This window comes from Lonchura striata, chromosome 3 (assembly GCF_046129695.1).
Source record: "Lonchura striata isolate bLonStr1 chromosome 3, bLonStr1.mat, whole genome shotgun sequence".
Lineage (NCBI taxonomy): Eukaryota > Metazoa > Chordata > Aves > Passeriformes > Estrildidae > Lonchura > Lonchura striata.
The window spans coordinates 53,487,470-53,693,228 of record NC_134605.1 but is presented as its reverse complement, the minus strand read 5'-3'; the positions used below and the strand labels follow the sequence as shown (position 1 = coordinate 53,693,228).

Genomic DNA, 205,759 nt, shown 5'->3' with positions numbered 1-205,759 from the left:
GGAATTTCTTTATATCTACTCATGAGCTTGTTTAATCTGGGCCTTTTTATTTTCTCCCCTATCCAGCTGGTTTCAGGGAAGGGAGTAGGAGGGAGCAAGCAATTGGGTGGGAGTTTTACTGCTCATCCAGGGTCAACCTACCATACATTTTTAGTCTGAGATTATAATAATTGCATGATTATTGTCAATCCTAATTATTCTTGAGAGATAAGACTGTATCTCACAAGAGACATGAATTTCAAAGGAAGAGTTAAAGGCATCTAAAAATCAAAACAAAGGAGTTCTGCCTAAAATAGGCATAGTAAAACTGTTGGATGAGTCATTACATGTATTTTCTCAGACATTGTGAAACTTTTTAGAAAAATACATCTTTGTAGTTTGAACAGTGTTTAAAATTTTCTTTTAAATATGCCTGCAGCAATATGCTGGGTGAGAACTGAAAAGTAAACACGGTGATCTGTTTAATGGACTAAGATAACTAAAATACAAGTCACTGCAGTTAAAAATATGCAGTTGGTCTAAAGTCTTCACTAGTTGTTATCTAGATATCACAAGTTGTTGAGTTTTTATTTCCCTTAGTCATATTCCTTTTAATACCTGTGGGATATATAAGTTAATAAATGCTACTGGTAATTATTATTCCAAGTGCAGTTGACATTTGAAATCAAATAATCACAGTGAAACACCATATAAAATGTTAATTTATATATAGGACAGGCAATCTATTTATGCTCCCATTTCAGTCTTCCCATTGCTCTTAACGTGACAGTCAAGAGAAAAGCAACCCAGCCATACTAAGAGGGACACAGAGCTTGAACAGATGTGATCAGCATTCCTCTTTGTCTTCCTTGAAATCACCTCACAAGAGATTCTTCTTCAATTTTGATCAGAAGAGATTTTAAATCTTATTTTATTTTCTTTTCCTCACATCTCTTCAAAGCAGGATAGATGGAGGGAAGATTTATCTCCAAAGAGACAGGGAGAGAGTGATGATTCTTTCTTGCTGCTGCTGTGAGGGTCAGGACTGCCAGCTGCAGCCAACTGTGTAGAGCTTTATTCCTCCCAGCGATGACAAGAGCAGCTGTGACTCCAAAGCCACTGGCAGCTCAGAGATGATTTGTTATGGGTGATCTGTCATGGGCTGTCCCAGCAGTGCTTCTATGCCACCTATTCACATAAACGAGAAGCTTTGCATCACAGTGAACACCACCCTCCTGCTGAGCAACGTCACCTTTCTGTCCCCAGCATGCTGCTGCGATCCTCTTCATGCACAGCAAGGCTCCGCGACAACAGTTGAGTCACATCATCGTCACATTGCTGGCTAGCTGTGACAAAGTGGTTTCTGGCAGGAGAAGGCAGCCAAGCCATGATGGCCTGAGGCAAGGCAAGGGTTATGCTCTTCCAGAGTTAAGGCAGCTGTGAGTAACAGGGCAGGTGGACCAAAGTCACAATTTTTCTGTGGGGCTCTGTATGGTTTCTACTCTGATGTTTGGGGATACTCAGTGAAAACTCCCACATGTGGTGAGACTCAAGGGCATAAATGAAGCTGTGTAACAGCAGCAGAGGTTCTCTTACCTTGGGAGTCAGTACAGATGCGTGCTTGTTTCTCTGTCATCTGGTGTACCCATCCATAATTCCACTTAGAAGGAAAAAGGCAGTTGCTCCTTTCAGCCAGCAGCTGCCACTACTGCCTTTCTCTGTCTCAAAACAATTTTGAGGGAGAAAGTGTTAAACAGGAGGACTTCTGTTTGTTTGAGGGGTTTATTTCTTTGCTGAAATAAAACAAGGGGGAAAGAAGGGTACTTGAGTTGGCAGCATTTATTCCCTTAACTTCTCAGCACCAGCTATTGCTTCTGAAATAGTCCAGAGTAATAACCCTGGTGCTTTTCTATGGATTGCTAAGCTTTGTATTTAACCACTACCGCAATGTAATACATGTGGCTGATGTCGCAAAAGGCTCACTATGCACAGGGGGAGAACCAGGAAGAATAATGAAAAGAGGGACTACTGATAAGCTCCAGCCTCAAAAATAAACTCTTTCCAGGTTATGTGAAATGATGCAGTGCAGATGCTGAGTTTGATCACACCTTAGTCTTAGACTCTTAGGGCTTTTCTCTCCCTCATGAAGTCCAGAAGCACTCAGGGGATGAACTGAGTTCCAGATGCTTAAATTCTGAGATTTGTAAGACTTTCAGTAATACTTTAGATTGGTTTGTTCTTAGATGTGGTTTGATGCTGCCTCTCTTTTATCATGTGCTGTGAAAATCACCAAAATCAGGCTAACACAGAAGGTTCTGTGCTTGGATAGATCAGCTGGTGTACCCTGAAATTAGTCAGGTAAGTCATGCCCCAGTCCATGTTATTTGCTGGTTACTATTGCACCTTATTTTCAAAACTGTCTATGAAACCTTGGCCTCCCTTTGCTTTGACTTATGTTGTGCTTCCTGCAGAACCCAACACATTTCAAACACAGCCCAGTCTGTGCTGTGACTGCATTGGACAGGAAAGACAGACAGCCAATCATGGGAGAAGCATGATCTATTAGGTTTGCAGGGCTGGGGTAAGCGCAGCAAGCTGAAATGTTCCATTCATCAGATATCAGATCTTCACAAAAGAAAATAGATTGGCAATTTTTGTGAGAACCCCAGCCTTGCTTTGGGGCCTCATGTGGTGGTGAAATTCCTCCTCCAACCCGTGCTTCCAAAGAAAAACTCCGCAGGCTTAGCTGTTCGGTCTCAAGGCAGTTTATTGCTAGTTATCTAACAGATTATGTTCTTGGACTGCAGCTATTTGATCAGTGGCCTGGGTAGAGGCACACACACACCCTGACATCCTCTCTGTCTGCTGTCTTCTTCGTCTCCCTCTCCGTCCAGGGCTGCTGCTATCTTTTATAAGATATATTACGTATAACATGTTTACAATTATTCCCCAATACCTACTACCTACGTTGCAAAGTGTTTTTCTACTCTAAACCAATCTGTGAGTGCCAACATCACCAAGAACATGGAGGTAAGGAAGAAGAAGGAGGAAGAACAGGATCAGCCCACTTTCCTCCATCTTAGAACTTCTGACCCCCATGTACAAAGTGAAAACCCCCCTGTACATGTGTTAAAACCCCCCTGTACAATACTAAAAAAATTTCCCCTCTACTTTGTAACTACTTTTACTATACTATCTAACCTTTTGTGACTGCTTGTTCCACCTCCAAAGTTGGTAATTCATTCCATGGCTCAAACTCAAAATCACAGCTGTTTTTCAGTTGTCTGCCAGGGTCTAGAATGCTTCTGACCAAGGCCTGGAACCTCTAAAAATGTCTGAGAGACATTTTGAGTTCCCACAAATTTTACTAGACACTTAAAAATATTAAAAATATGCTTTTCTCATTTACTAAAATAAGGAAACCTGAAATTTCTTTGATGAAAAGGTTTGGATGCAAGTTAATTTTTTTGTTTTTACCTTAAAAATGTTACTTAGGAATTGCATACAACCCTGAATACTGCTTGTTTAATCAATGTATTGAAGTGTTTTGGAGACTCAAAATGCATTCTTGACCTCCTTAGAGTCTTTTGAGTGTTTAATGTGGACCACAATGGGAATATACAGTTGCTTGTGTCTTCCCACAACTTTTGCTATTCACAAGCCTAAATTCTGTAATATCTGGTATTTGTTGTCTGACACACTGTCTGTTTTTTTGATAGCAGAAGTTGGTGGGTTAATATATGGTCAATGCTAAAATGCTAACACCTTCCTTGTGAGTAACCTGTCAGCCTTCCACAGAAGGTGCAGAACCCTCCCATGGCATTTGAGGTGTAGGGAAACAAACACCATTGGAAGCCAGCCTGGATAATGTTCAGCACAACAAAGAACATTGTGTGTCTGGAATGATGCTGCTCTGGGCCCTCAAAAAACAAAGAAACCAACCAGTTAACCAACCCAAAACCCCCTTTGTCTCCAGCTTAAATGTGCACATGGCTTTTATCCTGATGCTATGTTTTCAGAGATGAACCTTCCTCCTCCCTTTCTCCCCCACCTGCTGGAGAAGACGAGTTGTCTGTCCCTCTCCCACTGCACCACCAGGAGTAACTTGGCAGTAGGTCTTGCTAGCACACATTTGTGAGAGATCAACTTAAGTAAAAATCCATGTTCCAGTCTTATTATGTGATAAAATACAGACTAAGGGCAAGGCTGGCAAAATGACCCAGCCCAGCTTCCTGAATGTCAACAGGGAAGATATTTACATGAGAGGAGCAGTACAGAAGACTTCTATATTTATACCTGCTAGACATAATGATTGGAGTTTTTGCTTTTAATATGGATATCATCACTGTCATTAGTTAGTGGAAATTAAGGCTTCAATTGATTGAATAATTTAAACAAGTTTAAATGTGAATTTATTTCTGAAGGAAGGTTTAATATGAATGAAGCTAACATGGTGTTCTATGAACTGACTAGAGTTCAGTTCCAAGTTTCTAGATTAAGACAATGTAAACAGCATCATTCTTAGTTTTGGACCATTTACAGTGTCATGATCATGAAAAGTGGATTTAGCATAGGGTTCCTTTTTCATACCTGATGCGTTGGGGTAAAGAAGCAATAAAAATCAGTGCATTTTTTTTACCTAGAGCTGGTATGCTTTTGAGAACAAAGCAGTTTTATTAAAAAAACTATCAGTAATAAAAAATATGTTTTTAGCAGGGGTAATGCGAGCTCGTTGCTTACTTCCCGGCACCGGCCGCCCCTCTCCGTGGTGCTGAAGGGCTCCCTCCGCCCTCGAGGGCGCGGGCCGTGGGCGGAGGACCCGCCCTGCATCCCTCGGCCTGCATCCCCCGCCCCTGCATCCCTGCTGATGCTGCATCCCCTCTTCCTGCATCCTTCGTCCCTGAATCTCCCGCTCCTGCATCGGTGGCCACTGCATCCGGCCCCTTTCATCCCCCTTCCCTGCATCCCCCGCTCCTGCATCCGCTCCCCCCCGCATCCGCCGCCGCCGCTGCGGCTCCTGCGCCGCCCCCGCCCCGCGGCCGCTCAGCGCCGGCGGGCTCCGGCGGGGCTCCATGGCGGAGCGCGGGGCCTGAGGCGGCGGCGTGGGCGGCATGGAGGCGGATTTCGCCGCCTTCGGGAGCCCGCTGTGCGGCGAGGTCAAGCGCTTCTGCCGGCGGGTGCGGGAGACGTACCGGGAGATCCAGGAGGACCTCACGCCTTACAAGGATGATCGTTACTACCGGTACTGCGGGCGCGGCTCCGGCCGGGATCGGGGCCGTCTCGGGGGGCGAGCGGGGGCTTGGCTCCGGGCATCACACGAGGAGCCCCCGGCTGAGCGCTGGGAGCGGCCGCCCAGCCCCGGGGGATGTGCTCTGGCAGCGCCCCCCGATCAGACAAGGCTGCCCCACGCCTCTCTTCCTGCCCTCACCTGTTAACACCCATACACAGGCAATTTCCATCTGCGTCCCTCTGTGCTACGACTTTTCCACTGACGTAGCAAGCGAGGTGGATGAGTTCTAGAGGCAGCCGCGAAACAATCCTGGAATAAATAGGATAGGAATAGATTAGGAAAATGAGAGTGGTTGGCAAAGGTTGAGGTCAGACAGGACAGATCCACTGGGTGGGCTACACCCACATTTCTTCAGAGCCTTGCCCTGTCTGCTGTTTCTGTGACTGACCAGTGATGGCTGGAGAGTATGGATGGTTTGAGATTACAAAAGGCTAGGAAGGGCTCCAAGGGTGCTGGATGCCTTGGTTATAAATGAATTGAAGGAAGGTTGAATTGAACTGAATTGGAGGAAGGTTCTGAGAAAGTACAATGAACATCAGGAGAAACAGGTGCCAGGAACTATGGAGAGAATGGATGCTGTTCAGCCACACAAATACAAGTTGGGGAGTAGTTATATGACACTTTTTGTCTTAAAAAGGTATATACATTTTAATCTTTTATAAAATTATCTCTTTCAACAATGACATTTTCTTATACACATGAAAAAGGTAAATGTACAGCAGAAGCATAAGATGTGAGAGTTACACCACCTACTTTAGTCAACATTCCAGACCTTAGTGCAAGCTATGTCCACACTTCAAGGGCCTGCCAGTGGAAGAGAGGATAAGACAGGGATCTGGATAATCAAAAGTCTTGAAAGCATAGCTTTGAGGAAAATTTGAGATTACTCCCCCAAAATAACAAACATTGAAGTTGGAAGAATAGGAATTTCTGTAAAGAGAAACTTCATGTTCATCTTTGACAAAATGTTACAGAGTAATACTAACTGAAGCAATAAAAGTTCTTGTTAGATATCAAGAAAAAAAATCTGAATGGGAAGGATGGCAAAACACTACAAGAAAGGATTATCCAGAGAGACTCCGGAATCTCCATCATTGCAAGGTTTAAAAAACTTTTGACAAACACATGCCAGAAAAGTCTTAGATCTGGTAGATGCTGTCCTAGGACAGAAGGAAAGATGAGGTACCTTGTAAGGTCTCTTTCAGCCCTATTTTACTGTACATCTGGGCAGTCTGCTTCTGCAGAATACCCCAGCTGTTCTGCTTAAATAATTTGACTTCAGAATGTGGTTTTTCTCAGTGAAGGGGCAGGTGATCCATTAGATTGCATTTGCTCATTATTCACAACATCAAAGACTACAGAGTCACAGAGCTTGGAAACACTGCCTGACAGCTTGGCAGAATCTAATAAAACCACAGTCTTTCCTGGCAAAACAGTGGCTCCTTACACTTGAGTGTGGTGGGAGAAGCCATGGGAGCTGATAAGGAGTGATAGAAATGTACCTGTGTGCATCTGGCAGTGCAATAAGGAATACTGGCACTGGAATGGAGAAAGAGGGGAGACATTAACTTGTTGAATTAACAAATAAGAGGTCCTGGGAGAGGCCTTTGTTCAGCTTTATTTCTAGAAAAATCTTGAGCTCCCCAAGATAAGCTATTATTAATTCATTTTTATGACCTCAAGAGTGTATGGAGGGACTTTCTGCATTGAAAAGATGCTACCTCAGTGAATCAAATGTGCCTGCAGAGTTAGTGCTAGATTGCCTTTTATTCAGTGACAATGAGGTATCAGCTGCTGGTCATCTAGAATGGAATGGAGTAATACTAGACTCTTAGCATGGAAATAATACTTCCTGACTTACAAGTCATGCTAGTAATTCTCTGCAATCCCAAGATCTTAACCTAGAGTGACCTGGTGTAAAGTGAGTTTCTGTTACTGCCACTGCATATCTGCTGTTCTGGTGAGTGCACTGTAGATGGATGTAGCAATGGCACCTTGCTTTTTAGATTCCTGGTGTGGAGGAGGGTTCCTTGATGCTACCATGCATTCTTGTTACAGGCAACTCCCACTTAGAGGAAGGAGACTTAGATTTTTGATCCTCTTGTCCCTCTTCATTTTAGTCAGGATGTTTGGTCAGGTTATAAATGAGCATACTCTGGGATGTAATGTAGAGACTTACTGCTCTGACAGCAGATGACAATTCCCCTGCCTCTCTAAGCCATTTTGAGTAGACTATTGGTATGAAAACAGCTTACTACCAATTTTACTAAAACACATTTTTATCTCTTTGACATGCTAGCAATGAGATACCAAAGCTTATCAGAAGACACCAAGCTTCCCAATCAGCTGACAGATATTTTTCAGTGAGAATTTCATAACTCTATCACCTAGCTGGTGTTGAAGAGTTCAGCTTGCTGGGAACATTTTGATAGACAAGTGTCTATCTGATAGACAGGAGAGAGCAGGAGGGTACTCTCTGACATCAGAGTTGCATAACTGCAACATGGCATTCCTGAAAAATCAATTTCTAGGTTAATGAACATGTTCCACTGGCCAATCAGCTTATACAGGGAAGCACAGTGTTGATGCTGAATTTAGTAGTAATACACAGAGACTGTGATAAATGTCCTTCAGTCTGCCCTGCTTTACACAAGGGATAAACTTTAAACTCCTATCATATAATAATATGACATTTTGTACATCAAAAAGAAAAGACTATATATAGGACATCACAAAAAGTATTTTTTAACTTGCAGCTTTAATTAATGCTTGATGTTACATAGACAATCTTCAAACCATAGGGGAAAATTTCATTGACTGTGGTTCTGCTCCTTTGGCAAAAAGACCAGAGAATACCACATCACTTGACTCAGGAATAAAGAGAAGCTGTTCATTTTTCCTTAGAGAACTGGTACCTATGTGCTTCTGAGGAGAAACTTGAAGTTGCTAGAGAAGGCTGTTGTGATAAAATATACATTTATTCACAGCAATATACATCTTCTACCCAGGGCTTAAAGTGCAAGTCTGTGAGAAGCTGTGGGGTCAACAAGACCTTGTTGGACATCTGCAGTCAAATTCCTGGAAGGTTCATGCTGCCTTCAGCCTTGACCCAGGCAGGATCATCAGTGGCTGCTTTGAGCCACAGCTGGCACCCTTCTCTTGTTCTTGCAGGGTCCTGGCAATTGGAAGAACCTGAATGACCCCAGTGTGAAGTATATAGCTAGGGCCAGAAGGCTTGAAAGAGAAAAGAGGATAAGGCTAACACCATAGCTTCATGATTGCTTTAAGTTGCCATAAGCTGGCTCTGTGGCTGGAAAAAGCCATCCTAGCTCTCATTTCCCTGGTCACACATTTCTGCTCTTTCCTCATCTGCCCACAGTTAATCCTTTATGTGTACACTGACTGAGCAACTGATTCCTAAGTGACCTTTAACTCAGATGATTTTCATTATTTGATTCACCAGTCTCCTGCACTAACATGAGTGATGGCAAAATTGAAAGAGCTCCAGCCAGAGAGAGGCTGGATTTCACCTATTGTCACTGAAGCTGTAGGTGTGAGCCATGAAAGTGTAAACTGGCCATGAAAGTACAGCTTTAGTGCTAAGGTGCTCCATTTAAGTAGAATGCCAGCTGAGTGAGTATTCAGCCTCCTATTGATAGCTCAGTCTGCCTTCTCTTGCAAGCCTCATTCATCACACACTGTCCAGCTCCTACAACTGATGAGGCAGACAGCAGCTTCTTGCACTAATTCATCCTAGAGCACGTCAGACAAAGCACTGAGTGGCACCTTCTTGGAAGAAGCAGAGAGAGACTGACTGACTCTGTGAAGAGAGAGCAGTTTCAGTGTCTTCCCTCCAAGTGTTCAGTTTGTAAACTCAGTGCCAAAATTTTCACAAAGAATAGCATGAAATGTACAGGTTTGCAGTGTATTCACAACCCTTTGTAAGCTGGTAGATGACAAAGAGAAATGTGGTCCTATGGCTAACTGAAGTGAGCTGGATTTCAAGCTCTGCCACCCACACTGTTCTCCAAGTGACTTTTGGCAAGGCTCAGTCTCTGTGCTTCAGGTTTCCTACCTACTCAATGAGGTTTGAGGATAATAAATTCATGTTAGCAAGACACCTGAGTGCCAGAGGGATTGGAGCAGTCCTTGGAACAGCTCAGTTGTGTGCACATAAACAGAAGTGTAACTCCAGAGAGTCATAACTCCATAACCATGCTTCCCAGAACACTGGGAATGGTCACAGATGCTGTAAGCACCATTCCATCATTTTCTGGCCAGGGAGAGCTTGTTGGAGAAGCCTGAAGTGTGCTGAAAGCAACACAATGCATGTCATAGTCATCCATGACCTAATGACCAACTGTGGCTTGGCAGTGATGATAACTTGTTCTGAGCAGATACAGTTTGTTAAGTTGTCCTGATTACTCAAAGCTTTATTTTCTTCCCCCCCAGTTAATTGTCTACAGTTTAAACTCTCATTGATTAAAAATACATGGTCTCCTTTTCTTCATCAATTGGTACTATGTATTTCTCAAGGCAGCTATTTTTATGAGATTATTAAGTGATCATCAGTGCTGTAAATTACTGATGGCATAAATACCAGTATCAATGACTAAACTAATTTCCAGCATGTTTTTAGGTTTAGTGATGTTACACAAGAGCCATACTGGGTCCCACAGGTCACAGTAGTGACATAACTGCCCCCAGAGTAATGGAATAAAATGAATAATATTATTAACCCTAAGTACATTTAAAAAGGAAATGTAATAAGACTAAGTATCATCTAAGTAGGCTTTTAATGAAATTATTTAACTGTTGAAGAGATAATTTTAAAATTATTTGTTGACTGATCTATCTCAGTATTTCTTGGGGGGTCATCTCAAAGACGCTCTGCCTTCTGTATATGACAAACAACAAAGCCAGGCAGTTACTCTGAATTTCATTCAAGACTAATACCTGTACATCAGGTATTCCCACGTGTTTTAGTAACTGCAGTGCTGACTTTCTATGAGCAGATGTTAGAGCTATCAAAAGTGACTACAAAACATAATTTGTCTAAAACCTTACACCTTTCTACTGTTTACCATCCCTACCCAGGTTGTCAATCTTTGTTGCCCAGTCTTAGGACATTTAACATAAACTCAGAACAAAAATCCAATTTTATCTTAACATTGTGCGAGGACAGAACACTGTTAGGTATGAACTAGAGATTCTTATTACATAGTGTGTGTAAAGTAGTCGCTTACTCCTAGGATTTAACTTCTGTTGCCTGTGAGCTGACTGAATTCTCTGCAAACACAATACACCAATCACATCCCTTGAATACCATAAAGCTTTGTGCAGATGACTGCAGTGCCAGCATTTTAATTCCACTGAAAGAGCTGGTAAACAAAATATTTTATGACCCAGGTGGCACTAAACATGTTTATGTTCAGCATGGATACATCACATTGGGCCTTTTGACTAAAATGGATGGGTTTAGTCTGGATTCAGAACCATTTCTGCGTCCTAAGTATTTTCTATTTATATGGTTTAATTTCCCTCTGCTACCTCTGGTTGCTACTACTACAGCACAAGCTCATAAAGCACACTAGAAATGTGGAAAATACTGCTGTTATCCCAACACAATAACACATTTGGCCTCATAACCAAATAGAGGCTGGTTCAACTAGACAAGCGCTGAGGTTCTATGAAGTTCAACTAGATCAAGTGCTGGGTCCTACACTTTGGTCACAGCTCCATGCAGTGCTATAGGTGGGAGAAGAGTAGCTGGGAAGCAGCCCAGTGGGAGAGGACCTGTGGATGCTGGTCAGCATCTGAGTACAAGCCAGCCACGTGGCCAATGTGACCCAGGTGGCCATGTGTGACCCGGGTGGCCAAGAAGGCCAATGGCATCCTGGCCTGGACCAGCAATGGTGTGGCCAGCAGGACCAGGGCAGGGATTGTCCCCCTGTTCTCAGCACTGGTGAGGCTGTGCCTCGAATCCTGGGATCAGTTCTGGGCCCCTCACTACAGGGAGGACATTGAGGGGCTGGAGCGTGTCCAGAGAAGGGCAACAGAGCTGGGGAAGGTCTGGAGCACAGCTGAGGAGCTGGGGGTGTTTGGTCCGGAGAAAAGGAGGCTCAGGGGTGCCCTCATTGCCCTCTACAGCTGCCTTGAAGGAGGGTGCAGGAGGTGAGGGCTGGTCTCTCCTCCCAGGGACCCAGACCCAGAGGAAATGGCTTCTAACTGCACCAGAGCAGGTTCAGGTTGGACATTAGGAGGAATTTTTTCACAGAAAGGGTGATTAGACATTGGAACGGGCTGTCCGGGTGGACTGTCAAGTCACTATCTTTAAAGGCGTTTAAGGCAAGACTGACGTGGCACTCAGCCCCATGGTGTACCTGACGCGGTGCTGGTTGGACTCGATGATCTTGGGGATCTTTTCCAACCTAGCTGGCTCCCTGATGCTGCGTTACGGTGATTTTGAGCCCGCGGCGCTGCAAGCCGGCTCACCAGAGCCAAGCTGCGGCCGTACCGCACCGCCTCCCGCCGCCCGTGTCCCCTCGGGCTCGCCGTAGCTCCCCCACCCTCAGCTCCCCCGCGGCCGGGGCGCGGCGGGGCCCGTGACGTGTGCGGGGCCGCGTGGCGGCCGCGCGGTGACGCACGCGGAAGGCGTCGCGCGGCGCCGGCTGTGCCACGGCGGCGGCGGCGGCGCGCGGCGGAGGCGCGGGCAGCGCGCGCGCGGCGCGCGATGGAGCCGTGAGTCGGGGCGGGGAGGGCGGCGCGCGCGGGGGCCGCGAGCCCGAGGGGCGCCCCGAGCCCGAGGGGGGCCCGAGCCCGAGGGGGGCCCGAGCCCGAGGGGGGCCCCGAGCCCGAGGGGGGCCCCGAGCCCGAGGGGCGCCCCGAGCCCGAGGGGGGCCGCGAGCCCGAGGGGGGCCCCGAGCCCGAGCGGCGCCCCGAGCCCGAGGGGGGCCCGAGCCCGAGGGGGGCCCGAGCCCGAGGGGGGCCGCGAGCCCGAGGGGCGCCCCGAGCCCGAGGGGGACCCCGAGCCCGAGCGGCGCCCCGAGCCCGAGGGGCGCCCCGAGCCCGAGGGGGGCCCGTCCGGGAGAGCGAACTCGCCCACGGAATCGCCGAACGGGCCAGCTCGGGAGGGACCGCCGTCACTGGCCGTCTGCTCAGCCTGCCTGCTCAGGCACGGTCACTCCTAGGGCACCTGGCACAGGGCTGTGTCCTGACGGGTCTTGAGTGTCTCCGGGGAGGGAGGCCCCTCAATGTCTTTGGGCAGTCCGAGTCTAATTCAGTTTATACTCGTTATGCTCCTTAAGGAAATCAGCTCGCCGAGGGTTAAATGAATGTTTCTGAGGTTGTGGTTCGCCACTCAGGACCCCGAGGGTGGCTGTCCATTTCTTTAGAGTTTGCCTCTTACATGGCGAATAAAACCTCCCCTCACTCCCGTTATCTAAGATCTCAGGTTGTTTTTTAAAGGAGAAATAAAACCTTGTTTTCCCGGATATTTCTTCGCATGAACAGAGTCATAGCTGTGATTAATTATACAGACTTAAATGAATACGATGAACAACAACTAAAAAACCAAAAAGCCAAACCCACCCAGTGCTCACATACAAAGGCAAAGCATAGCCATGTTTATCTGTCAGTTGTCATGTAGAAATTCTGTATAGTACTGGCAATGTTAATTTTATGCTTCTTTTTGTATAGTCATGTGCTGCCTCATTAGCTATTAACCCTTGTGGAATACATTTGCAAGAAGAAATTCAAGGTCTTCTGAGGGGCACCAAAGCAGGCAATGTATTTAAATCGTGAACAAGTGCGGGGTGTATGGATAGCCCCAGTACTGTCAATGTGGGTAGCATATATAATTATTCAAATCAAAGTGGGTTTGATGGTTCTTTTTGGGTTTGAGCCTAAAATAGAGATGAGCAGTTGGAGGCAGAGATGTTGAGGCTAGGATTTCAGAAAAGCTGCTGTGCATAAAAGCAAGTTATTTCTGATTTTAATATTGACTCTGCCTACCTACTGCTTAATCTCAGTTTCACCACAGCTTTCCCTTCTTTAAAGTCAGTCTTTAGTGAAAGACTGACTGTTTATTATATAACAGGCTCTGTTTTTCATTATGTTCTTCATTAAGGACTTTGTTGTGCAGTCATGAGTAGTGATTTGAAGATGAGGAATATTCTGAGAAACGTTTTGCTGGCCCTTTTGAGACAAAACTTTACTCCAAAAGCAAGATGTAACCTGTCTTTACATCTCACATATGAATGGCTGCTGAAAGATTGCAGTAGTTATGAGTGTATGTTTCCAAAGTTAACTCTGTCACAGGCTGCAGCACTTTAGTTTTATTGACTGCTATTTGAGACATGCAAGTATGCTACTTCTCTGTTTGTATCTCAGTGTTTTCTCCTCCTTTGCAAGTCAGTTTCAGACATAAGTTAATTATAAACCACTCTGAATTAGGGTAAAGCTGAGTGTAGGTGGTAAAAGCTGCCTGAAAGACCTGCGGACAGTTGGATGTCTAGTCTTGAGCTTTGGACTGCTGTGGTTGGGCTGATTAAATATCTTCCACTTTGCTTGGTAAAGCAAAGCACAGTTCTTTATTTGTTTGAACAGGTGCATCCAGAGTGAGGAATCTTTTTTGATTTTCCCATAAATGTGTTTCCAACATTTCATTCTTTCTTGGGCATTTCAGATGTAAGATGGGGCTGCCAATGGGGCATAACCAACTTGCACTTATGTATATTCACAAACTTTATATAATATAATCTCTTTCCAAAAGGCAGCTGTTAAACAATGAACTCATGGGGAGGTGGTTTTACCTGCTTTGTATGTCAGGTGGTGACAGGTGCAACGAGACACTTAAATCTACATAAGGAAGTTCTGCAGTAAGGGGCAATGGAGCGTGCATCACCTGATAGGAATGCTGTAAATTGTGGTTTGCCATCATGAGAAATGCAGTTAAGATTTGGCTGAGTTCTTACATTTGCTGTTAATACAAGTGTCTATGTTGCCTTACTGACCTCTAAAGTACCACATGCAGTCAGTGGCTTAAATGGCACTTGAGGAGTACAGGGATGAATGAAAGGAAAACATGAGGTGTGTCCCTCCTCTGTGTCTCCACTCGTGACCGGGTACAGCATCCCTGTTGGTAGGTAGGTGTACACCTACCCATTGCAACTACCAGGTGTTGCACCATCTGGAGAGCAGCTGGAATAAAGAATGAGCCAATGTCTGGAACGTGTTTCTTCAAAAGCTCACAAGCACATCTGCTCTGGCTTATGAGTAAACCAAGGTGCTAATTGCCAGTAACACTCTTGGCTGGGTGAGGAGCTGGTGGCTTTTCTATAGGGAATGTGGAGAGGGAGCTGCTTATCGTGTCCACATCATGCATTTTGAAATGTCTGCAAAAACTTTGAAATTAGGAAAACTATCAAAAGAACCAAGAACATGCACAGCAAGTCAGAAGTATCCTGCATCAGTCTGTAGCTGTCAAGTGGATGCCCAGATGTGAGCTGTTCAGAGAGCACAAGTATATATTATGCTTTACTGCAAACATGATACCCTTACAGTTGTCAGCTATACTCAACCCATGGACTTCCCTGTGTTACTCTCAGTGTATGTGCTCTGCCATGAAGCATTTGGTATCTACTTGAACTCTTGCACTTAATTTAGGCATGTCCACATTTTATGCACTGTTTTAATATGTCAAAGATTTTCTTGTTATGATAAATACTTTGGTATCTCAAGATTATATCCCATGCTTGGTGTACTCAGGTATACAGGGAATATCAGGTCATCTCGAACTGAAGGAGCCCCTGGAGCTGATGGAAAAATGCACCTTAGTTAGTTGTTTCAGTAGTAGTACAGATTTAATAGCTTTAACATAGTTTAAATGCATTGATATAAGTTTGAGACATTGATATAAGAAAAATACTGCAGTTAAATCCCTGAAAAGTTGTGCAGACAAGTTCTGGTTTGAAATACCTCTATTAAAAGTCAACTTAAAACACTATTTGTCTGTGAGGCTTCTATGTGATGATCCGATATTTCTTATATGGTAATTGCTTGGTCATTTCATGTATGGTTTGCCTTTTTTTGGCTGTACAATCAGCTGTTCTTACCTCTAGACTGATGCAGAGTTTCTGCTGTGTGTAAAGGTGTATTGGCAAGTGTTCTGCAGGTGCTGTGCCTGGAGTCCTGCACATCCAGTTTGTGCAGGCTCGTAACATTTGCAGCTACTTGCTTGCAGTTCTCATTACTTTTTTGGGGTTTTCATCCCTTCCCCACCTCCTTTGTTAATAAATTAAGATTTGGATCTCTCAAACTTTACAGTAAAAAAATAATGCAAACTGGTTTTGGTAGTGCTTCATTTGGCAAAAATGCAATGATTCTCAAAGAAAATAGAGGTTGTTATTAATAAATCCTTGTACTGGTTTAAAGTGAATTGTTTGCCTTGCTTTTAATGGCTGCCATCCATGCAGCTCATGGTACCTGGTCCCAGAGTTCAGGCTGGTCTTATGGGAAGGATTTCACCACCTCTTCTGGAATTCTTTGTTAATGTGGTGAACCAGTAAGAGCGTCATTCAGCTGGTGAAAAGAAAGAAGTTTTACTCCAAGCTAAAAGGGAGTGCTGTCATTAAAGTCTTAAGATTTCATTTCTCTCCATAATAGTGCGCATACAAATTTATTGAAAAACACCACCACCATCCCATCAGCCCCCCAGTCCTACAGGTTTCCCATATAAACTACAAATTCCTCTGATCATATCTCCTGAAGCAGCAGTAGAAATTCAGGTATGTGGTGGCTCAGGAGATGGTTGCTGTGTTTTGAAACATGGTGGATTTGTCCACCTTCTGTAAGATTAGTTATTTGATCATATTTCCCTTAAGCTAACGGAACTGGAAGTTACCTGTTTTCCAGGGAGTGCAGTTGGTATTTTCAATGCACACCCACAGCCCTTCCCCTCTCTTTTGTCTTTAAGTTAACGATAACCACCAACACATGGTGCAGGAGATGTCATTGCTTATGTGTATTTGTATTTAGGTGTCCAATAGCAAACTTGAGTTCAGGTTTTTATTTCCCAAGCTTTGGTGGAGCTCAGACAAGAGTTCAGAGCCTGAACATGTACATATAGCAGATCTGGAGCTCTGCCCTACTCCTTGTTAGGGATGATCCTGCTAGGTTGAAGTATATTTATAGGGTATAGACAACTCATCAAGGTCCTGTGCAGGTAAATGAGTTGTTAGTGATGTCTGTCCTTTTAGATTAAGCTCTCATTGCAGGATACATGGAGTCTTGGATGTTTAAGTTATTAATGTATGAAATAACACAAACAACCTTTTCTCCCTTTAAGGAATATTTTCTATTGCGCAAGTTTTAGGACTATAGAAAACCCCAGGATAAAAAAGATGGCAAAATTAATACATTTTGGAGCACAGATGTGTGCATACATATGTGTACTTAATAATTCCTGTTGTCTTTGCTCTGTGAAGCAGCATTAATTTATTTTTTCTTAGTATTACATGTTACCTCAGTGTTTGGTTTAATTTTCTTTGTTGAAGAATGAATGGGGTTTATTTTCTGACCCTTTAGAAATATGAGCAACACTAATTCTGTGGTTTCTTTTGCTTCCTGTAGGCTGGCCCCGATGCGATTGTATACACTGTCCAAAAGGCATTTTGTTCTGGTCTTTGTAGTATTCTTTATTTGTTTTGGTCTGACAGTCTTCATAGGAATAGCAGGTAAGGATGTCTTTTTAGAAGATTACAGTTCTCATATACTTTGTCTAAACTTGTTGGTATTTACAGATGTATTTAAATGCTAATAAGCTTACTGCTCCTGAGATGTCTAAAGAAGCATTCCTCTTGACAGGGACAAGGAAGTGTTTCTTCCATCTCACTTTTCGTAGGAGTACTACCTACAAAGACTTGGTATTTGAAACTTCTTTGCAGGGGAGAGATGATAAAATGAAACAAAAGCAGCTTCATTGCAACATAATTTTTCAGCAGACTGCTACATGGTTTTTCTTTGTATTTCTATATGTAAAATGGTAGTGCTAATACTTGATTTCCTGTGACAAAACTGATAACTGTAAAACCTTCTAAATGTTTTAGAGTAAAAATATGTACTTCACTTGTCAAACATATATGAGCTTAAGTCTCTGGTTTCAGAGATCTTTGTGAAAGTCCTGACATGACCTGGGAGACTAAGCACATGGTGCCTGGGTACTCATCCTGGAGATCAGAGAGACTTGTGGTAGTCTGGTCAACAAAGATGCAGTGTCACTAGGGAGTTGAAAAGCACTGGACCTTTCTTTATTTTATGTCAGAGAGCTTTTCCACGGCTAAAACATACTTGCTGTGAGAAGAGCTTTATCAATACAGAAGTCAAGTGACAGGGAGAAGGAAAAGGAGGGACTGGTACTCCTTAAGCAGCCCACCCTCTGTATAAGAATTACTTTAAGTTGTTACCATCTTCCTCTACTTTACGGCTGACTTCCACATCACTCAGCATGTCCAGTGTGATCTTCTGTGCCCCTCTCTGACACATTTTGATCTGTCTGCTGGGTTATCTCTACCTCTGCCCTGTCCTTCACTTCCTTTAGAGTGAGAAGGGCTCCCAGGCCTTGGAGCTATCCAGTCCTGCCTGCCTTGGAAAGAAAGGCGGGTTAATTGGAGGCAGCTGTTTGGGCTTTTTATGCCCATCTGTGCCTTGTAGGCAATAAATTTTTCATAATAGCCTTCAATAATAAAATTTGTCTGTGAAATAAAACCTTCTTTCTGGCTTTTTGATTTATTATAGCAGCTGAAGGTCTAAACAGGCTTCAGTTCATAAAGGTTAACCACTGATATTCCTGTGACTTGCTGAAGGATGCTAAAGGGCATTATTTGGCCACTAAAATAAAATATTGCATCAACACATTTGCAAAAGTGCATTTTATGATAAAGGGGAAAAAATTGAACTATTTAATTTAGTGTAATTGGGCTATTTGGCCTTAAAATTGAACAATATTTTTAGTTGTGTACTTATACTGCCAGGTTGCAAGAAATGAAAGAAAGTTATTTTATGTAAGACCTAGGCAAAAAGCAAAGCTGCTGGAAGAGAAAACTGTAGTGTTTTGTTCTTAATTAGTAGCAGAATCTGAGAGGGACCTGTGCTGGTGTATTGTGTCTGCATGCAGAGTAATCTGGTGGTGACTGAAACCTTTGGTTCAGGGGACTTGGCTGCTGTAAGCAGCACTTGGTCATCTGTACCATGCTGTGGTCCCAGGCCTTGCCTGTGATCCCCTTCAGGAACTGTTATGGCTGTGGGATTCTTGTCCTTGTAAGATTGGTTTGCTGGATAGTTTGGCTGACAGTGTTCATTATTATAACTTAAATGTTTTTAAAAGAATGCTGTTTGCCTTGGGAGGAGACCCACTGAACAATTACTGTGATACTCCTCACAGCTTTTGTTGACAGCTGCTTGCTTCCTGTGAATAGAAGGAGGGGCCCTAACAAGAGAATGCTCCCTCATTAAAGGGTACAGTCTGAGAAAAGATCACCAAACCCACTAAGTAAAGGAAAGTGTGGGAGATACGTCTGTATTTTCTGTGCTACTTAAATATGCCATTGCCCACACACAACATCTATACCTGCAGTTTGGGAAGCCTGGCAGAACTCTTGATTTTCATCTGAGAAATCAAGACAGTTTGATCAGATATGGATGCTGCTCTTACAGTTCCTGTAACCCAAAACAGACACAGACTTGTTTGGTCTTTCTTTCTCTTTTCACAATGGGTCTGTGTTATATTTGGGATGAGACAAGTTCAAAGAAAATCCAAGGTGCAGAACTCATTTTCTGTAGCTGTGCAGTTCATCAACTCAGGGTAGTTCTTCGCCTTTATCTGTTATTATGTTAAGTGAGCAAGACTAAAAGAAAAACAGTAACTATTTAAATTAGTCTCCACTTGTTAGTAATGCAGCCACAGCATCATTCTGTTTCAAAAGCTTTTATATATCACTTGCTAGAGAAGAAGCAGTTATAGCACTAGAGCTTCATTATTTGTGTGGTTGCTGTTCTTAAGAACTTTGACTGTGATTTCTCTGTCCCAATATTCGTTCATATCTTCCAATTAAAAACATAAAAACCCTTAAAAAAGGCTAATTCTATTTGTTTTGTCAAGACTTAATTACTGATATATATGATGACTTACCAACTGTGAATGCCTACTGAAACTCAGTTTTGCTTTTAAAAACAAAAAATGCATTCAAAAATCTGGTTTATATGTACTTGAGAGCTGAAAAGTTCAATGATGTAGAGCTGAGTTTATAGTGGGTGGCTGTTAGTGATGTTGCACTGCAATTCTGATATGAAATTCTGGCTATGATGGCTGAAATTCTTAATTTTTCCTTTTAAGTCTTTAAGATGGTTAATATTGTTACTAGAGTGGTTGTAGGAGCCCAAGCAGTGCTGTATGTTTAGAGCTGTCATGACAGCTAAGCTATCTTGGACAGAGTGATCCCATGCTGCTCATTTATAAATTTCCTTCTTTTCCATTCTTTCTTTGTAGTAACTTTGAAATGTTTGGTCTGTGTGAGTAACTGCTTTTCTTCCATAATTTTTATAATACTGAGTTTGTGATTGAAAGAGCATATTTTGAGGGTTAAAAAATTCCAGATCAATTAAATTGCCAGACCAAATATATACAGGGAGAGACCATTTGGACAGAGGAATCTTCCTGCCCCAAATACAGGTGTTTATGTCTTGCTTATGTCCCTACCTGCTATATATCTTCTCTGTGTGTGTTCATAACCTGCTGTATAGACACAGATCTTTTCCTACTCTTCTCTGTCACTTTTCTGGTTTAGTTCTTTCGTGTTTTATGTACATAAAAACACAAACACATGTGCATTCCTCTTGTCCTCCTTACCCCGTGCTCCTGCATGCCTAAAGGGAAACTGTCCAGCTGTCTGGGACCACCTTATCAGGGATTAGGCAGAAGATGGGGCTTTTCTCAGAGGTGCAACACAAGCTGGAGCACAAGAAATTCCCATTAGATATTAGGAATTTTTTCTTAGCATAATGGTGATTAAATACTGGAACAGGTTTCCCAGACAGGTTGTGGGAGTCTCTGTCCTTAAAGATGTTAAAAACTTAACTGGACATGGCCCTCAGCAGCCTCATCTAATTAAACAAGGGGATTCTGTAGCTGAGTGCTTTCATGATGACTGCATTCCCATAAAATCCTAGGAGATATATATATATATATATATATATATATATATATACACACAAACACACATATATAGATAAATAGAGATATATATCAATAAAAAACTACTACTAAAATTGTAGTAGATTAGAGTACATTCAGGGCTTTTGATGTGGAGTTCTCCATTTATAACTTACTTTATTTAATAATGTGTAGAAATACCGTGGCAGAGACGCTTAAAGGGTCAAATTTGCAGGTCAGATTTGCAAATTATATTGAAATATCTGAGTGCTTTACCATTTATCTGAAAAGTGGAATACTGTTTACCTGCTTTGCAGGGGGTATTTTGTACAGTCTTTTGAAAACCTGTATTGACATCATCACTTGTATATATACTTCAATATTATTTTCTTTCTTCCTTTGTATATATTGTGTAGGTCCTAATGTAATTGAAACTTCTGTAGCAAGAACTGACTTAAATAATAGCCTAAAGGTAAGAGTTAATAAATATTGTTGGGTTATATTAATGACTTTATTTGATGTTAGTAATGTTACATTTCCCTCTTACATTTCCCTCTTTCCCCCCAGTTATTTTAAATATTTAAACGTTTACTGCAGAATATCAAAGTGGTGCTTTCCAATTTGAGTCTGAACATTCAATATTGTACTACCACTGTGTTACTTCATGAATAGCCCAGCAGCAATTTCTGGTCTCTTACTGTTGTGAGCAGGTCAGGCAGAGGTTTCTAGTATGTTTCTGCACAGAAGTTTCTGATAAAGAAGCACGTGAGTTTTTCCCTGGTGAATTAATGTTGGAGATTCTTGTCGGAGGTTCAGAAATAGAAATTGAGAACATGCATTGAAAAACAATACACTCAGTGGCAACTAATGCTGTCTCTCTTGTGATTTCCCTTTCTATCATCTATAAAGAAATATTTCATGTTAATTGTTCACTATCATGTGACCAAGACATGGGATCTGGCTTCCTAAGAGGAACATTCACATATTCTCAAGTGCTTTCATATTTTGGTTCTCAGTTCTTGCATTTTTGTTTGTCTAGCTCTTCATTGTCAACCTAATATCTAAAGTATTCTTTGTGAAACGGCTAAAAAGGTTTTGTTGTGGGTTTTTTCTTAAAGTGCATTTCCTTTAAATACACTAGGACACTTTATTTTTTTTTACCTACCACTCAACTATATGTTTGGACTGATACAGTACTGTTCTTTTTCAAGGACATCTTGATTTCAAATTAGAGAAGTCTTTCTTCTGTGTAGGTTTTATCTGTTAATGATACCTTTCATTCTTTTGAACTGAATGTGGAATTTTTAGAAAACCAAGTGGAAAACAGGGCTTTTTTGTAATTCTAGTTTAACAAGTTTAAAACTGTGTAGCAGATGAAGGCCCACAAGTCTGACTTTTGGTGTAAAGTGCTAAAAATTATTTCTTATATTTAGGCTAGGTCTCAGGATTTTTCTTCACATTTGAACTTTTCTATTTTATTGCTGCTGCTTTTATAAGGTTTAGGTAGCAACCTTTCCTTGCTTCAGTGCTTTGCAAAATACATGTGCTGTTTAAGCTACTTCTTTGGAACACTTCTGTGTGAGCTGCTTATCACGCTGTCCCACAGAGTAGCACACATAAATCTCTTCTCAAAAACATTGTCACAAATATAATTAACATGCCTTTCATAGTTGTGACTACAGATATGTCATGTAACAGTGTAAAGGCTGGTGCTAACCTTTTGGGGTTTTTTACAGCTGAAGCCATTTAATTTAAGTTCACCACCACTGTCAACTTACAACCAGCAGCTGTGGCTGACCTGTGTGGTTGAGTTGGATCAGCACGATGGTGAGAATCTGACCTAGTTCTCAGGAAATTGCTATAGCAATCTGTCTATTGTATGTTTAATTCCAGCTGTCACACACATGATCCTGTTGCTTTCTGGCTGTGGTTGGTGGGTTTTTCCTCTGATATGCTTTTCTTCCACCTCACCTCCCTCCCTTGGTAAAAACATGGACAGCACTGACTGAATTGTAAGCAACAGCAGTAGGGGACAAGTTGTTTGTTATTTTTGTGAAAACAATAGTATCCAGATAATCCAGATAATCTGTGTATTTCCTTCATTTTGGAGGGAATTACATGTGTAGATTGTAATGATACAGTTTTCCTGTATATATGTGAGAAATAATATGTTTGTAATTGTTAATCTGTCAAGATTCAGTACAGCGCTTGTGACTTACTGTCTATGTATAAAAATACTCCAGTAATGTATAACTGGGTAGTTCTTAGTAGCATTTGGATAGCATATGTATTTTAAATTATTTTGGACCTCTATTTGAGATTTAATTTCTGCATGTAGCAATAGATGAATGGCTTCTGTTTTAATTCCAGTATCCCTCAAGAAGAATGTGACCATGACAGTCAAAGTCCTGGGAGTGGTGAAGGATGGAAGCACACCATACGTTAACAATCAAGTTCACAATCGGACGAGGTTACTCAGTTGTGCACAAGTATGCACTTGCTTAAACAAAGCTCCAATGTAGTGCATTTTCTTTAAATCTGTGTGCATGCTACTTTACATTGCAAATAAGAATGTACCTGTTAGACACGTCTCGGGAAAGACTCTAGAGGACAGTTTTATTTATAATGGCAATGTAAGCAGTAATGCTGACAAGACACATACCTGTCCATCATTTTTCTGTTTACTTCTGTAACTTTTGTCTATAGCCTGTTAAAGACCCCTCTTTCTTGTTAGAGTTGCTCTTTGTCAGTGAAGCAGTGGGTCCTGTTCAAGGTTTAGCAGTACTGAAGAAAGGGATGTTGTAGCACAAGATTTGATATGGGGTTCCGGAGGAGAGAAAAATTCTTCTCCAACACCTTGCAGAATCTGCTTGCAATCAGCTGGCAACTGTGTTTCGAAAAAGCCACATTTTTTGCCAGTGTGAAGAAACATTTGGAGATTCTAATGTAATTTTCACTGAAATTTTTAAGCTTAAAGACATTCAAAACAGCTTCTTCAGATGCAAATCCTTTAGGAAGGACATAGCTGAAGTTTTTTATGATAAGCATATATAGTAAAACAAGTGTTTTCTTTTTATATAGATAAATGCACATATCTATGAAATTTGCAGAAATTAATACAGCTCCATTAGATTTAATTACACAGCCAAGAGAGCAACATACTTGGCTTTTCTCTTTCCTCCTGTTAACTTTTAAAAATTAGTTATTACATTAGTTAGTTAGCCCCCTCCACTAGCTCAAGCTGAGTTAGTGACAGAGTTATTTGCTTCCATCCTGCTGCTGCAAGCAGTTGCTGTCACTGGCTCACATGAAAAGCTGGCACTGTTTATTGTTCAGCCACTGATCCACCTGACTGACTTTATCAGTTTCTTCTGCTCTCTCTGGTATGTTTCAAGAAAGTTTTGATTAGACTGAATGAGATTGGTGAGATATATAATAAATATCATCAATATTGGACCATTTAGGAACAAATTCTCCAACCTATACTAACAGTGCATATTCTGGAGTAGTTGAAGACTTCTATGTACTATTCTCTGTGTGTGTTCACAGAAATGCAGTGAAATCATTGTTGTTCACCTGGGCTACCTGAACTACACTCAGTACAACATATTTGTTAGCTTTGAAGATCTAAACAAGTTAACCTACACCATCCAGAATATTACTTTCACAGTAAGTATAAAGGTTTCGTCTCGTAAAAGAAGTCCCTTTATTGCTGTCTCTTTAATGCTGTAGAAGTGTGCTTTAACGGTAACAAAAAATATCAGATTTTTGAAGATAAATTAAAAAATGCATCATAATTATTTTTTTTGTCACTACTAATGTCAGAGCTGTTATAGCATTTACTGTTGATAAGGGTCTAGACCAATTTTTTAACTCTAAAAGGAAAAAAAATTCTCTCAGAATTACTGCTGCTGTATTCTGTAATAGATACATTTAGTCTGAATGCTCAGAGATACTTTTTACAATAGGCAAGCTGGATTAGAACATCCAGTTTTCTACATTTGCATATAGAGATGCTGCCTGTATGCAGGATGGTATTTTTTCCGCCTCTCCAGGAGGCTGAAAAGCATGAAATAGAAACTAGGAGACCTGGATCCTGTTTTATATCAAAATTTTCCAGACTTCAAAAAAGGAAGGGCTGGAAAGGTTTAACTCAAAGGAAAATGAAGAGATTTTTTTGGGGTGCACTGTGCTTATGAGGAAGAGTTTTTTGTTTTTTTTTTTTTTAACCAACACAAGCAGGTTACTAAAATAATTCACTCAATTGTCCACTCAAATGATCTCCAGTCCAATATTCTCCAGGAATAACTATCTCAGTTAATAGTGCTAAAGATTACTTACAAAACACTTATATCATGTGTATTGACTCCAGAAAGAAATTTAGAAACATTTGCATTAGGAGAAAAAGGAACTAAACCGAGTTTATAATACAGGTTACTCTGGTTATTTACCTGTATATATCATTCAGTGTGTCAGAGAAGGTAGCAACCAAAAATCTAACAGTAAATGAAAAATATTTTTAATATAACAAATTAACTTTCTAAATACTAATATTTTTAGTACTCCAGTGCATAAAGCATACAATTAAAAATAAGTTCTAAGGGGAAAATAACCTTAGGGTCACAAATCCTTTATTTAGTTCCAGTATTCAAACAGAGCAAAGTATTTATAATTGTGCCATTTTTTTTCTTACTTTACAGGCTGCCTTTAAAAAGGCAGACCTGTCTGCAATCCCAAAAAAACTCCAACCCAAATTTTCCTGCAGCAACTAAAATTGTCACATTTATTTCATAATTACAATTGTTTACAGTGATCTCAGTTGAAATCAATGGATTGCCTTTTGTGTAATAGGTTTCTCTACATATAATTTTCATTCTACATTTACAGTCTAAAAAGACGAGACAGAGGTTGACAGATTTAATACATTGAAAGGTAAAGCTTGTTCAGATGAGCAGAGCATGCATATGTTGTGCCAGGGAGCTTACATTTCAAAAATGGCTTCAAGAGGATGCCAGGTATGAGATAAATTGTCAACAGAGCAGAGTTTATGTAAAGTGACATGTTATAATTAATATTTATGCCTTCTAATAATTAGAGTAGAAGAAGAAGGCTTTCTCCCTTAACCTATGTAAAGATTCTTGTGTTTCTGGTAAGCTACTTATCCTTCCTTTACATGGATTTCTCTTTTCTAACTTCTGAGACGAGTAAGCTTCAACAAAATAGACTCTTACGGGAAGTACTTCTGTACCTCTCTGACTTCTTTATAATCAATTTATGCATCTGACCTTGGTAGTGCAGAACAACACACTGGATTTACTCATTTATTGGCATTCAAACTTTTATTGAAAGTGCAGTTGAGATCAATGAAGGCTATCCTATTTGTCCTGAGAGTACTTTAGCATATGACAGTAGTATGTTAGAAGTGGCAGGATAAAAGAGAAGCAAGGCTACTAGGCTGCTTTTCCTATCTTTTTATCATATAGTCCTGTAATTGTAGATTTGTCTTTATTTTTCCATGGTGACACAGTGGAATTTGGTTAAACCTTTGAATTTTGAAAACCCACAGAACTTTTCAGTATCTGCAGTAGAGTGCTAATTATTTATGTCATAGATAGTTTGTCAAAATACTACTCATTGGGCTCTTCTGTTTTTTGTAGTGGAAGACCTATAATCCAACCTTTTCACAAGTGGAAATATGGTTCCGATTTGTCTTTGTAGTTCTTACTTTTATGGTCACGGTAAGATTTTTTTGCAGCTTTTCTGGAGTTTTATTATGTAGGCAGCTGATAACATGCTCTGTAATGCTGCGTTTAGGAATTTAACCCCAGGCAGCAAAGTTGACATGTCACTGAATGGGTGTAAAAATGTTTCTGAAATACTTACCTAGTTGCTGCTTTTATGTTTTAACAAGTGGTATTGAAGGGACATTAAGAAAATAAGATAAATGGGAAAACTTGTTTTTCTAAACTCTGGGTTTGGATTAAACAGAAAAAAAAATTGCTTAGACAAAGAAAATTGTGATGAGATGCTAAAGAAAAGTATTGTTTTGCAGTGGAGGTAGGCTCAGGAATAGGATGGCCAGAGTGTGGGTTGTTTGACCTTGATCTAACATTAAAGTTATTGCTGCCTTGCATGTGAGGATGGGCCGGATGACCTCCAGAGGTCCCTTACAACCTAAATTATGCTATGATTTAGATGATGTCTCCTTTCTAATCTGTCTTGGCTCCTGGAAGTGTTAGTAAAAAAAAAACAAACCTAAAATTCTGAATTTTCAGAGTAGAGATACCAAAGTACTGCATGATTCTGTGGCATTTTTCTTGCAGATGATGTTGCTCAGATAATTGTAAATATAAAATTCAATCTGCTTTTTAAAAAATTGAATTCAAGTGGATGTTGTTGATAGTGTGTGACCAATAATGAGGCAACATCTTTTTTTTTCACATGTTGTTGATTTTTCAGGTACAGGCTGGTTTACTTCTCATTTTGCTTGAGAAAATAGGTAATTTGCATTGGGGCCAGTGAGCAAACTTGAAATAGAAAAAGGAGACCTGGCTCCCATTTACAGTGTTCTCAGTGGCAAAGGCCTTTGCAGTGTGCTTTGCTCTTTCTTAGCTCTGGTTAAGCCATTGAAGGCTGTATTCCTTCCTTACAAATTGTTGCTGTTGTTTTGTAGTGTCTGTTTGCACATTCCCTGCGGAAATTCTCCATGAGAGACTGGGGTATTGAGCAGAAATGGATGTCCATCCTACTTCCTCTCTTGCTACTTTACAATGGTACTTATATCCTTGAATTTTTAGAAATAGAATTTTTTCCTGCTTCTATTTTTTAAAATAGAAGCAGGAAAAAAAAAAAAAAAGACCAAGAAGACAAAATGGAATTTTTTCTTGAACTTATGAGCAGTTCTTTATAAATCTTCAGAAAACTAAATATTAAAAAAAACCAACCCATCCCAAGTGTAGCAAATTCAAGGGCATAATGAGTGGGTGGATTTTGTTCTTCTCAGTCACATGGATGTCAGCTATTTGTTTAAAGCTCTGATTGGAATAGGTGCCTGCCATACTTAACCTTTCCATTTCTGTTTGTCTGCTGTCGTCTTCATTTTTCAGATATTCACACTTTAGTTAAAAATGGAAGCTAATTTTAGTCCAGTAAAACACAGCAAATTCTAGCACTTCCTAGCAGTACCAAAATAGTATTTGCATCTTAGACATTATATGATAATTTTTTAGGTTGTCACCATTAACAGTGGTTTAGTAGAAAGTCTAATAAAACCTGAAATCTTCTAGAAATTATGTCAACCATTCAAGATTATTTCTACAGCAGAGTGGATTGCTGCTGGAGGCACCATTTTCTTTGTTAATTTCTTTAAAATAAAACAAGCTTCAGTTTAATTTACTGGTGTAATTTGAAAAAAAATCTAGTATTTTTTTTGTTCTGCTGAAGATAGATTCTGCTTTACTTTTCATACTGAAAGGGTTTTTTCTCTCTTTGTTACAGATCCATTTTTCCCCCTTTCTTTTCTGGTGAACAGCTGGTTTCCTGGAATGCTGGATGATCTATTCCAGTCACTGTTTCTCTGTGCACTGTTGTTGTTCTGGCTTTGTGTCTACCATGGTATAAGAGTACAGGTAAAAGAGGCAACAGTATCTTCTACTTACTGAGGAGACAGAACTTGTTTTGTTTAGTTCTCTCAAAAGGTGACAAAAATGAAATCAAATTCTTACAAAATAGACTGTTATTTTATTGATAAAGTACAATGTAATATATGAAGCCTTGGAGTTAGAAGGATTTATAGTGAAGTAGATTGAGTCAACCAAGCCTAAGTTAAGTAGATGGAACAGTCATCAGAATTATGATGCCATTATGCTTCATTCTTCCTTGAAGGTTTTTGATATTGTATGTGGTAGTTGATTGGTTTTTTAAACTACTTTCAAATACTACATAAGAGAAGTAGGAATTCTGGAGCCTATACCTGTATTTGCATTATCAGTGAAATATGTTGGACTTTATAAACAGGATGCTCCAACTCTACTTTATCTCATTAACACAAATAATTATACAATATAATGTCTTCTCTAGTCAGTTGTGCAGGATAAAAATGTGAAAGATAAGTCTCTTAATCCAGTTCATGTTGAGTGAAACAAAGATGATATTTATTTTATTCTGTCAAGAATTAATAAAATCTCAAGAATGGGTTCACTCTTTCACCACACTATTGTTTTCTTAACAGGGAGAAAGGAAGTGCTTAACTTTCTATCTGCCCAAATTCTTTATTGTTGGACTGTTGTGGCTGGCCTCTGTTACACTGGGAATATGGCAAACGTAAGTAATTTAAAATGTATTGCACATGTATGAGCTGAGTGTTCCAGAATGAGAAGACTGGGTGTACTTGTAGCACTGATAAGAAGCAATAAACACCTGAGTCTCAGTGCAAACTATCATCTCAAGTGCCTTCAATCCTGACCCCAACAGAGGTAGAAAAAGCAAGGAGAGAACCCACACCTAGTGGTACCTATTTCTTAATGCTCAGATTGTGATACAGGAATGGAGTTCAAATTCTTACATCTTTCTGTTCTGCAAATTGTGACTGATTTGAAAATGGTTCTCCATGGAGAACCTAGTAGTAAATACTTTCATAAATCTGAGTGCGATCTAGAAATGACCACTTTGTCAGTTATGTCTATGTTATGGCTCCCTGCAAGAATCACTCTAGTGCTATGGCTCAATTAGCATTTAGTAGCTGAAGCAACAGTTTCTCTGTAGCTAATTATGGACATAGTTTGACCAGACTTTCTTGACTATTAAACCTGCACAACTAGTACTGACATGGCTTAGTCAAGCTATGCTGTCTTTACTCAGAATTTTTCTTCTGCTTGGTTTAGTGGTTCTCCATTCTTTCCAATTTGTTGTGTTAACATAAAGGTGTCACTCTTCCCCACCCAGAAAACTTCATCCATTTTAGTACACTTGTAGTTTCCATACTGTTTTAGTCTCAATTATTTGCCTCTTGTTTTATGTCAGAAGGAAGATACCTTCTCCTTGCCCTTTTACATTATTGAAAGCAGTGCAGTTGCAGGAAGTACTCGTGCTATTAATAAAATTGCTATGAGGGAAGGCCCCATGCCACAATTTTCTAAGGATAAAATGTAGATTCTGAAACATGAAGACTTGTAGGAATCCTGAAGGCTTGTAGGAATTTACATAATACACATTTTCTAAAAAATAATTGGGATCATAAAAATTATTATCCTAATTTACATCCTCCATATTTCTTCAAATTTAGTTTGTTATATATAGTAAATTGTCATGACTTCATTGGAATTAATAGCATTGCGCTAACTTGCACAGCGAAATCCTTTTGTTATAAACTCTACATAGTAACCTTACACCTTTTCTTTGTGAGTGGTTTCTTGGTCAGCTTGTCTTTTTAACTTTGTCTGGAAATGTGCATTTTTAATACCACTTTTTCATTTTGAATCTGTTCTAGTGTGAATGAAGTACACGACCCTACATATCAATACAGGGTTGATACAGGTAATTTCCAGGTAAGTCAGAAATTACCTCTTGCTGTCCAATTGTCAGGTACAGTTAGGCAATGTAAGGAAATACAGGGCCTGTTCTTTTATAAAAATGTTAAAACAAAGTTCAGAAAACAGAAAATGCTGGTCAGGCAGTCTTATTCTGACTGGAGTACTTTTGGTTTTGCTTTAGATCATGCATAGACCATATTGATATCTGTCCCCTTGAGAAAAGTAAATTGTCTTGCAAATATGGAGACTAGCTACCACAAGTTTGTTGGGATTGAAAGAAAAAACCTTTAGTCTGTTATTCAGTTTTGTACATCTTAACTCCTGCCAAGGTCCCCTACCCTAGTAAATTTCAGACTTTCTTGTTGTAAAGCAAGAATTGATGTGCATGGGTCCTTGTATTGTTCTTGGGAGCTGTGTTTTTAGAAAATTACTGATATTCAGCCAACTCTGAAAACAGTTAACAAAATCCTGGTTTCTATTAAGCATCCTTTCTTTACATTTCTCAAAAACCTCCCTGAATGTATCACCATCCTTGTTTCATGAGCCTACTTTCCCTGCATAACTGGACCTTTCTATGTTGTACTTCTGGAAACTAATTATTTCTGTTGACAGAAGAAGCAATAGATGAAGTCTTATTAAATAATAAAACCTAACTTCCCATTCCTTATAGGGAATGAAAATCTTCTTCCTTGTGGTGGCAACCACATATATTCTCTACCTTTTGTTCCTGATAGTGAGGGCATGCTCAGAACTTCGAAACATGCCTTATGTTGGTAAGCAGTACTTCTTTTGATTCTTCCCAAACAAGCTTGCTTCTCCTAGATGTAGGTGTAAATTCACTGATAAAAACTTCTCTCATTCTTTTTCAGATCTCAGGTTAAAATTCTTGACTGCATTAACCTTTGTAGTGCTTGTCATTAGGTAAGGCTTTTCAAAGTACATTTGTCAGTACTCTAGCTTTTCTAACCTTTCTTTCAGGGCTTTGAATACATTTTGTTGTAATAAATTAGTAAATGAAACTGAAGAATACCTTTTAATATTATTGTGATGGCAAGCATTTCTTAATATTTTAACTCTTCTTGAGTCTTTTTGAGCTAACTTTGTATTATTCTGATTACCATGCTAGTGCTGGATGTAGAAGTTAATTTGGCAGAATTCTTCAGGAGCTTTGTAGGCTTCACTTAGTCAAAGCAGAAGTTTAATGTTGATTTCTTACATTACTGTTAATATCTGTTTTCCCTACACCAAGCTGTTATTTCAAAAAGCTGTTGACTATTGGATTGTCTGTAGTGGATGAAATCTGAGGATTTCTGCTTTTCTCAGCTGACTGCTAACTTTTAATCACAAAAGAATCATTCTTAATTTAGAACTAGCAAAGAAAATGTATCTTAAAATAAACGGTCAGCATGTTAGCATAATTATTCTCTCATATACTCTTCTATCAACCTACTATTTCAATTTTGCAGTCTAAGGACACAGTACACTTATATACTTTATTTTTTTCCCCACAGCATTGTTATACTCTACCTACGCTTTGGAGCACAAGTTCTACAGGACAACTTTGTTGCTGAGCTCTCAACTCATTATCAGAATTATATCCTTGTACTGTGATACTGCTCAAGTAGGAATGTTAATCTGTTTTCAGGCAGAATGTGCTTTAAAATGATGTACCTAAGACTGAGACCTTTGACTTCTAGGTGGACTCTTGAAGTTGAGTCTGTTTTGTTTGCTATTTCCTATCAGCATTTTGCAATGGTTCTTCATAAAATTATGATCTAGACAGTCTCAGTCTACTGTGTCCACATCACATGCATCACAACTGCTTGTGATACTCTCCAAGAGGAATGAAGTCTCAGATATGCATGCTTTATGCATATTTAACTAATTTTAATGAGATGTTATGGCAAATTTGGCTGTATGTGCTGCCTCAGTTGTTTGCTTTCTACTTACCAGTTATCATGGGGCATACTAAAATATGAGAAATTAATAATTTTGATGTTAGTGAAAATGCATTTGTGTATTGGTCCAAGTCTACATGTGATACAGGTCACAGTAGAGAATTTGAGTGGCTTGGGAGAGACTATTTCTGATGTTTGTTGCCAGCAGCATTCTGACTTGAATTCCTGTCCTGAGCCATGAGATCCTTGCTCTGTGTGACTGCAGCTGCTCTGGTTGCTGATTAGCTTAGGTATGAGTTGGGAGGTAGGAGAAAACAATATATAAAACCTTTAGTATTCACCTAAAACAATGGCAAGAAACCATCTTCAGAGTTCTATCCACATGTAGTTCTTTGTCCTTCTTTCTTCCTCACTGTGCCGAGGAACTTTTTTAAAAATAAACCAAGCCAAACCCACCTGAACACCCGACTTATTCTGCTTTTTTTCAGCATTCAAGGCAGCGGAACTATTTGACTGACCATACACTCCACTGCTCAAGAGCAGAGGATTACCTCAGCAAATGTTACTTGTGTTAAAGCTTTGTTTTCAGTGGGAGTTTTACCTTGAAATAGGTTGAGCACATTAGTTGTCATTGAATTTAAAACATGTAGTTTTGTTTAGCCATTCACGCTCACAAACTTGAGTAAGGTAAACATTCTTTCCATTGAAACAACCTGTGTATGGGTTGGAAGTTAATAGGTATGGAACTATATTGAGCAATGTCCTTAACACTTACTACCAGCAGAATTCTTATCATTTTATGGGTTATTGAACTTTTATCTCTACACATTAGCCTTCGTGTATTCCCCCTCGAAGAATGCACTGTATGGTAAGTGTGAGCCATTGTCTGGAAAACGTGGATGACAAGAACTGTCATATTAGCAGATGCTGTGCAATGTCTTTGTATTCTGGTTGTCTCATTACTGTTCCAGGTCACTTTGAGTTAACATGAGCAGAAGCTGCACTCGCTGCTCCTGTGAAAATTAGTATTGGAAATTTGAAGGAACACATTAAATGTAATCAGCTGACTAGCTGGGCTTGAATTCTTGTGCACTTAGATCAAGTTTACAGTCAGCATGATATTTGCATGTAATGCACCAACTTTTGAAATTACTCAGACAGCCCTTAAGGATCAACTTCACTTCATTTGTACTTCGTTCTAACAAAAGTTAATACATCAGCATGCTGGCAAACTGGACTCTGAAATCCAAATGCTGTTGGAAAAGTACGAGTGAAATTGGTCTCTAATATGGGAGAAATTTTGGAGAACTTGCTATGGGGAGGGCTGCACTGGGCCCATGTAAGGGGAGACAAAGGATTGAGTCAGTGGCAATTCTGGTTTTGCACTGTGATGTAAAGGATACAGTCTGACTTACATGATGATTATAAAGCATTTCCCTCACTAAAAGATACAGATCATTAAAATAAATATTTTTACTGATTATATTCTCTGCTTTAAGCATTCTGTTCAAGGTACAGAACCATAGAAGAGCCCAGGTTGGAAGAGACCTGGCAAGATGATGTGGCCCAACCTTTCATGGGAAAGGAGGCCTAGATGAGATGATCTAGCAACCTGTCCAATTGTATCTTGTATGCTGAAAGCGTGCAGGGGAAAGGCACTAAATAGTGGAGCTTGTCCTTCCTCTAATTTAGAGCTGAGATGGACAAAACTATTCCAGAAAGTTGCTATTTTTCCATCCAGAATGGAAAAAGAACTGGCGGGATGCAGATAAAGTTGGAAGCCTTCTGCTGGGTTGCAGAAATATTTGTTTGTAGACAACAGAAGGTAAAATGCTCCCAGAAAAAAGTTGCTATGGCAAATTGGCAGATTGAATTTTACTTGCATATAACTACGAACTGCAGCTAAGCAGCACAGATTATGCAAGAAAATAAGCCCTTAAAACAAGCTAGAGGGAATTGTTATAAATATCAATTGGAAAGTATGTGTTTCTTTTCATCTCACCATAAAGGTACAAGTCCTTCCTTCATCTCTTTCAATAATAGAGAATAACTGGATAATCACTGACTTGCAGTCAAGGGACTCCAACTTTGGTCTACTATATTTTTAGCTTAGAAATAATCAAGAAGTCTGTGCTTTTTAAATACATATGAAATTTTTATTAAGAGTAATCAATTTATGTGCAGGTTGAAATACGACATGGGAAATTGCACAGGGGAGGAAATGAACTTAGACAACAGAGAATATTTACCTAAAAATAAGATAATTAATGTTGTCTCCTTAACTCTTAAGAACATTATAATTATGTGGCTGAAGGGTAGTGAATTTAAAGGAGAGAATTCCTGTTTGGATATAGTTTTGTTGAACTGTGGTTGTGACTGCCTTGGAAGTTGTTGTGTCTGTTGCTACCGTGTTGTAGCAGTACAGTCACATTTATTTAGCACACTAAATTAACTCTTATTTGTGTTTTCCAGAATCACAGTTGAAAGACAATCCTGCTTTTTCTATGCTGAATGATTCAGATGACGATGTGATTTATGGGTAAGAAAGATTGAAAAATACTATGGAGAGTTACTTCTGGTGTGTTATTTTTGTAATGTTCTTTTACATGTTAATTAAGTGAAGGGTTTGTTAGTGAAAGTTTTCTGCCTAAATAATCAAAGTTTAGCCTTTTCTGAAACAGAAATACAATGAGAGTGCATTTTTTTTTCTTTTTTTTTGTTTTCTAAAAGGGAATGCCATGGCACTGATACAAATAGGTAAGAAAGTATTATGATGTTGGTAGCACATGGAGTGAAGCTGTGGAGTAAGAGCTGTGAAGGGAAAGGGCTTCTTTTTAAACTGGAAGGACTGAAGGAGTCAGATGGATTAGCAAAGAGTCAGCTCATATGTAAATGCTTCAGGGAAGGAGAGTGGTGCTTTTTAAGTCTCCAGCACTTACTGAATGAAGAATAATCAAGTCGAGCAAAACTTCCTTGACTTGGATGATTTTATGTGATATGAGCATTACAGTAGCACTTGAGACCCATCCCAATCAGGTGTCTCTGTGCGGGACACTGAAATACACCCGTGATGTTTTCACCTCTTACCAATGATGCTGAAGTGGCTGGAACAGTGAGGATGGGACCAACATTGCAGTAACCTGAACAAGTTCATGCTGGGATAGCTTGCCTTTGGTTAGTTAGATGAGCAGTGGTAGTGCCAGCTTGCTTCTTGCAAACCCATGTGAAAAATGGCTTTCACTGGAATAACTTTTATTATGCATCATCCTCTGGAGAAAAATCATGTGTTGTTGATAGCTCCCACAAGGAAGAGAAACAGATATCAGCTTCTTACCCAAGTAACAGTTTGATGCCTCAATGTAGTTTAGAACTTTGCTCTTTATTTTCAACTTCCTATCTGAACACCGTGTTCAGAAGTTACAACACATGTCTGTTTCACAGGAGTGACTATGAAGAGATGCCTCTTCAGAATGGCCAAGCTATTAGAGCAAAGTATAAAGAAGAGTCAGACAGTGATTGATTGACTGGTTTCAGTGCAGACAGACTTGTGCATCTGGAGTTCAGCAAGTTCTGAAGTTTTCCTAGATGGACAACTTCTTTGGTTCCTACAGTCTGCTGTCATCTGAACACCAGCTCCCAGGAAGGACATCCTGCTTCTGTTTCTGTTTACAAGGATAAAACTCAGAAAACAAATGATGGAAGTGGTTGTAGTGAAAACTGAAGAAACCAAAATTTTTACATGTCTTATAAAATGCCTAATAACTGGATGTCAGTGGACTAAAATCTTTGTCTATTTCAGTTTAAAATACTCACAGATTGTGTACTGAGTTTCAAATTGCTTCCTTGCTGCTCAGTTTTAGTTTTTTCCTTTTTTTTTTTTCTTTAGGATGAGGTATAGCATACTGCCATTTATCTGTTGCATTTTACATTAGCTGTTTTGTATACTGTCCACAGTGGTATGAAGTGCCTCATTTCCCTTTGAATTTTCTACCTTAGCCTTTTAAGCTGGAGGCAGACAATGAAGTGTTTTGGTTTTCGTTTGGTTTTTTGTTGTTTGTTTTGTTTTTTTTTAATCGGTGAAAGAAGACACAAGCTTTCTATTCTTCCTTCAAATAAGTGATACAGACTTCAGGCCATTTAAAAAATACATTTCAGTAAATTTACTGGATTCATAAATGCAAGACATGGTCAAATAGGCAAGTTTTAATGAGCCAGAATAATCTCAGTGGTGCAAAATTATTTGTATAATATGTGTTTCATGACATGCTTTACTGCCACAGCAGAAGTGTCTTTGTTGGTTTTTTTAAACAGCCCTTTTAAATGGAAATGTTTCAACAACAAATCTCAGAAGGAAGCCAGTACTGGCTTTTTATTGGCCTTGTATGCTGGAGGAGATTGTTACTTGCAGAGACTAAAGTATGAAAGTTTTCTAAGGAATTACAGTTTCAAATTTCCAAACATTTCATTTTTAGAGGTTTTTTTCACTGCATCAGTTTTCCCTTAAGTTGTATTAATGCATAGTTACTCTACATGCTAGGAACAGTTGTGGTTGCTCATGTATTGAACATGCCTGAGTCAGCTTGTGAGAATGTTCTGTGTACAGTTCAGCTTCTTTGTCATATCAGTCACCATCTGTATGATGGGAACTCTTACTAGCACATTTTGTGGTTATCTGTATTCCAGTCTGTGCTGGAACAAAGTTTTATGGGAATTAAGTATTCCTTGTACGATGCTGCTGTTTCTCTAGAAGTTGATTTTCTCCTACACCATTGTTAGGTTCTTTATTTAAGATGTTGGTGTGTAACTACTTTTGTTTTCAGATACTTGACCTTTCCAAAAGTATCTCCTTTTTTCATGTACTTATAACAGAGATTTACTCTTGTAAAATTTCTCTGCCCTGCTGCTTTAGAAGATTCCCAAAAGCACAGTTAATCTACTACGATATGGTGCTGGGTTGCAGCCAGGAATTGTGCTCATCATTGAAGTAGTTTAAGCAGAATAGTGCAATGAAGTCCTGCTAGACTTGCTGAATCATAGTGGGGAAAAAGGAGATTTGTTGTGCTGTAATGCAACAACGTCTCTAGACTGTGCCCATTGCAATGCCCTGCTGGTGGATGTTCAAAATCACAAAGTGGAGGCTGCACAAGGCAGCAGCTCACTCAGAGAGGACCAAAGGAACTGATTTGTGTGATTGTGCCCTTGCTGTTATGGAATAGTTCAGATTAAATCAGTGCTCTGCTAAAGATGTGTCGTGAGACATTGTGTGTGAGAGAGAGAGAAAGGGAAAATGTTCTAAAATTATGTAGCGCTGTGAAATTTTTTGGGGACTATCTGAAATTAAAAGCTTTTTGTGCCAGGGATCATTTCATTGTTAGAAGCCAAAGCACTGTTGTATGGCTAAAGCAAGGAAATTGCTGGGGAGGAAAAGTAGGTTTTTCCCTTTAACTTCTTAATCGGTATTACTTTAGAAGAACATATAAGAAAACACTAAAGAAATAATTCAAGTTAGTGGTAGTTTTCTTTTCAGAAAACTAGTAAAATGTACCTTCATCAGCACTTCTTTTTAGACTATTTTGAAAGGGTATGGGAGATTCTCTGTATCCTGAAATTGTCAAGTCCATTCTCATTTTTACTATTTCTGAGATAACTCTCCCCATTTGAACGTGCAGAATCAGACTTGGCAACCAATCTGACATTGTTTACATAAGCCAAATACTTTCAAGTTCCATTGGAGTAACAGTGGGAACAGCAAATAGGTTTTCAAAAACTGATATTTACACAATTCTTACATACTCAAATATTTTTCCTATGATATTGTTTAATTCTCTCCTAAATTGTTATAAAAGGTAAAATTTGACCATTGTGCAAAGTACATCAATATTTCTTATCACAGTCTGAACTGGTTGTTACAGTTAACTCTCAAATAGTGTCTTGGGATTTCATTAACTAAAAAACACATTTTTAATCTAATTTGGAGATTATTTTTTCTAAGCTGTTTTCAACCCATTTCTCTTGCTGGTTTGTTTGAGTAAACTTCACTACATCACTACATTCAAAGTGGAAATAGAAAAGCTAAGAATGGGGAATGTGTACTTTAAAGTATCTCACTATGAACATAGTGAGAAAATAATTTCTGTGGTTATTTTTAGAGATTATATTTAAGCATATATTTTGCATGTTTGCCATGCAAAATAGCATATACAGTAAGATGGCAAAAGCAATGAAGCAGATGAGGAACTAGTTTTGCTAGCAAGACTCCTCTTATTTCCATGATTGGAGAGCAGAGACAGTATTTGAAGAATATTCCAATGTGGGCTGTAAACAGTTTGGGAGTAGGTGGCATAAGTTAATCTCTGAGTAAAGTATTGAAATCTAAGGGTCAAACAGAAGAAATCTTTTTAAGAAGCTAGCCTGGCTTTCCTTTTATTACTGCTAAAGTAATTATTTCCATAACCAGTGCAACTGTACAAAACAAGTAATGTACACAGGAAGGCCCCACAGCACACAGTGATCCTGGCTCTAGAGCAAACATCCATCAATGCGAGACTTCCACGTACACGGTGATTGCAAGGGACTTCTAAGAAATCAATAATTGAGTGCAAGCCAGTCATAGCAACTACTTTCTGTAGCATTTGGTTTACAAATACAGTTGGTGTAGAAATTGGTGGAAACTTTCCTGGGACTGGCAAAGAGGCAGCTTAACACCAGTGAGAAACAGCTTGTGCACTGGATCTGTGGTACCAATACTGGGGAGAAAGTTCCATCTAGGACTTAGATCTGTAGTCTTTCTCTGAGCCAAATGACAACATTTCATCCATAGTCACCTAATTCCCCCAACCATTTCCTTTTGCTTATGCCAGTAATAACTTTTGCATTACTGTAAAACTATTTTTAGGAGTTTGTAAATATGTAAAATGAAAATATGGAAAAATTGTGTACCAAAATGGTATAAAAATGTGTAAGATAAATGCAAATGCTCTGTTTAATGAGAAGCTGTAATTAAATGCTGCTTTGAGAAAGTGTGCATGAGGACATGTTAAATATTCTGTGTATCTATAAGTTGTGCTAATAATAGCAAATTATCTGTTTATGTTGTAAAACTTCATGCTAATGTGAAATATGAAGGAAATCTGAGTATTTTACTTTGAGGAAGTTTCTTGGAAGACTTTATGTGCAAAATCATTGTTAAATATGTTCATAATAAAGTTTTATATATTTATATTGTATCCTAGGTTTGTTTTCCTTCTACTGAATTTTAGTTTCCTTCTCATAAACTATTTTCATGACTTACATATATTTGCAGTTTGCATGCATTTTTAATGCGTATTTAAGCTTGGTTAATTGCATAAGGATGGGTTCCAAGAAGCTGTGTCATTGCAGATGCTTTGTGTTATTGCGGGGGGGTATTACCTTGTCCAGACTTAAGGGGGAAGGATAGGTTGCTAAGTTTTTAAAATATTCCAGCCAGGTTACGTAAGGGACCTGGCATTTTCAAATGGCTTCACGGTGTGACTTTGCAAAGTCTGCTATGGCCATGCCGGCAGTGACAATTCTCCTGGTGAATATTAATGCCAGTAATAAAAAACAGGTTTAAAGATAGTGAAGGTGCTGATGTCATTCATCAGCTTCTTGCAACTCTTATCTTCTAAAAGTCTGCTCATAGCTGGTAGACTGCAGAAGTGATCAGCACACCACTTGCTAATTGGGGTGATGCCATTTCTTATATCAACTCGAGAGGAGACCAAAATCTTCCTGTGCTGAATAAAATGGCCACAAACTTTCCTGCACAAATGGATATGGAGCTTACTCGTGGCTGTAGTATCAGATAGGGTGGTGCTCTATTAGCAGCAGCAGTTAATCCTGGAGCCATTTTCTTAGGTTTTAGTTAACACAGATCAGACTCATCTGTGGCAGGGACAGTAAATGGCTTCCCTCTTCCTCCTCCTCCTCCTCTTCTGCATACTGGTGCTGCCGTGCCCCCCTTCTGTAGCTGTAATTGTATGAAGAGCCATGGCAATAAGCAAGAGATAGCAGAGACTGACTGTATAATTACCTTGAATGCTCCATCCATAGTTTGGTTTTATTTTTTTTAAGGCCAGTTAATTACCTAGAGCCAGGACTCTGACAGCTCATCACCCAAATGCTTTACTTTGGCTGGAAAAAATGCTTAAAACTAAGGTGTTTGAAGGTAATGAAAACTTAAAATTATCAATTATTGTAGAACACCTAAACAGTAATTGCTATGCAATTTTAAAGAAAAGCACTGTTTGAATCATGGGAGTGGGAAACCCAACACCTAAAAATCCACAGCCTCTAAACCCTGTTCTGTAGCCCTAGAACTTACACTGTAAGTACCGATTATTGCGCACATTTAAAACCACCTATACAACTGTATCTACCTTTCTGTAGCACAGCTCTGGTTTTAATGCAACAGGGGTTTCTCCGCCCATGCAGCCTTTACACCGACAAGCATCTCAAAACATTTGTTGGGTTTTTTTTGCAGCTCAGCATATGCACGAACCCACAAACACCAAAAGACCAAGGGATTTGCTATTATTAACATGAACAAAGGACAAGGAATGTCTGAATGGCTTGACCAAAGAAGCAAATATTGACTCAAAGTGCACAAAACTGTTTCTTTTAAGTGTAAATAAATAGTTCAGTAGGTAACTACACTGCCAGCATCATTCTGGCATGATGGAAAGGAGAAAAAGTATCTAAGCATCCAGATGATAAAACTTCCTTAGCAACTCAAGAGAGCAAAGATTCATTCTTTTCATGTCAAGTTTCTCTCTAACCCTTATGACTGTTTTGGACATGTTACTCAATCTGATTTAAATATTTTCTTCTTACAGGTGTTGTATCATTTCTGACTGAAGACTGAACCCATACTAAAGCTCTCTTAACAGAATGTGAAAAATTTCTTACCTTTGTTCAGTGAAGGTAGATATTGTTCCATTCTCTAAATACCATACAAAAAGATAAACAGTTCCCAAAAATGCAGCCAAGTTACTTTTTGATAAATATAATCTAGTTTTCTTGCAACTTTGTAGTGACTTTGGCAAAATTATGTAAATGCTTTACATTGTGGTGTGTACCTCAACTATCTTGAAGATAATTGAAAAAATTATTGAAAAACTTTTCCCCCCAGTAATGAAAGATTTTAAGATTAAATGAATCACACCAATGGCTATGAATTTCAATAATTTAATGCTAACGAAAAGTACGAAGTGTGAAAGTCAGTGTCTCATTTACAGTGGTCTAAGAAAAGAAATCTATAGAAAGTGTTTACACTGCAGCAGATTTCAGTATTAGCACCTTGAAGAGAAGTCTTTAAGTGATAAAAAAGTATAGAAAATACTGGTATGGTACTAGGTACAAACATAGAACAGGTAACAGCATGTTTTCAAATATCTACCTTTGAAGAAAAGTTACTAAAAAATGCATTAAAAACAAGTTGTTCAGGTATTCACAGTTTGAGTGGAGATGGAATAGAAAAGAGAACGAACAAGGCAATTATAATGCAAGTCCAAAGGCACTGACAATACAGTACATGGTCTTATTCTCCCATCTCACAGTGCAGGTTCCTGCAAATACAAAAATAAGGGTATCAGAAATAGAAGGAAGTTAAAGAGATTACATGCATGCCCCATATGCATTTTTATACGTTTCCTTTAAGAATCTTCGAAATGAAGCTTTCACAACAGCCAAGCATTTAATATACAGCCCAGTTAGCATCACAGCCAAATGGAAAAAATACCTAACAGTATTCTATTACTCCAAAATTACAAACTTGGGAAGAGGGAAAAATATGCTGCCTACTCTTAAAGAGACTGGCATTAAGCTGCTAGTTGGAAAATCCAAGAGTTGTTTTTCTTACCATCACTGGAATTGTCCCAGAAGCAAGAGCTTGCTGTATGTAGCCCAGCACCATTCTTTTGCATAATCACACAGGTCACTGTTATTCAGTAGAGAAGCTCTGATTAATTTCTCAGTAACATTAATTAGCATTTAGCTTCATTTTTGCTCAGCTTAGCACACACATACACAAGCAAACATGCATGCTTGTGAGCAGTTTCCAGACAAGGCTCTTCCTAATATCTTCCCCCATCCCCTGCCTACTGGTGCACCTGACTGTCCCAGCTTTTAGAGAAAAAACAAAAGCTGAACTCACCGATGTACTTGAAGGGCTTCCCCAGCTTTGTGAGCTGGCTCAGGGTTTGTTCCACCACGCTTGTTGTCCACTGGTTCACTTTGCTGTGCTGGTAGGCATTGCCACCGATAGCACCCTCTATGGCCTGCAGGGGACAAACGGGTCAAGGAGCTGCACTGCTGTCAACTGCAAGGCACCCATTAACCCCTTCCAACATGGACCCCATAACCACAGAAAAATCCTAAATACTGCTGGTCCACACTTGCTGTTGGAAGTGTTTTCAATTATTAAAAACATGCAGGTCAGAGTCCAAGCCAGGCATAGGAAAAATCATCAAAGATCCCATGCTCTATTCATTTTGTGATATTTAAGATTATTTGTAAAGTCCTACATTCATAGTTATGAAAAGGGCACTGCATTTAAACAGTCCTGAAGAGAATTTAGAAAGGCACAGTACAATAGCTCATTCACTCATATTTTTCTATGGAAATAAATTCCAGTTTTTTGAGCAGAATAATTTTTGGGAGACAAACCCCTGGACTAAAACAGAAGACCCATGTAGTTGCTAGTTACTAACAGAGCATAAGCCTCCAGCCAAATAATCAGTTTTACTTATGAGGATAGTTTCCCTTTAAGATATAAATAAAAGTACATTAAACCTACATGTTTTTCATTGGCACATTTTTCATCATAGAAATTATTTTAAAAATAACCACAAAATTTAATTCAGAAGAGACAGGACCATGTATTAAAGCAGTATATGCAACTTACAGAGTTATACAGTTATTTTGCAACGACAAAAAGACTGCACTAGTCTACAAGAGGAATTCCAAATCCTGCTAGAAATTTTCCAGCCCAAAAATTCATGTTTCTTTGCAACAAGAATAGTTCAATCATTGCAAACAAACAAGAATTCACTTGGGAGTAAAGCATCTCAAAAGAACACAGTAACATGCATATGCAGACAGTCTACAAAAAACTCCTATATTTTACTAAAACACAAAATCTATTTCTATGGTGTTTAACACAAAACATCCCCTACAAATTGTAATAGGGATGCGCTGCAACAAGAGCTGAGTGTATGAAATTACTTCGATTTTCAATATATATCACAGCTAAAGCTTGGTATCATTTCTGCTAAAGTCCATACACTGGTTTAACCAAGTTACCTGTACTTTGACAGCAACCTGCCTAGAAATCTATTACATATCAGTTACCACATTTTACTGAATGCCTTTTAGTACACAGCATTCAACATATGAAATTTCCACACCAACAAAATGAATTTACATTACCTCTTTAATGATGCTGCTGACTTCATCAACAAGAAAGGAAGCCTACAAAAGAAATAGAAGAATTTTAAATAATGAGTGGACACATTCTTCTGTTTATAATATTCAAGCTCTATTAATAACATGCACCAGAAATTTAATTTATGCTTGTCAGATTTCTGGCAAGTCAAAAGATACCAAGTCTGCCTTTATTTGCATATATATGTACTCTAGCTCCTTCAGCCCAGTCAAGTTAACCTTCTTAGAAAAGTAATGAAAAGTAAGAGATGAACTAGTATTGGCTGGCCTTTTGAGTCAAGAAAGCTTTCAGATTTTAACTTGGAAGCATTTTAAATTAACATGTATGGCCCTTGTGTACACATATATTCCCTTTCCCAACAAGCACTAGTGTCTGTACATCACAGCGGGCTCACGGAGATAACCTCAGCTGGCAGTTAAATGGAACCCACACCTCCAGGGCACCAATGTGGACAAAATATCAGTGCAGAGCTGAAGGAAGAACTGCCTTGACAGTCTCAGCCTAGGATAAGAAAGTTGCCCCTTGGAAACCAAAGGGGAAATGTAGCTCACTGGACATTCAGTCTCCAGGGAGCAGAAGTTAAGCACGCGGAATCAGACAGTGAAGGCCCCAACATTTTACTGATCTTAAAATTACCACCCATTTACATGTATGGTTAATAGTCTATGTTTCATTCCCTCTGCTCCTGCTGCCTCCCATGTCAGGGGGTTAGAAAAAGCTGTCCCCTCTGCTGGGGCAGCCACTTACAGGGCCAGGGAGCACTGACAGGGGACTCACGCCCCACCCTGTCACCGCTGGTGTCTCGCAGCCTCACCTCACAAACCAGGACAGAAGAGGAGCACATAAAGGCAAACTGATTGAGTAAGAATGTCAATATGAACCTAACCAGGTGTCAACTGTTGACTGGATTTTCACTGGGAGGTCAGTCAGCTTCTCCAGCTGATAGAAATAAACAACAGTGTAATTCAGGTGTGCAGGCAGGATGCAGTTACACCAGTCTAGCCAGCTTCAATGACATGTGATATTCAGAAAAATGAGAGTTGATCATTCTCCATGACAGAAGAAACAGCACATCCTGGGAAACAAGCTGGGCAGTTCCTTTTCTGTACCGATCTAGAGGTACAATTCAACATTTTTAAAAGCTTTTATGTGTTGTGGCAAATTGCTTGTTATTTTCATCTTCTTGACTTGCATTTAATTTTAACAAGCCTCATTTATTTTCATAGTACTGCATTTTACAGGTGCTTGCATTTTAAGCTGCACCAGTGTATTTAACCAAGTAAGAGCTACAATTATCAAAAACCACTCTCTCCCACAAAGCCTAAGAATAGGGCACACATGCTATGCAGGCAGACATAAAGACTGCTGTCAAGCAAGATGCTAAACCACATGCAGTTTTCTTCTTCACAAGATCTGCTCAGAAATGCCTGAGTGAGTACAAACATGGTTCACACCAAAGTAAAATTATTTAAATCCAGCCCAAGTTCTCAAAGGTATTTTGAAAGCTAATTTGTACTGAAACAAGAGAGATTTGAGAATTCACTTCTAGGGCTGATGTTACTTTTCAACCTTCTTCCTTTCTTGTAATGACAAAAATGAACATAAATTTCTGATATCCAAATTTGGGATATATGTGCTACAACTGAACTATGAAATAACACAACACTACCCGTTTCATCATTATATCATCTTTTAATAAGGTGACATAAGAACTTTTTTTGGATTAAAAAATAAAGGAGGAAAAAATCGGTTACATTCCCTCTCGGCACAAAGCAAGCATCCAACGTTTCCAACACCTTGTTTAAAAGGGGCAACACATACAAACTGCAGAGCAGCACTATACCCTTCAGTAATTCTAAAAACGTTTTTGAAAACAGCTGTAAGAATTATGTTCAAGCATGTTAATTATATACTTAAAAGAACTCCAAACAGTCCGTGACTGTAACACAGGCCAGGCCTTCCATGACGACGAGGCTTTTAGAAGGGGAACAAGCCTGACACACCTTCGCCCCTCTCGCTGCTTCGCTATTGTGTCACACCGCGGATGTTCAAGTGTCACAGCTCAGTGACACCGTCCCTCTGCAAAAGCAGCACTGCGTTTGCGGGGGAACAACAGGGGGTCATTTGGCACGATGATAAACTGAGACCCTTGATTTATCCCACTCCGTGAACGGGGTGTGACGCCCCATCCGTGCGCCTGTAACACGCAGACGAGAGGCTTGCACTCCTTTCCGCACAGAAACAGCTTGCTCGGGTTTTGCCCGGCCACACTCCCACCCAGCAGGGGCTGGAGCCACAGCCGAGGAGCCCAGTGAACACCCGGACAAGGGGCCGGCTCCCGGGGCGGCAGAACAAAGGCTGGCCCGTGTGCCGCCGGTGCCTGGGACACGCGGCTCCGCCCTGGGGGAAGCGACAGGGATGGCGGCGGGGGACGCCGAGGGGTGGGACCCGGGGCGGACGTACACCGCCTGAGACCCTCCACTGGCTCTGAAAGGAGACGCCAGGCGGGAAGCTGTGCTCCGCCTGTCCCCATCCCGTTACCTCCTCTCCCGTCTGGAACTCTTCCATCCTCCCGGCGCAGCCCCTCACGCCGCCACCGACCCCGGCACCGCCCCCACGCCGCCCGCACTGCGCCTGCGCGCCCGCGCCGCCCGCACTGCGCCTGCGCGCCCGCGCCGCCCGCACTGCGCCTGCGCGCCCGCGCCGCCCGCACTGCGCCTGCGCGCCCGCGCCGCCGCGGCTGGGCCCGGCCAGCGGCCTCCAAGATGGCGCCGTTGCCACAGTGACGGCGGCCGGCAGCCGGGCGGGAGATGGCGCTCGGCTGGGCCGTGCTGTTCTTGTCACACGTCCCGGAGCCCGTGGCTGAGAGAGCCTGGGGGCCGCTTGCCACGGCTGTGCTTTCCGTACCTACAGCTTGGCATTCGTGTTCAGCCATCCAAGAGGTCCTTCCCTGGGAGGTCCTGCTCTGCTCCCCAAGGAGGGAAGGAGGATCTGCTTCTTGTTTCTGTGAACAGCTTGAAAAGAAGGCCTAGGTCACAAACTGGGGAAAATTTAAAAGTAGAAAAGCTCCGCCTGTCTTTTCCGTCCTACCCAGCCGGAGGGGAGTGGCAGGGCAGCTTTGGTGAGCATCTGACATCCAGACAGGGTCAGCCCACCACAGAAGAATATCTGAATTCTTAGAGTCCTAAGCAGATGGCATGATTTTTAGCAGACATAGCAAGAACCAGGAGAATGAAATTAAAGGTCACCCTTGTCACAGTTCCTGCATGTTGTGTGTGTGCAGTGTTTGCAGGTGTCTAAATCACTGATGCTACCAGCCCTGAGAGATGCTCCAGGCAGTAGCAGATGCTGTTCAGGCTCGGAGGGGCCTGGATGAGTTGCAGAAAGCGTCTGGATGGAGGAAGAAATAACTTACTGGGGACAAGTGCAAAGGGCCATGTGGAAGCAGGAATAACCAGCCCCACAAGTGCAGGACCAGCTCACTCAGTAGCTGTTCCATAGACACGTGGAGTAGGGAGGTGTTTAGGTACAATTTATCTCAATTTCTCATATGGTGCCATTAAGAAAAAAAAAAAAAAAAAAAGAAAAATATTTGAAAAGGACATAGAGCCTGGAAGCAGTATTCCTATTGCCCTCCACAGTAAGACTGTGCAAAGAATGCTGTATCCAGTTTTGGGCGTTGTATTTCAAGAAGGTTGAGGGAGTTACAGCTCTGGGGCCTGAGCGTGCTGACTGAACAGTTTTGATCCTGTCTCCAGCCCTGTGTCAGGCTCTGCCTCCTGTTTTTCCTGAAAAAGGAGACCCTGACCAGCCACCTCACTTTGGGGCTCTGTGGGCACCCTGCGGGCAGCACCAGCTCCGCTCGCTTTGGAGGGATACAATGGGACTGTGGCTGGGTGCCAAGCACATCCTCAGCTCCATTCCAAGTCTTGTGCTTGCTGCTTCCAAAAAACAGAGACAAAAAGGTCAGGACTATGGTAAGAGTGAACAAGTGGTGCTTGTTTGAGCAAAAGCATAAACAGCTGTATATTTGGTTATATTCTTGGCATGTATAAAATACAGTAGTTTCCCACATCCAGGGATGAGAGGGAAAAATACAATGAGGTAAATATGTGGCAATTAAGGCTTTGTTTAAATATTAGGGGGAAACTGGTAGTAGGGCTAATGTTCTGCAACCTGGATTTGGGGTACAATTAATCTGTCACTGGGTAGTTAGAAGCCTCAGGTTACTTTTGGCATCCCATTCAGTTAAAGTTTTGCCTAAAATTAAGACCCAGATTATCCAAACATGGTGCATACATGCATAGCTCTATGCCCCACTAACAGCTGCTTTGTCTTCCATGATGTTAAACTTGACATACACAGGTGGAAATGTTTGAACCTATTTAGCTTGATGAGGTTATAAAAATGCAGTTTTTTTAGAAGGGGAACAACATGCACTTTGCCATGTGAGTAGAATTGCTGTGCTTTGTTTCATTTTGACTAGAAATCACGAATCTTAAAACACCTGAAACAGTTAAGAAGGGCTTCTGTGTTATATGCACAGTTTGGTAGAGCCAGGAACAAGAAACGAGCTCGAGCTGTAAGAATAACCTCTTCTTTTCTCCAGACTTAGAAATAATTAGGATGTAATTTTGAACTTCATTACCCACGCTTAATTCTGTGGTAGATTTAAGATGTCCAATCTGAATAATGTTTTAACTTTCAATTGTTACCTGAGATCAGGTTTCCAGTAATAAGGTAAAATAACTTTCTTCTTCTTGCAGATGCATAAAAACTGAATTCTCTTGAATTTTTATCTAGGCTAATTGCTTTATTTATAGATCTAATAGAAAACTGTTTTGTTTTCAGTAAAGAGCTGTATATTATACAAACCAAGCTTTCTGTGCAAGTCCTGGAGATATTGAGGTTAGAAGTATTTTCACATTTAGGGTGTTAGAAAAAGAAATATAACTCAAAGCCACTTCTCTTCCTGTGTGTGGCTTGAACACTGAGCATGTTTTGGTGTATCAGTCAGCTCTTGTAGTCTCTTGTGCTGAGTCTCCTTTTAATGTTAGAAAAACAAATATCTTTGCTTGTTGCTGCTAATAAAACCAGAGACCTGGCAAAAGTTCAAGTAACACTTGAGCTCTTTGTTGAGCGCATTTGCTTTCAGCTGTTTTGGGGTGCTCCTCTGAACATCCATCAGCGGTATCAGTGCCCAGAGGAAGGAAAGGGGGTGGAGAACAGCCCCCAGATTTCTTTAAGGAGAGATAATTAAATAGTAAGACTGCTTCTCATCTTTTATAAGTAGTTTACTTCCTGATGTCTCTCTTTGATGGCTCCTGAAGAGGTAAGGACATAATTTTACTCTATTCTGTATGGCATAGCACAGGAGGATGCATTTTTATTTACTGGCAGGGTTTTTTCAAATTGGAAAAGGTTTAATGAAAAACCACACCTGCAACTTAATTGTTTGGGTTAGGTTTAGTTACTTGGTTTTATTTTTACTCTGAATTTTGGGGTGGATGTTATCAATATCACAGACTGAATTTTAGTAAATCATTATCAAAGAACTTAATAATTTTCATATGCACGTGTAGGGATGTGAAAGCTAAACTGTTGCAGCCAGGTAGTACAAAATAACATTTGTACTTTTCATAACTAAGAATGAATTTATATGATTGGTCTCAGCAGAATAGAAAACAGCCACAAATTGCAGTAGCTTTTGAGACTGGTTCCACTCTGAACTTTCTTAATCTGTTCCTTGCTACTGAGGTGTCATAGCCATTTTCTGGGTTAATGGATAAAGTAATCCAATTACCCCAAGTAAATGAAGACTGACTTTAGAAGATCTGTTAATTAATAATTATTTAATTGACATTGGTTCGCTGATGCGTAAGGATCTGAAAGGAGATCAATAATACATTACTTGTAAAATTGCTTTGAGGAAAAGCTTGCTAAGCCAGTAATTTTTTAAGTTTAAAAGTTTAGAAAAGAAGCTGTTTTTGCAAACTTAATCTAGTGTAAGGTAGGCTTTTTGCTTGATCTTCAGTAACAGAACTGAGTACTATTTTATCCTGATAGAAAAAAAAGCATGTTTTTTTGAGGTTGTACTCTGCATGCTTGAATCTCCCTCCTAAGGTGTATCCACATTTGACATCCCTTCTCCCTTACAATAGCTTTGGGATTTCTTATGATACTTTCAAGAAGTTACTGATCCATCTGCAAGCTGCCTGACCCTGCATTAGTTTAAATACAAAATGCAATAATAAATAATGATAAATATATAACTTAAATGCTTGAACAGAATATTTTTATGAACATTGTGCTGAAAAGGAAGAAGCGTTGTGATATTTACTGAAGAGATTGCTGCTACTTTTGGTTTAATGTAGAAGATGCTCAGCTTTGAGGTTAGCTGACTGTGTAAAAGCTATCTAGCTGGGTTCAATGGGAGAACATGAAAGAAGGGCATCTCTGAAGTTTTGAGGTTTTCTTCTTGTCAAACAGGGTCATTGCTGAAAACACTTCTTCATTACTGCCAAAAATCTACTCTAGCGCAGACAGCTTTGGTGTAAGAGAAAAGTTCTTATTTCACAATGGTAGAGAAATTTTCAGTCCAATTTGAACACCTCTGTGAAATAAATTCAAGTTGGTTGTGGGGCCAAGGATTATCTCTCATTTTGAGGGTTGTAATATTCTAATACTTTATTTATTCTTAAAGCTACTTCATTATTCAGCTAGATTTTTAAAAATAATTTGAAGGAGACATCAGCAACTCTTCCTGTACTTGCTTAACTGCATGTGTTGCTCTTTGTAATTGTTTTGCTGTGGCACGTTCTTAATACCTCTTTAAAACATTCATGTATTTTCTATAAGATTACCAGAGCAGAGTTTTATAGAATCCATGTAGTATTGACTGTCATGCACTTGTTAGCTTTTACTGATGCTTCAGTGGGATTTTTCTGATGGTGTTCTAGATACGCCCAAAATCTTAGGAGTTTATGCAAATGTGGCTTGCCCTCTAATAGATGTTTTGGTGTCCTTTGTAGGGCAGAGACACCAGAGTTTGTACTGACTCCTCTTTAGATTATCTTGACTTAAATGGAGTTGATGGTTTTAAACTTGCTCATCAATCCCAGGAGGTATTTATAAGTTAAAAGATGAAGTGAAGGATGCAGGGGCCTTTGAAAATGACATCTATTGTGTAAAAAAAAATTGCTCAGGCTTTTTATGTTTCAAATGAGTAATTTCCTGTGAAATTGCAGTTGGTAAGGAAATAAAACATGATTATGCCTATCTCTGTCTCTTTTGTTTCCACAGGAAACCACTCTTTTTTTTTTTTCTTGAACTCAAGCTTCTGTGAAATTTTGGTGTCTGTTGAAGGGTTTAATGAAAAAATACATAGACAAATGGAATGCAACCTGTTTATGTATAAATGTATTATCACCCTCTGCTTTTTCTGGTGGACAATCAAGTAACTTAACTGCATGTAAAGTAATTCCCTGCACTGACAAAAATGCATTGTCACTATATATCTGAAGTTTTTGTGGGTTCTTTTGGTGGTTTAGCTGTTTGTTTTAAGGTTAAAACTTAGCATTTGCAAATAATGATCCATCAATGCAGATGGTTGGTCAGATTCTCAGCTGAGGTCCATCAGTGAAACATCAGTAACTGCTTTGGGAAAGCTTTTCCCTTCTGTCCCAGTGGCCACACCTGCCTAGAGCCTGACCATGTGTATCTACTTCAGATTAAGTCTGAAACACTTAAACCAGTTTTCATATACACACCTTTAATATTGGTGTACCATAAGTGGAATTGTCTTACATTTCTAGTAATATGCACTAAAGGTTAGACAGTAATATCAAAAATTAATGTGGGGTGTAAACTGGTTTAGGTTGAATAATTATCTTCTTTCTTGACTTTACTGCAAAGTATGTTAAAATTACTTTATATTTTAGTGGGGTTTTGCAAAGGTGAAGGTCACAGAATATATCCAAACTACAGCTGTGATTCTGTTTCAACATTATACTTGCATATATTTGTACTTTATCAGTTTGGGACCAAAATCATTAGTTCACTGAGCTGGAAATAGTATATATCTTAACTTTTTTGTGTCTCTGTGTATTAGCAAAGAGAATAGCATTATTTGGTATCAAATTGTTTATCTAGACTTAACAGACACAGGTAACTGATGGAAGTGACTTAGAGGTCTTTTCTTTTTTCCTTTTTGTCTCAAGCAGTATGAGAGTCATGGGACCTGTAAGCCTGTATTCAAAACTGACTTAAGCTTTATTTTATTGGTTGTTCTATGTTGACTGTACAAAAAATGTGCCTGAGTGCTACAAGACAATATGGTGAGCCTCTCTGAAGAATAGGACTGTCTTAAAACCTCTCCTGTGTCTGAATTACTGCATGAAAGGTTTGAGTATAATAAAATGTGTCCTTCACATTATTTGAAATGTCATGAAGAGATGAGAAGAGATAATGTTTGGTGTTTTTTTTTTTTTTTTTTCCCTTAGGCTCAGAAATCTCAAATCCACAAGACTAAATAAAGAAACCTGAACCATTTCTGCCATTCCTTTACACCATCTCATTGTCCCTCCATTTGGTGCCAGTTCAAGCCATATCCGGAAGCTCTCATCTCTTTTGGAACTGTTTTCAGTGGAAAAAAGAAAAGGAACTTAAAGGGCATATGGAAAGTCAAGACTGCTGTGACTTGGATAACTGTTCATACTCTTTGGTAGCAGAGACACTTAAATGGTGATCTGTGCAAAGACAGACAGTTATTTTTCTTTTCAAGGGTATGACACAGTGAAACTCGTCAAGTAAGAGCACAGGCATTTGGGAAACACCCAGACATCGCTCTGGATGTAGTGGAAGCCATAGAACAGGAGTCTACAAAACAAGTGAAATAGTGAAATTTGGCAAAAATGGCCTGTGAATTTAATCTGAACTTCCTTAAGGAATTGGAACGAGAGGCTGTTCTGGAAGTCCTATACCGTGACCAGATGGTGAGAAAAACGGAGGAGGAAAGAATAAGGTATTGCTGTTCACCTGTTCATGTTTTCTGTTGTGTTTTGTTTTGTTTTTTTAGCTTCCTTCTGAATTACTCTTCTTCCACTTCGTTGTCCTAAATGTACTCCACTTGTAACTTCTTGTTAGCTAATACCTTTGTATTCTCTGGGAAATCTAAGATTATCCAGAACCTTTTGTTTTTGCCATTCTATTGACTCTACACTAAAGATCAGCAAATCCTGTTCACTGAATAATGTACTTGGTGAAATTTACTTCCAGTTTTCCTAGAAAGTTCAGTTGCTGGCTGCATTTTTTCTGTGAAGGCTTAATGGCATTCTCATCATGTTCCTGTGCATGCGTATGTATGCGTAAGATGGAACATGTTCAGATCTTTGGCTGGCTTGTTTATCTTACATTGTGCCAAGACTGGAGTGAAGAATCATTGGATACCTGCTCATTATGCTAAATCCATCAGTATTCCTCCTCACATACAACAGGCAGCAAGTGCACCACTCTGCCTTGTAGGTTGTTACTTGTGCCAATAGGTGTCATTGCTTAGGAAAGGATTTTATTTACTAATTTCACATTCTGTCAGTATCTCAGCTGTTGTGGATAAAGGATAATTTTCCAGCAATTTATTTGCTTTATGTCTTGGTTAGGACCAGGATTTCCAAGTACCTTGTATCTTGCTTTGGGATATTACATCCCTCTGTAAAACTAGGTATTGGTGTGGGCGAGACATAAATTTTTAGTCCCTTAAATGTGGAAATTTAAACTTGGTTTACAATGTTAAAACCATATTAGTTATGTGAAGGGCTATATAGAAACCTGAATTGGTTAGAAAATCCCTTTCAACTGCTGATGATATTACTATCAATTAAAAACATGATGCATTTGTTATGGTTATTTTTCGCATTATCAGATAGTGCATTTGTTATTATTTTTTTTTTACTCAATAGAATATTTAATTTTTGGATAAATATGATTTTTAAGAAAAGTCAAATGGAAGGGAACACCATTTTGTCTCAATTTTTGTAGGTGAATGCATAATCACTTGCATACAATGATTTCTGTATGGAAAATGGGCCTGAAATAAACAATACCCCATTTATACTAAACTGTTTCTCTGTTAGCATGCTCAGTTTTGGTCACGCACACAGTCACACTGCAGAAATGCTGTGTGTGCACCTTTTCAACAGTGCTCAACAGAGGTCACACTGGAGGGCATATCTCCCACTAGAAATGGTTTGCATAGCCAGGGTATTATTAACTTGTGCTTTGCAAGAGGATTTTGTCGTCTGTAATTTTTTATTTCCCTTTTCACCTGTGGAATTAGGAAAATGAAACTGCAGCTGCAGCAACTTCGGTGGAAGGGGGCAAAAAATGCACGGTGTGAGTACCAGGAGAGATCTTGTGCTCGCTGTCAGAAGTCGCTGGGGCTGCTGGTGAACAGAGGCGCCGTGTGCAATGGATGCAGTCATCGGGTGTGCTCGGAATGCCGTGTCTGCCTGAACCCCTGCCTTTGGAAATGCACCATTTGTTATGCTCATGGGTAAGGAATTTTGCCTTGGTGTAAAGCCACTGGTGTCATGACAATGTTGGCTGAGGTCCTGGTAGTGATGGAATGGATGGAATTTTCATGTTATTATTCACATAGCTGATATTTCCCTTCCTGTGTTCAGCAAAATGGATCCTCAGGACCGGCCAGAGGTACTGTGAGTATGACAAAGATGATCATAGCAAAGCACAGGAACAGTTGTGGGTTTCTGAGCCATAGAGAGAGCTCCTGAGTAGGGATTCAGTATTGAACCAGTGCATCCTCACAACCTGCTGAAGGTGCTGTCCTTTGGTGTAGTATAGCAAATTTCTTGACAATTTCCTCATCATTATTATCTGCCTCTTACCACTGGAGTGGGAAATCTGATTGACAAATAATTTGAAGTCATGCTTTATAAAATTTTAAAGGGCAAAGCCAATCAATAACATTACTAGGATTTGTTGAAGTATGGTCAGGCATACAAATTTTTTTACTTTGAATTGATTTTGATTTTTTTTCTTTTACTACGTCATATATTGATTCCTGCATCCTGAAATAGAAAAATTTCTTTTACTGTACTGGTACATTTTTTTAATATCACAATATTACTTCATAGTCCATTCAATTCATTGCAATCTTTCTAAGCAAAATGGTTTAGATATATTTCCTCATTAGATAAAAAATAATATGTAGGTGAAGAATGATAGTTTGGAAAATTATTCAGAAGCTCTGCCGGATGATAAATATCCCTGTAGAAATGATGAGGATTTGGATGAAAATTTACGCCAACACAAGATGAATCCACCACTCCTTCTGCAGGTGCCAAAAGGAGATTAAAACAGAGGGAAATATAAGGCAAAGTATTGGTCTCAAGTCAAAAAAATTTGTACTAGTTTTGGAAGAGAGTTGTAAACTATTGCTAACAAGATATTATCTGAATCTTCAGTTTATTTAGCAACTAATATGCAAAATAGCTAGTTCAACTATATACTTAATACAAAATAGTTACTAGATTTTCGTGTGTTTTGGTATGTTTTGCTATGTTTCAAACTATATGCACTAAACTGAAAATTAAAAAGTTAACTTTCCATATCCTTGTCTAGATAACTCTCCCCACTTCCTCTTGTTTTAAATTAGTTTCCAGTTATTTGGTGGCCACTGTGGAAATCCCCTGTAGAGAGTTCTTGTTTGTTAAGCTGCTTTGTGTAGTGCTGCATACCCTTAATTTTTTAATTATCTTTTCCAGGTATTTAATGGTAAAACCAAGAAAATGTTATTTAGATTAATTAAAAAACCTTTTTACTTTTCCTTCAGGAAATTACCTTTTTTTTTTTTTTTTTTTTTATCTTGCTAATACAGATGGATATGCCAGCTGGCATTGAATTTCTCCTTATAGTGAAGAGAGAGTAAATTTGGTCTTTAGTCATGATGTAAAATCAATTAAATTCAGTCAGACTTCTTCCATTGCCTTTAGTGAACTTTACATCAAAGCTTCAAATCTCAAGAAGGGGTAGGGAGTGCAGCAATGTGGTAAATGGTACTCAGCCCCTTTTGTTTTTCCTGGTAAGGGGAAAGTAGGATGGCTAAGAAAGGTACGAGCTGATTTCCAAGTCCCACGTAACTGTAACTTTGGATCTTGTTTATCACTAGAGTAATTTTTCCTGACCCAAACAGCAGCAGTAGCGCTATGGAGGTTCTCCCCTAGACAATGGGGTCATGTTTGTAAGGAATGTGCTTCAACACCTCAGTGAAAGAGCATGCAGGGTAGGCAAATTTTGTATTTCTTACAAAATAAGAAATTTTGAAAACCTTGTGAACTGAAAAAGTTTGTATCTTTCACCTGGAAGAGACATCTTTTATGTGAATGGAGCTGGTATAGCATGTTGGGTCTTTTTTAAAGGAATCCTATATTCTAGGAGTCTAGAAAGATGTTTGTTTTGGAGGAATTTGGTTTATTTTACCTGACAAAAGGTCTTTATTAGCATTGTTTTCATACTTTTGGTCATATCTTAACTCAATACACTCTTTATCAAAAAAAAAAAGAAAAATATATTTTCAGCTCTATTTTCATTCTCTGTGTGATCGAATTATCTTAGAATAGTTTGGGTTGGAAAGAACTTTAAAGTTCATCTAGGTTCCACCCACCCTGCCATGAGCAGGGCACTTTTCGCTAGACCAGTTTGCTCAGAGTCCCATCCAGCCTGCCTTGAACACCTCCAAGGAAGGCATATACAGAACTTCTGTGAGTAGATTCAATTATCACATGGATCTGTGCAGAACTGGAGATTAAACTCTGGAACCAGGGGGTGGTGGGAATAGTATAAAGAGAGGCCTGGCATTGAATGAAAATCAAGGCACTACCAATGCAAAGCCATTGAAGACAGAGATTTCAGACATTTATTAGTTAATAGATCTCGATCCAAAATGTGTACGTATCCTGTCTCAATTACTTAAACCTAATTTTCAGACTCGTCTGTGCTTAGTTATACCCAAGAATCTGTGCTTAGGTATGAAAATAAATGGTACAGTCTACATGGGTGCTGGGTTTTTTTAATAGTCTGCATTGCTACTTATGGAGATATCATTCAAATGCCTAAAAGGCTTTAAGATCAAGTGACAGAACCAAAAGCATCCTACCTATAGTTTGTTTTGACACAGAATAAGGTGAGGTGTGAAATGGCAGACCCAGTGGTTCTGTTGCTTTGCCCATTTAGGGGTATCACTTTGGCTCTTGTATTTAGAGATCTTGCATTCTTTAGAAGCTAAGCCCTACATGAATTTACTGTTTACATGCTGTTGCCAGTGTCAAGCATTTTTGGCAGAGGGAGTGGTAGTAGATTAATTTTGTAAGAGGAAAATCAACAACTGGGTAGAGAAAAAGTTTAGTAGTGCCTGTATTGAGGAAATTTTCCCAGTGAGACTTCATCTCATAGTAAGCATCACAAAATTGACAAGGGAGATATTATATATGACCTAAAAATTAGTAAGACATTTAGATGAGAATTTGGAACCTGAAGGATACAGAGAATCCTAGCCTCAATAATTTTTTTTGTCTCTTTAATAATGGGTGAGTTTAAATTGCAGGCTTCAGGAAGAGTAAGATTAGCTGAAAATCTGATCATGACAGAGCTATTTAATCTGATATAATCTTGTACTTGCTAATCATTACTTTTCTGTTCCTGTGGTCCTGGTGCCTTTGTAAGACATCAGTGTAACTAATGGTAGTTTCCAGAAAATGGAGAGGTGGGCCATGAAGCCCCTGTGCTGCCAGGGCTGTGGAGCTCAGTGCTTCCTGGTAGCCATCCCAAGTTCTGCTTGGAACCATGTCCTCTACCATGGACATTCCTCACTTCTCAGACAAGGCTGTAGCTGTAAGCAGGCAGCTCCCCACTCAGCACAAGTGCTGGGGCTGCTTTGCAAGTTGGTTGTGCAGACTGGAGTTTGCCCAGAACTCTCCTGCCTTCAAAGAAATGGCCAGAGCAGCGTGCATCACTTTCCATGGCCAGTCCTACGCTGTAAAAAGGAAAACAAGCTATCAAACAAACACACCCCTTCTCCACAACCAAAACAAATATCCCCAAAGGATTCCTCCCCTCCATGTGTTTTTCAGATGCACAGCAAAACCAGTCAGTAGATTGAATAGTCATGAAATCTTAGTTTTACAGTAGGATTAATAAAGGATGTTGGATTGTTACATGGTAACCAAACATTTGAATAAATGCACTTGCAAACATTTTGATTCAAATCTCTTTTGATTGTTTTCCAGAGATGTGAAAGTGAAGGCTGGTGAATGGTTCTTTGAGGAACGAGCAAAGAAATATCCAGGTGAAGGTAATCACTGAACAGATCATAAACTGCTATGTAATCTGTAGTTCTCATCTAACTGAAACACTGAATGTAGTCTGACACTGTATCCAATGTTTCTTCCCTGCAGTCCATCTGTCTGTGCAGTAAATAAAACATGAACGCAATTTAGCAGAGTGCATTTAAAAGTATAACCTATTTTGTGGGAGTAATAAAAATAAGAATATTGCTGGCCATGTAAATTTGAATTAATGAGCATGTAAGTCTTCTAAAAAAATACAATGATGTGAAATTAATATAGAAATGTTATATGTACAGGAAGAAAATTATCTGGCATTCATAATTTGTCAAAGTTTAAACTTCAGTTTTTTTCACTGAGGCAGTTGTAGAATTTAAAGAATGGAATAAAACCCCCGATGTATAGCTATAAATCAGCAGAGACAGAAACACTGTTTCATTACCTTCAGCCAGCTGGCTGTGCCACTGTCTTGTGCTGGGTCTTTTCATTGCCATTACAAGTACAAAACTCTAAATTAAAGAGTATGTGGATGGATTGCTCTATGGGGAATGTGTTTTGCCAGCAAAGGAGCTGTTAGTGTTTGTTTTCACCTACTATAACTAGCAAGGTGGAGAAGATTTGTTTCCTTTTTCCCTTGAAGTTCCGCTTCAGATAGGCATCTACTTAATTTTGTGCCTGACTGTTGTTAAATGATACAGTTTCACTTCAGTATCTGCATCTATGTTTAAGAGTAGTTGGTAAAAAGGAAAGGACTAAGCCTTAAATCTCTGTTGGGAAACTTGAATAGGAAGAATTTTATAAAAGGGGGAAGCATAATCAGGCAAATTTTGCATAGTAGATGTTTGTGAAAGGCAGCATATTAAGAAACTAAAGTTCCTGTTAAAACAATTTTGGAAGATTTCACTAAAGTCCATTCTAGCTAACACAATTTCTAATTTTAAAGTGTTAGTTCACTGATCTTTTTAAAGCACAGTTTCATCCAATAACCATTATAATAATAATTTCCCCTCATGCTTTTCAACAAGCATGAAACTGGCAGTTTTATCAGTCTCTCTATTAGTGGAAAATGTTGTTCTTGGATATTGAATCTCATAGTGCAAGTTACCGACTGCCCCTTTTTCCAGCAAAATAAATCAGTTCTCACTTTGAATTATGAAGGCTTTGTGGGTTCTTGAAGCATTTTGCTCAGTTAGTCTAGTGGTAATGCTGATGAAGTCACAAAAATCTAAGGATATACAGAAGAAAAACTGGCAGGTAGAAATATGTTTTGTTTAGATCCTTTGACTAGACCAACTGATATATTTAAAGGAATTTAAAAAGTGACAAATTTTAAAACACAGCAGCCTTTATGCAATCTTCAATCCTGGAGGGACAGTGCCCTCTTTTGGTTTGAAAATATAACTGAAGTAATCACTAGGAACATAAGTTGAACTGAAAACAAAAATATTTTACAGTGAAGTTTTCTCATGTTGCATAGTAAAAAAATTATAGTTATGCTTTTTATCAATTTTTTGTATCTTCTCCATAAAGAATGAGATTCATATTTTCATTACAGTGGTAGATTACCTGTCAATTTAAAAATCAAAGATAGCAAATATTATTTTAACAATAAGAGAAGATTCTGGAGTTCTGATTAAAAATTCTAACATCCATGAGCTGATTGTTTCTACCACTGCTAAGGTCTATTACTTTCATATAAGTAATCTTATAATTAATGACATCTTCAGCAACACATAGATTACATGCTGCTTACTGTATCAGGAATTACTAGCAATTAAAGTCACTCCAAATAATTTCAGTCCACCTTTTGTTATATTTATGATCTCTCAGGAACAAACAACAGTTTTAGGAGTCTTCATTGTTCATGCCTGATGGAGCTCTTGCTCCTTGGTGTCGTCACATCATGTGGCTGCTCAGCTGGGAATGTGCCATGGTTGCCGTTTCCCTGCAGGGATGCTCTTAGCAAAGGCTCTCACTTATGTTTGTGAGCTAGTCAAGCATTTTCATCACTGCTCAGGTCTCTAGTAGGAAGAGTGAAACAAATTTTTATGAGGGCAAGAGTTGACCATGTACCTGCCCTTGTAGATGTTTTCAAGCTTCCCTTAGTGTTTGAATTTTGTGGCTGAAGTGTGCTTTAGTGCACTGGGCCCATGCACTGCCTGCCGCCTGGACCCTGGGAGGCTGACAGCACCTAGCAACATGTAGGAATGAGCATGTTGGGATCTCTGTGTGATTGTCCTTGGCTTTTGTGAAGAGTTCATCTGAATGTGTCACCTGCAACGGGGGAGGGTAAAATCATGGAATGGTTTGAGATGTGGGAGAAACTTGTATGTTGCTTGGCATGTGTGCTGATACATTAGTTGGGAATTCATTCCTGATTTACATGTGCATGAGCTTCTGTAAACACAGGCCACTTCCTGAAAGGCACTGATTTTAAAAAGTGTTATACAGGCATAAGTAACTGGTGTTGTTACTAAATTATCTCTGTTTATTTCCCTCTTTCATAGGCAGACATGAAACAGTTGGTGCAAAGCTATTGGAATCTTACCAGAAACTGAGGTAAGACTCAAAAAAGGACAAACAGTCCTGGGACACTGAGAATTTGTATGGGTGATATATTTTATGTTATAAACCAACTAGTAGTTTGTATTCCTTTATTATGAAAAAGAATCAATACTTTTGGAGTTCAAATTATAAAAGCATAGAAAAATTTTCACTTTTAGCTGTCAGCAATCCACAGACTAGGTCTCACATACAGCAGAGAGTAAGTACCATAATAGTGGAGTAATAGTATCTTACTTGAAATGAAGGGACATGTTTTATCTTTGTTTTCTCATAACTATTTATACAATTATCTGTTAAATTTGCAAAATACTTTTAAATGATTGTAAATGAAAGTTATTTACTAGGTGTCATAACAGCATCATTATTTGTTCAATGGGAGCTATTGCTGACATGATAGTTTGACAATAAGTAGTAGACAAGAAGTTGGACACTTCCACTTACCAAACTTTAAAAAAAATTAAAAATCTAGTTTACAGTGAATAAATACTTTGGCCAGAGGCCAAAACATGGCCATACTTAAGTTATTACCAATGATATATAATGAAGTAACAGTCTGCTTATTATGTTATTAAAGGAGGCCTCTGCCTTAAAATAAACCAAACCAGAAAACCACAACACCAAACAGCAACTACTACCAAAATCCAAACCAACAAAAAACCAAAAAAAAAAAAAAAAAAAACACACACAAAAAAACCCCACAAAAAAACAAACAAACAAAAAACATTCAGCTGGATAAGATCCTGACCAGGACTCACTTTTACCTGGATATGGTAAAACTAAAAAAGAATCAAGAAGGAATTTCACCAGCTACCTTAGGATCTGTGATTGTGCTGTGATAACAGAGTGAGTCAGATTTATTATTTTTGTCACAGACCAGGACTATTTACCACAGATGGAATGGCAGGAATTTTTAAAGGGTCTTTAACAACTCTGAATCCAGGCAAGGAATGATCCTTTTAGTATTGTAAATAAAGATGACTGGTTTTGAAAACATCTCTTAACAAGACATGGGGTGCATTTGACAGGAATTGTGTTTTAGAATTCAGGACGGACTATAATACTGCCAGCCATATAGAAAACTAGGGAGCCTATCCTAAATTAGGTCTTCCTGATAGTTCTAATTTAATAATTTTACCTGGAGCACCCCAAGATTGAGAAGATAGAAAGATAGTCCTAATTCCTAAGAACAGGCAATAAACCTGTGCTGCACCCCTTACAGACACAGGATGTTGACCCAGACCTTTATAGAGTTCAGGAAACATAGATAATGAAAATACTGTGCATGGACGTGGTTTATTTATTCATCTATTGCCATCATATATTAATTGTTGCACTGTTTATCTCTTGCATTTCTAGTAAAATTTCTGTTGTACCTCCAACTCCACCTCCTTTCACAGAATCAGCAGCAGGAGCCAATGTGATGGGAAATGTATGTATCTGCAAAGTGTACATATAAGTGCACCCCTTAGGGTGTCATTCATATGAAAAGGTCAGCCACAGGCATGTGGTAAATAACTGCTGTAATATACATGTAATATACTCTGCAATATACATGCAGCCTTTTGCAACCTTGTCATTATTTTTATGCTGCGTGGGTACTGGGAGAGAAAGTTTAGAAGCTATAAGGGTTGTCTTCAATTAGTTTTCAGTTTTTGAGGGAAGTGCTTAACCACTCTACCTGACATTAGAATGTTGCATCTGGTTTTGGGTGCCTCATCACAGGAAGACTGAACTGAGATCTGAGGTCTACTCAAACCTGAAGGATCCCGTGTTCCTGTGACATTCAGTAGTCATGTGTAACTTTCATTACTGAATGAGAAATAGTGAGTTTGATGGCTGCCTTTGCATTGCAGTTTCTAGTGAACAGAAGAGTAGAACATGGCTTGAAACTCACAGAAATTGCACTAAATTACTATTTCATTTTAAAGTTTGGACTAGATCTTCAGACCCTGGTTTTGAAGGCCATTGCAGTCTTGTAAACATTCTTATGTACTTACCTGGAGTTTGATGAAAACTCTTTGTTCTTTAATATATAAAATTACTAAATACCTTGCCACAAATCAGTGATGTGATTAGCTGTATTTATGAACATAGTATGTGATCTTTCTGTGAGGAGTTCCACTTATATGTGAAAGACCATGGAACTGAAAAGATTACTTTCCATCTTTGTCCATTAGTGTGATAGTTTCCAACTGTGTCAATGTATGTCCTCAGATGTATTTGTCTAGAGAAGTGAGCAAAGGGCTTCAGCTTTACCCTCTGATTGTTATGTGGTCTGTAGATATGCAATCATGGAAACTTTAAAATTACAAATATTTTATGTTTTCTTTGCATCTCCCATTTGCAGGAACTTGGAGAGTCTAAAAGGTTTAATAAATCTGTGGAAAACTTGTTTTTGTCTCTCACAACACATATAAAAAGTAAGTAGCTTTCACCGTCTTGTCATTCCAGGATAACATTGTCAAGTGTTTCAATTTTTTGGCCACAGTGTTGGCCAAGAAGTTGTTATAAAAAATGGCTATAAAATAATGGCCTTTAAAGAATAACTAATGCCAAGGCTGTGCCGGCCTGAAAAATAATACAGAAAATATAATTCTCCTTCAGTATTCTGCCAGTTGTTAAATAAACTGATTATATCAATCCATAACATCTTTCTTGTAAAGATGTGAAAATACTATAATTTTTCTTTTCATTTACCAAGTGTTCAGATGCAATATATTTAATTCATGTTAGAGTAATCAGTTTCTGATCTTCATGTTATCTGGCTGAACCCAAACTGACCTGTTCAAGAGTCTTTCATTCACTGGCAATATTCATGAGGACTTCCTTCCTCTTTCTCATTCTAGTTGTGTGGAATTCTTCAGTGCACATTTCTAAGTGCTGTCCAGTCCTAGAAATTCCTGTTCCCTTCTGATGCTTTTGATTCCTTCCATTTTCTTACACTACCTGCTGTTCCTAGGGATGCAGACTCTGCGTGCACCTCTAAGGCTAACTACAATGAGGATAGTCAGCCTTTGTGGAAAACAAATTAAAGGTATCAATGACCAGAGGAAAACAATTCTAAGCCTTAAGAAAATAACAGGGGCTTGCAAATTTGCATGGATTGGAACAAACTGTAATATTTTCTTACTAGCTTCAATTTACACAACCCCACATGTGAGATTAGACCTGGACAAATCTGGCTTCAGTGCCTTTCCCCCTAACTCTTGTTTTAGCTTTTGTTTGGTCTTTCCTTTAGCTTCTTCCACCCATCTTAAAGACCCATTCTCCTTGAACTATGCCAATTTAATATTGTGTCTGTGAGAACACATATTAAAGCTATGTAGAGACGTGGTGACCTGTTCCTAAACAGAAGCATACAGTGGTGTAAGACATTGGAAACAGTAATAGTGGCAGCACAGAACTGGATGCAAAGTAACTTATTCAGCTTTCTGTTAGTTGGAAGCCTGGCCATATCCCAGAGTTACTGGTAAAAGCTGTCAGGACTGCAGCAAATTAATTTATTATTTCCCTGCAACAAAAGGAAGGTCCTACTCCACTCACATCTTTCTTTTCTCTATTTCAAGCTTTGTGCTGCTACAATTAATATCTGGAATGCTCTGGAAACTGGCTTAGCTATTTTAAAGGGCAGAACATTAACCTAGACAAAATACATAGGTGCTTTTCTGCTGTTTTAGTAAATTAAATGGGATCAAAGTGAGATACATCTTGGAACATGTACATGTGATCAGGAGCCATATCAGGGATGCAAAAGAGCAGAGCAGGTGTTGCAGAGGGAGATGGAAGCAAGTTAGTTCGGTTCAGCTACAGGTGAAATCCTGTAGAGCATTCAGGTGCTCTTGTCCTCAGTTACTGTGGAGCAGTTTAATTTGGGAGAAAATAACAAGCTGTTGCAATCATTGAAGTCAGTAATTAAAAAATATAGGAAATCTTGCAGAGAGAAAGACTTGGGTTTCTTGACTAGAAAAAACAGCTTTTTCAGACAATATGGCTTCTCAATGAAACCTGGTACTGTGCTGATAAATGTTTTTGATCACGAGTATCTAAAGTTAGTACTCTGTATCTTATCTAGATAAGTGTCCTGGTTTGCAGAGGTATTTAATACACCCAGCTCTTGTGTACTGCAGTAAATAAACCTGGAGAAGCTCGTTCTGCCTCTGACTCTCTCACTGGAGTCAGTGTGTGTGCGTGTCTGAGAACAGCAGGAACGAGGGATCAGCATGTGCAGCACAAAGCTGCCTTTGTACAGTCTGCTCCTTTATGCTGCTACCTCCTGTTCCAGTGTGGCTTGGCAGCAAGAGGTGGTTATAATCCAATGGTGGCCCTTTGGTGAATGTAAAATGAATTACTGGTTGTAGTTTTACTTGCAGTGAAAAATTGCCCTTGGCACTACAGAGAGTGTCAGTCTTAATGATATTTGGTTAGAGAAGCCAAAAGAGGAATAGATATGAAAATGAACATTTGTGTTTTCTCACACAATAACCTGTTCTGTGACCTATTCCTTGTAAGAGAGTGTGAAGCGAGGCTGGTGTTTCTACCTCTACTGCTGGTCAAGGCACTCAGATTGTATCTATTCCATTAGAACTCTCAATTCCAGTCTCTTTTATGATCTCTGATTTCATTGTGTATGCTAAAAACCTGATTTCATTTACAGAGATGGCTTAATTGAGCCTGCCTTTGAATGGGTCACATGGTGCCTTAATGGTGTACACAGAGTACAGTAAACATCTGAGGACTGATTGCTGCTAAGAACAAAACTAACCCAGAGTGTCTTTAAAAATCACACTTGAGTGCCATTGTTTTTGAATACCATAATGTTGCATTGTCTGCTGTCTGAGGTTCCTCCACAGAGGTTCATGTTGTGAGAGAAATGTTTATTTCTTCTGTATGAATTAAACATATGATAACTATTTCATGTGCTACTTATAAATTTTTAATTCTTCATGAGAGTCTATCTGGGATTGACAACAAAGTATCTGCAGTTAAGCCTGCTCATATTCAACTTCAGAAATCATGGATATGTGCTTCCCTTTAAGCAAAATTCTGAGTGTACACTAAGGAATAAGAATGAAAAGTGGGGCATCCGATGTTCAATCATCTTGTAGATTTATTTGCTGATAAACTAAATGTTACTGAAGTGCTAATTCAACAAGGTGCTTAAGTATGGACATAAGCTTATCCATATGAGTAATGTTATTGAAATCAATGAGGGCTATTCAGGTTCTTAAAAATTATATGTGGTTTGGGACCAGAGTATGTAATATCCCTCCTTTCACCCATATTTTGGGATACATTTCTAAATATTTTCCAATATGATCTTTCTGCTTTTCATTGCCATGTTGCTTTATGGTGTTATGATTTTGCCTTTATCTTGAACCAAACCAAACCGCTTAAAAAATCAAACTATACATAGGGACTGTGGTAGCTGATTCTGAGAGGAAACTATATTTTATGGCTTGCAGCAGCTATAATGATAGGCATCAAGGAGTATAATTTCCAGTTAAAACAGCATGAAAGATTTAAGCAGGCAAAATATAATTATATACAATGTAACAACCACTTGTCTTCCCAGCTGTTTCTTACTGTTTCATACTCTTAGGAGATCAATGCTAAAGGTGCAGGTTGACAATTTGAAAGCTACAGAATTAGCCTATAAATCTATAGGATTGCTTGCAAAGTTTGTTATAGTGACTTATCTCTTTATTTTATCTTCAGAAATATCAAAGTCCCAGAATGATATGGCTGACAGATGTGCCCTAACCACAGATTATGGGAAGAATGTGGAAAGAAGAAAGCAAAGAAGGAGCCAGTCTGACACTGCAATCAACATTACAAGCAGGGTATTCATGTTATTATTCACAGTCTCTTAACTGCAAGAGCTGTATCAGAGTGAAATACATTTGTGAGAGCAATCATGTGCACATTGGAGTTTTTCTTTTATTTTATGAACAGGTCATAGCTGATCTCCACTGACTGTGGTCAGAACTCTGATTTTTCCCAAGCTTTTTGACAGATTTTGCACAATTGATGTCAGCCCAGGGTTGAAGTGATAGACTGAGATTTTTACAAAATGAGGGGAAGGATGTTGAGGATGGGACATTTTGCTCTCAGGTGCTCACAGATTCTCTTGAGGTTGAATTTGTACCTGCTCTATGTGGTTGTTGGGCTGCAGGGAGGTGCTCTGTGTTGTCTTCTTCTTGCCCCTTTTGCTGCTGAACAGGACAAGCTATGACCATCCTGATGTTTTCTGAGCATTTTTTAACTTGGCAGGGAGAAAACATGGCTGTTAGTTGCTATGCAACCTCCCTTTTCCTTTTGCTTTGGTTACAGTCTCTAGCTCTGTGTTTTCTTGAGAGGTTTGAGAAAAATCCAGTCATCTGTTTTCCTATAAATTGTGCAGGGCTGAAGATGATCTCACATTTCTGCTTTAGAGTTACACTGAAGATTTTGTTTTGTACACTTTGAGCTCTCAAGTGACTGAACTTTGTCCATACTCAGTTTTCCACATTGTGGTTACTTACTGAATTGCCTTGTTAGTCTGAATGAGGTCAGTGTGGTTTGCTAAGTGCCTGGATTAGATGCTGAGAAAAGCCCTTGCTTTGGGCCAGGTCTTGTGGCACACATTGCTCACAGCTCCCTTGTGCACTTTTTCGTTTTCCTCAGGAGTGTTAGGTGCTGATAAATGGAAGAGACAGGATGTAAAATTGCATGGACTGGGTAGTTTGAATAGGCCCAACATCTGAGAACTCTGTGAAATTAGTTCTGGTATTTTTGTATGCAATTAAATTATCAATAGAATTGGCAACAATTATTGGTTGCCTGAGTGCTGCTTTCATTGTGGCAAGCCACACTTTGGTATTAGCTTTATTCCACAGGCAGAGCACTGCCCTTCTAATGCATTGAAAAACATCACAGTTGGAGGCAATGTGAATTCAGACTATGCTTCACTGCACGCTGATCACAAACAATCTGCCACATTTAAAAGATGGATATGGATTCTTTGGCTTAAGAAATGAATTAGTAGGAGAATCCAGATTACTTCTGTAGGTTTTTAATTGCCCATTTAAAAATTCAGGACTTATGTCCAAACTTTGCATTGCAGATTTTGAAAAATAGATGTGTTTCTGTGCCAGAGCACCATTTTTCTGAGTCATTTGAACCAGTTGGACTATATTTAAGCTAAAATTTTAGCTTAGTGAGGAGTAATGTTGATTTTTTAAAAATTGTGAGTGTCCTTAAACTTTATTTTCCTTCAGAAAGGGTAGATGTAAACAGCTAGAACTAGAACTATGCCGTAAGTTATGGGACAGAACCTGTTTTAGATTACACTTGCCAAACAATTAATTATATTTATAAGAAGATATCATGTTGAAATCTTACGTGTTATGATTTCCAACCCAGAAAGAACTTTTGTTTTCAGAGCATGAATCCAAACAGTGGCTTTTCCCCCTAGAAACTGTATTTTTCTCAAAGGAATGACTGAAGTAGTAACTGTAACCACAAATTTGAATGTGAAGTGTTTAAGACGAGGGCTTAAGCCTCAAGGACACTATCTGTTTCTTAAGTGAGTTTTCTAAATTTGTGATGCATGCAGAGCTTGGTTCCTTTGGATTAAAGTTGAAAGAGATTATACTTAAACTCAGTATTAGTGAAAAAACTAAGTCCAATGGCAAGAAATACTAGCCAGTGTAAAATCTGGATTTTGAGTGTCTCTCATCTTTAGAATCCCTAAGATTCCTAAGGGAAGTGCAGTTATCCCTGCCTCACTGGAGGAACAAGCAGGCATGTGCCACATTTGGGAGCAGTTTGTGGTGCATTGGTAGCTGTGGGATACCTCTCCTGTGGCAACAGGAGCAGACATTAGAGCTGGGCTGGGCTTGTGAGACCTGCTGCTGAGTTTAGCACTGGTAGCTGTGTTACCTTGTCAGTCTCTTACGTTCTGTACTGCACAATAGCAGAGTCATTCTGATCCAAGTAGAAGCTAAAATTCAGTGTGTAGTAGCTTGTTTTGGTTAGCAAGTGAAATTGTTGTATTTCAGGTTTTGTAAAGCTGAAGATAGTTTCTCTGCTAGGAAATACTATTTTGAGTTTATTTGGGTTTTTTTTTTAGACTATATTCTGAATGCATTTTCTGTCTGTTTCCCTCTCACAAGGTGACTTAATTCTTGCATCTATTCTTAAGGCAGGGCACTTAATAGACATCACAATTTCTGTGTGTTATAATAACAGCAGACTGATTAAGATTTTGCACAACCTGTTTTTTTCAGAAGTTATCTCACTGTATTATCTCACCTCTTGTCCTCATTCTCTAGTGCTGTCTGCTGCTGTGCAGGAGGGATTCTTTCATGTTTCCTGTTTCCTTTGTGGAAATAAGTCCTAATCCTTGCTATTGATTCAGTCACGCTATATTCTTGTTAGTCTTTCAGGTAATCTGTTACACAGCTTTTTAAAATAAGTTATTTTCTTAGATCCTAACTATGTAAAATTTCTTACCTTGCTTTTTTCCTATCCATTGAGGTGTCAACATACTTTCCATAGATTGTATTATACCCAGGAAGTGGTATGCCACAAACACCAATATTTTGAGCATATTTTCAGCCCTATGTGTTTGTCTTTCGGCACTTCATTCTGTTAGCTGTTGATCTTGGTAACAGAGGTGGCTGAAGAGAAATCTCAAGGAGTTTTGATTTATATATATATATATATCAGAAATTATTGGAGTTTTCATGGGAAAATTGGAAAGATGAATGGACTTAGTCAAAGGAAGAACACCTTGGAAATTTGAACTTTTTCTATAAACAAAGGGAAGGGAACTTGTCAGTCTTATTTCTATTTTCAAATCTCTTTCAACTTATGTTAATTCTTGCATAGGTGAATATGGACATGTGTCATGCGTATTGCAAAATGCAGTTTTTAATTTCCTGAGGCAAGATGATATTTTCTTCCAAAATTACTGTTTTGTTAAGGCCTAATAAGGACTTCTATTAGTATATTGCTACTTTTGGTGTGTTATTAGTAGACTGCTGTTAGTAATTGCTGTTATTGTGACCCTTAGATTAGCTGGTGGTATGTTGATTTAAAAAAATTATTAATATGAGTGTACTACTAACTGGGTTGAGAGAGTTATAAATCAACATTTAAGTTGCTACATTATCTTTGAAGGTGTGCCACCTGCATGACCTTAATCAGAGTCAGTTGTAGGTATTTTCTGAGTTTTCTTCTGGTAACTTTTTGAATCAGGGCATTTTTCTTAAATGGGAAAAAAAAATACTTTCTGAATTTCTTACAGATAAAAAGTACACCCAGTCTGCAACACCTCATCGCTGGGGCCCAAAATGACAGTGAAACTCAGAGCAAAAGTCATTGCAAGGAGGAAGAAGGCATAACAACCAGTCCCACAAGTGATGCAGTTTTCTGTGATAGCAGAAAATATGTAAGTTAAAGGTGAAACACAACAGAAGAGGTGTTTAAAGGGAACAGATATAAAAGCTTGTGCAGAATATTGGTGTATTTTGGATTATATTACAAAATGGAGGAAGAATTGTGCTTGAATTTGTATCTGATGAAAGACTGATGCCTTTGGCACAGTCCTCACAGTAACACTGTGAACCTTCTGAAGCATAAGGCAAATTAATAATGGATAATTGATGGGTATATCATCCACTGATCATGAATAATTGATAGAACAACTTCTTCTGAATTTTGCAAATGCAGCTAACATCCTTCCCATTTGATTATTAGGATCAGGATTATGAATGTGGTACTTTCTCACCTAGTATCTGGCTTTTTCTCTTCAAGCTTCATTTATCAGAAGGGTTTTGTGAGTCTGCAAGAACTGTGGTATTGGAAATGTCAGTGGAAATTCAAATGTCAGAGTGCCAGTGTATGAAGAGGAAGCTAACAGTGATGGAAGCCAGGGGAGCAGTTCATAGGCTTAGGGGATGACATTGAATCATCCTCTGTTGGATAGCATTTTGAATAGTGCAAATGAGAGAGAAGGCAGCTGGCTATAAATGAATTCAGCACAGTGCTTTAAAGTCTCTGTGATTAACTGTGGAAGCTAATTTCTATCTATTAGTGATGAGGTTAAGCAAGGTGAAATATCCAAAGAATTCATGACTGATCTTGTAAAGAAGGGAACTAAAATGACTTAGGGAATCAAAATTAAACCAGGCTGCTCACTTGACAGAGAAGCAAAAATACACACAGTGACCTAGGTGCTCTCTTGTAGTTCATTGCATTGGGGAGTCTGAGGTGTTAAGCTGACAAATAGAAAACAGTTTTGTGTTACATTTGTGATTCCAATGACAACCATTTGAGCTGGGCTACAGAAAACTCAGTCTTGAAATGGAAATATTTTCTACTGTCTTATAAAGGTGGAGGTCAAAATCCATTAAACTTCTCTTTATGTGTAATTGTTGGATGTTGAAGGCCAGTTCATAAAAAATGTATCTTCCAGAATATCAGATGGCTCATCAGAAGTACAATACGTTAAGTCATTGCTAAATCCCTGCTCACTGAACCTAAAGTGGTGACTTCCACATAGAATGTATGGGATGCCTGATCAGGTGGGAGACATATGTAGTGATAGTCAGTCCAAACATCATTAATCATAGCACCTATCCAGCCTTCCTAAATAAATAGGGTGTTCTGTGGAATACACATGAGGAGCTTTCACAGAATTTTGTTTTGGGATATATGGGCTTAGGACAAAACTCCTGTTTGCATTCCATTGCCATAATGGATTTTGGTGGAAAATAAACATTTTCTGGTCTGGTGAATAAAAATATGTTAGTGAATGAAAGTGCAGAGCTGAACAAAGCTGCAAGTTTGATTGATTAAACTGATACATTTCTTGTGAAGGGAGCAAGATTATTTGCAACAAGCAACAGGTCAAAACAGTCCTTACCATTCTTTTGACTTCCTCAGTAAGCGCTCTGACCCTTCTTTTGACATGTGAGTGTGCTGCTGAGAGCTGAAAAGAGAGAGTAGATGGACTTTTTAATCTAATAAATCCCTTGGTGTGAAATGAATATTTGGCATGTTGTACAAAGGAAGAAAAGCATCTCCACAGAAGAGAGATATGATCTTGCAAACACTGCTTCGCACTCGTAGTTGCTGGGTTGTGCAATGCAGAACTCCTTGGTCAACCAGTCCTGTGTGGGTTGGTGTTTATTTTCGGGGGGAGGAGCGATCTAAAACAGATATCTTGGCAATCTAGGGCAGTGTTGCTGAGAGACTGATCATAACAGTGGTGCCTTCGTGACAAATGCTGTGTAAAAGGTTTCTAGGACTCACCTTAAAGAATATCATTATAAATGAATAGAAATCAAACTGTTCTGAGTTGATAATTTGTTACAGTGAAGGCAAAATAGCACCCTAGATTTAGGTGTCTGGGCTGGGCCACACAAAGGATTGGTCTCTTCCTGCTTTGCAGTGTCCTGCCTTCTCTTGATGCTAGACACAACTGCTCTTTATATATGTGGATGGACTTATATAAAGCATCCAAACCTCTGCCCCAAAGGTGGAAGTAAATGAAGAGAGAGCAAAGTGGCTGAGGTCAGCTAGGGAACATCTTTATGCACCTACATACAACAGCTTAAAGTATTCATGTTTTAATCTCTCCTAAATGGTTTGCAATACAGAGTACATAACTTTTATATGCAATTGGGACGTCTTGTAAAGTATTTACTGAATGTACAGGCCACTTTGGTATTTCCACTAATACATGGTAAAACCAAATGTCTTGGTAGTGTACCCTACTCTGAGCTATGTATTAAAAGCAGTCTAATTCAACGGGTTTTTTAAATGCTTTTAGATTTCAGAGGGTTTTTTAAACTCCCTTTAAGACAGCCCATTTTTCTCATGGGAAGCAATATAGCAGTATCCTATGAAAACAGTTTCTAGATCCAGAAGTTACTTAAAGCATTTTCTCATCCTCGAAAGTTTACTAAAAAGAAGAGGGCGCAAAGCAGTTGTGATTTTCAGGGATATTATGGAAGCAATGGATTATTTTATACAGATTACCCTAAATTTCATTATTTGCAATAGCTTTACAGTGATATCTGTAAAGATACTGACTACTGAGAGAAATAAATGTTTTGTCCTATTTGATTTGAAGCCGCTTTAACCAGACATTTGTCTTTTCTTAGGGGAGCTTATATAGTCTTAGCAGCACTTGCACTGAGTCTGGCAATTTTGGCAAGGCTAACATCACAGGAGAAATAGAGTTTGCCTTAAAGTACAACTTCAGAGCTTGCATCTTGGAAATCTGCATCAAGGGATGCAAGAACCTGGCTTATGGAGAGGAGAAGAAGAAAAAATGTAACCCGTAAGTATTTGTGTAGAGAAGAAGAAACATAAGGAAAATATTGTGGTTTTTCCAATACTTATCTGTTTTCTGAGTGAAATGCCATACTGGCACCTTCAGAACATCCAACATGCGCACCAACCCTTTGCACAGATACAGATACACCCTGCAAAACAAATAGGCTTCATGCCAATTCTTATTATATTATGACCATTTTCTGCTAGGAATTCAGTTTCCCTGCTTGTGAGCAGGCAGTTGGGTATGTGTGCTGCTGGTTGAGTACCTTTGGGCCTCAGGAATAGCTGTTCAATTTTTAATTTTTAAGTTGTGGCTGAAACATGAGATGTCCTGTTTCTAAGTCATCTACTGACCCATTGTGGATCACTGGGTGGTTGCTATAGTACTTGGGTGCTTCCATCTTCTATGATAAAAGTAAACATTGCAGCTGCTACAACATATTTTAAAATCTAAAGCTGTTTAATAATTATGCACTGTTTTAAGAGGAAGAAGTTGATATTTCTGTGCATAAAATTGCCATAGAAAATTTTGGTTGGATTATTAAGCCTTGGTGATTTCTCTGTTTATCACTAAAGAGTCCTCTCTGACCATGCAGGAACCACTGACACAAAATCACCAGGTAGAATCCCTGACTATCTGTTCTTGCCCCTGCTGTCTTGCCATGTTTCAGCATTTGAGTGCCCACATCAGAATCGTGGACTTGCATCACCTTCGCCTAGAAGGACGATGGATTTTGTGCAGATCTTCCAGAGAATATTCATAAAGACAAGCTTGGTGATGAACAGTGCTTTGCTGGAAGAGCAGCCTGTGGGGAGCACTTCAGAAGTGGGTCAAGGTTCTCTAAGTCCCCTGGTACTTAAGCCAGGCAAACAGTTGCAGGAAGCCTGAAAGGCAATGTGGGAAGTGCTGTGTAGTAAACATTATCTTCTCCCTGGGTATATATTTATATACTTCTGTTACTTTCCAAGCCAGATGAAAAAGTACAGCACACTTATTTGACATGCTTGCTGAAAAGTAGGCTTTTAAGTGATGTTTAAAACCAGATTAATTATTTAGCCTATTTGCTGTTTTGAAGTCTGGCTGGCTATGTTTTAATTAAAATTATCTGTGCTCATAGAGCAAGAGGAGATAGATCTTCTAGTACCTGTGTATTTTAAAAACTAGGTTTACCTATGGATCAATTTGGAAAAAATAGGGAATATGTGCAAGTTCTGCATTTATGATATGAGATACAGCTGATTTTATTTACCCAGTAAGTTAATCAAGAGATTATTTTAAAATTCATTTAAATCATATCTGAAATATGTTTAAGTACAGTTTAAAAATGCTTTGTATTATGCAAACAGCTGCTCCTTTCCCTGACAAGCTGGCAGCACTCTCTATTCCTGAAATTCTTTGGTTTTGAAGCCATAACACAAATACAGCCCACTGAACTGATATTAAGGGAAATATTTAAGTATTAGTGTTCACTTGACCTACACTTGAGAAACTTTGGGTATGAATCATTGGTGCTTGATATTGGTTCAACTCAGCTTCCAGAAATTTTTTTGGCTAGTTTTTCTTGAATCAGTGTTAGGTCAATCTCCCATTTTCGTTCAGTGGCTGTCAGAATAATTAGCATTTGTAAGACCTGTGAGTTATTCTGTATTACCTGATGTTGTGAAGATGAGATTTTCTTCATGAATGTTAGGAGACAAGTAGCAGTGATTCTAAAGTTGATTTGGTTTATATTTTTTTTCTTTGAGCACATAATATGCTGTTTGTTTTTGTCATAAAACTATCACTACAACTGACAAGGTGGCTTCTTTAGGAGGCTGATTTATCAGAGGCCAAGATTATGACAACAGGATTCCTATTCAGGTCTTAATCCCTTCTCAAGTACAATGGAATTGAAACACATTAGCTGAATGGTACACGAGGATCCTTTTAGTCTACCTACTTTTGTTGAGAAAGTATATAAATAATATTTTGCCATTTTATTGCTTGGGAACTTACAAAGTCAATAAAGTTGTTTAAGGATTAAGAAAAATATCCTCTCATCTTGTTGTTTTTTTCATTTGATCCGCCCTGCTCCTTTTGATCACTTTCCATGTCTCTTTATCTCCAAGGTATGTGAAGGTTTATTTACTTCCTGATAAATCTCCTTGGAGTAAGAGGAAGACAGCTGTCAAAAAGGGCACAGTGGATCCAGAGTTTGATGAGACATTGAAGGTATGGTTTGCAATCCCATGCTGCTAAGTGTACATTTCCATGGTACAATCCTGCAAGTTCTGAACTGACCTGATGGGGTAAATTTAGGAGTCACTGAAAACAATAATTTTAAAAATCATGGTTTTTCAGTCTAAATAATAGTCTAGAAAGAGAGAGTTGCTTTTGGAGTTGCAACAGTAAATTGCAAACCATTAGAGAAGTCTGCCTTTGTCCAATAAAGTACTTTTAGTGAATACCAGTATTGATCTGACTTACCATGTGGCAAAAGCAAAGTGTCTTCCATAGATGCTTTTTCTTGTACATTCAGAAACTGGGTGTACTGGAGAACAGCTGTAATTTTACACAAATATCCCTTTCAAGTGATATGCCTTTGGTCAATGCCACTAGAAGTGTCTACAGTTAACTGTGTGCCAGCTGAAATACACCATCTCTAAAACAGTGTCTCCTTCCTTTTCCCTCTGCAGCTGATGCCAGGCTGTTTCTTTGTACTAATTTCAAACATTAATAATCCCAGCAGAGAAGAGTAGTTATGATTTCAACGTAATGCCTTTCAGTATTGCTTCTTGCATCCTTGTAAGAATTGTACATAGGAAACTGGTTCACAGACACTTCATGAAATGTGAAGCTGAGTACTGTCAGCTGGGAGAGCCTGCCTTAGTTTGGTTGTTCCCAACTTTCCCAGCTCCTCTTCTGTACTCAGATCACTGCAAACTATTTTTTGTGTGTGTGTTTTGGCAAACTGCAGTAGGACATAAGATTATGAGTTCTTCAGTAATATATTGTCTTGGAAGAGATATGACACAGAGTTAGTGAAGAGGCAAACTTGTGTTGCTTCTTGAACTACACAAAAGTTTGTTACCCCCAATTCTTGGTGTGTATGAACATCAAGGATCAATGCTGAGTGAAACAAGCAAAATATTTGTAAAGACAATAGTTAAAGTTTGATAATAACACAAAAGGATTTTTGTCATATATGTGATTCTTATACAGCCCAAAGCCTGTCTGTAGGGTTTAAATTGGCAGAAAAGATGGCCAGAAGTTGAAATCACTGGTCCTAATTTTATAGTCCTTTTTCAATGCTAGTCATACAGAAGTGATTGAGGAGAGTGAGAGCCATGCCTGAGCTGGCTGCATAAACTCTAAAGGTATTTACTTGGAAATATTTTTAAATAGTTTTATTATTAGTTTATCCAGAGTAGCAAAAATGGTCAAAAGTGCATAGCACTCTTGCAGGTGAGCTCCATCATGACACTGAGATACAGCTGGGTGGGATTCAGCTGCAGGTTAAGGCACCTGCATTTGGAGGTAGCTGCAAGTGTGAGGGCTGTGTAAGTGCTCTTGGGAGTCACTGGAGCTCAGGGTGACTCAGGGTGATGAGCCACAGAGCCCACACCCAGCTTGTGATTCAGCAGCCTAAATATGGGTACTGATTCCCTTGCCTGTGCCATTGCCTTCAGCTTTCCATGCAGGTCACCTGTGGGCTGGGTTTGCCAGTCTCAGGGGCTGTGTTAGATACCCAGCAATGTCTCAGAGGGCTCTAACTATGTTTGGAGCGTGGATCAAGGCTTTAATTAGTCATCAGCTGAATTACTTCCTTGCCCCTGATGACTGCATTAAGTAGATATCCACTGACCAGAATGGGACTTTAAGAACCATCATTAGGTGTCTTCTTCTTGAACTGGCTTCCAGAGCAGCCTCATTCTGCTGGGAGTGTAAACAGAAAAAAAAAAAAAAATTATGTATATAAACAAAACATACAAAAAAACCTCCAAAAAACAACAACAAAAAACCACCCAAACAAACCCAAAATCCACAACCTCCAAGACCCCCCCCCCACACACACACAAAAAAACCAACCAAAAAACAAAAATCCCAAAAAACAAAACCAACAAAAACCAAAAACAAACCCCAAACCCCCAGCAAATAATGGTCAAGAGTTATTTAAAGTTCTGAATTTATAATCAAAACCTTTAGCAAGGCAAGTCAAGTTATTCCTGGAATGTTTTTTCCCATTTGAATGAGCATTATTCAGCATGTGTAATATATATGTAGTTGTTTGTTTTTTTTTTTTTTCGAATTGCAAAGCACAGTCAGACAACATGGTTCTGTCTGCATCCAGGGGCCTTCAGTCATGCTGTGGCTGGGCTTCCTGGGAGCAGGTCATGAGTGTGGGCCTGCATTCATCCTGTGCATTGCTCTGTAAATGCTGTTTATCTTTCTAGTACAAGATTGAACACTCCCAGCTGAGAAGTCGGCAACTTCAGATCTCTGTGTGGCATGCAGGAGCTCTCAAATACAGGGTGTTTTTGGGAGAAGTGGTGATTCCCCTGGCAGCATGGAATTTTGAAGAGGACTCAATGCAGTTTGACTGGTACCCACTCAAACCCAAGGTTATTCTATGTTTTTGTGCTTAATTGTACCTTAAGAGCAAGATGCAGTGAAGAAAGATCACCCCTATGAGATCACTGAGGGAAAGATGCTGGCAATCTAGCCTATTAGCAAGATGGTTGGAAACACAAATAAGCTGTGAGAATGATTGCAGTAATGTCCCTTCTGTATGTCCCTTTCTTCAGCTTGAAAAGCCTGAAGATGATCTTATCCAGTACAGTGCTGAGCTCCTGGTGTCTACAAGGCTGTCGGTACCAGCCCAGTATCAGAACCTCCAGTTTGAAGGTATAAAATGTTTTGGCATCCATGAGTGCTTAACAGTTGTTCTCAATGATCTAAGAGGTACTTTCCAACATAAATGATGCTATGACTCTGTGAATTCCTTAGCTAGAAAAGAATTGAGATCAATGAAGGACTGTGAAGATCAATGAAGGCAAAGTGTCCATGTAATATTCCTGTATGGATTTTTTTAACAGCTACAGAAAATGGTGCTTTGTGGTGTTTTATGTCTTAGATTATTTAAAATCAAAACATTTTCAAGCTTTGTATATTTGTTCTTTATAATGCCATGAAAGTTGTACATTATAATGGCAGCAGTATGTTGCATCCAGCTGTTTTCCAAACTTGTGCCTGTCATGATGTTACCAGTAGAAGTTACTCTGGAGTTGAAACAGCAGTTCTGCTGTCCAAGGCAAAGACTGCCAATCTGGGGAAAACTTGGAAGGGGAAGTATCTGCAAGGATACCAGACTAGCACCTTTGGCTTCCTCCAGTGGTCTCTTCTTAGGGAGATTGTTTCACATGGAAGGTGTTAAGTTCAAAGTGTATAGTCAGGATTCAGTTCCTAGTAATGAAAACTTGTAAGGTACACTAAGTATTGCTGTAGTATGTCAGAACAAGCACCTGCTGCCGGAGTGAAATAAACACTTTGGGAGGGAGGGATAGGAAAACCTCCTTTTCCTTACCTAGACCATAGTGAGCTCTAGTAGTGCTCTCTGTGTCAGGACCACAGCAGCAGGTAGAGACGAATGGGAAGCTCTAATTAACTGTTTTGGTTTTTCTGTTTCTTTTCCTTTTCAAAATGACCTCAAAATTATCAATTTTGTATCTTCTGGTTTTCCTCCCTGTGCATGCCTGTGTTTTGGGTCTCTGTTCTGTGCCTTGAGCTGTGAGCAGAGCAGTATCACACCATGGGTTTGGCTCTCTCTATTGCTTCTGACTGTTCCAGAGAAATGCTTCTGTGTGCACTGTCCTGTATTTGCTTCTCACAAACACAACAGAAAGCTTTGTCTTTGGAACAGGGATCACAAAGCAGCCTGCTACTCACTGCTTGGTTTGCTTTGTGTGTGAATCATTCACTGTACAAACATTCAAATCTTTGAAATGTTCCTAGTCCAGCCTTATGACTCCTTATCTCAGTAGTGCCACTTAGGCATTCCCCTGCTTACTTTTAGCAGCATCTTAAGCTACGAGCTGAACTAACTGGGCATTTCATGTGATAATGCTCCTTTTTCAGGAAACAAAGACCAAGGAGTTCTTAACTGCCAGCTTCAGGTTATGTTATTTGGGGCCAAGAACTTGCCCATGCTGAGATCTGCTGGAATGCTGAACTCCTTTGTTAAAGGGTATGTCTGAGACCTAACACTTAAAATAGATGCAAATGTACATATTAACATGTTTTCAGCAAATGTACATATTAACATGTTTTCAGCAGGAGACTGGCAGGGGAAAGTGGCATTGCCCACATTCTTTATCAGACTTCCTAGAAATGGTGACACTTGGGTGTCTGCAGAACAGCAGCAGTTTGCAGGGTAGTGATGAGTCCCACATACCCTATTGGTCCTGAATTCTAGATTTTAATTATGTCATTAGATGTAGAGTTCACTAGTTTAAGTGTGTGTTCTTAGATATTAGTGGAGGAAAAAAAGGTGCAAATAAAGAGGCTGTTGTCACAGTTTCAGCTGTGCCTGTGCAGAATTAAGTGTTGGTCTGGATACATTGAAAACTTTTATCCTCTTCCTTGACATTTTGAAAGAGAAGGAGATGAACTTTTATTCAGTCTCTTGAGTGGCTTGCATGTGGGTTTGTTTTACTTCCTTGCTGTCAGATGCCACTGGAAGTAGGGTAAACTTAGATCTCGTAAAGCCATTTCACCTGTTGTGGCACCCACCTCTGGTGAAATGGGTAGGCATTTCATCTGAAATTTAGATTTGAGGCACTATTGGGTAGCAGCATGTGGAGCAGACTCCTTCAGCAGTCAGTGACAGCTACAAGAGCCTATTTGCACCTGGACTAAAGGCTGGCAGGAAAAGGTGTGGGGCCCAAAATAAACACAAGAGCACCATGTTCTACCTTGCACTAAGGCAGAACTTTTTTTCTATTTAAGGCAAATCAATGGACTCCAGTTAAGCCCTCTAATGTCCATATGGTTATTGAAATGTTCTGTTTTGTGGTTGAGAAATCGGTAACCTTGCTGAACTCTTTTTTTTGGGGGTGGGGGGGAAGTTGTCTAATCCTTCCAGACCAAGCAGAGGTAAAGCAAAAGTCTCCTGTTTTGAAGAAAGAAGGCTGTCCACAGTGGAAACACTTGTTTATCTTTGATGGTGTAACCCCAGCTCAGCTACAGCAATCATGTCTACACCTGACTGTCTGGCACAAGTCAACTTTCAGCTCAAGTGATCAGTTCCTAGGAGGAGCCAAGCTTGGTGCAAGTAAGTTCTATCACTGAAAGTTGAATGTAATTTAGGGAAAAGTGCATTTAGTTTACATCCCAGGCAATAATAAATTATATTGTGCTATTTATTACATGCTTTCACATGCCTATACATGCGGTCCCAGCCTCTGTCCTAAGCCAACATTCAGTTTTGGGCTCTGATCATGCAAGAACTGATACAGGTGCTTCTGTACAGGTCTGTGGGGAAGATCAAGGTTGTCAGTGCAAATTTTCAGAAAAGCTCTTTGTTAGCATGGTAATTTTTATGGGTCAGAGCTATGCTAAGACAAGCACAGAAACTGTGTGGTTATAACTCACATAGAGCTCTATATATTTTTAAAGACTTATTCCTTTAGTTGTTTTCTATGAATTGGATTATTTTAAATAACTTCTCATCAAAAGGAAACAGGAGAACTAGCAATCTCATAGACTCCAACCTTGCTTATGTCTGTGCTCATTACTTTATATCTGCATATCAATCCAATCAATGAAATACTGGAGGTGAAACTTGCTCTGAAGGGGCTGTTGGACATTTGAAATTTTGGGCTCTGTTCTAACATAAGAATGAGCTTTCTTTCTCAGGGCTGAGCAATGTCTGAGAAACCCTCTGCTCACTAAATGGGCCCTGTTCCACTGGTAGTCGAGCAGGGAAGCATCGAACCTTCAAGGCTGCTCAAAAGTCTCCCACCCTTGTTCTCCTAGTGAGATAAGTGCCCTGGGTTTCAGTATTTTGGTCGAATTTTGTTTTGGTATCATCATGCAGTTTACAGGAGTATTATCACTAGTGGTAACTCAAGTCATGCAGGCTTCCTCTTGAAGTTGTTTTTTTTATCCTAGCCAGTATTTGCCTTTCTGCTAGAGCAGGGACTATCTGCCTGTAAGTGATCCAAGTCCTAAACATGGAATGAATTGAAGCAGGAGGCTTAGTGCCATTCTGCTATTATGAGCATGCACACTTGCTCTCCTGCTTTTAGTCATACAGCCAAAATCCTTTTCTTTGCTGCAGGTTGTACTCTTCAGAAAGTGCTCCCAGTTTAACAGGATGTAAATAATAGTTCAAAAGTATAAATACCATTTATTGAAATTAGTGCCTCAGGAGCTACAGAGCAGCTGAAATTACTGTAGACATGGTGAAAGGGTTGGCCAGAAGTTGGGTAAGGCCAAGTGAAAAGTAACTCTGATCTTTCCTTTTGCTTTCTTGCAGAGGAATTCTTTGGCCCTATGGACCTTGCTTCTCAGGGAGTGCTCCAATGGCAGGAAGTGCTTCGCAACCCAAACACATGGATGGACTTCACACTTGTACTGCATTCAAATAAGGAAAACTTTAAATCATGAGAGATAGCAACAACCTTTCCTTTCCCATGTCTGATGTCTTAAACAGAAGTGGTACATATGCGTCAGGTCTGGGAAAGGTACACTGCAATAGCACCTATTCCAGTTTTTTTTGAGAATACAATAATGTGTTTGAATGTGTGTGACATTCTGAATGTTTTATTTCTTCAACAGTTAAGGCTTTAGCCTGTATCTCTAGTTGGAGGATAATATTTTTTGTTCAGGAGTGACAGCGTCAGTTTGAGATGCATTATGCTGTCAAAGCAACAGGAGCCAGACTATGTGCAGCTTTCCATTTCCAGGCCTAGCAGAATTGTTAGTATTTAATTTAAATCACAACTAGGACTACTTCTGTGAAAATAACTGTTACAACAAGAAAATTACATTGCTTCACTCTTACATTGATGTTTTTGCTGCAGAATGCAAAACCAGCTTATCTTTGCTTGCTGCAAATGGGTGATGCTAATGCCTCTATGCTTCTGCATTAACTACGCTGCCACTTTATTTCACATGATCCTAAAAAGCTTTGGCCTGTGGCCATGTCTCTCAAACATGTGCTACAGCATGGTCCTTAGAAAGTTAAATGTATAAATTCCCTGTCAGTAGCAGGATGGGACTACAGCCAATGGAATAAGGGTGGGTGTAACAAGTTCCTTCTTATCATCTGCCACTGTAAGACAGAATTAACAACTCTGACCCATAGGGTGTATATCACATGACAAAAGTTTAGCTAAGTTTATCATTTCTTCAAGCTTAGGGCCAAACTCCTGTGTCAGTTTGCCTTGCCTTGGATGGAGCTTTACAGTCAGCAGAAACTTCTTGTGTATAACTGTAACTTGTGTTGCTGTGTTAGTTATACTTGTAGTCCTTACTTTAAGTATTCCCCCTTCTTCCTTTCCAGGTCAGTATGGCTTCTAAGGATTTGAGATTTAAAAACACAGGGACTCATTAGTTAAGTTCAGGAACTAAAAGAGCAATAGAACAACTAACTCAAAATACACCCCACACAAGAACCACTTCACTCCATTGCCTTTGTTACTTTGCAGATCTTTTATTTAAATGGCTGCTGCTGCAAATAAAAAAAACCCCACACAAGATTCAACTCAAGTATAACGCAGCATAGATATTGTAAATGAAGAGGTGACAACATACTGTATCTCACTTTCTAACAGATTTTCAAGGAAAAAAGGGGAGAGTGGGGGAAGGATGGTCACAGAAATGCTCTCTACTAGAGAGAATACAACTGTGATATAAACAAGCAGTCCCTTCATCTTTGGAGTCTGAAACTTTAAATCAAACATTTAAAAAAATTAGAAAATTTGTTAGAAAAATAGGTGCAGTAAAATTGTATATATTGGATCATGTGTACATATAACAGTTTTCATTAAGTAAAAAAATGATCTTTACAAATAATGCTTTATAGTAAATAATCAGCTGCACTGTATCAGACTACAGTCTTGCTTAGGCATTTTTACAGATGCAAGTCTTATTAAATCTGAAAAGTAACAAAATATACAGAGCAAAACTATTTCCCTTTAACTAGTACTGCAATTCACATATTGCATGTTTTATATATATATTTATAAATACTACACTACAACTGATCAGTCATGAAGCTGGAATGCAAACACAGTGGTGTCTTAGATTCCAGGAGTATTTGCTACTTGTTACATGAAGAGGGTATCAGTGTCCCTATGCCACTTCTGAGCCATCACTGCACCATTTCTCCAGTTGAGAACAGCAACTAGAAAATATCTAATTTCTACACAAAGTAGTTCTGAGGTGTTGTCAGTTTTGTGTGGGGGGGCAGGGAAGGGGGAACAAGGGCATCAAGACCAAGAAAAAAACAGGATCTACAAGCACCTGTGTGTGGGGGTACAACACATGTACAGGTGCTTGAAAATCCCGAGTTCCACAACCTGTCTTCTCAGCTGTTACACTTTACACTGTAGCTAATAATACAAAGACATATGGCACAAAATTCACCCACAGATGTTTATCTTTTAGACCAGGCTGAATCCAGCACCTGCACAGGACACACATCTTTAAATAGAAGCACTGCCTGTTAAAATTTGTCTTGCTTAAAGAAAGATTTGATATAAGGCCTTTTGGCACTAAGTAAAGGCATGAGCAAGTTACCAGGATCTGTGGTACAATAAGATTTAAACTATACCAAATTTCACGGAAGGTTCAGAATAAAAGGGAGATTCAAACACCTCTGGGTTTAGAGAACATTGGTTAAGAGTCATACAGTGACCCCTCCTCAGAGAAAAAAAAACCAAAAAACTAATACAACAAAAACCCCTAAACAAGAACACAGCATTAAGATCTGCTTTTCCCACAGTCCTGTCTTCTTCTTACAAGCATCTTTACATTGCCTCAAACTCATCAATTCTCTGCTTGGTGTTGCCTTGCCGGATCTGCCGCAGCGTCTTGTACTTGTCCCGTCCCTGGCGCATGTTCTCCGAGTGGATGATATCGTTTTGGGTCCGCTTGTCCTCGTGTCGAGCCTGGGCCAGCTCATCTGTCAGTGCCTGCATACGAAGAACAATAAATACAGGTTATTGTGAGACACTCTCAGCTCCTGTCGTGTTCTTTGGGGAGAGCTGACAGTTAAAGGACCTGTTGTCCAGGACTGATTCAGTTCCTCTGCCTCCTCCAAGCAGTGCCTTACCCTCAGCTGGCTCTGCACTCGTGCGTTCTTCTCTGCCTCAGTAATGCGCTTCTCCTCATTGCGGTCATTCCTGATGCCCTCGCTGGAGAACTCGGCGCTGTAGGCAGAGTACTCAGAGCCCTCATCTTGCAGGTTGTCATGGACGTGGTAATTCACTGGCTCATAGACAGGGGGTGGGGGCGGAGGTGGAGCAGTCATTACCAGGTGTAACTCCTCCTTGGTCTTTACCAGATCCTCCTGTGCTTCCCTGGCCTTTGGGAAAATAAGTGAAAAATATTTAAAATGCATTTCTTGCTTTGAATCAGCTTAATGAACACTTAAATGCTTATAAGTTTGTTTTTTTTTTCCATCTACTATGAAACGCAAGAGAGAATTAAATGTCTGCAACTGATGGTACTCCATTATTAGAGATTTTTTTTTTTTGCTGGGGATGCCATCCTCATCAGCAGTGTAATGTGCAGGGGGTCTGAACAAAGAATATTCTTTCAATAAAACAACCCACAAAAACGTTCTATGGAAAGCTACAGTTATCATCATTCTGTTCTCTATTTGAAGAGCTGTTGGCCAAAGACACACCGGTTCCAGAGAGTAAGAATTTGGGAATATAATTTGGTGTTTTTAGTGCAATTACACACCAGGCAGTCACCTTCCCTGCTGCTGCAGTAGTTCTGCCCTCCCATGTGCACTGGGAGCACCAGTACTCTGAGCCTTGTGTGGCTTTAGTGCAGCAGTTTATTAAAGTCTCTTGATCCAGGTACCAGGAAGCCACCGACAACAGCACATGTTCCTAAAAACAGGTGCCTGCAGTGTGGCTGCATTTGCACCATCTGCTCTTGACTGATGTAATGTTTTCAGACATTATATCAGGGATTACATGCATCATTTATTCATGTGCCCCTTTCTCTCCAAGGTTCCAAGACAATGATCACATTTTTAGGTTTTATACAAGTTTTCATTCTGATTTTGATTGAAGGGTTGTTGGAGGAAAGGTGTGTTTGCAGATGTATTGCACATTCAAGTTTGGTCTTTTTCACTGCTGTACAGATGTTTGAGAAGTCACACCTGGCTAAGAACCACAGTATGTTCTGCTTAAGCACAGAACTTTAGAGCAACTTGTAAAGCAGATACTCACTCTGATTTGCCACTCTTCAACCTCACTTTCTTTACGCTTCCTTGCCTCTTCAAGAAGTGCTATCTTGGCTGTATACTCTGCAAGCTCTGTAGCCTGTTGAATAATAAAATGGGAATTACAAGGGCTCTTAGAAAAAACACCAACCCAATAAAAAAAACCAAACACAAAAAAATACTGTTAACTCTAATAAGATTCTGAATAGGAAACTAAGAACTAAAAATTAGATTGCTTATGATAGAAACGAGTGCCACAATGATGGCCCAGTACCTTACTGCACTATGTTTTCCCCTGGACATGATGGCTTTGTCTTACTCAAGGGCACAGTAATATGCTTGTGTGTCTTGTTCTCAAAATGTATGAGTCTTACCAGCTGTTCCTGGCTCTTTATCTGGTCCATAGTTTGTCTCTCCAGCTCTTCTTTGGCCTGCAGAGCTGCCAAACGGTCAGCTTCCAGGCGTTCTGCCTCCTCCTGGGCCCGTTTCCTCTCCTCCTCCAGCTGAATGGCTCTTTGGATCTGATCTGACAGCTCTGCAAAGAGACAGATCAATGTGGTTAGTCTACAAGTCTGGTCAAAGCTAAGGAACTTCAGTCTCCTAGGTAACTGCAGAAGTCATGACAGGACTTTACTCCAGCTTGGAATACTCCCTTCACTGTGCTCCTCAAAGTAATTATTTGCATAATATACCAAGTAACTGGATTCAGAAGTAGTCAGATGCACATTGTAACTAAATCTTCTGCAAGATGTTTGCGTTGAAGTCTGTAACATTGACATGACTCTGCTGCCATTAATTGACAGTTTGCTGCATGGACAGATGTCGCTGCCTCCAATGTGTTCTTCTGTGCATTGAAACAGAAGTTTCCATTTCACTGGAAAGATTTGTTCCCAAAATACTTTTTCTGTTGGGAGTTAGTAAAAAGTACTTGAGGGCTGGACTCTTGCTCACTGCTGGAAGAGGCTGCGCTACTTAAGTCCTCCTGGCAACATAGGCAAACAGAGTTCCTGCCCTTCAGTTGCCAAACAAAATCTGCAGATTTTATGCTACTTTCATTCTTGGGATGCACATCTGCACATTTATCTGTATAGGCAGACAGACAGTAGTAAGCCTTGCCAAGCGATCCCAGTGTCACCAGATTTAGGCAAGGCATGGGTAGCAACCCATACAACCCCTCTGTGGAGCACAATATGTGGTCTAGTCTGCCACAACAAATACTTTACCTTTCTCTGCTTTCTGAGTCTTCACTTCATACTCTTGTAGCCTCACCAGCAGCTCCTCCTTCTCCCTCAGCATTTGCTCTTTCTCCCTCTCAATTGTCTCTCTCCTCTTCTTTTCATCTTCTAGTTGTTTCCTGTTAGAAACATATTTCATGCTAGAAGCTCACTTTTGGACCCAAGCTACTGCCAGACAAGAAAGCTGGCTAGGAATCTCTCCAGGCAGCTCAATGGGAAAGTGGCTGCCACAAAACAGGAGCCAGAAGACATAAATAGGCTATTCCTTCATCTCTTCAGAATTTTTGCTCTGTTTTGGATACCCCATTTCAAAAAAGCATTTGTATTTTTGTTGGTTGCCACAGAAATTTAGAATACCAAATAGCTGCTAGACACAAAGAAAAACAGGACTTGTACTGCAAGGCAGAAGAGGTGTAACTTTGTTACTTCTGCCATATGGAAAGTAAAGGAGGTGTGAAAACAATGGCACTGAGGGAATGAGATAAACAGCAAGGTTCATGAGAAAAGCATCATGATTTCTTGAATCATAAGCAACCTGTGCCAGTGGTAGAAATGCTATTTCTTTTTCCTTGCCTGTTAAGGTATCTCCCAGTTCCTTCTGTCTTTACAGCGTACACATATGTGCTCCCTGTGAAGGCTTCCCCTTACTCCCAACCATTCTATGGCCCAGTACATAGATGAGATGCCAGCACTCTGGAGTCAGGAAAGCCCTTCTCTAGGTGCACACCCCCCCACCAGAGCCTGCTGTGCCTTTACTTGTACATTTTCTTGCAGCTCCTGAGGCTGCAGCCAGGACAGCTGACTGCATGGGCACAGGGCCAGGCAGGAAGAGTACTGCAGAACCCCCAAATCCCTGCCCATACTCCAGAGCTCCAGGGCCACATGTGCTCGTCCTGAGCCTGGGATAGCTCAGAGCCTTGTGCCCGGGGATACAGCTGCTTGTTGAACCCTGGCACTTCGGTGTCACTGATTTCTGCCATGCCACATCAGCTGCCTGTATCCACACCCACCTTTCCAGTTGTTTCTGGTGCTTCTCCTCCCGGGCCTGGGCTTTCATCTGCTGCACCTCAATGGTGTCAGGCTTCCTGCGCCGCATGTACAGTTCATGGTTGCCCATGCAGAGCTGCAGAATCCTCTTGTTAATTCTCAGACGAGGGGCGTAAAACACAAAGTCCTAGGAGAAAGACACCACAGTCAGTTTTTTCCAAACACTCTTTCTCCTCCCAGCTAACTGTAGACAGAACATCTTGTCACTAATTTAATTCTAATCCAGACATACATGCAAGGCCATTTAAACACAGCAGTAGGGATTGCAAATATCATCTGAAGCCAAAACTATTGTGATTTATATTCTCCATTTAAAGTCTACATAGAATGTGCAAGTTACTCTTCTTTTAGAGAAAATCCCAGATAGATGAAGTCTCATTTAAATAGAGATTGTTAGCTGTTGCAGAACGTTCTGGGTTGGCAGGTAACCATCTGGGCAACACACAGATGTAGTGTTGAGTAGTTTTTCAGTTTGTGGTTTTGTGACTCAAAGACAGAGCACAAACTACAAATGTAACTTTGTAGAATTTCTTGATCTATGTGAATCAACATTCAAGGCCCCAGGTGATTTTTCAGAGAAAAATGCCTTTCAATATAATTATTTTCTGTTCCATGGAATTTCCTAGTTAAGTTGACCTAAGCTGTTATAAGAGTGTCCAATGAAAACTAATTTTTTAACCACCAACCACATGGGTTATTTGTAGTATCAGGTTGCAGGCTGATACAAAACACACAATATTCTAAAATTTCTGGTTCAGTAAAAAGGACATTCCCAGATTTCTTATTACCTGTCTTATAATCAGACTTTTACAGAAACTATAAATCAGACTAGCTCTTCTAGAAGAACACCAGCTAAGGAAAGGATACAGAGGGCCCAAGTTCACGACCTCCCTGGTAATTTTTCTGAGTCCACAACCACACACATTTACAACATAGTCTGAACTTACACAGTGGATAAACATCCTTGTGCTTTATCTGTGTACTACATGGATAGTGGGCAAGCTGCGACATTGCCACCATAAACCAGTGCCCATTCCTTGGAATTACTCTCCTATGGATTGCCTCACTGCTAGCAAGAGATGGAACCAGGTATGGAAACAGTGATCATGTTTTTAATTGCCTGAGCTAAGAGCACAACTGTGGCTATCTCTGGGAAAACTAGAAGTCACACTAAGCAACTAAAAGCTCCTTAAGTGGTATTAAGATGAATATGCTGACAAAGACTGATTTTCTCCAATGCATTTCCCTAATGCACACACTGGCTGCAGAAGAGGCCATCAGGGCAGTGTGCTGTGCTCTCCCACTAAATCCTGCCAGAGCCATTCCGAGGCTCACAGGTCTGATCCTGATAATTGTGACTGTAAGCTGCTCATCCAACCTCCTACTTCTGAAAAGTAATTGTAAAAACAAACAGTTTGTGCATATTGTGATGAACAGATCCTGTGCTGAGGCAAAACTCACTTACATGGAAGTAAATACTGAAGGTATGGACGGTGCTTGCTTTTGTCATTTAAGGCCATAATCAAGGGGCACAACATTAAAATACAAATATAAAAGAATTCCTTTCTTTCTTCTTCCCCAGCCTACCCCAGATCTCACACAACTGGGAGAACTGCACCTTGATGTTTTAAAGATAATGTGCTGAAGATCTTGGAGTATACAAAGCCCAAAAATTAAAAAGCTTATCCTGGGCAAGGTGCCACAGGACTCTGCCCTTTACATTACTGTAAATTTAAACACAGGCATATAGAATCCTCCAAATTAAAAGAGAGCTTCCACTTGGGTGGACTGAGTATTTTGCTGTAATTATAATGCCTGCCTTTTTAGAAGGAGACACAAGCACACAAAAAGAACCAGACAACTTTCTGAATACTCAAAATGAGTGCCCAGGTAAATCCTTATTTTAGGCACAGCTTTAAACATACCACCAGCCAGAGGGAAAATAACAATTGACAGGGAAGGAGGAAATATAACTAAGGTTTTCAATGCTTACATGTTTCTGTACCAGCCTTTTGCAAGCCCTCCATTTCAAACTCAAATTTTCTCTTTGGGGAGTGGGTGGCAAGCTATGATCTGTGTTTGTAATTATGTACAAAACATGCAAGAGGCTCTTCTATTGAGAAAAACATGCCTGACAGACCAGCTTTCTGTCTCTGGGGAGTTCTGTTGTTTTCACTAACAGCATTTCTGAAAAAAAGCTCCTCTCCCCCAGGTTCTTATCTGGGGGAAGGAAGAAATCCCTGCAGTACACAGTGCATTAGTATCCCTTAAATTACTGGGAGGATCTTTTTCTTTTAGAGATATTTATAAGCCATCATCCTTTGCCAAAGCCAGGCTGCTTATTATTTCTCTGGGCTGTACTTACCCACCAAGGCCAAGTAGTGGGGTTGGGGAAGAGCAGAGGAGGTCTTTCTCAACTACTCCAATAATTTCACAAGACTGACAAAATGACATCCACCTATACCAGTTATTCCACCTTACATTCTCAACAGGTCAAAGTAAGTTTCTAATTCCTCACTAAAAGAACTCTGAAAACATACTTTTAAGTATTGAAAAGCAACATTCACAGGTAGCTATATTTCAGCTCTCCACCAAAGTCATATCCCTGAGATTTACCTTGGTGTTCAAGAAAGTCAATTAACATGACATTGTACTCTGTCAGTAGTGTGGAAGTGAGCAGTGATGGATGGGAAGCCATATGTATCTGTGTGGTTTTGCAGTAGCATTTGAACTATATCTGTAACTTCTTTAATTAGGTATTTTTAAATGAAAAAACAAAAATAAAATTTACCTATCAGCTTGCATGCACTGAAAGATATGCAGAGAGGACTCACAGAACTAGTGAACTAGCAAAGAATCTCAAATTTGAGCATGCAGTTACCCAGTTTACTACAATCAAAAGGACTCTGCAGTTGTAAAATCCTTATCTTTTTCCACATTAGCTTCACTATCAGCTCTTCATTTATGCTGCACAGAAAAAAAAGCAGGTCTAAATACACTCTAATTACAAATGCTTATTTTGCATCTAGAATATCTGCAGCTTTCTTCTCTCCAAGACTATTTTATTTTGAGATGAAACAGTATCAGTTTTCATATGCAATATCCAGTAGTCCCTTCTAGCTATACTTACTGGTGCCTTCTTGTCAATAGGCTTTATAACAAACTTCTTGTCATTGAAAGAGATGTTTCTGATTTCACTCCAGGGGAACCCAATCTTCGGGGTTAGTCTGGAAAGAAGAAAAACTTGTTTTAAGGGATGATGCAATAAACATTTTTCCCCTAAATTACTTCCAACACCTGTGGAATGCAATGCTTCACAAAGCTTTCCTGAAAGAGAATTCCCAAAAGAGACAGTAATTGACCCAGAATACCACAGGGAATAGGAAAAGAAGCCCAGTAACCTCTCTTACTGAGTCTCTTCTCATTTTCATCAGCCACCCTACTGACCTTTGGCTATGTAATAGGGATGGACTCTACTGAAGCCACATGCTCAGCTGCTTTTAAGCTTACTTCTTTCAACTCTGGGCCCAAAATCCACAGCATGAAGACTTTATGTGCAGTGCTTCCTTGCACTTGCACAGGCCTCTCACACATCATGGGACGCATAAGCCAAAGTAACTGAGCTGCTCCCCACACCTTACAGCACTCACAGGCAAGCCTTCTCTGCTGTGTAAGACCTAGCCCAGTCACCTCCATGCTGCCTTCACTCTGAAGTGCTGGACAGGCACCATTAGTAGGAGATGACTTATTTTCTTTTGTTTCACAGAATGGGTCTTGTTGCAAGGGACCACAGAGGATCATCTGGTCCAACCTCCCTGCTCTAGCAGGGTCATCCCAGAGCACATGGCACAGGATTGCATCCTGAATGCTTCCAGTCATGGAGACTCCACAGTCTCCCCGGGCAAGCTGCTCCAGTGCATGGTCACCTGTACAGTAAATAATGTTCTTCCTCATATTCAGGTGGAACTTCCTGTGCATCAGTGCCTGCTCCTTGCCCCATTGCTCAGCACCATTGAGAGAAGCCTGGCTCCATCCTCTTGACCCCCTCCCTTCAGATATCTCCTCCCCTAGATCACAGGCAAGATTAGTAACAAAGGGCCCTGTTCTTTCCTTCCATACAAACTGCTCTTTCAGCCCATCCCATGAGTCACCAAGTGGAACTTTACTCACTGGTCATGCAGTGAGCTGTGCCACGTGGCTCCCCACTATTGAAAAGCTCCCCTATGAAGCAAAGGGCAAGATTCAGACTCCCAGCTCTTCCTCGCTGCTGAGGAGTCCAGGTCTGTTGATTTGTTTGAAATTTTTCTATATGACTCACTAAAACCTTGAGATTTTCCTCTGCCTTAATTTCTCCAGAGTCTCGCATACAAAAACCACCTAGTTTGTCATGAGATCAAATGTTTCTGAGCCATTCCAATACTTCACCTTCACACACCTGATCAGCTCTGCAGCAAGTTCTGGCATCACAAGGACTTGTGCATTTGACTGTAATAAAGACCTTTTATTACCCCAATCAAATATTTTCTTTTTATATTTAATATCACATTATTATTCTTTTATTCTTCTCCTAGCAAGGGAGGGTATAGTTTCTAGAGATAGCTGTTAATGATTAAGAATTGTGCCTTATGTAAAAAATAATACCAATAAGCAATCTTCTTGTTATTCTCTAACCCCTCCAATATATGTGTCTCTGTCACAATTATTCTTGCAAATTATTTGAAGGTACAAGTATTTAATGTTTAGCACTTAGAGAAATGTTTCATCACAGTGGACCACTCAAATTCTGTAAGAATTCTATGGAGCACATTGATTAAAGAAAAAAAGAGCAATTCTGGGAGGAATTTCACTCATTGTCAAAGATATGGAAAACTACTACATGAAAAGATTTTGCTGGGTCCAAGCACAAAAAAAAACCCCTTGCTTCATTTAAATTCAGATATCCAGAATAAAATTCACCCTCTTCAGAAATATCCACTCCCTAACCTCTAACTCAACTGGTAAGATTATGCAATAGTGTGTGTGTGTGTAACATTAAGAACTGTAAAGAAAATTATTTGATTAGACTAAGATTAACTAATTACTCCAGTCTTCATCACATTAGTACAAGTGCTTAAATCATAGATAATACAGTATGACAGACAACTAAAATAATTCACTCATTAGTAAGTTCTACTGCAGAATCTTCCCTTTAATGCAGGAAAAATAGAAGCTTGAATATACCTAGAAACAGGACATTGATATGCACTGCAGTATAGAGGCTCACACACCTACAGCACAGCCTCATTTTCCTCACGTTAAACTTCAACAATGAAATCTCTTCTTCATCGCTGCCCTCAGTCCCCAAACTTTGCACCTACAAACCAGAGGTGCCATACACATTACTATTTTTCTAGTCCCCACATCTGTTGGAAAGACTTAATTATATAGTAACAAGAGTTACAGCAGAAATAAGCAGTTTATTCCAGCACTGTATTTGTTTTGCAAACACTCTTGATAGGTCTTCACAGTCAATGGCTACACTCTGATTTCTGCAGCTCGAAAAACCTGTTTGTGTGACCATGGTTACATAGCAAGACCAGTCATTCAAGACTGAAGTATTACATGAGCGAAACTACTTTTCTTTCAAGTGACACTCCTTGTTTTCTGGGTGACAGCCCATATTAGCATTGCAGAAAAGACTGCCTTCCTCTTTGCCTTATCAACAGAAGATACAGAAACTTCCAATTAATATCTTGGTTGCATTCAAAGCTTTTCGGAGGCAAAGATGTAGAACAGGTGAAATCTATTCTGTATTTCAATGATAATCTGTTACAGATTAGTGACATGAAACAAAGATTTGCAACATCGAGGAGAGGAAAAGAAAGCAGTCTTGACAGCAATGCTTCATCTAAAAAATATCTATTTTAACTCCCTTCAATCCTTCAGTTGCAGAGTATTAGGAGAGACTAGCAGGCTTAGACACAGATGTTCTCACCTTCTTATTATGTTTATTTATAGATGTAGTCTATCATTTCCCACCTACTATCCAATTAATAATGGCTCTGCCTTTACCAGAAGGGCTGATTAAAACTATGCATACTTCAGTAAGCCCTCATTTCATTCCTTATTCACAGTAACTATATAGGTTAGCCTCTCCCTGGGTGCTGGGTGTCACCCAGGTTTGCTTTTGTGTCCACCCCATAATCTGTCTTTTTCAGAACCAGGCACCTGAATGCATATCCATCATTAACTTCAGGATAGGAGTTTCCTTAGGTGTCCGAACACTGCAAATACCTTAGCCTAGCCAGTTTCTCGTGTTGTGGCCACTGATGGCAAAACTGGTGACCTGGCTCAAGGAAAAGCCTGGTAAACTCCTCAGTTCAGGATTCAGCTCCACCACTAAGCACGATTATGAAGATGGCATTGTACAACTGACATCTTTATACAGCAGGTAGTGTTAGCAGGCCAGGAAAGACATGAAAGCACAAGTGATGTGAAAGCCCATTTCCTAGCTTCACCTACTCATCCAAAATTGGAACACAAGCATTCCTGTAAATGAAGAATGTCCTGTACCAGCACTCTTTGGAAGATCAGAGGCAAAAAAAAAAAGTCTTACTTATCATCCTTTTCATAGATGTTGAGCCCCAAGGCATCGACCCCCAACCAGAGGTCAGTTCCTTTCTTATTCTTGATTTCAAAGTAGTTGATTCCATACATCTCCAGGTCTTGGGCAATCTTCAGGTATTCCAGCATGGCATTCTCTCTGATTGAGACAGGAAAAAGTCAGATAAATGAGAAACCAACATCTGCTCTGTGTCATAAACACAAACACTTCAGAAGAAAAAAAAAAAAATTCCTAAACCTCACTTCAAACATAGAGTTAAAACTGAACATTCACCATTTAGGATTCACTTTAGAGGTTATGATATCACATCTACGAGCACACACATGTAATATTGCTATATACCAATCCCTAGGATTTCCAGACAGAAAATCAGCAACATTCACCTCTCTCAGCACTCCTCCTTGTCTCAGGGTACAGTGGTACAAAAGGTCTAGGATCTGAGCTTTCTCCAGCTGTCAATGCAAATGCTTCAATGACTGTAAGGTTTGACACACACCTTTACACTTTCTCACTTAAAGCTATCACTAATACAATGTGCACAGGTCCAAGATTTTCAGGAAGCCACACTGTTCTCAGCACCAGTACAAAATATACTTCTGTGTTTTACCATGTGATTCAATACTGAACTAAAAAATACACACCAGGAGTAGGCTCACACAGGCAACTCAGAGTCTAAACCATAGACTAACAAAACCATGATGTAAAAATGCAAATTTAAGGTAATCAAACAAACAGCAAGGTGATCAGCCCAAGGACCAACACAAAACACTCACTTGAGCATGCCACTGTGCTCAGCGTGCCACACCTGGATCCGTTCCTCCCACTGCTCTCTGGAGAGTTTATGCTGGTCCATCACCCTACACAAGGAAACAGATATCAGCAAGATCAGATGTTCTGCAGTATCCACTGATGGTAATCTTTGCTATAATCTTACTCTCACCCTGATGGAAGCCTTACTGTAGCCAAAAGGAAGACCCTACTCAGCCCAAAGATGTTCTCTTTGAGAACAGCAGAGCAATTCAGAATGAGCAATAACCCTCTGCAAAGCCTTTCTGGTCACTGACCAGACTCAGAAGTATAAGCAAAACTCTGAAAACAAATCACACACATACTGTAGACACCAGGGGATTGCAGCAAAGCAAAAGTTGGTGCAATCCCAGGAATTAGACATTGCTGCAGTGTCATCAGGAAGGGTAAACAAAAGCCATTGGTCTGATAACATCCACTGATTCTGTGTGGGGATGGACTGTGTAGCCGCAAAAATATGTTTTCTACATGCAAGTTTTTTATTACTGTACTGTAGGATTAAGAACACAGAACCCAACCTTCTTCAAGAATGACATATTCTTGGCTTAATGCTGCCCATTTCTTCTTAAAGAGGAAACATTCTTACTGCCACAGTTATCAGCACGGCAGCAGTGTTTAAGAAATAAAAGCTAAAAACAAAACTGTATTTCCTCTCTAACCAACCCAACCCAAGAAGAAGCAAAAACATACTCAAATATGACAGGTAGAAATAAAATAAGGGAAAATCACAATTATGTACAATTCAATTAGGAAAAAAAAAGCCAAATATACTTTTAAATAAAACTCTTTACATTTAAATAGAATTCAAATTTTAAAAATTTTAAAGAGACTGCATCAGCCAATTCCTTCACCTTTGGGGGATCAGACGCTCTGAATTGAGGTATCCAGGCTTGTGCACTTCTTTGTTGTAATCTCCAAATTTGGCCTGCACAGCATAGGAGCCAAGAAGTACTGCTGTTTCAGGAGGACAGTAGATCTCATCACTGAGGATCCCTTCCTTCACCTGCAGGAAGAACAGCTTCTGCGTGATGTCCTGAATCAGCTCTTCGGACACATCCTCTGGGAAGAACTTGGCACGGAATCTGAACTGGAGGGGATTCTCCTTTCTGATTTCTTGAGCAGAAACCTGAGGACAGAGGTGACACCACAACTGAGCAGGTGGTTTTTTGCAAACAATAGAATAGATTGCTTTTAGAGAGAAGAAAGAATCTGGGGCATTTGCCATAAGAGGGGAGTGACTGGCAACTCTTTAGTGGAATTCCTTAATTCTGGCTGCTTACAGATAGGAGAGAACATGAGGGAGATGCATTATGTTTTCCAACTAAGCCAGTTAAATCCTGTTTGTACAGCAAACACTGGTCACTGGAAAATGATCTACCGTGCTGTATCAGATAGCAAACCCACCTAGTACTGTGTGTGTCTGACAGAGAACAGCCCCCTGACATTAAACAGGTGTGTTGCCGACTGGTGCATCAAGAGAAGCAGTTCATGCCCTCAGAGCTGGGAATACAAAAGCAGGAGCACATCAGAGGCATAACCACTTGACTACCCAGCTTGCAAGTGCCTCTTCTCCAATTAGCACACCACTGATCCTGCACAGGCAGGACCTAAGCCCATCTTCAGCCAAGGTGCTCCTCCAGCCACAGAAAATGAAGTTGCTTTCTCCCAACAAAGTACAGTATTGAGGGGCTGCTGCACATCTGGCAAATGCTTCCTGCAACTCAGAGAATGAAAGGGCTTCTACCATGCCATACCTCATGGAGATCACAGTGTTATCTCTAAAAACAATCCTGGAATTATGAAAATTAGGGCACAATCAACAGCAGGCACAAGGTGTGTAAAGTTGCAGCCAATAACACACCAGGAAACATACAAGCTTTAACCTTTGTCCAGCAATTAGCCCAAGTCTGTTACCTTTTTATCAAGCTTCAGCCAAGTTTGGAATCCTTTGTTGTCCACATACTGAAGACCAAAGTACCACACTTCTCGCAAACCTATGGTTTTGACCACCTGCAACAGAAAGGTAAAAAAGAAAAAGCTATTGCAGGAAAAACTTTACTTGAGATCCAGGTATCCTTTCGAGTCCCACATCCCCTGTGATGGGTGCAGGCAACAACCTAAACCTACTCACTTGGTATCTCTTAATTTCACCTTGCAGACAAAGATGCCATTGTAGATTATGATGACAGCATAGGCTATGATATTTGTCCCACCCAGTTTCTAGAAGATGATGATCTTGGGGAAAGCAGGTGAGACAAACAGCAAGTGACAGACCACCAACTGCTAGACTGATACACATGTAGCAGGTGGGGTTTCTGCTTGCTTTTATCTACTGACCCATCTTAAAACTACTTAGCGAAGCAGATGAGTTATGTTACCAAAGTTTTTGGTAGGATAGTATCTAATGGTATTAGTATTAACTACAACTACCTAGCAGTACTAATGGCTCAAGTGACCTTGTCTGCCAGTCACCAGAGACTGTTCCTTCTAGAAGAAGCAACTGAGAGGTGCCTTATACCACTGCTGTGATGCTCTGAGAGTTAAAACAAGATGCAAGTATTCTCAGTCACGGTTATTATTTTTTTAAGCTCCCCAAAAGGCTGAGTTTATAAAGGACAAAAATATGTCAATGTCCCCACATTAGGACAAGTTTCATTTCATATATTGTAAATACTAACCAGCTGAAAGACACAGAAACACCATCCATTGACTGGATGGTGCACTTACTAGAAAAGCAGTCCTGTTTGGACATGTTACATTTCCTCAGTGGAGCATACAGTGAACAAGTTCATGATCTTCACCTACTCTTGGCAGCTTGTTCTTATAGCCAACTGCTTGGCTGCCAGCTCATCTACCTGTAAAACTGTGCTCTAGACACAGCCAAAATCTGCAAATATCTATTACCTACATAGCTGGATCACTTCTGTTGTGTTATTGCAGAGTAGCCCCTCAAAAAGTGATGTAGGCATCACTACCAAGAGCTCAACTGAGTGGAAGGCAAAGAGTAGTTAAAACCTCTTAGTGAGTCAGGGAAGTGTAACAGACTTGGGACTGTGTAGTTACATGTGCTTCAAGAAGTCTAAGATGTTGCCCAAGCATCTGTTTCACCTCCACATTTATGGTATTGCTGGAGACACTCTGACTGGAGAGCAGATTTGACAGAAACAATGTCACATTAGCTAAGACTAACTAGAGTTTATCAAAAAGACAATAAAACCCACCAATCCAAACAAACCCAAAAAAACCCAAACCTGGTGTCCTTTTAAAATAAGAGCTGGGCTCTGTAAATAATTCAGCTTTTACTTGACTAAAATTCCTTTTCCCTCCTCCCTCAAAGTGACTTGTTTCATCATGGAAGAGACACATTTTCTGACAGCTGGATGTATTTTTATGAAGTCTAACAGAAAACCAGGGGTATGTTGAATATGGTACTTCCTGTTGCACAAAAGAATGTTGCAACTTTGTTAAAATAAAAAGTTGCATAAATCAAGCAGTTATCAGGTCATTATCTCTGAATGTCTCTTCTAAGAGAGTTAGAAAGCTTTCATAAATCATGACCCCTCAAATTCCTCCCAAAACCTAAAAGCAAGGAAGGAGAAAGCATTAAGCTAAACTTCATAATTTGACTGTTTGAGTTTCAATACAAAGAACAAGGAATGTTTTAGCCTGTCCTGGGAAATGCTCTGTAAACTTCCTCCATGGCAAAACAAGGAAGAAATAAGAAACAAGAAGAAGAAATAACATACAAGATGAGAGACACCTCCTCTGCTTCCTCAAATGCATGAAGCCACAAATCTTGAGTCTTCCCATTCCATCCAGTTATGCATTCATTTCCAGAAAATGCCAGTTACCCTCTCCTCAGTTTGAATTTCTTTTACTCATGGTCAGGAAGGCACTTGACTACCTCGGAGATACTCCAGCCAGCTGCAGAGTCCACTGGGTAGGTTCTTGGGACACCTCAGACCTCACTGCCGCAGAAACTCTGCACAGGACTGGCTTGACTGGAGAGGATCTTAATATTCACAGGTTTCCACTATTTTCCTTCTCCTGTAAAAGCTAGCTGACAACCAGGTCAACAAATCACCTTGTAGTTTTTAAAAATAGCATGCTTCTTCAAAACCCTCACAGTGGTTCTGCAGTTGCAGTTGGGCCACTCCCCATACCTGTGAAAACCTGTTGCCTCCACAGGCTTTATCTGAGCATAAACTCCACCTGAGATAAGGGCCTAGTGAAAGGCTTGCTCAACAGAACTGAAGAGAGAATGTATGGTCTTCACCTTTTCTGGTTTTGTGCTGCACAATTCTACCTCAGCCTTCCCTTCATATGAAGAAGTATCCTCCAACAAGGTATGAAATATGGATAAGAATTTCCAATCACAGGTTTTAAATCCGTGCCAGTGGATATAAGAAGCAAATCTCCATGAGGAGTAGGTCATCCCAATTGTGCACTAAGCATTCTTCAGAAATGCCAAAGTACCCAGACAGCAAGCTAAAATAGAAGTATCTTGAATCTGAAACATCCTGCCTTTTCTATGTTCTCAGCTGAAAGCAGAGACAGTAGTTTCTCTTCTGCCAGACAGATGACCCTGACTCTGAACAGATGTAAGCAATAGTAAATATATATGGAGAAGAGGCTTTAAGTAATTTGGATTTTCATATTGATGGAGATAAAATCCAATTTCTCTATTTTGGATTAACATGAAAGGGCCGGGGAAAGAAGTTACTCTGATGCCATGGTGATCAGCATGAATGGAATCATAGAATGGCCAGGGCTGGAAGGGACCTTTAAGATCATCTAGTTCCACCCCCCTGTCATGCACAGGGACACCTTCCACTAGACCAGATTGCTCAAAGTTCCATCCAAGCAGGCCTTGAACACTTCCAGGGTTGGGGCATCCACAGCTTCTCTGGGCAACCTGTTTCAGTGCCTCACCACCATCACAGTAAAGAATTTCTTCCTTATATCTAATCTAAACCTGCTTCTTTCAGTTTGAATCCATTCCCCCTTGCCCTGTCCCTACACGCCCTTGTACATAGTCTCTCTCCAACTTCTTTTAGGGTTCCTTTCAGGCACTGGAAGGCTGAAGTTACGTCACCCCAAAGCCTTCTCTTCTCCAGGCTGAGTAATCCCATTTCTCAGCCTTTCCTCATAGGTGAGGTGATCCATCTCCCTAATCAACTTGGTGACTCTCTCTGGAAGATTGAGCAGCAGATACTGGTTCCATAAAAATGCAAGTTTCAAATGCATTTCAGCAAATTTCCAGTCAAAGAATCATAGAATATTCTGAGTTGGAAGGGACCCACAAGGATCATCAAGCTGAACTCTAAAATGAATGAACCATGGGGATTGAATCCTTCGCCTCTGTGTTCAATGAGTACTTGATGTTTATCCCACATCAGTAGTAATCAAAAGTAATTAGATTTAATGCTAAACACAAGCTGGAGTACTTGGTTTTGTACTGTGAAGTTCTGCAGTGATTAGTATTTGATTTCCTTCTTTCATTCCTTTCAAGAACTCACTAAAAGCTTTTTTTCCTTTGTTGGGGGTTTGGAATTTCATTTTTTTTAAACTGGTTTGTTGTTTGTTTTGGGGTTTTCTTTTTAAGTACTTCTCAATGCACAATTGCCTTAAGGCCTAGCAAGTTCTAGTTAACTCACTGAAACAAGAAATTGTATCAACAATACCTCAGAAGGAATGGACCTTATTTAGCCAGTACTGCCCGCTTGAGTAGCAGTAGCTACTCAACTACAACCACCCTTAGATATCAAGGTTAGCAGGTACAAGGGCAGCAGTTAACAGCAAGTAACAGTTTGTGAACATGTTGAAATGTGTGACTGAAGTCTGCATAGACCAATTCTTATTCTTCAGGACTAGAGGAGAAATGGCTAGAAGCAATTATTTTCTTTTATTTTTTTGAGTTTCAGAGCAAGTAAATGTTTTTCCGCTAAAATCTAGGCCTTACTTCAGAATTCTGTAACAGCAAGCTACTTAAGTAGTTATTAACAAAGTTTCACAAATAGCACACAGTTTGTTTTAGTTGTCTTTATCTGATCTTTGCAGGTCCATCTTCAAATAAACCTGTATATTGTTAAAGCAGTAACAGGAAGAATAACAGTACAGGAGGAAAGTCTTGGCCACTCAAACCCTCCACTTCCCTGGGAATCCCTGAAGGCAGGCTGCACTAATCTGCTCCATCCTGCTGCACAGGGGCTTCTTACAAGGCATGTTGTCTGTAAATGCTGCACAGAGATCACAAACTCTTCTGGTTTTCCAGTATTTTGACAAACTCAAACACCTGTGGTAAGTGGTTCCTCAAACCCAGCATTTGAATTAATGCAGCCATGCCAATGCCCTCATCAGCCACCTGAATACCTGATTCTGAACAGTTTTATGCATAAGAGAAACACTTCAACCTTAGAAGTTAAGAACTATGTAAGAGCTAAGCAGTACTTCGAAGCAAGAGGTACATTTTTACATGCTACCTATGCTGTCTAAATAATTTAGATCCCTTGTGATAGTTCGTCATCCAACATGCTAGGAAGACATGTTTCACTGCAACATAATGTACCTTAAAGGGTTTTTACTGTGCTGGAATTTAGAGATTTTAGTTCAGACTGAGGCTGTTTGATTAGGAGGTAGAGAGAAGAAAGACAGGTTTGGAATCCAGTCTTAAGAAAACACTATAGTCCAAAACACACTCCAAAATTAAACAACAAGAGTCCACACCAGCCCTTCACTGACCTGGTCAAACAGCTGTTTGCCTGTAGTGTTTGGCTGGATGGCAAACTCCAGCTCTGCATCCATAGTAACAACTCGAACGTTGATCTAAGGAAAAAAACAAAAAGCATTGTTTAAGATGCATTGAAAGTTACTTCGAGGTGTTAACACAGTACTTTGTGTACAAGAATCTCCACGCTTTGATGCACTCCTGTAACCTCTATAACAAACACACTTAAGCCTCAATTAGAATCATGTTATCACACCAGCAAACTTAATTGGGGCACTCATTCTGCTGTTTTAACCAAATTGCTCCACAGGTTTTCCTACTCAATACAGGATTGGACAGATTTTCTGGTTCAACAGGAGAGTATTTTAGACCTGAACCTTTCCAGGCCTAAACCCTCTTGGAGTAAGAGTACTGTTGGTGCACAGTATAGGCACCTGCAGGCCATCCCTTGGATTACGAAAAGCCCTAATGACTAAATTAAATTTAAGACTTATAATTTAACTTCCATTTATATTAGAGCTGGAATTAATCTGAGGTTTTAAAGGCAAAAGGCTGCAGATTATTCTTATAAAGCAATCAGCATTAACCTGATAAACGTTCATTCTTTCCCTTATAAAAATCTATTTAGCACATAAAAACAGCAGTAACAAGTACTGAATGATACTACAGAGCAGGAGTTCAATAAGCTCTTGCTGTCAGTGAAGAAACAACATAACCAGATTTACTGCAATGCACTAGACAGAGGTTACTACTGAATGCAGAAGGCAAGAGTGTTTAAAGACTAGAAAAAGTCTATTAGCAGTTAATCAGGACGCAAAAGCAGCAACTAATCTTACAGGGAATGGCATAAGGATCAGTAAAATGGCAAATCGAGAAAGGATTATCTTCAACTGTTCTGACTACAACTTGCAATATTATTCTACTTCTCAAAAAACCCAACAATCCCAAAACAGATCAAAAAAACCCCAAACATGTATGATTGTGTATTATAGTTATGCTACATGGCCAAGCAACATGTAAGGTACTGGCAGATGAGATTTCATGACAATTTCCCAAAAATTTGTAAATGCCACATTACAGAAAGCCAAGGCTAAGAGACCTGGAGAGCTCTGCACTTCTTTTTCAGTGAGACACTGAATATTTAACTAACCTTCTTTAGTTTAATGGTGGACCTGGCAATGTTAGGTTAATGGCTGAACTTGATCTTACAGATATTTTCCTAACTAAATGATTCTGTGAAGGCATCAAGTATCTTTATAGATACTCTATTCCCACATGACAGAGGATCCTCCCAAAGAAAGATGGCTGAAGGCACTTTCCAAGTCATAGGACCCCAGAACTGAACCAGAGAAGATGACTTAGTGACACCACTTTCAAGCTGCATTTTTAAAGCACTGCCCTTTAAACTAGGACTTTAAAAAAATATCTTTAAATGCAAGATGGAAGAACAAGCAAGAAGGTAAAAGGAGTTCTTGGAAAACCTAACTGCAGCATTTGCGATCATAGCAGAGCACAGAGTTATGCTTAAGGTTTTCTTCCTGTGCCTTAAGAACCAAAGGTTTCCCAAGAAAAGAACCAAAGGTTTCCAGAGAAATGTTTCCAGAGTAGGAAGGGAGGGGAAGTTCAGATATCAAATTCTCTGGAACAGCAAGTCTGCAATTCAAAGATGTGACCTTAAAAAACACCTGTTGCTTAATCCCTCTCAACAATAAATCCCTAATCATACTCTAATCCCTTTCTACCCACCTCAAGAAAACATATGCTCATCGTCTTAGTTTTGTGCTGAGCAAGTTATTTGTACTTTTGGCTGAAACACCATAGAAGTGTAAAATAAGTATCACTTTACTAGCTAAAGAATTTAAAAGAACTTCTTACTCCTTACCAGAAAATCTGCAGAATGCTGGCTGAGTACAAAATTCCAGCTTGTACCAGTATGTATTTTCCTCTATCTCTCCTTAGTGGTTATCTGCTAGTAAAAAAGTTAAACTCCCTAGTCTTGTTTTACTACAACCCTCAAAGAGTGTAGGATCAGCTATATAGTGAGCTATTTTATTTAGTGCATTTAGGTGCTACATATTTCAAGAATTATTTTAGTATTAAGACCAAAAATTGTAGTCATCTGCTTTTCCACTTCAATTTAAAGCCAGAAGCACGCAGGAACATGACTACTTGGTTATCCAAAAAGCTTTCAAGGGCACTTGCGGCCTGCAGTAAAGGTTAATTTCTGTGTTCTTTAAGGGCTGCATAAGCATCAGGACAAAGAGGAATTTCCCTGGTGCCCTCAGACAAACTGCCAGCCACATGACAGGCAGAGCAAGAAGAGACCTTCTGTCTCTTCAATGAGTTAATGACTGCCTGGGAATACCCTTTGAGTCTCCTTCCTGCCCTATTAAGACCTCCTGCTTCTCATCTCCAAATCTCAGCCTTGACTTCAAGAACATAATGATTTTAACAGTGTTTCTAAGTGGATGTCCTACAACCACTCCATACAAGCTTTTAGCCACAGAGAAACTCATAGTAAAGCAGCAAACAGAGCTTAACCCACATGAAACCCTGGTTTAGACAGCCTGGAAAAACCTTCATGTCTGCTACAGTTTGGCACCCAGCTCAGACCAGATGGAACTCCTCATGGCACCAAGATGATTAAATTAACACCTAATGTGCTAACCAATTCAGGTATTGTTGGGGAGGAAAACAGCCAAGAAGTCAAACTAATTTCCATGAGCAACAAAAAGAGGAAGACACTGTTAGGAAAACTTTCACAAATGAAGTCCTGTTCACCCTGTGAAGGCATGTCCTTTATAAGATCCTACCAAATCCTGGAAGTAATCGAGGATAAGGTTGAAGCCATAACAAAAATGAAAACACTTTCCACTTTTCACAAAGTGAAAAAGTTTTTCACTTTTAAGAGCACAAGGGTGTGGAGAGAACAGCACATGGCTGTTATACATGATATAAGGGTTATATTAAAAAAAAATGTGCTTTTATGCACAAAACTCACTAAAAATCCTGGACAGTAAGATGTGACTTTTTTCTTGACAGGCCAATGTCATAACACTTTATTATTCTGGGGGTTGGAAACAGATTCTATTTAAGGTCCTTTCCAACCTTAACTATTCAATAATTCTACTTTTATGTCTGAGGCTACACACTTAAAATGACAAATAGGGCCTTTAAGGTTTGCTTGTGCATGCAAAAACATTACAGAACACAAGTTTCTCCTCTTCCCCTGTCTTAGGATGCATAAAATCGCTAACAAATTTGATCTAGAAGGGAAAAAGCATGCTGTTGAAAGGACAATGCCATCTGCATTAAAAGGAAAAACTCTCCATGCAGCTGAAGAAGTTAGTACACTGAAAGACTGAACACCAGTTCCATGACTTCATACTGGACTGTAGAATTGTCTATCTTACCAATTCGAATAAGAGAATAGAAGATGAAGGCTAGAGCTAGCGAGAGCTTCAGAGTAGAGTTTAAATGATTGCAACACTATGGAAAGCAATGGTAGTTAGAATGGAATCTTCTGTGCTTTAGCATTGCCCTTAAGTCATGCATTTGTTTCTTCTGTTGTCCATAAAACAGTATCTTTTCTAATGTTAAGTCAGTAGATCAATCTGTGGGGCAGGTCCAGCCTTTCAGAGTCCATGCACATCAGTAGAGAAAGTTGAAAAATTAAAGTTAATTAAATTCAGAAACACTCTCTTAAGGAGGAAACTCTTTTAAGCATATCTGGAAGAATCTAGACCTAGATAGGAACCCAACAAGACATTGCCTTTCAACCCCATCCTCTCACAAACACCTGGTTTTCAGGTGCAGTGGACACTATGAACACACAGCTGCAGTTTTTTCTAACATTGGATTCTTGAGCACCTTGGTGCAGAACCAGTATCTGATTGCAGGCAACACGGTATCTTTGAAGTTAACCATCCCTCTGCTGACACTGCAGCTCCACTGAAAAACATCCCACACTAAAGGGAAAAGGGCAGGGAGAACAGGGAGAAAAACCCACTGCTCTCAGACACACCATGCTATTGTGGATATTTTGTACCCTGATGCATGTAATCTAATAGTTCACTTGCACAATAAAATAGTTCAGTGAAACCATGAAGTTGTGCAAGTCATTTAAATAAGACCATACAATTTAATTTCAGTAAATACATATGATAAAGGGCACTAAATACCAACTTTTACCCATTAACACAGGACAAACTGGTACTTAACTGTGTCACTTATCATTATCATTAGGCAGGTCTAAATGCCTTAGACAATGCTCAGGAATGTTTTTGTCATCTTTCCAAGGAGAAAGAAAGACCAGAGTCTCCTAAACAGCAGGTTTCCAAGCACGGTATCTTTCCAAGTGGTGACAATTGTCAGTGGAGAAACCTAGATAGACATGCCTTGTTTATTCGGTCACTGGATGTCTGGAAATCCCAGGAGTCACTGATACATTTAAGCAAATCAGCCACATTTTGAACTGGTGTACTGCGCAGCACATTCTATGAAAAACAGTGCGCAGAGCTGTTAAGCTTTATTGCGCACACACATACTGTATGGTTACGGACTTGCTCGTGCTGAAGAAATACAGAAGTCTTAACAAGGAGGACACAGTGGCATTAATAATACTATTAAGAAAGTAGTAGCATTAATCCTCACTTCTGCAGGTCTACTCTTTTACCAGGCAAGAAGCAACTACTAATGGAATAAATAATAGGCAAGCTTCTTGACCTGGGCTGCAATGCATCTGCAAGGACAAAGTAATCTCATTTTGACCTTAGCAACCAGAGCTGTTCATAGACGTGTGTAGTGATTAAATATCTGGTAATAGGAAAAACAACTTCATGCAGCAGCATCAGAAAGGCAATTAAACTGCTCTCTATTCTCCCACATTCCATTCAGTAGTGTTCACTGGTTCCAGGTCCAACAACAAAGAAAGATATTGTCCTAACTGATGGAGTAACTGTTGTCCCAGCTCCTGGAAACTGTTATGGGAAAATTTTCAACTTTGAGGAGGGAAAAAAATCCTAGCAGCTTCAGAGCTCAGAGCTAATCTGCTAACACTTCAGTATCTGCATTCTTCTGTCCTCCACAAGTTACTTAAATCAACAGGTAATGGTTCAGGGACTGTGCAGAGAAGATGACTCTGAGAAGGTAAGTAGCACAAATAACACAGAAGCAACTGCAGAAATATTAGTTCAATTTATGGTATACTTAAAAATGTACTTTATGAACACCAGCATATCAAGAACACAACACTTGGAGACAATTCTGTTTCTTTTCTGACAGAATAACCTGCCTGATGGATCAAATAAAATCTAATAACATATTTGATGTGGTGCTATACAACACAGATTAGGCATACAACAAATCTGAGCCATGTGAAATTACAACTAAATGACAAGGTGTGCATCTACATTCTCCACAGCTTCTTTCAGAGCAGGAGACAAATGTCATGAATATCAAGCAAATGATCAATTCCATTCGCTCCTGCAGGATTGCCAAAACACAGCTTTCGTCTCAGCTGGGCTCAGCACTTTCATCTTGCTGGAACTACAGCAGCGACACATATTCTGACCTTTTCCTGTCAAGCCAAGGTCTTGAAAAGGGGATATAAGGATGGTGGGATTGAGGGAATAAGAAAACAAAGTTTTCTCACAGTCCCTGGAAGATGGAGTACACTTACAAGATCATGAACAGCACCTAGTCAAGAACAAGTAAGTCTTTTGGGAGGACAGTGCTGGAATTCAAAGATGTGGTAAGTCTGAAAAATAGCTATAAGTGTTACACTTGCAGAGATAAGAATGGATAAGAGGCAGAGATGAACAAATTACAGGCTTGCAAACAATGGGCTACAGCAGGACTGTAGACAAGAATGTGGTTTATTATAATCCCCAGAAAAACACCACATTTCCTGGTGTGATGCTATTACATAGAGGGAAAAATTACATTCTTGAGTGTATTTGTCACCGGAAGCATTACAGAAGGTGACTATTCTGTTCTGCCTGCCTGATGACTTGCTAGATGGAATGCTGTCACCCAAATATAAATGCTTCTTTTGGAAAGTCTGCACTGATCTACAGGTCAAGTGTTTCTGGGTTGGTTGCCAGTTGGGGGTTTTTTTAATCTGTATGTGTTTTGGGCTTTTTATTTGTTTGTGGGGGTTTTCTGTTTGTTTCAAACTAGATTTTATTTTTAAACATGTCAGTGATCTCTTTCCAAATGGGAGTTGTCTGAAACATTACATGTTTTATATAGAACACTATAAAAACTTCTAAACCCACATGGAGAAAACCAGCAAAAAGCCCTCCTATTCCAGGCTGGGTAACATGACAAGAAACAATAATTGCTGGAGTGGTAAGATTACATAGCCACTTCCATGCAGCCTTCAGAAAACACAAGTCCAAGTCCTTCCCAGTGCTACATTTTTAAGATTTAAAGGATGTCCTAGAACCTGAAATGAGAAGACAAATTACAGACTCACCATTTCTGCTCTGGAGGAAGGAGAATCTGATTCCTATGAGAATGGGACAGGACTGCACAGCCCAGCAATGAAGAAAGCCTTTCACAGGTTCCTCCCCTGCTCCCATGACAGAATCTTCTATGCACTGCCTGCCTAACATGGAGCATTTCAGAGAGGGCAGTGGCAGCACAGCACAGCAGCCATGAGCCTTCCTTTGCACACTGGGAAGCAGTTTGCAGACAAGGAAGAAAAGAGCCTCAGCAGATCACAAAATAGGAATAGGAGACAGCCTCACTGGCATGCCCTTGGGTTGACGAGGCAAGCTGGGTTGCCCCCATTTGACCGACCCAGTTTCTCAGCATACCATGCCGAATCAAAATACCCCTGTGTGAACTGAAGGACATGTTCCATTTCAGATCTCATTGTGTTAAACATTGCTTCCTCATTGCAAATAAATGGGAACATTAAGTCACGTTCCAATGGAATTCCTCAGAGTCTATGAAGCAGTTAGGTATTGCTGCATTTGCAACGGGTAAAATTAGAGCTGAGTAGGCTGGTCTGTGTCCTTAAAACCTTGCTTACCTTCCCAGGAGAGGGAGAAATACCACTGAGGTTAAATTGAGTTGTATATAATAATCTATAATCTAGTAGTTACTTTAAAATTGTCCAGTATGATTGTTAGCCTTAACTACTAGTCAGCTTTAATGCAACAGCTTGCTGAATCATATCTTTGGGGGTAATAGTCCTCAATATTTAAGGAGCAATAGCTGTATCAGTTATGCTTAACTGAAGTTTCTTAAGTTTATCCAAGGCAATAGGAGCCCAGATATTTGCTCTCGTGTATGATGGAAAACATTTATTACTTCTTTTGTGGCAGTTTTTGGGAAGAGAAATAAAGTACTCTGAGGGGAAGCCAAGAAAAATTTTGGAATTAAATCTGAAAGCTATACTTCTGGATGAAGTGGAGGGAGGGGGGTTCATGTGAGCAGGAAAATCTTCAATACCCAGACGAGGGGAGTCATCCAGAAATTCCAGTTTTAACAAAGTGGGTGGAATTTTCAGAATGAACTATCCCCTCCCTGCCTACACACACAAACAGGTCACAAGACAGCAAATCCATGGAGTTCAATACTGCAGCAATGTCACTTAACTCTTCTTTGTAATATAGCATGAAACTGTCCTTATAATTGAACATGAACATAATCCTAGAGTGCAAATTCAAACTTTTTTCATGTTTAGATGTGCAGAAGATACCAAACTAAATTACATACCTATCTCAGTTTCCTTAATAAAGGTCTACTATCTCTTCTGTCAGCATGTAATAACTGCATAGTATGCATCTGTGTGAAAAGTCAAGAAGCAGGCATGACTGCAATTCAGCTCTTTATCTTAGGTCAAGCAATAACACTTTGCATGCCAAAAGATCATTAAGATTTCATGCAGGTGTGGCAAGTGCAAGTGACAGTACATCTCTGATAGCCCTGGTTCCCAAATGCCTAGGGCCCAGACAGACTACCAGCATTCTCCACTTCTGGTCAACTCTGTACAGTTAACAATAACTGCTCAGTGAAATAGTAGAACCATGCAAGCACTCTTCCTAGGAAAAAAAAAAAAAAAAAATCTTTCTCTGGTCACTGAAGATTCCCCCAACTCTTTCCTAACAAGCAAACAGTATCATTCTGTCTCAAGCCAGGAACAAGTTGAAAAACTGAAAGACAGAGGCCTATCTAAAACTTTAAAATTAAATTTTATTTTTTATTAATATGAAATTACCTAGGCACAGCTCTACGTTCTGGCAAGACATAAAGCAATGCAGAGTAAGTCTGAAAGGCCCCAGGATACTGCCCTTGAACAAAGCCCTGAACACTTAAGGAGCCCAGGTGTTTTTCATGCAAAATACTTGCCCTCACTCTATGTGAGGGATGTATTTATACTTTGAACATGATATTACGAAGAAGCAGGAGGATTTATGGTGTTTCATTGAAATACATTAATGTTCACTTTAAAGACTGTCTGATGCTGTATAATACTCCATTAGCATTTTCAGAATATCTGTGTACAAGCAGCAGTCTGCTCTTTAAAGGAGGAACACACAGCCAATGACAACAGGCTCAACATAGCACCACTGCCTGGATGTGTCACTTACCCTCAATGGATGCTAGGATGGATTTAGGAACACAGAGTGCAGTGACAATAGCTCCTTTGTACATAAAGAATAAATACAGAGGAAAGCTATGCGAACTCCTGCATACACAGACTATTTTATCATGACAGCTGTTGCATCTAATTAAACATAATGAAGTTGCAAGACTAAAGCTTTACACATGAAGTTTACAGCAAGTCCCACAAGCAATCCTCAAATAAGCTTTATCTCAAGAAGTTGCTCAGAATCCAGAAAAGATCAGATCTTCTGCTGCCTTCTATCAGAAACATAAACATGGGGCCAAGTGCAGATAATACAGAGTTTATCAAGTTTTATCATAACTTCATAGTCTTTTAAATAATTTAACATCTCAAATATTTACACCACATAAAGAAATATCATCCTTCTGCAATCCCCTTGATGGAAAAGAAAAAATAAATAAGTATCTTACAGTCTTGGTCTGGAACACAAACATTTTATGCCTCTGCTTGACTTTTTCACTTGGAAGCAACAAACACACACCTTTCTGCAAAAGGTGAACTCCAAAGTACAAACTCTCAACAACTAGGACAGGATCTGAAGCTGTGAATAATCTAAATAAAAGCTACAACAGCCTCAGAGCTTCCCCTGAATACAAGCACCAATATTGGTGCCTTTTATTCCAATGCTTATACAGAGATCTATGTTCTAGAGGGCAATGTTCATGGAAAACTCAGTGCCATTAGAGAGTCAGAAGTCTGACAGCAGCAACACAGCCTGACAGCACACAGCTCTCAGCACTTTCAATCAACCCTATGGTGGTTGTTCTTCTAGGGTGGAAGAGCAGCACATTACAGGATTATCTGACTTACTCTCCCACAGGACTATGACCCGGGAGTTTAAGGCATCCAAGAAACAACTACTGGAGAAACGTTCTCAGTAACTGTAACTCTTCCAAGATAGAGATACTACAGGATGCAAAGCAGTATTTTTGTCAGGTGTGATTTGGAAGATCAAGGATGCTCAAATAATTACTATGCAAGGATCAACTAAGCTAACTAGGATTTCTCAGTTTGGAAGAAAATTAACTGAGGCTAGGACATAGGAGCACATAGCCTCCTGAGCTACAAGAACAGATGAGACAAGGAACATGTGTTCATGTAGCACTGTAGCAAGGAGGTTTGTAGATAACTTTCCAAACAATGTGAAGGTTATCTAGGACAGCCTTTGTTAAAGTATACTATGGATGTTGAAGTTCACAGGGTTTTAAAGCAAGACTGGACAAGTTCACAGAAATCCATTTAGTAACTCATTATATAGGACCTTTCAACCTCCAATACCTCAGAGGAAAGCAATGGTGCATATCTTTGAAATACTCTTCCTCAGGCATCAGCTTTTGGCCAACATCAGAGGTGTACTATTAGGCTACAAGGGCTTCTGCCTGACCTACAAGGCCAGCCATGTTCATATAGACATCAAAGTGCAGAAGGAAAATGATCTCCATTTACTTAGGGAGAAATAGCAGTGCAACAAGTCACACAACAAAGCACAGTAATGATATTTGTTCATTCTGCATTCTAGATACAAATCCTTTTGTCAGAGAGATTTTTGTTTGAGATTCCACTCTTCTGTTTTACCTGTTCCATATCAGCCTCTTTCATTTTACTCACAGACTTCTGTGGAACACACTTCATGGCATCTGTGAAATTTCTTAGTGGGGTTATGTGATGTGATCACATCTGACAACTCAATAATCTATGTGCAATACACTACAATGCTTCCACTTCTCAAACAGCATGCAACAGGTATTATTTGCTCCCAGATAAAGGTAGGTCATGGCTAGTCCTGGAATGTCACCTAAGCACAAAGGTATTGCTCTTGAGCAGTTACAAATCATAAAGGAAAAGTGATTGCAAGGACTGTCAAAGTACAAAAGTACCCCTTTGTAACCCCTAAAACAGCTTAAGGGCTTCTTAGATGAAAATCTTCCCACTCCCCTCACTATAGATGTGTGATGGCAAACAAATATGGTCCTGTGGCTCCCAAAGTGTACCTTCAGCACACTGACAGCAGATAAAGTCCCTTTCAAGAGTTTGTCTGCACAGCTGTGACAGTTGCTATGAAGAACTATTCGCCCCCACACTGAGATCACTGAGTGTCAATTATGCAAATCACTCCACCACACACCATAGTTTGTGCAGCAGGAATTCTGTACAATCACCTCTACAGAGACAAAAAATTAAACTCGTTAAGTGTACTAAGCTAGGTGTTGAAGAACAATTTTAGCTCCCACAAGTAACTCTGAAGACCAGAACTTACAGTACAGGCTTCAAGTCATCTACTGGGTTACACAGGCTAAATTCAAAATGTGCCTGGGTTCAAGAGTGAGATTTTTTTAGTCTCTGCTTCTTCAGATAGCAGACAGCTCACGGACCTGCTCTCTGCATCTACACAGTGGTAGTCTCTTGGCAGAACTGAGTCACTCTAGAGTAATTTTGTAAGCCTGCTCAAGATTCAGGAACAGGACATCCATCCACTCATCCCCAGAGAATTCTCTCTCACACAGAGGTTAGAACAACTACAGCAAGTGTGGACTTCTTCATGCAAAACAAGAGAGGAAGAGATGGTGATAATAACACCTCAGAGTTTTACACAGTAGCTATAGCACTTGCTCGTGAAAGTGAGAGGGAGAAGTAAATGCACACAAACCACACCGGGCAATCACATGCTCTCCTCTCAAAGGAAGCAAAAGGCTACAGATCTTGTGTAGAGGGTCTCCTCTGCTGAACCTACACTGCAGGTAGCCAAATATAAGTCCATGGTCATCAGCAACAGCTTCTCTTACTCAATTATTGGGCAGAATACTGCATGTTAATTTTTAGAGTCAGGGTTTTTCTTTAATGGACAGTTGCTACTATGAGGCGTCCATCACCCTTGGCTGAGCACATGGCTGCTACTCATGAGAGTAGGTGCAGAGAAGGCAAGTGAATTTCCCCACTATAAAACTGAACTACAAACAGAAACAAAATCTGGATCTGAACAGATGAGCAATATGGAAACAGCATGGTTAGTTGTTACACTGAGCTATGCCTTATTTCCAGCCTCGTATAGCAACAATTTTCCCTTCTCCTAGGTGCACACACTGCTGTTCTTCGTATTTCTCAGCTCACAGGGTAAATGTTATCTGTTGCAGAAACGAGGCTTCAAAGCAAGCACACAACACAGCTAGAGCACATTACTTAACAGTGTGCAGCATAGTCCAGTGATCCTGGGCAGCACTGCCTTCCATCAAGGTCAATCAAGTGATTATGGGATTTACAGTGCATGTAAAGCTCTTTGGGCCAAACAAGAACGACACTGATGTGGGAATCTTCAGTGGTCATCAAGAAGTCTTATTCTCAAAAAGTCCTGACATATCACAGCTTTTTTTCATGGACAAAGGAAGATGTTCATGTGGGTGGAGGAAGAGAACAGAACAGGAAGGCTTATCTCCCTCCTTTTGACCTTTAAGAAGGTTAAGAAATTCTTTAATTAGTGACTAACAACAGTTAACACCCTTGGTTTCTCTGTAGCAGCTAACATCCCACAAACTGCCCTCAGAAATGCTTACTCAGCTCACACAGTAAATAAGGGTTTTGGCAAACTGAACTCATTCTCTTATAACTTTATTCATCTCCTTAAATTTACTAGTCACAGAATCCTCCACTTTTCTTTTGCAGCAGTGAGTGACCACTTGGCAAATGGAAGCTTCCTTGGGTTTCCATTTTGCCCCAGGGTGAGTATACATCTCCTGATATCAAATACACCATACACTGTATCACCTGATGGACTGCAATTAGTGCTTACAAGGGTAATATTTTATTCTTGACTAAATCTATAGCCATCCATAAGCTAAGAGTATTTTAATTGATTGTGAACACTTAAAGATATGAAAAAGTATTTTTATTTCAGTCCACTTACAGGAATCTGCTGTAAAGAGCTCTGAGATAAAACCACACTGTGTAGTTAGAAGATGCATAGTCAAGAATAAATTGAGAAGATCTCAGAACAATTACTAATATTCATTGTTTATATTTAGAAATAAATTCCTATCACTATACTTGCATATTTTTTGGCTAGCTTATCAAAAGCTTGTTGAATTTTAATGCCATAGTCTGTTCACAGACAGATAAAGGTTTGGCAGAAGACCTGTATTCTGAAAAAACAACTTGAAGACAGCACACACATATATTCAACATCAAACAGGTATGGAAGACTTGTCTAACCACTAAATGCCTAGCACACACCAGCCCATTATTAACAACACAGGGCTGGGAAAACCCTTTTGAGACATCAGTTCCAGTTCCCCATTCCTACAGGAAGAAGCATTAAATTGTGTACTGTCAAATTTTATCTTAAGTATGTTAGGTCTTGGAATAATCTTTTAATAAGACCAACAGGGAAGGGAAAAAAACATCCTACCCACTTACAACTCCCTCCCTCCCCCCCACCATATATGCTTAATTGTTCTAAAAGTTTAAAGTCTCTTAAACCACAAATTGTATTTAAAGCATTCTCTCTCCTCTTTGGCATTTAAATTCTTTACATTTTACTACACAGGTGAAGGAAGAGATAACTCCTTGAATTCTACCAGGATGAAATAGCCAATCACCCTCTTAAGTTGGAATTTTGTCTGTGGTCATCCCAAATGCACTCTCTAGGTTTTGCTTTGAATTTGTCTGTCCTGGGCACAGGTAAATACCTACATTAAAGGAAAGCTCTCACTAGAACCTTCTATTAATTCCTTCTGTCAGAGAAGCCCTACACTTTGCACATGACATGCACAACAGGACAGTTACACTACCACTGATTAATCCATCTCCTTCTAACCTATTTAGTGAGGGACCTTCTTTCCCCACCAAGTATATAAACTTCAAAGTTTAACTATACGCAAAGCGACCTTATTACCCCCAGCCTTTCAATCTCCTTTATATGTTGGCCCTCTGCATCAATAATACTTCCCCCTCAACAGCATGACATGAACAGATTTCATTACTATGCTCAGCTTTCTGACCGCAGGTCATTAATAAAGGTATTAAAAAAAAGGTACCTCAGGATATTATTCACTTGTATTTTCTCTTTAGGATCAAAAGCTGCTAGACTGCATTTACTGCTATCCTCTCCTTACAGAGTTTTATACACATTCACACAAGTATTAGAAGTTCTTGTGTGACACCAAATCAATCTTTGCTATGCTGCAAAGCTAACTTAATTTCTTGTGAAGCTTTACATTTTGTTTTTTCCCCCCAAGAGGAAACAAAGAAAACCCAACCCAAACCAACCAAACAAAAAATCCACCTTCAATAAAGTAACCAAGAATGCTGTTAGATCAGATCAAATTAACAGCTCTATAGACCCGGGATCACATTTCCTTCTTCGGTAAGCACTGTTCATTAGCCCGCAGCCATGCTGTTCTAGCCACAATTTATTAGATTGGTTTGTTTTGCAAGAGATACAATACACCTAAAACACCGTAAGAAATAAACTACTAGCATTAATCTAGGAAAAATGCACAGAGCACACAGACAGTCACTCCAGTCATGAAATGAAGCAAGGCTGAGCAAGTAAGTTTTAGCAATTAGCAAGCAAGTTTATTTAGCAATAATTTCCAGATAAAACAGCAAGATTTGGACAAGAGACACCTTTTGCATTTCCTTACAAAATAATTCACTACCTGTAAAGCCTAGTGAACCTTTGTACAGATTAGATAGAAATCATGCATCTGAACTGTTGATGAACTCCCAGCCATAAACCCTCATGAACTGGGTATAGGTTATATATTTATAGCTTACCTTGGAGAGATCTCATTATTTTGTAACTGCTACACATGGCAGAATGGCTGTGTTAAATTACATATTAAAACGTGTCTATATTAACAAATATACTGATTGCATTATTATTTTCTGGACTTTTACTAAAATTTATTTTGAGCATATTAAGCATGCATCAGATACAACTAATTGTGACCAAATGTTATCACAGACTCGGGAAGTCAGCTTTCTAGCACTTCACTTTGGTACTCAATTAAAATACAAAATCACTAATGTCCTACTGTTAATGGATTTGCTAGTTGTTTACTATGAAAAAATAAATTATAAACACGATCCATAAGCTTTGTGTGTGCATTTATAATTTTTGTTAAATCAATCGTTTCATATAAAGGTTTAGCTTATTGGGTTGTGGGTGGAGGGGCCAGAGGGAAAGATGTTGCCAAAATTTTGCTTTCTGTTATCATAATCTTTATTTGTAAGTAACTGACGACCAGTGTGTGTGAGACTTCACACACAGCAGCATGAAGTCTGCCAAGCAACACCGTATTTACTTATGGCATGTAGACAAGACACATGCAAACAAGCACAGGTAATAAATATTTAGCATCCATGCTAAATACCAAGCAGAAACACACTGCTTCCCTGTGCATCCCAAGAGGTTGTGCTATCATTCCTCACACATGCCAAAGGCTGTTGTCACATTCATCCCAAGCATAGTTCTGCCTCTGGAGTGACAGCCTTACATCCTCCCTCCATGCAAACTGACATGAATCCTATTTAGCTGTATTAAGATTAAATGAGCTGAGTTGGGAAGGATCCAAATCCAGTCTCAGTCTAAAGCAGACAGACTGAACAGAGTGTTTTACTAAAATAGCCTCTGCAAAATACCTCTTTTTCATTTACAATAAGGTGGCAGTTAGCCCCACTAAACAGAAGTTTAAGTAGGAAAAAGGCTTATATTTAGAAAGTATTGACACAGAGTCTTGTCCATAAATGCTAGCCAGAAGGTCACATCTCAGAAGTCTTTACAGTACTACTGTCCTTCCCCAGTGGATGGTGGTTTATACCATCCACCTTTGTTATTCACTGTCTACTGAGCCAAGAAACAAAGAAAAATCACCATCTCTGAGGGAATACAAACCTAGCCTTGCCAAGCAAAAGGATAAACACAGCTGTATTTTTTTAAGAGATTAAAGAGTTTTTGTACACCTATCCATGGCTTCCAGTGAGACTTAGTCCTAAACCAGGATTTCAGATTATTCTAACCAGGATATTTCAAGAAAGCACTCTGTAATTAGCAAACAGCTAACAAGGCAGAAAGAGATTATTCACACACGACCTTTTATAGCCATACTTTATAAATTATATATTTGCTTCCCAGTTACAGAAGGGCCCTCTCAGTTAGATGTTATTATATGCAGCAATATATCACCTCCTACTGATGAAATACAGCCAGAGAGACTGAACATTTATCAGTTCTTAGGACTGAGCACAGTTTGGTTTTGGCTGTTTTTGTCTTTTGTTGGGTTGTTTTTTTTTTTTTGGTAGGTCTGTAGAAACTGCTTATGTAAGTTAACCTAAGTACTTTAAAAAAAACAAAAGTTCAACTAACTTTAACGTTATAGTGATAAAACATTAATTACTTATTACCACAAAGATAAGCTTGTTTGCTCTTATTTCACATTTCATTTAAGTGAGCTAATACATAAGTCCTTCACTGCATTGCATTTTAAGAAATGTTGCCTCTATTGAAAATACATAGTAACAACAATCTGTTCTGATTATGCTCTTCAAAGTTCAAAAGTGCGTCTGCTCCAACGACTGCTCAAAGCGCCGCATTAGGCAGTTGGCGCTCCAAGGGAATTACCGTCTCTAACCGGCACAGTAGCAGCAGACTTTAAAATAAAACAAACAAAAAAACCCACTAGAAGGTCGGAAGGGGAGGCGGTGAGGAGGTGGTGGTGTCAAGAGAAAGAAGGAGGGATAAAAAAGACCGTTCAATTGGAAAAAAAAAAAAAAAAAAAGTCCAACCAAAAAAGGAAACAGGTCTTCGATAATGCCTGGTAAAGACCAGCGTGGAGAAGTTTTAATAAAAGTCCCTAGAATTTATTTTTTAGGTGGCAAAACAAGGAGAGAACAAGCTTCTTCCTATTCTTTATAGATGCATACATGCTTTACAGATGCATACATGCTTCCTGTAGATAAATGCATAGGCCACAAGCATACTAAATGGCAGCCGGCGCAGTTGTAGCATTTCTCGTTAAGCGGGAGCGTGATGAAAGCTCTTCTTTCGAGAGTTACTCGGGAGCTCTGTGCATGTCTAGCACGGAAGCGCTGCACAGGACGGAGCAAACCCACCGCCCGATCTCTGGAGCACAGAGATCCGGGGCTCCGTGCTCCCTTTCCCGGCGGCGGGACGGCGAGGAGAGCCTCCAGCCCACCCGCGGCCCTGCGTCCGCAGGCAGCCGCCCCAGCGATCCTCCCGCTCGAGCAGCCGCCGATGTGGCTCCCGAGTCCCGGCGCCGCGCACAACTTCCCGGGCGCTCGAGTCGAAACGCCCCGTCCAGTGGCGGGGAGCAGGGACCGGGACTCAGCCCTTCCAGCCCGGCAAAAGCCCGCGCCGCGACACCCGGAGGCGACCGCCCCGCCGGGCACCCGGGCTCGGGCGAGTCCCCAGCGCCGGGCGGGCGGGCCCCGCTGCGACCCCGCGGAGCGCCTCCCTCCCTCCGCGCCCACTCACCGGCTTCGGCATTTTGAGGGTTTTGAGAGCTGCTGCTTCTGCTACTCCCGACACAAACGTTCATGCGGCGCCCGCCTCGCCTCTGCCGAGCGCCCCGTGCGGAGGAGGTGTAGGAGGAAGGAGCCGCTCCCGGCCACGGCGGCAGCGCAGCCCGCGAGTGCGGCGCCGGCCGCCCGGCGGCGGGTTAAGTACGGCAGGTGGGGCCCGGCCGTGACTCACCGCCGCCGGCCATGCCGCCGCTCCCCCCGGCGCCTGCCGAGCGCGGCACCGGCCTCGCCCCACTGCGGGGCACCCCTGCCGGCTTCGCTTCGACGTCCCCGGCGCGCAGGGGGCACCGCGGCCCCGGCAGCCCCGAGCCCCCGCCGTGAGGGACGGGCGGGCGGCAGGTGCGCGGGCGGCGCCGCCCGAGCCCCCGGGCACGGCCGGGCCGCGCGGGCCTCGTGCGGAGCCCTCCGCGCACGGCCCCGGCCCCGCGGAGACCCCCGGCCCGGCCCGGCCCGCCGCGCCCGCACCTGCTCGGGCCTCGCCGGAGTCGGCGCTTCCCAAGCCTCTGGATGGCACGGGGAAAGCGTCCGGCACAGGCGTGATGCCTTAGGGGTGGCCTGTAATAGTTGCTGTGTTTCTTGGGAGTGCGAGGTCAGAAAATTTGATTACTTAGCAAAACACAGGCTTGCTTTGTGTAGTAAAGCATATTTTCAGCAATGTCAGCAAAAGAGAAAACTTTGAAAATCCATCTAAGCTCAGGAACTATAGAGTATACTTCAGCTGGTTCTGACTTTTCGTATAGCCTAAAAAAGTTCATGCAAGTAGCGTAACAATTTATAAGCATATACAGAAAGCAAAGTTTGTCTCTCTGCCCCTTGTTCCTTCTCCCTCCTCACCCATGAACGTAATGCACTTCTGTGATAGTGTCTGCCAGGAGCTGCTGGCCTTCCACTGCATCTCCTTGCTTGGCTGGTCACAAGAGCACATTGATTTACATAGTCATGGGCAACGAACGGCCTGTAGCACTGTGCCAGCAATGGCACATAGCTGAGCTGTGAGATTGAGGAAATTGTGCAGCTTGTACCCAAGCTGCTGTCTGCAACACCCCACTTCAACCACTGTCTGTCTGTTTAGCATAGGACATAGGATGGGAACAGGGAGGCATAGAACCAGAAAAATAACATCCACTACATGGAAAATATAGAGGGCAGGAGAGAGCCTGGGAAATATCAAGGGATGGTGACAAAAAGGACAGCCCAAACAATACAAGTCTTGCTTTGGCAGAGTTCCAAATGGTGTCTTCCCCCACAGAGTCCACCAAGCAGCACTTGGTTGTGCCACATTAAAATAAAAGAATCATGACTGTGTCAGGTCTGTGAAAGAAAGGGGAGGGGAGCCAAGTTGGAGGCTGAGAGAATTAATGGTAATATTCCTTTTCTGTTGCACGATCCTCAGAGATTAGAGGCAGCTTTACCATCAAAACAGAGCCATGGGGGTGGCAGCTTGCAACAGCAGGTGAGAAGAAATAGTCTAAGCTGAACAGCTTCCAGGAAAAGGGCCATGGGATCAGACATCCTTGGGAAACAGATATGACCTCCATTTTCAGTTGAAACAATTCCACTGAGATTTACAGGTTAAGTTAACAAAATATGCCGACACTCGGATTGGGTTAATTTAACAAAAATGTGATTTGTGAAGACACTTTCTATGCTCTTCTGTTAAGCAACAAGTTTATGGTGGGATTCATGCCTTATTCAGCAGGATGACACTGGAAATGAACCAGACCAAATTATCAGAGTGTTTTGGGTATGCTGCCAACCACAAGAAACAACCGCTCCAAGTAAGAAGTGCTGTAAGAACCCAGCTTCTGCAGCTCTCACTCAGAACCCTAAGTGACATTCTTAGATATTTTGGGGAGGGGACAGAAAAGGATAGAGATGAGATATTTTCATGCCATAGTCTTAAAATCCAGATTTTGGCTGTGACTGAAAACAGAGAAGTCAAAACAAACGTGTGTGTCTGCATCCCCTTGAAACAAAGGATTGCATGGATCTAATGGGAAGCCCATATTCCCAAAATCCTTTCCTGTCTATAGCTCAACATGGGCACAGAGACCATCACTCTGGGGCTTCACATTGAAGAAACTCCATGTCAGAGAGAGATCTAATACATCATATTTAGTCAGGTAAGTATTTGTTCCCATATGTTAGTTACATATCCAAGCTTAACCCCCTGGTTTTGTTGGGTTTTTGTTGTTTTGTTTTTTTTTTTCCGAACCCTTACCATTGCTTCCTAAACACACAAACCTAGGGGCAAAAGGAATTTAGGTGACTATTAATTATGTGTGGCAACATACAATCTCTAGGTTCCTGTTTGCCACAGCACATAAACTTGTGCCATTTTCCCACAGTCACCTGCAATACATGGGGAAAGGTAGATACCTTAATGGCATCCTTAACTACCAGCTTGCCCAGTACTGCTCCACCCAAAACCAGCCACTGTGAACATACTGAGCTTACACAGGAAGAATTGTCTTCAGTGGAAGGAACCAGAATAATTGCCAGTTTGGAGTATGTCGTAGATACCCTTCGCTTCCTTCCTGGGCTTTTTCCTCATGCTAGGTGTGTTTTCAAACCCTCTTGCCTGCAGAGCTCAGTACCTTATTGAAGACTTGGCTAGGTAGGTGTCTTTGTGACAGTACAAAACTCTCTTCTACAGCTGGGTCACTCAGCTTCTTCCTTTTTATTTCTCTCCCCACCTGTCCCCTAGAAGGATGGGAAGGTATATAATGCAAGCCCCTTCTTCCCTTTTATACAGAATCTTTCCCATCCTTTCCAGACACAAATCAGTTCCCCTCTGCTCCAGAGTGATGGTAAAAGCCCTCAGTTCTCTGGATTTCCTGAGAGTACACTGAAAGTTAGTATATTGAATTTTGAGAGTATGGACATTGTGTATAATACCGATAAGCATTGTATACAAATGCTTAGAGACTGGATCCCCTTTGGAGTGTGTGTGAGGGAGTATCGAAGAAGGCGTGAAATGGGCACAAAACAATCAACCCATGTCAAGACATCCTGGGGCAGAAATTCAAGTATAGAAAAAAATATACAAATATGCAATCTGGGGAAAATTCCACATTACAACTCTATAGAACTTGGTTACTTCTGGATTTAGGCATTAGCTAAGCAAGAGAGAGCTTTTATGGCCACCCTAACCATATCATTTTCAGTCAGACTTCACAATTAAGCATAAGATCCAAATCAAAATGAAGCCTTTAAGTCACAGGATTAAGATCTGCTCTGATCCTGCACTTACTCTTAACCTGCTTTATTAAGAGGATAGCATTACCAACTATTTACAGGAATTAATAAGGCAGAGAAGGTGACGAAAGAATCCGAATTGCACAGCAGGTCAGTAGCAGAACCCAGTTTCTGTCTTCTTCCCTGTAACAGTTCCTGTGACTTACTGACCCCTAACCAAACTGTGTCATCCTCATTAAGCCTGCCTTCCTTCTTTTAGAGAGAAGACTAATTTCATTTTCCTGTTATCCTTTAAGCTGTAATAAGATTTAAACTTGATGTGTATAATTTAGGAATTCCAAGTACTTGTCTGGGTTTGCCCAAGCAAGTCCTATCACTATGAAGTGGCTTTTGCTTAACAGGCTTTGTGCCAGCCAATTTTTAGTCAACATAAAACTTCCTAAGTCAGATCATCCTGGAACTGGGAAACATGAAATCTTGTGCCCTAAATCCATTATTCTTTTTTGCTCATGCAGAATCAATAGTCTCAAGAACAGAGAGATCTAAACTCCCTGTTTCTCTGAATAGAAAATTTCATCCAGGTTAGGCAAGGCATAGCTGGAAGAGTTTTGCAGATTCTCTGTTGGTTTGTTTGCAGATTTTTTACTAACAAAAACCTATAGCAGCTAACTGTCCTCTTGACAACTCACAGACTATGCATTTAGTATAGAAGCTAGAAGAAAGGACATTCATTAGAGTAGTTAATGGAAAGGATGCCACGTTCTGAGACATACATAGATTTAAGGAGATTTGCTCTCATGTAGGACAGTCAAGAGTCTTTGATTTTCTTTGTGAACTGGAAGAGCTGTAAGAGGAAAAAGAACCACATGGGATTACTGACAATAGTTTCTTTTTCATTGTGCATAGCTGAATAAGCAGTTTATTACACATTGCACATTCTGAAATTTTGGCATTATAATTCCTGAAATGTCAGACTTCAGGAAGAGTGACCAAGGACCTGGTGAGATGTAGTTCTGCACTGAGAGCTACTTCCCCACTACCCACACTGAGCTTACTGAAAACTTGACAGAATGAGGTCACAGTGGACCAGCATCTATTGGCAAAGCCAATGTCTTGAGACATTCTCTGGGTTTCTTATGAAGAGGATAAATGGTGTAAAAGAGCACAAGGCTTGTGCCTCATTTTTGCTTGTTCCTATGAGAAGCTGCTGCCAAGTTCAGTTGCTTATTGTTCCTACATGAAAAGCTACTCTTGCCAGGTTCAGTTTTTTGTTGCTTTGCTATTTTTTTTTTCCAGTAAGCGTAGATTGAGTTTTTTTTTTTCCTGAACCAACAAGAGGTTAGGTGCATTCAGGCCTGGAAATAAACCTCATTCAATGATCCAGTGGTTACATGCTGGGAGATCCTTATCTTTGCCTTCCTAATCGATGATCCTAATCATCAGTTTGTCTTCCAGCAGCACCCTCAGGTAGTCCTTGGGATTATTTGACTCTTTGATTGACCATCATGGAGCCCTACGAGGACATGGTAAATTATGAAGAAAAGTATATATAATTAAGTTTATGAAAGATTATTTTAAAATGTTGTAAGAAGGAAAAATAATCAGACAAGACTTCAGGCTTTTATCTGGTTTGTTCTTACCCATCATAAAAGGAGAGAAAAGCTTAAAGGGAGATTAGGTTTCTTCTCAATAAGTTGTAAGAAGCCTAAACACAGTTTGCTTTCAGTTCCCATAAGAGTTGTCTTAGTAACTTCTCTAGTAACACATTCTTCTTCCACAGGAAACTTTCACAGGGTGTGATGCAAAGTGTGCAATAAAATCTTCTTTTCAACTAAAACAAAATATAATTTGGCATTTACATTTTGTGTACAATGAGACTGAGAAATTATTTACAATGGATGGGGAATGCAAGACTTAGTGGTAGGTAAAATACAGATAAAATATTACTCAAAGTAAAGGCAGGTTTAAACATGAAAGTGACCAGGGAAGGAAAGTCTATGGTAATCATCTTTGTAACTGAAATCCACAATGAATTATTGATCTACCAACAAATAAACAAATATAAAAAGCACTGAGAGTTTTCTGAATCTATTGAATAAGAACAATCATGTGACAAACCATTGTTTAAAAATGTGTGAAATGACGAATGAAGTTCATGACATACTGAATTTGTAGAGATTATACCACATGTGTAAATCCAGCAATGTTTGTCCAAGGCTCAAAGCAAATGGAAACTAGGGCCAACGCAGCTTTTACGTCTTAAAATGAAATTATGATCTTAATACTTATGATAAGAAAGGAAAGAGGAAGGGAGTTCCCCTGGTTAAGTAATCTCTATTTCACCTTGATATCTTCCTTTGTGCTTTCTATTTGAAATCTGATTAAAAGCAGAGCTGAGTGCCATATACTGCAAATACCCCCTGCAAACACCCACTACATCCAAGCACTTTCTATGGGAGCAGCTCTTTTTAGTGGCTTTTTTTTTTTTTTTTTTTTAGTTTTGTTGGTTTTTTTCATTTGGCTGATTTTGCTTTTTAACACCAATGTAGAGATATGTTGAGACAGTGCTGACAAAAACTGCATGTAACAAACATTAACTGACTTAGTTCATGTGCTTCATAGACAGAGCACAGATCTGTGTTTAGAGCAGGTGAGAATGGTAAGGAAGGTGGGGGCAAAACAAATACCCACTGGTTTTTTTTACTCTATGTTGTTTTATAATTACATATATTGGTGACATTTGTATTGCTCTGACTGTGGGAATGAGGCTGTAAAAGTTCAAAACCACAAGTAATAAGCTATTTCAATTTAACTAAGGGTGTCCAAACTCAGAATTTCAGGGCTAAGAGTGCAAAGTTCAATGTACAATTTATAGACAGGGTACCTTTTCTTTTCCTGCGATATGATACTGACTCACACCTTTTAAGATCAGTTTTAAGGTCACATTGTTTGACTTTCAGCATAAACTAAGCTCTTGAGTTTCACCTGCTGATTCTCAAATCCAGCATGTAATATTAGAAAGGCCTTAAACCCCAGTCTCAAGACTGAATGGCAGTGATTCTACCTCCTGATGAGTTCTCTCCAGAGCCAAGTGCTCTCTCAGTGTAAGCTTTGAAAGCTGTTTACATTGACAGGTGCTTGTACTTCTCATTCAATTTCAGAAGCTGCATTATCTATAAGGCAATTCACAGTTAAATACTCAGCTAAAATAAAACATCTAGCATGGCTCTTGCCTTGCTTAAGTCAGTAATATAAGCAGGGCATTATTATGCAATTTGGTGCCAGACCATTTTCTCATATTTTTCTCTAATTGAAACAGAAAAAAAAAATTGATGCAGAGGTTACTGGGTAAAATTCAGAAGTCCCAAATATCTAGCCTATTTTGCTGTTCAGGAGTAGCTCTTTCAGATATCTTCTCATATTTTGCCTAGCCTGGTTTAAGTGCTCTATGCAACACAGCTCTCTTTTGTAGTGTAAGACTGGTGAAAGACAGAATCTAATAGCAAGAGAAACAGAAAATATGTAATACTGGGGATCAGTTTATTACTAGTCCATACATTATCTCTCCTGCTCTGCATCACTTGTGTTTGCTGCAGACATGAACATTTCCAAGTGTTATTAGGAGAAGAAGTTGTTTGTTCTCTCTCATACCACAGTTTCCCAATAGCAGTGCAGGCTGCACAGGGAGCTCTCAGTACTGAGTAAGGAGAGAATATACTAATGGAGATTCTTCACACAGATAAAGGAGAGTAGCTTTGACCTCAGTGTGTCATGAGTAAGACACCAAGCTGGAGTCTGAAGTACAAGTATCCACCTGTCTCTTGGGAAATCCTCTGTTTGCTCTGTGATAACAATAATGCTGAAAACAGGCGGGCACTGATGAAGATGTACGACCAAGTACAAGGGAGGTACAAGCAGGGTGACATTTCTAAGCAAAGTAGAACACTTCCTACTTTCACCAGACCTGAATTTTAACTCTGATAGTTTGCAAGGACTTACCTGGAACTGTACCTCAATTAAATATTCATTCATGAGAGAAAAATATTTGTGTTTCATAGCAAACAGCTCATATACAATTTACAAATGGCTACATATATCCTTAATTGGTTTTCAACCACCCTGCTAAACACTGAGGACAAACTAAATCCATTTTATGTCAAGGTTGCAGATACACAGTCACCTTATCTAATCAGCCCCAGCTGCCTTAAAGGCAGTAACTCAGAAACAAAGAGGCTACCAAACCAAATAACTTCTGTGAGGCTTTCTGGAGGAGAAGGGGATCAGGTTGATTACTGTTCACCTGCCACACTGAGGCATGCAGGTAACCTGCAACAAAGGGAGTTTTCAGTGCTTCCCAATGACACACCTACCCTGTGAAGTAATTACCTCTGACGCATGACACAAAAGATAAACAACAAGTCTTGTAGCATGTTGGCTAGCAACTCACCAAAACACTTTGGAAAATATCAGTATGCCTCCTTTAAAATACTGGGTGAATTTCACCTGTTTACAGCAGGTAACTCAGGACCTGGGCATTAACTGAGTAGCACTCAAGCCTTCAGAATAAAGTTGATGTGCTGCCTCGGATGTAACAAGGATGTCAAGCAGACTTGATTTGTTCCTAGGAAGAACATAGCTCAGCAGTTCATTTATTTAATAAGCTGGTTATCTTGTACAGGTGGCATGATGAATTCTTTGGTCTCTATGAATAAAAGAGAAATGTCAAGATGAGAGGGGAAAATCTGTCATATGTAACCTTAGGAACACCTTCTGCTATGGTTTCATGTGTGTGATGTTTCAGCATTCACCAGCGACACCTTTGGAGCCAGATTCATTGGTCCACTGCTCTGTTTTCATCTTCAAGTACTTCCAGTGTGGGAGGAGAAGGGTGAGGTGCTGCTGGACTCCAGAAGTAGGGTGTTGTGTCCCTCCACCTGGTATCAGTTGAGTGTGAGGATTAGGTGACTACAGAGCCAGTGCTTCATGAGCTAATTGTTCAGTATGTTTAATTATCTCGGAACGGTAAAAATGTTGTTGCAGCAATCAGAAATGAACTAGAGTTTCTGTATCCAAGAAGTCTGTCTGGTTTTCCTACCCATGCCATTTGACCTTACAGACCTTGCTTTTTGGCCTTGTGGACTTTGGGTAATTTAGTACAAACATATGTCCATTAGAAATCTTTATAGTTGTACCTTGGATCATCTCCAAAGCCAGGCCCAGTTTGTTTCTGAGTGAGACCAGGAGCACAAAAGCTGGGAACACCTTGTAGTCCTGGATGAACCATATTGTCCCTAAGGCATGCCACGCTGTTACGTATGACATTTTCCAGTGAGAAAGTGGATTGTCCTTTGTTGCTCTCCCTGGCTGTATCCTGCCTGCCATGGCAGATGTAGAGGGAGGGGGAAGTACAGTATCAAGCAATGGCCTCCTTTTGCAGCATTCTGATGTAGGGCCATTGCTGTGAGCTGCTGTCACAGTAAGGGCCATGGCAGGTATCAAGGCCTGTTTGTGACCCAGTGTGTTGAAGCGCCCAGGACAGACTCACTTCAGAGTGTCCGAGTGCTCTGGATTGAGGGGTGCAAATAGCTTCTTGCCTGCCACCCATAGGGAATGTGGTCTTTGAGCCTTGTTTGCAAAAGCCCGCAAGAAGGGCTCAGCTGTCTCCACATCTACACGGCAGTCCAGACCTGCGGGGTGGTTTCCCTGCCCAGCCCTGCATGGCTGCTCTGCCAGGCAGGACAACTGCACAGAATGGGAAAGCTGAGAGTTCTGGCCACTGGCCCGGTTTCTCTTTACCTGTTAGACATGGTGAGGCAGGAAAACACCAAAAGGGCCTTAGAGATGACAGCAAAACAGGGTGTGCATGCACAGCTGATTCACAGGGTGGAGTAACTGCTGGACACACTGGCAAAGCAAGACACTGGTCTCACAGGTGGAGACTCTCTGTAGAGAAGATGTGCCTGGGAGGGTTCAGGGATCTCGTGGAGAACTGCACCTAAGGTACTCCCAGAAAGTCACGTGGACAGGACTAACGAAAGCACTTCACACACTTTATTTCTCTCCAAGTGCAATCATCTCTAATAACACACAATTTTTTTCCTTTGTGTTTGAAATTATGTGAACTCTCCTGATCCCACAAGCAAGAAATCTAACAGCAAGGAATAATCTTCTAATGTATTATCTTTCCAGATATCTAAATGTACTCCTTCCCTGCATTCCTCTCAATGCCCTCCACCCCTGTCGCCTGAAATAACTGCTCACTCATCACTAAAGTTTAGCCATGCTGTGCTGTACAAATCCAGAGAGATAAGAAACAATATTCTTCAGATAACAGCACTGAGTATTGCACAATGTTCTTTCTTGTCTCAGAGTTCAGTCTGCACCCTTAGTTAAAAAAAAAAAAAAAGTTAAATCAAAAGACCAACCCCTCTTTACAAAAATTGCCTTAAAATGCAGTGTGCAATATAGTTAGTGCAGTGCTAAAGACATTCAAAATAGTGGTGCTGTTTAAAGCAAGATTGTGGCCACCATCTTCCCCATGGTTTCCAATGTGTAGTATTAGAAACGATCTCTTTTTCTGTGCTTCAAGTAGCAATTAAGTATTGTATTTCAAATGCCACCACACATCAATGGTGAGTAAATAATGGCTTAAATAAGAACTAAAAAAAAAAGGTTTGTTTGCTTTTGCAGGTGTTAAATTTCAGCAGGACAATCTAACTCAAACAAAGTCCTAAACAAAAGTTACTGGAATTTGTAACTCACAACCTGAGTTTCATGTTAGACAAGGCAGATAATAAAATAATCTTTTCTGGCTCTAAAATCTCTAAACACTGATTCTTATTGTGTCTGTAAATTTCTTTTACATTGGGTTTTTTAACTTTAATCAAAACAATTTTGTTTAAATTGCTATTGCATGGGAAAATGATTGCAGAAACTACATGAGGTTAAAACATTTATTTTGTAATGACTGTCCTTAAAAAAATCCAAGCGGTAAAGCTCCTATGGAGAAGTACATTGCAAAATTTAAATGTGGATTTAAGTTATTTTCTTGTTCTTCTGGTAATTCGCTTATTTCTCCCTTGAGAACAAATGCAATGTATTCAGTACCTCGATGGATTCAAACTTACTCTCTGTAAGCTATCTCAGAATATTAGGAAAAATATTAGGAAAAAGGTAATTGAATAATTTTAGACACAGTAATTAATTCTGCATAACCCTTTTACGGTAAACTCAGCTGCAGTGAAACCCTGCTTGTGGAGAAGAGAATGAAAGCTGGAGATTGTTTCAATACAAGCTAGTAATGCTTCTAAGTGAGCCCCTTCCCCCAGGACTCCAGCTTGCAATCCTGTCAGAGCCCTTCAGTCAAGACAGTGGGACCAGGCCTGTAACCGAGAGGTTTAGTGGAGAAAATTCCATTACTTCACTTTGACAGGCTCCCATGGTAATTCTTAATTGGTTACTTTAGATTAGCTTCTCAGCCAACCCTTGTTAATGTGAAATGATAACATTGAACTGTGTTCATGGTTTAAGTATAATCCAAAGACCTGCATGAAGTGCACAGGGACAAAGTCAGAAATGATTTTGCACTTGTGCAAGGACAGAATCAGGCTGATTCTGTCAACCTAATCACAGAATCACAACAATCCAGCCGTTTATGGGCTTTATCAACCACCAGATTAAGACTCCATGTCTGTGCCGGTCATCTGTTACCAGCCTGATTCTGCTACTTTTAGCCATGGTGCTATTATCTGATTTCTTATGCAATCTTATTTAAACATGAGTAGAAGTGGAAGAGGTGAGTTATACGTTTCTTAGAAAACTTGAGATTACATGAATAGACCAAATTAGTTGTTCGGTAATTATAAAAATCTGAGGTAATCGGGGAAAATTGAAATGGTCCCAGTCAGTACAGTTATTTGTCTTCAACTCAAACTAAATGCCTATGCCTGTTTTTTGTCCCAGAGACAGAAGAGAAAGTCTTTAAAATAATAGATTCCTTTTTATCTGATATGTAAAGATTCTCAGGCTGGCTCCAGGTGTTCTGGGCTAGAAACAGGCTACAGTAGGTTGTGCCAGAGCCTTCACTGCAGCATATGTACAGGGCAGTACATGCAGGATGCAAAGGGCATGCTACAGCAGTCAGTAAACTTTATATTATCCTAAAAGTATAACAAGTTGTTTTAACTATTCTTCATGTATTTTTTTTTCATTAATCATTAATATTCAGTTAATAGAGTAGTGAGCAGAATGTACCCACAGATCTATCCATAAAGGAAGTAATTTACTGTCTGCTTTACAACAGTGTTGTGTAAACACTTGAGATGCATTGAGTATTCCATTTCTGTGGGAGTAGTGGCACATTCGGGTGAGCAAACACAACACTTTAGAGAAAACCAGCATTTTCAGTCCAGCCCCAGACTACACTGCTACCAGCCTGCAACAGTGTAAAAATAAACCAATGTTACTAATTAAAAAGACTGAGGAAGTGAAAATTACCCCAGCTCTTTAAAATTCAATGTTTGTGTTAGTTCCACAGCACTTCCGCTCGGTGCAGCTTGAATACAGCATTGGAGAGACTCTGGTCTTACTCCAAAACTCATGGATTTCATTCAGTCAGGGCCAGGCCCAGGATGGGTACTTGAACAGATGAGGTGAGAAAGGAAGCCCAAGAGACAATCATCACTTCCCATCATCAGGGTGGTTTCTTACAAATGCCTTAAAATACTCTTTAAAATTAGAAGTATTAATAAATAAATAATTCTACAACCCCTGTATTGTCCCATTACAACTACCTCTGTATGAGAAGGCAATCTAGATTCCTCTATTCTTGATCCCTCAAATCACAGTTCAGGTTTCAAATGTCATTATTAAATTGTTTCTTTCTTGACAGATGTAATATTGTTTCTCACAGTGCAGTTTCACTGCTGAACAGTGAATGGAACTGACCCACATGGAGGATCTGCAGAATCCTCCTCAGATTTGCAGCGTTCCCATGCATATCTAAATTGTCTCTGGGACCCAGCAGCAAGCCGTGTTGTACCTCATTGTGAGGCTACTGATTCCAGCCTTGCTGGCATTCTCCAGGATTCAGCAAAATTACAGGACTTGTTTAACCCTGTTCATGTCCTTTAAAAGTCTTGCTGAACTGGAGCCTGAGTAAAGCCCAGGCCCAGCAGGCATTCCTGTACATCCTCAAGGATAATAGTTGACTAATGAGTTCAGGGAGAGCTGATGGACAACTTATAGTGATTGGGATCTTCAGTACAGCTAATTTACATCCTTAACATTTTTAGAATTTCAGTATGGTGTCTGTACATCAGAAGTCACTGTGGCATACATACTGCCCTGTTTCTTGCAGACACAGGAGCTTCGAATTCTTACTCTCAACCCTCCTACATTCCAATGCAATTCCTTTCCTTAATGAGCATGCACCCAAAATGACCTTGTGTTCCATTCTGCAAAATGGTGCAATGTTTCCCTGAATGCTGGAGCTCAGGTTTGCATGACAAGAGTTGCAACTATTTTTCTGTGCACCAAGATTTGCAACAAGACAGGCTTTGCAAACATATTTTTGGCCTCTCCTTAGGCTGACAAGAATTTGGTCAGCCTGGTAAGAAATCTTTTGCATATGGTAAATTAATTTTATTGAAGCACCTCTTTATATTAGTCTTTTAAAAGGGTCTTCTGAATGCAAAGGCACATACTATTCCTCAGTCTGCCCCTCCATGTGCTTTACAAATTTTTTTTTAATGAGGCAGGTAGAATCTGACTTCATGCAATTGATCATGACATTGTGTTAACAACTGCAATATAAAATTAGCTCCTCTCATGACTATAACATAATTTCCAAACTTCCTTCCATCACATGCTTTGTCATTCTGGAGTCTCAGAAAATTCTGTGCTGTGCACTACACTGCTGACCAAGGCACTGGCAAGACCGAAACTGGATCTATGTAATCATTAAGTACTATTCAGCCTTTTCCTCCCACAACAGATGAGATTCAGTGAGCACCAAACCTCACTGACATTCCCTGATGATGTCTTTGGTTTGTGGTGGTGGCAAAATTGCTTGTCCCAGTAACCTCCAATTACTGTATTTAGGTGACAAAACTCACACAAATCAACATCTCCACTAACAATGCATTTTCACTATTTTAATGTTGCAGAACTACTTGCATTTTACTTTTGGCACAGATTCTAATTTAATTACATTTAAGTCAATGGGAGCTAAAAGAATCCTTCCCTTTGCTTCAGTGATAGGAAAAAAGCCTAGCAGTCAAGGTTTATTCTCCAAATATTAGTAGAAATGCTCCACTTATCAGGCAGTTGATACTGTTAGCTCAAAGGCAATAAAATCTTTGCATCCAAACATAAGCTTTTGTTAGATCTTAGTTGACAGATGGATTTGTAAGTTGATAATACAATCTTGAATTTCTTCTTAAACTTTGTTAAATTGAAGCATTTGGGAAGTGTGGATTTTTTCAAAACAGCTCTTTGAGGAACAATACTGAAATTGTGATGCCAGTGAACCTTGACTTTCCAATCATTGTAAAGTGTCATTAAAAGACTATTATAAAACTGGAATCTAGTTTTATTTTTGTTTGGATAAAACAACTGAAGACACATGGACGAGGGCAGAGCTAACCAAACAAGAAGCAGATTTCTACTAAACCTGCAAACTTAACTTTCTGCTCCCTTCAAAACTTTTTCCCTAGTAAAGGCGACTTAGCAGTGGGCACTATAAAAGACTTCTGTGTGCTGAGGGCAGGTCCTTAAGCACTATGAAATTCCTGAAAAGACTCTCATAGGCTACAGTGGAACTTGCAATTAAGCTCTGAATGTGAGCATGAAGAGATTCCCCAATTTCAGTTTCTAGATATAACAGTGGTGGAAGTGCCCAACTTTATGAAATGTGTAATTTTATAGTATGCTGTTGTATATGGCTCAATAGTGGTCCTGATGTGGCAGCTTGGGATACTTCCAGAATAGTACATGTTAATTCCTGAGTGAACAGCTTTTTGGAAGGAAATTTTCTTTTAATGAATTAATGAGCAGCAGCTGTTGGGAGAAATGCATTTCTTTTTCTTTCAACAGTGCTTCATATGTAGAACAAACACACATAACTTGTGCCTGTACAAGAATGATACACTTCTAAATATATGGACAAAAGACATAGCCAGGATTGTTCTTTAGACATTACAAAGCACTGCCAGGCAAACAGTAGCATAATCTTTAGTTTAAACAATTCAGTACTGCTGGAAATAACTTTAAAGCCATAACATAAATGGGTTCTGAAACCCTACAACAGGACATGGACAAACAGAAACGGCTTCTGCAAAGTTTATGTATTGCACTCTACTTGCCAGAAATGTAGTTTAAGTCAGGAAAAGGTGTGAACCAAATTGTTCAAAGTGCAACTAATTGATTATTTACTATAGCTGCTAGCAGACAAGGAATGTAAAATGTCATTCCCTGTCTGTGTGCTTAGCATGTGATAGACCTATGATCTGGCAGAAACTGCCCTGGAGTCTCTTGGCTCAGGCTCCAGATTAACACAGATCTTGCCTGCGCAGACAAAATCCTGTGGGCGATGAAGAGCTTACACAAATTACTATTTCAGGGCTATGCCAATATATTGTTTCTTTTCCAACCTATATTGCTCCAAGAAGATGTTGGGAGCATTTTTTTCTACTGGCTGTAGAAAAGTGGGGATTTTGGACACCCAGCTCCATGTGGCTTGACTTCTACATTCTCCTGAGAATTACATCCAAGAACTTCAGGGATGATGACTCCTGTAAGATTTAAGGAAGGCAATTTGCACAGCTTGTTCCGTCCCATGCTGCATTTGCCAAGCCAATAATTGCACCTTTCCTGAAGCACTGTCTTAGCTGAATAGTTTGGTGGACTGGAGAAACTTCCACACTCATGTAACAATACTGGGCAGTTGGATCCTGATACTACTTACTGTGGAGCTCTTCAACCACATGAAAGGCAGTCTGCTCTTTCACCTTTCCTGGTGTTTTCTGGCCCTCCTCTTGTGTTCACCGATGTACCCACCAGGCCTACTGGAGACGTGAGGGACTGCAGCTGCCAAAAGACGCATATCCCACCCATCATCACACACAGTCTCTATAAAAGGAGCATGAAAGTCACACATGGCTTTTATGGGCGAGGTGCTCTGGAGGCTATTTTTGAATAGCACTGAGTGCTGGTAACATTCAACTCATTTGTTAAAGGTTTACAAAGCACTCATGCTACATAAAATAAAAAAAAAAAAGCCACAAAAAACCACACTAAAATTCTGCAGTGACCTGAGCCATCGGACTCAGTGCCATCCTGTCATTGAGGACTGGGGATTGTGAGTGTGCTCCTATCTACAGCTCCAGATCAGCAAAACTGATTTAAGGTATTTTAAGGTCCAGAAAAGGGCAATGAAGCTGGTGAAGGGTCTGCAACACAATTCCTATGAGGAATGGCTGAGGGAGGTGGGGTTATTTAGCCTGAAGAAGATGAGGCTCAGAAGAGGCTTATCGCCCACTATGATTCCCTGAAAGGAGGCTGTAGCCAGGTGAGGGTTGGTCTCTTCTCCCAGACCCTAGTGACAGGACAAGAGGACATAGTCTTAAAACTGTACCAGAGGAGGTTTAGGATGGACATTAGGAGGAATTTCTTCACAGAAGGGGTGATGAGACACTGGGATAGGCTGCCCAAGGAGGTTGGTGGAGTCACCATCCCTGGAGATGTTTAAGGAAAGACTGGATGTGGCACTGAGTGCCATGGTCTAGTTGACAGTGGTGTTCGGTCATGGGCTGTGCTCAATGACTTCAGAGGTCTTTTCCAACTTAGTTCATTCCGTGAAAGTAGCCCCTGTACCTAGAGATGGACCCAACCTGGCCACGCCCTGCCTGTTCCTTTTGCTGGTGTCAGGGGTACCATAGCACACTTTCACAGTCAGACCAACACCAAAGGCAGCTGTGCCTGGCGTCACTGCTCCCTCGCACCCACCTCCCATCAGACTCACACCGGAGCCCAGCTGCCCCTGCCAGCCTTTCATCGCTGAGCTGCCCGAGACAGGGACAAGCGACTGCCGATGTTCTCCCGCTCTGCAGGTCTGGCTAGGGATGAAGGGCCTGAAGCACGCCTCTGGCATCCTGCCTGCACGGCCCTGCCCATCCCACCCCCCGGCAGCAGCGGGCGGGAGCTCCCCCAGCCGCGCCATCCTGAGCGGGCAGCGCCAGCGCCCGGAGGCAGCAGAGGGGCGGCAGGGGGCGGGGGGCGGCAGGGGGCGGCAGGGGGTGTCAGGGGGCGGCAGGAGGTGGCAGGGAGTGGCAGGAGGTGGCAGGGGGTGGCAGGAGGTGGCAAGGGGCGGCAGGGAGCCCTCAGGAGTGTTCGGAGCAGCCCCCGGGCCGCTGCCGCGCATGCGCACGGAGCCCGCGGGCGCCGCCCGTGCCGCCCGGCAGCGGCGGGACTTTGCCCCGGTGCCGTCACGCGGCGGCGCCCAATGGCCCCGCGCGCCCGAAATAGCGCGCTATAAATGGCGCCGCCCGCCCGCCCGCCCGCCCAGGTGTGGCGGCGGCGCAGCGCGGGGCCGCCGCCCCGGGCCCGCCGCCACCGCCCGGCCCTCCCCTGGTCGCGGCTCGCCCTCGCCCCGAGCGGCCGGCTGGGCGCGGTCCCGGCCTGCGGGAGAAGCCCCGGGGCAGGGCGTGTCGCCTTCGGGGCCCTTGGTGCCTGGCGTTGTCACTTTGTCCTCCCTCCCTCAAGGACTCGCTGACTCTTCCTGCAGGTCTTGGTTCGCTCCTCCCTTCAAAGCGTGAGCTTCACCTGGCTCTGCAGCAGCCGAGGGTGGCACGCCATCGTGCAAAGCCCAAAGATGTCCTGGCAGCCCTGCCGTGTGTGTGCTTTTAAAACAGCATCTGTTTGAGACCTGAGACTGCCTGTTCCCGATGAAGGAAGCGGGCTGATAAAGCTTATCGCCTTGGCCCGAGCTCTTCCATCTCCCCGGCATTAGTCTGAGCCCTGGTGCCACGGGAGAAGGCTGCAGAGATAGCGCTGGGCCAGGCCTTGCTGGGGAGGATGCTGCTGGGGAGACACGGGCCAGCCCCGCCTCGGGCTTCCCACCCGATACACACACACACAAGGCATGCGTGAGCCCAAACCCACCCATGGAGAAACCTAAGGTGGGATTTTCTTTTTATCCCATTTCCAGATGGAAAAGATGGGGATGCATCACCAGGAGGCGAGCAGAGCAAAACTGAAATTACTCAGAATGAAAGCAAATAATCTCCTATTTGAAGATGTGTGCTTTTTAAAAAAACACATGATAAGGAAAATGTTAAAAATATACCAACTTCCTGACTATACTCAAGACTGCAAGGGCTGTAAGTGCAGTGACCCTTTCAAAGATTTGTCCCTACTTGCTTGAGCTGTGCTGGTTTTGTGGACATGCTCCCAACACGTGTTCTCAGTCTGCCCTGTGCAATTGCACCTGTTCTCACCCTACTACTTGGACATAGTCCTTTCCTACTCTCAGATAAGTTATCTGCTGTAGGGTCAGTGGGTTTGGATTTGGGTTTTTTTTGTTGTTGTCTGTTTGGTTCTGTGGTTTTTTGTTTGTTTTGGGGTAGTTTTTTGGTGGCGTTTTTGCTTTTTTTTTGTGAGACCTTTGTAAGATAATAAAGAATATACATTTTTTTGATGGGGAACAGTATCTTACATAATTTTTATATGCACACATATATATATTTATATGATTTCATACAGCTGACTTCTCTAAATAGGAAGTTTATTCTCTTTTTTTTTAGTTGCCACTGGATTCAAGGAGAGATATTTACTGAAATGCTTAGCATAACAGCTGGGGGAGAAGAGTGATCATCAAATGAAATTAGGAGGTGGCAGGTTCAAAAGAAGGTACCTCTTCACACAAAACAGATCTTGGAAGTTACTGCTACAGGATGTCAGGAAGCAGTTTAAAAAGCAATTAAGCATGATCACGGAAGAAAAATCTGCGCAGAGATGTTCAGAACAAGCACCTCCGATTCAGGAACTCTTTGAGGTGCAAATCCTCATCCTGCGGAAGCATTTTGGGGAGCAGCCTCCCCTGTGCTCATGCTGTCATTAGGCAATTACTGTTGGCTGCTCTGGAGATAGCCCTGGACTGGACTTGAAATGCTGCTGTTCTGACCCAGCACAGTCATCCCGACATGTAACTGTCATTTCATTCAACATGGGTTTTTTTCCAACAATCTTTAATAAGTCATAGACAACAATTCTTGCAATAAATCTTTGTGACACAGAAATGCTCTTTATGTTCTGTACCTCTCTTGTTCTTTCCTGCCTGTTACTTTGATTGAGGGATGGAAGGTTGCTTCACTGTGTGTTTGTATAATACAACATTATCAAGCTGAGCTCTGGTCCGTGCCTGTATTTCCTAGTTAATTATTTGATATAAATAAATATTAATAATCTGCATTTCTGAAGGTGGCCACAAGCCAAAAGACTTGCTGCTTGTTTAAACACTCAAAGTAAGAAAATGTGGAGCTCCAGTCCTCATGTGCTGGCAGAATGAGACAGATGGGCCATTTGAGAAAGCGATTAAAATACCAGCAATACCTGCCTAAACAGTTACAAATTCCACACTCCACATCTGCAAGGGCTTGTATTTATTATCTAGGGCATGGGACCAGACCTTGTGAGCCTGCTGACACTGAAGGGTGACAGCAAGGATGAGGTGCCAGTGTAGCAGAAGTGATGTGGGGGGCTGAGTGGTGCCAGCCCCCCGCCCCTGCCCTGAGCTGCCCGAGCCTGGCTGAGGGCCCACGGGGAGCTCCTGTTCCAGCCTTGTGCTGGAAGGAAGTGGATTGCCACCTACACTTTCTGTTGAAGAGTCAGTTTGGGCATGTGAATGTTTGCAGGGTTTTTTCTTTTTTTTTCCAAAAACAAGACAAGTTTTAGTGCTCAGGAGTGGAGATCACGTGGAGAAAAGGAGCATGATCATCCCATGGCATTGAAAAATATTCAGGTGCAGGTCTCCTGAAAAAGATTCCTTTCCTGTTAAGGCTGGAGAACCTCTATAGACTCTCATGTACTTTTTTAAACGTGGTGGAAATCCAGTGTGTCAGTCATAAGACAGAGGGGAATTACCTGAGGGAAGGCCGTTTCCCTAAGGAGAAGTGAAAAGAGGACCTGTTTCTGCTGAGGAGCGTCCTTGCCATATGGATTGGATGTTATAGCAGTGTACAGCTCTTGGGTTGGAGGCACATCTTCCTACATGTACAAGGATCCAGCTTAGGGTGGATGTGGGCAAAAGCCAAACGGTAGAGCTGTTGTTCTTCCTGTTTGTCTCACCTGTGTTCCCATTGCTCTGCTGGTTGATGGGGGATCAGCAACAGGCTGCATATGGAATGGGAGACAGCAGCTGCTTACAGAGATTGACCATGCAAGCCCATCCTGCTGAGAAGTCATGTTTCTTTTACATGACTGACATCTCTGTTGCTGATAACTATGCAGATTGTGGCTTTAGCAGCCTCTCAGAGACAGCTGTTTCATGAGGATGAGTAGTTCTTCAAAAGTTGCTTAAACATGAAACTACCTTGGGCTTTGTATAGCTCTTTTCTCCAGAAGTGAGTTAGCATTTACTGTAAATACAGTAAAATGAATTTATTCTTTAGTTGGAGGACACAGGCCTGGGAGGGATGGAATGGGGAGCTCAGTCCCACAGAACCAGCAACAGGGATTGGGCTTCAGCCCAAAAAAAGGGCTGCAGAACAATTATTCCACCTGCCTCACAGTCTATATACATTTATACCACATTGTCTGCACGTCCATAGCCACCGTCTGTACTTCCCAGTAACTTTTTAATGAACCCCAGTCTGCTAGTAGGTGTCCAAAAGTCCCAAGTCTGAAGTCACACAGGAAGAATGGAGAGGTCAGTGGCACTGGCACTGCATCCCTGTGGTTGGTGGGTTTTTCAGTCTCAAGTCCCACGCTGCTGTGGCACCTATTAAGCTCATGCAAAGTTCTCAGAGTACTAGGGAAGATCTCTCCTGATTCCTGTGAGTTTCAGCTGCTGAGCAACACCTGACTTAGATTCCATTTTGGTTTTCCTTCAGTTCATCCAGTCCATTCCCACAGACACTGCTACAGCTCTGTACTGTCTGCAGGGCCAGGCAGCTCCTGCAGCCCAGGCATGGGGTATAGGTGTGTTCCCACAGAGCAGTTCATCAGCACTTTTGTAGGAACTGCAAGTCACCTGAGTCACCTGTGACTGGAATGGCAGGAGATGTTGTGTCTCAAAAACATTTGGAGAGCAGGAATGTTTTTTTGGAGTGGGGAGGTAGCTGAGACTCTTTGGAAGAGGAAATCTTTGATAAATTGCCTAAAGGTGCAGTGGTGGTGCCACACAGGCAGTGCCACACAGGCATAAGGAAAGGGAAGAAAATGAAATTATTGTTTTTTTTTCCAGGAGAAAGACTTGTCTTTATTCACTGGTATGTATTCAGACAGTGCTGATTTATGGTCACATATATAAAATTTTCATTCAGTCCATGTTTTCCACTAACCAGAACAAGACAGTGCCTATCATCTGGGCAGTTGTAAACATGAAAATACATTAATTTGAATTTGTAGTTTTTTCATTTTAGTGAATTATATTTTTGCTCTTCATTTGGTGTGTCAAATCTGCCAGGGGACCTTGGGCACAAGCACTGTGCTGTAAGAAAAAGAATGTTGGCAGAAGTGGCTCCCCAGCCCCATGGAGAGCATGGGCCCGTTGGGATCAGGTAAACCCATGCTGGAGCTTTCTCTTCTTCCTTAACCTTTGGCCATATGAGGGTTTTGGCAGGCAGCTTGCAAGGTTGTTCACCCTGGAGTAACCTCACTTCTCCAGCCTCAGGACACTCACTTGCCTCTGCTACCCAGCAGAGAGCCCAGAGCCAGGTGTCACCTGTCAGGCACAACTCTTGTACCCTTTAGTACCCCCCAGCTCCCTGCCCATTTGTCAGATTGTCCCTGCTGCATGACTCTAATGCTGCTTTGTGCAAATGTTTTGGGGCAAGTGGAAGGAAATGCAGCAGAACCTGCCCAACCACTGATCTGTCTACTAGCAAGATGCCCTCTCTGGGTCAGTGCAGTGCAATTTTATTGGCATAGGAGCCTGTCTGGCTCCTAAGTAAATTCTGTTGCCACTGCTATCTTTAAGTTAGAGCAAACTTAAATAATTCCCACTCAGCTGAAGGAATGTGACCGCCAGGCTGGCTGCAGAGCACAGTTGTGTCCTTTCAGCAAGAGTCACTTGCAAAAGGTGTCTTGGGAATGGCCATTATAATATTTTTCTTTTAAACTTGGGTATGCCTTATCCATGTGAAGAAATATTTTTCAACAAATAAGCATTCCTGGTGCCCATGCTGCTGTTATCATTAAACAAATATTTCATTTAGGGGGTATGGAAACAGATTTATGAGGTTTTTTATCAAACACAACCATTAGCTGTTGACAAAAGAGCACAGATTGCACTATATTTTAGGGTTAAGAGAATTAGCTCTTCTAATATATTCTGCAAATTTATTGCAAGGTATTTTTTTACAGTGTAGTAATATTTTCATGTCACTTTTTTTTTCTTAAGTACAGATTTTGAAGTGTGGGTATTATTTATAAGCTTGGATGTATTTGTAAATTCTAATGATGTAAAATTGGCACTCTCATATGAATGATGCTAGAGGAAAAATATCTACATGTAAGTTTTCACAAAACTTTCCACAAGTGCCCTCCACCCATACTGCAGCAGGTGGGGGGTGTAATCACAAGCAGCATTAGCTAAAACACCTTAGGCTAACCTTGTGGTCTCTTGACAATTTCCACAACATAAAAATCCCAACAAACTGTTCACATTCTACTTAAAAAAAAAAAAAAAATAAAGTGTTATGAAATCAGGATCCTGTCTTTCTAGATATAACCAAACGTGCTTTCTTTTCTCTACTTGTGAGTTGTTCATATCACTTCAGGTAGGTGAGGACAGGGACTCTCTGAACTACACTTTTAATGTTATGTGAAGATTAACAGTGATGTGTAAACTTTGGACTTTCTCTTCAGAACGTTCTTAACCTCCCATAAACTAGTATTACTGAATTATTGCAATTGGTATAAATAATTAATTTTTCTTACTACAGTTTAAGAATAAAAATAATGTCACAGATAATTTAAATACTATAACTCAACACCTTCTAATTAAATTTTCCAGCCAATAAAAAGGTAGAAATAGCAGAAATTAAAATCTTCCAGTTGACCACTTCCCCCTTAGATGATTTCTAAAATAAATATTAAAGTCAGTATTCAGTGACTTGAATATTTTTGCATATATCCACAGCAACCCTCCTACTGATGCTAAGTCTTGTAAAAATACAAGAGGACATCCAGTAATGAGTAATCCCTAAAACTGATATTTAATATTCCACAAAGGAGCTAACATATTTACAGTTCTCACATGGCACACCTTAATGTCCTTTTAATTTATTTTAAACTAGATGAAAGAATCCATAATAAGACTGATTTATATGAAGTCATGATGAGAGTCTCCATTCTCATGAAAACAAAATTGTTGTAAAGCCCTGGTCCCATTGACTTCAACACCTAAACCAAATTTTCCCTGCCAGACTTCAACTCCCAGCTTGTGTGTCACCAAAAGAGATGGAGCAATTGTTCTCAAATACCAACAAGCAGGTGGGGTGAGCATGGAAGATTCTAGTTTCAGAGAGATGACATCTATTAGGATACTTTTAGGAATTAAGGATAAATGAAACATATAGCACAGTATGTTGAATTACTGTGACAAAACCCCCAGAGTTTACAGAGGGACATTTCATCTTTAGAATGTATCTGTGCTGTTCTAGCCTAATTTTGACCTCAAACCATCTGACTATAGACACTCAGTTTAACACATTCAAACCTGTTGACCCTCGAACCACCGAGTGGATTTGTTAATGGTTACATCTCATTACTTCTGATTTTTAGCCACCCACAGAGAGTGTGACACTTTCCAAGAGAGCTTTTCCATCTAAGCAAGAGCTGCCCTGATTATCACTGAATAGTTCTAGCCCAGGATGGGTGGAAGGCAGGGCTCACCTTTGAGGTCACACATCTAGGTGGCACAGTGAAGTCCAGTGGATCCTTTTGAAGGTATAGGGTGTGAATCAAGTCTTTGAATGGTGTCACTCCTGATATTCCACTCTCAGATTGGGATCTACCCTGCTAGGTCAGCACATGTGGCAGACAATACTCTGAAGACCTTTAGGAACATTAGCCTTTGCCCCATTTCCTGCTGCGGTGCCTATGTGAGACTCTGTCAGGGCTGAAGAGGCAGATGTGATGCTAACTTTTCTGTTAGCCATTTCTCAGCTCCCTGTCAGCCCCCAGGCCCATCCTAGCTGGGTCTGTCTGTTCCATCTGCCCTGGGCAAGGGGGAGAGGGTGGCTGCTGGCAGCCCCTCAGTAGCAGCCACGTCAATCTCCTTGATTGTCTCTCTAAAGATTATCCTGATCCTCTGTTGCTTATTAGAACCATTTTGGTACAAGCCAAATGGTAGAATTTTATTACCATTTCAGTTTTCAGGTTTTTGGTTTTACCTTGAACTGTGGAAAATGTGTTTTTTGGGACCTTGCCAGGTTGCATCAGTAAGCCTGACACTGGTCTCCTGGTCACTGCCACAGCTGCACGTTTAGGGAACCCCAGTCCCTAAGTCTATGCCCATCCAGTCTGGAGAGATCTGGAGAAAAATATTATACAACCCAAAGTGTGTGATAAGCAGCAGTGATGCAAGGAAGGGCTTTACACTGAATAACCTCTTCATGACAAATGCTAGAGCAATGTCTGCAATGTCAACCACCCATGGCCATGGTGCTGACTATGGGTAATAAATATGTGGGTGTGCAAACCAGCCTCTGAGGGAAGGCTCTAATCACAGGTAAAGGTGCTTTGCTTAGTGTTATCAGTGACATCTGGTGGTAACAGAAAGTAAAGTAATTTCATATCTTTTTAAAGGTTGTGTAGGAGTTTGAATGGCTCATCCCAAATGAAGTATTTTCCAAAGTGTATTTCTTTCTGACAAAACCACATGGTGACCGTGCTCCATGCCAGGAGCAAACACTAAGCAAATCTGTACATAGCGTGGGATTTTTTGGTGGTGGGAAATACTGGAACCGAGGAAGCCACCAAAATATTTATTGTGCCTGCAAAGCAGTTGATAAACACCTGTTCTTTGTTACGGTTAGCTACATATACCCTTGTAAGTGTTCACAGTCCTTCCAAATCAATGAACATGGCAGCAATCCAGCAGGTGTGGGTGGAAGACCAGTGTCAGCTAAGGCAGAGAGAATCACGAGTGCTGCTGGGGGTTAAGTGGTGAGTGGGCTGGCCTGAGACACTACACAGCCTCCCACAGGCCCTGTGGGGACTGCCAGGGAGAAGCTGAGCTCTTATCTGAACCCTATTCCTGACTTCCCAGTCCCTCCTTGGGCTGGACACCTTTTGTAGGGGACAGCATTTCTCAGTGATGTAGTTCTTAGCTGAAAGCAGCAGAACCAGTGCAAAAGGAAACACATCTTCCTTAATTTTGCACTTAACCTCATGGTGTAAATGAAGACTTTTTTGTTTCAATACCTTCTGTGAGGAGAAGTTCCTTTCTGATTTTGCCCCAGTTTTGCATCAGAAGCTTTGTTCATACAGGAGATTTGTTTTCACAGTGGTTGGGGAACTGCACCTCTCCTTTTCTTATTTGTATGGCCACATGCACTCCTTTTTCTTCTTGGGTGAAAAATGGAGAAGATTATCTCTCCAGAAAGGTACCTTCTCACTCCCTGTGTGCACCTCACTTGCTGCTTTTATGAATTCAGCTCTAGAAGGCAAAACTGCAGGACTTTGCTGTGATTTTTAAATTTGACAAATCATTAAGGTAAAAAATTATCCAATAAATGAACAATGAAATGAAACAAAACCCAAAACTCAAAACCCAACTAAAATCATACACAAAGCATCTGTGCATGTTGTAATATGACTTTCTCTGTAATGTTTTCTGCTCTTCTGAAAATGGCTCTTGAGAGGACATTTCACACTACAGATTTCTGAAGCCAGCATCGAAACTTTCAAGTTTCATCTCACCTTGAAGAACAAACAGTTCTTGAAGCAATTAACTCTGATAAGGCAAGTGCAAAAAAGGACAAAGATAGGATATCAGCTATACTGAAAATGTGTCTTTCTTTTCATAGCCTGTTCCTCCTGAGAAGCAGTGACAAAATAAAGACCTCTGGATCTGTTAGGCTGGGAGAATGATTCTCTCAGGCCTGCCAGAAAGATCCTTGAAGTCTCAGCACATCTGTAACAAAATGTGCTTGAATCAGATGCTTACCATTGGGAGTAAACTGTATTGTGAGTGTTGTAATTTTGAACTTCTGGAAGGCATTCCTGTCGAAAAACACTTCATTAATATATTGAACTGTCAGAAACTCTGTGTTTCCACAGATATATTCACATATCAAATTCAATAATTTGGCCCAGCAACCCCAGTTGGTGACATCCCCAGTCCATTCTCATACCTGTGGAGCTGTCTGTGTGCTCTGGTGACTCCTCAGCCAAGGCACAAGTGGGGAAGGCAATGTCTCCCTCAAATATTTCCAAGCAGTTGTTTATGAGGAACTCCACCAGCACTGTCACCTGCACACAGAAAACAGCCCATTTCAGTCAAGACATATTGAAGATTCTTTCCTCACCCTGCCTGCTCTCTTTGTAGGAAGGACAACACAGAGAAGGGTGGCTTGTGCCAAAATCCTGGCTTAAAGTCCAAGGGTGAGTCCACCATGGGGGATAAGGCTTGATGCTGCAGACAGATGGATCTGCCCCAATACAGACAAAACACCAGCAGCCACAGCTTTGGCCTCGCTGCCCAAGGGCCCAGGGGTGACAATGGCCACGGGTGCCCCTTGCCCTCCACATGCAAACTCTGCAGGAGCTGTGACTTAAGGGGCTGCAGAGCAGCTGCTGCTTTTGCTCAGAGGAGGCGAGATGAGGGGCAGCCTGGCCCATCCCATCACAGGCTGAGGGACACGTGAGCTGAGGGGCACCCCCAAGGTCCAGGGGTGCTGTTCTGTTCAGCTGCTGCAGTGGCAGTGGGATGGATCCCTATGGAATGCTCTAAATTGCCCCAGAGGGAGCGGCTGCTCGGTGAGTTCAGGCACCTTGTCATTCATCTCCTTCTCCACTTCCAGCGGGAGCGCGCTGTCCGTCCCTGGGCTCAGCATATTTGGGCCAATGCAGATGGCCAGGTTGCTGGAGTCCATCCTGTTGGTCTCAGCATTTTGGCTGATGTGGTGGAGCAGAGAGAGCAAGAGCTTGAGCAAAATGAGGTTTGGTCTCGGCAGCTTGTCAGCCACCCTGCGTGAACACAAACAAAATGTCACGTTAATTGATGGTGCAGTGGCCTCTGCTTCTTGATTTGAGCAAGTCTCAATTAAACTTAGAGTAGCACCACTTCCTCCAGAAAGGGGCATGTGTGGGCTCTCTGTGTCTCTCAGAAATCCCCATCTGCAACTGAGTGTGTGGTTAATTATGAGACCTTGAATTACAAGGTCTTGGTGGAAAGGAAACACATGTCCTGGAATAGAAAGAATGATGCCAAGAGATGTTATGGGAGGCTTCCCAGTGCCTGTGGTTGTGCTGTGGGGCTTTCAAAGCACTCCCAGTCAGCCCCCACACCTCCTGTTCCTGAAGAGCAGAACAAAGTGGTGGTCTCCATGTGCCCAACCTCACCCCCAGCAGATGTGAAGGCTCCGTGTCAGTGCCTGTCCCACAGCACCGTGACCGTGTTAGCTGAGGCACTGCAGCCTCTGCCCTCTTCCCATGCCATTCATTTTGTAGGGTAGCCACCAGCAGGGTCTGCCCTGGACAAAATAGAGAGACTGGCAAAGGTGGTTTCCTATCCTCACCAGTTAGAGGCTCCTTGAGAGTGTTACAAAGTATTCAGAGACACATAGATAAAACAGAACACTGTGAGCCACAAATTCATGAACCCAGGGGACAGGAACATGGAGAGGGATTGGGACATCCTCTTCAGAAAGCCTGTGTGCTGCCACCACTAAGTCTGAAATCAAAAAGTCATTCAGACCCTCAAGATGCTTTAGAAAAAGAGATTGTAATGATGTGATCCATCATCCCAGAGCTGAGGAGACACAGAAATGCAGGTAGGTGTTTGGATGTGGGTCTTGGCTTCCAGACGGGCTGCTGTTCCCCAGCACATGGGTCTGGCACACAGCCCTGATTGCACGTGGGGCTGCACAGCCAGGCACGGCTGCTGCAGGCTGCTTGAATGCTGCGGAAGTTGTCAGCTGCAGGTTATTCAGGGCACTGAGGAAAATTGCAGTTCTGCATATGTCAGATGGAAGGAAACAATTTGAACTTTGTGTTTGATTAGAAATCTGCCTCCTCTGTGTATTTGATAAGAAGCCTTTCACTTTCCCACAGGGCTTCTCCTCCGTTTGTCTCTGCACTCATCATCGCACAGGGGAGGCCACGGGCGTTCCAGTTCCTTTTCCTTGCTCAGAGCCGCAGCGTCATCCATCGGGTGAGTGAGCGAGTGCGCGGGGAGCGGGAGAGGCCAGAGGGAGCGGGCGCTGCAGGCGCTAGAGGGCAGGACAGCCCGCGGCAATCCGGCTGGAGAAAGGATGCGAAGACTTCAGGAATGTCACCTATTGCACACTGCACCCCCTGCTCTGGTGACACCCGTCTGAACTTCCCTCCTCTGCTGAACCCTAGTGGCGTCGACCCTTTGGAAAATCTGGTCATTCTTTTACGTGAGGAACCAAAACTTACGATCACCCTACACAGTCCGCAGTACGAACACAGACCCAGAATGGTTTGGATTGGAAGGGACCTTTAAAGATCATCTAGTCCAATGCCCCTGACAAGTCCACATGTCCTCTACTCAGTCCACACCACAGTCGTGGGTTTCAGGGCTTTTAAACTGTAGCTGCTGAATGTTTCCACACCATGCCTCAGCTTTTAAAAAGTTCAGCAGATCTATTTCAGTCTGTCCTTTGAGACTGGAGGAAAAAATATATTATCCTACCTATATTCAAGCATCTTTTTGGATGTCCCAGTAAGTAGCCCTTATCACCTTCTTGCCAGAATTTGGTATTTTCATCTTCCACCACCATTATGAGGTGACTCAGCTGAAGGTGGGAGAAATTGTGCACCACAGCTCCAGCACACTTTGTGAGAATGAAGCAGAGGCTTCAGCACACAGATTGGCAGGATGCTGAATTTCTGTTTTTTTGTTTATGGTTGTCACAGAAATCTTCCTGCCATATTCATGACGAAAAAGGATGTGGCAAAATTAAACCACTGAAAACCAGAAGTTGTTCTCTGGAGCAAATCTTTCAAAAAGTTTGTATCCCAGATGGGCTGCAAAAAAAACCCTGGGGATATTTTCAGAAGAGCTCAGGCCCCTGGGTGCTTTGAAAATGTGTCCAGGAGTATTTTCCATGTGGAAATCTAATACCACAGTCCAGTGTAAATGACAGGACACCTCCTTCTTTCTACTGCTTAACTTCTGAAATCAAATACACAGACTCAAAATCCCAATTACTTGTAGAGCACGCTGTATAAAACCAAATGAAATACTCAACAGCCACTTTAAAAATACATGCTGTACCTCAAAAGCACAGATTATTGTGGGCTTATTACCAAACCCTGTGCAGGGACCAGCCTTGTTCTGTTTGCACACTGTATTAAACTCATTTAGTCTGCAGTCCCAGAGCTGCCACTGGTATTCATTTCCTCCAGCATGCCTGGCTGTTTTCCCAAGAGCAGAGCTCCTGGCACAGGCCCTTGACACTGTTCCTACCCCAGTTCCCAGCTAAGTAGCTGCCTGCGTTAAACACCAACATTTTTTCCTCATGGCGACCTGGAGAGAGAGCTCGGCAAGCATTATGCAATGTACTTGTAGCAGTGTTTCCAGAAGGAATGCATTCCTGCTCAGGATTCACCAGCAACTCCTCTAGTGATCTTTGGCCTCAAGGGACAAATTCTGCCTCATCTCATGCTGCCTGATGCCAGATTCCCTCCAGACTGTGGGACTGCTTTTGCAAGCAGCTCTTGCCAGTCAGGGATGGAAATACGAAAAGGATGCAGATGTGCTTCTTTTCCAGTGCAGATGTGCCTCTTTTCCTTCAAGATACAGTTCTTGAGCAGCATTGTGGAACATCCTGGCATATGCAGATCCAGATCATTTGCAGTGCCGGATCTATGTGCAGCAGTCCTGAGTATGATCCATGACACACCTCCACCTTGTTAGCTGACCTGAACAGGAAAGTCCATCTGGGGACGATGTGAGCTCTGGACTTGGATATAAACACCAGAAAAGTCCTTCAACAGCAACTGGAGAACAAACCAACCTAGGCACAGAGATTGTTTCACCCACACTACAAGGTGCTGGCCACCAGCTCTGCAGTGAGCATTTCCCAGGTGTAAATTGTTCATGTGACCCGATGCAAGAGTCAGGTACTCTCCATTGCTTAATCTTTTTCCAACAGAGACCTTCTGAGCTGCAGAGGTACACCCCTACCCCAGCACACACATGAAGTAAGATGGTCCCTGCCAAGGGCTCAGCAGATCACACTTCCCAGCCCTCTGATCCATTCCACAGAGCAAACAGTACACAAAGGAGAGGCTGCACATCTCTTTTGGTAGAAGCTCAGGGAAAACAGGATTATGGTGTTTGTCTTCCCAAGCTACCATTACACGAGCTGAGGCTCTCCATCCCAGAGTGTAGTTGGACATCTCCCTACTGATGGGAAGCAGGGAATGAATTCCTCTTTTTGCTCTGTTCACATGCACAACTTTTGCTTTTTTTATTAAACTGTCTTTGACTCTTGAGGTGTTTTTTAACCTTATTTTCTCCCCCTGTCCAATTGAAGAGGGGGAATGAGAAAGCATCCAGGTGGATGTCTGGGAACCAGCCAAGATCAACCCACCAGTCCTTTTACTTGGGCACAAGATAAAGCCCATTTTGATCCGGGAGTGCTATAGCTGCTGTAGCTGATAGCTGGCAGGCTTCTGCATGGCCACAGGGCTTGCCTGATTTACAGTGTAACAGAGCCTCGGGCTGGGCACTGGCTGCTTTCGGCTCCTTTTGCTGCAGTGCTTATCTCTGTGTTTTGCCGTGCCTGGAAGCATTGTGATAAAAGCAGCAGCCCTGCGCTTGGCCCTGGCACGGGCACTGCTCCTGTGCCAGGGGGGCTGTCCTCTGGAGAGCTGCGGGATCACGCTCTCTCTTCTCCTCCAGGACTGATGTGTCTGCCTTCCTCTCCAGTGGTCCTCACCACATCCTTATCTAAACTGCTTGACTAATGTCATCTTCTTGTTATTTGCATAGAAACTACTTTTGGTCTGGTGTTATGAGGAACCAGTTTGCCAGTGAGGTGACAAGGCTTTAGGCCACTGACCCCTGGGTGGGAGGACTTGGTGGCTGCCTGGCGGGGTTATCACTTCCCATAGCCTGTGATCTTGCACCTCTCTAGGCATGTTGAATTGGCACTTGATGGAAGGGTGCCTTGCCTGCTCCAGTGAAACCCAGCAGCTCTTGTCACTACACTGGGGCTTTCCTTCTACTTCTTGAGCCTCCCTTCACCCTTCCATCATTGGTCCAGACAGGGATCTAATCTACATGTGGCAACACTTACCAGTCAAAAAGAATCACTGAATGCAGAGGTGAAGGGGTCCATACCAGAAATTACAGGAGCAGGAGGAGGAAGGATCTGATCGGGCAGCTGGTCCTTCAGCAAGGCAACAAGAGGAGGAAGTGAGAGAAATGACCGTCCCCGAAACTTGGGCAGACTTCAAAATGAGCTGAAACATTACAGTCACCAGTCTGGCAAGCAGATTGCTGCCACTACCACTGAAAGGGGCATCCAATATGTGAGACTATTAACAATGCTGGAAAGTCTTGTACAGTGACCTGGATGACAACCATGTCTCCAAAGATGCGGATGGCCACTGTACATGAGCAAGTGCAGAAGGGTTGTCTGAAATTCACCAGCATTATATTCCATCTACCTGGAGATGATGGGCTGACCAGGCTTGAATATATCAGCTGTGGAGAGAGCATCCCACTGGCTCTGACTTTGGCAGAAAACCTCTCTCTCCCCCCATCCCCACAGGTCAGGCCCTTGGCCATCAGGGGCACTCAGACGCATGCTGTGCGCCACTCTGGTTCCTCCTGAGTGACCTCACAAGGAAGTGGGATGGTGACCCTCCCCTGAGTTAGGAGCCCATGTACACAAATTAACTGGGAAGAGAGATGATAAGGAGGGCCATCCACGACTGCTGTCAGTTCAGCTGCTGTTGAGATGGTGGAAGGCAACCAGCAATCTCCCTGGTACAGAAGAGGACTAAGAATGCCTCTCTTGATTTTGATGAAGGGACTTTTGGTCTGACACTGCAAGGGTCTCCAGCCTAGAATAGAGGGTCACTGCCTTTGATCAGGAGCAGGAGAAGAGTGACCACCTTTACTGGGCTGTGTGGATTTGATGGCCTGGCACACTGGATCCACGGAAGTCTAAAGTATTGCTAGACATTGGTGCACGGTGTACCTTAACACTGTTATGTCATATCAGACAGAAACCCATCTGGATTTCTGGACTGACAGGGCGATCCCAAAAGCTCACTGGGGGCTGAGGTGAGCTTAACAGCAGACAAATGGCAAAAGCACACTGTTGTGACCACCTTAGAGGCCCCATGTATCCTTGGCATAGACTGTCTCAGGAAAGGGTACTTCAAGGACCCGAAAATGCAGTGATGGGCTTTTGATGCAGTTGCCATAGATTTGGAGAAGTTGAAACATCTGCTTGCTTTGTGCAGCCTCTTGGAGGATCCCTGCACGTCTAAGAACAGCAGGTGGCCATGGCTGCCACGATGGCACACTATTGGCAATACACATCACCCAAGGCTCCCTGGTTCCCATCCATGATTCACCAGCTCAAGAGCTAAGGAGTGATCAGGAAGAGTCACAAGATTTTCTTTCAAATCTGCTTTTGTCCCCCTGTCCTGCTCAGGAGGGAAAATGAGAAAGCATCTGGGTGGGCATCTGGCAGCCAGCAAAGGTTAACCCACCACACTCCCGTGAACATACAAACTCACAAGCTGGTACTTATGCTCAGATACCTGAATGTACATATGTTCCCCTCTGAGCTGATTTGCTTAGTAACAGCAGGCAGAGGAGACTGAGTCAGCTTCAGATGGTGCAAATAAATGTGGAAGAAACTTCAGGTTGAAGAATTTACATCAATTCTTTGAAGTAATTATAATTTTTATTATTATTATTGTTAATCATAATAAAAACAACAACAACAATAATATTGCTGCTGTATTGCATAAAGCTTCCAGGAGTGAGAAAAAGACATGTGGAGTGAATGCCAATGAAATGCCATCCCAGTCCCAAGGAAAACCTGAGTGCTGGCACAGGTCCTGCACTGTTCAGGTGCTTGGAGCAGTGCTGTTGGGGACACCTGAGGGGAACTGTCAGCGCAAGTGATGGTAGCAGAGCCTGGGTCTCAGTACATACAAGATGTGGCAGATGGAGTGCAAAAGCAAACGGGCTGGCAAGCAGCAGGCCCTTTGGTAATGAAGCGTCACAGGAGTTCCAAGATTCCTCTCTGATTTTACTGGGCTGAGTTCCAGAGTGAGTCTTCACCTTTTTTTTTTTTTTTTACTTAAGTATCTGCAAATGAAAACCTGCTAAGCTCTTGGATAAGTGTCTCTTTAACTTCTTGGTCTCTTTTGAATTTCAAATAGCGATTCTTTATTATCTTAATTAGTGAGTGCCTGTTTTAATTAGTCATCCCAGTTTATCTTACTCTTCTAAAACATATGAGGCTTTATACAGATCAAAAAGGGTTCTTTTTTTAGCATAAGCATCAAGAGAAATAAGAATTGTAAGCAATAAGATGACCATGTTTGCAATTCTGATTGCTCTCACTGTGGTCTTCAGTTGTCACCCTTAAGTTAGACAGTATTTTACATGCCGAAAGGTCCTGCCCAAGATGTTGTGTGAACTTAAAAAAATTTCTTCCCTTTGCAGCAATATGGAAAATATTTCTGATCTAAACAGCAAAGCAATGGTCTTTCTCACTTCTCTGGAGGTCTCTTATCTGTCCAATTTGAGCTAATGTAAAATAATAAACACATTTGTAAATGCAGAAATCAATCACTGCTGATCATGCTGTCTGGGAACATATTGCAACTTCCTGAAAATCTGGCCTGCATTCATGTCCTGGAGGGCTTAACTGTGCCTTCACAATAGTTGCAGTGATGATGCCAAATCTCATGTAACTTCCCTGTTGATTTTTTGCAGGCTGCCAGAGGATATCACAGAGCGGACTGAGCAGCTTGAAATGAAGTTTTGTTAATATTTGGTACAAGTGATGTTCTCAGTAATAAAGCTGAAAAAATACAAGAGGAAAAAACCCAAACAAACCAAAAAACCCTCCAAAAATCCTTGGATCACATGGAGACGGGAAAGGGAGGAAAATGCTGGCAGAACTAGGTGTCTGATTGGCAGCAGCTGGCTGTACAGAAGCAGAGGGAGAGCTGCTGTCATTCGAAGCAACTTAATGAGGGATCTGTAGCTACCTGTCCTTTCAAGGGGTCTGAATGGTTTTGAAAGGTGCTGTATTTTGCTGTTTTGTTTGGATTTTTTTCCTGAGGAGTGCCTTGTGGGCAGTCAGGGACATGATAATTCATCCCTCCTCCTCGTCGAGGACAAACTCGATCTCTTATTAACCAGACCACATTTGTCTTACTCATGGGATAGAGCACTTCCTATGCTTTGTTTCTAGTGAAAATATCATAATCCAGACTGCAAGAGCAAGTGTCCCATCTGGAGACAATTCATCATTTCTTGAAATAAATTCTACAACTTTAACTGCCAAGCAGCACAACTCAGTGAGAGTAGGTCACTTGTAAAATATGATGGTTAAGTACAGGCAAGTCTGTAGAAGAAATAATCCACTTTGAAGTGTTAAAGTTTCCCGGCACTTGGGTCACTTAGATTACAGTAAGAAGATGGAGAACGTTGGGTAGTAGAAAGCCGATCTCAGATTCTTAAGAGCTCTGTGCCATTCTTACCAGAATTAAAAGGGTGATTCCCCAACCTGTGCCCAAGACAATGAGTGTCCTAAGATAATGTCCTGTATGGATGATGAGGGCATTACAGAGTCTTTACATCCCCTATCCCTTATGCCACTTGGTTTCATCCCTCATTCTTTAGTGCCTGATGGACGCAAATTTCAACTGCAAGTTGCCCAGCCTGGTGGTCGCTATGTCTGACACCCTACGGTGTTACATTCATACCTGCCACGGTGTCTCAGTAATAATCCTGGCAGGGAGGGCGTAGCTGTGAAAGGTTGGCTGTGAGGAACCCGTGAAGGGTTTTCTCTTTGTAAGTCCCTTTTCACTTAATTTCTCCCTGCGCCTATTGATTTTTGCCTCTCCTTTTCTGTCAAGCCCTGCCCGCGGCCCGCTCGGCATCCCGGCGGACCCCCGGGGTTTGCTGCGGGAGGGAGCGGCTCCTCCCTCGGCGGGGAGGGCCGGGGGCGGCCGGCGCCGGGGTCTCCGCTCACTCGCTCCGGCTGCGGGCTGAGGCACACCCGGACCCGGACCCGGACCTGACCGCAGCGGAGCCGGACCCGGCGCGATGCCGGGGCCGCGGGCCGGCGGCGGCAGCGCGGTCCCCGCGCCCGAGGCGGTGAGTGCGGGGCGCGGCGCGGCGGAGCGGGGCAGGGCCGGGCAGCGCGCTCCTTCCCGGGGGCGAGGGAGGATGCGGCTGCTGTGCCGCGGGTGACTTGGGCACAGAGATAGCGTAGGATCTTGCGGGTCCTGAGTCTGGTGACAAGCAAGCCCCAAGACGTCCCGCGCACTGGAGATGCGCTCCCAGGGCACTGTGCCGGTCCCGGACTGCTGGCTCAGAGGGGTTCGTGGTGCCGGCCCCGCAGCGCAGAGCTCTCCTCATGCCGAGAAAGGGGCCAAGGAAGCCGGGTGGAGTCAAGGTCAGATGAGCGGAGGCCAGTTCCTCCCTTCTTGCCAGAAATGGAATTTAAAGAGACTGCTTGACGATATCACTGCACTGTCAAACTGCTCTGGCACCGTGTTAGGGCAGCAGAGTCTTGAAGAACAGAACAAACAAAATAAACATTTACTCAGCCACGAGTGAATGGACGTTGGTTAAAATAAAGCTTGCGGGTTTCTTGGCTATATCTATGTGAGGGGAAGAGTTTAAGATTTTTATTTTTTTGTTGTTGTTGTGGTTGTTCTTCTGGAGAGGTTTAACATCGTTGTAAGAAACATGTTTCACTTTAGTGCATGCTGTGAACTCTGTCCCATAGCACCTGGTGGTGTGGTGTGAGCCCAGGACCAAAGCCTGGTCCCCGGGGGGGTCTCAGCTGCAGCAAACGCTTCTGTCAGCAGGGAGAGAAGCCCCGGCCACCAGCCCATCGATTGCGAGGCCAGAAGGGAGCGTTACATCATTTAGTCTGACCTCAGACAGGAGCAAGGTGCTGGCTGGAAAACAAAAAGAATATTGCCGAGGACTAAATCTCTGCATTGAAAAGTGACACTTCTTCATGACATTGTCAGCTCTGACATATAGATTTTTCTGAAAAAAATGAGGGGGTCTCTGCATGGTTCCCTTACACAGAGATGTGTGGATCATAAGTGGTAGTAGCTTCAGTGCTTTCATATATAGAAGTTTGTCACTTTGCATGACAACTGATCTGTTTTTCCATTGTTCTTCCTGCTCTTCAGAATGAGGGCTGCTAGCAGAAATGGACTTTTTATCCAATAAGAAAGAGTTTACATTTAAAAATTAACCAAAACAAAAATGAGTTAAGAGGGGAAAAAAGAAACAAATAATAGCTACATTTTCTTCAAAGTTGTCTGTAGAAACATTGCAAAAAAAAAAAAAAGTTTCAGATATGGATATTTTCCTCTCCCTTCTTCCTGTTTCTTTCTTTTTAACCACTCTTTATTTTTCTGTTTCTGGTGAGAAAGTAGACAAAAGATATAAATAGAAAAGTAGGTGATTGTTTAGCAGAGAATATTGGGATGCTGGTGATGCCAAGATAATTTTTTACTAAGCTTTATTAAAAAGTAACATTTCAATATACATTGAAAAAATTGCTATTTTCTTTAGACATAACAGCCCCAGTAATTGCACCCATAGCATGGGCATGGATACATTTTGCTGCACTTTGACACTTCACTTTGAGTTTTGTGGATCTATTTTGCTTAAGCCTGATGCTATTTCAGAATAACAGTGGCCTCTGAAAATGGAACAAGACAGTATCAAAAAAGGCTCTTCACCTTACCTCCCACTTTTTTTCGATATTAACAACATCCACAAATCCCTTGCAATGGCACAGGAATGGAGCATCACAAGGAGGGCCAGGCTATGCTGGGACATGATCCCAAGGGGAAGGAGGGTGAGTAGCTTCCCCAGCCCTGGGCATCCATCAGCCCGGTGCACCATCTGCCACAGACCTGTGTGTCCTCCTGGGAGCTTGAGAAATGTGTATCTGCTGCCGATAGCCATGGATGTCTGGCTTGCATGGTGTGGCAGGAAAAGGGACAGGAGTGTTTGTGGTTAATGAGGTCCAGTGCAAAGCTGCTTCCCACAGTAATTTATTACCTTGCAAGGCAGGAGTGTGATGCCAGACAAATAACTGGCCCCCTGGGAGGTCAGGACACCAGGAAGGCAGGATCAGGAAGATAGGAAGATGAGGGGGAGGAACAAGGTCCCAGAACCACAGCCGCTGTCTCCAGCAGCAGTGCCCAGGAGAACTTGTGGGGGTGATTTGTCACAGCTGGGTCTTGGAGAGCCTTCAGCAAGGTCCCTGTGGAGACTCTAAATCACACTGATTGCACAGTCAATAAAGGAAATCTCATCAGTCCCCGTAATGAGGCTGTCAGCTTTTAAACCTATTTAGACAAAAATCTGTTTATTGTTGTGTCATTAGAAGCCCAGAGTAACTGCATTGATTCGAGTGATGATAGTGGCACAAAGTAGCTTTGGAAAAGAGCTCTACTATAGACCAGATCAAGGCAAGTTCCAGTCTGGTTTATTCTATGTAAGCCTGGACCCACACCTTGGGATGGCTAGTTTAAATTGAGTGCTGCTGCTTATTTCAGAGGGACCACTCTGCCCAGACTGATACAACAAGGACCAGAAATCCTCCTCTTGCATGTATTTGTAAGTTTCTTCCCAGTCTGCTTGACTGAGCCAAACGAATTCCTAAGGGACCATCTGCAGGGCAGCTTTCATGGGTACTGCTAGGGGCAGTGAAGCAGCAGAACACCCAACAGATCCCAGAGAGGTACAGAGGTGCCCTGGTGCATGAAGGACTAAGGAGCCAGACACTACCACCCATCTGTGTGCCACTGAGAAATACTCATAGAGGGCTGCTCAACTGAAATATCAGCTAGGGGGACTGGCTGCAGAAATGGCCAGTGCATGAACCATTCAGGGTTTGTCTGCATTAATAGATTAAGAAGCACTTGAGAGTGCTCCCTGGCACTACAGCATAATTATCTAAAATCAGTATAAATTATAATATCACACAAACTGTTAAAGCCAGCCCTGAACCCTCTTTGGCCCATGACAAATAGCACTGTCATGCTCAACCCCTGCCCTCTTCAAGGCAGCAGCATACAGGGATTTTCCCAGTGGGAGAAGAGCCCTGCCTCAAGATGAGCAGCACTGGCTTACACAAGCATATCTTGAGCCAGGAAACCAGGAGCATCTGCAGGTTGTTTGGTTTGGCAGTGCAGCAAAACCAATGCCTTGAAGAGTGTTTGGATGGCATCCCCACACCTCTTGTCACCTGATTGCTAGTGACCTCAGGTGAAAGACAAAACTGGGAAGAGGTCCAGGAAAAAGCTCATTTAAAGTACTCATTGACCTCATGAACCCCTTTTCCTTCACTTTTTGGCAGCCTGATGTGCTGAGGTGGTCACAACTGCCCCTGCCCCAGCCTCCTCTGCACGCGCATGTACATGTGCCTGTGCCTGTGCATGTGCATGTGCATGTGCATGTGCATGTGCATGTGCATGTGCATGTACATGTACATGACATGACTGGCGAAAGTCCCTGTGAATTTCATTATGTTTCCTGGGAAAACTTGGTCGAGGAGAGGCAGGTTTACCTGCCACCACACCTCCTGGAAATCCTCTGGGCTGTTCTCTCCTACTTTTGGTGTCTTGTGGGCTTGGGTTTAAGTGATCACTTAAAGTGAACTAATGCTCACATTCAATGTTCCTGCCATTGATGGATTCTTTCAGGAGAAGAAAGACATGAGTTTGCTGTTTTCATAAGGACTCTCACCTATTGTGGTATAAGAGGGTAAAGAGCTTTTTGTTTTTCCTTAAGGATTTTAGAAGTATGTTAGCAGATGTGAGGGCATTTCTGAAAGTCATGAAGAAACAGAAGCCCAAGGTTTTAGAAATGGCATTGTTTTTCAGCTAGTGCTGGTTGTTACTTGCTGAAGAATCTGGCCACCCAAAAATCTCTTCAGATGGCAAAATCATGTCTCTGTATACACACTTGGAAAGGCTTTCTGAATGAGTGGAGACAAGCAATGCATTTGCACCTATAAACCAGCAGGACGTGGTTAGCTCATCTGAGGAAGGATGACTGAACTCTGGATTTTCAGGGTTTTTGGTGAAGTGCTTTGAGATAATAAAGGAGATTTAATTTTTGTGTCAGTTGCAAAAAGGAAATAATTTGCTGCAAGGGTTGTTGAGCACCATCAGTAACCTATATCCCACTACAATGTGCAGAGCACTGGGATACTTACTTTTTAGACTTTCCCTGCTGTTTTTCTGGTTACAGCCGAGTCTTCAGGCAGATCTCCTTGTGGGTGCCTGGCATGAAGCCCTTGCCTGGGGTGAAGCCCTTGCGTGGTGTGTGTAGGTGATTTCCTCAAGCAAATGGCTCCCAGTGAGTGCTCCTGAAATTCTGCCATCTGCAGATACCATCCTTGCATTATTTACTGTGTGCCTCAGAACAAGTACAGGTCACAGGCAGGAGTAAGAAGGGCTGGACCTAAACTTGTGGCAGAAACTGTGATATCCTCTGTTAAGCAAAAAAATATTTCTGTTAAGTGGAGGAAAACCCCTGGAGAGAGAAAGTATGATGTAATTGACAGTGAATACTAACATAACTGTGTTCAAATTCTCCCAGGTCTTGGAACACAGGGCAAAGTTAATTTGTCCTCTCTGCACCTGCTGCAGTGTTAAGTAAAAATCACATGTAGTTTTTTCCCACCAAAGCAGCAGCAACACTGGGGAATAAATTTGTTCTTCATGACATGACATGACATGACATTACCTTGTTCAATGAATCAAATAATAAGTCCCTTGTATTTGGAGTGAGAGGAGGAATATCAGGTCCAATATTTTCACTTGTGTCAAAGTGTGTACGTGTATATGTACAACATTTGAAATATACAGCTTATTTAATCTTGTTTATATGCATTTGGTAGATGAAATTGTGGCAACTCTAGAATAGAGTTAACATAAGAATAGTAGTAAGAGAAATAATTTGCTGTACACTGATTTGGGGACAGGAACAAAACCATTTTTCCCCACAGTGCTATTTTTCCTTGCTATCCCATGACACATCAATCCAGGCACCCTGAGCATCCTGCTGCCACCATCTGTAACCACCACACCCACGCTGGGTGGATGCTGGCAGGGTTGCATTTCCATGAGCATCCCCTTTCTGCTCTGCACAGAGACTACCTTTTGGCTGGTCCTAGGTGGGCTCAGAAGAGAGTCCTGGCCAGCCTCTCAGATTAAGAAACTGGTGTCTGCCCTTCCAAGGGCATCTTGTTTGGGAATCTGCACTAAGCAGTCCTTGTGGGTTTAAAGGGAGGCAGGATGACAGACAGCACTGACAGTGTTATAAGCTGGTGTGGTCAGAGCTCAGGATACAAAGAAGTAATCTGGGGAGAAAATGGGCCTCTGCCTGGGTCAGGATTCATCCTCACTTCCCCTGGGTGCAGCTATTTTACATTGCTTTATCACAAGGCTGGTGTTTTATCCTGATCTGCAAAACCAATAATGAATAGACCACGCCTTCCACACATGTGGCATTTTAACTGGAGCTAAAGGACTTCCCCCAGACAGAGTCCCAGTGGGCTCAGGCATGAAGACAACATGCTACAACACCTTAGGATGATCCTAGAAGGATAACCTTTCTCCAAAAGACATTTAACTCCATGAGCTCAGCAGTGGCTGCTCTGAGAGCAACATAGGCTTTGTCATGTACTGACCTTTTGTTGAGCAGCACCTGCAGAAAAACTCCTGGTAATAATGAGTCAACACCTAGAAAAGACTTGCTGCTCTGATAACAGACATATGCATATAATTAGCAATTTCAAAGTTCATTTCTTTGACTTCAGATTGCATATATTTAGGTGTTTGTCAAAAGTAGGCACCAACAAGGGCCATGATAGTGCAGGCATGGGAAAAAGCATTGCCTTCAGAAACCAGCTCCTCTGCAGGTATGAAGCAGTGTCACCTACTCCTGTCACACAAGGTCCCACACACATACACTGGGATAAATATACAGTGTAAAACTGGTACAAACCATGAGTAAATATACAAATCTCTCCTGTCTTTCACTGTTCCTAGAAGGAAGTGGTTTTCTAGTATCCCAGTGCAGTGCTGCTGCAGCTTCATGGCCATGTGTGCCAGCACCTTTCCCTGCAGCCAGAGCAAGGTGACTTCTCCTGCTGCTGCTTTACTTTTTTCTGCTGATAATAAGAGGGAAAATCATCTATCTCCTCTGGGAAGCTGTGTTTGCTTGGCTTACATGGGCCATGGCCCCATGGGGTGGCCTCAGCTAGCTGGGCTCCCTGTCACCCTTCTCAGGGTCTCAGACACCTTCGGGGAGCACACGATGCCTCCAGCTCTGCTCCATGAGGTGCAGGTGCCTGCCTTTTGTGCTGGGCTGGTTTGTACTGACCTGGTGAGATTGTGGTAGAGAAGATCTGCAGACACCAGCAGCAGGGCTTGTGTGCCATTTATATACTGCATGGAGTGGTATGCTGCTAACATACTTTCAGGAGTAAAAATCAAGAGTTAGAGGTTAAAGCTGATGAAATTCTGATGAATTTGAAACAAAGGTCAATAAAAAGCAGATGGTGTTTTTAATCTTTCCTTTTCCACTCAGTTAATAAGGCCAAATATTCAGAAAGTTATCTGTAAATATATCACCCTGCTGTCCAAGTATCTCAAAAAAATACTCCAACTACAACTTTAATAAGACAGGCATCCTCCCAAAAGGGCAGTAACCTGCCCTTTATTGGCCTCATGTCAACACTTGGCAGTAAGGAGCCATTTCTTGCCTCTGATGTTCCTCTGTTGTGTCACTTGTTCCTAAAATAGCCTCTTTCCTTAGCACTCATACTTGTGTTCAGATGGCAGGCAGCCACACAGAACCTGCTGTCCCGAAGCACAGATTGCAGGGATTTTAGATTTTCAAGAGGCAGGGAGCTTCCCTGTGGATTTAGAGGAGGCAGCTTACCCACCTCTAATGGAAAGCAGCTTGGTTGCCTCTGCATGCTGGGCTCACCAAGAGCAGTTTCCTCTCACCCTGCATTACAGAGTGTGGAGGTCTGTATCCAGCCCTTTTGGTCCAAGGGCCTTTTACAGTCAGGACAGAGAAGTGGGCACGTCTGGGAAAGGACATAGTTCCTGTTCTCCCAAGCCTGCTGCAGAAGTGGGGAGGGAAGAATGGTGCCCTGCAAGCATCTGTGTCTCCACACTGCCTGTAAAAGGAGCTCAGGTTGAGCAGCCCCTGTGCAGATGCTGGTGCCAAGGTTGCCCCAAGTGGGGCAGATACCTACTGGGGTGCCTTGGCTGGTGGCCCCAGGGCTTTGTGCACAGTGCTGTGGCTGTGCACCAGCTTTGGCCAGTGCCCCAGAGCTGAGTTGGCCCTGTGTGACAGCAGCTGTTGTGCTGACCACTGTGGGGCTTGGAGCCTTCACACTCAAGGGAAAATTTGGCAACATCCAGGAGTTAAGAGCACTAACACATATTCTCCTCCCACACAGACTTTGTAGCAATGACTCCTGTAAATGCTCAAACCTCCCCCCCCCCCCCCCCACCATTTGTGGGAGCTTTGCTTTTGTAGGAAGGAAACTGATAAAAACTTATTTTTGTTTTCAGCCCCTCAAGACTTTTCCTTCCCGCCGGTGTTCAGCACCATCGCTCTTATTCAGCAAAAGTTTGAGCAAGCCATGGCTACCTTCAGCCAGGTAGGTACATTGAGTGGCTGCACAGGTGTTTGAAGCCCAGGAGCAAAGTGGAACACCTTGGCTTGCCCATGCATGTGTCATGTGGCTCTGCTGTCAGTGTCCTGCACTAAAGCACCCCAGGCGACTTGCAGGTGCGAGAATACCTGTGGTGCCTGGCGTGGCTGAACTGGCAGAGTTGTGGCTGGGGGCTGCTGGTGTAGATGGGATGGACAGGAGAGGTGCTGGGAACTGCACTTCCTGGCATTGCATCCAGCTGCTCTTCTCACCCTCCCACCAGGCCTGTGCAAGACCAGCAGGAGATAAGCCTCTTCCCTCCATCTCTCCCACCCCAAGGGCTGCCAGTGCTGGCTTCTTGTTCATATTTGTTTCTACTAGTGCTGTTGAGAAGTTCCCATTGGCAGTTTCTCATTGGTGCATCCTGATTCTTTGTTTTCCTCCAGATTTTCTTTCTTTTGGATAGCAAAGCCTTCAAAACATGCAGAAGAGTTAGTTGTGATAGCATTTATTGCCTTATTTTACTACAGGTCATGACTTACCTGCACAAACCAATGGGAAATACCTGCTGATGTTGTTAGTGGCAGTGCCTCCTGCCTTGATTAAACTATTTCAAATAACCAGAACACTGTTATTTGAACTGCAGCTATTTCACCTCAATGCCCTGATTTCAACTCAAATAAATCCAGTGCAATTAGTCAAAGAGCTCTTCTAACTGGGCATGGTGGTTTTGCAAGTGGGCTCATTATGTGTTACCAAAAAATCTTCCAGGGGAAAGGCAGAAATGGCACCAATATCTTGGGTCTTCATTTTTCAAAAATCTGAGGCCTTGAGTACTCCTTGCATGGGGAAAGGGCAAGTTGTGCTGTGCGAGCTCTTATTAATTATTCTGCAGTTATGTCTCTCTTCAGAGAGAACACATTTTTTTGCATTCATTTCTTGACATGAACATCAGGAGCTGTCAGACTGTGAGAACGGCTGAGTTTAACACATTTTTTCTTTTGCTGGAAACATTCCTGATTGAAGTCTGTGAAGTGGCTCTGTGTGACACCTCCTGGCTTGCCATATGGCTCCATCTCAGAGCCCAGAAGCATCCTACAGCCCAGGAGGACAGGAGGAACTCAAATACTGAACGAGTGCTCTGTTTTCGTTGATGCCATAATTTGGTAGGTGTTACAAGTGAAAAATACTATCACACACCCCACCCTACACTCCTCCCCACAAAAACTACAAACTCCGGACACCTGCAGGAAAAAGGGGCTGTTAATGTCACTGTAGGAAGGAGACAGCAGCATCCCTGCGTTAGCAAGTGATGGGGGTGATCAGCTGAAGGGGCAGTTGTGCCTCTTGTCCAGCTCTGAGTTCCTCCTACCTTCAGCCTCTGGCTTTGGTTTTTGGACATCTGTCTATAAAAACAGAGTGTGCTGGGCAGGAAAGTTGTCCAAGTGCCTCATCCCCACTTCATGCTTCGTATAGGTCCTCCCTCTCATTTCTGCAAGAGGCAGCATTTACCAAGATCTCCTGCAGAGCATTCTCAGTGGTCTAATCCACACAGTTGCTGGTGCCATCAGCTAATTTGCAGCTCACACCAGCATCTCATTTTGCTCCTCCAAGCAGAGGTTCAGCAGTAGCTGCCACCTCCCTTTTTCCTGAGCCTTGCCTCCACATTGCTCTCCAGGCAGTGTGGGCAGGAGAGCTGTGATAGTTTCCACACTCTTTGCTCCTGTGGGTGGCTGCCTGCTTAGCCTATCCCTCAAGCTGTGCTAATTCTGGTAGCCTGGACAGAGCCCCAGTTTATTCATCAGGACCTACCTCACAGCACTAATGGCCATCAAAGCCTTGAATCAGCTCATCTTACAAAATGAAGTATCATTTCTAGTGAATACATTGGAGTTGATGAATACACAAAACCACTGAGGTGCAGAAGAGAGGTGTGAAAGTCAGGTCAGACCCAGCTTCCTTTGTGCTGCACACACAGTCCCTCCCCGAGACCTCACAGCCTTGTGACGAAGCCACTGGTGGCTTCACTGTGACGTGAAGCAATGTAAAAGGCTACAAAGCCCTATGGAAAGTGATTTTTTGAGTGTCTTCAATCAGCACAATCTAATCAGACTTGAAACAAAAAATGTCAGTTGTGTCTCAAAAAATGCTGCCATCTTGGGCAACACTCCAGACTGCTTTCTGCAGACATGGTCTAAAGCCCCTGTACCTATAGAAGCATAAAAAGAAAAGCCTCTATTACACTTCACAGCAGGAAGGTGGAATTATTACAAGTGACCATCCTCATGAAGCTGTCACCTTTCAGTATGGAGGGCAGTCACAGATGAAATATTCCCTGATATTTTTTTTTCTGTGCAGGCAGTCAGTTATGCATATGCCATGGAGCACTTACTGGAACACTATCCTGCATAGCCACTATAGAGAGAGGATGAATTTCACATGGCAGCAATAGCCTTTGTGAGCTGGTTGCCAAACTGTGAACCGTCCAGTCCTGACATTTTAAGTCTAAATGTGATTTTTTCTTTCCCCTTCAGAACTTCACAGACAACTAGACTGGGCTAATGCAGATGATTGTCAGGACTGAACCATTAGTAATTTCCAGAAAATTGATAAATTTATTCATCCTTCAGGTTCAATGGTTTAGAAACTTGTATCATCCAGCCCTCAAACCAATTCCTTATTGCAATAGCATGCAGGTTGTAGTCTAATCAACCAGTGCAGATCCAGACACTGCATGAAGCATTGGCTCATGAGATAAGAGTTACCAAAGTGTCTGGTTTCTGAATCTATTGGTAAATTATCGGTAGCATAAGGAAAAGGTAACATAAGCATAATCCTGTGCTTACTTTCTGGTTATTAACCAACAGGCCAATCAGAAATCCTTTGGATTTATGTTGGAAAATTACCAATGACAAACTTTGGGAAGTAAGTAAGGCAAATATTTTACTTTAAAGGAAACAGTCTCCATAACAAACTGCAACCATAAAGAAACTTACTCCTTGGGATGTCTAGAGGATATTTTCTGAAAATTTATGTTTAATTCGTACCAGACGCCTTGTGAACCTCTGAGGATTAGTTTGCATATTGCTCATTTGGTGCTAACTTCATTTCCCAGTCCTGACAGGGAAGATATTAATTAACGTGCATCCTCTTCAAATATTCATGGGAACAGGATGAATGTTTGAAACCTACCCCACATGTTTTCACTGAGTTTTCCACTGATGTCATGTTGGAGATGTCAGTGGACCCAGACCAACCCTTGCCATGGCTGCAGATGCAATTGCAGGAGCTGAGAGGAGCAATGTGAAGACAACACTCAACTATCTTTCAGGAGAGTGAAGCAAGTCTTATCTGCAGCCTTTAGTGTGACATTTGGGAAAGTCATTTAACTAATGACTCTCTTGATTTCCAACCTGATAATGAAGTTAGCACTGCATTTCCTTGTGGAGGGAAACATCATTTTGGGGGAGGTTCTTCACACTGAAAAAACAAGGAGTGAGGGAGCTTGGGCTTGTGGTCTTTCCTGTGTTGCCCTGGCTCCTTTTCCTGCCCAGGCAGCCAGGACTAAACAGGGAGGCACAGCATGTGCTGAACTCTCCTACAGGGATTCTGGATCCCATCCCAAAACTGAAGATCTGATTCCTGTCATCATGCAACCCCATCTATTTATCTTTTTATTCTTGACATGGCAAGCTGAGAAAGCTCAGGCAAGTGTCTGCAGAGATGCAGAGGGGGTGAGTCATGCAGAGCCTGGGGGCTGGCAGCAGAGACCCTTGTGTGGAAGACTGTGGTTAAGGGAGGTAGGAAGGTTTCTGGCTGGCCACAGAACTGAAGTGGGCAGGTGTCAATGAGTTGAGTAAAGGTTACTGCAAAACACAATCTCTGAAGGTGAAATCACTGAGGTTGCTGGTAACACCATGGAGTTTTATGGGTCAGCTTGAAGCTTCCATTTCCTTTCCACACCCTCCCACGACTTCTTAGCAGCCGTACTGCTCCTGCCCTTCACTTTTTCTCTTCATTCACTTTTACTAACTTCCATTTTTCACCCTTTGTGCACTTATACTACCTAAATGTTTTATCTCTATTGTGTAAGCAGCTGATAATATTGTGAGTTTTCTTTCATAGACTGACCAATGGGAAATTAATGAACAAAAATGTAATACTATCACAGGACCAGCTGAATGGAAGCATAGCAGTCAGGGTGCTGCTTTTTAGGGGAAGAGTGGGCATCCACCCCTGCTCTGGTTCAGACAACCTTCAGCATGACATTTCACCTCTGCACCACAAGTCCTCATCTGTAACACAGTGAATAATGCTGCCTTTCCTCATAAGGATAACGATGGGGTGAGGAAAGGAGAAGTTAAGAACTCAACAGAGGGATGGGGTGGGTTAATTGGGACATAAGTGTAAGACAATCAAGAACTGTGGAGACCTGGAGCAAACCCAAAATATGAGGTTTTTTCAGGACAAGATTTGTCTTATTATTAACTCTTAGCATAACAGGGATCTATGCAGGATTCCTCTCTTTTTATAATACAAGTAATAAGTGAAAGTACTTAATATTAATTGAGAGCAGTTTCCTTGAGAAAGAATTTTGTGAAAACAGACCTATTTATAAACACAGAATAATGTGTCCAGCTTCTCATGTGGGTTGGTTCAAAACAATTCATAGAAATTGTACTGCTGAGAAACTCAGAGGCTGGCTGACATTATTATAGAATGTCTGCTTTCTTTGGGAAAGTTACATTTGTGTTGAAAAAAAGTAACACTGAAAAAATCACTCAAACTAAAAAGTTTCTCAGTGAGAAAAATATGTCATTGTTGTTTGTAGAGATCTTTAAACTTTTATTCTGCCTATGACCTAACTTAAATGTGAGCTTTAGAAACTCGGCCTGTGATTCCTCATTGTGCTTTTGATAAATTACAATTTAATGAAAGCTGCAACTCAAATGTATTCAATAAACTCCAAAAACATGGGAAGTAAATATGTTTTGAATCAATATTTCCCCAACACTGGCTGATGTTGCCACAAACATATCTGTGACTCCAGGATCAGTGCCCGTGGGCTCTGATCAGAAGAGTTCAATGGGTTGAACTGGGAGTGTGTCCCAGCAGGGATCAGCCTGCAGCAGATGTCCTGCAGAGCCCACGCAGCCATGTGGCCAGAGGTGTGTCCCAGTTGCAGTGGACCATAAAGGCATCCATGCAGCTTTAAAAACACTGGAGAGTCTTCAGGTGTTACTGCCCTGTTCCCACTTAACACCATTCCTGCTGGGCACTCTGGTACCAGTTCTGCTATTTCTGTATTACTGTGCTGCATGATGGGGCTTGAAATAAGCTGGAGACTTCCTGCTGGAGATGAACTTGGGAGCACTTGCTCTGTTTCACCTGCAGACTGGTGGGAGCAGAGAGCTTCTGAGGTAGCCAGTGACAAGCTGCTGGGCTGCTGCTGCTGCCCTCACGATGCTGACCTGAACAGCTGCTCCATGCAAGGCAGAATCTGTGCTTCCACCAGCACATCTTGCTTAAAACAGTAAAACTTTTATTATGTGTCCAACCCTCAGTCATAACCAGCTTATCTCTAAACAGATAATAATTTCATTTTACTTCTAAATGACACTCTGAGGTTTTCATGACCTTTCTGCACACACACAGCTATTCCTATCTACATGCCACAAGGAAGTGGCATGTGCAGCAGCATGTGCAACATTGCCTAGGACTTAGCTCAGTTCATCAGCACTGCAGACCTCTGGACAAACTCCATAAACGGCCAGTGGTGCTCATGGGATGCTTGTAGAATACAGGGTTCTTCATTACAATAAAGAAAAAAAAAATGCACCTAGAGAAGACCTCAGAGGGATGGGGGCTTCAGTGCTGTGACCCTATTAAAAACTGGGTCTGAGAAGAGAGCCTCAAACCAAAAGATGTGCTGATGGAAATCAGGAGCATCGCGTTGCAGGCTAATTGACACCCATGACAGCTAACATCCTGTCTGCTGCTGGAAAGGAAACACGCTGTGGGCGTCCCGAGGCTGACACTCACGCCTGCCATCTCCCCGTGCTGTGCTGCAGGCTGGGCAGCACAGCCAGCAGGGTGCTGGTCATGCAGACCACTGGCACCATGGGCACTCCAGAGCCTCCCTCCAGCACCCTCCCATCCTCTGCAGCATAAGGCAGCCCCAGAGGTCCTCTGGGGCTCACCAGGGCACCTGCTCTGCAAACATGCTGTTGTCAAGGGCTTTACCCATTGCTCAAACACGATTGTCCTTCTCGGAAATTCCTCAGGTGTTCCCAGCACAGCACAGCTCGGCCCAAGCCAGCCACCCCTTGCCAGCAGCATCTTGACACCATCTGGAAATTGGCACAAGCTGAACATCCCCATCAGGCAGCTTGGATAAGGCCTCCTTTGCTTGGCAGAGTGATAGCCTTGGAGAGCAAAAATGTGGACTTCCCCATTCCAGGTCACCACAGAACCAGGCTTGTGCCAGTATTGCTGTGGTAGTGTTTAGCATCTCCCAGTCAGCAGGTGAGGCACTGTGGAACCACCCTCTGCCCTGAGTGTGGGCAGGGCCCAGCTATGCCAGCAGCGCAGCCCTGGTCTCTTTAGCTCCCTTCTCCACTTCCAGCCATGAAAAGACATTGCTAATCTGCATAGACCCACTCCAGTGCCCCGAGCTGACCTAGGTGGAATTCCAGGCTAAAGCCAAAGCAAAGCCAGACTAAATGTTTCAGGCTTAGGGAAATTTGGAATTTTCCTTTTCCACATTACTTCCAGTCCCACATGAATTCCTGCAAGCCCAGAGACAATTCACTTTGTTGTCCTCCTCAGCATTCTCCCAGGGAGGAATACTGATGTTTATGTGAATGAAAAGAAGATGAGAGCTGAGTCCTCTTGTTACCGCAGTGCAAAGGCACTTATGACAGTGGCAATGGGCACCTTTGAGATCAGTAAAGACAATGGGCTGCAGGGCCATCTCAATGCTGTGAGAAGCCCCTGGGCTGAGTTGAGCCAGGTGACACTTATCCTTCCCTTGCTCAGGTGTGCCTGGTGCAGTGCCTGTTCCCTGACAGGGAGTCTTTGGTGTTTATTGAAGCTAGGAAAGCCAGGCAAGTCTCATCTCATCAGGGTGAGGTGTCTCCAGGTTTATTTGGAGATTGATCAGCTTCAAATTGTGCCATGATGTCACCAGCAAGAGTGGAACCAGAGGATTTCCTCCCACTCCCTGCCTGTGGTCTCACATTTGTCAGGGTTTTTAAGTTCAGCCACACAGTTATGCAGTGCCTCTACTGCCAGGAAATCTCCTGCTAACCAGGCCCAGGAATACTTAGTTCCCAGGTATAGCCAAGCATTGGTGCCTGTAGCCTCACATGGCTGTGAGGGACCCAGAAGGGCTCTGTCCTTAAGACAGCCAAGGTCAAAATGTGTAAACATTTTAGTGCATGGCACCTGCTACTCCCACTCTTTCTCCTTTCTACACATCACCTCCTACAAACAGCAGCTTTCCTTCAGTCTCCACAAAATTGGTTAACAGTTAAATGTCAACCAAAGCAGCAAAACCTTTGCAGTTCTCAGCAGTCCTGAGCTCCCTGCTAGCATTTAGCTGGCACAGCAAGCAAGGGCTGGGGAGGAAGCAGTGTGTATGTGGGTGTGTTCTTGTTGCACAAGAGAAGGGGATTCGTGAGCATCATCTGTGTTTTTCATTCCACACGTCACCATGTCACCTGCCCTGCAGAGGAGGAGTGAGCTAGGCAGGCAACAGGCAGGTGAAGCTGCAGCTGGGTGCTGAAGGAGAACCTTCTTATGCCTTGGAGACGTGCTTAGCACTGTATCTCGCTCTGATTCTGCTCTCTTTGAGGTCTCTGAAGATTTAAGTGTTACCTGGTGCGGGAGCCAGGTGTCAATCATATAGAAAATACGTCTGCACTTCTTAACCCTGTATGAGGGAGGGCAGAGGGCAGACTGGAAGGCACAAGATCCCAAGCTGGTCTCAGCCCAGTTCACTTGAGGATTTGCAGCCATGGAGAGACCTGCAGCTTGCAGACGTGAATGTTCTTTCTTCCATTCCTGCAAGTGCAGGAATCTGTAGGCCACCCAAGCCCTGGTATACTGCAGACAGGACCAGGTGTTTGAGTTTTATGTGGCAACACAGACCTTTTGCAGTCTCAAACTCCATCCTCTTCTCCTCTCTCATCCCAGGCAGCAATCACTTCCTATTTTCCCCTACTGGAAAACTAAGTGGCAGGCCCCTAGCCTACAGTTAGACCTTTTGAAACCTAGACACTGAAGGAACTAGGGCTTGAGTGCAGTCACAGGAGTTCCACTGCTCCACATATATTGGTGGGTTAATAAGAAGAGATGTGGGCATGGAAATTAATTAATCCCATAAAGGTGTAGCCTTAGGAAATGCTGCTGATTTTGACACATGGAAGAAATAGCAGTTGTTTAGATTTCAAGCAACCAGTGAAAAGCAAGTGGCTTGAGAAGCTCCCAGGGGAGGATAAAGTATGATTTGGTGCTTCCCATGCAACACTCATACATCAGTGGATGGACTATTTAATTTTAAATCAGTTACAGCCATAAAAGCAACATTCCACTTCTTTCAATGGCAAAATGGAGTCTCGCTGAGTTGCCCACCTTTGGCTAGGAGGAGGGATTTTAGCCAAACTTATTGCATCTATTTCCTAGTAAACAATATAATACAGAAAATATTACCTATATATATATATATATATATATATATGTAGTCAACTATTGTATTTCTAAGCCTCTTGTACTGTCTGATCCCATAGAACTCATCCAGGAGGATGCCTTCTGTCCTCACTGTGCACCCAGCTGTGTGCAAGCCCTTAAAAATGCTCTTGGTCAAAAAGGCTTGTCTATTCTGTGAGTCAATGTTTATACTCTATCTGTATACAGGAGTTTTATCAACGTTATTCTGCTAGGGTATGAATTTGGGTTTCCTTGAGACTGCAGGTGTAAAGTTGCTGGGGGTCCCAGCATCCCCAGAGTCATGGGAAAGCTGTCCCCACCTCTGCTGCAGCCAAAAATCCACAGCATCTCTGGACAGACCTGTGTCTGCATGGCCCATGGCACCTGGCCTCAGCTTTCCTAAGGAACAGCATAGCTCTTTTATCCTTTGGGTGTCCATGGTCCATATCTTGCTTTAATTAGGGTGGATGATGGAAACTGGAACAGATAACTTGTTTTAAAGCATCTTTCAAGTGTTTGTTACCCAGACAACCACTTGTAAGGAAACTTTTATGTACTCAAAGCTTGATGTGACCTTTAGGTATATATAAAGCAATTAGTGGAAGTAAGGAGGTTAATTTTAAGTTAGAAAAGTGTTTGAAAGAGTGGGACTGAAGGATGTCTGACACATTGGTGTCTGCATTTATTAAAGGATTTGAAAACTTGATGAAACTGTAGAAAGATCCCTTAAAAACTGTGGAAGGGTTTGAGAAAGCCCTGCAGAATTAATCTGAAGGATATCAGTCTGGGTAATATAGTAAAAGGAAGATCAGAAGATGACTCGGGTTATGTGTGAGCATGTTATTGTAGGGGAAACAACTGTAAGATAGGGCTCTTGAAAGTAGGTGAAATTGGTGTTAGGAGAAGAGGTAGCTGTGCAAACTGGGAAAAATAAAATGTGAAAACAACCATGCTGTTAATAAGCTGCTGTGAAAATTTGAATCACAGTAAATCACACATTGCTGGCTGAGTGCACTCCAAGACTAACCAGATGAAATTCCAGTGTGGACATGCAGCCAGACGATGATATCATTAACTATTTCCTGGCCTTGAGGATGAACCTATGTTCTCATGTTACCTGTTTTCCTAAGGAAAAAAGAAGAATGTGTTTATTCTGATACACATTTCCTCATCCTGCAGTCCTCACCTAAGCATAGTTTTCACCAACCTCTTCAAAATGTTCACAGTTCTGTAAGGCCCAGACCAGATCTCACCCTTGGCCCTTCTTCCAGCTCAGAACATGACTCTGATGTGTCACTTCCAGAGCTTCATTGCAAAAATTAAGGCCCAGTTGCAGGATGGCGAAAGAATAAGCATTAAAAGGTACAAAACCCATCCGAGATGTATCTAGAGAGACAATTCCTCACTTTCTTGGGGAATCAGGAATATTTAACTACAGCCAGCCACCCAATTATAAGGTTTTCCACAGTTGTAAGTTTCAACCCATGGTAATCTTGGATCATAGCTTTCCAGAAACCCATCAATGAGAAGCCATTTCCCCTTTGTTAACAGCAGTAACCCTACTGATTATGTCTCACAAATATCAAATAAAATGGATTTTCTTATATCTTATATTTATTTATTTCATCTCTCTAAAAATAATCCCTGAAACCCCCCGTCTTAAGTGTTTCTTGGGAAATAACAAAAAACCCCAAGACACCTTGTAGTCAGTTATAAACAGACAATGGGAAAATCCTATACTTGACTAATTGTAGTACTGTGGCTGGGCTTTGTGTTTGGGGATTTCTCAAAGTTTAACTTCTGTGCAAGTGAGCTCAGAGCCAAACTGAAAGTGAAAGTCAGTTTCTGCTTGGAGTCATGCTGAGCCAACCACCCGTGAGCTGGGTAAATCTGCAACTCTGCTTCTGATCCCCACCAAACCAATCAAAGAGGTATTTTTGGAGCTGGCTTGAAGAAGAAACTTGAAAGGAGCTTGATTTCTTAAGAACAGCCGCTCAAAATCTTATTTTTGGCAGGCTGCTGGGAACTTTGTTCCTGAAATTGGAAGAAGTGTAAGACATTTTGAATAGCTGGTGTTCAGCTGAAGAAATGCTATTTTTTTCAGTGAAAGAATTTAATGTTCAGTTAAACTTTTCATGATGCAGAAGTCGTTTTTAAAACAGTTTCAATTTTCCCTTCATTTTGGGAAGAGACAACCCTCACCTATTTTTCCTCAGCAAATGTACCACTTTGGCCCTGCTGGAGGCTCACATATGGATAGGTGGCTGGGGGTAGCAGCACAGTCAAGCAGTTGCAGCTTTGGCCTCAGCACCTGACTCATCAACCTGGACCTGCTAATGGGCATGGCACTGCCCCCAGGGGATCTGCCCACATCCTAACTTCAGAGAGCCTGCTTAGGGCACAGCTCTCCAGGCTGCTATGCTTAGGTTCTAAAAGCATTTCCCAGGGAACCAGTAGCAGGTTTTTCATTTGAGAAGCTGGTAACCTTCTCCTTGCACAGACCTCAGGTACCTGCTGTGCCAGGTAGAAACCTGGTCCCTGTGTCACCTGCGGTGCTCTGATTTGGCTGAGCCCCAGGTCCTGTGCTATAATAAGCAAGGTCAATAATAATAATCATGCTGGTGGTGAGATCAGCAGCTGCAGAGTCAATCAAGCATGCCCACCCTCGGACCATAAACCCAGCCTTTCTATAGATACACAACATACTGACACAGTAACTCTTCCTTATCAAAACAGTCAATTGACTCTTTGTAGAATCAAAGAATCACTGAGGTTGGAAAATACCTCTAAGATCATTGAGTCCAACCCTTAACCTGATACTGCCATGTCCCCAAGTGTCCCATCCACACATCTTTTAAATACCTCTAGGAATGGGGACTGCACCACTTCCCTGGGCAGCCTGTTCCAGTGCTTGACAACTTTTCAATGAATCTAGCATTAAGCATTCATCAATGAGTTTCAAATCAGCCATCTGATGTTTCTTGATATACTTGAAGGGCACAAGCTTTCACTTCAGGAGAGCAATTTGCATAAAATCTGTACTCACCTTGAGGAAATCATTGCTATCCACTGCTCTTCCCCACTGGAATTCAGCCATGGACAGCTTTCCTTCTTCTCCATCTCTACTTTTCTGGTTAGATCTCTCCACTTAGACCCTGGTAATACAGTCTCTGGTGATACAGACGTTATCTGATGAGCAGATCCTTTGAAACAAATGGAAATGAGAGAGCCAGAATCTGTCTTTAATTTGAAGAAACTTTGAAATATAATCATTCAGGAAGGCAGAAAGGGAATTTCCCAGGACAGTCTTAGTGTGAAGGGGGCTGCAAGCATAATTCTAGGGAAGTCCACAGCACAAAAAAGATTAAGTTCAACTTTTAAATGCATTTCATCTTAATCATCTCATCTTTCATCTGTTTCACATATCATAAATGTTTCTCTAGCCCATTTTCTGGCTAAAGTGCTAATTTCAGGGTCCCAGCTCTTGTGTTTTTTGTAAGCTTCACAGGAAAGAGGAACATTGAGGAGACCAGACACCCTGAGGGGAACAATGGTTTTAATGTTCTTTATCCTCGCAAATAAAAAAGCATCAGGAGTCTAGGACACAGTAGAAAATTCAGAAAATTAAGAAAATGTTGCCACTGTAAACAGGTGTCAGCTGGATGAATTGCAATCTAGTGTGTAAATCAATCTGACTAGTGACTCTTAGCAAAGCTTCTGCCCAGTGGACCAGGACAGCTCCTTTGTAGCAATAAAAGAAAAGGTTTTCTGTGCCCTAGCAGGCACAGAATATGTTATGAAGTATGATATTCCTGGCCCCTGCTGTTTGTTTTTTGGTCGGTTTCGGGGTTATTTTGTTTTTTCCTCTAACTGTTCTGTTCTGCATGTATATAAACTCTCCGTAGCTCATCTATGTAGTAAAATATGTAGCATCCTCCTGTGTCCTGCCCAGGTAATTGTGCTGCATATTTAGAAAAGCACCACTACAAATCAGACTAATTTTCTTTTTCCTGTCAGTATTGGAGAAAAGGACTTTGATCATTCTCCAGCACCCAAAGAATTTGGTTTGGTTCTTGGCTAAAATTGTCAGCCTAAGCTCTAAATTCTCAGGGAAGAAAATATACCAACTTTTCTGAAAGACTTTCTGCTACAGTCTTAAACTGAAAAGACCCCTGAACACCCTTTCTCTTCTCACAGGCAAAACACCCAGCCTGTGCACAGGTCAGTCAGGCCACTGTGCTTCACAGACTTTCTGCTTTCCTCCTACATTCACACAAGTTGGCACTTCTTTTTACAGCCCACACTTCTTAAATTAGTCAGGGGATGAATTAATTTATCAGTCTGAAGGGGTGGGAAATAGCAAAGGCTGCACCTACTGATTCAGCCTCAATTGTGGTATTTGTCATACTAATGGACAAAGAGCATCTGCTTCCCATCAGTGCTGTTCATGTTTGCTGAGAAGTGACTTATCAGAGAGAGATGACTGAAAAAGAACAGAAAGATATAAATACATTCTTATCAATTTCTTCTTAAAGCCAGTTCAGATGTAGTTTTTAATTTCCATTGTTTAGAGTAATTAAAAAAGTTTCAGTTATTGTTCATTTATTGTATTACTGTATTAGATGTACTTCCCATGAGAAATTTCCTTAGAAGGCACCCAAAGGCAAAATTCATAAAATCAATTTGCAATGCTACCTTTGTGATACCATGTATAGGTCTGTGTTTTAGTTTGGATTTTTTTTTTTCTCTTTTTTTTTTTTTTTTTTTTTTTTTTGCTGAGTAGCACAAGAAAGAGCAGTAGTCTTCTCTAGTTCTTTGGAGTTTTTTTCCCTTTTTTTTTTTTTCCTGACAGGGTTACTGGAAATTGGAAATCTTATCTTAATTTTTCTTGGCTGCTTCTTGGGTGGCTGAGGAAGGTGAATGGCAACCCAGCTGACACTCTAAGACGAAAGGCTGTGCTTTTAATGGAAATGTTTTCATTTACCTGTGTTAGCAGACAGCACAAAAAAGTATCATTTAAAGGTGCCTTTGCGGGAGAAATAGAGTAATTAAGCAAAGAATTTTGAGTATAAGCTCATTCAAGCATTTTTCATCTTGCTCTTGTTGCATGAAAAGACTAATGCAATTAAAGAACACATTCATTCACTTAGTGAATGTCCCCATTCTTTAACATGACTGTATGCTGCTTTACTGAGAACGACCAAGGTAAGGATCTTTCTGTATATGGCTGAGAAAACAGAGTGGTGTGAAAAGCAGAGGCTCTGGCACAAAAAGGCTCTTTTCCCTTCAAGGGCATCATGCCCACAGTCTCACTGTCAAGACCTAATGCAAAAGGACAGCTTGCATGGACAAGACAAAAGTTTGTAAAGTGATTCTATTTTGGAGGGCGAAGATGCCCAGAAGAATGCTTTGACTCCCCACCAGCAATCTTTCTTTTGAACTCTTCTCTTCTGCTCATAGGGACAGAAGCTGATGTGCTGGTAAAACTGGAATTGTTATTAGTGTACTATAATTCCAACTTTTTCTAGGAAAACAGTCTTTAATTAAATAAGAAACTAAATCAGCCTACTCCTATATGCTTTTCTCAAGAGTAAATAAAATTAATAAACTAGAGGCTTGGAAGAAAAACCTTCTTATAAAGGCATGAGATCTGCAACTATTTCTGAAACAAGTAGCATCATTTGCCATTTGAGATAGAAATCTGGATTAGGTGGTTCAGGAGAATGATCTGGCCTGCTAATTTCCTACATTCTTATGTTTTATGTACACTAGTTTTCTCTGACAGAATGGCCCAAGCTGAAAACTCAACTGTATTCAAGGCTACTATGAGCTGCTGAGTATTTGGGTGTGGAGGTTTGCTGTGATCATCTGTAGGGGCTTACCACCACCACACATCTTCACAGATCTTGGTTTCAATCACAACTATAAGCAGAAGTTCCAAAATAGCCCAAGAAAGGAAGTTCCCCAAGTTGTTTTTAAAATCAGGAAGTAGAAGAATGCTACTAAAGCCTCCAGAGCTAATACAAATGCTAGTCTCATTCACAGGGTATGCCATACTTACTGAATGCTTCTGTAACTCAGACTTTCTGGGTTTCCCCATGCTTGAATATATTTTAGAAGCAATATAAGGAGACTGTGTCTGGCTGTTCAGAAAACCACAGTCCCTGAGGACCAGACTGCAAAAAAGAAGCATTCAGATCAGGTGTTGCCTGGGAATTTGCTCTGCAGACATCTCAATGCAGTAAGCATGGAGAAAGGGCAGGGTACAGACACCGTATGGCTTAACAGACACCGTATGGCTCAGGACTATTATTGATGTGAATTATAAATGTAGTCTGCAAATCTGCCTGGGCTGTCCCTATTTTTTTCCCCCAAGTAAAAATGACAGAATTGTGTAAGCACACAAACGCTGTCTACCTGTGTATATGGATGTCTGCATCTATTTGCATTGATCCTGTTAGTTTTTTCCTTAAACCGTGCACTTTTATCAGGAAAAAAAGATAATAATACTCAGAGAGACTCTGGCCAGCCTCCTCAAAATGCAGGTTTTCTTGTTCTGTTTGGGATAAATTTAGAATACCATCAGCTCAGAGCAGTGGCCAGGAGGCTGTCTATTACAGTTGTTGTGTATCCAGTGTTGTCTGATAGCCATGGAAGACCTTCCTAAGGCTGGGACCACTGTCTGCACTTCCCAGCACAGAGTACACAGGCTGATGGCAGCTGGTTCTTGAGAACCAGTTAGAGCTCCCATGACCTTCCCCCTTGCCCTGGGGGTTGAGGGTCTGGCTTCAACATCTTCCAGGTTAGAAAATATTTTCAATAGGTTAAGTTTTCTACTCTGAAAAGAAGATTTGTTTGTTTTATTGCTTTTGCTCTGCCTGTGATGATGCCTCATACTGCAAAGAAAAGGACAAGCATTGAGAAGTCTGCGAACTGGCTGGCAGTGGTTCTGGGGACCAACCAGGATCTAGGGAGGTCTGGAGAAGAATGAAGCTACTTCGGGTCATGTCTTTCTCACCTTGCCTTGCAAAACCCATATTCTCCATCTGTCTTTTGTCCTAGAAGTGGGGAGGATGACAGAGGTGCTGCTGTTCTAACATTGCTATCAAATGAGGCTCTCATCTGACCGGACACTGAGGCACCTCAGGAATATGGGCAGACACAGAATGTGCCCCAGTGACTTGGACTGATAAATGACATTCAGCATATTTAAAGTGCAATAGCATATTTAAAGTGCAATCTAGACGAATGTCAGTGTTATGTCACAGAAGAGTTATTTGTATTTATGCTGATGGATACAGGTGTTTGTGTGTGTGTGTGTGTGTTTTTGAGTTTCTGAAGGTCCACAAAGGAAGTCATCAGTGAAAGGTTGAAATCCCCTACGAGAAAAATGTAAAAAAAAAAACTTGAAGTCACCCACAGGTGGTATTGACAAATAACTATTTCCCAGGGGTCCAAGAGAATTTTCGCCTTGGTTTGGGCTGACTGAATGCTAGTTAGTGATGCATGATTGTGACAACAATTCTTCTCTGTGCTACCAAATAATCTGAAAGCTTTCTCTGACTTTTTCAAGTATATTGTGGTTTGTAATCACTAAGTCTGTCAGCTGCTGTGAGGATGATAAGTGCAATGGTCATCTCAGCACTGGGGGAAGACCCAGTGGGGCAATGATGACCAGCATGTCCCAGGAAACAGAATTCTGGTCATGGGAAGGATCAGTTCAGCAAATTTCTCAAACAACAAAATGCACACAGTTGCTTTCAAAAGAAAAACACAAGTCAAGCTATGTCACTTGACTGGCAACAAAGTCAAGAGCTTATTAAAAAGAAGTTGAGTGTATCTGAGTTGTAGAAACCTTTGATGTTTGCATCTGAGTTGTAGAAAACTGTCATACTTGCACAACAAACCACCGGGTGTTGAGGCAAGAGACTGACCAGCTGTCATGGATCTTATGATGCTGTCTGTCATGTGAACCAGGTTTGCAGAGAAAATCTCTCTCATGTGCCTTTGAGATAGTTACTCTGCAGATCAGCTGCCATGGCCCTGGCGGAAGGCTTTCTATGCCCCCCACTTTATATCATTTCGTATGCTTAAACCTTTACTCTCAAGAGTCCTTAGCAGCCTTAATGAGAGAAATGGGCAAAACCCCCCAGTCTCAGCAAGGTGAGCCTGGGCAAACTCTTACCTTTCTGTACTCTCACCTTTCCGTACTCTCTTGTAGATTGTTGCAAGGCTAAAAGTTATAACTGGTCAGATTAAAGGGACTGTATTGTCCCTGCTTCCTTGTTAGTTCATTGCATGGAAGCAGACCCCACTTGTAGTTTTATCAGCCTCCCACATGCAAACCGCTCAGAACCATCCAGTTCCTCTCTGAGGAGGAGGATGGTGTGAAGAAATGTCACCAGTGATTACTTTTTGAGTGCACAGTGGGCTGGAACATCCTCTCACTGGCACCTGCTATTATGTAGCCTTCACAGGAGGCACTCGCTGACATGTGCATCCCATCTGCTGATCTGCCTCTGCTCTCACTCCTTCTTGCCTGCTTTCTGCTTGGTCTGGAGGCATAACATAAGAGACATGAGAATAGTATGGACTAATGCTGCTGAAGGGAGCCTAGGCAGGTAAATGAGATGCACTTCAGGGCACAAAAGAGCAGAGTGAGAGCTTCTGCTGGGAAGATGAGTTTAAGAGCAAGGTACTACTGTTGAATACTGAGAGCAATATGGCGTTATTTCCTAATTGTCTTTGACAACATTTGGTACTTTCTACCTCCCCAAAAGCTTAGTGGGCTTCAGGCCCCTTCCACAGAAAGATGCAGTCAGCAGGGACATTAAAAGTTTGTTACTAGCTGCTCTTCAACTGAAGTATAACCATTCCTGGAGGTGTTGAGAGAAGTGTGAGTGTACATGCACCCTTCCATAGGATAGCTGGTTAGTAGTTTTGAGGTTAGCCAGCATTAATTGGGATGACACTCAGTGACAACTGGGGAGTCTGTAGTACAAATCAGCCATTATGTGTGCAAGTGCCAGTATCCATAATTAGACAACACACTAGGATATCTTCTTGGTTTTCTCAACCCTTCTGTAATTGTTGTGTATTATAGGGAAGATACAAACACCTCCTGAATTTCTGCAAGATCTTAATGGGATTTGTATTCTACACTTTGCAGTTTAACATTGTTCATGAAAGAAAATTATACCTTCCTCATTTTCCTGTGGTCATGTGTATCCTTTTTTTTAATGCAAGGTTTATTGAGAAGGAATGGTTCCTGCCTGTGAACAAGATTATTAGCATGCCAAAGTCCTGTTAAAGTCTTGTACACATGGTACCATGGTGAGGATGTACCAAAGGATATCAGTGATTCAGTGCCCACTTACAGTAAAGGATATTGCACTAAAGGAACATCTCACTGTGGCCCCATAAGTTAGTCCAAGGCAGAGTTCATTCAGAACAGTTCCTTTAGGGACACATGAAATCTCTTCATTCATAAGATTTTGGCTGGAACTAGATCTTTGAATCATACTAATTTTTTAGAGACGAGTCATTGACTGAAAGCCTTATTTAGGGCAATTCATCTCTTAATCCCAGTATTGCAATGTTTTTGTGCCATATATCTTTGACAACTCAAATCAAAACCTAGATGCTGAACCAAATCCCTTTTCTCTCTGCGTCCCCAGACCTAGAATTCCAGGCAAGCACCCTGATATTAAATCCATCCTCTGTATTATCTGGTGCAGTCTAGGTCATGGTTATACGTTTTACCATCTATTTTCTATAGGGGTGATTTGGGGGTTGCATCAGGTAGACTCCCTGTACTTTTCACTGGTACTGAAAATAAAAGGGATCAAAAGGAAAGCATTGCCTAAATGCAGGTTGGTTTTATCTCAGCCATGCTTAGTGCACAGTGGTCATGAAGAAGAGCAAATGGAAAGGTGTAATACCTCATGTTGCTGGAGCCTGCCTAACCTCCCCCTGACAATAGCCTAATCCAAAATTTGCCAAAGCAGTTAGATTCTCAGCTCCTATTTTAATTCAGGATGAGTGGGTGATTAAAAAGGCAATAGGTCCCCTAAGTATCTTTGAGGATCTGATCCTTGGCTCCGCTTCCTCACCAGACTCCCCAGTGGTAACTCCCCAGCACAAGGATACCCACAGCTGCCAAACCTGCTCCAGCCTGCTCCCACTGAGATGGTGCAGAAGTTGTGGAAAAGGAGACAAAATCCCACCATCCCAACAGCACATGCTGCTTCCATACCCTCTTCTCTTCCAAGGAACAGGGACTAGCATGTTACCCATACCATACAAAGCAGAACCCTCATACATGTGTATCATTGTGAAACCCCCATTCTGTGGTTCCTAATGGAAATCCCCCATTTTGAGAACAGAAATATTACTAAAAGTGATGACTATTTCATGACAGCAGGCTTTTATAAGTGCTCTCTCATACAGCCACAATCCAAAAACAGAGCTCTGGTATTTTTTCCCATTTTCTGTGGAAACTTATCCCTGTTTAAGTTTGAACACCACCTAAACAGAATAGTTTACCTGGGATGCCTGGAGAGCCAGGCTGTAGGAATGGGGCCCTATCTAGTGATACCTACACAAGTACAGAAACAGCTGCCCAAACCACTGTGAGAGAAGGCAATTTTGGCGGGAAAATTCATTCTGCAAGACTTCTCATCTTGCACATTGAGAAAAAGAGAACAAACACAAACTGAATTTTGAGGAACTAAAACTTGGATCTGCTAAGCAATTGTAAAGAATAAAAAAGAGAAGGAAGAGAGGAGAACAACCAGTGTCTGACTGCAATTTCCTTTTAATGAATTACCTCTGTATAAGAAATTATGCAACTACCTTCAAGCTGATGAAACTTTTTGATTTTTTTTTCAGTAAGTACAACACCATCCATTTAGAAACTAAACTGGAAAATGCAGGCATAGGTTTTTTTTCCTTATTTTTATTAAAATCACCTTATCTACACAGAACCCTGGCCAAACCACAGCCACCAAAATTCTCTAAGGTAAGCTAAGAAAAAAACAGTGGTTGACCAAAGAGAGGATATTGTTCCCATTTTTATTGGATTCTTCCCCTACTCTTAAAAATAAGAAATCTGTGGGGTATAAAATGGGCCTTTGTCTCTCAACCAGGTACTTCAGTGTACTGAAAATGAAAGAGTAGAATTTTAAGCTCTGAAGTGATACATAAGCCCAAATGCAAATATTTTCATTGGCTCATTATAAAAGTAGAGGAAAGGGACAAACCTATTAATTATAAGGATAAATCAGTCATTTCTGCCTTGGTACCAAAAGTATTTAGTCATCCTCCAGCCCAGCATGTTCAGCTAGGTACTTGTCTGTGCACTTTTCAGCAAAGTGATGAACTGAATCAAACACTTAGGCATACTGAGCATCTCAACATTCACACAGATGGTGTCACAGTGGTAGAAAGGAGTGTTCACTGGCTTGTCATTGGGATATAGAGCGAGTAGTCCACTCTATAATACATCCATCCAGTCACCACCCCAATGATTTTTTTTTGAAGATTAGATATGAAGTTTATGAAATTGGCAGCTACCTCTTACCTTCAGCACTTCTTCTATGTTTAATATATAAGGCAAGGACTTTCTTAGGAGCTTGAAGATACAAAGTAGTTCCAAGTACTTCATTGCCATGCAGCTCTTCCCAAGCTTACATTGAAGGAAGCAACTCCTCATAGAGCATGTAGACATCAGGTGACACCATTTCCACTATCAGCCTGATGATGAATCCATAGCCTCTGCTGTGACCATGCTGGAGCCCCCAAGTCAGATCCCTTGCCAGAGGCCAGGCAAAGCGAGGGGAGTTCATGCTCAGAAATGTTTCGAATTACAAAATCTAGATAAAATGGCCGGTTCAGTCACCATATTGAATATTTATTTCACTGGCACATGATAACATGTTGTCACATTTTTATATATTATCCTGATGATAAGCTGCATGGTTAAAATAAATGTGTAAGTGACATGGCCAGAAGGTGACTCCTGCATTCTGATGTGGCAAGTAGAACTGCAAAGACCTTGGAGGGACAAGCCCTTGTCCCAACAAATAATGCCCGACAAAAATGTATTTTTCTCATGGCACTTCAAAGCATGCTTTCATTTGTCAAAGGTTTGCCAGGAGGGCTAAAATTAAGATCTTCTCTTTGCTGTGTAGTGCATAGGATGCAGGAAAGGGAATAGCTGCTGAACTATTTACAGCTTCTCCTGTATGTACCAGTTTTCATCAAAAGATATCAAAGCACCTTATGCAGTGCAGTGACCTTTTATTTTCAGCATATTATTAATCAGAAACTGAGGCAGAAATAAGGCAGGCTAGCTTTCAGATGCTGGATGGAAAATTAAAGGGCAAACTGAAGCATGTCCCAGAGTTCACCCACAAAATCCCAACACAAAGAAGCAGTTACAGTCTTTGGTTAGTCTGAAAATTCCCTAATAGGGAGATAACTGTGTGGTAGCTTGTTTACGTGTATGAGTTGATTACTGAGTGCTGAGTAAGCATGTTCCATTGTTAAAGTAAGGACTTTTTCCATGCTTGTGACGTTCATTAGGACTGTTACTTTAAGGCCAGAATGAAAATATTATCTGCATTGTTTATTCATGTCAGTCTCACAGTTATGACAGGTTTGCGTTGCAGCACACTCTCATCCAAAAAAACCTGTGAGAATATTTGGTTCTGGAAGCAAACAGAACTAGGGAGGAGGGAGGAGGGACAACCATGGGACATAAGAAAGGCCTCACAAACTCCTCTTCCAGCAATCCAGCTCTCCTAAAACGGCCCAGACAGGTGTCAATTACTATGATATGTTCTATCTTCAAACATTGCTTTGCTGAGTATAGCATTGGAGGTGGTAATGGTTGTAAGAGGTTAAATTTGAAAGATAAATTCTGGAGATTTTTGTATAATGCAATGATAGCCACTTTGCCCTGCCACATACTAAATAGAAGAACTCCATGACACATGTACCATCATCTTCAGTTTGGCATAACTTACAGGATAATGAGTGTTCATGTTTACTCTCTGAATACTGAGTTTAATTAAGTTCCACAAGGAAAAGATCAGTTCACAGTGTTGCACAAGCAGAACTAAGACTGTAGCAAATATGGTCTTTGGTTTGTACAAATCTTACAGCAGTTGTTGAACTGTACATCTTTTGGCTTAGCATTTTGAGATCTTTTGGTGCCTAAAGGAAAGAGGATTCCACCTCTCTTTGAAAAGACCCTTCTTGAGGTACTTCTAGGGTATCTAATCTTTTCTTAACAAGTAGTTACTTGTTAAGTAACTGGATCAATGGATCCAGTAAAATTCAGAGATTTCTTCTCAACTTGTCCTGAGTGTGAAAAAGGAAAGAAAGATCTGACAAATGGTTTTGTATCTGTATCATTTGGCCTGGTTAAAGATATATCCTCCCCTCACAAAATTTTTTGCTATTTCTCAGGCAGTTTGTGACTGTAAGAACACACACAGGTAGTGCTTTCAGAGAAAAAAATCCCAAAGAAACATCCTCTGCTAAGTGGGAGAAAAGGTAAAGCTCAAACAAAGCACAAACAAACCTTTAAAAGGAAGTGGAAACAGAGAACAAATTCTTCCTTTCAAGCCTCCACCATCACTGAACAGGAAAATGAACATTGTGGCATGCAGGGCACCTTCTCTACATTCTCCTTAGTGTCGTCTCTGTGCAGTGACTGCAGGACTGAAATCAAATGCAGGGCCCAGAGCAGAATAAGTCAAGGCACCATAACAGCACCTGGTTTGCATGTCAGCAGCATAAATTAATGGCTAACTTTGCAGGAACACAGGCCTGAAGGGAACAGCCTGACCTTCAAGCTGGGCCCTCTCCAGCAATGGGTCAAACAGCTGAACTCAAAAGCGTTTTTTCTTCCTCTGGCCCCACTCTCCCAAGGGGGAGATCCCAGCTCCTGCTTGCCCTGCAGGGTGGGAATTTCTCCCTTTTTCCTGTCCTGGAAGTTTCACTCCACAAATGTGGAGCTGAGGACCTGGCTGCCCTGGCTCTGGGTGTGGCAGCTCCCAGTGCCCTCCAGTTGTGGTGGCTGGAGCTGGAGCCTGAGCCAGCCTGGCCTGCCCTTGGGCACCTCCACTCCCTGCATGTCCCTTCCTCCCAGCAGTCTCGTGATGCCCTGCAGCAGGAGGCAGAGCCTGTGCCATGAGAAACATTTGCTCTCAGAAATCCTCATAAGGTAGTCATGCTTTAAAATGGGATAGCAGTACAGAAGTGGAGTGTTTATTTAAAACACTAACGGGGCAGCTGTTGCTAGTAGCAACAATATGGCAATCACCAGCTAATATGGAGATGTTTGTTTCGAATTTATCATCTTGATTTTGATGGGCAGCCAAAACTTCACAGAACATTTTATTTTGCAGTGTGTGGATGTGCAAGGACACGGACAGCACATGACAACAAATAATCCTCTCGAAGCATGGGGTCAAATGTGCTCAGGGGTGTTCAGCTGTAGTTAGCAGAGTTGTCCCTGGAAATATTTGCTTTGCCTGACACTGCTTTTGCCTAGAGAATGGAATCTAGATGTGCGCTCATAAAAGTTCCTATTCTTGGTGAATTTAGTGGTGTTGAGGACTTGGTTACTGGCAGTTGTACTTATTACTTAGGAAGCAGGTGACAACACAGGAATGACAAACTCACAAGGGCAAAACAATGATGAAGAGTTTGGGGATGTTTCCATCAAATCCCTGGGGCTCAGAGGAAGCCAGCTGGAAAGAAATGATGGGCAAAATCCAATGACTTCTGGTTGTTTCTCCTGGGCACCTATGGTAACAGCTGTGTTGATGGCACTTGCAATGCCTGGAGCAGCTCCCATGCTACCAGGGCAGTGGTAAGGTCTTGCATTGCTGAGCCTGTCTTTCTTTTCTAGTTTTTGTATCAACAGGACACGCGTACAATGAAACCCCAAATTACACTTCAGCCAGGTTTTCTTGGTCTTATTATGGACTGGCTCCTAGGACAGTGCCAGTCTACGGATCATATTTAATGTGAAAGTGAGATGACTTATGCCTGAAAAATCACATGCAAGTTAGAATTCAATGTCAAATCCAGGTTCTTTTTTGTTTCCCCTAATTCACATTTTGAGATATGAGATCATTTTGATGCTGAAATGCAATGCAAAACCGAAGGTGCAGAAACAAGAGATATACAAGCTTACATGGAAAAAGAAATCTAAGAAAATATTTGTGCTTATCCTGAAAAAGCAAAATCAAGATTCACACCATTCTGTATTCAGTAAGAAGCATAATCTGTCCCTGACAGCAAATGAGCTTGGCAAAAAGTCCGATCTCAGTTTCTGATTTGCAAATGAAGAACATAAAGAAGCAAATTAAGTGAAAAACCTGGTGGAGTAACAAAAAAAAAAAAAAAAAAAAAAAAAAGTAAGCATATCACTTTTCAATATTGTTTGAGTACCTTCAACCAGGAATCTTGCAAAGAACAGATTTCATACTGAATTACACGTTCTTTACTATTTTCATGTAAGCAAGCAAAAGTTTAGATCTGCATCTGCTCAGTCAGAAATGATGGGCAACTTCAATTCCATGATTCCTTTGGGCTAGTCATCTCAGGGAACCAAAGAAATGAGTAATTCCCATGTTCCCATGTGCCACAGAGATACAATAGCAAGCTGAATGCAGACACAGCCAAATAGCAGCACAGACCCTTTGGACAAATGGCCCACATGTACCTGCCTTCAACAACTAAAGAAGCATCCACTGGACCCAGTCACCTGAGGATGAGTAAAAATCTTTAGAGCTGCTAACTTAGTCCTGGGGGAAGCACCCATGAAAGAATAAACAAATCATACTGAAAAGCAAATGCAACTGAAATTGTGTCATGGGAAGGGGATAGAATACACCCTGTGCTGTATTTATAGTGTTATTTTTTTGATTTGTAACTTTTTCCCATGCAATAGTAGCACAGTGTGTAGAAGAGTGGTGCAATCTAACCCACACTGCAATCTAACTTTGATATCTAATTTAGGATAGAAATCAGCTGAACAGAGCTGGGAAAAACTGACAATGTGTTTCACTTTCCAAAGGCAGGTTTAGCATGAGCCCAGACACCTGACTAAACCTGTAGGAGTTCAGCACCGGCTGGGTTGATGGTTCTTGTTCTGAATTATTATAGGTAGGAAGTAGAGACTGGTCTGATCAAAGGCCTGTCTGACATCTTTTCTGTGATCAAACCCTGAACCATGCCTATGCATCCCACAGCACACTCTGGAGAGTGGTAGGAAATCAGAGCTGCCTTCAGAAGGCAGCTCATAAATGTGGCCCGTTTCCAGGAACCCACTTGTCACCTTGTTCTTTGAGTTCATGGACAGATTGTACAGAGATTTCCCTTCCAAAAAGCAACCAGCCCAACAGCTTTCTGAGTTTGGCACAACTGCTTTCCTTATTTTGGTAAATGTTCCTATTGTTCCCTGGGGAGACTGCAGCTGTGGCAGTGAAGACAAAACTGGAATACAATCGCTTTTCCACACGGAGAGGCACAGATCAAGGCTCTTTCTGCTCTATATGGGCTTGAAAGGATCCCTGCTCCAGGCACATTCTGCTGTACCCATCTCACAACTATGCTCCTGCTGCCTCCTTGCTGGTATGGTAACAGGGCAAAGGTGAGTTTCAGGATTCATTAATATACTCCCTCCTTCCTAAAAGCCATGGTGTCAAACATTTGCAAAAGTAATAGAAATAAACAAAAGTGAGCTGTGGCTGGGGTTTTCCCATTTGTGGTTTGATAAGGAGAGAAGGAAACAGACAGCCTCCAGTCACAGCAGATTTATTTTTTATTTGTTTTTTTTTCACTGTCAACTCCTGACTTATTTCTCATGCCAATTGATGTTGCTCTTTCATTGCTATGGTCTAGGGTCCCTCACATAGCCACAGTGTAAGTGTAAGAGAAGAAAAGAGGATAAAATGCCTAACTTGACTGGAGCTCACACAAAGAGGAAAATCACTATTTGGTCCATGTTTGCAGCAAGTGCTATATAAGCCCTTCCTCCAAGCACTGGTTGGGCAGAGGGCTTGGGAGTGGACCACAAAAGCAGCCATGGTCTGGGAGGAGAAGGGGGCTGGCTGAGACCCGGGGAAACAGAGGAATCAAACTGATATCCTGGCTTCTATAAGGAAAATGCCTCACATCTCAAGGGGCAAATACAATCCTTAAGAGAGCTGGATCCACCCAGCCGTGGCTGCTCTGCAGGACCTCCCTGCTCCTGCTTTCTCTCCAGTAAAATACTTCAGCAGAACTGAGGGAAGCATCCTGGTGTACAGCAGGGGAAGAGCTTCTACACAGGCAAGTCCTACAAAACACTTGCAAATTCACTGCCTCTACCAAGCCTTGACTTTTGTGTAAACATCCAGGGTTTTTGAAGGACAGTGCATTCACTTAGTCAGGGATTGATTGGGAGAAACACATTGACTGCAAACAACTCTAGGTGTACCCAAGCCACCTGCCATAGGTTCTCCTTGCCTCAGGGCAGTGGCTGTGGTACAACAAACACACTGCTCTGATGCATCGTGCTGTAAGATCTGTACCAAGCTGAGGGAGGAGTGGACCATAGCAAATGCTTCAAGTCTGCAAAGCAGAACTGGGAGGTGGAGATGGAATCAGCCTCCTCAGGGAGAGAAGTTGTTCATACAAGGGAACTTAACTTGTAAATATCTCATATGACGGGCCTTTTCTGTTAATATTCAGGGTGGAGACTGGCTTTGTGCCCTACATCTGTGTTACCTTTTCCATACTGATGGGGAAGCTGTGAAGCTGCTCTGGCAAGTAGGTGTGAGAGCAGCTCTTCTGACCCTGAAAGCCTGCACACAGCTCTGTGGTGTTTGGCAGTAATCAGCATGTGCTTGCTTACTGCTTTTCACCAAGCCAGCCAAGATTCCCTGTGTTGCCCATACTATTACTCTGCCAAACGATAGCATTTTAGGATGCCTGCTTATTTGTAATAAGATAGGCTGCTTTAAAGTAATTTTGGTATAATTTAAGTGTTTGTGATATACACCCCAAAAGAGATATTAAATAAAGAATGGTATCAGGAGGGTAAAAAAATCAAATTATTTTTCACATGGGCAGGCAGGCCTATACACACACCTTCCACATACAACAGCCATTATATCCCCACAGCTGTTAATGGATAAGAACTAATAGGATAGAGATACAGCAGTGTGTGCCATTGGACAGTCTGGTGATGTGCTATCAATACATCACCTGTTACTATATCATCTCCTGGGGAACTCAAAGCCAAGTGCCTGTGTACAGCCGGTGCCAGAACTGTAATCAAAGCTTCTGGGCTGGCTAATAACCACCCATTAAACTCACATTTTCTTCACAAGTCACATATTTTCCAGATCAACCCCATGTCTTAATCATGAAACAGACTGAGCTTAGAAATACATCTGTGCAGAGTGCTAGAAGTGAGGGCAAGGCAGAATTTCACTGCATAGGTCCCCTCTGAGATACTTAACAGACAGGTATGCTTGGATATACATTTAACAGATGTAATGAAAAATAGATATTTCTTGTTGAGGAATCCTACTGAAACAATCAGCAGTGGTGCTGCAGCTGACAAGGAGCCTCAAAATAAGTTCTCAGGAGAAAGTGATGTAGGATGACAATATTTCTGCAAGCATGTGCAGCAGTCCATGAAATTTAGATGGGAAATTACAAATGTAATGGAACTGATAATTAACAAAAATCAGCTAGAGCAGTGAGTAAAAGATCAGTGGTAAACACAGAGGGCTGCAGACTAATTGATTGAGATTGCTGTAAGTTTCAGCCCTAAATAAGTCACCAGACCAGTGCCACTACAGGAGCATGGAAATCATGGGCCTCAGGAGAACTTAAAAAGTGAACTACAGCAAGTCCTCCCACAGAAACAGAGCAAGTCTCCATTTGCTCTTCTGGACACATCTTTATTGAACCAAAAGTGAATTTTGTGCTTTGGATTTCTACCAGAGTTGAACAGAGATCACCTTTTTGTTTCCTTTCTGTTCTGCGTGAAACAGGGTCAGTGCTACACTGGCCGGGTCTGATGTGGTTACACAAAGAACAGCTTTGAAGGTGAATTCAGCAGCAGACGTAGCCATTACGTGCATCTGCAAAGCACTGTGCTAAGACAGCCCCATTCACTGCACATGTGAAAAAGAGCATCCACGAGGGAAGCAGCAGAAAGGCCACAGTTTCATAAATGTGCTTTCCACCTAAATCCACTACTGAAGAATTCCCAACCCTGACTCTCAGCCTTAAGTCCTCCTTTTCACAAGATTAGCAGACTGGCACCCAGAACAATGTTGCAATTTGCCTCAGTCAATAAATCAATAGAAATAATATAATATATTTAACATCAAATCTTAATGAATTTTCATAATGGCCTGGTAGACTGAGTGCTGTATTCCTGATATGCCCAAGTTGCAGGGCAGTCAGCAACAGAATGATACAGGTCAAGCAGAGGTAGATTTTTCCTAGATTTTTTAAAAAATCTTTTTAGTTTAATAAAATTTTAAGATGTACACACAAATTCATCTTATTAAGATTTATTTTAAACAAGACTTTTTAATGGCATATTGTCATACATTACTAAATTACTACATAACACCACTTCGTCTATAGATATCCAGTACCTAGATTCTCAAGAACTACTTAGTACTGACAATATGTGTGTCTACATGTGCTTGTAGACAGTAAACTGTTGCAATTAGCTTTTAAAAAATTAAAAAGCAACATTTCTCTAAATCTTGTCTATTCCACTGCCCCGTTGTTTTCACTATTCTTAGTGTAACTTGATCTGGCAGAGTGTTTTTAAACTGCCAAAGCTAATGTCTCTGAGCAGTCAAAGGACAGACTGTACCCACTGCCCTTTAATGGTAAAGAGAAGCTGCCCACACTGCAGCCCCCTCTGCACATCTTATTTCGTTCTGGTGATGATAGCTGGAACCTTTACCTGGCAAGTGTCTCATCTTTTCCATCCATAACAACTACCAGAATTTCTTTTTTTTTTTTCTTTAACGGGGGGAAAACCCAAAAAAAAAAAAAAAAAAAAGTATCCCCTCTAAAAGGAAAGAGGAAGCCAGAAATTTGGTAGTGTCTTGGTCCTGCCCCATGATGCTTCTTCCTGCCTGTGAATTTCCACCTGCCCCTTCTGCATATATAAGGCAGCACACGTGGTATGCACTGTTTAGTCGCTTTCCTCTGTCCAAAGGATTAGTAGCAGTGGGGAGTGATGCTGTTTCTCCTTTCCTCTGCAGTTCACGGGAGGTGAAGGAGCTCTGGCTGGACTCACTTCTTGGGTAAGTACCGCCTTTGAAAAAAATCTGTGGCATCATGGTTGAAATCAGTGGAGAGCTTCAGATGCAGCTGCACACAGATATGCAAAAATATACATGGGGGAGAGGTGCCCCCACTGCTGAGCATAGCTTATGGGTAGAGCTGACTGAGCTGCTCAGCCTCGGGTGTGCAGATTAATGACCATACATAGCTGTCACCACTTTTTGCATGGATTAAAAATGGAAAGTTGTTTTTATTTTGTTTTAATCAGGAGGCAGATAGGGCAGCAGGGCTGAATACCCTTCCAGGGAAGGGCTTTATAGTTTACTTGTGTGGGAGATCTTGCTGGTTCAGGACCATACACAGTAGATTGGCTTACAGAGGAGAAAGCCAAGAAGGGTGCAGTTTTACAAGACTTTTTGTCCATTCCCTATTCAACAAACAGGCAAACAAAAGGACTGAAGGAAAATAGATTGTCCAGAGCTCCTCCAATCAAACTCCTAATGAAAGTGTTAAGCAGCTGTAATACTGTGAGTATCTTAATTATTTCAGCTCTGTCAACATAGTGACTTTGAAAAGCTCTGATTTCCAAACCGTAGGATTCAGTTACTCACCCAGTGTCTTTGTTTTCTTGCCTAGTCAAAGACACTAAATGCTGGAAACATGGAGAGTCTGATTGAGTGCCAGACAGAGGTAAGCAGCCCTTACATTTTCCTGGATCCTTCTTGGGTACTGGTGTGAGATACCTTAGCAAAATAGGGATGACTCCTGCAGTAGCTGCTGGCTGCCTACCCTCGCTCAGGAGTGGGCAGAGCTTTTCAAAGGCAGCTCTGTGCCACACTGAGCAGAGGGAGCGGGGCATTGCTGTGGGCAGTCCATACATTCCTCTGGTTCACCAGGAGCTTTGCTCAGGGATCTTGAAGGCTTCAAAGCCATCAAGGCTCTCTAGAGGAGTTTGGGGAGAACACAAAAAAGGAGCCTATGTCCGGCTATGGCTTCTCTGGATCAAAAGTGCAGCTTGAATGAGTGCAGGGTTGGGACCTTCTGGCACGACTGGGGTGTCAGGCTGCAGAGTTTACCACAGACCCCTTTACCAGGGTCAGTTCTGGGCCAAAGCACCTCTTTAGCAGGTGTTGGGCTTGTCTGGTTATTCCTCAGATTTATGAGGAGCTGCAGCAACATACTGGTGGCTCTCACTATTGTGGCAGTTCTGTAACCCTAGCATGCTTTTTGCAGACTGATGCCAAGAAATGTCCCCTGTCAATCCCAGCAGAAACTGAAGACAGACTTTGCCTCTCAAACGGTGAGTTTCAAAAACAAATAGAAGAACTGCCTTCTTATATAACTCTTGCAAGCAGGCACTTGTGCAAAACCACACGAAACTGCCTGCTCCCTCTCCCGGATAGCAAGCCACAGTTCCCATGCAGGAGAGGGCTTAAGCCCTGGAGTGCCACTTATTTGCAAGTTATGCTCAGTGGCAGAGGTGACAGTGCTGAGTGCCAGAGGACTTGTATTCCCATTCCCTGGTCCTCAGAGACAGGTTTCATTGTGCTCCCTCGTAGCAATGGGAAGTAAATGTGTTTCTTTCTCACTCAAGCATTGCCTTTGAGGTGTGGCACTGCAAGTGAGCACTGAGTACTGTACCAGATGTTGCACACCAGAGCAAATAAACTCTCTTGGCAGCAGCACCAGCACTTGTTTTTTCTCACCATGCAAAACCGCAGTAGCTGTAAACAACCCAGAGCAGATCATTAATAGGGCAGGGTCAGATATGGAGCAGATGATAATATCAGACCAGTTTTCAGGAGTATCAGAAGCTAATATTTTATATTACACTATAATGTTAAGTTACTTTCTCAAATTTTTTAACCCCTACCTACCAAGAGCTTATGCTAAGTCACAAAGAGAGACCCTGAGAATTTCTCATCTGGGTAAGACAACTTCATTTTGGAGTAGAAGGCATGACATTTATTGCAAATTTGCAGAAGGCAAATCCTTTAGAAATTTTCCTCGCAAAAGGTTCCTTCTCTCACTGTTTGTGAAAGGGGAAAAAAAGGTGCACCCCTCCCCAGCACAACTATCCTCTTCAAATTCCTGGCACTCCTCTTTATGAAGCAGATGTAAAACCCATGCTAAGAGATTTCTAACCATGAAGCCAGTGAGTGCTTGCTCTGATATTCCCATCCTCTGGAGCAGGTGTCATGTTCCACTGGCTGGGGGACAAGCACTAGCTCTAGGAGCATTGTCATTAGAGCTGGCTCCAGAGCTGGCAGAGCTGGAACTGTATGTTTTCATTTCAGGCTGTGAAAGAGGTCAAAAAGTAGGAGCCCCTTCTTCTACTCTTGCTGTAGGGCGGAGGCACAACCAGATCACATAGTGAAAATTGTTGCCATTGCCAGCAGCCCAAGTGGTATATCTGCCTCAGAGTTATCAGAGAAACTACTGCAATATCAAAAATCTCTATAAATGTTATTTCTATGCCATGTATGTTCCCACTCTCTAAGAAGAAATGGTGATTAGAGTGCAAAAAACACCCAAACTAAAACAGGAAAGGTGGTGGCCTTAGGGGTATGGCCACAGTTTCACAGTTTAGGCAGTTGTTTCCCTAGTAACCACTTAGTTGTCTCTCAGTTTCTTCCAGTTTGGTTTGTTTCAACATACATCTCTGCACTGCACACAGAGGAAAGACCACATAGTGCTCTGTTGATTTTTTAATTTTAAATTGATCCCTTTTACTTGCAGCAGATGGAACAAAGAAAAGAAAGAAGGTCATATCGCAGTCATTTACTCTGAGAAAAAGCCTTACCAAAAGAAATTCCTCAGGACAGCTAGACTTGGGTGCCAAAATCACTCTGTTTGGCCATCCTCTGGCACTTATCTGTGGGGAAGATGACACATTGCCCCAGCCAGTCCAGGTAAGGAGATACCATATAGTGGAACTGTTTAAAAAGGCCTGGAGTGTCAGGACAAAGGGGGAAATGCCTTCAAACTGACAGAGAGCAGGGTTAGATTGGAATTGGGAAGAAATTCTTGGCTGTGAGGGTAATGAGGTCACCCAGAGAAGCTAGAAGCCTTCCAGGCCAGGTTGGATGGGACTTGGAGCAACCAGCTCTAGAGAAAGGTGTCCCTGCCTATGGCACAGGGTTGGAATGAGATGATCTTTAGGGCCCCTTTCAGCCCAAACCATTCTATGATTCTGTAATACCTCTGACTTAAATGTGAGGCAGGATACCCAATACTTTTGCTGCATCATCCAGGAGATGATTCTGGTGTTTCCCAACACACATGCCCCTAATAAACTCAGGGCCCATCCCAGATGTAGAAAGAGTCGGGTGTGAGGGTTTTGTCCAGCCTACCCAACTTTCACTGGAAATAACTCGGAGTGTAGAGAACACAGGACTAGGAATGAAATATCTGCTTCTTAATATAATCATCTGTGATTTTAAATAAGTAATTTAAATAAATCTTTCAGCCGCATAAACTTCCAAGGATTTCTGTATTTCCATGAAAAACAAGTGTTCAGCTATGGACTGTCACAAAAAAATACCTAAACAATAACTCCTGAATAAAAATGGTCTTGTAAGAGTTCTTCAACTGAATTGGCTTTCTCAATAGACATGCATTTGTGTCTACTAAGTAATATTTGCCTAGCTTGTGAGAGAGGGGATGTGAATTAAGATTTAAGCCACCCCTTGCTTCCTTCTAGAAGTAAGTAAGGATGACTGAACTGAAGTTAGTGGGATTCATCAGTTGAAAAAGAAAGTGGATTAAGGGAAAATCGTGAATACTTCCCATGTAATGTACTTGGAGCAAGAACTAGATACTGAACTAATCAGAGTACAGTGTACCTCCAGACAATTTGTCTTCTATTTCTAAAGAAATGTTCACCTGCTAGCTTCCCTCATCCAAGTAACCATTCTTCCTGTCCTGTCTGATTTTTTTTTCCCTACAGGATCTCCTAGCCATATTGTATATGAAAGGACCTTCTACTGAAGGGATATTCAGAAAAACTGCCAATGAAAAAGCACGAAAGGAGTTGAAGGAGGACCTAAACAAAGGCGAGAATGTTGATCTGAAAAGCAAATCTGTGCACCTGCTGGCAGTGGTTTTGAAGGTGAGTAATTCTGAGCTACACTGATGGGAGGACATTGCTAATATGCACAGGCCCAATCCAGTGCTCCGAGCTGATCTAGGTGGGACTCGGCTAAAGCCAGAACTACGTCAGACTGAATTCTTCAAGCTTAAGAAAGTTTGGCCTTTTCCACCTGATTGTCAGTCCTACTTGTTAGGCTGCTGATTTCCTGAGGAAACTCACCTTGTCCTCTTGCTCAGCATCCTCCTGGGGAGCAATAGTGAGATTTGTGATTGAAGGAAAAGCAATTGAAAGTTGGATCCCGTTCCTACACAAGTGCAAGTGCACTTGTGTATTGCACTTATGCAGTGCTGATGGTCAGGTAGTTCATGCCAGCCTGGCTCTTAAAGAGTCCAGGTGACAGTAATATTCTCTCTGTGCTCAGGGATAGTGTCAAAACTTCATCTAAATCTCTTGGCCTTGCAGGACTTTCTCCGAAATATTCCCTCCAAACTCCTATCAACTGACCTCTATGAGAAATGGATGCAAGCTCTAGAAAAGCCAAGCAAGCAAGAAAAAATTGAAGAATTGAAAGAGTAAGTTTTTCAACCAGGAAATTTTGCAACCAGTGCCATGTAATGGAGTGGCTGGTAGAGGATAACAGTGTCTTTCAAAATCAAGAGTCTCATTTAAAAGCCTGCCATTTGTATCAGCTTGCTATTTCACCATGGGGTTTGGTTTAGAGGGCTCCAGCAGCAGCACTTCCTGAAGTTACTTCAGATTTCTTTATGAAACCATGAATGCGGGAACAGGACAGAGGCTGCAGTGCCTCAGCTAACACGGTCACGGTGCTGTGGGACAGGCACTGACACGGAGCCTTCACATCTGCTGGGGGTGAGGTTGGGCACATGGAGACCACCACTTTGTTCTGCTCTTCAGGAACAGGAGGTGTGGGGGCTGACTGGGAGTGCTTTGAAAGCCCCACAGCACAACCACAGGCACTGGGAAGCCTCCCATAACATCTCTTGGCACCATTCTTTCTATTCCAGGACATGTGTTTCCTTTCCACCAAGACCTTGTAGTTCAAGGTCTCATAATTAACCACACACTCAGCTGCAGATGGGGATTTCTGAGAGATACAGAGAGCCCACACATGCCCCTTTCTGGAGGAAGTGGTGCCACTCTAAGTTTAATTGAGACTTGCTCAAATCAAGAAGCAGAGGCCACTGCACCATCAATTAACGTGACATTTTGTTTGTGTTCACGCAGGGTGGCTGACAAGCTGCCGAGACCAAACCTCGTTTTGCTCAAGCTCTTGCTCTCTCTGCTCCACCACATCAGCCAAAATGCTGAGACCAACAGGATGGACTCCAGCAACCTGGCCATCTGCATTGGCCCAAATATGCTGAGCCCAGGGATGGACAGCGCGCTCCCGCTGGAAGTGGAGAAGGAGATGAATGACAAGGTGCCTGAACTCACCGAGCAGCCGCTCCCTCTGGGGCAATTTAGAGCATTCCATAGGGATCCATCCCACTGCCACTGCAGCAGCTGAACAGAGCAGCACCCCTGGACCTTGGGCTGCCCCTCAGCTCACGTGTCCCTCAGCCTGTGATGGGATGGGCCAGGCTGCCCCTCATCTCGCCTCCTCTGAGCAAAAGCAGCAGCTGCTCTGCAGCCCCTTAAGTCACAGCTCCTGCAGAATTTGCATGTGGAGGGCAAGGGGCACCCGTGGCCATTGTCACCCCTGGGCCCTTGGGCAGCGAGGCCAAAGCTGTGGCTGCTGGTGTTTTGTCTGTATTGGGGCAGATCCATCTGTCTGCAGCATCAAGCCTTATCCCCCATGGTGGACTCACCCTTGGACTTTAAGCCAGGATTTTAGCACAAGCCACCCTTCTCTGTGTTGTCCTTCCTACAAAGAGAGCAGGCAGGGTGAGGAAAGAATCTTCAATATGTCTTGACTGAAATGGGCTGTTTTCTGTGTGCAGGTGACAGTGCTGGTGGAGTTCCTCATAAACAACTGCTTGGAAATATTTGAGGGAGACATTGCCTTCCCCACTTGTGCCTTGGCTGAGGAGTCACCAGAGCACACAGACAGCTCCACAGGTATGAGAATGGACTGGGGATGTCACCAACTGGGGTTGCTGGGCCAATTATTGAATTTGATATGTGAATATATCTGTGGAAACACAGAGGATTCAAGACTGTTGAAGCCCTCTTCTGAATTCTCTCTGTGTCGTTCTCTTTCATCCTCAGCTAGTCAGTGAAAACTAATGTCTGCTTTCTCCCCACAGAACAACTCTGTGCAGCTCATCAGAATGACTCTGCCTATGACAGCCCAGATCCTGAAGCAGAAGGCAGCCCCTGTCCCTCTGAAATGAAGGAGGCCAAATGGAGGAGTGCTACTGTGTGCAGAAAGTGTCCAACAAATAGCTCTGCCCCTTCCCTGACTAATTTCAGAAATGACATCAGTACAATGGACAGGAGGTACTCAGAGTCAGACCTGTCCTTCCAGAACTGCCTTGATGACACAATAAGGAAACAAAGGCTAAACAAAAGTGAGGACAATTTTCCAATTCAGCAGAAACTGGTATGGATGGAGGCACTGGAGGAACGTCTTGCAGGCTTACCTTCACAATTATCAACTGACTCTCTACCCAAAACATCCTCCAGTTGCTCCCTGGAGAGCTCTGATGGCTCAGTTTTTACAAGCTCCCCAGTAGTTTCACCCTCTAGTCCCAAAAAAACCTTTTTAAATAGGCCTCAGTCCTTTTCCACCAAGGCCACCGAAGACTGCAGTACACCTAGCAGAGAGATCAAAAAACATTCCATGTCATTCTCTTTTGCAAACCGCAGGAAAACACTAATAAAAACCCAGAGCTGGGGGCCTGGAAAACCCATGTTTTTTCAGAGGGACAGTTTCACAAAGAAAGAAGATCAGTTCTCCAGTAGAATTGTCCAGGAGGGCAGCTGTAATGTTGACAAACTATTGCCTGTGGAACATCAGCAAAGGCTCCGTCTCAGGTCAGTCGATGAAGTCTTCAGACATGTAGACCAGAAAAACCCCAGAAGACCTCCCTCTTATGAAGAGGCTGTTAAAAACTGCCTGGCCACTAAAGTTCCCTCCCAAAATCTCACGGTTCAGACTCTGAGACTAGCAGTGTCAAACCAGGATGTTTTGCTGCCTGATCCATGCAGCCACAGTGCACAGGACACAGCATATATGGATCTGAGGGATCTACGCAGTGCCAGAGTGTCTGCAACAAAGGATTCTGACATGGAAAGTGAAACCTTCAGCATCACTGTGGGAGCAAACTCCCGTGTGAATTTACCTGTGACCCCAGGAGTCTACCGAATGAGAGCCATGTCTGAGTCCTATCAAAAGAACAAACTCGAATATGTGGCTCAGAGGTGCAGCCAGCCTGTTTTTGAGGTAGAGCAGATCCAGTATGCTAAGGAGTCCTATGTTTAAAAAGTCTGTCCTTCCTCTTTGCACTGTACAAAGTAAATATTGTAAAAATAGACATCTTGTTAATCATTTGTAGGATTTTACTTTCAAGAGACAAAGAATAAGCTAGTTCTGCATGAACTTTTTTTCCTGAAGTGTCAGTAATCTTGACATGTCACATCCTTTCACCACAAGAGTTGTTGCTGGTGAAGACCTGTGTATCATTGTATAAAAATGTAAGTTAGTGTGCTGTACATAACCTGTTGTATGGGAAGAGTAGTTAGCAGATGATAAACAGTGTTGTATTTGTTTTCCTCAAATGACAATTTCAAGGTTGGCAGGTCCAAAACCTGTCTCACCTTCTTTTTGTTTTCTGTATGGTCACAGACTCTGTACCATTTTTCATGTGTGTATGAGTGCCAGGCTGATGCAGTGCTTTGCTGATTTTCTGCATTAAATGTGGGCTGGCAGTTACCTTAATGGGGGAAGAGCTATTCTGTCATATAAGCCATTTCAGCACTCTTCCATAAACCTCCTGTACCTGCTACCATTCCATCTTCCTGCTTGCTGGTGATAAGAATGATCTGACCACTAAGCAGCATAGTGTTGTACACTGAGCCTGGGGTTAGAGCCCCGTGTGGTCATTATGGGAATGTATGAAGTAACCCTCATGTGTCCTGAGGTGCTTTTAGACTAACTAAACTGGACAGGCAAAGAAAGGAAAAGCAAGAAAGAAAAAAGGAAAAATGAACAAAAACTCATATAAGGAAATATTCTGGATTCCAGATTTAAATAGTTATAGTTCATAAAAAAAAAAAAGACAAAAAAGAAAATCCTAGTTGATGTCCTTATAAACTTGTAAAAATGACTGGAAGTGCAATGTGCTTTTATGGGTCAGCATAGCCTTAAACCAGAAGCAGGGAGACATTTTTCTCCTGTGTAACTTCACTACAATAAAGCATTTTTCTGCATGAATGCTTAAGTGTCCATTGTCTGATTTTAAAATATCCAGGCCCTACATGTACTGTACCTACTTTTCTACAGGTACTGCAGGTCTGCTTGAATGAAGTAGCATAGCTGAGTAGCAGGAAGAAAAGTAAATGATCAGCAGTATCACTGCTATTGTTGTAAAATGCTGCAGGCTAAAAATCCCTCTCTGTCAGGAAAATAAGTTACTATGCAACTGCAGCTAAGCTGCAGAGAGGTGATGCTGCTCCAAAAGTGAAACACATTAAAAATAGCATGCCATCTTCTCAGGAATTATGTTTTTTAGGTGTAGATGTTCCCAGGACACAGATAAAAGGGAAGGTGGGTGCCTGACTTGACAGAAGAAATTATGAGAAGGACCATATTGGTAGGCTGCAACTAGAGAAAAACATTACTTCTCTTGGCCACCCAAAAAGTGGCACTCTGCTTGCAAGCAAGCTGAATGAGAGGGCTCTGATGAAAAAGGTGTTTACCTTTTTCTAGAGTCTGCATCTTCTGGGCCACAGAACCAGTGAGGCTTGAGATCCTCCAAGCAAGGTCAGGTAAAACAGATTGCCCAGGATTGTGTCCAGATAGATTTTTAATATTTCCACAGCTGGAGGCTTTGCAACATCTCAGGGCAATCTATTCCTGTGTTTGACCAGACTCACACAGAAAAAGTGTCTCCTTGCATTCAGATAGAATTTGATTGTATTTCAATTTGTGCTTACTGCCTCTTGTTCTGTGTTAAGTGGAATTATATTTTTCTTGTGTATAAAACACATATAGGAATGTGCCCCCTGTTGATGGAGTAAACAAGTTATCCTTTGTCCCTTTAAAAAGGAAAAAAACACAGAAGTTTCTCTCCTCAATTTGGTTAAAATACACCTCATAGGACCTTGGGGACTTCACCTCAAACTTAAGGATACCTAATTGGACAGGAGCCAAAAAGTCCCACCTAAGCAATTCACTAGAAAAGAAGAGAACAAAAGAAGAAAATCACTTTTGTGAAGTGTTTCAGCAGAAGCAAGAACCTCTTGCCCTGACTCAGCTTTTCTCTGTAAAGAGCTTTTTTATTTTTGTCTTTTATTAAAACTTTTTGTTTCCAACACTGTCACAGGAGCCATCCTGCTTATTTTATGCCACCTGAGGTAGCTGAGCTATCACGGTATAATGCTTATCTCTGAGAACTTATAAGACCAGGCTCAAAGAGAAAAAGCATTAAACACAGGCATCTTACCCACGTGGCACAAGTATGAAGAGATTGTCCATGTCCAGTGAAAGGGCTGAGAAGCCACAAAACAGAAAACACAAACCTTGAAATGTAATCAAAACCCAATACAGCTCCTTCTTTGTTAAGTGACTCATTCTTTTTTGACTGTGAGAAGACTAAGTCTCCCAGGAAGATTCCTGCTCTGTAACCACACCAGAAAACCCAGAGTGAATAAGCACAGTCACTTCACCAGAGATGAGTGAAGTCTAAGATGTCTAGGAAGTCTAAGGAAGTCTATGTCTAAGGTGTCCTAAGGCATATATGACAATCCCAGTCAGAAAGCTTACCTCAGCTTAAATATTCAGTACAGATGAGTCTAAATCTTCCAGCTCCTGGATAAGAAAGACCATTTGGAAAAGATCACCTTCAACTGGTGAAGGAAAAAGAAAAGAGAGAAGTTCTACAAATTGTTTACAAAAAAGGGCTAAGGTGAAGGAGTTGTACAGAAGAGTGGTCTAGTCCCCATTATCCTGCTCTTGCATTTCTCGGAAACGCCATGATTAAAAAAAAATCTGAATGCAAACAGACCCTAAAAGATATTTACCTCCTCATTGACAAATAACTTTTGACTTCCTTCATCCCTTCAGACTTGGCTGTTTAGTCAGCATTATTTTCATGTCATGTCTCTCCATAAAAGTGATTTTTCTTCTGTACAGGCAGATAAGAGACTTCAAAAGACCAGAATGACACAGGAAGTAGAGAACTTTGTTTTAGCACTTGCTTATTTGCGTTTGGCTCAGAAAACCATTTCATCACACTACCAGTCCACCCTTCCTCATCCTAGGATCCGCACTAACTACCCTGGACTCCAAGAGTAAGGTCTTCTAACTCATACATCCAACAAGTGGATTATATGTTTTACAAGTGCCGTACCAAAGCTGCCTTTGACTCCTCAGCCAGAAAGATCAAACACTCATTTACAACTGGGTCAACTGGAGATGGATTTTGGTAGAAGAGTTGAATGATGACAGTCAGCCTCCCACTCCTCACAAGTTTCTCCATCATCAGTATTGCACCACTTGCTTCACACACAGAGTTTTCTAATTAAATTTCATGAAGACGTTCCAAACATGAATTTGGAGGTAGGACTGGAAGAGGGAAAAAATCAATATTAAAGAAGAAAATCCAAGCCATTGCCTCGTAAAGCAATGCCAGAATTAAGGCTGGTGATGCAGCTTGAATTCAGTCCCTTATGTTTGCATCCTGCTGTTGTCTTCAAACAGATGGTACACTCTGTTCTTCCCCACAAGATGCACCTGCACTGGTAAGGAATAAAGGTTGTGCAGCAAAGGAGAAAATTTTAATTTTGACATTCTCCAGTACAGTTTGCCTAGCAGGCATCCATGTTTTGGACATACAACTATGTCTCATTTGCTAGGACTTGAAAGAACAAACAGAAGAACAAAGGAGCTCCTCATAGAGTACCTCCTTCCATGTTGTGCACCAGGAAGTTGCAAAACTGGTCCCTGCCACTTGAATTAGGATGGCAAAGAGAAAAGGGATGATGGTATCAACTCTATGTCCAACAGCTGTCTGAAAGAAGGTGTCCCTTCAAGCCATTTGGATATCTTAGGACCATAGCAATGTTCTAAGGCATCAAAAGTGGATACAATTCCAGATACTTAGGTTGTACAATTCTTTCACAAAGTCTTCTCTGTCTGTGATGTAAGGTTAGACTCCCACCTCACACATACATGATATATTTAGATACCTTGTATGTAGGTCTCTATAATCTAGGGCCAACATTTTTACTGCCACCAGAGAAGCAGTAACATTTGGGATTTTAGGCACCATCTAAGCCTTTGAGAAAAGCCTTCTTGAGCTTAGGCTGTCATGCTTACCCCCATCCCAGAGTTTGATGCTTTCTGTTCCATCCCATCATAGAAAACTCTGATTCAGACCATTTCTCTTCTCCATTCCTACCCTTTATCTCTGCCTCATTTTCATTGCCTTGCCATTCCCAGCCTTCATTTATGACCTCATCCAGTTATTTCTCATTTAGTTGAATAAGCCCCAACCTTTGTCTTGCACTCAAAGTCCCCATTTAATTTCCTCTCCATCCCTTGACCCACTTCTCTCAGTCAGCCAGTTTCATTTTATGCCTTCCAATTCTTCCACATTTTCCCATCTTACCTGCGCTGGTTGTTATTGCAATAAGCCCCACCAAAACTCATCTAGCCTCAGTCCCACCCACATGCCCCGCCTTGTTATAGTCTCTGTAAATACAGAGCATCAGAATGAGAGAAGGAAAATCCCAGAAAGCTACAAGAAAAAAAAATACAGAATTCATAAAGTCCAGTGATGACCTCAATTCACAGCTGCAACCATGGAAAGCCTCAGGATGAACCTTCCATGCCCAGAGGTCCTTCAGTTTTTGGGATTTCAGCAAGCAGTCTGCACATCTCTTGTGTGGAAATATGGGCTGTAAGCTATGATGGAAGGACATTTGGAACTAGGTTAAGGTGAAATAATGAGTCAAAATAAGCTGTTGCCCCTGTGCTTCATGAAACCAATGCAACAAGTAAGATGTAAGGGGTATTTTCAGTAATTTGCTCATGTTGTCTAAGAACAAGCATTGTCAGTAATTTTTTTTTCTGCCTCTGCAAGCAAGGTCTTGGGGGAGAAGCCTTCTCATCTGTCTGACCTCTTCTCAAAGTTATTTTCTGAAGGGCACTTATTTCTGGGAACTGTGAAAATTAAAGAGATAATGAATTCACACCTGAGGAAGAACGTCTTGTAGCCACTTAGCAATGATGCACAGCCATGGTCACTTTCCGTAATAGCTGCCTTAACATAACCCAAGAACCAGTGGTTCTGTTCTGGACACAGTCACAGTGTGACTCTACGTAAGATCTTTCTTCTGTATCTTCCTCCCATGATTACTACCTGTGTACCCTAGGCACAAGATGCCACACTGATGTAATGTTTGCTGGTACAAACCCATGGCAAAAGTATTAGTAGACAGAATTACATGAACCTTGTTGCCCACACTTTGTATTTCGTATTTACCTCTTTACAACATGAACAGCTTGATTTTACTTTTGTGTGTGTGCATTTGGCTCTTCAGAGTTCCTTATCCAGAGTATCCAGTTTGATGAAATAGAATTTGAATCTTCTTCTTTGGACATCATGTAACTGGTGGACAAGACTGCATACCCTGCACTGACAGGTAGTATTGGGGAATGTAGAGCATCCTGTTGGTCACCCAGAACTCTGCTGCTTTTGAAACTGAACCACTCTGTAGGGTGTGATTGTGGTCCACAATTCTGACACATAATAAAGCCAAGAACTCTGGAGTTTGTTTTTTTCTTTTTTTTTTTTTTTTCTTTTTTTTTTTTAATAATGGGATTGTATCTCTTCAGCCTTTTGCTTAGGACTAGATCTCTAGTTTCTTCTAACACTAAAGCCAAAACATATAGTTTGGGGATTCTGCTTGGGTTATGTATACTTTAACGTTAAAAAGCTAATATTGATGTTAAAAGCTAATAATAAAATTACTGTCTCGTATTTCAGTTCCATACTGTTGGGAGTTCCACACCGACATTTTATATGTATGGTTCCTCTTGTAATATTGCTATCAAATGTCTCCAATTCCAGCATGAAGAAGTATCACAGATGATAAAAACCCCATCTGTGTTGTTTTTTATTTGGGAATAGGAGTTCTTATTTCTGTACTGACTGTTCTGGTTTTGGTGCTGATACATCACAGGAGGTCAGGTGGTTTGCTGCAGCACCACACCAGGTTATTCCCAAGTTGTCTCATTCCTTGCCCATAAACTGCAAGTGACAATATCAGCTTCCCATTGTAGCCAGGCAGTTCTCTTAACCCGAGAAGAGAATATTACTTTTTACTACAGTGAGGCTACTTGGCTATCACAGGGGTGAACTCTGAACAAATAAGAACATGATGCTACTCTGGTATCATGTGGCAGACCACAGTTAGTGTGGCTATTGCGTGTTTCCAGGAGGACAATTTCTGACTACAGGAAAAGGAAACCCTCCTTGGGTAGGCGTTCTGGTTACATTTTTCTCTGAATTTTGTTAGCAGTCAGTTTTTATCACATGTGTCATCAGAACAGAGTGAAAACTTCAGAGGATCTTCTGAAAGTTAAAAATTCAGAAGAGGGAGCAATTTTAAAATAAAAATCTGACAATGATAGAGAAAAAGGTCCATGGATAAAGGGCAACCACTTTTGGAGAAGTGATGTAATCCTTATATGGACAGCTGACTGTCATGTAGGTAGCTGCAAGTCTCTGTGGATGCTAGGTAAAAAATTGTTTTTCTGCCTCTGTGTTATTAAGAAATGCTAATTGTTTAATACTTTTTTCTATAAATACATTGCTTTTATTGTTTTAATCAGTCTTTACCATTCACTGTCATAAATACATCAATCTCATTTCTGAGTGAAACCCATTCCAAGTTCTACCTATTCTTCTACAAAGGGAGAGGAAAACATTATTTTCTGTTTCTAACCTGAGGTGGCAGCATCTGAACAAACACTTCACAAATTCTAAGCACGGCTAACTCCGTTGAGCTCTGCTTCCTCTGCTAGGTAATAATATGAAAAGGTTTCTATGAAGGGTTTCACACTTTCTAAACAAAACATATTCTTCAGCAAACAAGTCTATTTACAGAACTGCTCCAACGGCTGCTCAAAGCTCTTCCTTCCTACAGCCCACAAACCTCCCACCAACTTCCCTGACAAATGCAACAGTTCGTGTTCAAGCCCTGCAACTTCAGTATCCCACAGGTTATGCTGAAAATTATAAAACTGTATTAAAAATAAAATAAAGTCAAATCCAAGCAATTTTCAAGTCAGGTGATCAGAGAAGATGGTTTTACTATACAGATTAGAGATTTTTCTGTTTTTCCACATGCTTGCTGCACAGTCTTGGGCCATGCAATTCTCTCTCCATCATAAAGATGTAGAAAGTGCACCTGTGCAACTCTGCCTGTGATTCACCTACCAGATTTCTTCAGCACAACTGGTGACCAGGTGAGAAAGCAACCACAGTATCATTCAACGACTTTGCAGGGCTGTGCTCTGAGGAATCCACAATGTTACACAATACAATACAGAGATGCACACCCATCTTGTGAGCTACAGACACCAGAAGGCATGGCATTTGAGAAATCCTTGGGTGTGGAAAGGGCAGAGCAGCCACTAGTTCTCCAATAAGTCATCAGGAGGATGATTTTGAGATAAAGACCAGAGACTTGTAGTTAGGATGTTCACAATCTGGGTCTGCTTTTTCCAAAAGGCCTCCTACCCAGTGTAGTTTTTGGACTGTGCAGTTTATCTCAAATTAAGCATGAGTGACACTGATCTGCCTCCCAGAGATGTTATAAAGGGCAACTTATATCAAGATGGAAAAACACCAAGACTACAGTGAAGGAGCAACTGTGCAAGACTACAGTGAAGAAGCAGATCTGTCTTGTTTATTACCCTGCAAGTTTAGTGCAGTTGAACAATTGCCCTCAATATATATAGGGAAATGCAAAAGAAGGCAGAGCTTCCTGAAGCAAAAAGATGGACTGAGAGAGCCCTGTTCAAGGCATGGGGAGGTAAGAAGGGGCTGGAGCAGGATAGCAGCACACAGTCCATTTGAGCTTAAATAGGAAGGTCACCAACAATTGATTTTCCATTTGATAGTCTAATGAATGATAGCTTAAAATTTAGTGTGCTCCACTCTTTAAGGTGCTTTATCACTCTTTCATAATTTTTTCTAGTCACTCTCTCTGAAAGCACAAGGCATTCTTGCCTTTTGC

The 205,759-nt window shown here is 41.6% G+C and overlaps 5 protein-coding genes across 7 annotated transcripts; 3 read left to right on the top strand and 2 right to left on the bottom strand.

Moving 5' to 3' along the window:
- The first annotated feature begins 5,007 nt into the window (after positions 1–5,007).
- TMEM181 (transmembrane protein 181) lies at positions 5,008–39,131 on the top strand. 2 transcript variants are annotated; one of them, XM_021540428.2, is made up of 17 exons: positions 5,008–5,221; positions 16,901–17,004; positions 20,894–20,949; positions 22,214–22,304; positions 22,848–22,966; positions 24,027–24,146; positions 26,135–26,215; positions 27,151–27,250; positions 27,975–28,105; positions 28,708–28,799; positions 29,965–30,022; positions 30,678–30,780; positions 30,877–30,928; positions 31,519–31,601; positions 32,684–32,773; positions 34,378–34,444; positions 35,347–39,131. In XM_021540428.2, the coding sequence occupies exons 1-17, from the start codon at positions 5,091–5,093 to the stop codon at positions 35,423–35,425; spliced, it is 1,557 nt and encodes a 518-aa protein (XP_021396103.1). In that variant the 5' UTR covers positions 5,008–5,090; the 3' UTR covers positions 35,426–39,131. The 2 variants fall into 2 exon arrangements, with proteins under 2 accessions (XP_021396103.1, XP_077638278.1); XM_077782152.1 differs by lacking the exon at positions 5,008–5,221 and adding an exon at positions 11,947–12,010.
- Positions 39,132–41,096: 1,965 nt separating this feature from the next.
- DYNLT1 (dynein light chain Tctex-type 1) lies at positions 41,097–46,014 on the bottom strand. Its single transcript, XM_021540429.3, has 5 exons — positions 45,911–46,014; positions 43,354–43,395; positions 42,080–42,203; positions 41,786–41,863; positions 41,097–41,492 (listed from the first exon to the last, which is right to left on the bottom strand). The coding sequence occupies exons 1-5, from the start codon at positions 45,935–45,937 to the stop codon at positions 41,422–41,424; spliced, it is 342 nt and encodes a 113-aa protein (XP_021396104.1). The 5' UTR covers positions 45,938–46,014; the 3' UTR covers positions 41,097–41,421.
- Positions 46,015–53,704: 7,690 nt separating this feature from the next.
- On the top strand, positions 53,705–81,326 carry SYTL3 (synaptotagmin like 3). The gene is made up of 14 exons (XM_021540407.3): positions 53,705–53,918; positions 57,670–57,734; positions 60,234–60,285; positions 61,648–61,720; positions 62,639–62,711; positions 66,007–66,131; positions 69,581–69,724; positions 72,444–72,622; positions 74,728–74,830; positions 77,053–77,220; positions 77,404–77,503; positions 78,734–78,842; positions 79,723–79,928; positions 81,135–81,326. Exons 1-14 carry the CDS (start codon positions 53,707–53,709, stop codon positions 81,263–81,265), a joined length of 1,740 nt encoding a protein of 579 aa, XP_021396082.3. The 5' UTR covers positions 53,705–53,706; the 3' UTR covers positions 81,266–81,326.
- A 962-nt stretch (positions 81,327–82,288) lies between these two features.
- Positions 82,289–118,844, bottom strand: EZR (ezrin). Its single transcript, XM_021540425.3, has 13 exons — positions 118,611–118,844; positions 101,496–101,579; positions 96,669–96,764; positions 95,606–95,880; positions 94,721–94,804; positions 93,939–94,085; positions 90,474–90,570; positions 87,307–87,470; positions 86,285–86,415; positions 85,436–85,596; positions 85,069–85,161; positions 83,937–84,188; positions 82,289–83,796 (listed from the first exon to the last, which is right to left on the bottom strand). The coding sequence occupies exons 1-13, from the start codon at positions 118,620–118,622 to the stop codon at positions 83,632–83,634; spliced, it is 1,761 nt and encodes a 586-aa protein (XP_021396100.1). The 5' UTR covers positions 118,623–118,844; the 3' UTR covers positions 82,289–83,631.
- Positions 118,845–161,129: 42,285 nt separating this feature from the next.
- On the top strand, positions 161,130–198,725 carry TAGAP (T cell activation RhoGTPase activating protein). Of its 2 annotated transcripts, none has more exons than XM_077782150.1 (11): positions 161,130–161,205; positions 190,215–190,256; positions 190,679–190,763; positions 190,873–190,926; positions 191,470–191,536; positions 192,979–193,148; positions 194,186–194,347; positions 194,792–194,901; positions 195,575–195,770; positions 196,291–196,408; positions 196,597–198,725. In XM_077782150.1, exons 3-11 carry the CDS (start codon positions 190,737–190,739, stop codon positions 197,772–197,774), a joined length of 2,082 nt encoding a protein of 693 aa, XP_077638276.1. In that variant the 5' UTR covers positions 161,130–161,205; positions 190,215–190,256; positions 190,679–190,736; the 3' UTR covers positions 197,775–198,725. The 2 variants fall into 2 exon arrangements, with proteins under 2 accessions (XP_077638276.1, XP_021396096.2); XM_021540421.2 differs by lacking the exon at positions 161,130–161,205 and adding an exon at positions 162,326–162,365 and having other exon boundaries at positions 192,976–193,148.
- Positions 198,726–205,759: the final 7,034 nt, after the last annotated feature.

Coding starts and splice junctions, on each gene's coding strand:
- TMEM181 (XM_021540428.2), top strand. CDS start 5,091: ATGGAGGCGGATTTCGCCGCCTTCGGGAGCCCGCTGTGCGGCGAGGTC. Junction 5,222..16,900: donor AAGGATGATCGTTACTACCG/GTACTGCGGGCG, acceptor TGCTTCCTGTAG/GCTGGCCCCGATGCGATTGT. Junction 31,602..32,683: donor CTCAACTCATTATCAGAATT/ATATCCTTGTAC, acceptor AACACTTACTAC/CAGCAGAATTCTTATCATTT.
- DYNLT1 (XM_021540429.3), bottom strand. CDS start 45,937: ATGGAAGAGTTCCAGACGGGAGAGGAG. Junction 42,204..43,353: donor TCAGCAGCATCATTAAAGAG/GTAATGTAAATT, acceptor TGTCCCCTGCAG/GCCATAGAGGGTGCTATCGG. Junction 41,864..42,079: donor GAAGCCCTTCAAGTACATCG/GTGAGTTCAGCT, acceptor ACTGAATAACAG/TGACCTGTGTGATTATGCAA.
- SYTL3 (XM_021540407.3), top strand. CDS start 53,707: ATGAAACTGCAGCTGCAGCAACTTCGGTGGAAGGGGGCAAAAAATGCA. Junction 53,919..57,669: donor ACCATTTGTTATGCTCATGG/GTAAGGAATTTT, acceptor ATTGTTTTCCAG/AGATGTGAAAGTGAAGGCTG. Junction 62,712..66,006: donor TCTCACAACACATATAAAAA/GTAAGTAGCTTT, acceptor TTTTATCTTCAG/AAATATCAAAGTCCCAGAAT.
- EZR (XM_021540425.3), bottom strand. Junction 87,471..90,473: donor CTATTGACAAGAAGGCACCA/GTAAGTATAGCT, acceptor TCTTTCTCCTAG/GACTTTGTGTTTTACGCCCC. Junction 84,189..85,068: donor TTGAAGAGTGGCAAATCAGA/GTGAGTATCTGC, acceptor ATTTTCCCAAAG/GCCAGGGAAGCACAGGAGGA.
- TAGAP (XM_021540421.2), top strand. CDS start 190,737: ATGAAAGTGTTAAGCAGCTGTAATACT. Junction 193,149..194,185: donor CATTGCCCCAGCCAGTCCAG/GTAAGGAGATAC, acceptor TTTTCCCTACAG/GATCTCCTAGCCATATTGTA. Junction 195,771..196,290: donor AGAAGGAGATGAATGACAAG/GTGCCTGAACTC, acceptor TTCTGTGTGCAG/GTGACAGTGCTGGTGGAGTT.